General features: G+C 42.7%; 1 protein-coding gene and 1 long non-coding RNA gene across 2 annotated transcripts; one reads left to right on the top strand and one right to left on the bottom strand.

Annotated features, from left to right (window-relative positions):
- The first annotated feature begins 97083 nt into the window (after positions 1-97083).
- On the top strand, positions 97084-100182 carry LOC118955701. Its single transcript, XR_005045739.1, has 2 exons — positions 97084-97478; positions 97637-100182. It is a non-coding gene; the product is annotated as an uncharacterized LOC118955701 (long non-coding RNA).
- Positions 100183-103001: 2819 nt separating this feature from the next.
- Positions 103002-280528, bottom strand: tmtc2b (transmembrane O-mannosyltransferase targeting cadherins 2b). Its single transcript, XM_021601864.2, has 12 exons — positions 280113-280528; positions 205132-205711; positions 156406-157252; positions 151116-151230; positions 150471-150556; positions 149016-149200; positions 148720-148798; positions 138354-138475; positions 130185-130266; positions 128038-128152; positions 118380-118443; positions 103002-104405 (listed from the first exon to the last, which is right to left on the bottom strand). The coding sequence occupies exons 1-12, from the start codon at positions 280193-280195 to the stop codon at positions 104226-104228; spliced, it is 2538 nt and encodes an 845-aa protein (XP_021457539.1). The 5' UTR covers positions 280196-280528; the 3' UTR covers positions 103002-104225.
- Positions 280529-288358: the final 7830 nt, after the last annotated feature.

Genomic DNA, 288358 nt, shown 5'->3' with positions numbered 1-288358 from the left:
GTCTGCGCTGTGTACGTCATCAATACGCTTGACTGGAACAGACAAGTCAGGGCCAGCAACAGCAAGCATCCTGATAATGAGGAGAAAATGAGACAGGAGGAAGTCGTGAATGGAAATATCCTTTCCCAATGCCCCCTACCATATTCCCACCTCAACACCAGGCTGAGGCTCTCCACGGAGAAGCGGGAAGCTGGAGAGAGAGAAGCAAAGAACCACGTCTCCACACCAAGGCAGGCAGTAAGAGCTGTCTGCCCATGAGAGGGGCGGCAGTGGACACATTCCCAGTCCCAGAGACCATAGACTGACAGCCCATGTTCAAGACACCCAGGGGAAATTATAGGGTCTGAAGAACCTGAGGGCACAACTCGAAAACAAGCATACAGGGGACAAGCATGAAAATACACATTGTGCTCCACAGGGAAGTCATTAGGCAAATCGTCCTCTGGCAGACAGAGTCTGGGAAATATTTAGAGGGGTGACATGTCCTTTCTGGAGTAGATAGGCCACAACTCACAGGACTTTAAAGGAACTATTGTTTTGTCATTAATCAATACATCTTTAGCTTACCCCCTTGAATATCTTGTCATCAGTGATTTAGAATTCCTACTGCCGTTGTGGCATATAGTTCTTCTTGATTACATCCTTGGGTGCAGCCTAATTCTCAGACCCAAGCTTTTGCTTCTTTCTCAAATACATGTTTGGCTATCTAAAATACATGCTTGGGTAGTGAGACTTTCTCAAATACATGTTTTTATGAACTTGCAACTTGAAATACCTATGTGGGGTAGACTGGTTGTCTGAGGCTTTTCTTCTTACAGTTCAATCAACAACAATGTGTTGCATTATATACAGTAATAATGAATGAGTCTGTAGAGAAACTTCAAAACTACTTGGCCAATAAAGTAAATAAAAGATTGCAGAAATGTTACATGTTGCAAAAACAGCTTATTTCTCTCAAATGTTGTGCACACATTTGTTTACATCTTTGTTAGTGAGCAATTTATCCTTCCACCTGACAGGTGTGGCATACCAAGAAGCTGATTAAACAGCATGATCATTACACAGATGCACCTTGTGCTGGGGGACAATAAAAGGCCACTCTAAAATGTGCAGTTTTGTCACATAACACAAAGCCATCGATGTCTCAAATTCGGAGGATTTTTTTCTGTCTGTAATAAAGCCCTGTAATGAACTGTAACTCAGCAAAATCTTTGAAATTGTTGCATGTTGCGTTTATATTTCTGTTCAGTATATATTTACCTTCCCCCTGGCTAATTTGGGCATTATTCCTCTCTTTGCTACCACTGTATGCAAGAACATGGCAGAGGAGGTTTCCAAATTCTTGTTAGCGTACCATTTTCGTCAGTTGCAAACCGCAGATATTTCCATTTTGCAAGGAGGTCGCCTCTTTTAGCTTGAATTTACAGTAATCCATATACCAGTTTGATCTTAAAATTAGATACTTGTGTGTTAGCTCTCTGGTATTTTGTTACAGATTTGTATTGGAGAACCTAGGATTTGTCACGTTTTATTTCCTAATTTAAATTGTTAGCTATTGTGTGTGCATTAACATGAAAGTGTAGTGATTTACAGTGAAGAAGTGTCATTATAGGCTCCAAGACAGGCAGCCAAATGAAGGAGACTATGGTTGAGTGGGTTTTATGTAATTGAAGACATACATTTCAGTTGCGTTCTTGTGGTTGAGACAGGGCTTGTTTTCAAGAGTTTTCTCTCCCTTTTTGTCCAGCTGCATGACAGAACTGAATTAGTATCCAAAATAAGATTAACCCTCTTCTATTCTCACCCATGAGCCCCCTTAAGATATTCTTTACCATATCAGCCCTGTGGAATGTCTAAAACATTAACAAGATGCTGAGAAATTGTTTTGAAGGGCCTTGGAGAGTCCTTTTTTGTGTTTTCACTGAAACATGTTTTTGATTTGAGTTACAACCATCAAAGGTTGTTTCAAAAGTGAACATTAACAAACATACGTAAGTGGACTCAAGTGTCCACATTACACAGTTATTATGCATAGGCCTATTTCTGTCGGGAGTTTTCGTTCAGTGTGTGTCCACATTTGCCTTTCCTTGTCACTAGTCCATCAGTAATCTTGTTTTTGATGATAGATTATTTTAATGTTGTTAGAGAAATGATTGCTGCTCACCCAAGGGGCCCTGTTAACCGGAGGGTAACAATCCCTTTTGACTGGACACTATTTATGAGACACCAAAGATTAAGGCTGGGAGTTCATGGGCCTGACTTGTGTTATTAAAGAGATATGAAAGACATTTGTCTTAATCTACTGAATTTATGTTTGAATCGAGTCAAAGAACAATATGTGTAGGCTACGATGTGAAAGGTAGAGTGCAATGACAGACGCGCATGAGGGGGTATACAGAGCACAAAGTCAGTGAAATATCTTTCAGAAAACAAACGTGTATTCCAAAATGCCACCCACAACCCAGACAGTCAACACAGTACCAAAATAAAGCTTTATTAATACACTGTACTTCACAATTTGTTATAATGTTTGTGTAAAAAGAATATATAGCACGTACAGTAACAAGCCTAAGCCATATTATCTAGGACCGTGATTACTAAGTTTAGATAGCTGGCTGTTAAACTAGTTTACCAATCTAAAAAAATGTTAGTTGATATGGACTAATTGAGTTACTATCTGTGACAGACTTTAACAAGAGAAAAAACTGCTGATGCACAAACAGATTTCAAAAATGCACCTTGTGTATTCTACTATTCTAAAATATTTATTTTGTTTTTGTTTTGTGAAATGAATCCTAGGGCCTTTAAAAGTTGCCCCTTCCTGCCTTAAATTGTGAGACCCCTCTACTCTGATATGGCTACAACTACACTAGGCCTCTGATGGTATGTGCAATGAACTCATGGTACTTTTTCAGAATCAGTGGCAGCCCAGACTCATTGTGTCCATGGCAAGGTTACCGACACTGAGGGTTACGTATAATATGTCTGTTCAGTAAAACCTGGGATTAGGCCTTTGGATATGGCCTTATCCAACGCAGTGACTGGCTGCTCTTAATGTGATACAATCCCTGTTTTAGGGCATGACGTTGCATGACAAGGTAAGGCCACGTGGAGAATGTAGAACCCACAGGATCATATTAACGATCCATTATAACATTGCCTGGAGCATATTACAAAAATTCCTAGAAAGAATTTCAAGAATGAGTTTGGTAAACAACTCATAAATCCACCTATGAGTGTTACCAAATACAAACCGTGTGTAAAATAGTACAATACAATATTGGTCTTTATGGTGATTGAATGGAAAACATGACTTCATTGATGCAATGGGCCGAACAGCACTTCAGCTACATGTAAGAAGCGGCTTCCAAATTGACTGTAGGTTTTAGTCACAGATAAAATTACTATTTGCCCATGAACTGTAAACACAGCGTGACCCCCATGGCAAGTACTTAAGATATTATCTTTGTGCTCTTTAGTTTCACTGCAAGAGACATATACTGCGTTTGCACTCTGGCTACTGTACATGTTTTATTGCTAGTGACCTAGCATATAAATATACAGGCAGAAATCTTTCGGTGTAATAGCAGTGTTTTAGTAGGCAGCCGTAAAGTGTGGAGTGAGCTACCATTATCACAGAGGCCCCAAATTAACCGTCTGGATAAAATAGGACTTTTCTTTTCTTCATTTTATTTTACTTTTTATAGAGTCAAAAAATCTTAAGTTATGAGTGCAAACATATTCGGCAACATGTAAATTGACCGGAATAATTATGTCATGAAATGTCATGACCTTAGAACTGGGGTGTAACCATTACACAGATCGTTGCAAAACGTTTAGTCTGTAGCAAAACGTTTAGCAACTATATGAGTTTACGTCAAACAGAAAACGCAAACGAGAATTTCTATTGGACAAATTTAGGTAGACCCTCCCTGTTTTGTTCTGTTTGCTTCAGTTTGGTTCTTAAATGGTAAACGGTTTTTGTAATGAATACACTCAATGAATACACTTGGCTGTAGGTCGGACATACTGTACTGTATATATAGATATACTATAGGTATACTATATATACTATATAGATATATATATATATAGTATAGGTATATAGGTACACTAAATATACTATAGGTATATAGGTACACTATATATATATATATATATATATATATATATATATATATATATATATATATATATATATATATATATATATATATATATATACAGTGCCTTGCGAAAGTATTCGGCCCCCTTGAACTTTGCGACCTTTTGCCACATTTCAGGCTTCAAACATAAAGATATAAAACTGTATTTTTTTGAGAAGAATCAACAAGTGGGACACAATCATGAAGTGGAACGACATTTATTGGATATTTCAAACTTTTTTAACAAATCAAAAACTGAAAAATTGGGCGTGCAAAATTATTCAGCCCCCTTAAGTTAATACTTTGTAGCGCCACCTTTTGCTGCGATTACAGCTGTAAGTCGCTTGGGGTATGTCTCTATCAGTTTTGCACATCGAGAGACTGAAATTTTTGCCCATTCCTCCTTGCAAAACAGCTCGAGCTCAGTTAGGTTGGCTGGAGAGCATTTGTGAACAGCAGTTTTCAGTTCTTTCCACAGATTCTCGATTGGATTCAGGTCTGGACTTTGACTTGGCCATTCTAACACCTGGATATGTTTATTTTTTAACCATTCCATTGTAGATTTTGCTTTATGTTTTGGATCATTGTCTTGTTGGAAGACAAATCTCCGTCCCAGTCTCAGGTCTTTTGCAGACTCCATCAGGTTTTCTTCCAGAATGGTCCTGTATTTGGCTCCATCCATCTTCCCATCAATTTTAACCATCTTCCCTGTCCCTGCTGAAGAAAAGCAGGCCCAAACCATGATGCTGCCACCACCATGTTTGACAGTGGGGATGGTGTGTTCAGCTGTGTTGCTTTTACTCCAAACATAATGTTTTGCATTGTTGCCAAAAGTTCAATTTTGGTTTCATCTGACCAGAGCACCTTCTTCCACATGTTTGGTGTGTCTCCCAGGTGGCTTGTGGCAAACTTTAAACGACACTTTTTATGGATATCTTTAAGAAATGGCTTTCTTCTTGCCACTCTTCCATAAAGGCCAGATTTGTGCAATATACGACTGATTGTTGTCCTATGGACAGAGTCTCCCACCTCAGCTGTAGATCTCTGCAGTTCATCCAGAGTGATCATGGGCCTCTTGGCTGCATCTCTGATCAGTCTTCTCCTTGTATGAGCTGAAAGTTTAGAGGGACGGCCAGGTCTTGGTAGATTTGCAGTGGTCTGATACTCCTTCCATTTCAATATTATCGCTTGCACAGTGCTCCTTGGGATGTTTAAAGCTTGGGAAATCTTTTTGTATCCAAATCCGTCTTTAAACTTCTTCACAACAGTATCTCGGACCTGCCTGGTGTGTTCCTTGTTCTTCATGATGCTCTCTGCGCTTTTAACGGACCTCTGAGACTATCACAGTGCAGGTGCATTTATACGGAGACTTGATTACACACAAGTGGATTGTATTTATCATCATTAGTCATTTAGGTCAACATTGGATCATTCAGAGATCCTCACTGAACTTCTGGAGAGAGTTTGCTGCACTGAAAGTAAAGGGGCTGAATAATCTTGCACGCCCAATTTTTCTGTTTTTGATTTGTTAAAAGTTTGAAATATCCAATAAATGTCGTTCCACTTCATGATTGTGTCCCACTTGTTGTTGATTCTTCACAAACAAATACAGTTTTATATCTTTATGTTTGAAGCCTGAAATGTAGCAAAAGGTCGCAAAGTTCAAGGGGGCCGAATACTTTCGCAAGGCACTGTATATACATATATATACATATATATATATATATATAGTATACCTATATACCTATAGTATACCTATATATACAGTACAGTACAGTACAGCCAACAGAGAGCCAACAGAGAGAGAGACAACGCAGAAAATGTGTGTATTCATTACAGAAACCGTTTACCGTTGTCTCTTTTGGCTGTAGGTCGGACGTACTGTACTGTATTGTATATATAGGTATACTATACTAGGAGCATAGGAAGTTTAAAGGGTGTGTTGGTGTGTGTCTCAGTCACCAGATTCCAACCCAATTGAACAATTATGGGAGATTCTGAAGCAGTGCCTGAGACTTCTTTTTCCACCACCATCAACAAAACACCAAATGATTACATTTATTTTGGAAGAATAGTGTCACATCCCTCCAACAGAGTTGCAGACGCTTGTAAAATGTATGCCAAGATGCATTGAAGCGGTTCTGGTGGCTTGTGGTGGAACAACGCCCTATTAAGACATTTTATGTTGGTGTTTCCTTTATTTTGTCAGTATTTTGTCAGTTACCTGAATCATTTTCATAAACTGAGTGGTTTGAACCCAGAATGCTGATTGGCTGACAGCCGTGGTATGTCAGACCGTACTGTATACCAGTGGTATGACAAAACATTTATTTTCACTCTTCTCATTATCTTCGAAACAAGTTTATAATAGCAATAAGGCCCCTCAGGGGTTTGTGGTATATGGCCAATATACCATGGCTAAGGGCTGTATCCAGGCACTCCGAGCCCTTAGCTGTGGTATATTGGCCATATACCACACCCCCTCGGGCCTTATTGTTTAATTTTACCACAGCATTGTTTGAATACTCTGTTGGTCACAGATACCTTATAAAAAGGTAGGGCGTGGATCACAAAACCAGTCGGTACCATTTACCTCATGCAGTGCAACACATCTACTTCGCATAGAGTTGATCAGGCTGTTGATTGTGGCCTGTGGAATGTTGTCCCACTCCTCTTCAATGGCTGTGGGAAGTTGCTGGATATTGACGGGAACTGGAACACACTGTCGTACATGTCAAACCAGAGCATTCCAAACATGGTTGGCATGTCTGGTGAGTATGCAGGCCATGGAAGAACTGGGACATTTTCCACTTCAAGGAATTGTATGCAAATACTTGCGACATTGGGCCGTGCATTATCATGCTGAAACATGAGGTGATGGCGGCGGATGAATGGCACGACAATGGTCCTCAGCATCTTGTCACAGAATCTCTGTGCATTCAAATTGCTTATGCCTGCCCATACCATAACCCCACCACCACCATGGGGTACTCTGTTCACAATGTTGACATCTACTAACCGCTAGCCCACACGACGCCATATACGCTGTCTGCCCGGTACAGTTGAAACCGGGATAAATCTGTGAAGAGCACTCATCTCCAGCGTGCCAGTGGCCATCGAAGGTGAGAATTTTCCCACTTAAGTTGGACGACGAGCACACAGTTGAGCTTGCCTGAGATGATTTCTGAGTTTGTGCAGAAATTCTTTGGTTGTGCAAACTCACAGTTTCATCAGATGTCATCAAATGTTCATCAGGTGGCTGGTCTTAGACGATGCCGCAGGTGAAGAAGCCAGGTGTGGAGGTCCTAGGCTGGCGTGGTTACACGTGGTCTGCGGTCGTGAGGCTTGTTGGACGTACAGCCAAATTCTCTAAAATGACATTGGAGGCGGCTTATGGTAGAGAAATGAACATTCAATTATCTGGCAACAGCTCTGGTGGACATTTCTGCAGTCAGCTTGCCAATTCCCCGCTCCCTCAAAACTTGAAACATCTGTGGTATTGTGTTGTATGACAAAACTGCACATTTAAGAGTGTCCTTTTATTGTCCCCCAGCATAAGGTGCACCTGTGTAACAATCTTGCTGTTTTATCAGTTTCTTGATATGCCACACCTGTCAGGATTATCTTGGCAAAAGAGAAATGCTCACTAACAGGGATGTAAACAAATTTGGGACAAAAATTTGAGAGAAAAAGCTTTTTGTGCATATGGAATATTTCTGGGATCTTTTTTATTTCAATCAAATTTTAATCACATTTATTTAGAGAGAAATAAAGAGAGAAAGAGAGAGAATTAGAGAGAGCATACTTAAATTCACACAGGACAAGGGATAAGGCAGGATAAATACCCCAGATATAACAGACTGACCCTAGCCCCCAGACACATAAACTACTGCAGCATAAATACTGGAGGCTTAGACACTGTGGCCTAGTCCGACGATACCCCCGGACAGGGCCAAACAGGCAGGGTACAACCCCACCCACTTTACCAAAGCACAACCCCCACACCACTAGAGGGATATCTTCAACCACCAACTTACCATCCTGAGACAATGCCGAGTATAGCCCACAAAGATCTCTGCCACAGCACAACCCAAGGGGGGTTGCCCTTCTCTATAAACTGCTGAAAGTCTGTTGTGGATTTGTTTACAGAGAAATAGCATTGTATTTGGTCAAACACCAACAGTTTGGTAAGAGCTGGCAGTAAGCTTTTAGGTTTGCTGTTAGAACCAGCAAAAGTCACTTTATTACTCTTGGGTAGCAGAGTTACTTTGGCTTCCCTCCAGGCCTGAGGACAAAGACTTTCCTCTAGGCTCAGATAAAAAAAATATGACAGATAAGAGTGGCTATACCGTCAGCTACCATCCTCAGTAGCTTTCCATCTACAGTTGTCAATGCCAGGAGGTTTGTCATTATTGATCGATAAAATCCACCTCTCCCACACTAACCTTAGAAATTATTTGTATCTTTTTATGCATGATTAAAATTGCTCACTGTTCATTGTTGGCATTTCCTGCCTAAGTTTTCCCACTTTGCCAATGAAGTAATCATTAAAATAATTGGCAACATCAAATGGTTGGTGATGAATAAGTCATCTGATTCGATGAAAGATGGAGTTGAATTTATCTTTCTGCCCATAATTTCATTTAAAGTACTCCAAAGTTTTTTCCATCAATCATCACTTTATATCATTGATCTTGACTTCATAATAAAGTTTCTTCTTCTTTTTGTTGAGTTAGTCACATCATTTCTCAATTTGTTGTAAGTCAGCCAGTCAGATGTGCAGCCACTTATTAGCCACTCCATTTTCCCCATCTCCTTCAACCATACAGTTTTTCAATTCCTCATCAATGCATGGAGCCTTAACAGTCAGTTTCTTAACAGGTGCATGATTATCAATAACTTGAAGAAGCAATTTCATAAATACATCCAGTGCAGTGTCTGGATGCTCCTCATTAATCACATCAGACCAACAAATATTTTAAACATCATCCACATAAGAGTCACAGCAAAATCTTTTGTATGATCTCTTATATACTATTTTAGGCCCAGCTGTTGAAACTTTGCCTTTCCACTATAACTGTAAGGAATTCTAATGATTTATACTTTAACTTTTGATAGTTAAGAATATTTAAAATCAAATACTTTTAGACTTTTACTCAAGTAGTATTTTACTGGGTGACTTTCACTTTTACTTGAGTCATTTTCAATTAAAGTATCTTTACATTCATTCAAGTATGACAATTGGGTATTTTTCCACCACTGGCTATCGGTACACTATAATTACAAGTAAGTACCCCTCAAGATACACTTCATTTTAACTAGCCAAATCGTGTGTAACACCTAGTAATTACATTGTACTCATGCATATATTACATGCACTCTGGTGTACTAGTGCATGTATTCTCTCACTTGGATCGCACTTACAGAAGCTTGAAAATGAGGGAATGTACTGTAATGTACTGTACTGTATCAAAATCAAATCAAATTGTATTTGTCACATGCGCCAAATACAACAGGTGTAGGTAGACCTTACCGTGAAATGTTTGGGGGAGTCAATGTAAATAGTCCGGGAGCCATTTGAACCTCTTTGGGCTGCAATCCCATTAACGGGATGATGTGACAACAGCCAGTGAAAGTGCAGGGCGCCAAATTCAAAACAACAGAAATCTCATAATTACAATTCCTCAAACATACATGTATCTTATACCGTTTTAAAGGTACTCTTGTTGTTAATCCCACCACAGTGTCCGATTTCAAATATGCTTTTCAGGGAAAGCACCACAAACTATTATGTTAGGTCACCATCAAACGACAAGAAAAACAGCCATTTTTCCAGCCAAAGAGAGGAGTCACAAAAAGCACAAATAGAGATTAAATGAATCACTAACCTTTGATGATCTTCATCAGATGACACTCATAGGACTTCATGTTACACAATACATGTATGTTTTGTTTGATAAAGTTCATATTTATATAAAAAAATCTGAGTTTACATTGGCGCGTTATGTTCACTAGTTCCAAAAACATCCAGTGATTTTGCATAGCCACATCGATTCAACAGAAATACTCATCATAAATGTAGATAACAATACAAGTTATACACATGGAATTATAGATATACCTCTCCTTAATGCAACCGCTGTGTCAGATTTTTAAAAAACTTTACTGAAAAAGCAAACCATGCAATAATCTTAGACGGCGCCCAGAAATATAATACATTTAGCTGCCATTTTGGAGTAAACATAAACCAGAAATGACATACTAAATATTCCCTTACCTTTGATTATCTTCATCAGAATGCACTCCCAGGAATCCCAGGTCCACAATAAATGCTTGATTTGTTCGATAATGTCCGTTATTTATGTCCAATTAGCTACTTTTGTTAGCGCGTTTGGTACACCTATCCAAACGCTGGTGCTGGTCAACCATTTTTTCGGACAAAAAGTTATATAAAAGGTTGAAGAAACATTTCAAACTAAGCACAGAATCAATCAATCATTAGGATGTTTTTATCATAAATCTTCAATAAAGTTCCAACTGGAAAATTCCTTTGTGTCTTGAGGAGGAACGGAATGCAGGAAGATATCATGACCGGGAACTGTCTCTCTGCCAGTAGTCTGATTCATTCCCCTCTTATTCAGTCCCACAACACAGTAGATGCCTCATTCAAATTTCTATAGACGGTTGACATCTAGTGGAAGCCCTAGGAAGTGAATCGTCATTCATATCGCAATGGGATTTCAATAGGGAATGGTTTGAAAATGTATCAACCTCAGATTTCTCACTTCCTGTTTGGATTTCTTCTCAGGTTCTTGCCTGCCATATGAGTTCTGTTATACCCACAGACATCATTCAAACAGTTTCAGAAACTTCAGAGTGTTTTCTATCCAATACTATTAATAATATGCAAATATTAGCAACTGAGACTGAGGAGCAGGCCGATTACTCTGGGCACCTCTGGGTACCTTTCATCCAAGCTACTCAAAAGTGCCCCTGCAGCCATAAGAAGTTAATTGTTTAGCAGTCTTATAGCTTGGGGGTAGAAGCTGTTAAGGAGCCTTTTGGACCTAGACTTGATGTTCCAGTACCCCTTGCCGTGCGGTAGCAGAGAGAACAGTCAATGACTTGGGTGACTGGAGTCGTTGACAATTGTTTGGGCCTTCCTCTGACACGACCTGGTATATATGTCCTGGATGACAGTGTATTGGGCCATACGAACTACCCTCTGTGGGCCTAGGTCCAGGATGTCCCTGGCGGGAACCCTGCACCTCTCCCAGGGCCATAACCCTCCCAGTAAACCAGGTACTGGAACCCCCTGGCCCAAGGCCGAACCTTCAGGAGACGCATCACTGTGTATTCCGGTTGGCCATCGATGAGACGAGGGAGAGGTGGGGACTGGAAACAGGAGACAAAGGGCTGAGAAAGGAGCTTAACTCTGGACACATGAAAGGTAGGATGTATATGAAGGGTACAGGGAAACAGAAGACGAACAGCAGAGAGGCTAATGATTTTGTAGATTGGATTCCACTCAGAGTGATTCCACTCAGATGGGCAGATCCCGGGTGGACAGCCATACCTCCTGCCTGAGACGATACCGGGGACCGAGGGTCCGATTGCGATCCGCTTGTCGTCGATACCTGGAGGTGGTCTTGAGGAGGGCCGACCGGGCTCTCCTCCAGGTACGTTGACAGCGGCATGCTGACCTCTTCCTCTTGCTCAGGGAAGAGCAGGGGCGGATAGGAACACTCAAAAGGAGATAACCGCCATATCACAGGCGAGAGCCCTCCCGGACATCAGCATGAGGAGGTGCGCCATCTTAGAGCGGTCCGAGTGATGAGGGCACACTGAGCGAGAAACGCCTGACAGGTGCCCAGCTCTCCATCGAAGAGTTCGGGGGAAGGTAAGCAGGGTTCCGGAGTCGCCTCTTCACTGTTGACATTGAGACTGGTGTTTTGCGGGTACTATTTAATGAAGCTGGCAGTTGAGGACTTGGGAGGTGTCTGTTTCTCAATCTAGACACTCTAAAGTACTTGTCCTCTTGCTCAGTTGTGCACCGGGGCCTCCCACTCCTCTTTCTATTCTGGTTAGAGCCAGTTTGCACTGTTCTGTGAAGGGAGTAGTACACAGCATTGTAAGAGATCTTCAGTTTCTGGCCATTTTGAGCCTGTAATCGAACCCACAAATGCTGATGCTCCAGATACACAACTAGTCTAAAGAAGGCCAGTTTTATTGCTTCTTTAATCAGAACAACAGTTTTCAGCTGTACTAACATAATTGCAAAAGGGTTTTCTAAGGATCAATTAGCCTTTTAAAATGCTAAACTTGGATTAGCTAACACAACGTGCCATTGGAACACAGGAGTGATGATTGCTTATAATGGTCCTCTGTAGATATTCCATTAAAAATCAGCCTTTTCCAGCTACAATAGTCATTTACAACATTAACAATGTCTACACTGTATTTCTTATCAATTTGATGTTATTTTAATGGACAAAAAAATAGCTTTTCTTTCAAAAACAAGGACATTTCTAAGTGACCCCAAACGTTTGAACAGTAGTGTAAGTATTCAGACCCTTTACTCAGTACTTTGTTAAAGCACCTTTGGCAGAGGTTACAGCCTTGAGTCTTCTTGGGTATGATGCTGCAAACCTGGCACACCTGTATTTGGGGAGTTCCCCCCATTCTTCTCTGCAGATCCTCTCAAGCTCTGTCAGGTTGGATGGGGAGCATTGCTGCACAACTATTCCATCTGGCCTGATTGGTGAAGTGTTATACCTTCCTGTAAGGAGACCATACATGAAGGTATTACATTTGCACATTGTTATATTAGTGCTTCTGCAGCATTATGTGAAGTATGGTGTATTCTACATGGAATTGTTACACTTGAAAGTTGTCAAAACACTTTGTTGACAATATATACATAAGTTCAGCTAATGCACTATTATTACTCTGTAGGCTACTGACCAATGCAAAGCTTCCTCCTTCCTAACTCACGTGGCCAAGAGGAAGGAAACCACTCAGGAATTTCACCATGAGGTCAAGGGTGACTTCAAAAGCAATTACAGAGTTTAATGGCAACGACAGGAGAAAAATTGAGGATGGATCAACAACATTGTAGTTACTCCACAATACTAGCTTAATTGACAGTGTGAAAAAAGGAAGCCTGTACAGATTAACAATATTCCAACACATGCATCCTGTTTGCAACAGGGCACTAAAGTAATATTGTAAAAAATGTGGTAATGCAAATACCTTTTTGTCCTGAATACAAAGTGTTATGTTTGGAACAAATCCAATACAACACATTACTGAATACCACTCTTCATATTTTCAAGGATAGTGGTGGCTGCATCATGTTATGGATATGCTTGTAATCATTTAGGACCAGGGAATTTTTCAGGAGAAAAAAAAAATACGGAATGGAGCTAACCACAAGCAAAAACCTGGTTCAGTTTGCTTTCCACCAGACACTGAGAGATTAATTTACCTGTCAGCAGGACAATAACTTAAAATACAAGGCAAAATGTACACTGGAGATGCTGGAGTTGCTTACCATGAAGACAGTGAATGTTACCCAAGTGGCCAAGTTTTTACATAAATCTACTTGAAAAAATCTATGGCATGACCTGAAAATGATCAACAACTAATTTGACAGAGCTAGAAGAATTTTGAAAAGAATAATGGGCAAATTAAGTACAATCCAGGTGTGGAAAGCTCTTAGAGACTTATCCAGAAAGACTCACAGATGTCATATCATGGCTGCCAAAAGTGCTTCTACAAAGTATTGTCTCAGGTGTGAAGACTGATGTACACTAAATTAGACATTTATTTTTCAACAAATTTGCAAAAAATGTTGACAGGTTTTAATTTTTACATTATAGGCTATTGTGTGTAGATGGGTGATAATTTATTTTTATCCATTAATTTCAGGCTGTAACAACAAAATGTGGAAAAAGTCAAGGGGTATGAATACTTTCTGTAAAAAAAAGTATATATTCTTCGCTCAAGCTGGGTGAAGTTTTTGCAATGACCACATGCAGCTTACACATGTTGGAATATTAGGAGTTCTGGGATTTGTCCCCTGGGATAGATCTAACACCAGACATTTTTTATTTTACTAGGCAAGTCAGTTAAGAACAAATTCTTATTTTCAATGATGGCCTAGGAAGTGGGTTGGGAACTGCCTTGTTCAGGGGGTAGAAAGAAAGAGATATACATTGTCAGGTCGAGGATTTGATCTTGCAACCATTTTGGTTACTAGTCCAACACGCTAACCACTAGGCTACCTGCTGCCCCATAAGGAAAGACAAGAGACGAGACAAAACTAGCCAGTTATAGAATATTGTGTTGTAGGACAGCTGAACTGACCCAAAGCTAGGCATTAAAATTGCAGTTGATACCATCACCACAATAAAATGTTTTTACATTAAATTAAACTTTGAAACAAACAGCATGCAAAGTGTAGAAGCACGGTGGCTAGGAAAAACTCCCTAGAAAGGCCAAAACCTAGGAAGGAACCTAGAGAGGAACCAGGCTATGAGGGGTGGCCAGTCCTCTTCTGGCTGTGCCGGGTGGAGATTATAACAGAACATGGCCAAGATGTTAAAATGTTCATAAATGACCAGCAGGGTCAAATAATAATAATAATCACAGTAGTTGTCGAGGGTGCAGCAAGTCAGCACCTCAGGAGTAAATGTCAGTTGGCTTTTCATAGCCGATCATTAAGAGTATCTCTACCACTCCTGCTGTCTCTAGAGAGTTGAAAACAGCAGGTCTGGGACAAGTAGCATGTCCGGTGAACACTTCAGGGTTCCATAGCCGCAGGCAGAACAGTTGAAACTGGAGCTGCAGCACGACCAGGTGGACTGGGGACAGCAAGGAGTCATCAGGCCAGGTAGTCCTGAGGCATGGTCCTAGGGCTCAGGTCCTCCGAAAGAGAGAAAGAAAGAGAGAAAGAGAATTAGAGAGAGCATACTTAAATTCACACATGGGATAAGACAGGAGAAGTACTCCAGATATAACAAACTAACCCTAGCCCCCCGACACATAAACTACTGAAGGCTGAGACAGGAAGGGTCAGGAGACACTGTCCCTGATGATGAAGCGTGATTCATTACTCCAGAGAACACATTTCCACTGCTCCAGAGTCCATTGGCGACGAGCTTTACACCACTCCAGCCGATGCTTGGTATTGCATAGGGTGATCTTAGGCTTGTGTGCGGCTGCTCAGCCATGGAAACCCATTTCATGAAGCTCCAGACGAACAGTTATTGTGCTGACGTTGCTTCCAGAGGCAGTTAGGAACTCGGTAGTGAGCGTTGCAACCGAGGACAGACAATTTTTAAAAGCTATGTGCTTCAGCACTCGGCGGTCCCGTTTTGTGAACTTGTGTGGCCTACCACTACGCGGCTGAGCCATTGTTGCTCCTAGTCATTTCCACTACACAATAACAGCAATTACAGTTGACCGGGGCAGCTCTAGCTCTGCAAGAAATTTGACGAACTGACTTGTTGGAAAGGAGGCATCCTATGATGGTGCCACGTTGAAAGTCACTGAGCTCTTCAGTATGGGCCATTCTACTGCCAATGTTTGTCTATGGAGATTGCATTGATGTGTGCTCGATTTGATGCTGAAATAGCCGAATTCACTGATACTTTAGGCCATGTAGCTGACCACCTTGAGATGGCGAATAAGTCAGGAGGGAAAAAGTCCTTAACTTCAAAACATTGTTCTCTCCATAACAAAGCTACCTTAGCTTACCTCGCTGTACTCACTAATGCCCTTAGTCGTTGTGACTGAATGGCAAAGACACACCCAAGAAACACCCACAACAAACCACACCCCCGAGACAACTCTTGTTTGGCTTCATTCATGGCCGCTAACATTACTTAATGTCCAAGCTTCAAAACAAGGCTTAATCAGGAAGTTCAGTCGCTCTTTCAAGAGAGACTGCCCCTAAAAATATATATTCTCCTTTTGAAAATGGCCTACATGGCATCTTTAGAAACATTTATTTTCGTGTCAAAATTGACTGCAAAGTGTAAATAGGATAATTTGGGTCATAAAGTCCAAAAAGGATTTGCAAGATGACAGGAAAAAAAATGATGTCACGGATTGAAGGATACCATAACAGTTTCCTATGGGTTGGGTTTATTGTTTTTCTGCCCACATGCCCACAGCACCCAAGTAATCAGCAATTCGGAGTGCAGCTGCACATGACTCAATCGTAACGCCCATTGGCAACTTGGTTTGACATTAGACATCCCTATGGGGATAGTTAGGGACCATCAGTAAATTACACAATTTACATGGGACAATATTTTTAAAAGTCCATAGCTCCAAATTTCAATGACTTACAAACCTCAAACCAACTATAAATTGTAGAAATTCATATACAAATATTGAAAACTAAAATATGTGCAACATGAAAATATTGTCCTATTTACAATGTGTAATTTACTATTTGTCTAACTCTACCCACCTGCAAACACACACGAGAGACACCCACATCGAGGAAGATTGGTGTCGAGGAAGATTGGTGTCAAGTTCAAAAAGAGCGAGCCGGATGACAGTTCAAGTTCTGAAGGTGAAATGGAAAGGGTAGAAGGTGATGGACATGGTTATGATAGAGATAAGTTGGGTCCAGTAGGAGTGACATTTTTGGAGAAAGTGGATCCTTGACCTTTTGGAGGATCCGTTTGTGGTTTCAGAGTGGGTGGGAAAGGAGTTGGGTGCAGTTGAATCAGTGAAGGTAACCTGTAGTGGACTTGTGATATTTGTTTGTGTTTCTTCTGACTAGAGGGAGTGGGCGCTCTGTGTCACACAACTTGGGTCAAGATCTGTTTTGCTTTGCTCTTAGGAACAAAAATGGTCACCCCAGGGTGAATTTTTTTAATGTGCGTGATGTCAGAATGCACTCACTGTTTCAAAATGTGATTGTTACACAACAGGACAGTGAACCCATGTTGCCCTCAAACCAAGGCACGCTGCCTCGTAATTATCTTTAGGCTATGTTTCAACTTGTCAATTTAAAATTATTTTCTAAATAGTTTTATTTTCTAACAACAGTTTGAATTGAGGTGTGTTCCACCAATTTATGTTTGAGGCTTTACTGAGCCGAACAAACTTCTCTCTTCAACGAGAGCCCAAACACTTCCCCAGTGTGTCCCCAGATCACATATGAAGACATTGCGCATCTCTAGTCAGAACAGGCCTTGCTCAAACTTTTTCCCCCTGCCACATTTTCTGCATTACCTTCATTATTGGTTTCCTTATAAATAATAACTTTGGACATGAGTGCGTTCTTCTCAAAGTAAGTGCCTTATTTTCTGTACATCGTGTTGTTGTTTCTACTGTAGCATACTGTATGTGTGAAAGGAGCTTAGGAGTATTTACTGTTTTATTCAGGTTTTCAAGTACTGGTGACAAATCACACCTTCCGATTCTTACATAGATTTCAATGGACACATATGATGTGTGCAAAATACTTTGTTGAAGGTTGTACTGATTATAATGAGCTAATGCTAAACTATTTTCCAGCTACGTGTGGAGCCATGTTTGTTGACATCATAAAATGCATTCTGGTTGTCATGTAAGCGTCTGTCAGACCTAAGATGTTATAACAAGGTATAGTTCACTCGACTGACTTATGGTGCTTTCAAATAACTGGGAACTTGAGGTCAAATGACGTCAGTGATCTTCAGGTCGGAAGGTCGGAGCTCTAGAAAGAGGCCCGAGTTTCAGAGTTGGAATTCTGAGTTGGATGACTGTTTAAAACGATTTTCCCCAGTAGGAGCTCGTTTGTTCCCGAGTTCCCAGTCTTTTTTTTAACGTGCCATCAGATTGCAACTATGAGTTGCCAGCTCAGAGTCCCTTCTCCAGGGTTTTTATTTTTATTTTGCGTATAAACTCCTGTGTTTGCCCTCAATTTATTGATAAATCCCCCATTTATTGATAAATCCCTATTCCTACCCCCCATGGACTTAAAAAAACACAAATGAAATGAACAAACCCCCCTTAAATGGTTTCATCCCTATTTAGCTTTCATGCTACAGTTAGGCTAGGCAGTAGGCTTGTAGTTGGGGTGATTATCTGTGAGGTGATAACATTGTATTTGCTTTGTGATTTGTCAAAAACGGTAAATGACTTGTCCGGTTCTTGACAGTACACTGTAACAAGTACATCAAAGATTTGTAATATGCTGAAAAGTGGCCAAACTAACTATTTTTCAGGCAATGGGCGCCGCCATCTTTGACTTTGTATCTTATAGTGAATGGCATTCTGGGATTAGTGAGTTTTTGCTTGAGTTTTGAGTCAGTCTTCACCCAACAAGGTCATGTTAGGCTATATCATTTATCCATCTAGAGCTTTTGTGGCAAATCCACTGTTCCGTTTCAGGTGCAACTTTTATGGTCAGGGGGAGATTCCAAGATGTGGGAAGTGTATGGGATTGTGCAGTTTCAGTGAATAAAGTTGTGTGTATCAACTGTAGGGGTGCTGATGTTGCTGGGAATCGGAAGTGTCCGGAGCGAGTGAGGCAGGTTGAGGTGGCTAGAGTCAGAGGTGTCCTAAGAAAGTCGAGGAGGGTGGGATTTCTTTTAACATTTATTTAACTAGTCATAGATTTAGCCAGTGGTAACTTGTAGAATAGACACCGGCTGGAATGCGGTTTTAACCAATCCGTTAACAAATGCCATTATGGTATGGAAGCAGGATAAAGGGTCTTACATATCTGCTGTGTTAGATGTGTAATGAATGTGTAATGTCAAGACTAAATTAGTGTGACTTGATGAAGTCTGGAAGGTCCAGCAGCTTTATGATTAGTGTGACCATATGAGATGAATGGTATTTTAGAGCATGTTCTGGGGTTGGACTGGGACCATACATATTGGGGGGACCTGACATTTTTTAATTGAGACAACTGGTTTAGATCCTTCATGAGAAAGGCGGACTTCTCCAGTTATGCCTGTATTAGAATAGAGACCTCAGCACCAGCAACAAATACAGCTCCATTTCCAATATGAGAGAGAGGGGCTGTGCTGTACTGTGCTGTACGTACTGGTCTACTTGAACTACATGGCAGCTCTCTCTATTAGCTACAAACGTATTCATGGGTGATTTAGGGAACATCCAGTTCAGATGTTTGTGGCATGGTCTATGTTAGCTCTGGGAGAGGGTCATTCACTACATTTTATAGAATTAATAAGCAAAGTAGCTTTAAAGTCCAGGACCTACCCATGTAAGGTAGTGTCTACTCAGTCAGTACTAGAAATGCTTGGGTCCTGTCGTTCCCGTCCCCCCAGGTTTGGTCTGTTTGTATCCCTGCCATGTATGGCAGTAAGGGGCCAGATTCATGGAGTTCATGTGGCCCACAGCTGCAGAGAGGAGTGGCCACCGAGGAATAATTATGGGGCCGAGAACATCAGAAGCAGCTTCCCATCAGGCCATGCAGTGTAGACATCAAACAGTTCAATTAGGGTGCTTGTGAAAGTGAAGATTCATGTGATGTTTAACTCTGTGAGTAATATGTCTGCTTTTTCCTTGTCATGTTTCTTTTTCTCCTCTATTTCCCAGGGCAAAACTTCAGAGAATATCCCTGGGACCTGTGCTCCCAGTACAGTAATGTAAGTTCGAATGACTAATGAGCCAGACATGACAACACAGGTGGTTTACTTCACCTATTTCCACCCAGCCATTATTCCATCCAGCCATTCATTAATTTAATTTGATCCACCCACTGCTCTCCATCCACAATCCCCAGCATCTTTCTGACCAACTTCCTTCTCTCTCCGAAGCAGAGCTGAGCGTGCCAGTCATGCAAGAATGCCCTGTGCTTTGGTTATTGTCCTAGCTGCTACTGATTTCCTCTGGCCGGAATCTGCCAGCCTCACATCCCAGTAACCCAATGGCATCCTCCTGGCTCATGGATCAGTGTCATATGGTGTGCAGTTGGCACGGAGCTGTACAGTCTAATCCACTTCAGCCACACATATTCACAGATATTTATACATGTCCAAATATTTATTTATTTATTTTTATTTATTTTACCTTTATTTAACCAGGTAGGCAAGTTGAGAACAAGTTCTCATTTACAATTGCGACCTGGCCAAGATAAAGCAAAGCAGTTCGACAGATACAACAACACAGAGTTACACATGGAGTAAAACAAACATACAGTCAATAATAAAGTATAAACAAGTCTATATACAATGTGAGCAAATGAGGTGAGAAGGGAGGTATAAAGGCAAAAAAAAGGCCTTGGTGGCAAGGTAAATACAATATAGCAAGTAAAACACTGGAATGGTAGTTTTGCAATGGAAGAATGTGCAAAGTAGAAATAAAAATAATGGGGTGCAAAGGAGCAAAATAAATAAATAAATTAAATACAGTTGGGAAAGAGGTAGTTGATAGGGCTAAATTATATGTGGGCTATGTACAGGTGCAGTAATCTGTGAGCTGCTCTGACAGTTGGTGCTTAAAGCTAGTGAGGGAGATAAGTGTTTCCAGTTTCAGAGATTTTTGTAGTTCGTTCCAGTCATTGGCAGCAGAGAACTGGAAAGAGAGGCGGCCAAAGAAAGAATTGGTTTTGGGGGTGACTAGAGAGATATACCTGCTGGAGCGTGTGCTACAGGTGGGAGATGCTATGGTGACCAGCGAGCTGAGATAAGGGGGGACTTTACCTAGCAGGGTCTTGTAGATGACATGGAGCCAGTGGGTTTGGCGACGAGTATGAAGCGAGGGCCAGCCAACGAGAGCGTACAGGTCGCAATGGTGGGTAGTGTATGGGGCTTTGGTGACAAAACGGATTGCACTGTGATAGACTGCATCCAGTTTGTTGAGTAGGGTATTGGAGGCTATTTTGTAAATTACATCGCCAAAGTCGAGGATTGGTAGGATGGTCAGTTTTACAAGGGTATGTTTGGCAGCATGAGTGAAGGATGCTTTGTTGCGAAATAGGAAGCCAATTCTAGATTTAACTTTGGATTGGAGATGTTTGATATGGGTCTGGAAGGAGAGTTTACAGTCTAACCAGACACCTAAGTATTTGTAGTTGTCCACGTATTCTAAGTCAGAGCCGTCCAGAGTAGTGATGTTGGACAGGCGGGTAGGTGCAGGTAGTGATCGGTTGAAGAGCATGCATTTAGTTTTACTTGTATTTAAGAGCAGTTGGAGGCCACGGAAGGAGAGTTGTATGGCATTGAAGCTTGCCTGGAGGGTTGTTAACACAGTGTCCAAAGAAGGGCCGGAAGTATACAGAATGGTGTCGTCTGCGTAGAGGTGGATCAGAGACTCACCAGCAGCAAGAGCGACCTCATTGATGTATACAGAGAAGAGTGTCGGTCCAAGAATTGAACCCTGTGGCACCCCCATAGAGACTGCCAGAGGTCCGGACAACAGACCCTCCGATTTGACACACTGAACTCTATCAGAGAAGTAGTTGGTGAACCAGGCGAGGCAATCATTTGAGAAACCAAGGCTGTTGAGTCTGCCGATGAGGATGTGGTGATTGACAGAGTCGAAAGCCTTGGCCAGATCAATGAATACGGCTGCACAGTAATGTTTCTTATCGATGGCGGTTAAGATATCGTTTAGGACCTTGAGCGTGGCTGAGGTGCACCCATGACCAGCTCTGAAACCAGATTGCATAGCAGAGAAGGTATGGTGAGATTCAAAATGGTCGGTAATCTGTTTGTTGACTTGGCTTTCGAAGACCTTAGAAAGGCATGGTAGGATAGATATAGGTCTGTAGCAGTTTGGGTCAAGAGTGTCCCCCCCTTTGAAGAGGGGGATGACCGCAGCTGCTTTCCAATCTTTGGGAATCTCAGACGACACGAAAGAGAGGTTGAACAGGCTAGTAATAGGGGTGGCAACAATTTCGGCAGATAATTTTAGAAAGAAAGGGTCCAGATTGTCTAGCCCGGCTGATTTGTAGGGGTCCAGATTTTGCAGCTCTTTCAGAACATCAGCTGAATGGATTTGGGAGAAGGAGAAATGGGGAAGGCTTGGGCGAGTTGCTGTTGGGGGTGCAGTGCTGTTGACAGGGGTAGGAGTAGCCAGGTGGAAAGCATGGCCAGCAGTAGAAAAATGCTTATTGAAATGTTCAATTATGGTGGATTTATCAGTGGTGACAGTGTTTCCTATCTTCAGTGCAGTGGGCAGCTGGGAGGAGGTGTTCTTATTCTCCATGGACTTTACAGTGTCCCAGAACTTTTTTGAGTTAGTGTTGCAAGAAGCAAATTTCTGCTTGAAAAAGCTAGCCTTGGCTTTTCTAACTGCCTGTGTATAATGGTTTCTAGCTTCCCTGAACAGCTGCATATCACGGGGGCTGTTCGATGCTAATGCAGAACGCCATAGGACGTTTTTGTGTTGATTAAGGGCAGTCAGGTCTGGGGAGAACCAAGGGCTATATCTGTTCCTGGTTCTAAATTTCTTGAATGGGGCATGTTTATTTAAGATGGTTAGGAAGGCATTTTTAAAAAATATCCAGGCATCCTCTACTGACGGGATGAGGTCAATATCCTTCCAGGATACCCCGGCCAGGTCGATTAGAAAGGCCTGCTCGCTGAAGTGTTTCAGGGAGCGTTTTACAGTGATGAGAGGAGGTCGTTTGACCGCTGACCCATTACGGATGCAGGCAATGAGGCAGTGATCGCTGAGATCTTGGTTGAAGACAGCAGAGGTGTATTTAGAGGGGAAGTTGGTTAGGATGATATCTATGAGGGTGCCCGTGTTTAAGGCTTTGGGGAGGTACCTGGTAGGTTCATTGATAATTTGTGTGAGATTGAGGGCATCAAGTTTAGATTGTAGGATGGCTGGGGTGTTAAGCATGTTACAGTTTAGGTCGCCTAGCAGCACGAGCTCTGAAGATAGATGGGGGGCAATCAGTTCACATATGGTGTCCAGAGCACAGCTGGGGGCAGAGGGTGGTCTATAGCAGGCGGCAACGGTGAGAGACTTGTTTTTAGAAAGGTGGATTTTTAAAAGTAGAAGTTCAAATTGTTTGGGTACAGACCTGGATAGTAGGACAGAACTCTGCAGGCTATCTTTGCAGTAAATTGCAACACCGCCCCCTTTGGCAGTTCTATCTTGTCTGAAAATGTTGTAGTTTGGAATTAAAATGTCTGAATTTTTGGTGGTCTTCCTAAGCCAGGATTCAGACACAGCTAGAACATCCGGGTTGGCAGAGTGTGCTAAAGCAGTGAATAGAACAAACTTAGGGAGGAGGCTTCTAATGTTAACATGCATGAAACCAAGGCTATTACGGTTACAGAAGTCGTCAAAAGAGAGCGCCTGGGGAATAGGAGTGGAGCTAGGCACTGCAGGGCCTGGATTCACCTCTACATCGCCAGAGGAACATAGGAGGAGTAGAATAAGGGTGCGACTAAAAGCAATAAGAATTGGTCGTCTAGAACGTCTGGAACAGAGAGTAAAAGGAGGTTTCTGGGGGCGATAAAATAGCATCAAGGTATAATGTACAGACAAAGGTAAGGTAGGATGTGAATACAGTGGAGGTAAACCTAGGTATTGAGTGATGAAGAGAGAGATATTGTCTCTAGAAACATCATTGAAACCAGGAGATGTCATTGCATGTGTGGGTGGTGGAACTAATAGGTTGGATAAGGTATAGTGAGCAGGACTAGAGGCTCTACAGTGAAATAAGCCAATAAACACTAACCAGAACAGCAATGGACAAGACATATTGACATTAAGGAGAGGCATGCTTAGTCGAGTGATCAAAAGGGTCCAGTGAGTGGAGAGGTTGGTTTAGGGTCACGGCGATTTAGACAGCTAGCCAAGCCAACCGGTAGCAAGCTAGCATAGGATGGAGTCTGTTGTTAGCCACCTCTTGCGTTCGGTCAGTAGATTAGTGGGGTTCCGTGTGGTAGAGGGGATTAATCCAAATCACACAACAACAAAAATAAGAACAATAGATATAGTTATAGAGGCCTGAGAAGAAAACATAATAATTCAAATAAATAAATTGTCCGATTGTCTATTCAGATAGCAGCCGGAAAGACAGCTAACGGTTAGCGGGCCGCAGATGGGCGTTCCGGTAACGTCGCGACAGAGGAGCCAGCCGGATCTCCTTCAGGTAGATAACGTCGGCAGTCCGGTTGTGAAGGCCCGGTGGGGCTCCGCGTAGGCAGTGAAACGGGTCCGGATAGGTGACTGCAGCCCAGGAGTGAATGATGGAACTCAGGCGTGATTGACGGAGCTGGCTAGCACCGGAACAATCGATGTTTGCTCCGGAATCGACGAAAGCCGACTGTCACACGGATAGCAGCTAGCTAGCTGTGAGATCCGGGTATGAATGTCCAGAGAGCAGTTGAAATCCAGGGACATGGAGAGAAAAATTGGTCCGGTATGTTCCGTTCCGAGCCGCGCTACGCCGTACAAAACTGGCGATAGATTTTCGATAGATTTTCGAACTAAAGGACAGCCGATGACCACAAACCGTGGTTAGCTTCTGATTAGCTTCTGGGCTAGCTCCTGGCTAGCTTCTGGCTAGTTTCTGGCCAGCCTCCTGGAGTTTCTGGCTAGCTTCCTGAAGGATTGCAGATCTGAGGTAAATAATACTTTTTTATAAATATAAATTGGTGAGGCTGGTTGCAGGAGAGTTTTTTGAAGATGAGTTGATGGAAAATAAAAATAAAATGTATGTGAAAAAAGTTGTAAATATATATATATACAGGACACGACAAGACGAGGACAAAAGACGTCTGAACTGCTATGCGATCTTGGAATATATATAAAAAATACTCCTGCGAAACCCTCAGTATTTGACTGTCTCATGTCACTCCTCTCGGGGCAGGTTGTATATGATACACTAAACACTGAAGCTGGGGTGTTGTGCGTGTTGAAAAGCTCATTAATCATGTAACTAGAGGAGGCCTTGTAAAGTCGTACGAAGGAGTGTGCGGTGAGGATGGCCCGTGGGTGACGAGGAGCAACCAGAGGAGGCAACTGGAGAAGAGATTGACACACTTACTGAAATACATGACACCTAGGAGAAGAGGGAAGAAAGTCAGAGACAGGTTGAACCCTTTCTGCCCCTTGTGGATGTTTGACAGCCGTTGGCACAGTGTGACTCTGCAGAAACCAGGGCATAGCAGTATGGAGGAGTCTGCGGCGGACGGCCATATTGAGACAGATGGTGATGATTCTGTTAACATATGTCAGGCTACCCCTGCTGTAAAATAGAGTCCCCTCCCAGCTCTGAAGGATGGCATTTTGTTCAGGATCATTATGATGCAACATAGTCACGGTGTCTGGAAATGCCATTAGAACCGCCTCAGGACATAAAGAGTGGAAAGCTGTACGGCACAGGTGTGTGTGGGCCTTCATCACTTGTCAGCTACCGCAGGTTTTTGAACCTCATAACAGTACTTTATTTTACAGGGAGCAACCACAAGGTGCAAATGCTAAAAATGGTGCCCTTCCTCTTCCTTATGGATGCAGTCCAAAAGAGCTGAGAACATTTTCCTCTTTAAAGAAACCTCCACTGAAGTCTTAATACAAAACCACATACAGGGTATATAGTAGCTTGACTGGCCGTGGTATGATTCAAATTGTTATGTTACACTAATGGGGATTGAAAGAGCTGAGTACCCATATTCCACAGAGGTTTGCCTTTCATTTGTAAAAAATAATGCTGAGTTTAGCAGGACCCACACGGACAGAGCCCAACCCCTTCCTCCACCTCTTGCTGCCCGGGCAACTAAGGCTCTTTTGTACGTGTGCAGGAAAAGCCTGCTACCTGTCACCCTCAGCTCAGACTGTAAAAGTGTTTCTTATACAACCTCAAACCTTCTCATACAGCCGACGGAGAGGTGAGATGGTGTTTGCACCCTGTCCCGACGGGGCGGTGGAAAGGGCCTTTTTGCGAGCTGTCCTCTGACACGCCGCACGCCACCCACACAGTCCTAAGCAGGGTGTTATGGGTAACCATAAATCACACAGACCCCAGTAAATCCCACCTCAGACACTTTACTGCCTTTTCTCATCCGCAACGTTCCCTTCGTCTTTATTCAATGGAAGATTTGAATGTCCCGTAATAAGACGACACCCAGGTAGACATTTGTTGTGGGAGACACCATGGCGGAACTGTAATGGTTATAATTTATGAAGAGGGGCATGGGCTGCTGGTATTGCAGTGGATACAATATTATAACTCATGGGATATAAGAGGATCTGAGGAAAGACACAGACCTGATTCTTGATTATTAACAGTCTTAGGTATGGCACTGCATGATGGCCGACTCCCATACCCTGATTAAGCATCAATGCAGAACAAAGAGACCTTCACAGAATAGTTAATACATGTTCCTTGATCAAGTGTGATACAATAGCCTCTTTGAATAACTGCTGCTCAGTACAATAGAGGAGCTAAACCCACAGTCCAACCTAAAACACTATCTTCTCCATCAATGCAGTTCATCCAATAGTCTTTATTAGATGAATAAATAAATATACTTTATTTCTGTTCTTTGTTATTTTCTAATTGTTAACATGATGTTCAAAAAAAGTCTCAAATTAATTGATCTATTTCAGGACAAAGAATGTGTCTACTGTTTGTAAAATATTAGAACTGCCACATGAAAACTAATGTCCTTGCATTTGTATGTTTTCCCCCTGACCCCTTAGTTTATGGTTACACCTCTGGTTAGTTCCTGAGCCTGATGACATGATGGCCGAAAGCTCTGTTCCCAGAGAGCCTGTGGAAACACTCATCACAGGATTATAATACAGTAATTATCCTTTCAACCTGGTTCAGTGTGGTTAAATGTGAAGCCAAAACAGACCTGGAGAAAAGGCTCTCTCTCAACAAAACAGTGACCAAAACACACCAGATTTCCCTGAGGAATTAATTGGAGTTGACCTTTGCCTCATCTGTCAATCAATGAACCACAACTGAAAAAAATAAACCCTGTGTCAGAATGTATTACTCAAACAGGACTCTAATCTAAAGGTCAGTCAGTGTTGGTCTTTCCACTAAAGCTGCCCCTGAAATACAAACGAAGTGGTCAAATTTAAGTTGAAGTTGTACCGGGATTTTTTTTTAAATTACATTGACTACAGTTAAAAGACAAATACATTGGCCAGAGTGTTTCTGAATGGAAGGAACATTACATCATTTCAGTAGCAGGGAAACGTTACTGATTGTACTCCAGCTGGTAAATAAGGAATCGCAGCCAGTGTTTCCAACAAGCCCCAGGAAGGTAGTATCTGTATACACGAGATGATGACTTGAACTCGCAAAAAAAATGTAGGACTCAATAGTTTTTGCTTTAGAATACACTGTATATGTGGAGGAAGGCAAGGGCTTGTAGTGTTATGAAACAACTGATTAACCCTGTCACATTAAAAGGGCAATAATCAACTGAGAAGATACTGACAAGATTCTGTGAGTTTTTTTGTGTGTTTGGTATGATGCACTTCATGCTGTTGGGTCGACAAATGATCTGCCGTGAAAACGATCTTCATTGAGTTTAGTAGGAGGTGACCCGTGCTGTGCCCTGTGTAGAGGAGGTACCACTGGACAATGCTTAGAGGAAATGACTGCAGGAGGGGAATTAGCTCATGTTATGTTCAGGTCAGGTTTTCCAACTATAATGAATATAACAGGCAGGCTGTTCCTGAGTGTTAGCTTCTTGTTTTAGTCACTATATACCTTGTATTGGGCACATAGAATAATATGTAAAGAAAATGAACGAATATATGAATATGAAGAAAAACTATGTCTAGGAGGAGAAATGTAAAAAATGTAGAGGATCGAGGGAAATTATCAGAATTTTTTAGCAACCCCCATCTACATTTCTAATGGCATATTATCAAGTCATCAAACAAAACTACTTGATTACATAATCGTTGTATTATAATGGATATAAATGTAATCGGTCTAGTCATACCTGTTTCCACTGGGCACAAACTGGTTGAATCAACGTTGTGTCAACGTATTGTGACGTTGAATCGTGGAAAATACAATAGATTTGAAAAAAGTAATCATAGACAAACCTTGTATAAAATATGTTTAATTTGTACCTTTAAAACAAAGTCGTTATAACCAGTATCAGGAATGATATTTGTCACTGACTATTACCAACGTGCCATTGAAATAACTTGACCAGACTTGAAATGACTCAACCAGTGTGTGCCCAGTGGGGTGTTCCTCTTCTCAATTAACCTTTTCATGAGTTCCAAATATCTCAAACCGTTGCCACTGCGTGAGTTTTTTCAAACACGTGACGTCAGAATGCTCTTACTGTTCCAAAATGTGATTGTTACGCAACACGACAGTTACCCGCGCTGCCCTCAAACCAAGGCACGCTGCCTGCTAATTATCTATAGGTGTCACGCCTGCTCCCACTCTTTCCCCCTAAAGCTCGAGGGCGCCAGGCTCCCCAGCATTGCACACTCCTGTCACCATCATTACGCACACCTGCCTTTCACCCCGTCACGTGCATCCGCAATTATTGGACTCACCTGGACTCTATCACCTCTGTTATTACCTTCCCTATATATGTCTGGTTCCCCGCTCTGTTCCCTGCTTCAGCATTGATTGTCGAATGTCCTTAACATTCCCGTAACATAACCCGTGTGCCAAAGCTGTGCTTGTCTTGTAACCTGTTTGTTCCTGATTAAATGTTGACTCCACGTACCTGCTTCTCATATCCGGCGTCAGTCCTTACGGAGTGCTGAAGCCACCATACAAAGCATCTGGGAGTGCTGGCATTCGGGTTGGTGTTGAAGTCGGCTCCGGGAGCTGACACCGATGGATCTGGGGGTGCCTAAGCCAGCTCGTCGGGCTGTCACGCCCTAGCTGTCTCCAGAGGTTCTTGCCCCCATTGGCTCGGAAGGCGCCCATCCCACGTTGGGCCTCAGTCGGATCATCAGGTTTTTATGCCCAGCCAGCTCGTCAGGCTGCTACTTCATTGCCGGATCATCGGGCTCCCACGCAGGCGTTGGTCCTTACAATAGGCTATGTTTCAACTTGTCAATTTCAAATTATTTTCTAACAAGTTGTATTTTTTAACAACAGTTTGAATTGAGGTGTTTTCCACCTCCACGTTAATTCACAAATAGTAGCCTATTTCAATGCTGCTGACAATTTATGTTTGAGGCTTTACTGAGCCGGACAAACTTCTCTCTTCAAGGAGTGCCCAAGCACTTCCCTGGTGTTTCCTCAGATCAAGTATGATGACATTGCACATTGCACTGTTCTAGTTAGAACAACACACACGTTTTCCCCCAGCACATTTTCTGGCAGGCGCCACAATGCCTTCATGGTTGTTTTCCTTACAAATTGGACTTTGGACGTGTGAGTTCCTATCAAAGTAAGTGGCTTATTTTTTGTACATCGTGTGGTATATACTGGTGACAAAACGTGCATTCCAATTCTTGCATAGATTGTAAAATACTTTTTGGAATGTTGTACTGAGCTTATTTGATATCATTTTTATAATTAATTGGGTGACACATTAACTTTAGCTATACAGAATATCTCACCACCATATGTTTCCATCTCCTCCACTCTCTCCTTTATTCCTTTCTCGAGCGGGCAAATAGGTTGTCAACAGTTTAGTGAAATATCGATGTTACTATCGATGTTCCCGAACACATTTCACTTGGTTTCCCAAATTAAGCTCTGGGTAGCTGCAAGAACAAAGATGCAGAGCCCATGGCATCAAGTTTGGGCAGGATATCACCTATCCGGCAGCAAGAGCATGCTCTTCAAACAGTGGTTGATGCCTGGATCGAAATAAGTGTTCTTATACATATTTCTCATCTGCTCAAATTATTATTAAGAACCTGCTCCGTCATAATATCGACGTAGCCTTCAACTGACCCGCGTGAAAAAGTGAGGATCCATTCCCTATTCGAGTGCACACAGATTACACAGATTTTTCCCCCCTGCTCCTGTTCATGCCCATTTGATAATGGGCCGTTCTAAATCGAAACTAATTTGACATATTAGTAAAGAAAATATTAAATTGAGAATAGTCTGATGGGTGAAAATATGATCACTTGATGAGAGAAAAGCTGTACAGCCTGAGGCAAGGAACAGAGCGCACACTTTTTTTGCTACTTCCTGAAATCCTCAATATCATATAGTCGCACCATGCAGCCCATGTTTTGATTTCTAAGACATTCTAAGGTTTGTATCATTCACAACTAATGTTGCCAAATAACTCAAAATATAGCATATAGGACCTGTTTCAAATGATCACTTTTACGTTCAACAAATCCCCTTTATATGCGTACCTGCTCTGTAATGGGAAAAATATACTTTCTATTTTATTCAGTTAAGTTAAATTATATTATTTTTTACTAAAATGAAATAATGACAAGGGACTTAAAAGCATACTGTATATTGTCAGCTACAGTACATGAACAAGCCTACAGCCTATGGCATGGAGCATTGCCAGATAACAGGTCTACAGTAGGCTAACACATGTTCTGTTCTTCTGAAATTTCATAAAGTTTCTTTAGACCTGACAAAAATAAATAATGGAATTATTGTGATGGTGTACATAAAAGTGATTTATTAGACTTTTTAAAATGTAGATGTTCCAAAGGTGTGCCTTGTCCAGCTGAAGTCGGAAGCTGCACTTAGGTTGGAGTCATTAAGACTCTTTTTCCAACCACTCCACAAAAGTCTTGTTAACAAACTATAGTTTTGGCAAGTCGGTTAGGACATATACTTTGTGCATGACACAAGTCATTTTTCTAACAATTGTTTATGGACAGATTATTTCACTTATAATTCACTGTATCACAATTCCAGTGGGTCAGAAGTTTACATACAAAGTTTACTGTGCCTTTAAACAGCTTGGAAAATTCTAGAAATGTATGTCATGGCTTTAGAAGCTTCTGATAGGCTTATTTACATAATTTGAGTCAATTGGAGGTGTATTTCAAGGCCTACCTTCAAACTCGGTGCCTCTGCTTGACATCATGGGAAAATCTAATAGAAATCAGCCAAGACCTCAGAAAAACAATTGTAGACCTCCACAAGTCTGGTTCATCATTGGGAGCAATTTCCGAACACCTGAAGGTACCACGTTCATCTATACAAACAATAGTACGCAAGTATGAACACCATGGAACCACGCAGCCGTCATATCGCTTAGGAAGGAGACACGTTCTGTCTCCTAGAGATTAATGTACTTTGGTGCGAAAAGTGCAAATCAATTCCAGAGAAACAGCAAAGGATCTTGTGAAGATGCTGGAGGAAACAGGTACAAAGTATCTATATCCACAGTAAAATGAGTCCTATATCAACATAACCTGAAAGGCTGCTTAGCAAGGAAGAAGCCACTGTTCCAAAACCGGCATAAAAAAGCAAGACTACGGTTTGCAACTGCACATGGGGACAAAGATCGTACTTTTTGGAGAAATGTCCTCTGGTCTGATAAGAAAAAAAATAGAACTGTTTGGCCATAATGACCATCGTTATGTTTGGCGGAAAATGGGGGAGACTTGCAAGCCGAAGAACACCATCCCAACCTTGAAGCACGGGGATGGCAGCATCATGTTGTGGGGGTGCTTTGCTGCAGGAGGGACTGGTGCACTTCACAAAATAGATGGCATCACGAGGAAGTAAAATTATGTGGATATATTGAAGCAACATCTCAAGACCTCAGTCTTGACCTCAGTCTTCCAAATGGACAATGACCCCAAGCATACTTCCACAGTTGTGGCAAAATGGCTTAAGGACAACAAAGTCAAGGTATTGGAGTGGCCATCACAAAGCCCTGACCTCAATTCTATAGAAAATGTGGGCAGAACTGAAAAAACTTGTGTGAGCAAGGAGGCCTACAAACCTGACTCTGTTACACCATCTCTGTCAGGATGAATGGGCCAAAATTCACCCAGCTTATTGTGGGAAACCTTTTGAAGAATTAAACAATTTAAAGTCAATGCTACCAAATACTAATTGAGTGTATGAAAGAAAGAAAATAAAAAGAAAAGAAAAAGAAATAAATTAAAGATGAAATAAATAATTCTCTCTACTATTATTCTGACATTTCACATTCTTAAAATAAAGTGGTGATCCTAACTGACCTAAGACAGGGAATCTTTGCTAAGATTAAATGTCAGGAATTGTGAAAAACTGAGTTTAAATGTATTTGGCTAAGGTGTATGTAAAACGTCCGACTTCAACTGTATATAAAATAGTATAAAAATACACATTTGAAGCAATTTTCTTTTTTTGAGACTTGTTAGTGTCTTTTGAATTCGACTGCTTGTTCATTGATTAATTAGTGACAGAAAAAGTTGGCTTGACAAATGCCCATCCCTATTTCACTGCAAATAGACTATTATGCAGGTTGGGTGTCATTTGGCTAACGTGCACATTTTACATGATATTTTAATTAGCCTAGTTAGCCAAGTTAGTCACTGACTAGGATTATTGTTATTCATGTTTTTGTTGTTATTGCATTTCAGGTGGAGAAGGAGTAACATCACCAGAAAGCAGCAAGCTGCCAGACCACCAAAGTACCCTAGAGGTATTACAGTCAATACTTATGAACTGGATATTGTATTTGAATCAATCAATCAAATGTATTTATAAAGCCCTTTTTTACATCAGTTGATGTCACAAAGTGCTATTCAGAAATCCAGCCTAAAACCCCAAACAGCAAGCAATGCAGATGTAGAAGAATTGCCCATTTATATCAATGACACTATCAAAATGGTTGGATTGTTCAGCAACCTGCAGTAAATGCTAACACGGCTTTGGTGATGAAAGGTACATCATGTATTTATTGTAATCTCATTATCAAGCCACTGCATGCTGTGACAAGGGCCTGGATGGTGATACATCTGTTTCAAGCTGCCTGAATACTGAGGCCTTCAGCGATACCTTCCCTTTGATTACAGAAAGAATATCTTAACCTCTGTCTCATAGCCATTTAATATGTAATGTATGTAACCACTCAAATTCAGAGAAACATCTACAAACACAAGAACGGACTTATATTCACTTGTCCCTGGCTGCGTTTGGACAGGCAACCCAATGTGGATATTGTGACCAATCACAGCAGATCTTTTCACATCAGCTATTTTTCAGAGCTGATGTGATTGGTCAAAAGACCAATTTGTGGGAAAAACTCAGACTTGGGCTGCCTATTTTAACACAGCCTATTTGTCCTATTCTTCAGTCTTGTCTGGGATAAATATTTTACACAGGCACACATGTGTGATGTCCTTCATACATTAATAAACATTTATTCACCCTGGATATGAGACTTGCATTGATTTACCTTTTTGAATCACAAGCTCTAAGTGTTGTCTTGATGGATAAAGTCTGCATGTTGTCAGATGTTTAAGTTACCATAGTAATGAGCAAAAAAATGAGAACAGGCTAAGAAACACTTATTGTTTTGTAATCAATTCAAAAATGACACATAGGTTTTACAAAACTTTATTGCATTTGGTGGTCACCCCCCAAATCTGACCATTTTAAAGCCTTGGTAGTTGCGTCCTTCCTCAGGGAAATGTTGATAGCCGACAACAGGGTGGCAGGTTTTTTGATGTGCTGCTCTAGAGTTCCATAGCCCAGCAGACTCACCTGGGAATAGAGGGGTGGACACGTTTGTTTTTATAGAAGTCTGGGAGACTTTTAGTGGGGGGAGAGCGCATGAGTTTTTTGAAGTGAGTACAGTAAATCCAATCCAACCAGTGGCCCTGGATAATATGCTATATGTCATCAAACAGACAGCCACAGTGAAGGAGGCTTACATAGCGCATAAAGTATATTACCACCAGCGGAGCTTACTTCTCTGTGCTCTGGCGAGATCGCAGGTACATTAGTTGGTCAGAGGGCTCTGGAGGTCCTTGGACCAGTCTATCGAGAGATGGATAGAGGTACTGAATGCTCTTGAGAGAGCAAGCTATTCAAGCTTGCTATTCAAACCAACATGAAGGTAGCCTTATTCTGTGGTTCAAGTTGTATTTTCATGTCTAAATTCACTCTCACTCCCTCTGACCCCTAAGCCCTCACCCCTGACCTCCAATTGGCCCAGGGCCTCCGGTAAAAGCCTCTAATCAGTCACTCTGACAGGGAGTTACTCCAGGAGTGGACAGGTTTATGATGCATAGGGCTTCAACAGTCTGCATGTGAGTTGGGTATTAGCTAAATACAGTACATTTCTACATTTTGTTACGTTACAGACTCATTCTAAAATTGATTAAACCCCTCATCAACCAAATCAAATCAAATCAAATTTTATTTGTCACATACACATGGTTAGCATATGTTAATGCGAGTGTAGCGAAATGCTTGTGCTTCTAGTTCCGACAATGCAGTAAAACCAACAAGTAATCTAACTAACAATTCCAAAACTACTGTCTTATACACAGTGTAAGGGGATAAAGAATATGTACATAAAGATATATGGATGAGTGATGGTACAGAGCAGCATAGGCAAGATACAGTAGATGGTATCGAGTACAGTATATACATATGAGATGAGTATGTAAACAAAGTGGCATAGTTAAAGTGGCTAGTGATACATGTATTACATAAGGACGCAGTAGATTATATAGAGTACAGTATATACGTATACATATGAGATGAATAATGTAGGGTATGTAAACATTATATTAGGTAGCATTGTTTAAGGTGGCTAGTGATATATTTTGCATCATTTCCCATCAATTCCCATTATTAAAGTGGCTGGAGTTGAGTCAGTGTGTTGGCAGCAGCCACTCAATGTTAGTGGTGGCTGTTTAACAGTCTGATGGCCTTGAGATAGAAGCTGTTTTTCAGTCTCTCGGTCCCAGCTTTGATGCACCTGTACTGACCTCGCCTTCTGGATGATAGCGGGGTGAACAGGCAGTGGCTCGGGTGGTTGTTGTCTTTGATGATCTTTATGGCCTTCCTGTAACATCGGGTGGTGTAGGTGTCCTGGAGGGCAGGTAGTTTGCCCCCGGTGATGCGTTGTGCAGACCTCACTACCCTCTGGAGAGCCTTACGGTTGTGGGCGGAGCAGTTGCCGTACCAGGCGGTGATACAGCCCGCCAGGATGCTCTCGATTGTGCATCTGTAGAAGTTTGTGAGTGCTTTTGGTAACAAGCCGAATTTCTTCAGCCTCCTGAGGTTGAAGAGGCGCTGCTGCGCCTTCTTCACGATGCTGTATGTGTGAGTGGACCAATTCAGTTTGTCTGTGATGTGTATGCCGAGGAACTTAAAACTTACTGCCCTCTCCACTACTGTTCCATCGATGTGGATAGGGGGGTGTTCCCTCTGCTGTTTCCTGAAGTCCAGAATCATCTCCTTAGTTTTGTTGACGTTGAGTGTGAGGTTATTTTCCTGACACCACACTCCGAGGGCCCTCACCTCCTCCCTGTAGGCCGTCTCGTCGTTGTTGGTAACCTACACACTACCCAATGATGACAAAGCAAAAACAGGTTTTTAGAAATATTTGCAATTTCATTTAATTTTTTTTATGAAATACTCAGTACTGTGTTGAACCACCTTTGGCAGCGATTACAGACTCAAGTCTTCTTGGGTATGACGCTACAAGCTTGGCACAAGCTTCTTCTCTGCAGATACTCAAGCTCTGTCAGGTTGGATGGGGAGCGTTGCTGCATAGCTATTTTCAGGTCTCTCCAGAGATGTTCAATCTTTTTCAAGTCTGGGCTCTGGCTGGGCCACTCAAGGACATTCAGAGACTTGTCCCAAAGCCACTCCTGCGTTGTCTTGGCTGTGTGCTTAGGGTCATTGTCCTGTTGGAAGGTGAACGTTCACCCCAGTCTGAGGTCCTGAGCGCTCTGGAGCATGTTTTCATCAAGGATCTCTCTGTACTTTGCTCCATTCATCTTTGCCTCGATCCTGACTAGACTTCCAGTCCCTACTGCTGAAAAACATACCCACAGCATGACACTGCCACCACCATGGTGCAGGATGGTGCCAGGTTTCCTTTAGACATGACGTTTGGTATTCAGGCCAAAGATTGGTTTCATCAGACAATAAAATCGTGTTTCTCATGGTCTGAGAGTCTTTGGCTACCTTTTGGCAAAGTGGGCTGTCATGTGCCTTTTACTGAGGAGGGTCTTACATCTGGCCACTCTACCATGAAGGCCTGATTGGTGGAGTGCTGCAGAGATGGTTGTCCTTCTGGACAATCACCACAGAGGAACTCTAGAGCTCTGTAAGAGTGACCATCGGGTTCTTGATCACCTCATTGACCAAGACCCTTCTCCCTGATTGCTCAGTTTGGCCGGGCAGCCAGCTCTAGGAAGAGTCTTGGTGGTTCCAAACTTCTTCCATTTAAAAATGATGGAGGCTACTGTGTTCTTGGAGACCTTCAATGATGCAGAAATGTTTTGGTACCCTTCCCCAGAGCTGTGCCTGGACATAATCCTGTCTCTGAGCTCTACAGACAATTCCTTCGACCTCATGGCTTGGTTTTTGCTCTGACAGGCACTGTCAACTGTAGGACCTTATATAGACAGGTGTGTGCCTTTCCAAATAATGTCCAATCAATTGAATTTACCACATGTGGACTCCAATCAAGTTGTAGAAACATCTCAAGGATGATTAATGGAAACAGGATGCACCTGAGCTCATAGCAAAGGGTAGCAAAGGGTCTGAATACTTATGTAAATAAGATATTTCTGTTTCTTATTTTTAATACATTTGGAAACATTTCTAAAAACCTGTTTTTGCATTTTCATTCTGGGGAATTGTGTGTAGAATGCTGAGGAAAATGTTTTATTTACTCCATTTTAGAATAAGGTTGTAATTTAACAAAATGTGGAAAAAGTCAAGAGGTCTGATTATTTTCCGAAGGCACTGTATACTGAACAAAAATATAAATTCAGCATGGTCCCATGTTTCATGAAATAAAATAAACGATCCCGGAAATGTTCAATACTCACAAAAAGTTGATTTCTCCCCCCAAAAATTGCACAAATTTGTTTACATCCCTGTTAGTGAGTATTTCTCCTTTGTCAAGATAATCCATACACTTGACAGGTGTGGCATATCAGGAAGCTGATTATACAGCATGATCATTACACAAGTGCACCTTGTGTCAGGGACAGTAAAACGCCACTCTAAAATGTGCCGTTTTGTCACATAACACAATGCCACAGAGCATGCAATTGGCATACTGACTGCAGGAATGTCCACCAGAGCTGTTGCCAGAGCATTGAATGTTAATTTGTCTACCATAAGCCGCCTCCAACATACGTCCAACCGGCCTCACAACCACAGACCACGTGTAACAATGCCAGCCATGGACCTCCACCATCCAGCTTCACCTGCGGGATCATCTGTAAACCAGTCACCCGGAAAAGACTAGTCACCCGGACAGCTGATGAAACCGAGGAGTATTTATGTCGTAATAAAGTTCTTTTGTGGGGAAAAACTAATTCTGATTGGCTGGGTCAGGCTCAAATTTCAATTGACTGATTTCGTTATGTGTGTGACTCAGTAAAATCTTTGAAAGTGTTGCATGTTGCGTTAATATTTTTGTTCAGTATAAGAAATAAAATATTATCTGATGGAATTGGCATAAAACAATAATTACATTATAAAAATAATTACATTCCACTCTGATGATTATGCTCTAGAGATGCTCCAGACTGTACTTGTATTCATTCAGAATAAGGGAAGACTAACTAGAGCAAAATATTGCAATAGCTGAAGGCCAAATACTCAATTGTTTTTGCAATATGATTAATTTAAAAGCAGTTTCGACTTTGAGCAATACAGTTTAATTTCATCAATATGTTATCTATCTACATAGCATGAAATCTTCTGAAAACCAGTGCTACTTCATGCAGAATATATGTATAAACTTAGAAGAGCAGTATTTCAACTTCCTACATTAGTATAGCATACAATACAACTGTGACCAAAGCATATAATGCTAACACAGGCATTGTGAGTGTTTCAATGGGCCCCGAGCTTGGTTCTTTTGTAAATTCAGAAGAAAATCCCTCTCCACCTCCAGCTTGCATCCCTGTCACCATGGCAGAGACAAGCGATGGGAAGAGGATGCTCTGTGCTCAGTGACTTGGCTGGTTGGGAGTGCTGCTTTCTCTCTGCAGTCATCTGGAAGGTGACTGACAAGATCAAACTTTGAGCCAGCCCTTGTTTCAGAGAGAAATCTCCCGGGAACCGTCAGACGAATTTCCCCTCAGTTCACAACCCTCACACATACAGGCGGAATTATCTAGTAGTAGTTATTCATTTCCCCCGATGGCAGACTTTCTGGCTCTGGGTAGCCGTTGTTGGGCCTCTATAGGATATAGTTCCTAGTACATGCCTTTAGATGCACAGCTCACTGATATTGATTGTCAGAGGTGGACTGGGCTATAGCAATGTAGCAGCCAGAGAAGTGTAATGAATGAAATATGTCTCGACAGTATCCAATGGTATCCCTCCACAGCGTTGACATTTCCAGCTATATATTATGTATGCTCTCAAACCAATAATACATTCAATGATAGAAATGTAGCTCAGCTAGCACATAACGTTCTGAGAACCATGTAGAGATTCGTGAGAGCTATGGTTATTTTGCATGTAACTTTACCATAAAGTTCTGGGAATGGTGCAGGATACCCAGCTAGCACATAGCGTTCTGAGAACCATATGTTTCTTATGTGGGAATTTCTGTACTTCAGCATAACGTTTCGTACAGGTTTCTTCATGGTTCTAGTTAAAGTAATGTTCTCAAATTGTTCTGAGAATGTAAAGAAACAACGTTCTCTGTGGGAATGTTAGTACTTCAAATAACATTTTCTAAAGGTTTCCTCATAGATCTATTTAAAGTCAGGTTCTCACAAGAAAATGTTTCATAAAAACTACAAGGAAACATTAGTAACGTTCAAAGAACGTTCTAAGAATGTTATTTAAAAACATATACATTTTGTTCTCAGTGACAACAAAACCTATATCCTCTATCTTGTTAAGTGTGTTCAGGTGTGTTGGCCGTGCCCCCTAATTGGCCACACCTGATCTTAATGAGTGCTTGTTTCCTTTGAAAGGGGGTTTGTTTGAAGAGACTAAAAACAGCTTTGTATGAAGAAAAAAAAATGGCATGTCATCCTGGTGGCGTAGTGGACTAATACTATGAATAAATGACAGAAGATCATAAGTTCAAATCTCACTGACACTGTGCCTCAATAAAAAATACATGAGTTTGCATGATTAATACTTATGCCTTAAAGAGACGTGGTGTGATCATAACAACATACAGGAACTCAAGTCCTTCTGTTCTCCTGACTTAGAATTACTCACAATCAAATGTCGACCGCATTATCTACCAAGAGAATTCTATTCGATTATAATCACAGGCGTATGTATATATTCCCCCCCAAGCAGACACATCGATGGCCCTGAACAAACTTTATTTGACTCTATGTAAACTGCAAACCACATATCCTGAGGCTGCATTCATTGTAGCTGGGGATTTTAACAAGGCTAATCTGAAAACAAGATTCCCTAAATTCTATCAGCATGTCGATTGTGCTACCAGGGCTGGTAAACCCCTGGATCAATGTTATTCTAACTTCCGAAGCTGACCACGACTCCATTTTGTTGCTTCCAGCCTACAGACTGAAACTAAAACAAGAAGCTCCCACGCTCAGGTCTGTTCAACGCTGGTCCGACCAATCTGATTCCACGCTTCAAGACTGCTTCGATCACGTGGATTGGGATATGTTCCGCATTGCGTCCAACAACATTGACGAATACGCTGCTTCGGTGAGCGAGTTCATTAGAAAGTGCATCGGCGATGTTACCCCCACAGCAACAATTAAAACATTCCCAAACCAGAAACTGTGGATTGATGGCAGCATTCGCGCAAAACTGAAAGCGCGAACCACTGCTTTTAACCAGGGTAAGGTGACCGGAAACATGACCAAATACAAACAGTGTAGCTATTCCCTCTGCAAGGCAATCAAACAAGCCTAGTGTCAGTATAGAGACAAAGTAGAGTCGCAATTCAACGGCTCAGACACAAGAGGTATGTGGCATGGTCTACAGTCAATCACCGATTGATTGCAAAAAGAAAACCAGCCCCGTTGCGGACCAGGATGTCTTGCTCCCAGACAGACTAAATAACGTTTTTGCTCGCTTTGAGGACAATACAGTGCCACTGACACGGCCCGCTACCAAAACCTGCGGGCTGTCCTTCACTGCAGCCGACGTGAGTAAAACATTTAAACGTGCTAACCCTCGCAAGGCTGCAGGCCCAGACGGCATCCCCAGCCGCCTCCTCAGAGCATGCGCAGACCAGCTGGCTGGTGTGTTTACAGACATAATCAATCAATCCTTATCCCAGTCTGCTGTTCCCACATGCTTCAAGAGGGCCACCATTGTTCCTGGCCTACCCTGGGTCTCGACCCCGCCCTGTGACACTGGGTACTGGACTTCCTGACGGGCCGCCCCCGGGTGGTGAGGGTAGGTAACAACATCTCCACCCCGCTGATCCTCAACACTGGGGCCCCATAAGGGTGCGTTCTGAGCCCTCTCCTGTACTCCCTGTTCACCCACGACTGCGTGGCCATGCACGCCTCCAACTCAATCATCAAGTTTGTGGATGACACTACAGTGGTAGGCTTGATTACCAACAACGACGAGACGGCCTACAGGGAGGAGGTGAGGGCCTTCGGTGTGTGGTGTCAGGAAAATAACCTCACACTCAACATCAACAAAGCAAAGGAGATGATTGTAGACTTCAGGAAACAGCAGAGAGAGCACCCCCCTATCCACATCGACGGGACAGTAGTGGAGAGGGTAGTAAGTTTTAGGTTCCTTGGCGTTCACATCACGGACTAACTAAATTGGTCCACCCACACAGACAGCGTTGTGAAGAAGGCGCAGCAGCGCCTCTTCAACCTCAGGAGGCTGAAGAAATTCGGCTTGTCACCAAAAGCACTCACAAACTTCAACAGATGCACAATTGAGAGCATCCTGTCGGGCTGTATCACCGCCTGGTACGGCAACTGCTCCGCCCACAACCGTAAGGCTCTCCAGAGGGTAGTGAGGTCTGCACAACGCATCACCGGGGGCAAAATACCTGCCCTCCAGGACACCTACACCACCCGATGTCACAGGAAGGCCATAAAGATCATCAAGGACAACAACTACCCGAGCCACTGCCTGTTCACCCCGCTATCATCCAGAAGGTGAGGTCATTACAGGTGCATCAAAGCAGGGCCTGAGAGACTGAAAAACAGCTTCTATCTCAAGGCCATCAGACTGTTAAACAGCCACCACTAACATTGAGTGGCTGCTGCCAACATACTGACTCAACTCCAGCCACTTTAATAATGGAAATTTATGAAAAAATGTATCACTAGCCACTTTAAACAATGCCACTTAATATAATGTTTACATACCCTACATTACTCATATCATATCGGGGCAGCAGGGTAGCCTAGTGGTTAGAGCGTTGGACTAGTAACCGGGAGGTTTCAAGTTCAAACCCCTCGTTCTGCCCCTGAACAGGCAGTTAACCCACTGTTCCTAGGCCGTCATTGAAAATAAGAATGTGGTCTTAACTGACTTGCCTAGTTAAATAAAAATATGTACTCTATACCATCTACTGCATCTTGCCTATGCTGTTCTGTACCATCACATATGTCTTTATGTACATATTCTTTATCCCTTTACACTTGTAAATATTATTTGTTGTAGAATTGTTAGGTTAGATTACTCGTTGGTTATTACTGCATTGTCGGAACTAGAAGCACAAGCATTTCGCTACACTTGCATTACCATCTCCTAACCATGTGTATGTGACAAATAACATTTGATTTGATTGATTTATTATTACCATTCAGACTTGAAATAGCAAAGCTGCAGAGAATGACGGGACTTCCGTCTGTATCATAGTTTAATCACAACGGTGTTAAAAAAATAAAAAGGAAATCCGTGTTGTGCCAGATCCGAGCAAAATTATTTGGAAAACAACATATTTCGAAGAACAGGCTTTGTGACGCCAGAAATGATTAATTATTCAGTATTGATGTATTTTAGACTGCATTTCATAACTGGGCGCAATTAAGACATTATACTGGATATGAACAGGGCACTGACTTTGGGATGCTTCTCATGACTAGGGGATATAAAAAATATATTTGCAATCTATTACCTCGTTTTTTTTTTTCTCTCAATATTGAAAATAGTTGGCATGCTACTACACCGGAGACACTGCTGCCTGTGTGTTCATTGGTCATAACAGAACAGGCTTTAATTTAACTTATTTCACAAGCACAACCATGGATTAATATGGACCTGCTGGTGGTTTCAGGTGGTATTTAAAAAAATAGCTTGTTAGAATTCGCATGGAGTATGGTGAGCTAATGTAGTTATTTCACAGTCTGAATGAAGAATTACAAACCCAGCATGGTTACGAATGGAAACCATGTATTGTGTTAGAGAAAAAGACAAGCCTCTATTAAAAGATAGTGGCAAGGCCAATGAAAATACATCCGTCTTCCTTGATTTTACAGTGTGGCCACTGTTGTGGCAAGTGGGGGAGTGAGTTTGCCAGCACAATTAGGTCCTCCAGTCATTAAATGGTAATTTGTCACCTTGGAATACAATTATGTGACACATTTCCCATTTTAGCTGTACTTTCTGGATTTACTGTAGCCTATTGCATAGTCAAGCAATGCCGGTTTACAACAAACAATGGGAAGAGATCAGAACACCGACATTGGGGAATATCATCTTGTACGAGATACATTTGTACTGTAGTGAAGGCGTCTCTATAGAAATGAAACATCTCTTTTATAGTCATGTGAAAGGTCAATTGCTATGGAAATGCTGGCATGTGTTTTTCTATGAATATGATGTTTACTGCAGCTATGATGTTGATACTATGGATTACAATTATCATCCTGAATATTAAGGCTACACTCACTTTGTTACGTACTGTACATAGACACTCAACCAGGAAAACTGTCCGGGTCATTGTCTATTCAGACATCACACACTATAGGCCTACTCTTATTCAGTGTCACACCCTGATCTTTTTCACCTGTCTTTGTGGTTGTCTCCACCCCCCTCCAGGTGTCGCCCATCTTCCTCATTATCCCCAGTGTATTTATACCTGTTTTCTCTGTTTGTCTGTTGCCAGTTTGTCTTGTCTTGTCAGGTCTTACCAGCATGTTTTCCCATCTCCCTGCTTTCTCAAGTTCAGTTCCCTAGTTTCCCCAGTTCTGACCATTCTGCTTGCCCTGACCCCGAGCCTGCCTGCCGTTCTGTACCTTGTTGACTCTGCCCTGGATTACGGACCTCTGCCTGCCTTTGACCTGTATTTTGCCTGCCCCCTGTTTGGGTCAATAAACATATGTGACTCAGCATCTGGGTCTTATCCTAAGTTCTGATAGTAAAAACTGGCCATGACTGACCCAGCAGACTCAGACCAGCTCCACAATTCTGTCTCCCTGCAAGGAGCCACCATTGGAAGACACGAGGAGTTACTGCAATGTCTTATGGAGGGACACCACACTCTGGCAGAATGCAGAGACCAGACGTTCAATACATTGCTAGGTATCCCTCAGTATCCCGAGAACCCCGCTTTCCTACTCTGGAGCGCTACGCTGGAGATTCTGGAACCTGCCAAGCTTTTCTCTCCCAGTGCTCCTTCATTCTCGAGCTGCAGCCTTTTTTGTTCTCCTCAGACCACTTGAGGATAGCGAACATCATAACGCTGATCTGGGAGCAACAGTCCTCCGTCTGCCTAAGTCTGGAGGAGTTTGAGGTGGAATTTCCAAAGGTGTTTGGTACTCCGTTGTCCGAGAAGGAGGCTGCTTGTAACCTGCTCCAGCTACATGTAGTGTTGCAGACTACGAGGATGATTTATGCACGTTGGCGGCTGAGAGTGCCTGGAACTCGGAAGCATTGTTCGACATGTTCCTTCACGGATTATCGGAGGTCATCAAAGATGAGCTCGCAGCCCGGGAGCTGCCCCTGGACCTTGACCATCCTGATTGATAGGCGGCTTCGAGGCCGTAGGAGGTATAGGGAATCTGTGCCCTATCGCCTTCGTTCGCCCTTGATTCCCACCTCGCCTCCGAAGAATTCCTGAGACCACCGAAGTCTACATGTCCGAGTGAACCCAACGTCACCCAAGTTCTCTCGGGAATCACAGAGGGTTGCCGACTCGCCTCCTTCAGAGTCCATGCACACCTGGACAGAGCTAGATTGACTCCGGCAGAGCGTTTACGCCGACTCCACACACAGAGCTGTCTATATTGTGGAGCTATGGGACATTTCTTAACTACCTGCCCATTAAAAACCCAGGCTCATCAAGAGGGGCAAGTACTCTGGTGGGCCATACCGTGAACTATTCCTCTCCCCTTACTCGCACCCTTTTCTTTGCCATCCTGCTGTGGGGGAACCATTCAAAATCCCTCCACGTACTCATCAACTCTTGGGCCGATGAGAGTTTTTTTGGATTCTACCTTCTGTCTGAGCTGGGCATCCTCACTCAGCCCCTCTCTATTCTCAAGGACGTTAGAGAGCTGGATGGGCCTGGTCACTCATAATACCACTCAACCTACGAGTGTCACGGAACCAAAGCGAGGTATTCCAATTTATGCTGATAAAGTCTCCTCCGGTTCCTGTGGTATTGGGATTATCTTGGCTCCAGTGAAACAATGCCCTCATAGACTGGACTGCTGGTGCCATTATGGGATGGAACCCGTTCTGTCACGCCCACTGCCTGAAGTCAGCGCAGTCTGCCCTGGGACGTCTTCCTGTGGGCTCGGAAATTGCCCCGGACCTCTCTGCCATTCCCGCGGTGTACCCGCAGAGTACCGTGACCCAGGCAACTTCACTTACTCCACACCGACCCCATGACTGTGGGATCGACCTTTTTCCAGGCACCACACTGCCCCGGGGACGACTGTATTCTCTGTAGGGTCCGGAGGCCAAGGCTATGGAGACCTACACTACCATTCAAACGTTTGGGGTCACTTAGAAATGTCCTTGTTTTTGAAAGGAAAGCACATTTCGGTCCATTAAGATAACATCAAATTGATCAGAAATACAGTGTAAACAAGTTAATGGTGTAAATGACTGTCGTAGCTGGAAACAGCAGATTTTTTAATGGAATATCTACATTTATCAGCAACCATCTTTCCTATGTTCCAGTGGCAAGTTTATAATTTCAAAAAGGCTAATTGATCATTAGAAAACCCTTCTGAAATTATGTTAGCTTAGCTGAAAACTGCTGTGCTGATTTAAAGAAGCAATAATACTGGCCTTCTTTAGACTAGTTGAGTCTCTGCAGCATTGTGGGTTCGATTGCAGGCTCAAAATGGACAGAAATAAAGAACTCTCTTCTGAAACTCGTCAGTCTCTTCTTGTTCTGAGAAATGAAGTCTATTCCATACAAGACATTGTCAAGAAACTGAAGATCTCGTACAATGCTGTGTATTACACCCTTCACAGAACAGTGCGAATTGGCTCTAACCAGAATAAAAAGAGGAGTGGGAGGCCCCTGTGCATAACTGAGCAAAAGGACAAGTCCATTAGTGTCTAGTTTGAGAAAGAGACACCTCACAAGTCCTCAACTGGCAGCTTCATTAAATAGTACCCGCAAAACACCAGTCTCAATGTCAACAGTGAAGAGACGACTCCGGAATGCTGGCCTTCTAGGCAGAGTTCCTCTGTACAGTGTCTGTGTTCTTTTGCACATCTTTTCTTTTTATTGGCCAGTCTGAGATATGGCTTTTTTGCAACTCTGCCTAGAAGGCCAGCATTCCAGAGTCGTCTCTTCAGCGTCTCGGCCAGCATTCTGGAGTCTTAACTTTTCTGGCCTAAATCCCAATTTTGATAAGTGTACCTACCATATTACGTATTGGATCTCTAAAATACACAACTGTTACATTACCCTGCAGTTTACCTATGAAATGGGCTAACGGTGAAGTAGATACTTGGTATTCATATCACAAAAGGAATAAATGACCTCTCCAGAATGAATTTCAATCAAACATTTGGAGAAATAAACAAGATCCTTCAACCATGGAGAGAAACAATAAATACTGGTCTATTTGTGATTTGTTTGCGACTACTTCACAGGAGCGCCATCTGAATGTAAACTTCAAATTCAAAATGCGTTGAAACTCGTTAAATATGGCCGGTGCCAGTAAATGCTGGAAAGAAAGCGTAATTAAATTGTTGCCAGCAGCACAGTTGCAGTCACCAATGCTCTGGATAACATAAAAACAGCCTAACCAGCTCTGCTACGGCAAGGAAAATGGTCAGAGTGAGCTGTTCTCTCATTTGTGTCTGAAAGTAGCTAGCAGGCTTGGATCAACCCTACTCCTCGGCCAGAGCGTCCAGTGTGCACTCTGAACGCTCCGAGTCCAAAACGCTCAGAATATCTGACAACGCTCTGAGTTTATGAATGCCCAGAGCACACTCAGGCACTCCGGGTTAAATGTACAAACACACCTGTAGTATAAACCAGCCTTTAGTCTTGAAATCTTTGGTTGTTTTGTACATAGCCTCACATTTGAATCCTTAGAGATGGGAGGGGCTAAAGGTTAAGATGGTGTGCCTGATGCTAAATAGGTGTAGACAAAGAAGAGCTCTCCAGTAGGTTTACCCAAACATTTAAGGTCATTCACCGGACTTTCTCAAAAGTGAGGGTACAAGTTTATCAACTTTCAAAGAAGAATTACTTTCCCATTGTCCCATGTTTGATATACCATTTTCTAGCTCTGAGTCTCTGCTTTTATCCAATGTAAAAAAATATATATATGTTTTTTTGCTGCATAAGACTTAATAGAGCCGGTAGGTCACATATGTGTTTGAAATTCACTGCTCGACTGAGGGACCGTACAGATATGTGTGGGGTACAGATATCAAGTAGGCATTCAACAATCATGTTAAACACTATTATTGCACACAGTGTGAGTCAATGCAACTTATTATGTGACTTGTTAAGCAAATGTTTTAACTCCTGAAATATTTAGTCTTGCCATAACAAAGGGGTTGAATAGTTATTGGCTCAAGACATTTCAGCTTTTCAATTTTAATTAATTAAATTCAACATAATTCCAATTTGACATTATGAGGTGTTGTGTGTAGGCCAGTAACAAAGAAATATGAATGTAATACATTTTCAATTCAGGCTGTAACACAAAAAAATTTGTTTATTTTTTTTACTTTTCGGTGGGGGGGCAGCCCATCCACCGCTCCCCTTCTTCAGATGACAAAAATAAACATTGTTTTTACAGGGGTGTGAATACTTTCTGAAGGCACTGAACACCAGTTTCATTTGAGGACCTAGATGTTGACAGCTGCACCATACAGATTGCAAAATAGCTGGGAAGATACTTTTTATGTACCGATTCCATGGCATTGGGTGTATGAGCTGATATACAAAATGATACAAGATTCAACACTTCGTGCTTTTCAGCTGAAGTTGTACAGAATTCTTGCCATACAACACTCCTTCCGTGTCCTCCAGCTGCTCTTAAACGCTAGTAAAACCAAATGCATGCTTTTCAACCATTCGCTGCCCGCACCCGCCCGCCTGACAAGCATCACTACCCTGGACGGTTCTGACATAGAATATGTGGACAACTACAAATACAGAGGTGTCTGGCTAGACTGTAAACTCTCCTTCCAGACTCATATTAAACATTTCCAATCCAAAATCAAATCTAGAATCAGCTTTCTATTTCGCAACAAAGCCTCCTTCACTCACGCCGCCAAACTTACCCTAGTAAAACGGACTATCCTACCGATCCTCGACTTCGGCCATGTCATCTACAAAATAGCTTCCAAAACTCTACTCATCAAACTGGATTCAGTCTATCACAGTGCCATCCGTTTTGTTACCAAAGCCCCTTATACCACCCACCACTGCGACCTGTATGCTCTAGTCGGCTGGCCCTCGCTACATATTTGTCGCCACTGGCTCCAGGTCATCTATAAGTCTATGCTAGGTAAAGCTCTGCCTTATCTTAGCTCACTGGTCACGATAACAACACCCACCCGTAGCACGCGCTCCAGCAGGTATATCTCACTGGTCATCCCCAAAGCCAACACCTCCTTTGGCCGCCTTTCCTTCCAGTTCTCTGCTGCCAGTGACTGGAACGAATTGCAAAAATCGCTGAAGCTGGAGACTTAAATTTCCCTCACTAACTTTTTAAATATCAGCTATCTGAGCAGCTAACCGTTCGCTGCAGGTGTACATAGGTCATCTGTAAATAGCCCACCCAATCTACCTACCTCATCCCCATATTGTTTTTATTAAATGTTCTGCTCTTTTGCACACCAGTATCTCTACTTGCACATCATCATCTGCCCATTTATCACTCCAGTGTTAATCTGCTAAATTGTAATTACTTCGCTACTAGGGCCTATTTATTGCCTACCTCCTCATGCCATTTGCACACACTGTATAGAGACTTTCTTTTTTTCTATTGTGTTATTGACTGTACGCTTGTTTATTCCATGTGTAACTCTGTGTTGTTGTTTGTGTCGCACTGCTTTGCTTTATCTTGGCCAGGTCGCAGTTGTAAATTAGAACTTGTTCTCAGCTAGCCTACCTGGTTAAATAAAGGTGAAATAAATTGTAAAAAAAAAAAAAAATGTTTTGAAAATTTGGAGCATACAACCATCACCGATACTGAATCAATCAAATGACAGTCAAAAATAAACCAAAATAAACCAAAAAATGTGGTATTTTTATTGTCCTTTATGTCTTTTGTTTAACATTTTTCTTTTGCTGTTGTTTTCCTTTTGTTCTTATCTCTTTTTCTTTTGTATTGGTCGTTGTTTGGTTGGCTTGGACACGGATGGTGGCGCAGTGGGTGGAGATGGGGGGGTTTGGGGAGGGGGGATGGGGGAAGTTTTCTAGGGGGTTGGGGTTCTTGGATAGTTGAGCAGCTTCACTGCAGGTGGATTGTGTTTATAAATTCAATAATATTTTTATTTATTTATAATACAGTGCCTTGCGAAAGTATTCGGCCCCCTTGAACTTTGCGACCTTTTGCCACATTTCAGGCTTCAAACATAAAGATATAAAACTGTATTTTTTTGTGAAGAATCAACAACAAGTGGGACACAATCATGAAGTGGAACGTCATTTATTGGATATTTCAAACTTTTTTAACAAATCAAAAACTGAAAAATTGGGCGTGCAAAATTATTCAGCCCCCTTAAGTTAATACTTTGTAGCGCCACCTTTTGCTGCGATTACAGCTGTAAGTCGCTTGGGGTATGTCTCTATCAGTTTTGCACATCGAGAGACTGAAATGTTTTCCCATTCCTCCTTGCAAAACAGCTCGAGCTCAGTGAGGTTGGATGGAGAGCATTTGTGAACAGCAGTTTTCAGTTCTTTCCACAGATTCTCGATTGGATTCAGGTCTGGACTTTGACTTGGCCATTCTAACACCTGGATATGTTTATTTTTGAACCATTCCATTGTAGATTTTGCTTTATGTTTTGGATAATTGTCTTGTTGGAAGACAAATCTCCGTCCCAGTCTCAGGTCTTTTGCAGACTCCATCAGGTTTTCTTCCAGAATGGTCCTGTATTTGGCTCCATCCATCTTCCCATCAATTTTAACCATCTTCCCTGTCCCTGCTGAAGAAAAGCAGGCCCAAACCATGATGCTGCCACCACCATGTTTGACAGTGGGGATGGTGTGTTCAGCTGTGTTGCTTTTACGCCAAACATAACGTTTTGCATTGTTGCCAAAAAGTTCCATTTTGGTTTCATCTGACCAGAGCACCTTCTTCCACATGTTTGGTGTGTCTCCCAGGTGGCTTGTGGCAAACTTTAAACAACACTTTTTATGGATATCTTTAAGAAATGGCTTTCTTCTTGCCACTCTTCCATAAAGGCCAGATTTGTGCAATATACGACTGATTGTTGTCCTATGGACAGAGTCTCCCACCTCAGCTGTAGATCTCTGCAGTTCATCCAGAGTGATCATGGGCCTCTTGGCTGCATCTCTGATCAGTCTTCTCCTTGTATGAGCTGAAAGTTTAGAGGGACGGCCAGGTCTTGGTAGATTTGCAGTGGTCTGATACTCCTTCCATTTCAATATTATCGCTTGCACAGTGCTCCTTGGGATGTTTAAAGCTTGGGAAATCTTTTTGTATCCAAATCCGGCTTTAAACTTCTTCACAACAGTATCTCGGACCTGCCTGGTGTGTTCCTTGTTCTTCATGATGCTCTCTGCGCTTTTAACGGACCTCTGAGACTATCACAGTGCAGGTGCATTTATACGGAGACTTGATAACACACAGGTGGATTTTATTTATCATCATTAGTCATTTAGGTCAACATTGGATCATTCAGAGATCCTCACTGAACTTCTGGAGAGAGTTTGCTGCACTGAAAGTAAAGGGGCTGAATAATTTTGCACGCCCAATTTTTCAGTTTTTGATTTGTTAAAAAAGTTTGAAATATCCAATAAATGTCGTTCCACTTCATGATTGTGTCCCACTTGTTGTTGATTCTTCACAAAAAAATACAGTTTTATATCTTTATGTTTGAAGCCTGAAATGTGGCAAAAGGTCGCAAAGTTCAAGGGGGCCGAATACTTTCGCAAGGCACTGTATATATTTTTTTTGAGTGTGTCCAAACTTGTCCAAACCACTGAAACATGAGTGACAAGGTAATGGAACTGCACAGATCGCTAGGTGCCCTGCAAAATAGTCAGTACAATGTACTGTGTGAACGTGGCCCAGTTGGTACGACTGTGGTGTTGACTAGGCAAAGGCAGTGGGTTAAATTCCTGTAAGGATTACATAATGTAAACATGCTAAAAATGAATGCATTCACTTTACTGAAAGTCACTTTGGATACCAGCATCTGTTGTTTGACAGACTAACATCTGACATACTGCACATGTAATGGAATTGATACATGAGCATGTTGGTAGGTTTGTTTCATCACCACCTCTGTGACACTCTTCAGCATACTGTATACTAGATGTATTGTGTACCGAGTAGTGAGTCTATTCATTGCTGAGGCATACACTGTCTTTCAGCATTAGATTTAAGTCATTAAACTCACAAGTTATGGTAACTTGAGTGATGAAAAGGGGAATTGTGTGGGTTCCCAGACAACTTGTCTTCCAAAACCTTTTCCTCCCCTTGAGATTCTTCTTAGCTCCTCCAGATTTGCACATTCCCTCTCAGGCCTAGATGAATGCTCGTTCCGAGGTCAAATTGGCCATCCTTTCACTTGTACACATTCCTCAATGGGACTAATACTTTGGAGGAGTGGATGAGAGCAACCAGCTCGGCAATACGATTAGCATAATTGCGTAATTAATTGTGGATTTCTTTCATTTTGAAAAATAGCAGCTGGTATGGGATGTGGCCTCCCGTCATGAGAATGGCAGCCACCCATAACACTTCAGAGCTGGCCAAAGACATGCACCCAGTCTCATTAAGGGGACTCCGACAAGCCTGCTGCTCTGAATGAGGAGACTGCTGATGCCTGTGAATGACTGGCTCTGCTGTCTTCCAGAGTGCATTCAGGTAATAATTATGATGCTTCTCTTCCCACACTCGGGAGCTGTATAAATCGGTCTAGTATTTTACCCACTTGAAGGCTTCGGTCTATTGTATCTTTGTGAGTAGCAACCAAACTTCAGTGTGTGGACAGTACAGCTGCCCACAACAACTGCAGCATTTTCCTGTATTTAGAGTGTTCTGATAAATTAACATGCGTATCTGATTTACGCTTGTACGTAAAGTACATAGAAATATCACAATGTTCGTAATATGGCAGAAAAATAGAAACACTGAAGGTGCTGTCCTGTTTTGTACACTGGGTACGTGCATATCACATTCCCAAAAGTTAAACCCTGACAAGCTCTTAGAGCATTCCAATGGAGAATTCTGAAAATAAAGTGTCAGCGAGTGTGTGAAGTGAGATGAATGAATGTGTAATCAGGGGAGTAGTACTGGTCCTGATTTAGCCCAGGAATGACAAGGGAGACCAGAGCCTCTCTGGGGATTCATATTTTGGGCCAAAGAGGGTGAATGAGTCATCATGGGCTGGGTCGATTGCATCCACAAAAGAACATAGGGTATCTTCATTTCATGGATGCCTGCTTAAGAAACTTCACTTTTTACTTTTAAAGTATAATGTCCCTGCTAAATTGTACTGTGCTCGTGATTCAGGGAAGGTCTGATTCTTGTGGTATTTTGATTGAACCTTTAAAGGTTTGCGTAAAGAGAATAATGCTCTTCTCTCTTGACATTTATTTGTGAAAGGCAAATCTTTTTTTGCCTAAATCAGTAGAGGCAAGACTATATAGTTTAGAGAGAACATCTGGGAACAGTATGATAAGGGTTATATGCATTAAGCTGAAGCAGCATTCATCACATTTATGAGTAATTCGCACCATGCGAGAAGTTCAAGTTTCCACTGTTGTTGCATTGGGCGGTAGAAAAACACTGAGACAAGGGGAAAGAAAATAGTGAGTGGCTATTTGTCATCATGGTCTGGCTAAAGCTAAAATGGATGATCACTCCCAGATGAAAACATGCCACCAGTATTAATTTGTCTACATGTTAAATAGTGGTCTTTCATGGAATTGTAACTAGTTATTTGGGTTTTTTTTCAGAGCAATTGCTGATTGAACTTCTTGATCATGGCTTAAATTCTGATTTTACGGAAATGTAATATCATAACATATGGTATAATGTTGTTGATTGAGCAACTTCTCCTCAAAGTGCATTCACCCAAATCAGAAGGATACAATGCAAGATATTCAGCTCAGGAGAAAAATGATGTAAGAGCTGGAGGTTAAAGAGGTAAAGGGATTTACCTACCAATTGACGGTATGTGTTGAAAACACTTTCAAGTTACCAATACTTTCAAGTTACCATTGGGTTGAACTACTGTAAGTGTTGCTTGTACGGTTCAGCTAGTGTTAGTTGAGATAAGGATGACAGCAAATACAGCCTGTAAAACAATAACTGCACATTTGCTCCAAGTTTGAGTGGTAAACATCGGAATCCTACCTCAAACCATTACTATTAGAAGCCAAAGAAAACTCATGTATTCCAACACTCATCTCTTCAAGGATTCCGATTCAGAATGATTAATTAAGGCTAATCTATGTATTTCTGACAATATTATTTTTGTGTGGATTATAGTTCCTGTCCAGATTCTCCTAGGCAAATTAGATTTGTTCAAAGACCCATTTATGGAAATCAAATCATTTTTGTTAAATCACATTTCATGATTTATGAGAAAGCCAAAATGTTTGTGTTCCTGTATTTTATGGGAAAGATGTCAGTTGCAGAAATATCAATCATATTTAATGGAACCACATGTTACTGTCCTAAAATGAACGTTTGACACAACATTTACAACGTACTGTAGTAGTAGTATTCAACAGGTGGAGAACAGTTTCATAACCAGACTCATGCCCTCAAACATGCATGTATTGAATAACATACTGTACGGTAACTTAAAGCTAGAATTCTTAGTTGTTACATCCATTTTTGGACTTACACATTGATTATATATACCCATTGATTCTTAAAGAATATAACTTGTAAATGCCTCATGAGCTTAGTTCAACTGTCTTACCCCATCAGAACCCAAAATATAAGCTTGTTCTTCACTAATGTTTGTAAACAAAGCAAACATAAACAAACACTGTATAGCCACAAAACATGGTTAAAACTACAATTGTCCTATCATGAGTGGTCAGTCCTTGCATTCATGGCTCTGTCTATGAATTTGAGAGTGGTTACAGCGCCATCCCTCAGCTTTTTTAAAATCAAAACAGAGGTGGGGTGCCTGCTTTGTTATTATTTCAATGAAGGACTCTAGCTTTAACTTGGTGGTACTCAATGGGTCAAATGTGAAAGCAGTTTAGCAGAGCCTTATTCTAACGATGATATGTCACCTTGATAAAGCTCTTATACTCAAACTGTTGAAGGCCGAATAGGAATTAGATTCTCTCGCTAAAACCTTTCACCCTGACTTCTGCACAGTCTCACACAATTGAACCATACGAGTTTCTGCTTTAAGTGCACAACAACATTTATAATGAAACAGAGTCGTCTCAAAGTTACAGAAAACCAAACACACTAAAAGCTCTTGGTTGTGCTTATGTTGGACTGTAGACTCTCTGATGTATGTGCCATGTGAATTATGATTTTTCCTGGTACGTAAACCACCCAGGTGTGGACTAGGAGACGTGTCTCTAAATTCTCCTCTGAAATCCTATGATGTTTTTTAAAATCTTTGCTGAACTTTTAGATCGTATTGAGCAATCATACATTTCTTGGCAATATTGTGAGTGACACTTTGTTTTGGTCCAAGTAGTCAAGTGCAATACAGTACTCTCAGAGAAAGACCAATGTTCTTTCAATGTTAGCTTACAAAACACCAGCTCCTTAGATGAAGTTACATTATTATAATTGGATGTTCTTCCTTGTCTTCCTGGCTTGTTATCACTAAATAAATTGTTGTTGTGACAGTGTGGCTTGTTGGTTTTCTTTTGTGTTAGAACTAGCTGCCAAGTCCCATTTTCTAATAACGAAAGTGTTAATGGGTCAGGGCCACTTGGGAAACATTGTACAGCGTCAATTACCTCACCACAGCAAACTGGGATAGCAGAGCCAATGGCCGCATCTATAAACTTTTATATTGCAGAGAATGTTGCCAAGATACTGTACTTTGACGGTCACTTTTTTTTTACAATAATTTACAGTAAATATTTAAATAAATTACAAATAAAAACTTCAATAATAAGTAGGGTCAAATCCTAGTGTGACCTGACTAGTAAAATATGTGTGAGCCTGGTTATTGCACATTAATAGCCTCCTTGGAGACACTCAAGTTTTTTAATCATGTATCTCTTGACACATTCACAAAATAGTCATGGCCTCTAAACCTTCCAGCTGCCTACTGGACCTATTCCAACTAAACTATTGAAAGAGCTACTTCCTGTGCTTGGCTCTAATATGTTGAACTTAATAAACGGCTCCCTATCCTCTGGAAGTGTACCAAACTTACTAAAAGTGGCAGTAATGAAGACTCTCTTGAAAAAGCCAAACCTTGACCTGGAAAATATACAAAATGATAGGCCTATATCGAATCTCCCATTCTTTAAAAAAAAAAAAAAAAGATTTTACTCAGCAACTCACTGCCTTCCTGAAGACAAATAATGTATACAAAACACTCCAGTCTGGTTTTAGACCCCGTCACGGTACTGAGACCAAAATCGTGAATGTGGTAAATTACTTTTAATGGCGTCAGTCCAAGGCTCTGCATCTGCCCTTGTGCTCGTAGACCTTAGTGCTGCTTACGACACAGTCAATCACCACATTCTTTTGGAGAGATTGGAAACCCAAATTTGTCTATGCAGACAAGATCTTGCCTGGTTTAGATCTTATCTGCCAGAAAGATATCAGATCCTCCCTGGTTATGGTTTGTCCTCTGACAAATATATGGTAAGTTTCGGTGTTTTCACTATATATGCTACCTCTTGGTGATATCATATGGAAACACAATGTCAACTTTCACTGCTATGCAGATGACACACAGCTATACATTTCGATGACACATGGTGAAGCCCCAAAATTGCCTAACCTGGAAGCCTGGGTTTCAGACATAAGTAAGTGGATGGCATAATTCTTTCAAAACAGAGATGCTAGTTCTAAGTCCCAAGAAACAAAGAGATCTCCTGTTTGATCTGACACTTCCACTTGATGGTTATCGTCATCTCAAATAAAACTAAAAGACCTCGGCGTTACTCTGGACCCAGATCTTTCTTTTGACAAACATATCAAAATATTACAAGAGCAGTTTTGTACCATTACAAAAATCTGATCATTTTTGTCTCAAAATAATGCAGAAAAGCTAATCCATGCTTTTGTCACTTCTAGATTAGACTACTGCAATGCTCCACTCTCCGGATACCTGGATAAAGCACTAAATCAGCTAATGCTAAATACGGCTGCTAGAATCTTGACTACAACCCCAAAATTATATAATATCACTCTAGTTCTAGCCTTTGGCTTCTTGTTAAGGCCTGGGCTGATTTCAAGGTTTTACTTGTAACCTACAAAGCATTACATGGACTTACTCCTACCTATCGCTCCGATTTGGTCCTGCCGTACAAACCTACATATATGCTACAGTTACGAGACTCAGGTCTCCTTATTGTTCATAGAATTTCTAAGCAAACAGCTGGAGGCAGGTCTTTCTCCTATAGAGCTCAACTTTTATGGAATGGTCTGCTCATCCATGTGAGAGACGCAGACTCTGTCTTAACCTTTAAGTCTTTACTGAAGACTCTTCTCTTCAGTAGGTCCTATGATTGAGTGTAGTCTGGCCCAGGGGTGCAAAGGGGAACGGCAAGGCACTGGTGTGCCGAAATACCTTTGCTGTCTCTGCCTGGCCGGCTGTCCACTGGGATTCTCTGCTTCTGACCTTATTACGAGGGTTGAGTCACTGGTTTGCTAGTGCTCTCTCATAGGAGGGGTTCATCAAGTCTTGCCAGGATTTTTCCGCTATACTCGACTTGAGTGCATTGAGTCACTTACGTTATCTTCTTGTCCGGTGTTACACACCCTCGGGCTCTTGTGGTTGCAGAAATCTTTGTGGGCTAAATTCAGCCTTGTCTCAGGATAGTAAGTTGGTGGTCTGTTGATATCACTCTGGTGGTGTACAGTAGGGCCTGTGTTCTGGTAAAGTAGGTGGGGTTATATCCTGCCTGGTTGGCCTTGTCCAGGGGTATCGTCGGACGAGGCCACAGTGTCCCCCGACCCTCGCTGTCTCAATCCCCAGTATCTATGCTGCAAAAGTCTATGTGCCGGGGGACTAGGGTCAGTCTGTCCTATCTGGTGTATTTCTCCTGTCTTATCTGATGTCCTGTGTGATCTTAAGTATGCTCTCTCTCTCTCCCCCCTCCCAGAGGACCTGAACCCTAGGACCATGCCTCAGGACTAGCTGGTCTGACGACTCCTGGCAGTCCTCGTCCCCATCCCCAGTCCACCTGGTCGTGCTGCTGATCCAGTTTCTGTTGTTCTGCCTGAGGCTATGGAACCCTGACCTGTTCACTGGACTTGCTAATATATCCCGGACCGTCTGTTTCTTCTCTCTCTCTCCTTACCTCTCTACCTCTGAATGCTCGGTTATGAAAAGCTAACTGACATTTACTCCTGAGGTGCTGACCTGTTGCACCCTCTATAACCACTGTGATTATTATTTGACACTGCTGGTCATCTTTGAACGCTTGAACATCTTGAAGAACGATCTGGCCTTAATGGCCATGTACTCTTATAATCTCCACCGGCACAGACAGAAGTGGACTGGCCACCCCTCAGAGCCTGGTTCCTCTCTCGGTTTCTTCCTAGGTTCCTGCCTTTTTAGGGAGATTTTAGGCTGGGTTTCTGTATAAGCACTTTGTGATATCAGCTGATGTAAAAAGGGCTTTATAAATACATGTGGTTGATACTTATAACTCTTATAGGCCAGCAGTGAATAAGTAAAAGTTAAACAATGTTCATCACACCAGACTACAACGTTCTAGTCTAGTTCAAATGTACATGTCACTTTTTGACTGTGGCTAAGGTCCAAGCTATTTACTTCAATGAATAAGTGTCGGACACATCAAAATGTTTGGATTGGCTGTGAGTTTGTGGGAGCCTGGGGACTGGGGTCTCCATGGTGGACTCTTCAGACTAGTCTGACTACAGTCACAGTCCTCTCTCCAGTCCATTCCATTCCAGCCAGCTCATATCCTCATCAGCTGCATCTCTGATGGAGGACAAGAGTTCTATATGGGATTATAAATCTTATGATTAGGGCAAGGAGCTTTTCCTGCATGAGCTTGTGAACTAGGACCCGGGGCCTCATTTATCAATATGGCATAGAAACTATTCTAAAATACTACTTATGGATGGAATTTAGAATGTTTGTACGCATAGAAAAGGTGTGATTTATCAAACAATCCTGTGAGCATGACATGCACACTGGTAGGAGAACCATTGTTAAAATACCAATTGCTCTCAGCCTCAGTGCTCTTGCACGAACTTGGCTATTTGCATTTTGAAACGCGCCTAATCAAGCATATATGGTCAAAAATCATCCCTTTCAAACCTTCAGGGGAACCGTCAACGTCATACCATGAAATAGAACGGTGCAAACAAAAAAAGCTAAAGAAGAAAAACTTTTCAGAGACTGAAATAGAGGTTCTAGTCAGTGGAGGCTGCTGAGGGGAGGATGGCTCATTATAATGTCTGTAATGGAGTCAATGGAATGGTGTCAACCATATGGAAACCATGTTTGATGTGTTCGATGCCATGAAATTGACTCCATTCCAGCCATCATTAAGAGCCGTCCTCCCCTCAGCAGCCTCCACTGGTGCTATTGATTGAGTACAACCAAAATCTTTTATTTGGATCGCTTTGTTGTGGTTTGACCAGTACAAACAAAAACATAGCTACAAAGACAGGAACATTAGGACAATTAGGACAAGTTGCTTTAGCAATGGCAAATATACTTAAAACTCACCAATAAGCCATCCATCCTCAAGAGCTCCCTCCTGTAGGCATATAGGCCAACATTGTTGTTCTGCAGAATGAACTAGTTGTGTGTTCCACCTGGCCACCTTGCACCCACATTCAGCAGCGTTTTCTAAGCATATATAACCTATCACCTGCACATTAAGAGTGGAAGCCTTTTCTGTTCACATAGTTCAACTTGTTTTGGGATGGTGCTTTTATGGCGATGTGGGTGCCGTCTATTGCTCCGTTCGTATTTCAGAACCCATTGATGGCAAAGAAACCCCTCTTGACTTCAACCTGTTGTGCGATGATGTATGGAAATTGAATGTTAAGAGTTTGTTTGGCTGATGATTGCATCCAAAACACTGGCTTGTCGAGGGATGTACGATGCCAATCGGCAAGCTCCCACTGAAAAGTGCCCTTGGCCAAAAACACAAGAGTGGATAGCGCATTAGTGTACACCACAATGGCATGTGTTTGCCTTTCAAAGTAGGTCTTAAATATGGGGTCAATTTCATGCCGTATGTATTGAATTCAAAGTCAAATAAATCGTGAAAAATAAAGTTGAGAAAGTAAACATTATATTTTCGAGGATGAGTGAAATAATGGATGTTGAAATCACAAACCCAACAATTGAAAGCAAAATGTATAGAATTGTAAACAAAAAGAAGACATCAAAAGCAAAAGCCAAATACATGTTAGCAAAATAATTTTAAAGAGAGAGCAAAACTCGAAGACAAATGATTTAAAAAGTATATTTCAAAACGAATGCAAAAATAGTTTCTGCTTAAACTTTCCCAGCAACCAATCCTATTGAATAGATTTTGCCTACGCTCTTGCCTACATGTACTACCTTTTGGTTACGGTTCTAGTAATTTTGCTTTCACTGCCAGTCTTTTCGATTGTGAGTTTTGGCATTATTTTCCGTGAAGGCTGGGTTAAGAGGGAGGCATAGACAATGAGTCTCCATTGGTCTGCTAGTTTTGGAGTGACGGTTCGTCTTAACCCAATCAATGAACATGATAGACAGGCTTTTTTTCTATTGCCTTACTTAAGTAGACGGTCTGACGTCACCTGGTTTTAGGGGTTTAGTTAACGTACTTCAAAATTCTCAGTCACGAGTCAATAATGTACGGACATTAGAAGCATTTCTATCTAATACATTTAATGACAAACCATCTAACTACTTAGGTAAACATATTAAATACCTGTTTCACAACGTTCGGCGCAGGTGCATGGCGAACTGGTTACCAACACCTGCACTGAACATAGTGCGTCAGGTGTAATAACATATTAACACATGTAATAACGCACTCACTGACTGTTGTCTGCCTGTGGCCTAACCATGCAATTATAGCTTGCACTCTGTGTCATAACCTCCCCCTCTCCCTGTTTTCCAGTAGATACTAACCGCACTGGAAACCCCCCGCAAAAAAAACCTGTCTATCATGTTCATCGATTGGGTTAAGACGAACCGTCACTCCAAAACTAGCGGACCTGTGGAGACTCATTGACTACGCCTCCCTGTAAACCCCACCCTTCACGAAAAAATAATGTCAAAACTCGCAATCAAAAAGACTGGCAGTGGAAGCAAAGAAATAGACAATTGAAAGCAAAAAAAAAGGTACGAGTTGCGTAACCAAAAGGTAGTACATGTAGGCAAGAGCGTATGTCATGTACTGTCATGTTGTCTTGTCTCTGTCCTTTCCCTTCACCCTGTCTCCCTCTGCTGGTCGTGTTAGGTTACCTTTTCTCCCCCGCTTTCCCCCAGCTGTCCCTTGTCTCCTCTAACTACCCATTCACTCCGTTCCCCACCTGTTCCCTTTTTTCCCTCTGATTAGGTCCCAATATCTCTCTCTGTTTCTGCTCCTGTCCTTGTCGGATTCTTGTTTGTTTGTGTCATTCATGCCTGAACCAGACTGTCGTCATGTTTGCTGTAACCTTGTCCTGTCCTGTCGGAATCTGCCGGTCCATCTGAGCCTACCTATGTTTGGTAATTAAAGAAGCTCTGTTTAAGTTGATTCGCTTTTGGGTCCTCATTCACGCACCGTAACAGAAGAATCCGACCAAGAATGGACCCAGCGACTTCGGATCCTCTCCACTCAGCCGTCGAGATCCAGGGAGCGATGCTAGGCAGACACAAGCAGGAATTGTCTGCTGCTCGACATGCCGTTGAGACCCTGGCCACCCAAGTCTCCAACCTCACAGAACAGGTTCACCATCTCCGCCTCGATCCACCGGCCACTTCCAGGGCTTTCGAATCTCCGGAGCCCAGAATCAATAACCCGCCGTGTTACTCTGGGGAGCCCACTGAATGCCGCTCGTTCCTCACCCAGTGTGATATTGTGTTTTCTCTCCAGCCCAACACTTACTCCAGGAGCACTGCTCGTGTCGCCTACGTCATATCTCTCCTTATTGGACGGGCTCGTGAGTGGGGCACGGCAATCTGGGAGGCAAGGGCTGAGTGTACTAACCAGTATCAAGACTTTAAGGAGGAGATGATACGGGTTTTTGATCGATCTGTTTTTGGGGAGGAGGCTTCCAGGGCCCTGTCTTCCCTATGTCAAGGCAATCGATCCATAACAGACTACTCTATTGAGTTTCGCACTCTTGCTGTCTCCAGTGGCTGGAACGAGCCGGCCTTGCTCGCTCGTCTTCTGGAGGGTTTCCGCGCAGAGGTAAAGGATGAGATTCTCTCCCGGGAGGTTCCTTCCAGCGTGGATTCCTTGATTGAACTCGCTATTCGCATTGAGCGACGGGTTGATCTTCGTCACCGAGCTCGTGGAAAGGAGCTCGCGCTCTCCGTCGCCTCCCTCTCCGCATCACTACCATCTTCCTCTGCCGGCTCGGGTGCTGAGCCCATGCAGCTGGGAGGTATCCGCATCTCGACTGAGGAGAGGGAACGGAGAATCACCAACCGCCTCTGTCTCTATTGCGGTTCCGCTGGTCATTTTGTCACTTCATGTCCAGTAAAAGGCCAGAGCTCGTCAGTAAGCGGAGGGCTACTGGTGAGCGCTACTACTCCTGTCTCTCCTTCAAGATCCTGCACTACCTTGTCGGTCCATCTACGCTGGACCGGTTCGTCAGCTTCCTGCAGTGCCTTAATAGACTCTGGGGCGGAGGGCTGTTTTATGGACGAGACCTGGGCTCGGGAACATGACATTCCTCTCAGACAGTTAAAGGAGCCCACGGCCTTGTTCGCCCTGGATGGTAGTCCTCTCCCCAGGATTCAGCGTGAGACGCTACCTTTAACCCTCACTGTTTCTGGTAATCATAGTGAAACCATTTCTTTTTTAATTTTTCGTTCACCTTTTACACCTGTTGTTTTGGGCCATCCCTGGCTAGTTTGTCATAATCCTTCCATTAATTGGTCTAGTAATTCTATCCTCTCCTGGAACGTCTCTTGTCATGTGAAATGTTTAATGTCTGCTATCCCTCCTGTTTCCTCTGTCTCTTCTTCACAGGAGGAGCCTGGTGATTTGACAGGGGTGCCGGAGGAATATCACGATCTGCGCACGGTGTTCAGTCGGTCCAGGGCCACCTCTCTTCCTCCACACCGGTCGTATGATTGTAGTATTGATCTCCTTCCGGGAACCACCCCCCCCCCGGGGTAGACTATACTCTCTGTCGGCTCCCGAACGTAAGGCTCTCGAAGATTATTTGTCTGTAGCTCTTGACGCCGGTACCATAGTCCCCTCCTCCTCTCCCGCCGGAGCGGGGTTTTTTTTTGTCAAGAAGAAGGACGGGTCTCTGCGCCCCTGCATAGATTATCGAGGGCTGAATGACATAACAGTGAAGAATCGTTATCCGCTTCCTCTTATGTCTTCAGCCTTCGAGATCCTGCAGGGAGCCAGGTTTTTCACTAAGTTGGACCTTCGTAACGCTTACCATCTCGTGCGCATCAGGGAGGGGGACGAGTGGAAGACGGCGTTTAACACTCCGTTAGGGCACTTTGAATACCGGGTTCTTCCTTTCGGCCTCGCTAACGCTCCAGCTGTCTTTCAGGCATTAGTCAATGATGTCCTGAGAGACATGCTGAACATCTTTGTTTTCGTTTACCTTGACGATATCCTGATTTTTTCACCGTCACTCCAGATTCATGTTCAGCACGTTCGACGTGTCCTCCAGCGCCTTTTAGAGAATTGTCTTTTTGTGAAGGCTGAGAAGTGCACTTTTCATGCCTCCTCCGTCACATTTCTCGGTTCTGTTATTTCCGCTGAAGGAATTAAGATGGATCCCGCTAAGGTCCAAGCTGTCATTGATTGGCCCGTCCCTAAGTCACGCGTCGAGCTGCAGCGCTTTCTCGGCTTCGCGAACTTCTATCGTCGTTTCATCCGTAATTTCGGTCAGGTGGCAGCTCCTCTCACAGCCCTTACTTCTGTCAAGACGTGCTTTAAGTGGTCCGTTTCCGCCCAGGGAGCTTTTGATCTCCTCAAGAATCGTTTTACATCCGCTCCTATCCTTGTTACACCTGACGTCTCTAGACAGTTCGTTGTCGAGGTTGACGCGTCAGAGGTGGGAGTGGGAGCCATCCTTTCTCAGCGCTCCCTCTCTGACGACAAGGTCCACCCATGCGCGTATTTTTCTCATCGCCTGTCGCCGTCGGAACGTAACTATGATGTGGGTAACCGCGAACTGCTCGCCATCCGGTTAGCCCTAGGCGAATGGCGACAGTGGTTGGAGGGGGCGACCGTTCCTTTTGTCGTTTGGACTGACCATAGGAACCTTGAGTACATCCGTTCTGCCAAACGACTTAATGCGCGTCAGGCGCGTTGGGCGCTGTTTTTCGCTCGTTTCGAGTTCGTGATTTCTTATCGTCCGGGCTCTAAGAACACCAAGCCTGATGCTTTGTCTCGTCTCTTCAGTTCTTCAGTAGCCTCCACTGACCCCGAGGGGATTCTCCCTGAGGGGCGTGTTGTCGGGTTGACTGTCTGGGGAATTGAGAGGCAGGTAAAGCAAGCACTCACTCAAACTCCGTCGCCGCGCGCTTGTCCTAGGAACCTTCTTTTCGTTCCCGTTCCTACTCGTCTGGCCGTTCTTCAGTGGGCTCACTCTGCCAAGTTAGCCGGCCACCCTGGCGTTCGGGGTACGCTTGCTTCCATTCGCCAGCGTTTCTGGTGGCCCACCCGGGAGCATGACACGCGTCGTTTCGTGGCTGCTTGTTCGGTCTGCGCGCAGACTAAGTCCGGTAACTCTCCTCCTGCCGGCCGTCTCAGGCCGCTTCCTATTCCCTCTCGACCGTGGTCTCACATCGCCTTAGATTTTGTCACCGGACTGCCTTCGTCAGCGGGGAAGACTGTTATTCTTACGGTTGTCGATAGGTTCTCTAAGGCGGCTCATTTCATTCCCCTTGCTAAGCTTCCTTCTGCTAAAGAGACGGCACAAATCATCATCGAGAATGTTTTCAGAATTCATGGCCTTCCGTCAGACGTCGTTTCGGACAGAGGTCCGCAATTCACGTCTCAATTTTGGAGGGAGTTTTGCCGTTTGATTGGGGCTTCCGTCAGTCTCTCTTCCGGCTTTCACCCCCAGTCTAACGGTCAAGCAGAACGGGCCAATCAGACTATTGGTCGCATCTTACGCAGTCTTTCTTTTCGCAACCCTGCGTCTTGGTCAGAACAGCTCCCCTGGGCAGAATACGCCCACAACTCGCTTCCTTCGTCTGCGACCGGGCTATCTCCTTTTCAGAGTAGCCTCGGGTACCAGCCTCCGTTGTTCTCATCTCAGTTCGCCGAGTCCAGCGTCCCCTCCGCTCAGGCTTTTGTCCAACGTTGCGAGCGCACCTGGAAGAGGGTCAGGTCTGCACTTTGCCGTTATAGGGCGCAGACTGTGAGAGCTGCTAATAAGCGTAGAACTAAGAGCCCTAGATATTGTCGCGGTCAGAGAGTTTGGCTCTCCACTCAGAACCTTCCCCTTAAGACGGCTTCTCGCAAGTTGACCCCGCGGTTCATTGGTCCATTCCGTATCTCTCAGGTCATTAATCCTGTCGCAGTGCGACTTCTCCTTCCGCGATATCTTCGGCGCGTCCACCCGGTCTTCCATGTCTCCTGTGTTAAGCCCGTTCTTCGCGCCCCCGCTCGTCTCCCCCCCCCCCCCCCCATCCTTGTCGAGGGCGCACCTATCTACAGGGTCCGTAAAATCTTGGACATGCGTCCTCGGGGCCGTGGTCATCAGTACCTAGTTGACTGGGAGGGGTACGGTCCTGAGGAGAGGAGTTGGGTTCCCTCTCGGGACGTGCTGGACCGTGCGCTGATCGATGATTTCCTCCGTTGCCGCCAGGTTTCCTCCTCGAGTGCGCCAGGAGGCGCTCGGTGAGTGGGGGGGTACTGTCATGTACTGTCATGTTGTCTTGTCTCTGTCCTTTCCCTTCACCCTGTCTCCCTCTGCTGGTCGTGTTAGGTTACCTTTTCTCCCCCGCTTTCCCCCAGCTGTCCCTTGTCTCCTCTAACTACCCATTCACTCCGTTCCCCACCTGTTCCCTTTTTTCCCTCTGATTAGGTCCCAATATCTCTCTCTGTTTCTGCTCCTGTCCTTGTCGGATTCTTGTTTGTTTGTGTCATTCATGCCTGAACCAGACTGTCGTCATGTTTGCTGTAACCTTGTCCTGTCCTGTCGGAATCTGCCGGTCCATCTGAGCCTACCTATGTTTGGTAATTAAAGAAGCTCTGTTTAAGTTGATTCGCTTTTGGGTCCTCATTCACGCACCGTAACAGCGTAGGCAAATTGTATTCAATCGGATTGGTTGCTGGGAAAGTTTAACCGAAAACAAATTTTGTTCTTTTTCATAGAGTTTTGCTCCCACTTAAAAATGATTTACTTACAAGTATTTGGGGTTAGCTTTTGATGTCTTATTTTTGTTTACAATTCTATACATTTTGCTTTAAATTGTTGGGTTTTTGATTTCCACATTCATTATTTCACCCATCCTCGGAAATATAATATTTACATTCTCAACTTTTTTTTCATGTTCACGATTTATTTTATTTTGAATTCAATACATGTGGCTCAGTATTTTAATCCTTGCAAAGATCCGATAAAAGTGTCTTTATAGTATTTCAACAATGGTTTCACTTTCACAAGTGCCTCTAATTTAACAAATGTACTTTATATGGATTATTATCTTAACAAATGCATTGTGGTTGAATTATACATAGCCTGTCAAGACATGTTGCATGAATTCACAATTGAAAACGTAATTATTAATTATTACTCTCACAATTTCACACATTTTCAACATATATTTTCCACATTCTATGCTTGACAAGCAGTTCCCTTATTCCACCACTTTGCACTGTTTGATAAATCTCACCCTTTGCATGGAAATGATCCCACGCATGGTTTATGCACATATTTGTGCCGACTCATGATTGATAAATGAGGCCCCTGGAGTTTATGCCTGTCAGATTGATCCTAGCCCTAATCATGAACACTTCTTGTTGACCAATGTGCTTTCAGTTCTGTAAACGTCTACCCTTGTGTGCATCATACCTTTAATCGTGATCTAGCTCAAATACAGGGAGATATTGGTGTTTGTGTGGTCTTGATATAACTTTAGCTAACTTGAATTCATGTTTCAGATTCAGCATAAATAACACACAAATAACACATGCCTCAGAATGTATTCTTTCTTCAGGCGTACACTTTCAACCCTACTTGGCAAGTGCTGAAGTCATGGAATAAAAAGATTCATCATGTCCACTCAGATGGCCAGTGCTGTCTCTCAGCAATACCATGGCCTGATGAATGTCTGTTCCTATGCCATGAGACTCCTTCCAGCTATTTCATGTTTATAAGAACTGGAGCTTCCATACCACTGGGGGCCTTTAAAGTGATAAGCTGCATTTATTTCCTAAACTCTGGGCGTGTTCTGTCTATGCCCTAGACCTCTGTTAAACTTGATGGTTAAACCAGAACCTGCCTCCAGATTTTTTATCGAAAAAATTATGACTCGTGAAAGAAACTATCCAGGGAAAAGATGGGAGATGATGATAAAAAACACAGATGCACCATGTTCTCCCTTTTTTTTGATGAGGTCAGGAACTAAAATACATCTCTTGGCATCTTGCTATGAGAAAACGCATAACGTTTGATTCATGTATTATATAGCAGGCAGTAGATCACACACTGAATAAGTGTCAGGTTTAAATCATGTGTGTCTATCTGGGAAGGTGGAAACCCACGTGATTAACTAATCAGGCAATAATATTCCACATATCTTCTTAGATAATGGTTCCGAAAATTCCCAGGTGATGTAACAGCTCATCTCTCAAACATCCCAAACTAATATACTAATATAATAACAAAAATATAAACGCAACATGTAAAGTGTTGGTCCCATGTTTCATGAGCTGAAATAAAGATCCCAGAAATCTTTATAAAAAGCTTATTTCTCTCAAATTTTGTGCACAAATTTGTTTACATCCCTTTTAGTGAGGGTTTCTCCTTTGCCAAGATAATCCATCCACCTGACAGGTGTGGGATATCAATAATATGATCAAAGAGCATGATCCTTACACAGGTGCACCTTGTACTGGAGATAATAAAAGACCACCCTAAAATGTGCAGTTTTGTCACCCAACACAATACCACAGATGTCTCAAATTTTGAGATGTGCAATTGGCATGCTGACTGCAGGAATCTCCACCAGAGATGTTACGAGATCATTTAATGTTAATTTCTATACCGTAAGCCACCTCCAATGTCATTTTAGAGAATTTAGCAATAAATTCAACCGGCCTCACAAGCGCAGACCACGTGTAACCACGTCGGCCCAGGACCTCCACATCTTCGTCACCTGCGGGATCGTCTGAGACCAGCCACCCGGACAGCTGATGAAACTGAGGAGTATTTCTGTCTGTAACGAAGACCTTTTGTGTAGAAAAAGTAATTCTGATTGGCTAGGCCTGGCTCCCCAGTGGGTGGGCCTATGCCCTCCCAGGCCCACCCATGGCTGCGCCCCTGCCCAGTCGTGAAAACCATAGATTCAGGCCTAATGAATCTATTCCAACTGACTGATTTCCTTATATGAAGTGTGACTCAGTAAAATAGTTGAAATTGCTGCATGTTGTGTTTATATTTTTGTTCAGTATATTATTTGTCCAATATTATTTATTCTGCCTATTTCACATACTGTATGCCAAGCAGGGAGGCAGCTATAGCTGCGATTGGTTATGTTTACCCTGGTGATTTACAGTATAATTTATTCAGTATAATGGGAGGCTTTGGAATTGGATAGGGATCAGAACACGTTTCAGATCTACGTATGTTTCAGTCACACAAGTGCCAATGTAGCGTATAGATTACTATTCATTCAAATGTTTTGTCTCCACATAATCCAATGATTATGAAAGTCCACACATACCTGAATAGATTTAACGATCCCAGCTCAGCTTTTTTATCTGCTATCCATATGGCTTCTTTCTTGTCATTCATGAATCACATAGGTACCTTTCCTTCCACATGTGTGCTCCAGCTCGTGAGCCTAATAGAGAAGTATATTCGCTAAGGTACACAGATGTTTATTCTAAGGGTCATTTTTGTTGACGTCGTATTAACTCATATGTTTTAGCTAACTGACCCAACAATGATTTACGATCTCTGGGGACTTCCAGGAAGTGTGGGGCGTACATAATTACGAGGAGCATTTTTCCCACTCTTTCATCACTGATACTCACTGGACATTGTTTCTTAGGTCAGAGGTCAAGCAACTGGTATAGCACTTAAATCCCCACGCATCACTGATCCTCTGCTACAAGTTTGATCTACAACACCGGCGGGGACAAACACAAAGTCAATTGAATAATGGGAATGTTAGAATGGCCAAAACTGCAGTGGATGTGCATGTTTAGAGTATGTGAGCATGTGGGGTATGGCTGTGAATGGTGAATGGGTCTTTCACATGCATTGTTTAGGTAGAACCTGAGTAATTGGCTGTGGTTACGCATATGTGTAGAGAAACAGAGGGAGAACAGAAGCCTTTGATCTAAACAGACCAGGCCAGCCATGCTTCTGCTGCACCTCCACACTTTTCTCTGTTTCTTTCGTCCAGGTGTGGGTGTAAAGGACAAAGGCATGGTCTGTGTAAATAGCACGTTCTACCTGGGGTCATTAAAAAACATCACTCATACAAAACACTCTTTGATGCGCTCAGTGCGATAACAAAGAACATGTTTTTCACCTCTATAAATTTGTAAATGTTTCACCTTGTAAAATTCTCTGCTTGTAACTTTTGGGGATTGATACAGTTTTTACAATGCCATTAGCTAAATTGCGTTTTGAGGTACCTATGGCTGCTGTTATTTGAAAGTTGGCAAGAATGGTCTAATGAGAGACTACTATGTATTCTAGACTTCCTAAATGTACTATCGAAATTGAATAATAGCCAGCAGCACTCTTTCTTCTGGACAAAAATGTAAAAAATTCTCAGAGCAGTGATTGGGACATTGCCCTGTGTAGGGTGCTGTCTTTCGGATGGGATGTTAAACGAGTGTCCTGACTCTCTGTGGTCACTAAAGATCCCATGGCACTTATTGTAAGAGTAGAGGTGTTAACCCTGGTGTCCTGGCTAAATTCCCAATTTGGCCACCTAATCTTCCCCAGTTTCCAATTGGCTTATTCATCCCCCTCCCATGTAACTATTCCACATGTTGTTGCTGTAAATGAGAATGTTGCTGTAAATGAGAATTCTCAGTCAACACGGTAAAATATATGGAATACAAGTATATACAAAGGCCATGCCATACAGAAAATGTGAAACAGAGCCACATGCTCAGGACACCAACCCTGTGGCTGATATCCAGAAATCCTGTGGTAGATGAAGTACTACCGTACGTTGACTGAAGACTTCAAAAGACCCACCTGAGGAACAGGCAGCCGTTATTAAAACAGTGTGTTTCCTTTGTGATGTCAAACGGATCCCGCTGAGATGGCAAAACTAGAGTTGTGTATATTGGTAACACTTTCTTTGGATAATCCGGATTATCCATTTGTAAATGCGCTACAGATGGCCATACTATCAACAAACTATCTGGTGATAAACTACGGTTAAGGTTAGGTTTAGAATAAGGGTTAGTAGATAGTTGGTTGAAATGTTACTGATAGTCTGTAGATAATCTAGAGATAGACTATCCAAATAAAGAGTTACCAACATGATTTACTCTTATCAAACATCCAATAGAAAGTCTGGAATCTAGAAGCAGCTGCATGAAGTGGATAGTATAGTTAGCCCATATGTAACGGCTGTTGGTGGAAGAAGGTGAGGACCAAGGTGCAGCGTGGTACGTGTTCGTCTTTTATTATTGGAACTGAACACTGATTAACCAAAATAACAAAGAGAATGAACAAAAAAAACAAAACAGTTCTGTCTGGTGCAGAAAGACACAAAACAGAAAACAACTACCCACAAAACCCATGTGGGGGAAAAAGCTACCTAAGTATGGTTCTCAATCAGAGACAACGATAGACAGCTGCCTCTGATTGAGAACCACACCGCCAAACAACAAAGAAATACAAAACATAGAAACTGAACATAGAATGCCCACCCTAGTCACACCCTGGCCTAACCAAAATAGAGAATAAAAGCCTCTCTATGGCCAGGACGTGACATCATATCTGAAGGCAAAACACAGCTGTTTCAAAATTAGATTAAATGTAATTGTAACATAGTGATTGCTGTTATACCTCCACAGCACATCCTAGAAGTCTCTTAAATTCTGTTTTTTGTTTTAGGTTTGAAAATGTACAGTTGACATAATAAATCAGCAGGAGGGGCTCTCCTAACATTACCATACTCTATTTCGGTAGATACAGTATCCACAATTTGATTTGATTCCTTATATTATCATTGATCAATTCAAACATAATTGTTATCTTCACCGCATCTTTAGTCTTTACCAGCAAAGTCATGATGTGTTTGGCCTCGTGTGCTCTTCTCCCCCTAAGGAACATGCAGGTTTTCTGGTTATTTTGCATATATACAGGAAATCCTCTTCCATGTATCTAACCGGTAATGATTTGGTGAACCACTCCCATGGGATCCCTGACACCAAACGCCTCAATCCTTTCATTATAGATTTAATTACCAGACCGTTAATTCAATTTCTCTGACCTTACCAATTATCTGTTGTTACACATGAAGTTAAGAATGTCCATGGAATGCTTTTTTAAAAGTTATTTTATGCTGAGAAATGATTTATATCAGCTCTAATACATTCAGCACCTTAAGTGTAAAAATGTGCATCAGATTGTGTGTCGGTTTGGCAAGCTGCGTGTGTGGCCTATTCCAGAGGATGGGGAGAAGTGGAGGGATCCATTTCAATTACAATCTCAATACTATTGGTAAAATGTCAAGCCTCGGGATGTTGGAGTAAGTGGTTAGACAGAACGCCTGGAGCATCAGCTCAGATACAAACTGCATCATGACTGCACTACACAAACGAAGCAATTCAAACCTCAACGAACTCCATGAGTCCAGTTAAAAAGTGAAAAAGTCTGGAACGAGTGCAGAGGAGGGGTCCTGTAATTAAGATGTAACGTCATGGTTAGTGTGCCCCACAATCCCACGAGTAACAGAGGAATGATTCACATCACGCAAGAAGAAGAAAAGAAATACACCAAAAGCTTGATATTTTCAAGGAAGCATTCACCAAGAGAAGCTGGTGGTGTATACAGGACACAGTCATTAAGGCCTGGTCTCTCATGGTGGTTAAAAGGTCTCTAAGCCCTGTAAAGCACTCTGGGTTTCTCAAGCTAATGAAGAAATATTGCCGGTTTTACACTGACAGCTTAATGGCTGGGTTAGTAAGGAGTTAACCGCCAGTCCTTATTCAGCGCCACAATGCCGTTTTAAACAGAGCGTAACGTGAAAATGATTTTGGCAAATATGATTGCTTCCAGATCTGCTCCTTGCTCTCTCTCTAGAAAATGGAATGATACAATTAACCAGTTTAATTATCTTCTATGATGAATGGAATATACTTAGGCTACAGTACCTCTGATCAATGGAGGCTCCTCAGAGGAGGAAGGGGAGGACAATAATAAAATAGGTTATCCTTTTTAGATAAAACTACACTAAATATATTCACGTCATCAAATAACAGATTAAAACACACTGTTTTGTAATGAATGTCTACAGCAGCATCAACAGCACTCTGTAGGGTAGTACCATGGTGTAGCCGAAGGAAAGGTATTTTACAACCTCCTTTAGGTAAATTGACTTCAACACAAAACCTAGGACGCTCATGGTTCTTACCCCCTTCCATAGACTTACACAGTAATTATGACGAGTTCTGGAGGACGTCCTGCAACCTATCAGAGCTCTTGCAGTATGAACCGACATGCTGCCCATCCAATAAAAGGATCAGAGAATGAATCTAGTACTGAATGCATAAGCTACAGCTAGATAGCACTGCAGTGCATAAAGTGTGGTGAGTAGTTGACTCAAAGAGAGAGACAAACAATAGTTGAAGAATTTTAAAGAAATTCATTTCTTAAAATATTATGGAGAAGCTGTAGAGAGAGCGAGAGAGTTGGCTATATTTTATTGTAAAATTTTTCTTCTTAATTTACCTTTCACTTAGCTAATGCAGCTAATTTAGATGACTCAATAACCTGACTCAAACAATATTAGCTAGCTGGCATTTGATTGTGGGTTTGTTCTAGTTTGTTGACTATAACGTTAATATGGTGACAACTATTGTATGTAGGCTCTGTAGAGCTTAGCCATTATGGCATGAAAGTTTGGCTTGAAGAAATGTATGCGCCTGGTCACAGAAAGCTAGCCACAAGTGAAGAGAAACGGTGAGCGGGGGAGAGCATGTATTTATACAATGAGCAAAGTGATGATGCTGTATGTGGCTGCTATGAAAGTGAACTGTGTGTGAGGGTGATCAGGGGTGTATTCAGTCCGCCAATTTTGTTGCAAAATGTTTGTCCAATAGAAACTCTAGTTTCAGTAGCAAAAGGGAACGTTTTAATGATTACACCCCAGATCAGCTATATGCAGGCAAGTGTGCAAAGCTGTATTGAATGTGTCACATTGTCTGCCACCCAATCCCCTCCTCCCTTATTCAGAATATGGGTGTGGCGACATGGCCATGTTCGTATTCGTATCCGTAATATCAGTTGATAGTCGTCTCCGGTGATACTCATGATAGGAAAAACCAAGTGTTTTAATATGCCTAAATAGATGTTGGCAAAATAACTCTGCACGTTCTCACTGCAAAAAAAGCTGTAGATTAGGAGCCGTGCGCAAAGGGGTGGGTGAGTGTGTGTCTGTGTCCTCAACTTGCAGAGGGCAGCCAAGTTTGCTGTCACTCAGTCAGAATGTGCATTTCGCAAACCCCTGTCCGGTCCACGCGTAGAGGAATGCTAGACGGTCCATAGAATATTTGTCTTGAATATGTTTTTTTGCATTTGGGTCCACACCATATTTGACTTGAATAAATACATGCCGTAGGCCTACTTGCTCAATGTGCTGAACTATGCATGCTGCAGTAAAGAAATTGTGTAGCCATGATGAAGTACAGCTACACCAAACACACATGCACAAGCACACACAAACTAGCCCTGCTGCGCAACCTGCATGCTGTCTCTCCCTGTTAACTAACCAAACAACCTATAGCCATGGCCTGCTCTAAACAAAAACGACTAGATAAAAAACGTTATGCGAAAGAAGTGGACCCAACAAACTAACCTGAAGCAAAAAAGTATCATCCATTCCCTCGTAAGTACGATCCATGCTACATCAAGTTTGGATTTGTTTCAAATGACAGCTGCCCGCAAAAATCGGTCTGTGTGATATGTCAGACATGCCTTCACAGAGATGCTATGACACCATCGAAATTTAGAAACAAAACATCCACATCTCAAGGATAAACCAGGTTTATTTTTTATGAAAAAAAGATTTGATGACCAACCAAACAAAATGTTTTAGACAGACCCCGCATCAAATTGGTTTGCAATCCAATAAAAGAATAAAGGAACATGGATTACAATGGGACCATTGTGTTGGGATTTGTACCGATGGGGCTGCTGCCATGATGTCTCCCTTCGCACAGGCATGGCACTGTGTCATTCACTGCGACGTGCTGGCATCAAAGCGCTTATCTCCTGAACTCAACGAGGTCCTTAATAATGTTGTTAAGATGGTCAACTTCATAAAGGCAAACGCTACCAACTCTCACATTTTTGCTGCGAGGAAATGGGGGCTGATCACTGTCACCTGCTTTTACGTGCTGGCTCTCCAGGGGGAGAGGGATCAGGAGGGTTAATGAACTGATTTCACACCCAAAATAAATCAGATCTAGCTCTGCACCTTCAAGACAATTAATGATTTACTAAACTTGCATACCTCTCTGATGTACAGTACTTGACCATTTCAACCAACTGAACTTATCCATACAGGGATGTCCAAGTGACATTTTCCAGGCAAACTATAAAATTGCCGCTTTCAAGAAATAGCAGTGTCTGCAGAGACCGAGTGTATAGAGGAATTTTCAATATGTTCCCCCTATCCTCAACTCTGGCTGACGAGGGTGATGTGGACATAGATCACATGCTTAAATTGATGGGGTCACATCTGAGCCAAATCTGCTCAAATTCGAGGATTACTTCCCCTCACAATCTGACCCACGCCCGGAAAGCAGTGGATGCATAATCCATTCACCAGCACTGAAGAGACTCACATATTCTCACCGGTTTTTCAGGATAAACTATTGGAGATGTCCTGTGACCAAGGTCTGCACAGTCGTTTTATTGAGATGCGCCTTTCCATGTTCTGGCTGTTCAGCAGCGGACAATACCCGCAACTCAGTGAGATGGCAGTGAAGTTGTTAATCCCCTTTCATTCTACCTACTTATATGAGACCAGCTACTCCTTTCTTGCTGCAAAAAAAATGTAAATATTGCAGCAGACTGGCTGTTGAAAACACTTTGAGACTGTCCCTCTACTCCTTCCCTCCAAGGTTTGACCTGTTGGTGTCTAAGATACAGGCACATCCATCTCATTGATTGAGTGAGTCATCTTGTACTATTGATTTAAAAAAAATAATAATGTACACTGAACAAAAATATCAACGCAACATGTAAAGTGATGGTCCCATGTTTCATGAGCTGAAATAAAAGATTTCAGAAATGTTCCATATACACAAAAATCTAATTTCTCTCACATGTTGTGCATGTTTGGTATGCTGACTGCAGGAATGTCCACTAGAGCTATTGCCAGATAATTTAATGTTAATTTCCTATCATAAGCCATCTCCAATGTAATTTTAGAGAATTTGGTAGTATGTCCAACTGGCCTCACAACTGCAGACCACGTGTAACCATGCTAGCCCAGGACCTCCACACCTCCACGCTTCTTCCCCAGTGGGATCGTCTGAGACCAGTCACATTTCAGTAGAGAATCGATTCATCTGGTTTAGTTGTCTCTGTGAGCCAAGCTCATCGTCCTCACCGGGGTCTTGACCTGAACACAGTTCGGCGTCGTAACCGACTTCAGTGGGCAAATGCTCAGCTTCGATGGCCACTGTGCTCTTCACGGATGAATCTCAGTTTAAACGCTATAAACGTGTATGGCGTCATGTGGGAGAACGGTTTGTTGATGTCAGCATTGTGAAGAGAGTGCCCCATGGTGGCGGTTGCGTTATGTTATGAGCAGACATAAGCTAAGGACAACGAACTCAATTACATTTTATCGATGGCAATTTGACTGCACATAAATACCATGACGAGATGCTGAGGCCCGTTATCCGCCGCCATCACTTCATGCTTCAGCATGATAATGCACGGCCCCATGTTGCAAGGATCTGGATCTGTACACAATTCCTGGAGACTGAAAATGTCCCAGTTCTTCCATGGGCTGCATACTCAGCAGACATGTCACCAATTTAGCATGTTTGGGATGCTCTGGATTGACGTGTACAACAGTATGTTCCAGTTCCCGCCAATATCCAGAAACGTCGCAGAGCCAATGAAGAGGAGTGGGACAACATTCTACAGGCCACAATCAACTCTATGAGAAGGAGATGTGTGGCTGGTTTTCTAAGCCACGCCATTACCTTTTTTTTTAAGGTATCTGTGACCAAAAGATGTATATCTGTATTCCCAGTCATGTGAAATCCATGGATTATCGCCTAATCAATGGCAATCACTGAATGCCATTAGGCATACTTTTTGGGGTTTTTAAAAACAGATGTCTATTTCCATTCATCAAATCACACAAGTGTACATGCATTGCGCTTGCTACTGTAGGTTTCCATCCAATTGGTGACAGATTTTCATGCAAATAAAAACAATAATTTCCCACCAAATTGACTAGTTGCAGATCAAAGGCTGTGCGTGACGAGGTAGTGCACATAAACAATTTTGCGGTTAAATGTACTGAATAAAAAATACAAGTTTCCATCACATGTTCAACTCTACTGATGGTTTTCTAAAAAAAAATGTTTTTATGGTGAGAGTGCCCACTCTGGTATTGGCATGTGCACTCTAGATAGTATCTGCTCGCTGTTGGCTATAGAGCACACATAGTCTACATGATGAGATCATTATGGACAAAAGAGGTAGATTTATTTTTATTTGTCAAACGGCAGCCAAGCGTTGATGATCATTTCACCAGAAGAAGCCCCTCGATATTTATTGGAAAGGAGCGCAAACTCATCACCTTGCACTTTCACCACCCTGTGAATCGTAATTGATGTCATCTGTAGCCTAACAGACTGGATGCATTCCCGACTAGTCGCAGTGGGAGGACCACACGTCATTGCACAGCTCCAAATTTACTTCGATATGATGGTTACTATATCAATATTTGAGCATAAAATAATTTCCACTGACATTTCTCGCATAATTCATTGTACCAACACAAAAATATCCCACATTGTCTAGCATATTTAGTTTTGAGGAAATGTTTTCTGTTTCCATCAGACCTGTCATGACATGTTTTATCCGACATGTACAGTATATACTTAAAGCATAAAAAGGTTACTTACCTGGTTACTTTGGATTATTTCCCATGGATTATGTTTTCAGTGAAAAGGTGGGAAGGTATTTAATGTGTCCACATTGATATACAATTTAGTCAATAAAATGTTCCCTTTTCAGTCTGCAGCTCTTTTGCCTCAAATCAACAGCTTTTCAATTGTCTCTTTTTGCAGTAGGAGAGTTTTAACCTTTGGTGTCAGTAGAGACAGGTCTTTTCCCCTTCGTGCTCCTTGATGAAGAGCATCAGAACTAGGTTACCATCATTCCAAGTGGCGCCCTATTCCCTATATAGTTTACTGCTTCTGATTAGGGCCATTTGAGGTGCTGCCTTGTGTTTTGTTTGGTACGTTTACTCATATGAGGAAGCATCTTAGCCCCCTACTGCATGGATATGCTGCTGATATCAACGCTTAATATAATCAAAAGCTACAAAGTGATTGATTATAATCAGGCGTGTGGGGTAACTATCAGGATTGTTTGAAATTGAAATTACTTGTAAATACCGCCTCTCAGTACTTTAGCTGGAGAAAATGATTTGAGGAAAGACACGTTTGGGTGATTCGTGCGAAGACTGCAAACGTTTGTTAATATTTCGGTAACTTTTATGTTTCTTAGACAATTGGAAAATATGGCAATACTTGTCAGGAAATAAAAACAACGCTCACATGTGACTCGCCGATTAATAGTTTTTAACAGTTCCGAATCTATTTCATCCAAATAACTGCTACATCACTGTCACATAGCAAATCTGAGGGAGCTCTGCACTTCCTCAGCCAGGCTCTTGTTTTGAAGGCAAAATGGTTTGCATATGCTCTGATCTCAATAGAAACGCAGCCCCAAGCCCTATCCAGGGTTTAATATATGAGCGGTTGCCAACTGAAGCAATGTTGAGATGGTTATAGTAGAACATGAAAGAGAATAGTTGATTTCAGTTGCAATAGGCAATTTCCCACAGACCGAGTCACAGTAAAGGTTGTGAAGCGTATCGTATCTTGGACAGGCACTTGGAGAGGCACTTTGAGTTAAGTCATGTCATCAAGATGGCTGTTCTTCGCACATACACTCTTCAATCCCAATTATTTGTATATATCAGCAGAAGTGGATTCTCAGACATGCTAAATATGAGAAAAACACACTGTTTATATCAGTCCAGAACTATCCCTGGAATTTCAAGTCAACTGGTCCATTTTCATATCACAACTCTAAAGGGTTTTCCATTGGAATTAATTTCAGAACTGTCAAGGGCCTCTGAAACCCTGGCGCTCGACATTCTGAAGCCTATTTGCAAATTACCTCCTTCACCAGAGATGAAGATAGAATAACATAGCCTGCTCTCTTTTCAAGAAGTACCTGGGTTAGCTACTGCACAGGGCAGAGGTGGGGAGCCAAGCCGGGAAATGTCAAAGCTGGGTAATAGAATCCTCACTGATTTGGGGCCTGTTGCACCTTCCCACACAGCCACCCACCAGCTGGTATTCCATTTCCTTATTTGTGTTTTTCTATCCTGGTGTCCAGAGTTATTAGCAACACTTTGTGCTCGCTCCTGATACACTGGTGTAATAAAGCAGACTCTGGTGTACTTGCGCACGGTGTCCATGTTCCAGATTTGCATGATGGATCAGAGTGGTGTCTGGCTGCGGCAGGTCGTCTGTTCTAATGGGTCTCTGAGGAGCACAATCAGCCATTTCCACTGCACTCCGGATAAATAACTAGTGGGAGGGTTCGGCTCTGGGGGTACGGCAGGGACTGGGAGGGAAAGCACCCTGCAAAAATGCTTAAAATACCAGCTCCCTCTCAACAAGATAATAAGCCTAATGGTGAGTGAATGCATAGAACCAGAGACATACACTACCTAAAATTAATCCATATTTCCAAAATCAAGGCCTATATGTCAATTTGTGTGCATTCACAACGTTTCTAAACCCATGATGAAGGGTAGCATAAGGTGTGCTGGCTCCCAGTCAAATCGCATATCAGAGCCCTTTGCCCTGCTCTGTGAGTTTAACCCCACTGTAATGTTTATGTTCACTGGAAGCTCAAGAGGTGTTAAGTATTACACTGACAAGCGCTCTTAATAAAAATCAATTTAGGGCACAAAATCTTTGTTCTATGACAAACACACATTGAGTGGTGCAGCGGTCTAAGGCTCTGCATCTCAGTGCAAGAGGCATCACTGTAGTCCCTGGTTTGAATCCAGGCTGCATCACATCTGGCTGTGAGTCCCATAGGGCGGCGCACAATTAGCCCAGCGTCGTCCAGGTTTGGCTGGGGTTAGGCCGTCATTGTAAATAAGAATTTGTTCTTAACTGACTTGCCTAGTTAAATAAAGGTAAAAAAACAACAACAAAAAACAATTTGAACATGTGAAAATTAAATCTACTATAGCAGTGCATACACGTGCAAAAAGTGCATACAAATTATAGATAAACAATAAATACCCCAAAAAGCTAAGATTCAGAGCTTTCTAACAGTAAGGCATTACTAGAAAACGATAATAAGATTCAGAGCTTTCTAACAGTATAAGGCATTACTAGATAACGATAATAAGATTCAGAGCTTTCTAACAGTATAAGGCATTACTAGAAAACGATAATAAGATTCAGAGCTTTCTAACAGTATAAGGCATTACTAGATAACGATAATAAGATTCAGAGCTTTCTAACAGTATAAGGCATTACTAGATAACCATAATAAGATTCAGAGCTTTCTAACAGTATAAGGCATTACTAGATAACGATAATAAGATTCAGAGCTTTCTAACAGTATAAGGCATTACTAGATAACCATAATAAGATTCAGAGCTTTCTAACAGTATAAGGCATTACTAGATAATGATAATAAGATTCAGAGCTTTCTAACAGTATAAGGCATTACTAGATAACCATAATAAGATTCAGAGCTTTCTAACAGTATAAGGCATTACTAGATAACGATAATAAGATTCAGAGCTTTCTAACAGTATAAGGCATTACTAGTTAACGTTTTTTGACTCAACTGGACGACCTTTCAATTTTCCGTATGAATCGAACGGCGGTTTGTGGTAACAGTAGGGGGAGGTGTATGCTTCCTCATCAACAACTCCTGGTGGACCAAAGTTGAAAACATCTAGAACTCCTGTTCATCCGACCTGGAGTTGTTGATGCTAAAATGTGTGTTATTATCACAGCTGTGGACATACCACCACAAGCAAACAAGCAAAACCTAGCGAACTGTAGAAGAACATTAGTCAGCAAGAATGCTCTTACCCAGATGCAGTCTTTATTGTCGCAGGGGATTTTAACCAAGTACGTTTTAAAACAAATTCTTCCAAAATATCCCCAACATGTATCCTGCCCAACGAGAGGAATCAACGTGTTGTTTTCATATTCGCTATGACAGTCATTAGTGTATAGTATGTACAGGAGAGGAGAGAGCACACAACCTTGTGGAGATCCAGAGGAAGAGCAGAGCTGCTTTGACATGACGCCATTTACTTGCACTTGGCACTTTGCCCAAGGAAGCGAAGGTAACCTGCCTAAATGACTACCGCCCTGTACAACTCATGTCGGTAGCCATGGAGTGCTTTGAAAGGCTGGTCATGCCTCACATCAACACCATCATCCCGGAAACACTAGACCAACTCCAATTCGCATACAGACCCAACAGATCAAACAGATGACGCAATCTCAATCGCACTCCAAACTGTCAGTGGTAGGCCTGGTAGGCCTGGTCACCGACAACAACGAGACAGTCAATGGGGAGGAGGACAGAGACCAGGACAATAACCTCTCCCTCAATGTGAGCAAGACAAAGGAGCTTATCGTGGACTACAGGAAAAGGAAGGCCGAACAGGCCCCCATTAACATTGACAGGGCTGTAGTGGAGCGGGTCGAGAGTTTCAAGTTCATTGGTGTCCACATCACCAACAAACTATCATGGTCCAAACACACCAAGACAGTTGTGAAGTGGGCACGACAACATCTTTCCCCCCTCAGGAGATTTGGCATGGGTCCCCAGATCCTCAAAAAGGTCTACAGCTGTACCATCGAGAGCATCCTGACCGGTTGTACCACTGCCTGGTATGGTAACTGCTCTGCATCTGACCGTAAAAAATGGTCAAAGACCTCAGTCACCCAAGTCGTAGACTGTTCTCTCTGCTTCCGCAGAAAGAAAGCAGAAAGATCCTGTCTTTCCTGGGGATGCGGTGAAGGGCGTCATCTAGTGACTTGTAGCCCCCTTTTCAGATGGTAACATTGGTGGGTATGCACTGAGAAGAGTAGCATAATGCGTCTTGGCTAGGGGGATATGGAGAGACATGAGTCTTTCACTTATGCTGACAGGTGTTTCGGTGAGGCTGGGTAAAAGGCTGTTCTGAATTGCCAGTCCCACACCGTGCTTCCAGAAAAAGGTGTAAACTTCTCCTTCCCCTTTCAGGGAACCTTCATCCAGAAACCTGGTCTCACTCAGGGCAGCAATGTCAATGTTGAGTACCTGGTACAAACATTATTGGGCACAGACAACACTAATCCTTAGTTCTGCAGAAATCAAAGCTGTTCTCCGATGGGGTCTATAGCTACTATCGTCAGTGTCCAACGAGTTCTGATGTTCCATGTCGCCAGTATCAGGGGAATTATTTTCTTTAGTATTTATTGAGCGCTGAGTGGAACTCCCAATAGGAGATGTAACCTATCCAAGTTGGAGAGAGTGGGCAATTTTTAGGCCACCTTTTATAGGCCTCTCACCAGCTGCGGTGAGCAGTGTGGCTCCTAAATAGGGCTGCTCAGTCACACAGGGGTCTGTCGAGAGCAGCTGTCACTCAAGTCCCAGCTGCTGGCAACCATAATAGCCCTGTACCGCTGGCGTGCAGGGGTCTGATTAAGGGCTACTGGTGCATTCACTACTGCCTCTGTCAATAGACACCCCAACGCCGCCAGACTTTAGTCCGGTTTCCGGTTGATGGCTTCACCGAGGTCAGAAGTAGATACCTGGCAAAGGACGTTATTTAAAGTGCCGCTGAGGTTGCACAATCCCCAACAGGCTTACTTCACTGTAGGAAGGTGAAATTCCAGTGGCAAGGGGGGGGAAACCAGGACGACTAGTATCTTTCACAGCTGCAGGAGGCTGCCGGAACACCAGTCTGTCGGTGTCCACCTACCACGCACCGCCAGCACGCTGCTTTTCTCTCAGGGTGTGCTCCCCTAGCCTTTGTCGTATCAGACTAACCCACAAGGCAGTGGGGCAGTGGTTGGTGGCTGTCAAGGCGTGTTCACACAGAGGTGGGCCTGTATAGACGCACCTCTGGGGCCCATTGCCTCTCCGAGATCCCTGCCGGTTTGCCTGGAGTTTCAAGACAACCAGTTAACGTGTGTCGCCGCGAGGAGGTCCGACAGGAGTCTTAGTCATGGAGAGGCTTTGTACCGGCAAGGGGAGACTTGTGCATGAAGCTGCTCCCCAATTCACTACAAGGGCTAGCCGGCGGCAGCGAACTGTAAGTGAGAGTAAGCAAGCATGTGGTAAGTGGGCATGCAAATAACCTCTACCTGTGCACTACTGCACTAGACGAGTCAAATGTACCCTGTGGTTGTCCACCGACACACACCTTAGCACACATGCACTCACACACACCCACTCAGACATACACTTATCCACACACGACGATATGTTTTATACGGCCATCCGCTTAACATTAACGTTCAACAGGTGGCTAACTCAGCTTGGAGAAATAGAGGGGGCAGCTAATCACCATGTTCAAAACTTTGGTCACACAATATTTATTTATTTATTTTTAACCTTTATATAGTATGTAGGCAAGTCAGGTAAGAACAAATTCTTATTTACAATGACAGCCTACCAAAAGGCAGAAGGCCTCCTGCGGGGACGGGGACTGGGATTAAAAAAAGATATATAGGACAAAACACACATCATGACAAGAGAGACACGACAACACTACATAAAGAGAGACCTAAGACAGTAACATAGCATGGCAGCAACACAACATGACAACAACATGGTAGGAACACAACATGGCAGCAGCACAACATGGTAGCAGCACAAAACATGGTACAAACATTATTGGGCACAGACAACAGCACAAAGGGCAAGAAGGTAGAGACAACAATACATCACGCGAAGCAGCCACAACTGTCAGTAAGAGTGTCCATGATTGAGTCTTTGAATGAAGAGATGGAGATAAAGCTGTCCAGTTTGAGTGTTATTTGCAGCTCGTTCCAGTCGCTAGCTGCAGCAAACTGGAAAGTGGAGCGACCTAGGGATCTTTGTGCTTTGGGGACCTTTAAGAGAATGTGACTGGCGGAATGTTGTATGTGGAGGATGAGGGCTGCAGTTGGTATCTCAGATAGGTGGGAGTGAGGCCTAAGATGGTTATATAAATTAGCATCAACCAGTGGGTCTTGATACGGTTATACAGAGATGACCAACAAGATGGCGCCGATAGAGATGGCAGCTTTGCTTCCAGTCCTTAGGAAACCATGCAGGATTTTCTTTTAATGTATTATTCTTACATTGTTAGCCCAGAAAACCTTAAGTGTTATTACATACAGCCGGGAAGAACTATTGGATATCAGAGAGATGTCAACTTACCAGCATAACCAGCACTACGACCAGGAATATGACTTTCCCAAAGAGGATCCTTTGTCTGCACCTCCCATCATAGCACTGAGACTGCACTCGTGAAAGTGGTAAATTACCTTTAAATGGCATCAGATCAAGGCTCTGCATCTGTCCTTGTGTCCTAGACCTTAGTGCTGCTTTTGATACCATTGATCACCACATTAGTTTGGAGAGATTGGAAACACACATTGGTCTACACGGACAAGTTCTGGCCTGGTTTAGATCTTATCTGGCGGAAAGATATCAGTTTGTATCTGTGGATGGTTCCGTTTTAGGACCATATTGTTTTCACTATATATTTTACCTCTTGGTGATGTCATTTGATATACAGCTGTACATTTCAATGAAACATGGTGAAGTCCAAAATTGCCCTCCCTGGAAGCCTGTGTTTCAGACATAAGTAAGTGGATGGTGGCAAATGTTTTACTTTTAAACTCGGACAAAACAGAGGTGCTAGTTCTAGGTCCCAAGAAACAAAGATATCTTCTGTTGGATCTGACAATTCATCTTGATGGTTGTACAGTCATCTCAAATAAAACTATGAAGGACCTCGGCTTTACTCTGGACCCCGATCTCTCTTTTGACGAACATATCAATAATATTTCAAGGACAGCTTTTTACCATCTTTGTAACATTGCAGAAATCAGAAACTTTCTGTCCAAAAATGATGCAGAAAAATGTATCCATGCTTTTGTCACTTCTAGATTAGACGACTGCAATGCTCTACTTTCCGGCTACCCGGATAAAGCACTAAATAAACTTCAGTTAGTGCTAAACACGGCTGCTACAATCTTGACTAGAACCCCAAAATGTGATCACATTACTCCAGTGCTAGCCTCTCTACACTGGCTTCCTGTTAAGGTAAGGGCTGATTTCAAGGTTTTACTGCGAACCTACAAAGCATTACATGGGCTTGCTCCTACCTATCTTTCTGATTTGGTCCTGCCGTACATACCTACACGTACGCTACGGTCACAAGACGCAGACCTCCTTAGTGTCCCTAGAATTTCTAAGCAAACAGCTGGAGGCTTTCTCCTATAGAGCTCCATTTTTATGGAATGGTCTGCCTATCCATGTGAGAGATGCAGACTCTGTCTCGACCTTTAAGTCTTTATTGAAGACTCATCTCTTCAATAGGTCCAATGATTGAGTGTAGTCTGGCCCAGGCGTGTGAAGGTGAACGGAAAGGCCCTATTACTGGGGCTGAGTCACTGGCTTACTGGTGCTCTTCCATGCTGTCCCAAGGAGGGGTGCATCACTTGAGTGGGTTGAGTCACTGACATGATCTTCCTGTCCGGGTTGGCGCCCCCCTCGGGTTTGTGCCGTGGGGGAGATCTTTGTGGGCTATACTCAGCCTTGTCTCAGGGTAGTAGGTTGGTGGTTGAAGATTGCTTGCTCTAGTGGTGTGGGGGCTGTGCTTTGGCAAAGTGGGTGGGGTTATATACTGCCTGTTTGGCCCTGTCCGGGGATATCGTCGGACAGGGCCACAGTGTCTCTCTGACCCCTCGTCTCAGCCTCCAGTATTTATGCTGCAATAGTTTGTGTCGACGGTCTAGGGTTAGTCTGTTATATCTGGAGTATTTCTCCTGTCTTATCCTGTAAGGGTTTTCCTTCGGTGAAGGAGAGTCGGACCAAAATGCAGCGTGGTTATATTGATTCATGTTTAATTAAAAACGATAAACACGAACACTACAAAACAACAAACGTGGAAAACCAAAAACAGTCCTATCTGGTGCAAACACAGAGACAGGAACAATCACCCACAAACACACAGTGAAACCCAGGCTACCTAAGTATGATTCTCAATCAGAGACAACTAATGACACCTGCCTCTGATTGAGAACCATACTAGGCCGAAACATAGAAATACCCCAAAACATAGAAAAACAAACATAGACTGCCCACCCAACTCACGCCCTGACCATACTAAATAAATACAAAACAAAGGAAATAAAGGTCAGAACGTGACATATTCGGTGTCCTGTGTGAATTTAAGTATGTTCCCACTCATTTTCTCTCTCTCTTTAGCTCTCGTTCTCTTTCTCCTTCTCTCTCTCTCTGATGACCCTTTGCTGTCCCCAGTCCACCTGGTCATGCTGCTGCTCCAGTTTCAACTGTTCTGTCTGCAGCTATGGAACCCTGACCTGTTCATTGGATGTGCTACCTTGTCCCAGGCCTGCTGTTTTGGACTCTCTCTCTCTCTACCGCACCTGCTATCTCTAACTCTGAATGATCGGCTATGAAAAGAAAACTCTGGCTTTACTCAAAGTCAGAGGCATGTCTTTAGTAAAAATTGAAAAAACAAGGGGCCTGAACAGCTACCCTGGGGAATTCCTGATTCTAACTGGATTATATTTGATAGGCTTCCATTAAAGAACACCCTCTGTGTTCTGTTAGACAAGTAACTCGTTATCCACATTTTCTTATTTTTTTTTATTTCACCTTTATTTAACCAGGTAGGCCAGTTGAGAACAAGTTCTCATTTACAACTGCGACCTGGCCAAAAGAAAGCAAAGCAGTGTGACAAAAACAACAGAGTTACACACAGGATAAACACTTGTACAGTCAATAACGCAATAGAAATATCTGTGTACAGTGTGTGCAAATGAAGTGAGCAGGTAAGGCAATAAATAGGCCAATAATGGTGAGTAATTACAATTTAGCAATTCACACTGGAGTGATATGTGTGCAGATGAGGATATGCAAGTAGAAATACTGGTGTGCAAAAGAGCACGGAAAAAACCAACAGCTTGGTGCATTCAACACCTCTCATAAATACCTCTCATAAATTATAGCAGGGGGTGTAAAGCCATCATACAACATATGTTTTTCCAGCAGCAGACTATGATCAATAATGTCAAAAGCTGCACTGAAGTCTAACAATCATTTAATCATAAATTTGTCTCAGCCAATCATCAGTCATTTGTGTAAGTGCTGTGCTTGTTGAGTGTCCTTCCCTATAAGCATTCTGAAATTCTGTTGTCAATTTGTTTACTGTAAAATAGCATTGTATCTGTTGAAACACATTTTTTCCAGAAGTTTACTATGGGTTGGTAGTAGGCTGATTGGTCGGCTATTTGAGCCAGTATAGGGGGCTTTACTATTCTTGGGTAGCGGAATGACTTTAGCTTCCCTCCAGGCCTATCTAGTAGGCTTAAATTGAAGATGTGGCAAATAGGAGTGGCAATATCTTATGCTATTATCCTCAGTAATTTTCCATCTAGATTGTCAGACCCTGGTGGCTTGTCATTGTTGATAGACAACAATACTTTTTCACCTCTTCCACGCTGACTTCATGGAATTCAAAAGTACAATCTTTGTCTTTCATAATTTGGTCCGATATACTTGGATGTGTAGTGTCAGCATTTGTTGCTGGCATGTCATCCCTAAGTTTGCTTATCTTGTCAATGAAAAAGTAATTAAAATAGTTTGCAATATCAGTGGGCTTTGTGATGAATGAGCCATCTGATTCAATAAATGAAGGAGCTGAGTTTGCTTTTTTCCCGAAAATGTCATTTATGGTGCCCAAAGCTTTTTTACTATCATTCTTTATATAATTTATCTTCGTTTCATAGTGTAGTTTCTTTGTATTTTGATTTAGTTTAGTCACATGATTTCTTAATTTGCAGTACATTTGCCAATCACTTGGGCGTATTATCTCGCAAGAGAATTCTCCTCGGTTATCGTCACAGCCGTGTAATAACACACTCGACCATTGCAACTTTAACTTCTGCGATGCATGCAAGGCCCTCCCCCACCCTCCTTTTGGCAAATCCGACCTTGACTCCATCTGGTTGGTCCTATAGGCAGAAACTAAAACAGGAAGCGCCCATGCTTAAGTCTAACCAACGCTGGTCTGACCAATCGGATTACACGCTTCAAAGTTGCTTCGAACATGTGGACTGGGATATGTTCTGGGTAGCCTCAGACAATAACATTGACTTATACGCTGACTTGGTGAGTGAGTTTATAAGGAAGTGTATAGGAGATATTGTACCTACTGTGACTATTAAAACCTTCCCTAATCAGAAACAGTGGATTGATGGTAGCATTCGGGCAAAACTGAAAGCACGTACCACTGCATTTAATCATGGCATGGCGACTAGAAACATGGCCGAATACAAACAGCGTAGTTATTCCCTCCATAAGGCAATCAAACAAGCAAAGCTCAAACATGAGACGTATGTGGCAGGGTCTACAGACCATCTCGGATTACAAAAAGAAAACCAGCCCCGTCGCGGACATCAACGTCTTGCTTCCAGATAAATTAAACAACTTCTTTGCACGCTTTGAGGACAATACAGTGCCACCGACGCGGCCCGCTACCAAAGACTGTGGGCTCTCCTTCTCAATGGCAGACGTGAGTAAAACATTTAAACATGTTAACCCTCGCAAGGCTGCTGTCCCCAAATGCTTCAAGATGGCCACCATTGTTCCTGTTCCCAAGAAAGCTAAGGTAATTGAACCTAATGACTATCGCCCTGTAGCACTCACTTCTGTCATCATGAAGTGCTTTGAGAGACTAGTCTAGGATCATATCACCTCCACACTACCTGTCACCCTAGACCCACTGCAATTTGTTTACCGCCCCAATGGGTCCACAGACGATGCAATGATCATCACACTGCACACTGCCCTATCCCATCTGGACAAGAGGAATACCTATGTAAGAATGCTGTTCATTGACTACAGCTCAGCATTCAACACCCTAGTACTCTCCAAACTCATCATTAAGCTTGAGACCCTGGGTCTCGACCCCGCCCTGTGCTACTGGGTCCTGGACTTCCTGACGGTACGTCCCCATGTGGTGAAGGTAGCAAACAACATCTCCACTCTGCTGATCCACAACACTGAGGCCCCACAAGGGTGCGTTCTCTCTGTTCACCCACGACTGTGTGGTCATGCACGCCTCCAACTCAATCATCAAGTTTGCGGACGACACTACAGTGGTAGGCTTGATCACCAACAACGACGAGAAAGCCTACAGGGAGGAGGTGAGGGCCCTCGGAGTGCGGTGTCAGGAAAATAACCTCTCACGCAAAAATGTGGCTTGTCATCGAAAACTCTAACTAACTTTTACAGCTGTACAATTGAGAGCATCCTGTCGGGCTGCATCACTGCCTGGTACGGCAACTGCACCGCCCAAAACCGCAGGACTCTCCAGAGGGTGGTGCGGTCTGCACAACACATCACCTGGGGCAAACTACCTGCCCTCCAGGACACCTACAACACCCAATGTCACAGGAAGGCAAAAAATATCATCAAGGGCAATAACCACCCGAGCCACTGCCTGTTCACCCTGCTTCCATCCAGAAGAGGAGGTCGGTACAGGTGCATCAAAGCTGGGACAGAGCGATTGAAGAACAGCTTCTATCTCAAGGCCATCAGATTGTTAAACAGCCACCACAAGCACAGAGAGGTGGCTGCCTACCTACAGACTTGATATCATTGGCCACTTTAATAAATGGAACACTAGTCACTTAATAATGCCACTTTAAGAATGTTTACACATCTCACATTATTCATCTCATATGTATATACTGAATACTGTATCTTTCACTATCTATTGCATCTCAGTCGCTCTGTCACTGCTCATCCATATATTTTATATGTATATATTCTTATCCCATTCCTTTACTAGATTAGGTTTTGTTGTGGAATTGTTAGATATTACCTGTTAGATACTGCTGCAATGTCGGATCTAGAAGCATAAGCATTTCGCTACTCTCGCAGCAACATCTGATTATCATATGTATGTGACCAATAACATTGTATTTAGTATAGATTGCAGTAATGTGTCCTACAATTCCACTAAGTAAACATGCAGAAAGGAAACAGAATGAAAATGTAAAAATATTTTGAATTAAACAGGTTCATTGGCTTAATCCAATCAAATGACTAATTAATACAGTAGGCACAGTATAATTCCCTGAGAGGTGTTCTGTTGTAGGCAAGCTGCTTTCTTGTTCTGAAGTTGAAGCTGGGATCAAGGTCTAAAAAACGAAGAGTTGTCAGGCAATATCCGGGGTTCCATTGGAATGTGAAACTGTAGCTCTATCCTGAACAGAGTTTGGTTTCTCTCTGAATAATCTTGAGGTAAAGAAAGGGCCTCTTGAGTTTCCCAACGAAAGTGGTGCTGTGAATAACAGTGCTTTGAGTTGTTTTGTGGTGCTTTGTGAATCTGATGTGCTGTGTCACACTCAAGCTGTATTTAGGATGTCAGATGAGCAACCAGGAGGCACTTAACACTGTGCAATTACATCACATAAACAGTAATTATTCTCTATTTAAACTTTGCATCGGGTATAATTATCATTCTCTTTGCACTTTTTTTTCATTCAGTTTAGGCTAGTTGCTATCTGTGATGGGTAGTCAAGTGTTTTATTTTTGGCAGTCATGCAACTGTGCAAAGTAACATTATCAATCTGGTTACCGGAAAGACAACAGATAGCTTGCAATACCTTTTCTGTAATACAGCTCTCCATAATATACAACATTTGATCATTTTGTATATTTTTGATATATTTATGCAGGGCTCATCTGTAAAAGAGACCCTAGTCTCAGTATGACTTCCCTGTCAAAATAAAGGTTGAATATGTCGTGTTCATGCTCTATTTCTGTCATCACAGACATGCTCCATAGCCACTGATGTTCTTCTCTAATCCACCTGAGTAGGAGTGGATAGAAGTCCACTCCAATCCCAATGACCACAGTCACCCCTGAGAGAAGGACAGACAAGTGGGAAACCTGCCCAGATGCAGCCCAGATGCTTAATAGCCCACTATTATTGTATGTGGAGCGTATGTCTCCTGTTGGGCAATAACAAGTGCTGTCCCTCGGATAGCTCCCCCCTCCCATATTCTCTGGTCCATCTTCCCTGATCTTGAATGGAACTCCAGCTGTCTAGGAATCTGGAGAAGTGCCTTGTTTTGATATACGCTGCTGGATCCTCCACATTTGTCTCTCTCCCTGGAACGAATCAATCCTGACGCCTCGCTGCGGCCGCACCTGCTGCTCTCACATTATACAGTAATGCACAGACTGCATAAACAGACTCAACGTAGGCTGGGAACAACTATGGGAATGGCTACCCAGTGTTGAGGAGTGAGGACAGACGGAAGACAAACTGTGTTCTGTCCTCACCGAGAGAGAGAGAGAAAGGGTGTCATTTCCTGAGCGAAGGACTCAGATGCTGCCAAATGATAGGGAGTTTATGAGGCTCCTGGGCCTCGGCTGTAACAGTGCTCTGTAAATCCTCCCAGGCTGCCATTTTGACATGACAGGGTTCTGGGTTCCATCACTGGCTCCTCTTTTCACACATGCTGTGTGTGATTACACCCTGTAAAGGCATGGCAGGCTGGGCCCAGGGCACTAGGAGGTGAAGCGTTAGAGGTGATCTGAGGCCAGGCTCAAGAGGGGTTACCCTGAGGTTGAATGTGGTGGTGTCTGTACAACGTGGCAGTATGGTTCAGAAGTTGAACATTCTTTTTTCCCCATTTTTTCTATTTTACTCTCTCTCAGTATGATCTCTCTTCTCTCTCAGGAGCTAGAGTTTTGTAAGTTAGGTAAATGGATACTGCTGATATTCAGCTTCCTATTGTTTTATTGTCATATAGCAAAATGTCTTAATAGTACATGTATGAACTATGAATGGCGGCAGCTTGTTCAATGCTGCCGTGAGTGTCGCAAGCTAAAATTGGAACACACCAGGGTTGATACAGTACAAGAAGATAAGGCCATGAGGGCATGCAGAGGAAACTTTACACCATGGATGATGGAGGACCACCCAATTTAATTACATTACCTGGGCAGTATCAGTGACACACACCCACACCTACAGTGCACACACATACAACATTACTATTCTCACACAGTCACATCAGTGGGGCATTTTTACACCGCCGCTTGTCTACATGGTGCAACATAAATTAACAAGGCAACAGTAAACATGTCATCCCCCACGAATGATGCAGCGCCCAAACTTATGTTGCGTCGATTAATGAAAGAGAAGGAGAGCGAGAATGAGAATGAGAGAGAGAGTGTATGAGAGAGAGAGAAAGAGAGAGAGAGAGAGAGAGAGAGAGAGAGAGAGAGAGAGAAAAAACATGGAAAATATAATGGGTCAGGCTTATAGGTCCTTGTGGTAAAAACTTGTTGCTCATGAGGAGATACATATATGTACGACATGTCATGACTGTAGTTAAAATGGGACAGGAGATATGTTTGTTCAATGTCTGGAATTTCAGTTGATTACTACAGCTCCCGCCCTGGGCCAATCAGTGTAATTTTGTAAATGCTGGATCACTATGGCAAGATGCATCATTCAACCAAGTTTCGTGAAAATCGGGCCAGTTGGTGCTTGAGATGTTGCCTGTGACTAACTAACGTGTGCACGTACGAATGTATGGAGACAGATCCATAGTCCCCCCCTCGATTTCATTGTGGGGGACAGTTACTGAAAGATTATCCATGTGCCACATTGATGAATGTATTGTCTTTTGAGTGGGCTCTACCTCTCCTACATACTGTATAGGAGTCATGACTGGGGAGGATGAGGAATATTTACTCTTTATGGCTCTCTAAAGCTGTCTCGTTAGAGTTATGAAGTGATAAAAGGATGCTGGCAGAGAGGAGATGAGTGGAATATTTCTCCATGATAACAGTGCCAGTTGTGTTTGCTTTTTGAAATAGAGATGTAACATTTGCAGTTAGTAGTTTCTGAAATTGCGGTCTTTTATTGTAACTATGAAGCACATTTCCTCTGCAACAATGATGAATCGCTAAGATTGCTTTGGTTTAATGGAATCAAAAATGCCCAATCTCTTCTTTCCGACAACTTAGTGTAGACATCTCTCTCATTATTAATGAGGTTTGAACACAGAATAAAAATGTTATGACAGTACAACACTTCCCATAAATATGAATGGAATTTGTTTAAAATGTTCTTTGCACAATGTTGTAGATTCATCTTTAGAAATGAGTATGCTGGTTGCTATTAGATTGCATCTGGTATTTTCAATATCCACTGTTATGAAAACATCAATCACCTTGAAATTGTGAATAGCAGAAAGTTAGGTTGGAATTTTGTTTACATGTTTTACTTGTGTCATGATAAAATAAAAGTTCAGAATGAATTTTAGTCATATAACATTGTCTGTTTATGCATGTCAGCAGGTGACACATCAGCAATTATTCTGTTTGATTCACTGTCACTCACACCCTCCTGTTGTGAACTAACAATGCCTCTTGTTAACACGGTGCCACAATGACAAGAGAGCTGTTTTCTATGCAGGATTCAGGTTCAGGCTAGGCCTACTCTGGCTTTTATATGCAAGCCAATTTGCCATCTAAAGCTCTGTGTCTCATTATCAAGCAGACAGGAGGCCTAGTGGTCTGGTCAAAAAGCTCCCCATAATATTTTTATTTCATAGATGTTATAAAGAGTTTGTATTAGCTGTTATTCCTGCTAATTGAAGAGGTGAATTGTTATTTTTGTTGTTGTTGCTGTCAAACAGAGCTCTTCTTCATTGGGGTTTATTGGCAAGCTTTCTTCACCTTCCTTGAGATGACAAACAGATCTCTCAAGAACATATTTTCATCTAAAAAACACATTCCAACCCGAAACAAGGCATTAACAGACCTAGACTTGTCTTTCACTAAAATGTTAGACATTTTTGTATAATTGTTTGGACTGCATTCTCTACAACTTCATTTGACACACCTTCACCTTCATAGCCTACTAAACTTCCGTTTGCCTCCATCTTCCACTGTCGTCAATCGAGCCGTTAAACAGAGGTGCATTCAGGAGCGCCAAACATCCTGTGGTTTTGGGTAATGCAATGTTGCCAATTCCCAAGGAGGCTATTTTATTGCTTTAGGCATGGGTCTGCACTTATTATTGAATTGTGTATTGATGGTAATTATATGTTTGTATTACCTGATTGTGTTTATGTGCATTTCATGCCTTTATTTCATGACATTGATATTTGATGGTTGTAAAATACAAAGTGAGGCCTTGATGAAAGTGTATTTAAATTCTTGTCATTCCTGTCAGGACCAGACATAGAACAGGTTTATGGGTGAATGGCAGGAACCGTGTTGGTTTCAAGTTTTAATGTCACATGCACAAGTACAGTGAAATTCATTTCTTGCAAACTCAAAACCAAACAATGCAATAATCAATAACAATGTATTACAAGAAAATATTAAAATAATAATAAATATAAAGAACACAATAAGTAAGAAAGCATACTATTTACAGGGTCAGATCCAATACGATATTTACAATGAGTAGGGATACTGGAGGTATGGAGGTAGATACACCACATGATCAAAAGTATGTGGACACCTACTCGTTGAACATATCATTCCAAAATCATGGGTATTAATAGGGAGTTGGTCCCCCCTTTGCTGCATTATAACAGGCTCCACTCTTCTGGGAAGGCTTTCCACTAGATGTTGGAACATTGAGGTGGGGACTTGCTTCCATTCAGCCACAAGATGTCAGGCACTGATTTATGGGCAACTAGGCCTGGCTTGCAGTCGGCATTTCCAATTCATCCCAAAGGAGTTTGATGGGGTTGAGGTCAGGGCTCTGTGCAGGCCAGTCAAGTTCTTCCACACCGATCTCGACAAACCATTTCTGTATGGACCTTGTTTTGTGCACGGGGGCAATGTCATGCTGAAACAGGAAAGGGCCTTCCCCAAACTGTTGCCACAAAGTTGGAAGAATTGTCTAGAATGTCATTGTATGCTGTAGCGTTAAGATTTCCCTCCACTGGAACTAAGGGGCCTAGCCCTCCACCAAACTCTACAGTTGGCAGTATGCATTTCGTTAGGTTACCCATTTCATGAAGCTCCCAACTAACAGATCTTGTGCTGATGTTGCTTCAAGAGGCAGTTTGTAACTCGATAGTGAGTGTTGCAACAGAGGACAGATGATTTTTACATGCTACGCGCTTCAACACTCGGCGGTCCCCTTCTGTGTGCATGTGTGGCCTACCACTTCGCAGCTGAGTCGTTGTTGCTCATAGACGTTTCCACTTCACAATAACAGCACTTACAGTTGACCGGGGCAGCTCTAGTAGGACAGAAATTTGACAGTGCCACGTTGAAAGTCCCAGAGCTCTTCAGTACGGGCCATTCTACTGCCAATGTTTGTCTATGGATTTTTGCATGGTGTTGATGATGGTGTTGGAGTCGTGGGTAGTCATTGTGTCATTAAGCCTAAGAGTTCTTGGGGACAGGAATGATGGTGTTCATCTTAAAACATGTGAGGATAACAGACTGGGACAAGGACCGTTTGAAAATGACTGTGAATATGCTCTGAGAACGTGCCATGCAGTACTGTCGGGCCCCGCAGCCTTGTGGGTGTTGACCTGATTAAAGATCTTTTTCACGTCAGAGAGCAAGATCACCCAATCCTCTGGGTCGGTGACGGCCCTCACACCTGGCACGATGTTGTTGTTATCAAAGCTTGCATAAAATGTATAATTCATTGAGTTTGTCCGGTCCAGAGGAATCATTGGGCAGATCACAGTTGGATCGTCCTTTGTAATCTGTAATGGACTGTAGCCCCTGCCACATGCGGAGGGCGTCGGAGCCTATATAGTAGGATTCGACCTTATTCCTTTATTGTCCTTTTGCTCGTTTGATTACTCTGAGGAGGTCATATAGAGACTTCTTGTACTTATTCCTGTCCTCGGATGTAGCCTCAGGTTTGTCTACGATAGCTCTGTGTTTGGTGGCCCTGTCCTTTAGTTTAGCTCCAACCTCTGTGTTATTTCAGGGCTTTTGATTGGGGAAGCAGCGAAGCCGGTGACGGAGGTGGTTAGCTCGTCAAATGTTATTTGCGTTCCAATCAGCGCTAGCAAAGCAGTCCTGTAGCACAATCTCTGATTCTTATATCTTAACGGAGCGAGTCATGGGTACATCCTGTTTGAGTTTCTGCTTGTAAATAGGAAGAAATTAGCCCAGATTTCCCCCCCAAACACACTCCCTTTTCCCGGGACATATAATGTCAAGAAATCAATTATAAGAAATTATTTCTATGAACAGCGTGACATGAAATGGAACTGTTAAATGATATGCAATGTCTAAATCTGTCTTCTTAGGCCTGCTCTGCTATCTGCATGCTGAATAACACTCAGGGTGCATTATCGTGGCTTACCGTATTTACTTACACAAAGTCGCCATAAATTCGAAGCGCACGCATTGTTTATGCTAAAACTGCAGATGCGTCACTGAAAGGTAGTTAACGCGGTAATTAAAATGGCTGCTACTGTTGGGCCAACCTGCTTCCAACCCACTGGGAACACCACGTCATTTCAATGTGGATAATTGGGTAATATTTGGTTGAGACGCTGATCAAAGAGATTACCACTTGTATTCACCCATTCAAAAAGACAGGCAAAAGTTAGTTGAATATGCTTTCAACCATTCTAAAAGCACAACCAAATTCCAATGGAAAAACAATGACAGAGTTTTGGGCTTAGCATTCACCTAAATGTCTTTCACCACCCTTTCAGCCATTTAATAGCACAGCAATGTTCAAATGGGAATACAGTGTCAGCTATTTTGTTAATTTATGTGTTATCACTGTCCTAATAGCAGAACCAAATGACCTGGGTTGCAGTTGAAATTCCATTAAAAGTACGTGGCGCAAGAGATCAAAGCCGTTCTCCGTTCGAGATTCTGCGCAGATTTTTATATCAATTGTGAAGATTTCTGGAGACCTGCGATGACCTATGCATGCTATCTTGAACAAGCAAGCTTTATATCATTACATAAGAAGACATTAATATTTACAGTAACCTCCAAATGTGGCCATGGATGTCTCACACATTTTAAGGTTGAATGTTACATTAGTTTGCAAGATAAACTTTACTTTAGGATATTTACTGTACTACAAAGGTAATATTGAATTGTGTTTAGTTGACAATGCAACCAAATATCAACATATCAACATTTAAAGGAGATGTATCTACTGCTTGGACAGTTCCGTCTGAGCCATTGACTTAAATTAAAAGTCTGGCTTTGATTCCAGTTGGTTTACAAATGAGTTAATAATTTATATGTTGTATACAACCAGAAATATAAATCAAATAATAGGACTAAATCAAATCAAACATTTAATCAACTTTAAATTAACTTTGATTTGATTGATCTTATTCTTTCACTTCGATTTTTGGTTGAGATGCGAATCAACTATTTAACTTGATTTAACATTTATTTAACTATTTAATTAATGTATAGATACACTGGATATCAGTAAATATCAGTATATATATAATTGGAGATCAAATCCAATGTATTTTCCACCTCGAGTCCATGTCACAATACGTTGAGACAACGTTGATTCAACCACTTTGTGCCCAGTGGGAAATAATAATCACTTGGACATATCACAACTGGTGGGAGGATGTGCCGAGAAAGAGAAGAGCAGATTAGCCGACAAGTTCCAGGCCATGGTGAGGAAAGACATCTGTTTCTCACTAACCATAAATGAGTACACCTCCAGCCAGAAGAAAACGATTGATGAATATAAATATACATACCTTCCAAGAGTACTGGTCCCCGGAGATGGTTAAACTCCCAGGTAGCCTGCCTGGTCAAAGGGTGAAGGAGATGTTGGTTGCGCAATTGGCCTCATACAACCTCACAATGCAAGACCACATTGTGTGCAACACTACAGATGGTGCATCAGTTAAGGTGAAGTATGGGAAACTTGTCGTTCCAGAGCTACAGCTGTGCTACTGTGACAGACTGTAATATACTGCCCTCAAGCTCAACCCCTGGCCCCAAGTAACAGTGATGATAAGAATGATGCTGATTATGAAGAGGAAGATGGGGAGTGTAAGGAACATACGAGCTCAGAGGGGAGCTGCCCAGCACAGTGGAGAAAGTTAGGAGGATTGCGCGTCACTTTCGCAAATAAGGGGGTTAGCGATGACAAGCTACAGGGGAACGTGAAGGAAGAAATCGAGAAAAGAGCCCAAAAAAATAAACTGGATTGCCGGAACAGTCCGGCAGATATGGCAGATATGGTGGAGATGTATGTGAGTTGGCACAGGGCTGTGAACAAGCCCTGACCGACGCACAACTGAAGCTGTTGATCGAACTCTGTACTTGCCTTAAACTGGTGAAGATGGGTGTGGAGTCACTGTGCCAGATGGACTGCACCATCATCAAAGGTGCCATCGAGGCCAGGTTCGTGGAGAGGAAGCAGAAGAACTTAATGTCCTTCTTTAGGTATGCTGACATACTATTTCTCTTTTATTATAAGGTATGCCTATTAGGCTAATGAAATAAATGAAATTGTCTTTTATGTTTTTTTGCAAAATGGGTTAAGCTACGTGGCTGTTTTTGAAACATTTTGTTAATTTATCTTTTCATTTTCATACCCATAGGTACTGTACCTCCTGAATCCCGGAGCGCTGAGGCGAGGGAGAGAACAAAAAACGAAACCAATTTGCTGAAGATCTTGTCTAAGGAATTCTCCCTGCTCGAAGCAAACCATCAACAGGTCAAAATACATCCAGCTCCTGTTTGAGAGAATCGCTACAACCCAAGTCACCTCTGTGGAGGCCGTGAGAATTAAGGCTCACGTTATTCTACATTTGTTTGTTTTTATTTGTGGTCTTGAGAATCAGTCAGCTACAGTTACATTTAATTTGATTACGTTGTGTAGCCAGAAGGCTTATGTTAAATGTATTTTATGCTATTGTGATGTGGTTCTCTTGGCAGTGGAGGTTTCAGTGAGGAGGCAGCAAGATGGTGACTGTGCAATGCCCAAGGTGAGATGTTTATTTACAGTGAAGTAGGGAAATAAGTCATAGCAAAACAATAAACAAGACAATGGACAGACCGGAACATAGACAAGATACCTCTCTCATCGTTGTATCTGTAAAGACCTGCAGTGTCACTTTTAGTTTCTGGTCCAAGCTACGAGATCGACCGCCCAAGTTCAAATACAGTATACCCTGCCAGATGATTCTGCAGGCCCTATTAAGGAAAGACTTAGTCCTCCTCTACTCTCAGCTAAGATGATTCATTTTACATAAGGGAAGTATTGTACAGAAGTTATTAAGCAGATGGTGGCCTGTGAAATGTCAAAAGTAGGCTGCATTTAGCTATAGGTACAGAAAGCTACTCTGAAAATATAGTTGACCAAGCTACCAATTACTTCACACAGGAAGAAGTTAACCTACACTACAGCTACCCTTAAGAAAGTTACTTTGAAAAGTAGTTCACTACATTCACACTACTTTTTGAAAAATGATCATATCTAAATCTGAAATGACATAGACTACAAATTGTAAGTCAGATGTTAATTTATCCTATTAAACCAAAACAATGTTTTAGGTGAGAATTACACAGGTCTGATACTGAAAAAGAAAGGAAAATATTGCTTACTTCACCAGTAATTTAATTTAGCAAAAAAATAGTGTGTAATTCCAATAGTTAGCTACACTGCTACATGGCAAAGAAGAAATTAACTACTGAAAACACTACCAAGATTTGAATTTGGTTAAACTACCACCAAGCTACTGCAAAACGTTGTTAAATTACTAGTAACATAACATGTAGTTCACTACTCCCCAATACTGTTACAGGTATAACTGCACAGATTCATGTGACTTCAGCAAAGACTATATTCACATGCATTTAAGACAATAACTACTATTTATGTTAATAGCCAATTGTTCAAAACGCGTCTTTCTTTCAGTTGGTTTCCTTGTACTTTGCTGGTTCTGACAAAGCAGAGGAAGAAAGGGCCACACTATCCTCCCATCATTCCAGCACCTTTCATCCACAGGGCCTGACTTTTTTGTTGTTGTTGATCTGTGGTACAGATAGCATTGAGAGAAGCATTCAATTGAAATGCAAAAGAAATGCAATTTCCTGAAGCTAAAAAAGTCCCTTCAATAATGTGAAGCAGTGTCTTGGAGATGCCTTATTGTTAAGGCAAGCATTTCGTGCCTAATCCTCGTTCTAATGCTTCTTCTGTCAAGCAATTACAATGGCTGTTGAGTACAAAGGGAAAGACTTCCCTGCGTCACGCACAGCGATCCGCTCTGAAGACAGCGAATGTTCAATCCGAGTGCCTGGCCCACACCACTCAGATCAAAGCCCCGATAGGTCGCTGGCACATTCTGCAAAATATTTGCTTGATAAAAGCTGGCAGATTTGCCATATAACAACATAATAAGAAAAATACCCACATAAGGAAGTGGTAAGACCCTCTCTTCCAGCTCGGACTCCTCTGGATGCAAAAGGCAATATCGTAACATGATGAAGTAGGTCATGAAAATGGAAGACAGATGTGATATATTTCCTTGAGTCCTGGACACAGGGAATCCACGACTTAATGTTTAATGCCATGATAAAAATGTGCATTTATTGATCTAGAAGCAGGAAATCAGATCGCATGAGATGTGCTCCTCGGTGATGGAAGTTCAGACCTTTTTTATTTGAAAGTTTAAAGTTTCGTTGTGGTCCTCTTGCATGGCTAGAATTGAAGGCTAACATATTGGTATGCATACAAAAGGTCCCGTTTGGCAGCAGCGAACAGTCAATTTATTCTTAAAAATGTCAAAAGAGAATCAGTACCTGTTGAGCACTCATAGTAAGTGGCTTATACTGTATTTACTCTTATTGGCTATTGACCATAACATCCTTATGTCATTACCGAATGCAATCTGTCATCCTCTGTCCTCAACTTGTAATGCTTTGCTAATAATCCCTGGATTAATAATGGAGTTATCAGTGGTACATAAACACCTGTTGTAACGATTCTCGTCGTAGGTGGAAGAAGGAGAGGACCAAAGCGCAGCGGGGTTAGTGTTCATCTTATTTAATAATAATCAAAACTGAACAACAAATACACAAACGAAACAGTTCTGTCTGGTGCAGACACACAAAGACTGAAAATAACCACCCACAAAACACAATAGAAAACAGGCTAACTAAATATGGTTCTCAATCAGGGACAATGATTGACAGCTGCCTCTGATTGAGAACCATATCAGGCCAAACACAGAAGTAGAAAATCATAGAAAAACTAACATAGACAACCCACCCAACTCACGCCCTGACCATACTAAAACAAAAGACATAACAAAGGAACTAAGGTCAGAACGTGACACCTGTAGTGTAGTTAGGTAGGTTATGATGACATATTATGATGTGGAGATATTGTGTGTGAATACCTTTTTCATGTGTGCCTGTTCCTCTCATCTCAGAACTATTACCTCGCTTTTTGGCAGCGAGGAAATGGATTAACATGGTTGAATTCATTTTGAGCATTAGCTACAATAGAACTGGCATAGCGCAGCGTAGGCTTCCACTCCAACTGCAGTCACCACACATGCACATAATGTATTTTAACTGCCTGTGCATTTATAGAATGGTGTCGAAGTCAACCAGATCATATGGTTAGCATCGCAAAGGGGCAGGAACAACCATGCTTGTTAAACCAAATGGTAAGAAATAAGAGCACTTCATTGAGTTGGTGCGTGCTTCCACGGCCCAGCTATCTGACATGTTTGATCATGATTTGCCACGATAAGAGAAGCACACCTGTGTTGGTAGAATATGATCCAAAATGGAATGGACAATGGCAATGGGCTTCGCACATCACATTCTGAATCAATAAGGAACCCTGGACACCATGGGGTGGTCACATCATGGGAGCGGACCAGATGCACATATGTGGGAAACATCACAAGGGTTACTGGGTAGGGCCTTCTGCTTGTCAGGTCCGAGGTATGGGGAGGGGGAGGAGCGGGCGAGACATGCAGGCCAGATGTAGACACCGTGTTACCCTTCCCTTCCATATGGGAATATTTACATCCCCTTTGTGTTGTACATAGATGAAAGCAGGAGGTCCATTTGAGTAGATTTTATGACACATTTTCAGCAAATTTGCAGCGGAACTTTAAATGCCTTGTAAAACCCGTTCCATAGTCTGCAAGACCACCCCATTAAGTCTGATACCCTTTGTGAATGAGGCAAATATGAGTATGGACTGTATATACTGTATCAGTAGTAGAAGTAGAAGGAAGTCATGGGAAATGTGTTTCTGAGACTAAGTATTACATGCTAAAGTAAATGTAAAATAAACTCTTCAAAACGACCCCCCCCAAAACACTCAGGCAGATGATGAAAGCAGAACACCATTATTTTATTGTGGAAAAAAAGAAACATTGGGAAAGTCTATTCTGGCACGTTTTTTTTTTATATTACAAAAAAGAAAAGGCTACAAATCTTGATAATTTATACAAATACAACTTTCCAAAAAATATAACTTTAGAAACTCTGAGTGCTCTGTGAGCATGAGTCTGCAATACAACCCACCACTTGAAATCCCTGAGCAGAGACACAGAATGAAACACTTATTTCCATCTTCAGACACACACTCTCGTTTGTTCATCAACACTTTATACACAAGACAAATTAGCACAACTTGTGATGGGGGATGGTGGTGTTGGGGAGAAGGTGTGAGGGTAGAATACTTCATGGTGATAACCGAGCTCAACACTTCATTATATCAGACAGATAGACATGGTGATCATAGCAAAATACACCACAGTGTTGATGCAGTCGAGACAAACACAACCGTTACGACAGTAAGAACCAGTAGAGCTATCGAGCTCCAGCCGGACAGACAGACTGCCGTGCTGTGCTTTCAAAAGACTGACAGACAGACATGAGAACAGAGTACAGAGTGGAACAGGGCTCATACATGCATAATGTTCAAAAAGAACAAGGCAACTATCATACTACTAACTCCATAAAGCACTGGATATGACCTCTGAGGATGGGGTCACTGTGTAGGGAAGTGGACAGCACAAGAAAATGCAATGTTTAAATACTTTTGGCGTTTTGCTAGTCATTTCAATTATCATGAACTTTGTTTTCTTTGTGTCAAGTGCAATATTTGAGCGAAATTAAGATACTTCTGTTCGAAATTTGGAGTCAAATGGTTGTATTTTTTCAGCCAGAATCGCAAGGAAAAGTCTTCTAGACAAACGTGTACAGGTATATCACATTTCATAAAGTGAAATGGATCAATACTTATCTTATCTTACTTATCTTATCTTCAACATACACTTGGAAATGTAACACAGTGCCAGCTGGTTTATATGCCAAGATTACACAAAGAAATAACTTACAAATATTCAACCGCCTGGTGGCTGTGGGCTTCTTTACAATAAACATAAATGTCATAGCGGGACAAAATAAAGTTTCTTCCAAGTTGGAGATACAGTTAATAAACGGTGGTAAAAATGTTTTTATGACAACAACCGAGTAGATGTAAATTACACAGAATATATACAATATTGACATTTAAGACTGAAAAGAGTGAGAGAACATGATGTTTTGATGCTAGGAACAATTATTCATATCTTACAGATACTGAACTTGCTGGGTGGGCACTGACCTTCCCTTGCAAGTCAGACTATTGTCTATTATACTGTATGTAGGTTTTTACTGTATATATTCAAATCCATATATACATACAAGTAAAAGAAAAGGAACATTTTCAAACAAAGCAATATTGCATTAAAAGATTCCCTCAGACAAACTATGGCTGTGCATTGTTATGTAATGGAGTGCATCGGTTTGACGGCTACTTGGTTATAAGATTTCAGACATCAACGATGACTTCCAACTGTCCTCTTATCATGTCTTGTATTGCCAAGGGAGGGGAAGCCTTCAGTTCTCTGCTGCTGTCCAAACCTCCAACTAGCATGTCAGCTGATGGGGGGGGGGGGGGGGGGGGGGGGGGCTAATGTTAGTACCATGGGAAGGTAATTTGCCATTTCCTTTCAAAACACATTAGCTACCTTCCTCAAAGTAAATTATCCAAGGAGACATGAGTAGCCTACACCAGAGCCATATATTCATCTTAATATATGGCTCTGACCTACACAGGAGCCATGTTATGTCACTCTATGAAACAACAAGCCTAGAGAAGCAATTTGAAATTCACTGCTACATTTACATGGAATAGTTTTGCTCCTTCAGATAGTAAGGCATAATAGAGTTAGCAAATAATGACAGAAACTCCAGCTCAAATTCATTTAATCTTTCCTTCAAACTATCTTACTGGTATTTTATTTCACAACTAACACTGTGTCTTTTGGCAAATTATATTCTATGGATTCATATGTTTCAGGGTGGGAAACCCTGAGGGCACATGTTCCATTTATACGGTATCTGTTTTCTCTTGTGGAGGTGTTATTTATAAGACGATATCGATCAGTGGGTTACTTTTTTGAATCACTCAACGATGCTCAACAATCTGCTATATCTCTTTGCAGGAGCTGTAGGTCTCAATGTCCAACAACATGTTAAATCAGTGAAATCTCATAAACAATCGCAATGAATGATTCGTCAGTCCTGGCCACCACTAGTTGTGTTCAATTTGAGAATGTATTGTTAAAGCTGTTATCTCCTATATCATGCCATGAGTTTCACTGATGTGCACAGAAGCCAATGAACACAACTTTCGTTAGACCAGAAACTTAATTCCACGGTGAGAAAAAAACGTAACTTCTACTGCAGTGTTCCTGCTTCGGAGGGCAGCGCCTTGGGACTCTGCCCTAGCACAAACATTGTCCTACATGATCCTATAAGCATCTATAACTAATTCAATTCCTAATTAATCACAAGACTTCAAGTATGAACCTATGGCCCACTTCAAATTAAGTGCTCTGGTAGAGATTCACAGACCCTGGGAGAGCACACATTTTGGACAAAGTTCCAGGAAGACATTATTCAAAGGTAGTGCTTCTCACAACGGACAGCCTCCCAGGGAAGCTACTCCTGGCCTGAGGAGTAGTGAAGAGTCACAAGGAGCGTTCTGCAGTCTTGTGCCTTTTTCTGCTGTCCTCCTCCATCCTCACTACCCCAGTTTCTCCTCCAAGGGAGCAGCGGGCCACTTCTTCCCCAGGCCTGCTGCACAGATGGCTGACTGGCTGGTGAGTTAACTCACGGCCCCATTGTCCTCAGGCCCTGTTTCTCCATTATGTTCCACAGTTTACGCAGATTAGACTGGGTGATGGTGTCGTCTGGCTTCAGCTGCAACGCTCGCAGGTAGTTGGTCTCCGCCTCCTGCAGCTTCCCGTTGAGATGGAGAATGGCCCCCAGGTTCATCAAGGCTGCTGGATACTGGAACACAAGAGCAGGACAGAACAGTTCAGTCATTCTCAGAAGCACGTCTCACAGAAGGCTACACTGCTAAAAAAGTACGGTGCCTTTTGGTTCTTTACAGCACCATTTCATCTAGCAGTATAGCAAAATCATTGGTTAGACATCACTCTGAATGGTCTCTTCAGTAATAGCAGACACTGTAACAGTCAGAGATGGATATGCAAGAGAATGAATGGAGAGTGGAGTAGAGTGTCGAGAGCAGAGTCAGGCCTAGTGAGACAGTAGCAGAAGAGGCAGGAGAGTAACTGTCTAATACAGTACCACTCAGTCAGAGTGCCAGAGCTGTTAGCACATTAAAACACTTATGTCCTCTGGTTAGACTGAGGAATAAATTGCAAAGCACAGCTAGAACATTACGTCATCCCGAGGCTGAGAACCATAAAAATAATAATACAAAAAGAAAATTAGACAAGTTATGTCATTATCTACACTGAACAAAAATATAAACGCAGCATGCAACAATTTCTAAGATTATACTGAGTTCATATAAGGAAATCAGTCCATTTAAATAAATAAATTAGGCCTCAGTCTACAGATTTCATGACTGGGATTAAAGATATGCATCTGTTGGTCACAGATACCTTAAAAAAAGGTAGGGGCATGGATCAGAGAACCAGTCAGTGTCTGGTGTGACAATCATTTGACTCATGCAGCGCGACAGATATCCTTCACATAGAGTTGATCAGGCTGTTGATTGTGGCCTGTGGAATGGCTGTGCAAATTTGCTGGATATTGGCGAGAGCTAGAACATACTGTTGTACACTTCAATCCACAGCATCTCAAACATGCTCAATGGGTGACATGTCTGGCGAGTATGCAGGCCATGGAAGAACTGGGCCATTTTTAAGCTTCCAGGAATTGTATACAGATCCATGCATGCATATTTGTATATATTTTATTTTTTTGACCTTTATTTAACTAGGCAAATCAGTTAAGAACACAATTAAATCATCCAACCTCAACCCAATTGAGATGGTTTGGGATGAGTGAAATAAAAACAGCCACCAAGTGCTCAGCATATGTGGGAACTCCTTCAAGACTGTTGGAAAAGCATTCCAGGTGAAGCTGGTTGAGAGAATTCCAAGGGTGGCTACTTTGAAGAATCTAGAATCTAAAATATATTTGGATTTGCTTGACACTTTTTTGGTTTCTACATGATTCCATATGTGTTATTGCATAGTTTTGATGTCTTCACTATTATTCTACAATGTAGAAAATAGTACAAATAAAGAAAAACCCTGGAATGAGTGTGTCTAAACTTTTGACTGATACTGTACTTCATGTATGAATCTAGATGGCCCCCAAATTTTTTTTTAAAGGAAAGTACTTCTCAAAAGAGATGGCATGACAGTCTAACACTAACAAGTTCAGAGAATATTGATTCAAGTTGAAAAAAGTAGCAGGACATTTTTAATCACATTGAAGCTTGTTTGACTAGAATGGAGTCATTCTATTGCCGGAAACCAAGCTCTACTTCTATTCACACACTGAGAAGAAATTAAGACTTTTATAAACTTTTGGGGAAATTTGTGAAAATGTCAAACCTTGACATAAACACATGGCGTTTCAGACCTATGGGTCATAATTACTTATTTTTTATTATTATTATTATTTTAAAAAATAAATATTTATAGAATATCGGAAACATACAATATACTTGCATTGAAGCCGCTCAACAACTACGCCATACCAGTCATCCAACAGACTCCCATTCAGAGCGATACACAAGCATCCAGGGTCAATCCCCTGCTCAAGGGCCAAAAAAACATGATCCCCCCACAGTTCCTCAATAGCTGTCCCTCAACCATTCGCGACCCCTCCCACAGTCCCCCCCAAGAAAAAAAAAATACAATTAATTCCATTCCCCACCCCCAAGAACCCCCTAATGCACCAACAACCAAGAGAATGAACTAAAGAGAAAAAAGGAAAAGACAGAAGTAAACAGCGAACAACAATTACTTTCTCTTTATCGCAAACCCAACACAACATACTTTCTGTTGACCAATTACAATAACGTCTGATTTAAAAAAAATATATATTTGACCTTTATTTAACTAGGCAAGTCAGTTAAGAACAAATTCTTATTTTCAATGACAGCCTAGGAACAGTGGGTTAACTGCCTGTTCAGGGGCAGAATGACAGATTTGTACCTTGTCAGCTTGTGGAAATGAACTTGCAACCTTTTGGTTACTAGTCCAACACTCTAACCACTAGGCTATCCTGCCACCCCCGACTACCAAAACTGAGGACAAATGTCATGATAGGTTAATTCAACCAAGGGCTTTAACCTCTTTAATGAGTCAGCCAATAAGAATAAGTAGTCATTTTTCAGACCTTCAACTAAAACAGTCCCACTTAACAGTGACATCGTTTCATCTTGGAAGCCATATTGTGACAGTAGTGATGCTGTTGGACCAGCAATCCGGACTGCCCAGTCCGTAGTGCCATTCTGAGGGGAGTTTTGTGTCAGGACTTCTCCATGTCTCTGTGGCCTGTTTGGGACGGTATATCCACAATTCAACCCAGCTCTTTGAAGTGGGCCACATGATTAACATATTATAATGTTTTTTCCTGCTGATGCCATGAGGCAAATACCAGAACCAGTCCAAGGGATGTGTCAACCGGGATAGTAGAATAGTAGTGCAAGTGTTCAGTGCACCATCTAAATAATCCCTGGGAGTTTAAATAGAGACCATGGGAGTGTATCACATCTCACATCTGATCTCCATTTTATCTGAAGGAGTAGAGCAGAAGTGTACTTAAGCGACTGTTACTGAGTAATAGCACATTTTGCTAATTCATTACTGTTTGGAATGTAAAGTTGACTCGACAGCATGTTGTGGAAGAAATAACACTAGTTGTATTCATGAGCATCATGACACGTATTACCGTACACGTGATTCCTAAAGTAGGCATTGATGATTTCTGTTTGTTTTTATTATTTACCATTTGTAAAAAGAAAAAAAAGAAGAAAAAAGAAAAAGAAAAGACAGGAGTATTAAAATGAAGTCATATAGAATAACTCATAAGTAATCATGACCCATAGGTCTTTGTCTCATGAAACGCCACGTGTTTGTCAAGGTTTGACATTTTCGCAAATTTCCCCCGAAAGTTTATAAAAGCCTTAGACCGTAAAACAATGTGGGGTGATGCTGCTGCCAACACTGTAGCACGGCAGGGAAAAAGTGACTATATACGGAATGGGAAATGCTGCAAGGTTTACAGATTTCTAAACATACCCCACTATGCACATTTGTATAAACAACAGGGGCTTTGTGAAATATTTGAAGGTGATACTAATCTCTGGAAATAAAACTAAATGCATGTCTTGACTGTAAAACTACAATAATTTTCAACTTGTATGTTGTAATCGATTAAATAACATACATTGTGTGGAACAAATAGAAGCTTGACTAGTAATTTCAACAGGCTCGAGGGCTGTCTGCTAGCAAATAATACATCTCTTATCCTAGTAGCCCCAGGACCTAGAAGCATTAGTCCGAAGGTACAGGACCAAAAATACTTCTTATGTCATGGAGACTAAAGACATTTTTGGTCATCCAGTCATGAATGAGTTCCTGGAGGCGTGGACATTAAAACCACAGACACTCTCCCATTGTCTGGCCATTTGTCTTGCTTTGTCCACACTAGTCTGAGCTGTGCTAGCTGCAGTAACAATAATTTTCAGCTCTGCTCTGGGCTGTTCTGCTCCAGTCCAGGAAACTTATCATCTCTGTTTTTCCAGTGTCAAGGTTGGATGAGTGATGATACGTTGCATGATAATTTATATGGGAACAATATGTCCAGTAGCGCCTCTCCTCTCATAAGAGGAGTTAAATTGATAAATACATCAAACTTGCCTTTGAATTAATCGCATTGTCCCTTAGACAGCCCCACGTGTCCCTTAACAGACGTACAGAGAAAGTATTCAGACCCCTTGACTTTTTCCACGTTTTGTTAGGTTACATCCTTATTCCAAAATGTATTACATTTTCCCCCACAATATCCCATAACTACATAGCAAAAACGGGTTTTAGAAATGTTTGCTACAAACTCTGTCAGGTTGGATGGGGAGCATTGCTGCACAGCTATTTTCAGGTCTCTCTAGATATGTTCAATCGGGTTCAAGTCCGAGCTCTGGTTGGACCACTCAAGTATATTCAGAGACTTGTCCCGAAGCCACTCCTGCGTTGTCTTGGCTGTGTGTTTTGGGTCATTGTCCTGTTGGAAGATGAACCTTCGCCCCAGTCTGAGGTCCTGAGCGCTCTGGAGCAGGTTTTCATCAAGGATCTCTCTGTACTTTGCTCCGTTCATCTTTGCCTTGATCCTGACTAGTCTCCCAGTCCTTAGAGCCCTGTCAGAGTGACCATTGGGTTCTTGATCACCTCCTTGACCAAGGCCCTTCTCCCTCGATTGCTCAGTTTAGTGGACGGCCAGCTCTAGGAAGAGTCCGTTGAAGAATGATGGAGGCCACTGTTATTGGGGACCTGCAATGCAGACATTTTTTGGTCCCCTTCCCCAGATCTGTGCCTCGACACACAATCCTGTCTCGGAGCTCTACAGACAATTCCTTCAACCTCATGGCTTGGTTTTTGCTCTGACATGCACTGTCAACTGTGGGACCTTATATAGACAGGTGTGTGCCTTTCCAAATCATGTCTAATCAATTGAATTTACCACAAGTGGACTCCAATCAAGTTGTAGAAACTTGTCAAGGATGATCAATGGAAACAGGATGCACCTGAGCTCAATCTTGAGTCTTATAGCAAAGGGTCTGAATACTTATGTAAATAAGGTATATCTTTTTTTTAAACTTTTAATTCATTTGCAAAAATGTCTAAAAACCTGTTTTCTCTTTGTCATTATTGGGTATTTATGTGTAGATTGCTGAGGATACATTTAAAAAATATATATTTTGGAATAAGGCTGCACATAACAAAATGTGGAAAAAGTCAAGGGGTCTGAATACTTTCCGTGAGCACTGTAAGAAAACATATTCACTACAGTGGCTGGGGCCAAAGTAAAGGCTGGCATGACCAGGACTTCCCACTCCTGCTGACTCCAGTGTGTTAAAGCAGTTAATTGTCAGGCAAAAATTAATTTGTGATTTCATCTTAGAAGTGCTTTGGTAACCACGGACTGCAGGACTGGTACTTTTGTAGCTATAGCAATATTCCCAGCAGGAGAAGTCAAATATTTTCTCTACGTTTAGATCACATGAGCAGCCAGATTTCATGGCTAAATGGTTATGGTAATGTTGACCCTGAAATTGATGGGTCAAACCCCAGAAAAATGGTAACCAAAAACTGACCACACCGGAAAAAAAAACCTCAACTTGTTAATCGAAAGGGAAACACATCGGTAGTGGTGAAACCATATGTGTTACTGTTCGTCTGTGGTGTTGGAGTGGTTCCACTGTGTGTGAGGTGGAATTCCCAGCATCATCAATGGAGATGCCGACTGTACTACTTACTGTTGGCCTGACTGATACACTCAGAGGAGAGGTGGAGGAGTCACCCAAACCACAGTAAGAGGACTCACAGTAGGTGGCTCTAGTTTCAGCCATATGCCATTCAATCAGGGGTGGAAGTAACAAATTACAGATACTCTCATTACTGTCATTGAGTAGCTTTTCTGAGTACTTGTACTTTTTTGAGTATTTAATGATGTTTGAATGAGGTATTGTACTTCGCTACCTTTTTAAAACCAACCATTACAGAGTACAATTTTGTAGGCTATCCAAGGAAAGTTTGCGAGAGCTCATCATTGCTTAGTCAGTGACCAATCAAATCAAATTTCTCAGTTAATTTAGTTCAAGACGTATCGTGAAAGAAGGGAAAGGTTTCTATGGAGACGGAGGAGACTGTGACTGTGACCAGTTCTCCTTCAAGCACAGGAAAGGCCATGCAATGCAAGTTTTGCATATCCAGGATGGCGGAGGTGGCAGCCTAAAACTCTGCTTCAAACTTCAGGAAACATTGTAGAGGTAAGATAACTAGCTAGTTTTTTATGAATGAGCCTTCCCTATGGATGGCTTTATCAGCTAGTATAGCTAGTTATCTAATAGTCTAACTTACGGACGTTAACTAGCTTAGTTGTCTAGCATGCTAATGTTAGCAAGCTATTCTTGCAGCTAAGTTAGCTACATGGCTAACCACCACCTGATGATGAAATACGGCTAGCATGTCAATGTCAATATTAGTGGTGGTGGCAAGCTAAGTTAGCTAACAACATTAGGCTAAGGTCAGCAAGTGAGCGAGCTAGCTACTGTAAATGAGCTAGCTAGCTAGCCAATATTAGCCTGCTTGGTCATGACATACAATATTTAGACCTAGGATTTTTAGCTATGTACTGTACTTTGTGTAAATTAGGATAACCTTCATATAAAAGCCAGAGACTCAGTAAGTCTAACTGTGCATATAACTGTGTGAGTCTACACAGTAAGTACAACTAGACATGGACTCATCTCAACATTAGACACGTTTTTAGGTCTGAGAACATCTGACAAACTCACTTCAGTCTGATTATCTGAGAATAATAAGTATGGAAAGTAGAGGTCGGCCGATTAATCGGAATGGCCGATTAATTGGGGCCGATTTCAAGTTTTCATAACAATCGGAAATCGGTATTTTTGGTTGCTGATTTTGCCGATTTGTATTATTTATTTTTTTACACCTTTATTTAACTAGGCAAGGCAGTTAAGAACACATTCTTATTTTCAATGACGGCCTAGGAACGGTGGGTTAACTTCCTTGTTCAGGGGCAGAACGACAGATTTTTACCTTGTCAGCTCAGGGATTCAATCTTGCAACCTTACGGTTAACTAGTCCAACCCTCTAACCACCTGACTCAGGAGGAGCCTGCCTGTTACGTGAATGCAGTAAGAAGCCAAGGTAAGTTGCTAGCTAGCATTAAACTAAAAAAAAAAAATCCAAAAAAATCCAAAAAATCTATCAATCAATCATAATCACTAGTTATAAATACACATGGTTGATGATATTACTAGTTTATCTAGCGTGTCCTGCGTTGCATATAATCGATGCGGTGCGCATTCGCGAAAAAGGACTGTCGTTGCTCCAACGTGTACCTAACCATAAACATCAGTGCCTTTCTTAAAATCAATAAACAGAAGTAAATATTTTGAAACCTGCATATTTAGCTGAAAAAAATCCAGGTTAGCAGGCAATATTAACCAGGTGAAATTGTGTCACTTCTCTTGCGTTCATTGCACGCAGAGTCAGGGTATATGCAACAGTTTGGGCCGCCTGGCTCATTGCGAACTAATTTGGCAGAATTTTACGTAATTATGACTTAACATTGAAGGTTGTGCAATGTAACAGCAATATTTAGACTTAGTGATGCCATCCGTTAGATAAAATACGTAGCGGTTCTGTATTTCACTGAAAGAATAAATGTTTTGTTTTCGAAATGATAGTTTCCGGATTCAACCATATTAATGACCAAAGGCTCGTATTTCTGTGTGTTATTATGTTATAATTAAGTCTATGATTTGATATTTGATAGAGCAGTCTGACTGAGCGATGGTAGGCACCAGCAGGCTCGTAAGCATTCATTCAAACAGCACTTTCGTGCTTTTTGCCAGCAGCTCTTCACTATGCTTCAAGCATTGCACTGCATCAACTCCCGAGATGAGGATGGTATAACCGATGTGAAATGGCTAGCTAGTTAGCGAGATGAGCGCTAATAGCGTTTCAAACGTCACTCGCTCTGAGACTTGGAGTAGTTGTTCCCCTTGCTCTACATGGGTAACGCTGCTTTGAGGGTGACTGTTGTCGATGTGTTCCTGGTTCGAGCCCAGGTAGAGGGATGGAACCTAGACTGTTACACTGGCAATACTAAAGTGCCTATAAGAACATCCAATAGTCAAAGGTATATGAAATACAAATCGTATAGAGAGAAATAGTCCTATAATTCCTATAATAACTACAACCTAAACTTCTTACCTGGGAATATTGAAGACTCATGTTAAAAGGAACCACCAGCTTTCATATGTTCTCATGTTCTGAGCAAGGAACTTAAAAGTTAGCTTTCTTACATGGCACATATTGCACTTTTACTTTCTTCTCCAACACTTTGTTTTTGCATTCTTTAAACCAAATTGAACATGTTTCATTATTTATTTGAGGCTAAATTTATTTAATTGATGTATTATATTAAGTTAAAATAAGTGTTCATTCAGTATTGTTGTAATTGTCATTATTACAAAAAAACATCAGCCGATTAATTGGTATCGGCTTTTTTTTGGGTCCTCCAATAATCGGTATCGGCGTTGAAAAATCACAGTGATATGATTAACTAAGTTACCACATAAAGCAGAATTTGTTGAAATATTCATTATGTGTATGTTGTGTATTTGCCCCTATAGAGGTTTGGTCTACCTGAAGCATCCTCTTGACACAATGACATAGGACGGGACAGAGCAACAGAGACAGCGTTCATCAGATGAAGATGAATTCCTGTCATCACTGATGCCCAAAAGGCCACAAGGGAGCTGGATGGGTACTTTGCCTGTGTGTTAGACAAGACGAACTGGCTTCATTCCTTTCCATACATAAATGAACATAGGCCTGAACACGGCAGCATAAAAATGATATTCTCTAGTTCATCGGACTCTGGAGAAGTAGATAAATGGCCTCGTTGTTAAAATCCCGAAGTATGCCTTTAAATGTACATGGAGGGCTAATATCAACAACATGCATATCAATATCTCCTGGCTCAAAGTAGAGGAGAGAACACTACAGGTCTTTGAGAGAGGTATTGACGTGTTAAAAGTCCTGAACTGTCTGTTCAATCGGATAACACACAGCTCAGACACTCATATATACCCCACAAGACATACCACCAGAGGACTCTTCACAGTCCCCAAGTCCAGAACAGAGGCTAGGAAATGCACAGTACTATACACTGAGTGTACAAAACATTAGAAGCAAGTGCTCTTTCCATGACATAGACTGACCAGGTAAATTCAGCTGAAAGCTAGGATCCCTTACTGTCATTTGTTCAATTCACTTCAATCAGTGTAGATGAAGGGGAGGAGACAGGTTAAAGAATGATTTTTAAGCCTTGAGACAATTGAGACATGGATTGTGTATGTGTGCCATTCAGAGGGTGAATGGGCAGGGCAAGGATTTTAGTGACTTTGAGCGGGGTATGGTAGTAGGTGCCTGGCGCACCGGTTTGAGTTTGTCAAGAACTGCAACACTGCTGAGTTTTTCACGCTCAACAGTTTCCTGTGTGTATCAAGGATGGTACACCATCCAAGGAATGGTACACCATCCAACTTGACACAACTGTGGGAAGCATTGGAGTCAGCATCCCTGTGGAAGCTCCGTTGAATTGAGGCTGTTCTGGGGGTAAAAGGGCGATGCAACTCAATATTAGGAAGGTGCTCCTAATGTTTTGTACACTCAGTGACTACATGGAATGATCTTTCACCTCAGGTAACTCAAGCTAGCAGTGAAATCAGATTTAAAAAACAGATTGAACAACACCTCATTCTTAGTAATGTAATATTGGAGCAATGTAAATTTGTATAATGCACAATGTTTTGTAGATCTGTTTGGACCCCAGGAAGAGTAGCTGCTGCCATGCCAACAGCTAATGGGGATCCTAATAAAATACTAAAATTCTAAATACTAACTTTCTTGAGGAAGACAAATTGAAACCAGCTGTCTGGGAGTGAATAATCAGGTGAAGTTAAAGCTGTGACCCCTGGAGGAGAAGATCTGGCTGAACACAATGAAATAGCATCACAGGCCTTCACACAAGACACTTCTACATTAGAGAGAATGGTGTGCAAGGACTCCTGGGTAGGGAATGGTGTGCAAGGACTCCTGGGTAGGGATTCTACTGCTCTTCCTGCTTTTCCTTTTAGTCCTGCTCCAGCCGAGCTTCAAAAGATCCCCCTTCCTGCCCCAATGACCCTCCGCCCACCCTACGCTACCCTTTCCTCTGGCATGTAGTCGTGACAGAAGCACCACCAGATGTGCAACATATTCGCCGGACCTCAGAAGAAACAGCTGCTTAAAGCCATGGGAGTATGATGAGGAGGGAGCAACGACCGACCATAAACCCCCTTAATTCCACTGTAAATAGAAGGCATAGGGACCATATCTAATTGGCCTGACAAATGTAAAGGCTGCAGATGCTGTCATTTTATGGTGCCCTACGTAGGCCTCTAATAGGCTGGTCTCTGGACAGGAGGAGACAGGGGAGGGTTGAGGCACCAAAGCCCTCAAGTTAAGCCAATCGTCCAGTCCTACTCAAAGTGAATGGACACACGGATATCATTTGAAAAGTCAAGCAGTCAAGCAATACAGAGGCTGAAGCATAGCACCGAATGACAAATGAAGATAGACAGGAACATGGTCCAAGTCAAGTCGCATCAGAGAGAACAGAGGGTAATACTGGGGAAGCTGGATGAACATCCTCAATAATTATCTAGCCTCCACTGTAAAGCAGGCCAAATGGCAAAGGAGGCGTCCCAACTATTTGACCCCATTGGGCTGAAACTGCCTCTGTTTTTGCATCAAATGCATGTTTACATACATTATTTGTGGATGCTAAGAGATGAAAATGTGAAAATGATGACGATCTGTTCCTGAAATAGACAACCACATAGGAAAGAAGATACAGATGATCGTGCTGCTCTGCGTCTCAGCCAATGTTCTGACATTTTACTTTACACTTCAAGCATCACACACAATAAACTTCTCACGGCTTTACACATCTCAGTGTGAAAGATTCTAATTTTAGATATGAATTCTACAGGAACACTTGGATGGATCGCACAGCTTCAGCTTCACGCTCTATATTCTTCTCATATTTACTGCTGAGCACCAGAAGAATGAAGCTCCTATACAATAATAAGATGTCTTCACAGCAGGGACTGCCTGTGTGTGCATGCAAGTCATTCATTTATTGGACTAAATGTTTGCCTTAACTCCATCTGTGATAGCCTAATCATGGAGACTCACCTGAGTGTACCAATGTTCACATTTGTACCTTCTACTGGTCTTCTAACAAAATGGGGGATTAAACAGCGGAATAAGCATTCTAATAACTGCACAGGGAATAGGGGAGACTGGGGTTCTGTGTTACATAGGTTGCTTTTCACAGTATAGTTTAGTCTGTTACTCCCAATCTAGAGGGTGCTGTGTAGTCTAGTCATTTTAAGGTTAAAATGTGTGACTACTTTGAGGTGAAGGGAATTTGTGCGTTTTTATGGGAGGTGAAAGTATAGTCTTGGTATTTTCATTGTTTGAACTATGGGAGTCAGATATTCATGAACAATTGTTTGTTGGAATGAGGAAAGGGATAGGGATATTTCAAAGTTGCTAGGTTCCTATTTCCTAGTTGCTAGGTCAAGACATGTGGAAATTAGCATAATCTTGCTTTTATGCTCAGTTGGAGAGGGTTATATAATAAGTTATCCTTACAAAGTATAAACTGCGTAATTTTGTAAACAATATTGTTCAATCAAAATAACCTGGCTATTTCAAGTAGACAGTGTTTTGATAGGTAAGATCTCCCATTTTGGAATAAGCTATAAGGACTAAAGGCCATTTCAACCCAAGACCTTGGTCTTTCTAATAATGTTGAAAAGAGTCTCATCCTATAGGCCTACAGGTGAAAAAAAAAGTCTAAATTGTGACACACAGCCCTGGACTCCCCTAATCTGATGCATTGCACTGTTACCGACAACATTTTATGGAGGAGAAATCAAATGATGATTTCATCTGCATTTCATCAAATTCAACACTGCATTCACTTTCTGTCCACGTGGGTACCAAAAAGTATGCTTTGGGAAAACCCTGCATTCTGTGGTGATTGGCTTATGATTTGCTTGTGGCAAAGGAGATCGAACCGATGAGACCTTTAAGATTCTCAAACAATGGCCTCTAACACACTCTTGACATGCTCCGAATTGTAATTCACATGTAAACCACGGTCAGGGGTTGAATTGTTAAAATGTCATGGTATATCAAAAATGCTCAAATGCTGACTGGAGCCTGCATTTGTTCCTTGAGATTAATAAAATACACCACCAAAAGTTTAATTTAGGGGCTTTAGGATTTTGTATGTTATTTTGAAGCTAATTTCCTGCAATTCTACATTGGGAGGGGTGTAGTTGTCCTTTAATTCACCATATGTTTGGTTAGTTGTCATGAACGTCGTCAGGGAAATGACCGGACTAAGGTGCAGCGTGGTGAGCGTACATATATTTTTATTTTGAATGTCGTCAACAAAAACAACAAACAACAACAAACAACAAAAACAACAAAAACAACAACAGTGACACTTACTAGGGCTACATGCCATTAACAAAGTCAACCACCTACAACTAAGGTGGAAAAACAGGCTGCCTAAGTATGATTCCCAATCAGAGACAACAATAGACAGCTGTCCCTGATTGAGAAACATAGAAAACCAGCCAAACCGGCCAAAACATAGAAACAGAAAACATAGAAACTAGAATTCCCACCCTCGTCACACCCTGGCCTAACCAAAAATAGAGAATAAAAGCCTCTCTATGGCCAGGGCATGACACTAGTGGTGTTTCTGTACTGCACAATGTACAGTAGGCCTAGTGTACATGTGATGGCTGAGTTTGCAAGAACAAATTACCACCCGATTGATAGGTTACAAATCATCATGATATCATTCTGCCAGGTAGGCCTACTTTGGAGTCAACATTTAATTAGAAAGGGTTTTGGGGAAAGCCTTAGAAATGACTGTTTCGGTATGCTGACTGGCAACACAACACACATGGGCGCTCACAAACAGGCGTTACTTCTTCAGAAAGTTGCAGGAAATACGAATCACTGAGGAATTCTTTTAATTAATTATGAGAAACTAGTTCAATTGAACTACCCTACCACTGTAAACTAGTCTAGGGACAACCAGTTGTTTGAGCTGCGTGCTCTTGCTGCCCGACAGATGATATTCTGCTCAAACTAGGCTACGAGTGTGGCGTGTGTGTGTATGTGCGCAGCACACATCGTGAGGTGTATGTTGATAGGCTACTGATGTTACGATTGTCCATTTTATCCCTCCCTCATCACCTCCTCTCCATTTGGCCAGACTGTCGTTTTTGTCTCCAGAGTACCTCTACTAAGGGTCGTACACTTTTTGACTTTTGTTTTTTCCTAACAAGGGTTTTCTAAATTCACCTGTAGTAGCACTGAATTATAGAAATTAGCTCCACACTTCACCTTCCACTCGTTGGTGTCCTATCTCTATTAATGCATTGCTTTGAACTACATCATGACAATAATGAGGATCTTTCTGCTCTAAAACGGTGGGAATTTGAGACTCACAAATACAAGATGTTCCATTGAAAGCACACCTAACTATTTGCACATTTTTTTACACTCTATATTACATAAACACGGTGGGCAAATGGTGTAAATTGTGTATGTTGTACGTTTACATCTACAGGAAACTTTTCTGTTGGCTGAATCAAACATCACGACGGGTGACACTGTCCAGACAAACTCGGATTGCTCCTTGACAAGTGATTTCTTCTAATCAGGACGGAACTAACATTAAGACCACAGAGGCCAAACATGATGTCCTCCACTGTAGTTCAAACAAAGTCAAATCTGTGTCGTCAAATGATACTCAACTACTTGAGTCTATTCATTATCCACACAGCAAAGCCCTGTGACTAAGTGTTATTATCATTATTCCTTTCAATCTGACCACCCTTAAATTGCCCTGGCCCCTCCTTTGAAGCCCCTGATTGATGCTACACAAACAAACCTTAGAGCTCCGATGACTTGACAATGCAGGCCTTTGTGAGGAAACAGTCAGAGCAGTGATTGGTCAGAGAGCCACACAGCCAGTGATTGCAGACAGAGTGTCCATCATGTTGAGTAATAATAGGTCAACAGAGGTTGATGTACTCACGTTAGGTCTTATGCTGGCTGCCTGTCCGTAATACTTCTCGGCTGCGTCGTTGAGACTGGCTTGTCTGCAAAGGAAAGCACAAAAAGCAATCATCCCTCATCTTTATTGCTTCGAACTTCAGAGGGTTCATAAGAGACCTTGAACTCTGTCTGTTTAATGCTGCTACGGGGTCAGTAAGGTTAGGCCACGGCGGAGAATGCCGTGTAGCAACGAGAGGAGTCAAAGAAACAGGCAATTTGTTGCAGGCCTTTCAGCAGACAGCCCTCCATGCTGAGTGGTGTACAGCATGCCCTGATTGTTTTCATTATATCCTGGGTCGCAACCTTTGTGTCATGATCTTTGACCTGCGTGTCATTACAATAGGCCTCTCATCAACCATTGCCTTAGTAAGAACAAACATCACTTCAAAGGCCTGTCCCCTGTCTTCTATGTAAACCCATCTATTGTTTTTGGTACTGTCGCTGGGGTTGAAAACTAGGAAGGAGGCCTAGGAAGGAGATTATCACAGAAACCCATGTGAAAATGTGTTGCAAGTTTATGTACTTTACACAAATTGGGAGCATCATATCATGATTTTTAATTGTACTGTACAAACACAACAACAAAACATGCAGTGCAAACAATATAGTAATGTAAGGTAAAGGCACCTCTAGACAGATGGGTAGCCTGCAAATCCCAGAAGACTAGAAGTACTTAGAGTCTGTAGATTCTCCAATAAAAGTTACAGTCAAAACAAGAACGTTCTCCATACGCTCATCATCTCTATCCACAATATGCTACGCTAGTAAACTTAGATTACTGTCCTACCTGACTGTGTGACTCTTTCCCTTTGGCCAAGAGTTTTTCCGTTTATTCATATTCCTATAAATCAGAAATCATTTTTACAACCCGCAGCTGCATTTCACTGATGGTAGCAATTGTCTCACTGCAAACAGTTTAACTTTGACAGAGTCAAGGACAGAGTCAACGACTGCTGGCTCCGGAGTCCCGAGTCGTAATGATGAAAGCAAGACCATCTGAACTGAACAGGGCTTTCATTAAGCCTGTCTGGCCATATTAAGGAATCCTCCTCCATATTGCAGCGCTATACAGCCACTTTCACATTCCACGACTAGCACGACAACACCCCGAAGATATCCATACCTGAGTTATCGCTGAACCAAGAAAAAAAACTCATAGTCTGTCAAAAGAGACTAATACCTGACCTACAGGTTATTCTGCAGAGCATAAGTGCTGTCATATTCTTGTTGAACTTTAATCAGAACACGTTATGATTTCAAGTTTCAAGTTTTATAAGACGTATGTACGGGATATGCATGGTATACATCGTCTAACAAAATCCTTACTTGCAGGTCCTTTATCGATAACGAAACAACAATGAGAAATAATAAAAGATAAGAATATGAACATAACGTTTGATAGGTCAAGAGGCAAGAGAAGCAGTTCTGATAAATTCGCAGTACTCATCTTCTCATGTCAGTCTGCGTTATTGAAAGCAGCATACATCGTGCAATTCTAATAATAGCAAAAACCCAAGTTCTCTCTAGAATCCAATATTTCAATCACCACAATATCCAGCGGTAGGGAGGAGTTTCCCTCATTCAATTTTCATTTTGCAAAATCAGAATGTCACATTTGAGATGCTAAAACAAAAAATGCACACAAAAAAACGAATGATACACAACACCATTAAGCTTCCTTTGAGACCAATGTTGTTAAGCAACAGTGGTAATGGCTGGTCAACAGACATGGGTGGATGCTTTCACCGTGAGGTGACACCAGTAGTAGTATGAGGGACTGGGATGGAGTCTGTGGTGTGAAATGATATGGTGAAGATGTTTTGTACAGACATGCGATCAAACTCAAGAAATGAACACAGCTTGCCTTCACCATCTGTCATACTATATCCAGCAATGAGGATTGAGAATCATTGAGAATCCTTACTCAGTGCAGAGAGCCCTGCCTCCCTCCAATAACTGTTGATACCGTTCAGTCCAAGGCCTTTGTGTAGGAGGTGTGGATACTGGCATGTGTCACTGTTATTCACAAGTTATCACTATGAAAACTCAAACACACTGTTTTCTATTTTCGACTTGTGACAAAATGCACCTTAGTTTGCAATTTCGTCATGTATAAACTGGGGCACTGGCATTTTCCAGCCCTAATGCCTGGTTCTGCAATTTACCTGTCTAACATCAGCTTGCTTGCGCTGTGGTTGGAGGAGTGGCAATATTTATAAACAAGGGCAAAAGTGACAATTTCACACAGCTTTAAGGGGTGGGTCGAAATGTATGGAATGGGTACCTGGAGGAAAATGGGAGAGGGTCATGCTTTTTCAATTTCACTCAAGGTGAGGTTTTTAAAATTAGTCCAGGGTAGGGACATTCAATTTGCAATTGACAAAGTCAAAATTTCTCTGTTTTAGAATGAGTTGCTTATTAGGCTATATGTCGATGTGTGCCTGACGCCACCCCTCATCTCTGATTCTCCGCTGGGTGCACAATATCAAGTGTGCTATAGGCTATTTAGTGTGGTCTCAATCAAATTAACAATAGCCTATACAGTAGGCTATAGGCTACTGATGTGCATGCTTGGAGAAGCACAGATCAAAGTTATATTTCTAAGATAGCTGATGGGATGGTGTAAATAAAACTAGGCTGCATTACACACCGCAATGGATATTCCAACCCTGAGCCCTGGCCTGCTCTGCTCTTGCTGATCAAAACCTTTTTCGTGTGTGCTGCCCAACCAATGGCTGTGCTGTGTAGGACTACAGTGGCAGTTCAGGAGGAGAGTCAAAGGCTTCTTCTAAAAAATGTTTTTTTGCAATATCTTGTGTTCTTACTAGCCTATAGCCTATGTTCTGTTCAGTTTGAGAAGGAGAGCAGGAGCACAAAGATGAGAAGGAGCACCGGAGGTCAACTTTGATAGCTTGTTACAACTATAATTTATTTAAATTATTAGAGTTATTGACCTCACAATAAGCCAGATTCTAGTAACTTTACATTGTGGTGCTGAAACAATCAACAGGAAATGGGCAGCTTATGGTGCTGAAAGTAGGCAATGTTGAATAGGCATAATTTATTTCAACCCTTAATTTTAATTACACTTTATTAACAACAAGAGGGCTTTGTGTTGGAGCCTATTTCTTCCTACTTATGAAATAAGAGGTAGGCCTACCTGTTTGACAGACAAAATGAGTCTAATAGCTGCTATATCCATAGATATACAGTGCCTTGCGAAAGTATTCAGCCCCCTTGAACTTTGCGACCTTTTGCCACATTTCAGGCTTCAAACATAAAGATATAAAACTGTATTTTTTTGTGAAGAATCAACAACAAGTGGGACACAATCATGAAGTGGAACGACATTTATTGGATATTTCAAACTTTTTTAACAAATCAAAAACTGATAAATTGGGCGTGCAAAATTATTCAGCCCCCTTGTAGCGCCACCTTTTGCTGCGATTACAGCTGTAAGTCGCTTGGGGTATGTCTCTATCAGTTTTGCACATCGAGAGACTGACATTTTTTCCCATTCTTCCTTGCAAAACAGCTCGAGCTCAGTGAGGTTGGATGGAGAGCATTTGTGAACAGCAGTTTTCAGTTCTTTCCACAGATTCTCGATTGGATTCAGGTCTGGACTTTGACTTGGCCATTCTAACACCTGGATATGTTTATTTTTGAACCATTCCATTGTAGATTTTGCTTTATGTTTTGGATCATTGTCTTGTTGGAAGACAAATCTCCGTCCCAGTCTCAGGTCTTTTGCAGACTCCATCAGGTTTTCTTCCAGAATGGTCCTGTATTTGGCTCCATCCATCTTCCCATCAATTTTAACCATCTTCCCTGTCCCTGCTGAAGAAAAGCAGGCCCAAACCATGATGCTGCCACCACCATGTTTGACAGTGGGGATGGTGTGTTCAGGGTGATGAGCTGTGTTGCTTTTACGCCAAACATAACGTTTTGCATTGTTGCCAAAAAGTTCAATTTTGGTTTCATCTGACCAGAGCACCTTCTTCCACATGTTTGGTGTGTCTCCCAGGTGGCTTGTGGCAAACTTTAAACAACACTTTTTATGGATATCTTTAAGAAATGGCTTTCTTCTTGCCACTCTTCCATAAAGGCCAGATTTGTGCAATATATGACTGATTGTTGTCCTATGGACAGAGTCTCCCACCTCAGCTGTAGATCTCTGCAGTTCATCCAGAGTGATCATGGGCCTCTTGGCTGCATCTCTGATCAGTCTTCTCCTTGTATGATCTGAAAGTTTAGAGGGACGGCCAGGTCTTGGTAGATTTGCAGTGGTCTGATACTCCTTCCATTTCAATATTATCGCTTGCACAGTGCTCATTGGGATGTTTAAAGCTTGGGAAATCTTTTTGTATCCAAATCCGGCTTTAAACTTCTTCACAACAGTATCTCGGACCTGCCTGGTGTGTTCCTTGTTCTTCATGATGCTCTCTGCGCTTTTAACGGACCTCTGAGTCTATCACAGTGCAGGTGCATTTATACGGAGACTTGATTACACACAGGTGGATTGGATTTATCATCATTAGTCATTTTGCACGCCGAATTTTTCAGTTTTTGATTTGTTAAAAAAGTTTGAAATATCCAATAAATGTCATTCCACTTCATGATTGTGTCCCACTTTTTGTTGATTCTTCACAAAAAAATACAGTTTTATATCTTTATGTTTGAAGCCTGAAATGTGGCAAAATGTCGCAAAGTTCAAGGGGGCCGAATACTTTCGCAAGGCACTGTATATATATATATTGTCAGCCAATTCTTCCACCCACTATGCACTCTTTGAAAAGCCTACCTTCGTGTCAGTGAAGGGCTGTTAAGTTTAAACCAGGACTGGAATTGAGGGGGTATGAGAGGGTATGCCATAGGCTTACCTTTATTAAAGAAAATTGGAAAAAAAGCACAGGCCCACCCCTTGTTAGCTTAAGATTGAGATTTTTTGTTGTTGTACGGATCGTTTATATAAAGTGATCTGCAACAGTGCTTTGGACCGCGGTGCTTTATGCTACGAAACAAGCTGTCAAATACCCAGGAAATACGTGATGCAGATGGGTATATCATTGTTTCGTTTCCTTGACATTCAGAGGCTGAGCTACAATCTTCTATAGCCGAAGACACAAAACATGTACTTGGGAAGTAATCTAATTCTGTCACTATAAACTAATTAAGCTATTCACTTTCTGTACAATAGAAGATGTTTAAACCCAAGACAGCTTTTAGGGAAACACTTGTGACCTTCTCTCGTTGGGTTAAGCCACGGAAGAAGAGCAGCCACCAATTAAAGCTGACATTTTTCTGCGTCGGTAGGCGTACTCTGTCTGGGGTGGAAAGGTCGGGCCTAACTTTTGAAAGTACCATGCTCAGATTCCTAATGACGTCTTAGATTGAATTATTTGCAAACAAGACATACTGATTTGACATTAGAGAAATATGATAAGATGAACACATAGGCATATCTCTGTCTATTCTTAGCCTGTAATTTCGGTATTTTGTGTGGTATTAAAACATATTCTGCTAATACTAAAATGACAGAATTGCATTAAATGTTTATAAAAAGGCACATTTTTCTCAGACCTGCAAACACGATAACAGATTAATGCAATGCTTTTACTATAAAGGAGACTGTATATCTGTATATTTAAGGCTCTGACCTGTCCAAGAAGTGAAGGTAGGCATGTTCTCTTCTATCCACTTGATGTTTTAATCATTATTTTGGGTATAGGGGAGAGCCATCCAGTTTCATTTCAGAGAGGTCTGATTTTCGGAGAGGTCCGATGTAACCCTTATTATAAATAACGTTCACTCGCTAATGGGATGTTTTAAGACCCACAAAAAGCAGGTCTTAACAGTTGATTTTGGCATGGAAGAGTTGTGCTTTTTGTGCCGGTGCATCTCATATTCAGAATCATAAAAAACATGATTGGTTTCCCCCCATTTCGTTTAAAAACAAAGCATAGCCTTAATCAAGGCTGGTTAACCAAAATGTGTCTTCCCTCTGAATCAGAGAGGTGTGGGGGGCTGCATTAATCAAAGTCTTCGGCGCCCAGGGAGCAGTTGTTGTTGGGGGTTAACTGCCCTGCTCAAGGGCAGAACAGCAGATTTTTCAACCTGCTGGCTCGGGAATTAGAAACAATTACCTTTCGGTTTCTGTCCCAATGCGCTTAACCGCTAGGCTACCTGCCGCCGTCAGGTTTACAGCATGGCATAGGCACATCTTTTTTTATCCTGGCCATTTGCCAAGTAGCCTATGAATAAAGGGGTTTTAAATGGTCTACTGAGAGTGCTGTGAAATATATTAGAGATTTTTACCCTGATGCTTTTTCATTATTCACAATTCACATACCCGCATACTTCATTATGCTTGTTCAAGTAGACTACCCATTTCCATTTTAAAGAGCACCCCTCGTCCGATTACCAAAGACACGCTACTCCAAACTATTCACTTCTCCTATAATGCCATATCAACAGCATTTTGTTTGAGAATCTGCCTCGCACAACAATACAAATAACAGGAGCCTATTATTTTTTATAGATGTGTGAATGCTACGCATAAAGACATTTAGGTCGACATGTGCACATTTTATACAAGTGCCATTGTACGAAAGAAGCGATTTATGATATCATGCTTCTGACCACACACTATTTAGAGATGTTGTTGTTTAAAAAAAACTGATTGCTTGTTTTCTGTTTCGTATCAAGCCCTCTGCTACCCTTACCCTAGACCTAGGCTAAGAAGGCTGGTTCCACAGCAATGTACTGTCTTTTTTATCCTGGCCTTGCAAAGTAGCTATCCATAAAATCTGTTTAAATGGTCTATTTCAATTTCAGTGCCTTGAATTGAAAATATACTGCACATTCTTAAACATACACACACACATATGTCTACCTGCATACTTAATTTAGCTTGTTCAAGTATCCATCCCCATCTCCAAAAAGCGCATCTCATCCGGTTACCAAAGCTGCGCTCCTCCAAACGTATTTAAATGATTCAGTTCTATAATACAGTACCAATGGTAGGCCTAGGCTATATTTTTCTTATTTTCTTATTGCCTCATACATACAATACAATTTACAGGAGCCTAGTATTTTTTATTTTAGGAGAAGAGTGATGCGTAAAGACATGTAGGCTAAGCTAGGCTCATTGAAGCCAATTACAACAATGTTATGTTGACTGCCAACTCTCCAAACATAGTAGGCTATTGAGCAAACACTGGATGTTGATTGGCCAGTGAGTGGCCAAGCCCTCGTCACACCTATAACTTGTTATTCCTCAAAACCCAGCCTTTCACGCTACTGTGAGCTATTGTGCTCATAATTCCGGCTGTGAAAATAGCCAAACATATTTCTGACACACTACAGGACCTATAGCGCTACTGCCAACCCTTATATTTAAGCGTTGGCAGTTAAAATAGAGCGCCCTGTGTTTGTGCAACTCGAGAAAGCAGAGCCCAAGCTAACACCGCAATTGAGCAGCATGGATCATCATTTATCAACTAAGAGTTGAATAAACAAATACTTCACACAAAATTACCATCATTCAAAGCAGTATTACTTATTTTCTCAACAATAACTTATTGCGTAACCTCATTCAACTGTTTAACAAATAGTCTTTCAAAAGTAACTTAAATAGTGTCCCATACCAGAAATTGTGCAGCGATGACAAATATGGGTTTGGTGTCTAACCGTGACCGTAACCATGTGTTGCGATAACCGCAATCGTATTCAGAATAGAATTTCTTCTCGAGAATTAATCTAATTCTATATAATTTTCAAGTCTATAAACATATCATTATCAGACTGGCGAACTGGAGAGCCGCCAAACCATTGTCACCAGACAAACAAGATCTTTCATACGAGGGGCAAAGGATTGCCAGGGGGTAGTGGCTTGTGAGAACACAGCGAGCACAATGAGAGAAGACGACAAACTTCTGCCGTCGGTTAGACCCAAGTCCTCTGAGATAAAGCTGCTGGGAAGAGAGGCAAGAGAGGAGAACTAGAAGAGGATGGAGTGGAAGAGAGGGAGGGAAAATAGGGATCATGAGTGAATGAAAATAAAGAACTCCCTGGATGAAACAATGTTGGAACATATTTCACATCAGCAACACGACCGCCGAGCTCTCTGTCGTCGAGCCCTGACAGTTGGTCATCTAACGATGCTTTATTAACCCCAGTGCAGACGCACAGACACACAAGTCAAACAGCCGGCAGCACAGTACATCCAACGCAGTTTCAAAAAACGAACTTAATGAACAAATTGCTTCAGCAACAACAGACAGTGTACGATATGTGTACTAACTACGGCGAGCCCATCTGTCTCGAGCAACAACACACACAAACGTTACACAAATGTTCCTTGTTCCTTCTGTCAAACAAGTCTGGCTTCCCGGAAGTGTGTTGTGACATCACACAGCTAGTGAACGGTGGGTCTGGCATGCAGAGGGATTTGAGCACTTAAAGGGCAGCATTAGCACATTCCCCTGGGAGACAGCACTCAGCCAGCCTTCCCTTCCCTTCGCCTGCCAGCTGATGCCGCTGCTCCGTAGCCCTACGAAGGTTTGGAATAACGTGCTGATTGTTTAAAGAAGGCCGGGGGAAATGGATAGTGAGGAAGTAAACTTGTCAAAGACCAAGGGCCCCAGAGAGCAATAAGAGAAGGTTTTCACATCTGAAAGCCCAGTCCCCCACCCTCCCTATTCAGATTCACTAGTATCCCCCACCAACCGAGGGCCTTTCACGTCTTGGTTCCAAGACAAACACATAAAGAACATGAGTTCCAGAGGAGCGAGACCCCATGCCAGCGCGGTGGTGGGGAGCCCCTTGCTGAGCCCAGCCTGAGACCCTCTTTATCAGCCAGGGGTCCGGACCCTGGAAGAGGCTCTGTAAAGCATGGCCAGCTGAGCTGGTGGTGCTGAACATCCCCCTGGATCAGAGTGCTGTGCAGTGGGCCACCATGTGAAAACCAGCTGGATAAAGACATTATATAGCACTGCATGACACAGCCTCTTTCTGTCTTTGGTAAAGAAAGTGAACTGCAAAAACTACCTCAGTGAAGCACAATGATTCAAGACATCGCATTAACGATTTTAGTAGTTGTAATTTCCCACAGCCAGCAGTAGTAATTCTCACACAGATAAACCCTGATTTACCCTAATAAGTCTAAACAAGGGACATCTCTAAACTAGTAAATATAATATTGTTGGCTCTAAGCTGAGCTCCCTCAGTCTGTGTGGCATACTGTAAATTGGCACGTTCCTCTATTTACACATTTACACTCGCGGCTTGCGCCTCAAACACAACAACTTGCGGCTTCCAGGAGAACTGTGAGTCAGACGCCGCGCTGCTGAACTTTGCTCTGATTTGAAACGGGCTTTTCATGAATGAGCCAGAAACAGCAGAGGGAGTGCAGAGGGAGGCACGTAGCTGCGTGGCGTTCTAAGACAAGATGGCAGCTCCCTGGCTACCACTGCAGCAACAGAGAAGGGGATTACAGCAGCCGGCAAAGTAAATCACACTGGCAGTAGAGCGCGGTAATCCCTGGGATGAAGTGTACAGACCGTAGACGCTCTCCCTCCCTCCCCCAGCTCTTGTCCCCTCCCCTCCCTCACAGTGTGTCCGTCCCATCCAACACTCACCTGAGCATGTGGGCTGCACTGAAGACAACATCAAACTCCCCGCTGTCCAGACGCGCCGCCTTCTCCGCCATCTCAGCCGCTTCCAGAAGACGAGACTCCTCCAACAAAAACTGACCTGGGAGCAGCCAGAGAGAACAGAAACACCAAGTTAAAATGCTGTATGTGGATGTATTCCTAGAGTGGGATGAATACTTGCTGGGAATATTGTGTTTGGCCCGTGGAGATAGGGCGGACAGCGGCCGGCTTACGAATGATTTGCTGAAACACAAGATACAAGCAGAGCGTACCATCGCTCTTTGGCCATCGCTCTTTGGGTATCGCTCAGGTCCATTTGTCCAATTAGGAGGATCTTGATAGATATGTTTCTCTGACATGTGCGTTGGGCCTGGCTGGAGTTCTGCATGTCTGAGGTGCAGCTGAAATTATAGAGCAGGGCCTTTGTAGCCCATCCTATTGAGGCTAGAGTGTGGATCCCTGATGGGGGCATGAACTGGGGTCGGACCTCTCGGAGAGGGTCAGGTTTGTGGAGGAATTAATAGCCTGTTGGTTTTGGTGAGCTCCACTACTGTACAATGCTCCCAGACCACTGGTGGAAACCAAGCATATTTTCCTAAATAGCTGCGGATGAAATGTAGACCTTGCTGCTACAGGTCTTAGGTAAAGGAGAGACCACTTCGGCACTGACTGATTTCCAATGTATTGCAGAGCACCTCCATGTTAGAAACACTGCTATGGCAGGGGATAGATTTCAATATGTCAACGCTTGTTTTATTGGAGTGGTTAAGAATACGTGAAAGCTGTTCCTTAAAATATCAAGACATTTTTTACGAAAGATTGATCACACGGTACATTACCACAAATTCTTCTGCTGGCACTAGCTCTCAAACCCACATTTCAAAGAGGACACTTGAAGTGACCTTAGTAGAGATCAAATTGGTTGTTTCTCGTAAGATCAAATGGTGTTCAGCAGAAAAGACATGTCAACTGTCACGTTCCTTCTTTCCACGTCTGTGCACATGTCATATTTGAGAACAATGTGAGGAAATTGGGGTTTATCTTCATTGGTCAATAGTGTGAATATTCCCTCACGCTATCCTCCCCAACCAGCCACGTACACAACCTTAATACAGGAAGAGAGGTCAGCCAGCATTGCTAACTACCTGGAAGGGATCCAGTCAAGATGTGTGTCTTTGTGTGTGTGTGTGTGTGTGTGTGTGTGTGTGTGTGTGCGTCTCTGTGGATAGGCTTTGGTTCAAAAACCCACAAGAGAGAGTGGTCCTGAGAAATGACTTGTTCTCGGAGTTGGGCTCAATTCAGATTTTTTTTTTAAATATATTTTTTATAAATCCAATTCAAGTAGTAAACAGGATACAGAATTGCAATTTTGAATTAGAATTAAAGGAAATACCTCTTCTATTCTACCTCAAATATCGCCTCTATTCTATATTAGGTCTAGTCTATAAAAATATGCATCTTGTACATAAAACATCAAACATGTCGTTATATACATACAGTATTGTTGAAAAAAATGATTTTCAGGACAAACTCTTAAACTGAATAATGAAGGAAAACAAAACCTGTAAGCAAATATTCTAAGTTATTATATTTCAATAATCACTTAGATTTTGTTCAATATGGAGGGAAAAATACTTAATTAACCCTCAAGTTGACCCCGATGCTTTCAAAAAGAAGCCAAACAAATGAAATGGTTGGTGGAAATATAATTGTCTATTCTAAGCACTAAGGTTAAAAGAGTATATGAACATTGTTTCCAGAGAAAAGTTATTTATTCTTTGGTATCTGGAAGTGTGACCTGTCAGATTTAATGAAACTCTCATGTTTTATGACTGAGTGGAATTTCTTTGAATTGCACTGAATTCAATTCTACTTCCTGCCACTCAAACTCAAATAAAAATTCTACATCCTGTGGGGTTTGGCCAATTCAATTTGAATTTCAACTCATGAGTTGAATGAGGTCAGAACAGTGTAACATACAGATATTATTTGTTGTAGTGCAAAAGTACACTATTTGGTTGATTCAACGGGGCCAATGGGATGTCAGAAGATTAACCTTAGTATACAGTATAAACTTTATATCATTTTGGTAAATCAAAAGAAACACCAAAACACCAAACTGTACCACTTACCATAGTGCATATAGCAATTTCCTTTAGTGGGGTCTAGTTGGATGGCCTTCAGAAAGTACCTCTCTGCTCCGGTCTTCTGACCCTAAGAAGGGAGATTAATTAGATACATTGTTACTATTTTTTGCCGTTGCTATGCCATCAATTTCAATGTAAAAACATAATTTTACGTGTAAAAGCTGATTTTGCCAAGCCACAAACTAACTGTAACATTAAATCTTAATACGAAGACATAAAACACATGTAACTACATTATTCTTTTAACACCTTCTGTCATCCTACGAAAGATTTAATCTCAAAGTACACAGTGTCATGCTTGGCACAGTTGACTGCCTGGTCTGAGCATTTAATCATAACACACTTCTATCTGTACAAATAACACTTGTATGACCGCAAAAGCGGTGTGTGTGGTCAAACTACTGCAGCTGAGAGAGCGAGACCAAACAGACACGCACACACACGCATACAAATGCACACACACACACACAGTACGACATAGAGACATAGATCTTGAGAGAGGGCGTGGAGAGGCATGCTGGGTTACTCGAGCTTGATGAGGGGCAGCAGCAGCAGTGACAGATTGGGGCCCAGAGGAGCCAGCCCCCCGGGGGCCTCAGAGAGCTGGACCAAATCACTGCTAACACACAGAGGCTCCAGCCAGCACAGCTGCCTCTCTGTCTCACGCACACAACACTGGTCTCATCTGTGTATCAGCTGCACTCTGATCAACAATACATCTATATTCTATAAACATAATGCCAGTTATCAATCATTGCCTATAGAAATCTAAATATAATAAATGCCACAGCATTTTAGATTATGTAAAAAAAAAAAGCAGCAAGGACTCCCTTAATTTTACAGTACATATGCCAGTAACTATAATAAATTATGTTTACGCATTCCATTATATAGAATGAAAGAAGACAACTCCTACATTTGAATTGCAAAGTCTTAAAAAAAAAACCATTTATCTAAACACTGCAATCCGATATGGATTTTATTTCACCTTTACTTTATCAGGGAATCATACTGAGACCAAGGTCTCTTTTACAGATGAGCCCTAAATTACAGAAATGACAGAAAATACACACATCAAAATACTGTATAAATACATGCCTCCATTTTTTCACTGTGCTGACCTTCAATAACTCAAGAAGTATCCACAAGTGAAATATTTGAGTGTAATATTCATTGATGTGATGGAACATTTTACGAGCAAGGCGTGAAAGTGACAGTAACAGAGCCAGTGCGAAAGGCATTATTTCTGTATGCTTTCACACTCAAATTCACAAATAGTACAAAGCACTCAGTTGAGGAGCAGCTGGAATAGTCATAACATCAGCATATTTCTGTTTACTCAAGTTCAGACAAAATGTCTGGCAGGAAACCACGTTATGACAATTTAATGCACTGGCTCTCATTGTGCGTGTGGTTTTGAATGGACTCGGATAGTCTAATGTTCATTTCACAATATTGATAGAGAATCTACAGTGTATGAGGTACATACATTGCAGGTTTGACTGAGAAGTGAGGAACTCTCTTTACTGATAAAAAGTTGTCAGGCAATGTGTGGAAAATGACTCCATTGATGTTCTCATGTTTTGAATCCATGCTTTGCCTTATCAGTCTTAGGAGTTCTCTGAGCAGATTGTTGAATGAAATCCAGCTGCATAATTTCAACACATAGAGCCCATCAGCTTTCCCTCTCACAACTGTCAGGTATCCAGATCAAAACTATATTTAGTGTGGTGGATTGCATGTAGTTGTCACGATCATTTAGATATGGATTTGGACCAAGGTGCAGCGTGGTAGGCGATCATCTTACTTTATTTAAAATGAACACCCACAATACAAAACAAACGTAAAGTTCTGCAGGCTACACAGCACCTATACAAAAGCAAGGTCCCACAAACAAAAGGTGGAAAAAAGGTTGCCTAAGTATGATCCCCAATCAGAGACAACGATAGACAGCTGCCTCTGATTGGGAACCATACCCGGCCAACAAAGAAATAGGAAAACTAGACTGCCCACCCTAATCACACCCCGACCTAACCAAATAGAGAAATAAAAAGGCTTTCTAAGGTGAGGGCGTGACAGTAATAGAGGTCATCATGGATCCACCTGTACCCAAATACCCGACACCCGATGCTTTCGATATACTTTGTATCCCTCATTTACTCAAGTGTTTCCTTTATTTTGGAAGTGACCTGTAATATGGACGAAGAGGTATTGAAACAAAATGGAATATAACGTTGCGAATGAAGTTCGGAATGACACAAGTTCATGTGTACAACATCTGAAGACCTGCATCACTATAGTGAGAGCTTATAGTGCAATTTCTAAAATTATGTATTTGAATGTTTTTGGAGCATTTTTTAATGTATTTTTTCTTTGGGGGCCCCATACTACACAATGAGGATGAGGAACTGATTTGCTGTTTGGGGTAAGTTTCTATAAAACATGTGAAATCACTAAAAAGGTTTCTGGACCCATCTATAATATGTAATTTACATAAAAAAAATAGAGATTTGGTTGTAAAAATAAAACTTCTTACTTTAACCGACTTTAACTGAAGGAAGGGCCAGTACAGATTTGAATGTGAAATCTGCAGTAGAGAGAAAGATGGAAATGTTATAATCTATGCTGCTGCTCTTGCTTTTTAAGAGAGCGGAGCATGGCACCTGTATCTTGTTGTTGTTGTTGGCCAATCATAAGTCATCAAAGCAGCAATAATCATAGAGCCTCTAGATATCTAATCAATGGAAGATGGAATTAAAAGTTAAAGGAGAAGGATAGGCTACAACGACCAAGAGCCAACAGGTAGGCTGCTACTTAATATTCTGAATGGAGTTGTTGTTATTTGTAACTGTAGGATGAGAAAGGTCATGCACTGCAGCCTCAATTAGCTTAACTAGCTTCTCCCGGTTTGATGCAGTCAAGACAGGTAATCATATTTGATGATAAATAAACTAGCTATGGCAGCTAAACTACTATAGCGCGAGTCAGCTTGGTTGGTTGCTGTCTCTCGTCTCTCCCTTCCTGTTCCCGTGTCACTCGCTCACAATACGGCCCCTCCCCCGTCTGCCAGAGCGGCACCTTTCTCTCCCTCCTCTCCCCCTTTATCAGCTCTGGTTAATTTAGTAGGTTAAAAAAGGACTTTTCTGCTGTTTCCCTCACGCGGATCGGGTCTGGATCCGACCAGGTCTTTACAGAATGGATCTAGTTGTCATCGGGTTCGTTCAGAAAGGGTCTCTATATAAAATCAATGAATTCATGCATATTGTTTCTGGGTGGGAAAGCCCCAGAACCATTTCAGAACGAGTTCAACTTTCTGGACCCGTGAAGTCCTCTAATATGTAGCCAATGCTCTAAACCTGTCTGTGCAGCAAACACAGTAACAGCAGTAGAGAGAAAGCATCATAATAACTATGTTTGATGGATTGCCTGACAGCCTGCAGTGTTTGGAAGAATCTCTCTCTCTCTCTCTCTCTCTGACTGTTTGGTGAAGGGGCTGTTTGGTAAGGTGAAGAAATAATATGAAAAAAATCCCTGCCACCCATATCCACTTCCTATTCAGTATCAACTCATTATAGAGGTGCAATATCCTGTTTTCACACATACTGTATTTATTGTTAGTGTTGACCCCCTAATCTCCCGGTGACATCAGACGCGGAACAGATGTGTATTGCCGCTCTGGCAGCCACCAAGGTAATTATGAATGGAGCCTGCATCACACTAGGCCCGGAAATGACTTGTGAATGACTGAGTTCAATAACACACACCACCACGGTGCATATCTCCGAATGACACCATCCTCCACCATAATCGAGCGAATCACATCCCCCAATGCACTACTAACCCTCTCCATACCCACAAACCCCTGCCAGGATCTGAACCTAGGACCTCTGACTGGACAGCACAGACTTGCACAGATTTGCAGATGTTATCACAGGTGCAGCAAAATGCTTATGTTTCTAGCTCCAACAGTGCAGTAATAATATCTAGCAATACAATAACCAAATAACCGAATAAATAAACATACATACCTGGGCCGTTTTAGATACAAATGTGTGCTGGGGCTGGTTCAGCCACTGCATTTTACACTATGCTCTGTTCTTTCAAAATCATCTCAAGGTTAGCTAGCCTGTAAGTCTGACAGCGCTCTCCTCTCCTCATCCCATAATTTACACCCAGAGGAGAAAGGAGGCCATTGTCTATCTTTGCCTGAGATCCAGGCACACGGCCCCGAGCTCTGAACTCCCCACTTTCCTCTAAATCAATAGCCCTTTCTTAACTAAAACATCTACTTCTCACTCCTTATCAAATCAAATCAAATGTAATTGGTCCATACACATATTTAGCAGATGTTATTGCGGGTGTAGCGCATTGGTTGTGTTCCTAGCTCCAACAGTGCAGTAGTATCTAGCAATTCACAACAATACATACACACACCTAAAATAATGGAATTAAGAAATATAAAAATATTAAATCGAGCAATGTCGGACTGGCATTAACTAAAATACAGTAGAATATAATACAATATATAAATATGAATGAGTAAGGCACGAAGTAAACATTGTTTAAACATTATTAAAGTGACTAGTGTTCCATTATTTAAGTGACTAGTGTTCCATTATTAAAGTGGCCAGTGATTCAGTGAGTTTTACCCTGCCTGACATTTTTCTGCTTCTTTTAGATAGTGTTTTTCACCCAGTGTATGCTGTGACAGATGTACATTTCAGAGATTGTGTCTAGTGGCTTCTGTTAATCCTTACCAATTAGTGTCAGCTAACGGTCACCCCAGCACAAGTTTTTTTTTTTATGCATGTGATGTCAGAATGCATTCACTGTTCCAAAATGTGATAGGCTTTACTGAGCCGGACAAACTTCTCTCTTCGATGAGAGCCCAAGCACATCCCCAGTGTTTCCCCAGATCAAGTTTGCTGACATTTGCGCAGTCTTGCACTACCTGGCACATTTTCTGGCCGGTGCTCGCATTGCCTTCATTGTTGTTCTCCTTACAAATAATAATTTTGGACATGTGTGCGTTCCTATCAAAGTAAGTGCCTTATTTTCTGTATATAGTGTTGTCGTTTCTACTGTAGCATACAGTATGAATGGAGCATAATGTATTTACAGTTTTATTCACATTTTCAAGTACTGGTGACAAATCATGCATTCTGATTATTGCATATATTGTAATGGACACCTATGATGTTGTCACGACTTCCTCCGAAGTCGGTTCCTCTCCTTGTTCGTGCTGCGTTCGGCGGTCGATGTCGCCGGTCTTCTAGCCATCGCCGATCCACCTTTCATTTTCCATTTTTTTTGTCTTGTCTTGTCTTCCTGCACACCTGGTTTACATCTCCTACTATTAACGTGTATTTAACCATCTGTTCCCTCCATGTCTGTGTGGGGTATTGTTTATTGTCCAGGTTTATTGTCAAGGTTGGCACGCTTCCGGCTGGTTTGCTCCGGGTTTTGTTTTACCAGTGCTTTGTGGCAGCCGGTACTTTGTTTTTGGGTTTTGTACTTTTGCTGCATCATTTGTTTCTGTGGGCATTTGTTTGTGACACGGTTGCGTTCTGTATTATGATTGCCTAAGTAAAGTGCTTTGTCCATTCATCTCTGATCTCCTGCGCCTGACTTCCATGCACCAGCTACACCAACCATTGACAGATGTGTGTAAAATAGTTTTTTGAAGTTTGTATGATGAGCTAAGCTATTTGCAATCTATGTTTTGCACCATGTTTGTTGACATTATACAATGCATTCTGGGTGTCACGTAAACGTCTGTCAGACCAAACATGTTATAACAAAATGAGGTAAATGAATGCTTCACTCATCTTTCAAGTAAACTTCCAGAAGTGAATGATGGTAGACGACACATCCCCTTTAATATAATTACATACTGCAAACTCATTTTGTCTCCTCTTCTTATCTTTGGTTTACGCGAAAAAACAAACATTGTGGCGTGCTCAAACTACCCATTGTCGGATTACTTTATTTTTAGAAATGTGTTTTACTCAATTATTATAAGAGTTAGCTAAACATGACTGCTTGTGTTACGTCATTTTTCCCACAGTTAGCGCTAGGACTAATGTAACCTACATTTTCCGGGTTTGGTGGATTGTGTTATGCTGTCGCTACTTCTATATATGTCTGAATAGTGCAATCAAAAACAAACTGGTCACATTCAGGACATAGCTTCTGTGAAAAAACAGTGTGGCCAGCTCAAACGATCATGGATACATTTAAGGTTAAATGCTGAATACTCTAGCTTCTCCTTAATACATTATTTTTCTAATAAAATGTAATCAGAACTGGCATACAATTGAAGTCGGAAGTTTACATATACTTAAGTTGGAGTCATTAAAACTCATTTTTCAACCACTACACAAATTTCTTGTTAACAAACTATAGTTTTTGCAAGTCGGTTAGGACATCTACTTTGTGTATGACACAAGTAATTTTTCCAACAATTGTTTACAGACAGATTATTTCACTTATAATTCACTGAATCACAATTCCAGTGGATCAGAAGTTCACAAACACTAAGTTTACTGTGCCTGTTAACAGCTTGGAAAATTCTAGAAAATTATGTCATGGCTTTAGAAGCTTCTGATGGGCTAATTGACATAATTTGAGTCAATTGGAGGTGTACCTGTGGATGTATTTCAAGGCCTACCTTAAAACTCAGTGCCTCCTTGCTTGACATCATGGGGAAATCAAGATGCTGGAGGAAACGGGTATTTATTTATCTTGATTGTCCTGGATAGTCCTGACCCAACAAATTAATGGGACTTGAAAAAATCTCCGGTAAAGCACTGGAAATGAGGGGAGACCGACAGGAAGGGCCTGGTCCTTCTTAAAACCTGTTGAGTGTAGGGGGAAGTATTTTGATGTTTGGATTAAAAACGTACCCAAATGAAACGGCCTATTTCTCGGGCCCAGAATCTAGAATATGCATATAATTGTCAGATTAGGATAGAAAACACTCTAAAGTTTCCAAAACTGTCCAAATATTGTCTGTGAGTTTAACAGAACTGATATTGCAGGCGAAAATCCAACCAGGAAGTGGCTTCTATTTTGAAAGCTCCATGTTCCATTGCATGCCTTTTCTCCATTTAAAAAAATAGCGAGAAAGATCACATCACGTCAGGGGATGGCTGGTTGCCAGCAGCGTTTTGCATGCACAACAGAGTGGAAGAGCCATTTTCTCTCTCTCTGCTATTGAAGAAGCTACTGTCCAGTTGAAATATTATCGATTATATATTTAAAACAACCTGAGGATTGATTATAAAAACATTTGACATGTTTCTACAAACTTTACGGATACTATTTGGAAGTTTCGTCTGCCCTGTCATGACCGCTCGAGCCTGTGGATTCCTGAACATAATGTGCCAACCAAATGGAAGTATTTTGGATATAAAAATAATCTTCATGGAACAAAAGGAACATTTATTGTGTAACTGGGAGTCTCGTGAGTGCAAACATCCGAAGATCATCAAAGGTAAGCGATTAATTTTATTGCGTTTCTGACTTTCGTGACTTTGCTGTTAGCTGTTTGTAATGTTTTGTCTGCTGAGAGAGATGTCCTTACATAAACACTTGGTATGCTTTCGCAAAAAACTTTTTTGAAATCTGACACGCCAGGTTGATTAAGCTGTGTTTTGCTATATTGCACTTGTGATTTCATGAAAATTTAATATTTTTAGTAATTTAATTTGAATTTGGCACTCTGCAATTCAGGGGATGTTGGGCACAAAAGGCAGCACGGTCTGGAGTTAGAGGATTCACATCAGATCAGTCAATCCACAGAGATTCCTCAGGGCTAATGGGTTTCAGACGCTGGTTAGTTAGCTCGAGCCATTTGCAACCTCTGTTGCTGAAATTGATTAGGGTTCAATATGGAGTGCCTGTTAAGAATTAGTCCGGGGATTTGGTAAAAGATCTTAAAAACACACAGGGCGGTCATGACATGGGTTTCAATCAGGAAGCTATCGCCACAGGATGATGGGGCACCTTGAGAAATGCAATGTTATCCTCACACAAGCCCGCACACATGCACAAGCCATTGATTAACTGCATACAGACTCTCGGGCTACTTGCGAAGCTGAAGTAGGATAAGAAAGAAGAGGAAGATAATAACGATGATGAAGAACAACTTACCGTGAGGGCGAGGAGTTTGCCGTAGGTCAGGTGTGCTGGGATGTGGTCTGGCTTGGCTCTCAGGGACTCTTTGTACCAGTGCTCGGCATCGGTCAGCTTGTTCAGTCTCATGTAGGCCTCTCCTGCGAGGGGAAGTGAGGGGTTGGGTCAAGGGTCAGAAGTTAAGGAGCAACACGTCTTCCCATTGTCTCACACATTCAATGACAGCTAGGGCAGTCATCCAGAAAGGCCCGCCATGACTACAGTGCTCTTTGAAACCCGATACCAAACTCGGGTTTTATTAGCTAATGGAGCTATTACTAGGACTAGGTTCAGGGACACACCCATTACAACATTGCTTAGTGACAATCCTGTAAAAATAATTATCAAACCTAAAGGTGGATTTTCAGATCCCCCATGTGTTTGTTAGCTGGAGTTCTGTGGGAGGCCTAATATACTTCAGGCCTAACGTACTTTGCTAAGACTGGCCTGAGCTGATCGGATGACATAACGCTGATGACATGAGTAGAAACACCCTCCCTGATCCTTCAGACATCATCTGATACCTCATCCAGCCCCTCACACGTGTTATAAGAACGCTGACGACACAGTTGGGTAAATGGGGAAAACACAAGCCAAAACAATGTTTTAAATGTAATTATCTCAGGAATAATACAGGGACAGGGGATGTGACAGTGATAGGTTTCACATGAACTTGTAACATGGTTCGTTTTTCAATCCACACCCATGTCTCGGCGAGGAGTGCCAATTACGGGATGTGTAATCTAAACTAGAGGACTGAAGCTAGATAATACACTGGGGATTATGGCTAATCATTTCCATTGATAAGAAACTGGAGAGAAAAAAACAGGTGGCCAGGGGTGGACTGGAACAAAAATCCATCCCTGGCATTTTAGCCACACCAGCCCACAACACTGCCACGTGTGTTATGTGTGTCAGGACACCTGAGTGACTAAACAAAATCAAATGGGGAACCCCTGGAGGTCGAGGCCCCTGGGCATGTGGGGCGGCAGGGTAGCCTAGTGGTTAGAGCGTTGGACTAGTAACTGGGTCCAGTTCTGGGTCCAGATCTGGAGCGTGGTCCACCAGTTGAGTATGGCTTCAGTACACTATAGTACAGCAATTCTCAACTGTTACTGTACCAGCGAATGGTGAAACAAAGTCCTCCTCCTTTTTTAACCAGCTCATGTTTAAAACCAGAACAACATGTAAAAGCACCACTGGAGATACAACTCACTCACTATAACTTTGCCGCTGTTGTCACTCTGTTGTGCAGTCTGTCTCTGCATCTTCTCTGCTGTCACTCTGTCTGTCCTGTCTGTCTGTCACTCTGTCTGTCCTGTCTGTCTGTCACTCTGTCCGTCTGTGCTTCTCCTTGTTCTCCTCTGTTGCCGCTCTGTTGTGCAGTCTGTCTCTGCATCTTCTCTGCTGTCACTCTGTCTGTCACTCTGTCCGTCCTGTCTGTCTGTCACTCTGTCCGTCTGTGCTTCTCCTTGTTCTCCTCTGTTGTCACTCTGTCTGTCTGTCACTTCTAAGTGTTAATTGCTATTACATAGAGAGCCAACATATTAAGGAACATCTGTGTCTCTCTTTTCTTCCTACTTCCAATGCACTCACCTCTGAGCTGTCTCTGCTAAGCCTAGCATCCTTTCCCATAGTACTGTGCTGGGCACAGCAACATCATAGTTGTGAATGAATAAACACATTTATTAGATAAAGAAGAACAATTACTGCCTAACAGATGACCATTGGCTCGTAATACCTTATGAAAGCCTAACTACACTGAACAAAAATATAAACGCAATATGCAACAATTTCAAAGATTTCACTGAGTTACAGTTCATATAAGGAAATCAGTCAATTGAAATAAATGCAATATGCCCTAATCTACGGATCTCACATGACTGGGAATACAGATATGCATCTGCTGGTCACAGATACCTTAAAAAAGAAGACAGGGGTGTGGATCAGAAAACCAGTCTGTATCTGGTGTGACCACCATTTGCCTCATGTAGCGCAACACATCTCATTCGCATAGAGCTGATCAGGCTGTTGATTGTGGCCTGTGGAATGTTGTCCCACTCCTCTTCAATGACTGTATGAAGTTGCTGGATATTGGTGGGAACTGGAACAGGCTGTTGTACACGTCGATCCAGAGCATCCCAAACATGCTCAGCTTCCAGGAATTGTGTACAGATCCTGGCGACATGGGGCCGTGCATTACCATGCTGAAACATGAGGTGATTGCAGTGGATGAATGGCACGACAATGGGCCTCAGCATCTCGTCATGGTATCTATGTGCGTTCAAATTGCCATTGATAAAATGCAATTGTGTTTGTTGTTCATAGCTTATGCCTGCCCATACCATAACTCCATGGGGCACTCTGTTCACAATGTTGACATCAGCAAACTGCTCGCCCACACAGCGCCATACATGCTGTCTGCCATCTGAAACCGGGATTCATCTGTGAAGAGCACACTTCTCCAGCGTGCCAGTGGCCATCGAAAGTGAGCCTTTGTCCACTGAAGTCGGATACAATGTCGAACTGCAGTGCAAGGCCAAAATTAATATTTAATGATTTGGCAACAGCTCTGGTGTCACGCCCTGACCATAGAGAGCTGTTTATTCTCTGTTGGTTGGGGAGTGATCGTGACTAGGGTGGGTCATCTAGGTGATTAATGGTTTATGTTGACGTGGTATGGTTCCCAATCAGAGACAGCTGTTTATCGTTGTCTCTGATTTGGGGATCATATTTAGGCAGCCATTTCCTCATTGTGCTTTGTGGGATCTTGTCTACAGTTAGTTGCTTGTGTGCACACCAGTAGCGTCACGTTTTGTTTGTGCTTGTTTGTTTTGTTGGGTGTTTTTCTATTAATTAAAATATGTGGAACTCTCCACACGCTGCGCCTTGGTCCAATCATTATAACGATCGTGACATCTGGTGAACTTTTCTGCAGTCATTGTGCCAATTGCATGCTCCCTCAAAACTTGAGACATCTGTGGCAATGTGTTGTGTGACGACAACTTAACATTTTAGAGTGGCATTTAACTGTATCCAGTACAAGGTGCACCTGCGTAATGATCATGCTGTTTAATCAGCTTCTTGATATGCCACACCTGTCAGGTGGATGAATTACATTGGCAAAGGAGAAATGCTCACTAACACTAACACAAATGTGTGCAAAATGTTTTAGAGAAATAAGCATTTTGTGGGTATCCTAACAGTTAATTACTATTACATACAGTACTTTCAGAAAGTATTCACACCCCTTGACTTTTTCCACATTTTGTTGTGTTACAAAGTGGGATTCAAATTGATTTAATTGTAATTTTTTGTCAATGATCTACTCAAAATACTCTGCCAACATCGATTTTTTTTATTTATTGTAAAGAAAATTGTGTATCATAAAACACATATGTCTTGATTAAATAAGTATTCAACCCCCTGAGTCAATCCATGTTAGAATCACCTTTCATAGCAATTATAGTGGTCAGTCTTTCTGGGTAAGTCTCTAAGAGCTTCCTACACCTGGAATGTGCAACATTTGCTCATTATTCTTTTCATAATTCTTTTATGTCTGTCACATTGGTTGTTGATCATTGCTAGACAACCATTTTCAGGTCTTACCATTGATTTTCAAGCAGATTTAACTCAAAACTGTAACTCGGCCACTGTCTTCATGGTAAGCAACTCCAGTGTATTGTCATGCTGAAAGGTGAATTCCTCTCCCGTTGTCGGATGAAAGCAGACTGAACCAGGTTTTCCTCTAGGAATTTGCCTGTGCTTAGCTGTATTCTGTTTCTTTTTATCCTGAAAAACTCCCCAATCCTTAACGATTACAACTATACCCATAACACGATGCAGACACCACTATGTTTGAAAATGTGGAGAGTGCAACTCAGTAATGTGTTGTACTGGATTTGCCCCAAACATAAAAATAAAATAAAATACAATTTTATTTGTCACATGCGCCGAATACAACAGGTGTAGTAGACCTTACCGTGAAATGCTTACATACAAGCCCTTAACTTTATTTCTTGAACTGCATTGTTGGTTAAGAAAATGTTTACTAAATAAATTAAAAAGTAACACAATAAAATAACAATAATGAGGCTATATACAGGGGCTACTGGTACCAAGTCAATGTGTGGGGGTACATGTTAGTCAAGGTATTTGTACATGTAAGTAGGAACACTTTGTATTCAGGACCAAAAGTGAATTGCTGGGACCTCACGAGTGGCGCAGCGGTCTAAGGCACAGCACTGATCTAGGCCGCGACCGGGAGACCCATGAGGCAGCGCACAATTAGCCCAGCTTCGTCTGGGTTAGGGGAAGGTTTGGCCAGCCGGGCTGTCCTTGTCCGATCGCGCTCTAGCGACTCCTGTGGCGGGCCGGGAACATGCATGCTGATACGGTCGCCAGTTGTACGGTGTTTCCTCCAACACATTGTGGCTGGCTTGTATGTTAGGTTAGTATTGTGTAGGGCGGTGCACAATTGGCCCAGCATCATGCGGGTTAGGGTTTGGCCGGGGTAGGCCGTCATTGTAATTAAGAATTTGTTATTTATTTAACTAGGCAAGCCAGTTAAGTTTAAATAAATAAATAAAATAAATAAATAAAACTACAATGCTGTTGATCCATCCTCCTATCACCGCCATTAAACTCTATTTTACAGTCAGCATTGGCCTCATGGTGAAATCCCTGAGGTTTTGTTCCTCTCAGGCAAGTGATTTAGGAAGGATGCCTGTATATTTGTAGTGACTGGGTTTATTGACACAGCATCCAGTGTAATGAATAACTTCACCCTGCTCAAAAGGATAGTCATTGTCTGTTGATTTTTTTTACCCATCTACCAATACAGTGGGGCAAAAAAGTATTTAGTCAGCCACCAATTGTGCAAGTTCTCCCACTTAAAAAGATCAGAGAGGCCTGTAATTTTAATCATAGGTACAATTCAACTATGACAGACAAAATGAGAAAAAAAATCCAGAAAATCACATTGTAGGATTTTTTATGAATTTATTTGCAAATTATGGTGGAGAATAAGTATTTGGTCACCTACAAACAAGCAAGATTTCTGGCTCTCACAGACCTGTACCTTCTTCTTGAAGAGGCTCCTCTGTCCCCCACTCGTTACCTGTATTAATGGCACCTGTTTGAACTTGTTATCAGTATAAAAGACACCTGTCCACAACCTCAAACAGTCACACTCCAAACTCCACTATGGCCAAGCCCAAAGAGCTGTCAAAGGACACCAGAAACAACATTTTAGACCTGCACCAGGCTGGGAAGACCGAATCTGCAATAGGTAAGCAGCTTGGTTTGAAGAAATCAACTGTGGGAGCAATTATTAGGAAATGGAAGATATACAAGACCACTGATAATCTCCCTCGATCTGGGGCTCCACGCAAGATCTCACCCCGTGGGGTCAAAATGATCTCAAGAACGGTGAGCAAAAATCCCAGAACCACACGGGGGGACCTAGTGAATGACCTGCAGAGAGCTGGGACCAAAGTAACAAAGCCTACCATCAGTAACATACTTCGCCGCCAGGGACTCAAATCCTGCAGTGCCAGACGTGTCCCCCTGCTTAAGCCAGTACATGTCCAGGCCCGTCTGAAGTTTGCTAGAGAGCATTTGGATGATCCAGAAGAAGATTGGGAGAATGTCATATGGTCAGATGAAACCAAAATATAACTTTTTGGTAAAAACTAAACTCGTTGTGTTTGGAGGACAAAGAATGCTGAGTTGCATCCAAAGAACACCATACCTACTGTGAAGAATGGGGGTGGAAACATCATGCTTTGGGGCTGTTTTTCTGCAAAGGGACCAGGACGACTGATCCGTGTAAAGGAAATAATGAATGGGGCCATGTATCATGAGGATTTTGAATGAAAACCTCCTTCCATCAGCAAGGGCATTGAAGATGAAACGTGGCTGGGTCTTTCAGCATGACAATGATCCCAAACACACCGCCCGGGCAACGAAGGAGTGGCTTCGTAAGAAGCATTTCAAGGTCCTGGAGTGGCCTAGCCAGTCTCCAGATCTCAACCCCATAGAAAATCTTTGGAGGGAGTTGAAAGTCCATGTTGCCCAGCAACAGCCCCAAAACATCACTGCTCTAGAGGAGATCTAAATGGAGGAATGGGCCAAAATACCAGCAACAGTGTGTGAAAACCTTGTGAAGACTTACAGAAAATGTTTGACCTCTGTCATTGCCAATAAAGGGTATATAACAAAGTATTGAGATAAACTTTTGTTATTGACCAAATACTAATTTTCCACCAGAATTTGCAAATAAATTCATTAAATGTCCTACAATGTGATTTTCAGGATTTTTTTCTCTCTCATTTTGTCTGTCATAGTTACACTTCAACTATGATGAAAATTACAGGCCTCTCATCTTTTTAAGTGGGAGAACTTGCACAATTGGTGGCTGACTAAATACTTTTTTGCCCCACTGTATGTGCCCTTCTATGCGAGGCATTGGAAAACCTCTCTGGTCTTTGTGGTTGAATCTGTGTTGAAATTCACTGCTCGAATGATGGACCTTACAATTATCTGTAAGTGTGGGGTAAAGAGATGAGGTAGTCATTCAAAAATAATGTTAAACACTATTACTGCACAAAGAGTGAGTCCGTACAACTTATTATGTGACAGACTTGTTAAGATCATTTTTACTCCTGAACTTATTTAGGCTTGCAATTAATCTGTAAACATTTTGAAAAACATCATTATGTGGCTTAAATCTCAATTGAATACATGTTAAATGCAGGCTGTAACACAACAAAATGAGGAAAAAGTCAGCGGGTTTGAATACTTTCTGAAGGCACTGTATATAATATAGAGCCAAAATATAAATAAACTGGCAGTACATGTGTCTAGCATCACTAGGACCAGAAGACCAGGGACCACACTGCCTGTGCTGGGCCCAGCAACATCCTAGGGTAACATTTTATTTCAAGGGTCCATAATTAACACTTTATAAGGCATTTACAAACTCTTTGCACACCATGTATTAACTATTACTCCCACATTTGTCAATGTAAGTTAGCTAGTTATTCACACATGCACACAGTACATATATTTCCTTGAACATCCTGTTTTGTGTGCTTGTTCTTTTACCAGGTACTGCAGGAATGTCTACCAATGGCATGGCCATCTTTTTGTGATATTAAACTGGTTACTCAAAACACTTATAAAGTATTTAGAAAGTATAAATAGCACTCACTCATGATTAATGTGGGAGAAATTATAAATAAATGCTAAACAATTTATAAATGCCTTATAAATGTTTTATTATGGATCCTTAAAATAAATGCCTTATAGATGACCATTGTCTTATTTACTACCTTATAACAGCATAACTACATATTTAAGCAATAAGGCACGAGGGGGTGTGGTATTTGGCCAATATACCACGGCTAAGAGCTGTTCTTCACACGATGCAACGCGGAGTACCTGGATACAGCCCTTAGCCATAGTATACAAACCCCTGAGGTGCCTTATTGCTATTAGAAACTGGTTACCAACATAATTAGAACAGTAAAAATACATGTTTTGTCATACCCGTGGTATACGGTCGGATATACCTCGGCTGTCAGTCAATCAGCATTCAGGGCTCGAACCACCCAGTTTATAATTAAAATTTGAGAATGTAATGTAGGGTAACCCCCTGCCCACTTAGCTAAGTGTTTAAATATTAGGCTACATATAATTCAATAGAAGAAAATAGGGAGCGAGAAGGAGAGAGAGAGACTGCCAGTTCCTTAATATTTTGGCTGTATAATACTGCTAACAAGTGACCGGCCTTTCAGCGAACGAAATAGGCGGGACTTTCTAGCTATGTAATGCAATCCGAAAGCGGAGTCACTCGTTACTACGAGATCAACAACCCACTCGCTGGGCTGAAGAGACTGAGATTCAGAAGCAAATAAACATTTACCCTCTGTAGATAAACCAAGTACCCCAGGGGGTCTTTAGTACCCCTGGTTGGGAACCACTGCACTACATGACCAAAAGTATGTGGACACCTGCTCGAACAGCTTCTGGAGTGTTTCCACTGCTTCAGAGTCCAATGACAGCGAGCTTTACACCACTCCAGCCGACACTTGGCATTGCGCATGGGGATGTTAGGCTTGTGTGCAACTGCTCGGTCATGGAAACCCATTTCATGAAGCTCCCGACGAACAGTTCTTGTGCTGACGTTGCTTCCAGAGACAGTTTGGAACTCGATAGTGAGTGTTGCAACCGAGGATAGACAATTTTTACACGCTACGTGCTTCAGGACTCGTCAGTTTTGTGAGCTTGTGCGGCTGATCCGTTGTTGCTCCTAGATGTTTCCACTTCACAATAACATCACTTACAGTTGACCGGGGCAGCTAAAGCAGGGCAGAAATTTGACGAACTGACTTGTTGGAAAGTTGGCATCCTATGACGGTGCCACGTTGAAAGTCACTGAGCTCTTCAGTACGGGCCACTCTACTTCCAATGTTTGTCTATGGAGATTACATGGCTGTGTGCTCGATTTTATACACCTTTCAGCAACGGATGTGGCTGAAATAGCCAAATCTACTAATTTGAAGGTGTGTCCACATACTTTTGTATATATATATCGCATTTTGTGGTCAATTTCGACCAGCCCACCCCAATTAAAGATGATCCGGCCCTTCTGGCATTTGCCAGAATTGCCATTCGGCCAATCCGCCTATGCAGGTGGCTGGTGAGGAATGCTAACCTGCTGACCTCTGAGACGATCAACAGACATCTCCATGTTCTTCATTAGCAATGGCCTGTAATGTACCCTTAATTTACCCTTAAATACAGGATACTCAAGCATGTAAATGGTATCAAATATAAGACCCCATTTTAAGTTTTGCTCATGATAAGGATCAGAGTTTGGGAAGTCTTTTGTAAGCCAGTATATAAAGTATCCAAAGAAAGTCTGTTAGAAGAGATATCTTTAAAACTGTTCTCCATCAGCACAAACCTTTTTTCCTTTCAGATCAGATGTGAGATATTGTATGAAATAGTTGGGTTACAGAATCCCCAGACTTAATAAATGTCCTTATCAGCAGCTAATATAATACTGTATCTTGACTGTTATGATTATGATACGGGCAATATGAATAGCTTAATCTATATACATATTTGTCAGACATGGTGTAATGTAGAGCTGGTAACAGCAACCGACTTTGTGCCTTTCTAGCCAAATATTAGCTTCAGATGGAGCTCTGTGAGGGAGCACAGACATGGACATAACATTTGAAGTGAAACAAATCTCAAGGACTTGAAAACCACATATAGTGGAACATTCCATTGCACCTTTGAGAGGAGGGGGGGTGGCAGATTAAGACCCAACTTTGACCCAGACAGCCATGTAAACTGCCAAAATTTGCCAGAAATATGGGAAAACGCTGTACCACCCAACCTCCCACAGCTCTTACAGCTTTCAAACTGTTAGAGATGATTTGGTCAACAATTGGACATAATCTCAGCACCTCTGTCAAGCTGAATTGGACTCCACTGGTAAATGTACTGTATTAGGGGGGCTTGTTGGAATTCAGCAAGAGAGTGAGAGGGCGAGGGAGTGAAAGAGAGAGACCTAGAAGAAGAAAAAGAGAGAGGGAGAGAAATAGAGAGTGAGAGAGAGAACGATAGAAAGGAACAACATGGGGGAGCCACAGAGGGAGCAAAGGCAGATTGAGACTTCTCAGCAGGGCTGAGAATGGCCATTGAGTGACAAGGGTGTGAGTGGAATTGGGGGTCACTTGAAATTAAATATTATTGTTTTTTGCAATCAAAAGTCACAACTCAGTCTGCAGCTGCTTTCACATGACTGTAACTTGAGGAGCGCGGTTATTATTGCAGTGGAAAGCAAATTAACTGCGTTAACGCACAGTGGAAACCTCAACATTGGGGCCTCAATGGGTGCGTTGAGCTGCTGCCACACACCCCGACTTTGATGCCGGTTTACGTATCTTAGAAAAAAAAACAGATGAAGATTTATAAGACGTTGTTGAAAACAGAGCACCTTTAAAAAGAACAACCCTAGGCAGAGTCTACCCTCCGAAACCATGCTAATTTGTCATGCTTACTGTAAGTCTAGCTCAGCTGACGAGCTCAAGACCCTGGCCACAAGCAATACAATTCAATCCTGAGACCCTTCAGGTGGAATAAAGTTCAACAAACAGCCAACAGCTGACACAATGGTTGCAAATGTACCCCCACACTTCCAAATGAAACACACATTAACTTGCAATCCAATCTACCAATCTTCTATTCAATTTGAATATAATTTTTTCTCACACAAAAAAACAACAGCTTCTGTGTTTGGTTCGAGAGAAAGAGAATTGCCGCTTACCCATCATGTTATAGAGGCTCTGAGGTGCAAATTGTCTTGGCATTTTCCGCATTGCTTCTTTATACACCGTGAGGGCCTCCTATGAATTAATAAAACAAAAGAACCATCCATTAGGCACGAGGGAAACTACGTGTTTGATACCACTCCATTGACTCCATTCCAGCCATTATTGTGAGCCTTCCTCCTCTCAGCAGCCTCCACTGGTGTGTGTTTCTGTGTGTATGTTTGGTGTGTGTGTGTGTGTCCCTGTGAGTGTGTATGTGTGTGTGCACCCTCCATCTGCCCCTCTATCCTACCTCCTGATGCCCCTGCTCATGGAGCAGCTTGCCCAGGTTGTATAGGCAGCTGGTAACGGAGCTCTTGTGGGCGTGGGGGTCTTTCAGGTTCTCGTCGGGGATATCGGCGCAGGTCAGGAAGGTCCTCTTGGCTTCATCCAGTCTCCCCTGGTTCATCAGGACGATCCCTGTGTTCAAGTAGGCTGCTGCAGGGGGGAACGAGAAATCAAATACACGATCAACATGCAGGCAGAGAGTAATTAGGCTCTATGGGGCTGAAACTAGTCATTATCAAGCGTCTTTCGGAAATAAATTGGCCACCCACTGTGGATCAATTGGCTGCCACATTCATGGGGTGCCAATACATGTTCAAGACTCAGAGGCGATGGAATGTGAATGGGAGTCTGCGGGGTGGAACTGGCACTACTAATAATGTATAATAATGTATGAAACGTAGACTACACTAGTGTCCTACCTAGCCCCTCTCCTCAGTTCAACAAAGTGAACTGGCCAAGTTCCAAATTCTACTCAACAATCCCATTCTAGGAATAAATTGCATATATTCCCTTGGCTAGAGTGTTGGTGAAGACTGTTTCCATTAAGGATGTGTGCCTGAAAGGGATATGAGAAGAGTGTGAATAGAACTGTCACTAGAGCTTTTCAATCGTCATGGAGATGGCACTTTGGAATCGTTACTTGACCAGATTCCAAGTTGAACCAGCTGTCAGTTAAACGCAGTGAAGAATGGTAAGACCTTGACAAATGACATCTATTATCTGACTTGCTCTCATTTCTTCACTTCCATCACCACGACCACCGTTTTAGGTAACTCCTTACTCCTATCGCCAGTAAAAGATGGGGTAATTGCATAATGAATGAGGACTATGATCATCATCTTGATTATATTCATCATTATTAATTACACTTTGGGAGACAATGGAAGGGAAATCAAGGACTCCACTGTTTATCTGTCATCGGTTGATAGGAAAAACAATGGGGAATAATGGAGCACGCGAGAGTGACTTCTGCTAACCAGGCAGTGTGACAGTTGAACGATGCTGATAACGAGCTAGCAGGAAGCGTGCATGAAAGAGTTAAGGTAAGACTCAAGGAAAACTAGCACCATTAAGGGAGAAGGAGAGAGAAAGAGGGGCATAATCAACTAACAGAAAACATGCATGCAACTTTCCTCAAGGTAAGAGAGGAAAATAATCATCATTGAGCGAGAGAGGAGAGAGGAGAGAGAGAGAGACTTTGACCTCGATTCATATTAAATTAAATTATGCAATAGTTTAATCTGTCGGCTTGTGGTCCTTGAAAGCTAATCTACAGGTTGTATTCAATCATTCATTTAGCAATGTAGCAGGCCTGCCTGTGCCCTCCCTCACCCTCAGTCCCATTGGCAGTTGCCTGGACATTGGCACTGTGCAATACCAAGAGCTGGAAATTGTTAACAAAAAGAGGAGCTGTACTTACAAGCCAGAGTTGGCCTGCTCCCAATGGCCAGTTTATAGTAGTGGAGCGCCTCAGAGAATTTGTTGTTTTCTTGTAGCAGCAAACCGCTATAACAGAGAGAATTAACAGAGAAAGTTAGGGACTCTCACGTCTACAAATCTCAACGGAAGTGACTAATTAACGTCCAATGTGTCTGATAAGACTGAATAACATAAGGCAACAAGGTAATACAGCTTCCCAGTAATTACTAGATAAATATAATTGGAAACAGTGCCGTAAAATAAAATGCTACTGTACCTAATCTCTACATCTGATCTAAACAATCTAAACGTGGACAATAATCTAAGGTTCTGTTGAGTAACACCTAAAGCCCTTGGGGCTAATGTTGAGTATTGGCTGTCTGCTGGCTGTTGTCCTACCCTCATGCTGACATAGCATGATTAACAACCTACTGTCACAGAGACAGCAGGAACACAAAACACAATTTCCTCTCTGTGAAGACCACTGATCAATAGACAGACGTGTGTGTGTGTGTGTGTGTGTGTGTGTGTGTGTGTGTGTGTGTGTGTGTGTAAGGGGATATGGTGATGCTCATGTATGCAAACAGAGTGTATGCTGAAGTAAAAAGGGCTTTATAAATACATTTGATTTGATAAAGACACTCACAGGTTATACAGCATGTCTGCCATGTTCCGGCGGTAGTAGAGGGCGTTCCTGTACGCCTGCTCCGCCTCCGCCATCTTGCCCTGGTTCTTTAGGACGTTTCCAAGATTGCCCCATGCTGATAGAGGGAGAAAATAAGGTTAACAGGGTCAATCAACATGGCCGCCAGCCTCTTTCGAACACCCTCTCTCCCTGCCTTAGGTTTTTATTTGCATATCTGAAAAAGTACGAGCTATTGTTAATCACTCCCTGTTCACAGGCACTTTCCTCGCTGCACTAAAAACTGCTATGGTGAAACCTCTTCTGAATAAAAGTAATCTAGATTATTCAGCTCTTAACAATTTTTGGCCAATCTCCAACCTTACGGAAAATTCTGGAGAAATAGTTTCAAACAGCTAAATTATTTTTTAAGTGCCAACTGCATATTTGTTTATTCCAATCTGGCTTTTGGGCCCAGCACAGTAAAGCACGTCTCTGTGCCTTAGTTAAAGTGGTAAATTATTTTAGAGCCAACACAGATGCCAAACAGGTCTCTGTCCTTGTACTCTTGGATTTAAGTGCTGCATTTGACACTGTTGACCATGATGTCCTTCTGGACAGACTGGAGAGATCCAAAATGGCGTAGCAGTCAGACGTGTGTTTTTCTTGTTGCGTGTTAATTAGTCTGTAAATAGTCTGTTTTTTGTATTTTTTTTGGTATATATTTTAATCTCAATTTCCATCTACGAATGAAACATACTTTTCTGCAACCAGCCTCATCCAATGTGGTACGGATCTGCTATTTTTTTTATACCTTATAACTGGAACCTCCATCAGAAGCTAGCCAGCAAACTAGCTACTAGCTACTAATCATTGTTTGCCACTGCTAGCGGTCTTCACCTTTAGCTCGGACACTAGCCAGCTTTAGCTCGGACAATTACCTGCCAGTCGGCACAGCGCGATATCAACCCAGAGCATATCAGACTGCTTTTCTCCACCATATCACCACATTCCTGACGCAAGCTCTGGACCATTACACCGGATCATCGCAGCTACCTAGCTGCAACCGAGTGGCTCCTGTTAGCTAAGGCCTCTGTCCCGAAGCAAGCACCAGTTAGCCTTGAGGTAGCCTCGAGCCAGGCCCATCTCCCGGCCAGCCGAAAGAGTATACTAGCTAGCTGTTTATTCCATGTGTAACTCTGTGTTGTTGTTTTTGTCGCACTGCTTTGCTTTATCTTGGCCAGAATATGTGGACAACTACAAATACCTAGGTGTCTGGTTAGACTGTAAACTCTCCTTCCAGAGTCACATTAAGCATCTCCAATCCAGAATGAAATCTAGAATCGGCTTCCTATTTCGCAACAAAACCTCCTTCACTCATGCTGCCAAACATACCCTCGTAAAACTGTGTTGGTGTTTTTGTCGCACTGCTTTGCTTTATCTTGGCCAGGTTGCAGTTGTCAATGAGAACTTGTTTTCAACTGGCCTACCTGCTTAAATAAAGGTTAAAAAAAAAGGAGGTGGATTGGCCTCTGGTCCGGTTCTAAAAATAGATATCACATGTGGTGTTTTGGGTCCGGTACTGTTCAGTTTATGTGTTACCCCTTGGCAGCGTAAATAGAAAGCCCAGCATTGGTTTCCACTGCTATGCAGACGATACACAACTTTACATTTCTGTGTCACCAGAGGATTTTAGCTCCACAGATAAATTATTAGACCGTATTAGTGATTTAAATACTTGGATGGCTCACATCTTCCTCCATCTAAATCAAGACAAGACCGAGGTCCTTATTATTGGAGCCAAAGCACATAGAAAGAATCTGGCCGCACATTTGAATAAAGATAAAACACCAGGTAAAAATCCTAGGTGTTGTTTTAGATTCTGAACTCAATATCGAACCACACATTAGGAATGGGACCAAAATAGCTTTTTTACCACCTGAGGAACATTGCCAAGTTGAGGCCGTTTCTATCTTAGGCTGTACAGAGAAACTCATCCATGCTAATATTACAAGCAGGCTTGACCACTGTAATGCTCTCATGTCTTGTCTACCCAAGGAAGCCATTGGTCAACTGCAAAACATACAGAATGCTGCAGCACGGTTACTGACCAAGACCAGACAGGGAGCACACATTACACCGATTTTCAAGTCTGCACTAGCTGCCTGTGAGGTTCTAAAGATGATTCTATTGGTTTCAAATCAATCCATGATTGTGCACCCCAATGCATGTCAGACATGCTTTTGAGTTATGTACCTCAGGTCCTATGGCACTAGCCTTTTAGTCATTTTTAACTCTAGGACCAAGAGGCATGGATAGGCAGCCTTTAGTTACTATGCCCCCAGCCTCTGGAATAGCCTGCCAGAGAACCTGAGGGGTTTCGAAACTATGGACATATTTAAAACAGATCTTATAGCACACCTTCGCTATTCCTTGGTGCTTTTTTTAGACTTTCAGTTTTTGTTGTTACTCTTTTATTTTTTATCCTCTTGTGTTTGTTGTGTAGTAAATATTTCATTGTTTTTTATTCTTTTTTCCCTGTGAAGCGCATTGCGTTGCATTCATGTCTAAAATGTGCTATATAAATAAAGCCTGATCCCAGATCTGTATTGTCTTGCCACATCACGTCAAATGTCACGTCAAACAATGACCATAGGGGTTGGCAAGACAAGGCAAACTGATATGGGAACAGGCTGGTTTTAACCCTCCTTAGAGGGCATTGTGCAGGCTGGGACAGAGGGCATATCCACAGCTGGTACTGAGCTACTGGGACCAGAGGCTATGGAAAGATAGACTCCCCAGGGAGTCAGTGTGTCAAAGAGCCCAATTATTTCCAAACAGAAAATGAATAAAATAATGGTTCCATACGACTGCTCTATAGTATATTAATATAGAGGGAAAATTTAGTCTGGTAGACTGGACAATGGTGCAATCTCAGGGGTGTGAATGGAGTAGGTATATTAGCTACATTTCTGTTGTCAAGTGGTATTTGTATTTTCCTATGAAAAATATGTCTATATTGATTACTGCTTTACAAGAAAATGCACATACACTACATGATTAAAAGTATGTGGACACCTGCTCGTCGAACATATCATTCCAAAATCATGGACATGAATACGGAGTTGGTCCCCCCTTTTGCTGCTATAACAGCCTCCACTCTTCTGGGAAGGCTTTCCACTAGATGTTGGAACATTGGTGAGGGGACTTGCATCAATTCAGCCAAGAGCATTAGTGAGGTCGGGCGCTGATGTTGGGTGATTAGCCTGGCTCGCAGTCGGCGTTCCAATTCACGTTTGATGTTTGATGGGGTTGAGGGGCCTAGCCCTAACCATGAAAAACAGCCCCAGACCATTATTCCTCCTCCACCAAACTTTACAGTGAATTGAGGCAGGTAGCGTTCTCCTGGCATCTGCCAAACCCAGATTCGTCCGTCGGACTGCCAGATGGTGAAGAGTGATTCATCACTCCAGGGAACGCATTTCCACTGCTCCAGAGTCCAATGGCGGCAAGCTTTACACCACTCCAGCAGACGCTTGTCATTGCACATGGTGATCTTACGCTTGTGTGCGGCTGCTCGGCCATTGAAACCTATTTCATGAAGCTCCTGCCAAACATTTCTTGTGCTGATGTTGCTTCCAGAGGCAGTTTGAAACTCGGTAGTGAGTGTTGCAACCAAGGAAAGATGGTTTTATGCGCTACGTGCTTTAGAACTAGGCGGTCCCCTTCTGTGAGCCTGTGTGGCCTACCACTTCGCGGCTGAGCCGTTGTTGCTCCTAGACATTTACACTTTACAATAACAGCACTTACAGTTGACCGGGGCAGCTCCAGCAGTGCAGAAATTTGACCAACTGACTTGTTGGAAAGGCGGCATCCTATGACTGTGCCACGATAAACGTCACTGAGCTCTTCAGTAAGGCCATTGTAGTGCCAATGTTTGTCTATGGAGACTGCATGGCTATGTGCTCAATTTTATACACCTGTCAGCAACGGGTGTGGCTGAAATAGCCAAATCCACTCATTTGAAGGGGTGTCCACATACTTTTGTATATATAGTGTAGCTTGACAAACAAATCGACTGAATAGTGTTACTCTTCAATATTTTAGCTTGACAACTAAATCAATACTGCAGCTAAGTATGGACAGTTGGGATCCATCATGTATACATATGGGCTTATGTATGCACTTATGCACTATTTAACTGGGTCTATATACTGCCGAAGGCAGTAAGAGTAAGAGAACTGTGAACATGAATGACAGTGAACAATCTGTCCCTTAGATGCTCTCCCGATGGCTGTATAGGACAGGAAAGACAAAGTGAGTAATTCAGGTTGCATTTCATAAAAATGTATCAAGTGCTCAGTTATGCCAAAGGCTCCTTTTGAGCTATGCATTTATATATTAGTTAAGGTGTCCGAGAGAGATATCGCCGAAGTCTAAATAACAACAATAGGAAAGCCGAGCAGAGCAACAAAAAAAACAAGTCAATAACTTCACCCTCTAAAATGCGACTGTAAATACAATAAGACCTTTTAAAGGGAATATACTACAACATAAACCTTGCCATGTGAATTTGTTCCGCCTCTTTAACTGTGCTTTCTCACAGAACTTATTCTCAATGCTTAACGGAGTGTGTCACTATTTCAGACGCGGCCCATTGCGTCTCATCACACATCGTATGAGGACAGTGAGCCAGGGAAGGAACGTAGCTGCTGCTCTGAGTTGCGTTGCCAGGATAAACACCTGTCATGTATCGGCCCTGACACAGAATCTGAAAGGGAAATGAGCTAACACAACATGTCCTGCCGTTACCTTTGTCCTTAGCCCGGGCTCACTATCTCAGGAGTAACACTATTAGCTATGCAGTACTCTTTGGATGACCGTGAGCCTAAATTTAAATGTTTGAATATTCTAGTAATGTAGTTTCCCCTCATTGCCAATCAAGCAGCGATGTCAGTGAAGAAGTCCTCCAAAAGTAAGAAGGAGAGAGACTCTAATCTGCCATAGTGGGATATTTAGTAGGTTTACAATGAAGGCTTTGTGTTGAAAGGTCCTTCAGCCATGATATACTGCCTGGAGAGGATAAACTGTCTGGAAGCAGATATACTGTAAACAATTTAACAAGGAGCTCTGAACACTCATGCTCACATCTCAGAGTACATTTTAAAAATCACCCTTTCTATCACTCCCACATTAACAGGGAGTAGCTATCGCGCTATCACTTCACGTGATGTTACTTTAGGCCATACAGAGTCAACCTATATTATGTGAGAATGTTAAAGTGTGTGTGTGTATGCTTGTCTGTGTGTGTTACCTTTAGCAGGATTCACGTATATTCCTGACTTGTAGAGCATCTCCTCGTTCTGCCAGTCCTGGTTCCTCAGCACCGTTTTAACCCCAAACAGCAGGACCATGGCAGCGCTACAGTACACCACCACAGTCCTGGACGACCTCCGCCTCAGCCGCACGTACAGGGACCTCAGCCCCACCGCCAGCAGCAGACAGAAGCCCATACTTGGGATGTACAGTACTCTCTCTGCTATCACAAAGCCCACGTAGAAGAACAGGTTGGTGGCAGGGAGGAAAGGGATGGCCAGCAGGCCCAAGGAGAACGCCACTACATTCTCAGTGGTGGGCAGTCGAGTCCTCGTGACGTAATGCTTTTTGGTACCGTTTTGTGCACTGGCAGGGTGAGGCTCTGTTTCAGAGTTTGTGTGGTCGGGAAGGTCAGGGTGGTAATAGCTGTGTCCATTGGTGTTGGACTTCCCGTTGCCGTTGGTTACATGATGGGCTTTTCCGTTGGTCTCCTTGCCCTTGACCCGGCGGGTGCAAAGCCCAAACCAAGTCAGGAGGAGCAGTCCCACATAGAAGGCCACGGTATGAAGGTTCCTCCATTCGACAATGCCTCTGATCAGAGGCAAGGCGTCCATGGACCAATCGAAGCTCAGCGTGTCCGGGCAGAGGAGGAGCCACATGTTGACAGCGGGCAGGTAGAGGAAGGTGAGTGCTCGGGTGAGAAGGGACGGGGAGTCCCCCGCTGGGTTGTCTGAGTTGGAGAAGTTGGGTGGTTTGTTACCCATCCAGTAAAGGCGGCAGACCAGCAGAACAGCCCCCCAGGCAGCCAACAGCAACACACTCAACAGCAGGTGGACGTTCCTCCTCTGGAAGAGAGAGAAAACAACAACAGAGCTGAAACTAGGAGGAACGGCAATCGACTGGAAAGCTAGCAGCAACAGCAAGAAAATATCATGAGAAGCTAGAGCCAAAGTTGTTTTCTGGTTGATTGGTGATTTTTCTAACTCTTGGAGTCTTTGCATTTGATTTTGGTCCAGGCCATGTCGGTCAATTGAGCATAAGATTGAATGTAATAACTGGAAAAACAACACAAAGTATAATGGTTTGTTAACGGAAAAGGAAAAACACAAGTGTGCTAAGTAACGTTATCTGAAACAAAAGCTGTTTTCATGCACAATTTTCTCAGCCAAGTGTTAGACTGCATCTTTAGAATGTGTTGCAAAAGTCAACTACAATGGATTTTATTGTTATGTTTTGGCTGTGATGTGGGTTTTTAAACACCCATGAACAGGAAGATATTGGTTAACAGTTGCTTGGGCTTATAAACCAACAGAAAAAAAGGAAGGGAAAAACTGCCCTGTGACTTTATCTTTGACTTCAGCCAAAATAATCACGGCTACACTGAATTCATTGCCTGTTGCTGAGCAAATGTGGTCTAACATCATAGCATTCACTTATTCCGTGTTGTCTTTCTCTTCACAGACCTGGCCTTGGTCGGACATGTCAAAATAAACGCCAGAATACGGGCCCATAGACGGTCTTAACCGTCATATTGCAAGCTTGATATGAAATACTTTGTGAAACTTTTACACGGAAATGATTGTGAAGTATTTATAAAGCGTTTGAATCTTTTACACTTTGGTGGGAGCGCAGATAAAAAAGCTGGCCTATATTGATCCCAATAGAGCAGTTCCCGCAGTAGGATCAACTGGCCATTCTTACTGTGTTTATTTTGGAAAGAACACTCCCGCTTAAAAAAATCTTTAAGGCTTCCCTTTCACAATAACGCCAACTAGTATATGCAGGGAAACATTCATGGGGCGGCAGGGTAGCCTAGTGGTTAGAGCGTTGGACTAGTAACCGGAAGGTTGTGAGTTCAAACCCCCGAGCTGACAAGGTACAAATCTGTCGTTCTGCCCCTGAACAGGCAGTTAACCCACTGTTCCCAGGCCGTCATTGAAAATAAGAATTTGTTCTTAACTGACTTGCCTGGTTAAATAAAGGTAAAATAAAAAAAATAAATAAAATGTCCCCTGCAACAGTGCTCTGTGGTCATGAGAGGTTGATCTCATACTGGCACAGCATCCAATCACGAGGCTATAATACATAACATTTAATATCTTACCAATTTAGATGTATTGTAATTGACTCATTTCCCCATAGAGATTGAATGAAAAGGATCAGATCAGACTGCCTATCACAAAGAGACATTACACAGACAAAGCCCTGGAGTTATGCAATGGACTTTAATTCGTATCAGTCCTTAGAGATCTCAAGATAATAGACCTCCCTCACAGACATACACACAATAGAGTATTAGCTTTTATTCCCCATGTGTTGTACAGTATTCCTTTGGTACGTACACCCCTCTTTACCATTTAAATAGAAAGCCATTGCTGGTGTCGAGCTGAAATCCCTTTAAGTCCATTTGATGTGCCCTCTTCCATCTCAGCATGTCAAATGGATTACATGTAGCATCTACTGTATGATCAAATACTGGGTCATTCCGTGAAATGAGTTCCTTTTGCGTCCCTTTGATATTCCATGTAGAAATGTTGCACCAATATTGCATTTTAAAAGCCTGTTGCATAAATTGACTTGCCCTTTAATAGACACCACATGGAGAATTCAACAAATCTCAACTTTTTTTTAAACATTTTCCTTCTAGGAAGATTTTAACCCATTTAATCCCCCAAAATGTTACCATCATTGTAAATCTCTACTTATTTTGTTTCTTTGACAAAGTCATTTCTGAAGATTATTATTTATTTAATGTGATTATTTATTTCATTTATGTCTGTCGCTCATTTTAAGGTCAACCCTGTTACGTGAAATGAACTTTAATTTTCATGAGGTGAAACAATACCTTTTAAAATATTTTTTTCTAAAGAAGCATTGAACATCTAATAGTCAACCCATAGCGTAAAAGCAGGTGAGCAGGATATACACTTTTTGGGAATTTCCAGGTGTTTTGTGCTGGAAAAGTGGGCGAGTCGAACAAAACGTATACATACACACCTACTCACTCAAGGGTTTTTCTTAAGTTTTACTATTTTCTACATTGTAGAATAATAGTGAAGGCATCACAACTATGACGTAACACATATGGAATCATGTAGTAACCAAAAAAGTATTAAACAAATCAAAATATCTTTTATATTTGAGATTCTTCTAAGTAGCAACCCTTTTCCTTGATGACAGCTTTGCACACTTTTGGCATTCTCTCAACCAGCTTCATGAGGTAGGGGTGGTATTCAGAAGACTGCCCTATTTGGTAAAAGACCAAGTCCATGGCAAGAACATATGGCAAGAACAGCTCAAATGAGCAAAGAGAATTGACAGTCCATCATTACTTTAAGACATGAAAATTAGTCAATGCGGAAAACTTCAAGAATTTTGGAAGTTACTTCAAGTGTAGTTGCAAAAACCTTCAAGCGCTATGATGAAACTGGCTCTCATGAGGACTGTTACAGGAAAGGAAGACCCAGAGTTACCTCTGCTGCAGAGGATAAGTCCATTAGAGTTACCAGCTTCAGAAACCGGCAATTAACTGCACCTCAGATTGCACCTCACAGAGTTCAAGTAACAGACACATCTCAACATGAACTGTTCAGAGGAGACTGCGTGAAAAAGGCCTTTGTGGTCGAATTGCTGCAAAGAAACCACTACTAAATGACACCAATAATAAGAAGAGTTGCTTGGGGCAAGAAACGCAAGCAATGGACATTAGACCAGTGGAAATCTGTCCTTTGGTCCAAATGTAAGATTTTTGGTTCCAACCGTTGTGTCTTTGTGAGATGCAGAGTAGGTGAACGGATGATCTCCACATAGGTGGTTCCCACCGTGAAGCATGGATGACGCAATCTGATGGTGTGAGGGTGCTTGCTGGTGACACTGCCTGTGATTTATTTAGAATTCAAGGCACACTTAACCAGCATGGCTACCACAGCATTCTGCAGCTATATGCCATCTCATCTGGTTTGCACTTAGTGGGACAACAATTTGTTTTTCAACAGGACAAGACCCAAAACACACCTCCAGGGTGTGTAAGGGCTATTTTACAAAGAAGGAGAGTGATGTAGTGCTGCATCAGATGACCTGGCCTCCACAATCACCTGACCTCAACCCAATTGAGATGGTTTGGGATGAGTTGGTCCGCAGAGTGAAGGAAAAGCACCAACAAGTGCTCTGCTTATGTGGGAACTCCTTTAAGACTGTTGGAAAAGCATTCCAGGTGACTACCTCATGAAGCTGGTTGAGAGAATGCAAAGCTGTCATCAAGGCAAAGGGTGGCTACAATGAAGAATCTCAAATATAAAATATATTTTGATTTGTTTAACACAAATGTTGGTTTAATGATTGTAGCTGGGCCACTCAAAGACATTCAAAGACTTGTCCCGAAGCCACTCCTGTGTTGTCTTGTGTGCTTAGGGTCAATGTCCTGTTGGAAGGTGAACCTTTGCCCCAGTCTGAGGTCCTGAGCACTCTGGAGCAGGTTATCATCAAGGATCTCTCTATATATTGCTCTGTTCATCATTGACTCGATCCTGCCTAGTCTCCCAGTCCCTGCCACAGAAAAACATCCCCACAGCATGATGCTGCCACCACTATGCTTCACCATAGGGATGGTGCCAGGTTTCCTCCAGACGCGACGCTTGGCATTCAGGCCAAAAAGTTCAATCTTAGTTTCATCAGAACAGAGATTCTGGTTTCGCATGGTCTGAGAGTCTTTAGGTACCTTTTGGCAAACTCCAAGTGGGCTTTCATGTGCATTTTACTGAGGACTGGCTTCCGTCTGGCCACTCTAATATAAATCAAATCAAATGTATTTGTCACATACACATGGTTAGCAGATGTTAATGCGAGCGTAGCGAAATGCTTGTGCTTCTAGTTCCGACAATGCAGTAACAACCAACGAGTAATCTAACGAAACAATTCCAAACCTACTACCTTATACACACAAGTGTATAGGGATAAAGAATATTTACATAAAGATATATGAATGAGTGATGGTACAGAACGGCATAGGCAAGATGCAGTAGATGGTATCGAAGGGCCTTCTTGTTGGAGTGTTGCAGAGATGGTTGTCCTTCTGGAAGGTTCTCCCATCTCCACAGAGGAACTCTGGAGCTCAGGTCAAAGTGACCATCAGGTTCTTGGTCACCTCCCTGGCCAAGGCCCTTTTCCCCAGATTGCTCAGTTCTGCCGGGTGGCCAGCTCTAGAAAGAGGCTTGGTGGTTCCACACTTCTTGATGGAGGCCATTGTGTTCTTGGGGACCTTCAATGTAGACATTTTTTGCTACCCTTCCCCAAATCTGTGCCTCGACACAATCCTGTCTTGTAGATCTACAGACAATTCCTTCGACCTCATGGTTTGGTTTTTGCTCTGATGTGCACTGTCAACTGTGGGACCTTATATATACAGGTGTGTGTGCTTTCCCAAATCATGTCCAATCAATAGAATTTACCACAGGTGGACTCCAATGAAGTTGTAGAAACATCTCAGGATGCACCTGAGCTCAATTTCAAGTCTCATAGCAAAGTGTTTAAATAATTATGGAAATAAGGTATTATTATTATTTTATACATTTGCAAAACTGTCCAAAAATGTATTTTCACTTTGTTATTATGGGGTATTGTGTGTAGATTGCTGAGGATAAAAAAATGTAATCCATTTTAGAATAAGGCTGTAACGTAAACAAAATGTGGAAAAAGTCTAGGGGTATGAATATTTTTTCTGAAGGAACTGTATATGCTACTTCTCGACCAACAGCCTATTGACCAAACAATCGACCAGTCGACTAATTGGGGTCAGCCCTAGATGGCAGAGAGCGTGTAAAGTTTGCTGATGTCAATGTTGTGAACAGAGTGCCCCATGGTAGAGGTGGGGTTATGGTATGGGCAGACATAAGCTACAGACAACGAACACAATTGCATTTTTATCGAAGGCAATTTGAATGCAGAGTTACTGTGATGAGATCGTGAGGCCCATTGTCGTGCCATTCATCCGCCGCCATCAACTCATGTTTTCAGCATAATAATGCACGGCCCCATGTCACAAGGATCTGTACACAATTCCTGGAAACTGAAAATGTCCCAGTTTTTCCATAGCCTGCATACTCACCCGACATGTCACCCATTCAGGATGTTTAGGATGCTCTGAATCGTCATGTACAACAGCGTGTTCCATTTCCCGCCAAGGTCCAGCAACTTCACACAGCCATTGAAGAGTAGTGGGACAATGTTCTACAGGCCATAGTCAACAGCCTGATCAACTCTATGTGAGAGGGACGTGTCACGCAGCATGGGGCAAATGGTGGTCACACCAGATATTGACTGGTTTTCTGATCCATGCCCCTACTTAATTTTTTTTAAGGTATCTCTGACCAACAGTTGCATATCTGTATTCCCAGTCATGTGAAATCCCTCGATTTCAATTGACTGATTTACTTATATGAACCCTAACTCAGTACAAATCTTTGTTGCTTTTATATTTTTGTTCTGTGTAATAGTCATTTTTTGATGTGGGAAAATGTGTTTTTCATGAAAATGAACACGTGCTCTTTATTACAGAATGTTAAAATTAGGTGGTTTTTTTTATGACGAAGTTAAACTACTCAAAAGGCACCGAAATGGTGGAACGACCCTACTGCATATCGCAGCTGTGACAGTGGCTGCGACCGTGGCTGTGTTATTGATCTTCCCCTCTGTCTTTTGACATTGCAGATTGATTCAGTGAGGAGATGTGCGTATCCTCAGGGGAAATGGGACTAAAGGGGCAGACTCTCCTCTCATCTGCCGCTGATGACTAGCAGTGATGTACAGAGTCATTCTCCCCACAGATAGTGACAGTGGTGAACACAGACAGGCCTTCAGCTAGGCTACTACCACAGCACAATAGAAAGACTTGTACTGTTAATGAATTGCTCACAAACCCACACGTCATGCTACTCACTGAAAGAGATATAAAGAGAATGATTCAGTCATTCCATATTAAAAATCATAGGGATGCTCTTTAAGGAAACCATAACCCGATTGGTTCATGGATGGGGTATAGCTTAATACAATAATAGTATAGCCACTTGATTTAATTACTCTATCTAGTAATTTACAGACATAACATTGTCAATGGAACATCCAGTCTGTTAATCAGTTCAATATGTCAAATATGTTGTAAATCTACATGTTGAAGACATCAAAATTCTTCATAACTGTTCGTTCGTTTGACATCTGTTTTAGTTCATTGATCAAAGTTTTGCTTCGAACAAACATTGAAATTCGAGATTCTGCTACGCCGTACAATCCATCACAATCGCTCCTTACAAACTATGAACTGGTGTGTTGTCAGAGTAACTACGGAATTATCATCAGATCATTAGATGCAGGACTAATTGACAGAGATCAAATCTGAATTGATTCCAGCATTGAGTCTCTTCCGTTTACCCCTGGTATGGTTTTGTGGGCCGTCTAGGCCCCCATGAAGTTAGTCAAAATGGCCCAGTTGTATAACTGTGTACCCATCCAGTTTAATCTTTAAGCGGCAGGCTACAGAGGCGGAGCGGAACAGCATGACGGAAGAGAAAGACCGAGGCAGCCGGAGACTCAATCTTCCTATCTCCGGCTATTGAGATTAAGTAGGACATTCATTAAATATGTATTCAGCCATGCTGTACTAATTTGTAAGTGAGCCTGTTGGTGTAGGCTATGGTACCATACAGCTCCAGAGCAAGATTCCTTAACATTACCAAGCTAGCACAATTGGAAGTTATGGGAAGTTGTGTTAATAGTTTCACATTGGTTGTGGGAACTAAGCCACACGTTTCCTGACCGGTAAAACTGAAAGTGTTCGATTTTAACTTCTGAGAACATAAGTGGAAATTTCTCCTGCTCTGTTAATGTTTACATTAAGGTTACAGGAGGCTCTGATAACGTTTTACACTGGTTCCTTAAAAGTCAACCTGGGAGGTTTTATAATGGAAATTATAGGTTATTTTGATTTTAAAAAATATATATATTCTTGAAAACTTTCACTGAATGTTTCAATAAGACTTTTAATAACACTGTTAGCTTATTTTGGATTTCACTTTTTTGAACTCCAAGAACAGATAGGACACATGGAAATTAATTTCCTTAGCCTTTAACCAGGAAAAAGTATTTCTGTACTGAAATTCCCACAGAAGAATGTTGTTTCTTAAGGTTCTCTGAACTATTTGAGAACATTCCCCAATGTCAAACCAGTTGGAGAACGTTCCTAGAACATTCCCAAAATTGAAATGAAATGTAACGGTGTTTGAACTTTTAGTAAATGCTCTGTTAAAGTGACAAAACACCAAGAACATAAATGTTTTTTGTCAAGTTCCTTAAATGTGCTGAGAATGTTCCAAAGCCAAGCAACTACCGTGCACCATTCCCAGAAAGTTATGGGAAGCTTGTATGCAAAATAACCATAGAACAACCACACTCTCACAAAGCTCTGAGATACATATGGTTCTCAGAGCGTTATGTGCAAGTTGAGTAGACTCTCGTTGGATACCATCCCAATTACAAAACAATGTGCAAGGGCAACACTGTCAAAATGTATGACAAATCAGGACATTGTTTTCAAAGGATGAGGATCCACTGTTCAAATCAAATCTAATTGTATTGGTCACATACACATATTTAGCAGATGTTATTGCGGGTGTAGCGAAAGGCTTGTGTTCCTAGCTCCAACAGTGCAGTAGTATCTATCAATTCACAACAATACAAACAAATCTAAAAGTAAAGTAATGGAATTAACAAATACATAAATATTAGGACGAGCAATGTCGGAGTGGCATTGACTAAAATACAGTAGAATAGAACACAGTATATACGTACATATGAAATGAGTAAAGCAGTATGTAAACATTAGTGACCAGTGCTCCATTATTAAAGTGACCAGTGATTCCATATCTATGTACATAGTGAAACAGCCTCTAATGTGCAGGGTTGAGTAACCAGATGGTAGCCGGCTAGTGATGGCTGTTTAACAGTCTGATGGCTTTGAGATAGAAGCTGTTTTTCAGTCTCTCGGTCCCAGCTTTGATGCACCTGTACTGACCTCGCCTTCTGGATGGTAGCGGGGTGAACAGGCAGTGCCTCCGGTGGTTGATGTCCTTTTTGGCCTCCCTGTGACATCGGTGCTGTAGGTGTCCTATAGGGTAGGCAGTGTACCCCCGGTGGTGCGTTGGGCCGACCGCACCACCCTCTGGAGAGACCTGCGGTTGCAGGGTGGTGCAGTTGCCATACCAGGTAGTGATACAGTCCGTTCCAGAGGTTAATATGTTGCTTGGCAACAGAAAGGTCACCAGTTCAAATCTTCATATCCCATGTTTCTTGCTAATTCAAGAACAACTATCAAAAGTCTCAGGTCGGGTCCCAATGGAAGATGAAGAGGAGAGACAGTTTCACCTACTCAGCATTACTTCAGGTAAACAGCATACAATGGCTATGCTTCCCGACATAAAGCATTAAAGCTGTAACTTTTTGGGTGACCCGACCAAATTCACATATAAATGTGTGTTATAGATCTGCCAGTCTTATTGAAAGCAAGTCAAAGAAGCGGTAGATCTGTTCCATGTACACTATTTCTATGCTTCCAGCTCTTAAGTTTTGTCTTTGCGTCTTTTACACTTTTAGTTTTTTACACCAGAGTCAAACAACTGAAAATATCATATCGTTGGCTATGGGAAATATATTTCACAGCGGTTTAGATGGTACTCTGATTCTCTACAATATACTTGCTTGTTTTGTCACATAAACTGAAAATAGGCTAACGATTTGAATTTTAGAAACCAGGAAATGTACGGAGCAATTTCTGCATAGTGCATCTTTTAAGAAATCCTTGGCTTTCATGTTATGAAATAAAGAACTAAAGAACTTGCTCTAACGGATGTTTAAACCTATTACAACCACAGGACCATGACTTTTAGAAAGTTAGCCTAACTCACCATGAACTTAGTGGCTCTGCTCAAGGGAAGCGAATGGACGACTACAGCACTGCTGACTCCAGTATTACACATCTTGATGAACACCACACCAATTTCACAATGTAATTTGCTGTGGTGTATGGTATCTGTGTCAGGAGTACGTGAAAGGGCATGCTGCAAGACAGGGGAGCTGATGTGTAAGTACGGCCATAGAGACTAAGGGAAAGTAGGTTAGCAGCCCTATAAGGCAGGAAGACATAAGGGCTCACTTCCCCTGGAACAGAGGTTAATATCATATCTATGTATCATAGGACTCCACTAGGAGGCGTGATGGACACAGAGGAACGTGGCATTTAAAGCTGACCGCAGTAGGATTAGCCATTGTGTCAGTTCAAAGGACATGTCATGGCTATTACTAAAATAAACACATGAACAAAGGGGATTATGGTCAATGTCATCACCCCTTCACCTCGGGCTTGTCCTCCGCAAATAATAGATTTTACTGTACAGATTTTAGTTGAAAGATGATCTGACCCTGGGATAGCCTTGTCCCAGATCTGTTTGTGCTGCCTTGCCAACTGACCATAGGAGTTGGCAAAAAAGCACAAACGGATCTGGGACCAGGATAACTGTGGGACGCTCTTATGACATTATTAATTTGTGCGAGGAGCTGAAATGAGGCAATGGATAGAACATGTAGAGATATTGTGACCATTCCACGTCACATCTGATGATGACAGAGCCGTACCCCATTTCAATTCTTCACTCTGAATCTTTCAACAACAAAAAAAGCAAGATACGAGACGTCAACAGCTGTATGGGTCGCTGCTATGTTCGAGTGACGTTAAAAGCAGAGCCAAAAATATGTTGATGTGGTTTAGGTTGTGAATTAAGTAACAGCGAGGAAGCACAGCTTTGGGTTGAAATATATATGACAAACATAAAAAAGAGGATAGCGGCAACGGGACATTTCATGCTTTTCTACAGATATAAATCAGCATTGTTCTTGGTGGCCGTGAAATCCACCCCACATCCCAGATCCCCCTGCCATTAGGTCCCACAGTTCTGTCCTCTGAACTTCACGTGAACCTGTCGGTTGTCCGTTTAAAAAAAACTACACAAATCTGGCTTTACACACACTAAATCCAACTCAAAAAAAAGATTATAGTGCAAAGTAGCTCCGCCACTTCTCAATCTAAACAAGCGGGAGAAACTGTAAATAAGAAGATGTGGATTTGGAAGGGGACCAGGATCTGCAGCTGTTGTAGGATGCTGCCAGGGAGGTCAGAGTGCTGTGGTGTTAATAACACCTGCTGCTGGGGTTCTGGACAGGATTTACTGAGCGCCGCGTCACAGTGCTTTCACACCATTCCCCGGGCCTGGGCAGGGGCTTAAGACACCACCTCTGTGTTTAGCCAAGGCGCACCAGGGGGGAGGGATTTGAAGAGGGGCTCCGCGTGTTGGATGTGGAGCTGGGACTGGAACTGCAGTCTGAGTGGGCTGGGAGCCAGAGGCAGCTCACGGAGTGCCACGTAACAAATGTGACGCCACCACCCCACTCTGCAGGGCTGAGCTCGCTGCGGATGGCTGCCTCTGACTCTGGCTTGGGCTCTGCCAGGCAGATTTATCCCTGTTGTGATGGGACCACCTTCCAGCAGGGCAGAAGGGCATTTGAGTCTCCTGCTGACTGTGTGCTGCTGATGGCTCTCTCGCCCAGGGCGTACGCATACCCAGTACCTGGCTCTGGGACAAACAAGTATGTCATGCTAACTCTCTAACTCACTTCCCAGCCTCATGGGCACAGTCCAACACCACCATGCAAACCACATGTCTGTTGGAGTTTTCTGTGTATGCCATGCTATTTCCTGTGTCTCTGTTAGGTACAGGCTAATACCTTAGGCAGAATGGCAAACATGAAAAGAGCCTTTAATGACATTTCAACACACACCATTTGTGAATTCTACACTCTTTCATATATGGACTCCCTTTACTGCCTGGTTTAGACTAGCTGGGGAAAATTGACTGCAAAACAGAACAGGATATCAGTTGAACAAACAGGAAATGCATTGTGTCTGCTAAAGAAAACCTTTTGAGGGTTCACTGGCCGGTGTTGGAGAACTTGATGCGCATCACTATTATCTCATAATTAAACAAACATGTGCCTCTCCCTAATATGCCTCCAGTTAAAATGTCCTCCTTTCAAAAGCACAAGTTCAATTACGGGCCCAGCAAGGGGTCCCCGAGTGCCACAAATCCATTATGCTGTGAGCCAAGGAATTCCAACTTTGTCTATTTTGTCTATAATCCCGTTTAGCTTGAAATAAGTGGTTTAGCACTTCCCGGTAGGAGGCATAAGGGATATTTCTCCCCCTTTTTTCTTTTTGTATTTCAACTTTATGAGGAAGGCAGGTGAAGAAAATATCCTTGGAGATGATGAACAATTACAGAAAGTATTGGTGCTTTGAATGCCTTTTTTTCTCAACACTTGGGGTGGAAACGAGCGGAAAGAAAGTTTGATCCAAAAATGGTTACTGAGAGCTGCCACTGATTTGTAAGAGAGGTGCTCTGCCATTGATTAGGCTTGAGAACTGGAATTGGCAGCGTTCCAAAAAACAAAACATGTTTGTGGCAAACCGGTTTTCAATACCAAAGCCTATATGTTCACTGGCTTAGACCTTGCTGTTCACTTTGTGCTCGTTTCCTGAAAACTGATATATTCACACCCTCCACTGGCTAACATGATAACCAGCTTCATGCTGGCCTGTCTTGTACCATAGCATATTCTGTGTTCTCTCTCCTTATCTGCAGAGTTTGTTCAGTAAGTAAGCAGTGAATCCTGGTGAGTAAAACATGCTGATTGTTTGCAGGAATGACAAGATAAGAGTCTCTGTGTATTACTTCCCAAAAATGTGTGATGGATAACTAACGTCTGGCCAAGGTTTCCTAGATGGTTTAGAAAACTCATCTCTCTGGGAAACCAAATAGTGCCTTAGATAAGCTTCTCTGGTTAGTGGGGAAATTGGGAAGGAGCATGAGGCTGTACAATGTAGAATGGACATTTTCCATTTTATGATTTTGTCCTCAATATTAGTCAAATAAACCCGTTGATCCGTTTGTCAGAAGAGCGACCAAGTAAAAACACACATTAAATTCAACTGAACCGTTGACCAATTAAACAAACAGCCAAAGATCTACCTGTCACACACACACTATAACAAGTTAAAATAAGGCATAGGTGGTGTCATAACCTTGACAGTGTTCACCTCTAACGACCACAGAGCGTGACCAGGACTCATGTGACCCCTGTGGGCCACATGGTTCGAGGGGTCACGGGGTCAAACCTTCAGTGGGTCAGCCACAGCAGTGGCCTGTATCAAAGCATTTAACCTGGGTAAACATCCTCACAGCCTGGACACAACCCACAGAGTCAGCTGGTCCTGGTATGGAAGTTATGGAACCCCCTGAGTCAAGAGACAGTCATGGAGAAACCCACAGGAGACTTTGGGAACGGGCCAGAGATGAGGCAGGAATCTGGTTGAGATAAAAAACGGACATTAATTGACTGTGAGAAATTTAAGATAAGGGAAATAAAAACACGGGGGCTTCCGGCAGAGTGGCAAAGGCCAAGAAGAGGGGAAGATGAGAGATGATGGCACACCATCACTTCGCATGAGAGGAAATTACTTTCAAAGAGCATAGCTCATGGGACTGACAACATTAATCCAAAACGGCTATCTGGGTGCTCACTGCTGTGCTTTCAAAGCACTTTCTTTGCTTTCCAAACTGACATGGATTAGATGTTCAATGACAGCCTATATACAAAACCCAGGACTATAGCCTTGAAACTGTTGAAACTAAAATGCCTTGAGTTACGCCAGCCTTTATGAACCATAATCACAATCAGCAGATGACCCCTTTCAGAACGATACATTCAACACCTCTCTCTCTCTCTGTCTCTCACCATTTAGCACACTCATTTGACGTTCCAATCATCCCCTCTGCTCATTCCGAGGAAAGCACAATCATACACACTCCTGTTGAAGCGGTTCCTTTCTCACCAAAGATTGGTGACCCTGTTGTGAGGGTCAGAGAGGTTCCCCTTCCCCCTGTGTCTTAATCAGAGCCCATTAATGTCCCTCATAAGTAGCAATCAGTCATGGCGAACCTGAAGAGCCTCATTCAAAGTGTAAAAACGACACGTTTCCCTCTCCTCAACCTGAGGGAGCCTCCTAACTGGAGGAAATATAAAAAAAGAGCACCCCTTGGTAGGGAATGTGCTGCATTAGCAGGAACGTTACAGTCTCTCCCTGAAGTATGATTGGGGTGGTCTAACACCAACCTAAAGCCTTAGGAAACATAAACAGTCAATCAATGTGAGATCCTACAATTGTTAAGTTTGAGTGATTATCGTAACTTGAGTGTGTCTGAAATGAAAACCAAACTTCACAACATATTCCAAAGTCCTGCTTGGCTGTGTGATAACTACATGACAATTTGGCTGAGAGAAGATGCTGATTCAAGTTTGCTTGCAGGAGGGACGGAGGAAAGACGGAGGAAAGAGGTCCTGGAGTTTGATGTTAATTCAGCACGATCCATGAAAACTGCATGGATTTGGGATTTCTAAAGAGCTTCATGCTGTGCGTTCCCAGTCGCCTGTTGGTTGGCAACACTGTTTGAAAATGTAAAGAGCTCAGCTCTCTGCTTTGGTTTCTCACTCATTACCACGCCATTTGGCAGATCAGACCTCCTGCATGCAGGCTTTAGACTGGGTTTAGAGGCAATGTAAGCCTCTTCACAGAACATGCATGAAATGAAGGAGGCAGACAGGAGATCCAAGCCAAGAAGATCTGCTGTCAGAGCGCTGTTAGAAGCCAATCACTTTCACTTCTCTCAGAGAGGGGTCATTTCGCAGGGTGCCTTTCTCTGGATGTTGTTGTGATGTTTTGTCTTGATAAGGTCCACTGCATTTCAGTGACAAGGTAACATTAGCGCTCTTTGTATTGGCCACACTTGACCGGAGAACACTTCAATAAAGACAAAGTGAGGACTTGCGGTTTGACAATGAATCGCTGACGCAGGTTTATATGGAGCATTTAGAGAGTAATATTGTTTTTAAGGTCAAATACCACCCGATAATAAGCTATTTGACATTCACCCTGGATCTATTCATAATGGCTATTTCGGTCATAAATATGAGCGTGAATTATAGTGTCTACAAAAAAGTCAAATATTACATTTAGTGTGTGTGCTTGTGTGTGTGTCGTGAGGAGGAGAGAGGCGGGGCAAAGCGAATGCCTCTTTTACTCAAACAGAATAATCAAAATCTCATCACCCCCCCTCCTAACCTCCCGTCCCCAACCCAACCCAACCCACCCCAGCCCAGCCCAGTCTCTCCTCCCAACCACAATCAACTCTCCTTCCCTTCCACCCAACTCTCCACACGCCCACCTTGCATAACGTTATCAATGTTGGATGGAAATATAACATGAGGATAGCACGAGAGCCTTGAAAGAAATGTAACTTTTTCCTTCTTCCCTCTATTCGTCAGCATATGATGCACATGTAGTTGACACCAGGCCCTCGCCTCTGTAGTCTGATTTTAAAAGCCAGACGTGGAGAGGATAGGGTGAGCTGACTGTGTGTGTGTGTGTGTGTGTGTATATATGTGTCTGTGTGGTGGAATATTGGAGCCATCCTCTCCATTGAGTACAAAATGAGTACTGTCAACTCCTACACTTTAATTACAGAGCCCTCAGTGGAAATCCTGAAAAAAATATAATATCCTACGCTAGAGTGCCATAAGGTCGCGTTAAAGATATTGACTAAAAACAGATTTTAAAAAATATTATACTGGTGACGATTACTGATCAATCACAATATTTTACTCAAATTATCGGACACTTAATCTGAATATTTCCAGGAGACATTTAGAACTGACTAGATCTTGCCCTTTCGTTTTTATTTTCTTTCTTTTTACAGCTATCTAAAAAGCATTGAACAAAAAGCATTTGCTGACTACAAAATGTTCATTGTTGTGGACTAGTGTCTGTGCTGAAGAAGTATTGAGTCACCGTCCTAGCCTACATGACATGGCATACAGTATATATTAATGGAAAGGATGGTGACACTGAAGGACACAAGGAGACAAAGATGTTTTATGCCCTTGCAGGAAGCATTCTGTCCCAAAAAAAATGAAGCGAGAAAAAAAATCAGGCGAGAGAGAAAAAAACTTCTGCTAGAAGTGTGGGAATATTCTAGGAGGCATGACTGACTCCTTCCTTTTGGTCTCCCGACCTTCCCTTGTCTCTCCCTGTAGCCTTGGATTCCAACCAGAGCATGATAGCTCAATTCTGGCTCCACACAGCAGCATTTTGAGGGGGAGACAGGAGACATTCCCAGCTGTGCTAGCACAGGAGGTTGGCACCTCAGGTGATTGGTTCCGTTTTGTTCTTCTGCCATATTATGGCATCACAGTTTCAGTGTTTGGGAAACAGTGTTTTTGATGCACTGGAGTTGATGATGAATCTGGGAAAGAGTAGTTTATCTGCAATATTCTTATATAATATATGATTTATTGTGAATGGTGAATCTCAATGGTGATTGCTTGGGTTAGAACATACAAAGGACGACTCACTTGCTCTATGCAAATATTTTTCTGTGGAGTAAAATGTCAAATAAGTCAGAAAATATGAAACATCAGCCCACAATTCATTATATGGTTGTCGTGGACTTCCGATCTGGTTTTTGTTGATCCCTTTGTGGTGTGTAGACATCTTGTTGCATACAAAACAAACCTTTGATCACTCAGAACGAGAGGGAGTTTCATCAAAGTGGGTCTTAATTCTGCTCAAGTGGCATTGTTTTGAGAATGATTTTCCACAATTTGTATTCATGTTTACAGGCAGATTGTCCAATGTGGCTTCGCTACGCCGCTGTGATAATCGTTCCAGTGTGTCACAATGGTGAAATTCAAATTTAGTCTGAGCCAAGACAGTTAATCACAAATTACAAACTTAATGTTTCAGGATAAGAACTCTGTGGCTCAGCAATAAAACTAGAGCTGTGGGGAAAATACTGCTGTGGAACATCATTCAATCACTCAATCTTTCATGTTTGCACAAGCTAATTCAGCAAAATACATGTGTCTAATCACAAGGACCTGGTTTGGAGTGAGATAAATGACCTAAGAGCTAACTCACTGGTCATAATAATTGGTCTTACAGTGCATTCGGAAAGTATTGACTTTTTCCACATTTTGTTACATTACTGCCATCAATTTACACACAATACCACATAATGACAAATCAAAAACAGGTTTTTAGAAATGTTTGCAAATGTATTAAAAATAGAAAACAGAAACATGACATTTACATAAGTATTCAGACACTATACTCAGTATTTTGTTGAAGCACCTTTGGCAGCGATTACAGCCTCGAGTCTTCTTGGGCATGACGCTACAAGCTTGGCACCCCTGTATTTGGGGAGTTTCTACAATTGTTCTCTGCAGATCCTCTCCATGCTCTCTTCCTCTCTGTCAGATTGGACAGGGAGCATTGCAGCAAAGCTATTTTCAGGTCTCTCCAGATATGTTAGATCGGCTTCAAGTCCGAACTCTGGCTGGGCCACTCAAGGACATTCATAGACTTGTCCCGAAGACACTCCTGCGTTGTCTTGGCTGTGTGCTTAGGGTTGTTATCCTGTTGGAAGGTGAACCTTCGCACAGCCTGAGGTCCTGAGTGCTCTGGAGAAGGTTTTCATAAAATATCTCTCTGTACTTTGCTGCATTCATCTTTCCCTTGATTCTGACCAGTCTCCCAGTCCCTGCCACTTAAAATATCCCCACAGCATGATGCCGCCACTGAAAACATCCCCGCAGCATGATGCTGCCACCACCATGCTTCACTGTAGGGATGGTGCCAGGTTTCCTCCAGACGTGACGCTTGGCATTCAGGCCAAAGAGTTCAATCTTGGTTTCATCAGACCAGAGAATCTTGTTTCTCACGGTCTGAGAGTCTTTAGGTGCCTTTTGGCAAACTCCAAGTGGGCTTTCATGTGCCTTTTACTGAGGAGTGGCTTCCGTCTGGCCACTCTAACATAAGGGCCTTCTTGTTGGAGTGCGGCAGAGATGGTTGTCCTTCTGGAATGTTCACCCATCTCCACAGAAGAACTCTGGAGCTCTGTCAGAGTGACCATCAGGTTATTGGTCACCTCCCTGACAAAGGCCCTTCTCCCCCGATTGCTCAGTTTGGCTAGGCAGCCAGCTCTAGGAAGAGTCTTGGCGGTTCCAAACTTCTTCCACTTAAAAATGATGGAGGCCATTCTGTTCTTGGGGACTTTCAATGCTGCAGACATTTTATTTGTTTAATGTTGCAGACATCTGTACCTCGACACGATCCTGTCTAAGAGCTCTACGTACATTTTCTTCGACCTCATGGCTTGGTTTTTTCTCTGACATGCACTTCCAACTGTGGGACCTTATATAGACAGGTGTGTGCCTTTCCAAATCATATCCAATCATTTGAATTTACCATAGATGGACTCCAATCAAGTTGTAGAAACATCTCAATGATCAATGGAAACAGAACACACCTGAGTTCAATTTCGAGTCTTATATCAAAGGGTCTGAATAGTTATGTAAATACGATATTTAAGTTTTTTAATATGTAAATGTGGATACATTTCAGCATACCTGTTTCCGCTTTGTCATTATGGGGTATTGTGTGTAGATTCATGAGGGGAAATAATAATTTAATCCATTCTAGAATAAGGCTGTAACGTAACAAAATGTGGAAAAGGTCAAGGGGTCTGAATAGTTCCGAATACACTGTATATGGTCACTGTGATTTATTGTCACTGTAACTAACTGTGACTGTAATGAAATGGTATGTATGACCGTGAGCAAGAGCAGTGTGACAATGACAGATGGGAATTGCCTGAGACAGGGTCTAGGACAGGGCTGGAACCAGAGGCTGGGTGGGGACTCTGCGAGGCCTCCAAGGCATGCACCTACCTGGTTGGCGACTAAAATGTTGCGTTGTTGTCCTTTTTTAAAAACTCGCTATATTATATTACTGTAAGAGCGAGAGGAAGTTAGTGGTTGATGCAATGCAGAATTTTAAAGGTCAGTGGAGTACCTGGATGTCCTGCATGAAATCAACAGAGAGAGAGAGGTTATGTGAACATTGCAGTGCATCTGCAACTCTGCATGTCCTAAAATACCCAAATAGACCAACGGATGTCAGATGGAACATTGCCCTTTGAGAATGTTTCGTCCAGAGCCTGCCTCTTTCTCTTTCTCTCCATCCTTCTCTCTATAGTATGTATTTATTTTTGTCCCTCTCTCTCTCTCTCTATCTCTCTCTCTCTACCTCGCTACTCCTCTCTCTACCTCACACCCCTCTCTCTCTGCCATTTCCACCCTATCTCCTTCCTCCCTCTCTCCTCTTTCTCCTTCTCATCTCCAGAAGCTTCGGCAGCGGGGTGATGTGGGTGGATAGTGGTCTGCTAGCTTTGACTGCTGCACTCAGAGAGGGAACACAGCCCAGACACATAACCATAGCAGACAGCTAGCCAATCACTTCAGGTAAAAATGGGACCACTGCTCCGCTCTGGGTGAGCTCAGTATAGACTCTATTGATGTTATAGGACAACATACTGGAGAGCTCTCACAAATACACCTTCCTATTTGCTGTGCCTTTCTTGGGTTCAGATGTAAAATAGCAGAAAAACAAGCAATATTAGAGTATATTACTGACCACTCCATAATACAAAATGTAGTGAAGCGATTTAAAAGTAAAACATTTGATCGGAGAGGATAACAGGAGGACCATCCAGGTCCTCCTCTTCCTCCAAGCCAGTCGTGAAGAGGCCACGACAACACCATTTCCCCCTCAAGAGACTGAAAAGATTGTCAGAGGAAAGCCCATAAAATTGCCAGACTCCAGTCTCCCAAGTCATAGACTGTTCTCTCTGCTACCGCACGGCAAGCGGTACCGGAGCGCCAAGACTAGGACCAAAAGGCTCCTTAACAGCTTCTACCCCCCAGCCATAAGACTCCTGAACAATTAATCAAATGGTCACCCGAACTATTACATTGACCCCCCCCCCCCATTTGTTTTGTACACTGCTGCTACTCTCTGTTTACTATCTATGCATTGTCACTTCACCCCTACCTACATGTACAAGTTATCTTGACTAACCTGTATCCCCGCACACTGACTCGGTACCGGTACCCCTGTATATAGCCTCGTTATTGTGTTACTTTTTGATCTTTTTTTTTCATTTTTTTTCTTAACTCTTTTTGAAATGCACTGTTGGTTAAGGGCTTGTAAGTAAGCATTTCACAGTGAGGTCTACACCTGTTCGGCCCATGTGACAAATGAAGTGTGATTTGATGTGATTTGAGATAACACATTGTGGTTAATAATGCAGTATTATCTGGCTGCATTGGGCACATCACAGTGACTACAGTGCCCTCCTCCTTTCTACTCCAAAATGAGCTGGTTCTAGTTGAGGACTTCACATGTCTCTTTATTGTCTCTTCACTAGAAAAAATATGAATAGCTTTGAGTTCCAAAACAGTAGTTTGTGACAGCGCAATCACAGTTAGATTAATATCAATTAACCTGAGGGTGTTTGCAAAGCATACAAATCATGTTATTCATCAGCGGTCAAAACAAACCACTGAGTGTTCTCATAAAATACTAATTAAAATGGGGAACAGGAGTAATAAGTAAAAAATAATATAATATAAATTCTTTGTTCTGAATCTCTGGTGCATGGAACTAATCTCACTGAAAATCTGAATTCCAAGACACTGCACAGACGAAGGCATGAGCTCCAGATTCTTTCGACTACTGTAAATGTGACCAGGGTTATTTCCAGCCCAGCGTATAAATCAAACATGCTCAGTGAAAGCCTTAAAGATCATGAAACAGACAGCCTCAACAACCATAGAATCTATATTGAACCTAAAGCATGACAGTTCCCTGGATCGGGTGTGTACGACACTTCCCACTCTTTCTGTAGCATGCAGGTCTGGGGGAAAGCGAACAGAGAATCAATGGAAGAAGTTTGGAATAGAAGATGGCGCCGACGGACATGGCAGCTCTGCTTCTAGCTCCTAAGCTACTTTTCAGTATACTTATTTATTGTGTGTTATTTCTTACATTATCAGGCAATAACTATTTTGGTGCTATTACATACAGCAGGAAATAACTTTTGGATATGAAATACGACTTTCCCGAATTGGATCCTTTGTTTGTACCCCCCAAGGCAATTGAACATATCCCAGAAGCTGCTCCAAGTCCCCGCCGGCTGAGAAGAGGTATTCGGAGTGGACTTCTAGTCCGATTCGGGTGGAGTGCACACCATTTACCGCTTCCTAGTATATTACTCGCTAATGTTCAGTCCCTTGACAATTAAGTAGACGAGCTCAGGGCGAGGATCTCCTTCCAGAGAGACATCAGTGACTGGCTCTCTCTGGATATACGGTCCCTGTCCATACAGTCAGCTGGGCTCAGTGCATCGTACAGACAGAAATAAAGAACTCTACAGGAAGAAGAAAGGCGGTTGTGTGTTTCACAATTAACTACTCATGGTGTGATTGTGATAACGTAAAGGAACTTGGGGTCCTTTTGTTCACCCAACCTAGAATACCTCACAATTAAATGCCGACCATATTACCTCCCAAGAGAGTTCTCTTCGGTTGTAGTCACAGCCGTGTATATTCCCCGTCAAGCCGATAACACGACGGCCCTCAAGGAACTACACTGGACTTTGTGTCACATCTGTCCTGCAACGCCCTCTACTGCTCATCCTGTGTCTCCTTGACCTGCTGCCATTCCCCCAGTACTCTCTCCCTATCTGTCTCTGTGTGGGTGATTGTGTGGGCGGAGACAAGTGTGCTGGAGCTAGAGCAGATCCCCACCAGCTGCAACCTGTTCCATAATCAAGACCTCTACAAATACTCAGCCCTGCCACTTCCACGCTGCCAGATTGCAATCTCTGTTCAGTCATTCTATGTTTCTAGCCGTTTGTTACTATTCAGATCCTGTTATTCTGTTGTGCCTGTTTTCCTTGCCTGATGCTGTTTTCCTCTCCGCTACAGTTCTGCCCGTCCTGACTATGGTCCCTGTCTCCAGTCCCATGTCTTGCCATCCTGCTACTCTGTCCTGGATTCCCCACTCTACTACTCCCTTGGATTCTCCTCTGGACCTGCTTACCCTGTCTCAACCCCTCTCGCTCCAGCCTCAGACTCCGTACCTGGTTTCCAGCAACCCACCCGAGCTTCCCCTGACCTGCACTCCATCTCCCCCTGTGTCTCAATAAATACCTTGGTTACTTCATCCCAGTCTCCTAGTCTGAGTCTTCTCTTGGGTTCCCCTGTTCCAGTTCCACTTTGTGCAAACTGGAAACCACATATCCCGAGGCCGCATTTATTGTAGCTGGGGATTTTAACAAAGGAAATTTTAACAAACCAAAAACCGTGGATAGATGGCAGCATTCGAGCAAAACTGAAAGTGTGAACCACCGCACTTGACCACTGAAAAGTGACTGGGAATATGGTTGAATAGAAACAGTGTAGTTATTCTCTCCGTGAGGCAATACAACAGGCAAAATGTCAGTACAGAGACAAAGTGAAGTTGAAATTCAACGGCTCAGACACGAGACGTATATGGCAGGGTCTACAGACAATCACAGATTACAAAGGGAAAACCAGCCACGTCATGGACACCTACGTCTTGCTCCCGGACAAGCTAAACACATTCTTTGCCCGCTTTTAAGATAACACAGTGCCACCGCTGTGGCCTGCTCCCAAGGACTGTGGACTTTCGTTCTCCGTGGCCAATGTGAGTAAGACATTTAAGCGTGTTAACCCTCGCAGGGCTGCCGGTCCAGACAGCATCCCTAGCCGCATCCTCAGAGCATGCGCAGACCAGCTGACTGGAATGTTTACGAACATATTCAATCTATCCCTAACCCAGTCTGCTGTCCCCACTTGCTTCAAAATGTCCATCATTGTTCCCATACCCAAGAAAGCAAAGGTAACTTAACTAAATGACTATAAATTATATGATCCCTAGTGCTAGTTAAGGATAATATCACCTCCACCTTACTGGATACCCTAGACCTTCTTCAATAGGAATACCCAATAGAAATGCATACCCCAATAGATCCACAGACGATGCAATCGCCATCGCACTGCACACTCCCCTATCCCATCTGGACAAGAGGAATACCTATGTAAGAATGCTGTTCATTGACTATAGCTCAGCCTTCAAAACCATAGTACCCTCCAAGCTCATCATTAAGCTTGTGGCCCTGGGTCTGCAACTGGGTCCTGGATTTCCTGATGGGCCGCCCCCAGGTGGTGAAGGTAGGAAACAACACATGTTGGCTGATCCTCAACACCGGCGCCCCACAATGGTGCGTGCCAAGCCCCCTCTGTTCACCCATGACTGCGCGGCCACGCACGCCTCCAACTCAATCATCAAGTTTGCAGACGACACAACAGAAGTAGGCCTAATTACCAACAATGGCGAGACAGGTAGGAGGTGAGGGCCCTGGCGGAGTGGTGCCAGGAAAATAACCTCTCCCTCAACGTCAACAAAATGAAGGCGCTGATCGTGGACTTCGGAAGACAGCAGAGGGAGTATGCCCCCATCCACATCAATGTGACCCCAGTGGAGAAGGTGAAAAGCTTCAAGTTCCTCGGCGCACTGACAATCTGAAATGGTCCACCCAAAGAGACAGTGTGGTGAAGAAGCCACACCAGAGCCTCTTCAACCTCAGGAGGCTGAATAAATTTGGCTTGCCCCCTAAGACTCTCAGAAACCTTTACAGATGCACAATCGAGAGCCTCCTGTCGGGCAGTATCACCGCCTGGTATGGCAACTGCACCGCCCGCAACCGCAGGTCTCACCAGAGGCTGGTGCGGTCTGCCCAACACATCCCCGGGAGCATACTGCCTGCCCTCCAGGACACCTACAGCACCCGATGTCGCAGGAAGGCCAACTAGATAATCAAGGATATCAACCACCCGAGCCACGGCCTGTTCACCCTGCTATCATCCTGAAGGCGAGGTCAGTACAGGTGCATCAAAGCTGGGATTGAAAGACTGAAAAACAGCTTCTAACTCAAGGCCATCAAACTGTTAAATAGCCATCATTAGCCGGCTACCATCTGGTTACTCAACCCTGCACCTTACACTATTGCCTCAACCCTGCACCATCTGGTTACTCAACCCTGCACCTTACACCATTGCCTCAACCCTGCACCATCTGGTTACTCAACCCTGCACCTTACACCATTGCCTCAACCCTGCACCATCTGGTTACTCAACCTTGCATCATCTGGTTACTCAACCCTGCACCTTACACCATTGCCTCAACCCTGAACCATCTGGTTACTCAACCCTGCACCTTACACCATTGCCTCAACCCTGCACCATCTGGTTACTCAACCCTGCACCATATGGTTACTCAACCCTGCACCTTACACCATTGCCTCAACCCTGAACCATCTGGTTACTCAACCCTGCACCTTACACCATTGCCTCAACCCTGCACCATCTGGTTACTCAACCCTGCACCTTACACCATTGCCTCAACCCTGAACCATCTGGTTACTCAACCCTGCACCTTACACCATTTCCTTCAACCCTGCACCATCTGGTTACTCAACCCTGCACCTTACACCATTGCCTCAACCCTGAACCATCTGGTTACTCAACCCTGCTGCTGCCCTATGTACATAGACATGGAATCGCTGGTCACTTTAATAATGGAACACTAGTCACTTTAATAATGTTCACATACTGTTTTACTCATTTCATATGTACATATTGTATTCTACTATATTTTAGTCTATGCCACTCTGACATTGCTCGTCCTAATATTTATATATTCCTTAATTCTATTATTTTACTTTTAGATGTGTGTATTGTTGTGAATTGTTATATATTACTGCACTGTTGGGGCTAGGAACACAAGCCTTTCGCTACACCCGCAACAACATATGCTAAACATGTGTATGTGACCAATAACATTTGATTTGAAACTGCTTGTGAGCAGACGGGTTCTAAATAAAGGAAAGAGAGGATAAGAAACGGAGAGAGAGGGAAATTGAGAAAGGGTCTGTAAGATATTTGGAGCGGCCAGCGAGCGGATCTTTGTTTTCAAGGAGATGTCATGTTCCTTTCTGCTACTTAGTGAGTGTGCTCTGTTTCTCTCTCTCTCTCTCTCTTCTCTTTTGCTCACTCTCGCAAAGGGGAGAGCCAGGGTCAGAGCCTTGGCTGTCTCCGACACGATGCGTGTCAGCTCCTCTTATCCCTGATGAGGGGTGGGCCAGAGAAAGAAAGATCTCGAGCTCCCAACTCCCGTCACTTTCCATCAACGCAGGTCCACCACTATAGCCAGTAGCTGTAGAGCTGGAGGACGGAACAGTAGAGACCTGTTCATTCAGCATCAGTGGAATTTCTACACATTATAGCGTTACTTGATATTAGCTTCTGCAGAATGAGGAAAAACACTGAAAACAAAGCCTTACTGTTAACCGTGTTCCCCATTTCAATAGACTGCACTGCGTCTACTCTTCGGAGGAAACTACTGTATCTGCTTCATTTCTAAATAGACAGAGCATTAGAAGGACGCATTTTACCTGAACAGTCTGCGTCTGGGTCTCCTCTCCCAGGTGAGGCCCAGTGGAGTGTATCAATTCACAGGTGGGTGAGGGCAGGGGACACTGGCTACCTCCACTATGCCCACTCCATCACACAGTGACAGCAGCCATTTAGAACATCAGACATCTGTGGACCCCTAAGTATAAGACTCTGGAGGGTCTCACATGGCAAGAACATGTCACGTCTACATACAGGGAGCACAACTCACATGCACCTCGCACACCCTTACATATACTCACACACACCTGGCCTCTCCCATGAAGGGAGACACACTACCAACATTTTAGACATAGCAACGCCAGAGGTCTGCCTGCCTCTTCTCAGACAGAGAGTCTGCAGCACCTGAGCCAGGCTGGTTACACTGGGCATGCTCAGTCCACTGCCAGAAACATAACTGATAACAGCAGTTTGAGGAGAGTACATCTACAGACAATATATGAGGTGGTTCTATATCTAAATAAAATAAAATCTAAATAAAATAAAATACAATTTTATTGGTCACATACATATATTTAGAAGATGTTAATGCGGGTGTAGCGAAAGGCTTGTGTTCCTAGCTCCAATTGTGTAGTAATATCTAACAAATCACAACAATACACACAAATCTAAAAGTAAAAGAATGGAATGAAGAAATCATTTCAGCCTCATGAGGGAGAAGAGGCACTACCGAGCCTTCTTCACGTCTGTACTGGTGTGAGCGGACCATGTTAAGTCCTCAGTGATGTAGACACAGAAGAACCTGAAGCTCTTGACACTCTCCACTGCGGCCCCGTCGATGTGGATGGGGGTGTGCAACCGCCTCTGTTTCCTGTAGGCCACGATCAGTGCCTTGGTCTTGCTGACGTTGAGGGAGAGATTGTTGTCCTGGCAACACACTGCCAGGTATCTGACCTCCTCCACTCATCGCAGTTGGTGCTCAGGCTTACCATCAGCAAACTTGATAATGGAGTTGTGTGAGGCCACATAGTCGTGGGAGCACAGGGAGTACAGGAGGCATGCAAATTGAAGCAAACATGATGCAAGTGCTGCTCTGTTTTCTCCCCTGTTTGAGATGTTATGGCAGAATGTACTATTATGTGGGCACAACTGTCCACAGTCACAAACAGAGGAACTATGGGCCTTCACTCCCTTTATACAAAATCTAGACTGCACATCAAAAGGGAACTATTTTAATTTCAGTCATCATAAAATGTTTACCCAAAATCGCGGGGGAAAAACATTTAGTTCTCTTCTCTCTTTTCTAATTTTTAAAGCTCCCGAGTAGACAAAACTCTTTGTCACACAGTTGTCGAAACGTTTACTTTAATAGCCAACAAACAAAGCAATTTGCTTGATGGAAAAACATTGCATACGCCAAGTCCTCAGGAAATACTTTTTTACTGCACATTGCTAATGAAGAAACATTCTGAGCTCATATTGAAAAGCAATGATAACGTTGGCCAAGCTAGGTGTACTAATTGTATCTTACTTCAGTATCTGTTATCGGAAATGAGCCTATGAACCAGTTCCACGTACAACAATAGCTAATAAAACAGTTTTTTTTCCACATAAAGATAAATCAGTTACACCACAAATGTGAGCGCTGCCAGCCATGTTATATTTAGTAGGCTCAATATAGGCTAGCATGCTATTCTTCCATAAATGCTACAACACTACATGATGAATATCCACGTTTTAAAGAGGGGCTTGAATAAACACACTCTGACAGTGTAGAAAATGATTCCCATCCCTATTGACTACATGTCTTGGCTGTAGTCTAGGATTGGAATAGAGTCTAATCCTGACCTGTTGAAAATAGTGCAGAATGTGATATCCCTAGTGTAAACATTAGGCCAGACTCCAATACACATGTACCAGTGTAACTGTAGCTAGCTAGAGCAAACGGGACAGTCCTAATATTTGTGGCAGGATATATCATAGTTTGTTTGTTTGTCAAAAAGACGTTGACTCTTAGAAAAAAAAAAGTGGTACCTAGAACCTTTTAGGAATCTTCGGCTGTCCTCATAGGAGAACCCTTTCAATAATCCTTTTTTTGGTTCCAGGTATAACCTTTTTGGGTTATATGTAGAACCCTTTCTACAGAGGGTTCTATATGGAACCCAAAAGGGTTATACCTGGAACCAAAAATGGTTCTACATGGAACCAAAAAGGGTTATCCTATGGGGACAGCCAAAGAACCCTTATAGAACCCTTTTTTCCAAGAGTGTACTAGATGTACAAAATGTCTAAGTCTGTATGGTAATTAAAAACAGCTGTTTAATTGTAGTGACGGGTGACTGGCTGGAGGAACACTGTGTTTTTTAATTTTTTTTATAAAGGGGGTAAGCAGCAACCAAGAGCATCCAAGAGCTCTACCAGGTTTCTCAATAAAACTCTCCCCAGAGAACTAGGAAGAAGAGGCTGCCAAGAGCTCAGAGACCCAGCCTCCAGCCTCTCTCTCTCTCTGTTAACCCAACATGTGCTCATTCACTTATTCCCATCCTCTCTTTCTTTTTTCAATGCACACACACACACATACAATTGCCTCTCACACACGCACACCTCTTTGTTGCTTGACTATGTCAGGAAAGGGAAATACTGAACACCAGCATATTTGATGCTGATGATATTTCATGCTGACGAGATGAAATCTATCATTCCAACAAGCACATTATATATGAAGAAAATGGAACACAATACTAAGCATATGATGATGATTTACGTTTATCATCAGTCTTGCGCACAAACTGCTGCTTCAGCATATCTACAGTATCTAAAATCCACATGCCTGCAATGTGTCTAACGATCATTGAAACCAATGACATTTTAAATATTAAGGAACTTTCTTTTAGCATGCCTAAACACAAATCCCAATGGTGGCCGTTTCAGGTTGACAGCAGCGACACATTTGATGTGACCTCACTGAAAAGAGGGTAAAATAATATTCTGTCCTTTCGAAGAAAGGCATAGAAAAAAACTAATTATATTCATGTATTCTCAGTGCTAACAGTAGCTTGCATACAAAAATGGTCTGGGGAAAAAATCATGTCATTTCCCAGGAAATAGCACATGCTAAATTAGGAGTGATGGACCTCTTGGTCTTCAGTTCAATAACATGCGTTTTTCTCCCCTGCATCTGTGTGACAGGGCTTCATAACTGACCAATCAGCGGCAAGCCGTTCGAGGTGTAAATAGACATGGACAGCAGCCACTTAATGCTGGCAGAGACAAACGCACATTAGCATGTGAATAGCAGCTCCAACAAATTAGGCTCGAATAAAGCAGTGTTTTCGGAGGTGCCAAGACTCATACATGTGGAATGGAAGGGGTGCAACAACAACAACACTCCAATAAAACGTGGTGAAATATGTAGGGATTTTCACATGGCTGATTACTGTGTACAGTGTACACCAGTGGTTTGTGTTCTTGGAGGGTGGGCCAGCTAAAACTGGGCTACACAGAAAGAGCGAGCCATTCACATTAGTCATGCACATTCTCTCTTTAAAAGTCACTTCTCGTATTTCTTACAAAATATTTATTTATTTCTCTCTGTCTCTCTCTCCTCATCACCCACTAGTAATAGCAATGTGTTGGCAGTTTCGTTGGCTGGTTTTATAGACAGAAAACCCTGCACTATGAATCTGTCAAGAAGAAACCACAACTAGAAAAGTTGACCAGTGGCCAGCCACTGGCATAGACTAGAGTGGACAATGATTTAGCAAGACAGAAATGGCAACAAATGAAACCTGCTGACTGGTCAGTCCGGCTTTTCAGTGTATACAGAGCTGATGGAGAGCGGGGACTGAATGTCAACGCTGAATGTGTAGAATCTGCACTATACAGTACATAGTGTGCCAATAGCACCTCTGCTGCAGGCATTTGAGTTTGGCTGGCAGGCAATGGCTGGAAAAGGTCCAGGTTCTAGTTTTGTCCAGGTTCCATTGACTCAGAGGAAATGACTGGAGACACACACACATGCACTCGCACACGCACACAATGCTGGCCTCGAGCAGCTGAGATTATTCCCATGTGGCATTCCATGTTGTAACAAATGGACGCCGGTTATAGCCTGGTCATCCTCTATTAGTGGCACAATAAATACATACTGAAATCAAGGGATATTTTTTTAGCAGTTAGTATAAATCTTATTTAAACCTTTGGCTTAGCTACTCAGCAAAAAAGTTATGCACAGAGATCACATTCCAAAATATCCATGCCATAGATACCACAGTAGACATGAAAGTATGGCTGGGCAATATGGCCTAAAAATAATATCTAGATTTGAAAAAAAATGTATGGTCGATTTACAATATAGTGTATATCTAGATGAAATAAGCTTTGTTGTACATTTAAATGTTCTTTTTATTTTTTACATTTAACTAGACAAGTCAGTTAAGAACAGATTCTTATTTACAACGATGGCCTACACCAGCCAAACCCAGACGACGATGGGCCAATTGTGCACCGCCCGATGGGACTCCCAATCACAGCTGATTGTGATACAGCCTGGATTTGAACTAGGGTGTCTGTAGTGACACCTCTAGCACTGAGATGCAGTGCCTTAGACTGCTGTGCCACTCGGTTATATACACTGCATTTCAAACAGTCAGCAATAATCTAATGAATTCAGGGCTTGTGAAGTTACACCTAGGCTAAATATAAGCCTTCCACAACCATAATTGTATTATTTTAACAAAATAGTTTAACCTGCTTTGTTGCAAAAATCACTGTTCTGACTTTCAAGTCTATCTATGAAAATTCCCTTTTTGTTACAAGTTTAACCAGAACCATGCATAATGCACATTCACTTATAATAACTAACTTCTTGTAGCAGGCATTATAGAAAATGAACACACGTCTCCTGAACAATCTCTCAAACGCAAGCCCATGTGCTAGTGAGTAGCCAACTAATCTTGATATTTTATTTGAAAGTTGCTAGCTTACAAGGTAGAACAGTTGAACGGTTATGAACACACCCTTATGTCCGTCTCCAACTGTTTGAGCAGCATGTCAGCTTGTCCACTTTGTTCAGATGTTGAAATTGAGTGGCCTACCTTATTTCTCAGAATGAGAAAACGAGTTGCCAATTCCTTACACAATTGTGTTTTATGCTTATTGCACATTTATAGAACTCAGACTAGACAACTAGTAGAACAGTCTTTGGCTAAAATGCTGCTAGAGGTACCGCAATGTCGTGCGTGACAAACTGAGCATTCATTTTCCAGAATCAATGTTCATTGATCCTCCCGTTTTAGTGGTGTCTGCTCTGTGTGCAATTTTGAGGAGTTGAGACATAAAAAGGGTATCATTAAAAATATGAACTTCTCCTTTATTACAGTAAAATAATGCCTCAATGTATTTCAGTGTCAACACGACCGGTTCTGATGGACCAAACCTCAAATGCAAATAGCGAGTTGAAACCGCTTGTCAGAGAGGAAGAAGTGATCTCTCATCTTTGTTGTTGTGAGTGATGGGGGGAGGGGCTTGGTGTGTGTGTGAAAATGGGAAGGTGCACACGGCACAGAAGGAGCGAAAGAGATGAGACCAAAAAGACAACATGAGAACAAGTGGACATAAATACTCAGAAAAACATTTCTGTATTTTTTGACTGATTCTTGCAATACAAGCATTTGGAATATCGCGCAAAAACATATATCCTAATTCATCTAAATAATTTGATATATATCATCCTACATGGAAGGTGAATCCGGGTGAAAGCTATGATCTAGCCTGGCGGATACGAGTCACAAACGGTCGCGGCATAAGCCCAAAACTTTTAAAGAAAGAACCATTGTACATCGCACAGTTCGGGCTTGATCTGATTTATCTCTAGAGAAACTGGGCATTGCGCTCACAGAAAAAAAAACGAACGAAATGGAATTAAAATAATTGAACAGATGTCGGTCAATTGGTTGTTTAAAACTGAAACCGCACACAGAACACATAATGAAACAATGGGAGATTTACAGTGGATATAAAACGTTAATGTAATTGACTGAAAGCCACAATCAGATAAGGAACCCATTTCATGATCCTATAACGTTCTCGAAATGTCAACCTACTTCAGCTAAGAGTATAAAGGAAGATGTAAAATACCATGTTAACATGTTATCTAGAGATGAGGTGAGAGAGAATGAGTGATTTACAGTGTCCATATTATGACAGCCTCAGCCTCAAAAGGAGTTGGTGTCAGTCTCATCTGTTTGAGGCAGAGGCTGTCCTAATATGGACACCGTAATAGTTAGATGTTAAACAGTGAAACACAGTGGCAGACTGAGCTTTAACACCTTAGTTAATGCCTTATTTCTCTCCAATCTCCAAGCCTCACTTCCTAAACGTTGTATCCCTCCACAACGGCCTGTTCTCACACTTCCTAAACGTTGTATCCCTCCACAACGGCCTGTTCTCACACTTCCTAAAAGTTGTATCCCTCCACAACGGCCTGTTCTCACACTTCCTAAAAGTTGTATCCCTCCACAACGGCCTGTTCTCACACTTCCTAAAAGTTGTATCTAGGGTTGCACGTTTTGGGGAATATTCAGAGGTGGAGACTTTCTGTGAGAATCCAGGGGGATATGGGAATTAACGGGAATATATGGGAATTAACAGAAATATATGCAAATTAATATTAATACCATTTAAATGTAGATGTTTTTTGAATTGGATATATTTACCATTTCATATGGAGACAGAAACATAAACCTTTTACCTTATCATAAGTACACATAATTGCAAATGATTAAATCCTTCCAATAGAAATAAAAAAAAACGATTTAGTTATGAATTGAACTTTAATTAAATGAGTTGACTCTTCACATGGGATGATTTCACTGAACAACAAAAGAAAGGGAATATTGAATGATCCCCAATGATCCACCTAATCTCCCAAAAACGTTTTCAACATACATCTGTAAAATTATAGTCTAGAAACTAAAGCTTTGGTTGTCTTCCTCTCAGGCTTCCATGTCTTCTCCCTGGACCTCCTCAATGTCCACCTCTTGAACATCAGACTCTGAGGCCTCATCTTCACTGTCACTTTCATTGTCAGGCTCAAAAAGCCTCACATTTGCCCAGATGGCCACCAATTTTTCAACCCTTGTATTGGTTAGCCTGTTGCGTGTTTTGGTGTGTGTGTTCCCAAACAAGGACCAGTTGCGCTCTGAGACGGCTGATGTTGGAGGGATTTGGAGGATGAAGGCAACAGGGGTAAGAGCCTCAGATCCACAAAGCCCCTTCCACCAGGTGGCTTATGAGGTATGTTGGCATGACTGGCGTATTGCATCTCCATTCCAAAGCCCTTGCTTGGAAGTGTACTTTGCCAGACTGCCAAGAACCTTGCCCTCATCCAGGCCAAGGTTGCGAGTCACAGTAGTGATGACACCATAGGCCTTGTTGATCTCTGCACCAGACAGGATGCTCTTGCCAGCATACGTGGGGTCCAACATGTACGCTGCGGTGTGTATGGGCTTCAGTCAGAAGTATTCACGCTTTTTGATGTATTTCAGAACTGCTTGGAGCAACAGTGAAGTGGGCAGGGCAGTACGGATTTCTTCTCTTACATCTGCAAGCAGAGTCTGAACATCAGACAGGATGGCATTGTCTCCCTCAATCCGTGCAATGGTTACTGCTATAGGTTTCAGGCTGCTTACCACTCTCTTCCAAAATCTTGGAGAGACTCCTTCCCCTCCAGGAGACTGTCAAACATGATGACAACACCAGCCCAATGGGCGTTGCTGGGCAGCATCAATGTGGTGCTCTTATTCTTCTCACTTTGCTTGGTGAGGTAGATTGCTGCTATAACGTGATGACCCTTCACATAGCTAACCATTTCCTTGGCTCTCTTGTAGAGTGTATCCATTGTTTTCAGTGCCATGATGTCCTTGAGGAGCAGATTCAATGCATGAGCAGCACAGCCAATGGGTGTGATGTGAGGGTAGGCCTCCTCCACTTTAGACCAAGCAGCCTTCATGTTCGCAGCATTGTCTGTCACCAGTGCAAATACCTTCTCTGGTCCAAGGTCATTGACGACTGCCTTCAGCTCATCTGCAATGAAGAGACCGGTGTGTCTGTCCCTTGTGTCTGTGCTCTTGTAGAATACTGGGTGGAGATGATGTAGTTAATTATTCCTTGCCCACGAACATTCAACCACCCATCAGAGATGATTGCAATACAGTCTGCTTTCTCTGTGATTTGCTTGACCTTCACTTGAACTCTGTTGAACTCTGCATCCAGCAAATGAGCAGATAAAGAATTTCTGGTTGGAGGGGTGTATGCTGGGCGAAGAACATTCAGAAATCTCTTCCAATACACATTGCCTGTGGGCATCAGAGGTGAACCAATTGCATACACAGCTCGAGCAAGACATTCATCAGCATTTCTCTGACTACGTTCCTCCATTGAGTCAAAAACACTTCTGATTCCAGGAGGACCATGAGCTGTTGCTATCTTGGAGGACCATGAGCTGTTGCTATATAAAGATTATACTTTTTTTTAAATAAAAAAATCTATACAATTCGATGTACAGATAAATAGTTTGGCAGTTAGATTAAACCATTCCTTTGTAAGATTTTTTTAAAATTAAACATGTATGGAAACAGGTGAATTAACACTCCTTAGTTAGCAGTCTCAAGCAAGCTAAACCCCACATGGTAGCAAAAACTAGCTCGCAGAAATTGTTAACAAGTTAGAAATTATTTAAACACACTTCGCTGTAGACTTCTATTTACTAGTTAACAAAAAAATAATGTGTGTCATATACAATATATTCACCCCACCCAGTATTGTAATCAAAACTGACCAGAAAGCATGTGGTCCTTGGCTCAGACAATGTAGTAGTGTGGGCTCAATAGCATCTCATTAGTGTGCAAGATCTTGAGAATCAGCTATATGCCACAAGACCTAGAATTGCCTTATGTGTATAGCTAACTATTTTAATGAATTTAAACAAAGTTCCCAAAATTCCCGGGCTTAACTTCCCATGGAAAATTTCTGAAAAAAATCTTGAAATTTACCGGAAAGTTTCCAGCCCTTTGCAACCCTAGTTGTATCCCTCCACAACGGCCTGCTCTCACACTTAACGATGGGAAGTTCTTCATCACAAAGCTCAACGGCTCAACTGTCATCACCTGATATATCTCTGGGCCAGACTGTGAAGAAGTATATTTATTTCTGTTGTGTCCATTCCAGATCTTTACATATACATAGGCTGATAGGTTCGTAAGGCGGACATTGGCCTAATGACAGCGGCCTGTCCCATTCATACCAACAAAGTAGACATCTGAAATCAGGTGTCAACATTCATACAGATGACTTGGAGTCGTTATCACAGAAAAAGACATAATGTAACCGTCCATACTGTAAACGCATGAGACCTGCCAGCCTTAACGACACTCAAGTGATGGAAGTGATCTGTCAACTTTCCCTGCTTGTTTCCTCTGTGCTGGGGTTCAAAGATATGCAGTGAGTCTGTGATACTGCACTAGAAATGAACACCAAATAAGCCCAACTTATTTCTAAAGCATACTATCCTTTATTCCTTATTTCACCTGAAACAGCACAGGGAGAGAACACAGCCTCACAATGTTTGCTGTCCTATGTTGATCTAAATACAGACTTTCCCTTCCTTTTCCCCCATCAGAGTAAATTATGTTAAGTGTTGAGTAGGTGCAGGTAGACCCCATAACTCCATCATGGCCAATTCAAAGATGGCACTGCAGACAAAACATCCGTTACAAGCCTCTGATGTATTCAACTGATTTGACAGTAAAATGGGATCTACTTGTCATATGCATAGAATATGGCGCACAGGTGTTTTCCCAGACCATTCATCAACACCATGGCATAGGATAAGATAATCCATAGGCTCTGGCCCATCCATGACAGCATTGTGCAAGTAGATCGGCCTGTATTGGCAGGGGAGGTGTGTTTGTGTGTTGGGTTTCTCATCAAATATTTAGAAGCTGTCAGATATGAAGTATCCTCTCCTGTAGCCCTCCTAGCACTGCGTTCTCCCGGCAATGCCACGCCTGACACACTATTAGCAGGCCTGTCTGCCTCAGTCAATGTATGGGCCATACTCCAGAGGACACCAAGGCTCAGTTAAGGCTTAAATCATGAGTGAGGCCCGTGTAGAGACGAAGACAGCAAGGGGCCTCGCTCACTTTTTCACACTATGATGAGCACTAAAACAGAAAGGATAGATTTTCTTACTTTCTCTCTCTTTCTCTATTTTTTTTGTCTCTGTCATTCCCTCTCCCCCATTCCCACCAACTCTTCCCCCTCCCAGAAATGTGCTTCGTACATCGTCTGTATGAGTCAGCATCCTGTGGTGCCATCGGCCCTTCTTGGATCCCTTTTGTCACATTTGTGCACATGTTGTCATGTTGTGTCTTGTCTCTGTCCTTTCCCTTCACCCTGTCTCCCTCTGCTGGTCGTTGTTATGTTACCTTTTCTCCCCCGCTTTCCCCCAGCTGTCCCTTGTCTCCTCTAACTACCCGTTCCCCACCTGTTCCCTGTTTCCCTCTGATTAGGTCCCTATATCTCTCTCTGTTTCTGCTCCTGTCCTTGTCGGATTCTTGTTTGTTTGTGTTTCATGCCTGAGCCAGACTATCGTCATGTTTGCTGTAACCTTGTCCTGTCCTGTCGGAATCTGCCGGTCTATCTGAGCCTACCTATGTTTGGTTATTAAAGAAGCTCTGTTTAAGTTAGTTCGCTTTTGGGTCCTCATTCACTCACCATAACAGAAGAATCCGACCAAGAATGGACCCAGCGACTTCGGATCCTCTCCACTCAGCCGTCGGAATCCAGGGAGCGATGCTAGGCAGACACGAGCAGGAAGTGTCTGCTGCTCGACATGCCGTTGAGACCCTGGCCACCCAAGTCTCCAACCTCACAGAACAGGTTCACCATCTCCGCCTCGATCCACCGGCCACTTCCAGGGCTTTCGAATCTCCGGAGCCCAGAATCAATAACCCGCCGTGTTACTCTGGGGAGCCCACTGAATGCCGCTCGTTCCTCACCCAGTGTGATATTGTGTTTTCTCTCCAGCCCAACACTTACTCCAGGAGCACTGCTCGTGTCGCCTACGTCATATCTCTCCTTATTGGACGGGCTCGTGAGTGGGGCACGGCAATCTGGGAGGCAAGGGCTGAGTGTACTAACCAGTATCAGGACTTTAAGGAGGAGATGATACGGGTTTTTGATCGATCTGTTTTTGGGGAGGAGGCTTCCAGGGCCCTGTCTTCCCTATGTCAAGGTAATCGATCCATAACAGACTACTCTATTGAGTTTCGCACTCTTGCTGCCTCCAGTGGCTGGAACGAGCCGGCTTTGCTCGCTCGTTTTCTGGAGGGTCTCCGCGCAGAGGTAAAGGATGAGATTCTCTCCCGGGAGGTCCCTTCCAGCGTGGATTCCCTGATTGAACTCGCTATTCGCATTGAGCGACGGGTTGATCTGCGTCACCGAGCTCGTGGAAAGGAGCTCGCGTTCTCCGTTGCCCCCCTCTCCGCATCACTACCATCTTCCTCTGCCGGCTCGGGAGCTGAGCCTATGCAGCTGGGAGGTATCCGCATCTCGACTAAGGAGAGGGAACGGAGAATCACCAACCGCCTCTGTCTCTATTGCGGTTCTGCTGGTCATTTTGTCACTTCATGTCCAGTAAAAGCCAGAGCTCATCAGTAAGCGGAGGGCTACTGGTGAGCGCTACTACTCCTGTCTCTCCTTCAAGATCCTGCACTACCTTGTCGGTCCATCTACGCTGGACCGGTTCGTCAGCTTCCTGCAGTGCCTTAATAGACTCTGGGGCGGAGGGCTGTTTTATGGACGAGACCTGGGCTCGGGAACATGACATTCCTCTCAGACAGTTAAGGGAGTCCACGGCCTTGTTCGCCCTGGATGGTAGTCCTCTCCCCAGGATTCAGCGTGAGACGCTACCTTTAACCCTCACTGTTTCTGGTAATCATAGCGAAACCATTTCTTTTTTGATTTTTCGTTCACCTTTTACACCTGTTGTTTTGGGCCATCCCTGGCTAGTTTGTCATAATCCTTCCATTAATTGGTCTAGTAATTCTATCCTCTCCTGGAACGTCTCTTGTCATGTGAAATGTTTAATGTCTGCTATCCCTCCTGTTTCCTCTGTCTCTTCTTCACAGGAGGAGCCTGGTGATTTGACAGGGGTGCCGGAGGAATATCACGATCTGCGCACGGTGTTCAGTCGGTCCAGGGCCACCTCTCTTCCTCCACACCGGTCGTATGATTGTAGTATTGATCTCCTTCCGGGAACCACTCCCCCCCGGGGTAGACTATACTCTCTGTCGGCTCCCGAACGTAAGGCTCTCGAGGATTATTTGTCTGTAGCTCTTGACGCCGGTACCATAGTCCCCTCCTCCTCTCCCGCCGGAGCGGGGTTTTTTTTTGTCAAGAAGAAGGACGGGTCTCTGCGCCCCTGCATAGATTATCGAGGGCTGAATGACATAACAGTTAAGAATCGTTATCCGCTTCCTCTTATGTCTTCAGCCTTCGAGATCCTGCAGGGAGCCAGGTTTTTCACTAAGTTGGACCTTCGTAACGCTTACCATCTCGTGCGCATCAGGGAGGGGGACGAGTGGAAGACGGCGTTTAACACTCCGTTAGGGCACTTTGAATACCGGGTTCTTCCTTTCGGCCTCGCTAACGCTCCAGCTGTCTTTCAGGCATTAGTCAATGATGTCCTGAGAGACATGCTGAACATCTTTGTTTTCGTTTACCTTGACGATATCCTGATTTTTTCACCGTCACTCCAGATTCATGTTCAGCACGTTCGACGTGTCCTCCAGCGCCTTTTAGAGAATTGTCTTTTTGTGAAGGCTGAGAAGTGCACTTTTCATGCCTCCTCCGTCACATTTCTCGGTTCTGTTATTTCCGCTGAAGGCATTAAGATGGATCCCGCTAAAGTCCAAGCTGTCATTGATTGGCCCGTCCCTAAGTCACGCGTCGAGCTGCAGCGCTTTCTCGGCTTCGCGAACTTCTATCGTCGTTTCATCCGTAATTTCGGTCAGGTGGCCGCTCCTCTCACAGCCCTTACTTCTGTCAAGACGTGCTTTAAGTGGTCCGTTTCCGCCCAGGGAGCTTTTGATCTCCTCAAGAATCGTTTTACATCCGCTCCTATCCTTGTTACACCTGACGTCTCTAGACAGTTCGTTGTCGAGGTTGACGCGTCAGAGGTGGGCGTGGGAGCCATTCTTTCTCAGCGCTCCCTCTCTGACGACAAGGTCCACCCATGCGCGTATTTTTCTCATCGCCTGTCGCCGTCGGAACGTAACTATGATGTGGGTAACCGCGAACTGCTCGCCATCCGGTTAGCCCTAGGCGAATGGCGACAGTGGTTGGAGGGGGCGACCGTTCCTTTTGTCGTTTGGACTGACCATAGGAACCTTGAGTACATCCGTTCTGCCAAACGACTTAATGCGCGTCAGGCGCGTTGGGCGCTGTTTTTCGCTCGTTTCGAGTTCGTGATTTCTTATCGTCCGGGCTCTAAGAACACCAAGCCTGATGCTTTGTCTCGTCTCTTCAGTTCTTCAGTAGCCTCCACTGACCCCGAGGGGATTCTCCCTGAGGGGCGTGTTGTCGGGTTGACTGTCTGGGGAATTGAGAGGCAGGTAAAACAAGCGCTCACTCACACTCCGTCGCCGCGCGCTTGTCCTAGGAACCTTCTTTTCGTTCCCGTTCCTACTCGTCTGGCCGTTCTTCAGTGGGCTCACTCTGCCAAGTTAGCCGGCCACCCTGGCGTTCGGGGTACGCTTGCTTCCATTCGCCAGCGTTTTTGGTGGCCCACCCGGGAGCATGACACGCGTCGTTTCGTGGCTGCTTGTTCGGTCTGCGCGCAGACTAAGTCCGGTAACTCTCCTCCTGCCGGCCGTCTCAGGCCGCTTCCTATTCCCTCTCGACCGTGGTCTCACATCGCCTTAGATTTTGTCACCGGACTGCCTTCGTCAGCGGGGAAGACTGTTATTCTTACGGTTGTCGATAGGTTCTCTAAGGCGGCCCATTTCATTCCCCTTGCTAAGCTTCCTTCTGCTAAAGAGACGGCACAAATCATCATCGAGAATGTTTTCAGAATTCATGGCCTTCCGTCAGACGTCGTTTCGGACAGAGGTCCGCAATTCACGTCTCAATTTTGGAGGGAGTTTTGCCGTTTGATTGGGGCTTCCGTCAGTCTCTCTTCCGGCTTTCACCCCCAGTCTAACGGTCAAGCAGAACGGGCCAATCAGACTATTGGTCGCATCTTACGCAGTCTTTCTTTTCGCAACCCTGCGTCTTGGTCAGAACAGCTCCCCTGGGCAGAATACGCCCACAACTCGCTTCCTTCGTCTGCGACCGGGCTATCTCCTTTTCAGAGTAGCCTCGGGTACCAGCCTCCGCTGTTCTCATCTCAGTTCGCCGAGTCCAGCGTCCCCTCCGCTCAGGCTTTTGTCCAACGTTGCGAGCGCACCTGGAAGAGGGTCAGGTCTGCACTTTGCCGTTATAGGACGCAGACTGTGAGGGCTGCTAATAAGCGTAGAACTAAGAGTCCTAGATATTGTCGCGGTCAGAGAGTTTGGCTCTCCACTCAGAACCTTCCCCTTAAGACGGCTTCTCGCAAGTTGACCCCGCGGTTCATTGGTCCGTTCCGTATTTCTCGGGTCATTAATCCTGTCGCAGTTCGACTTCTTCTTCCGCGATACCTTCGTCGCGTCCACCCGGTCTTCCATGTCTCCTGTATTAAGCCCGTTCTTCGCGCCCCCGCTCGTCTTCCCCCCCCCCCCCCCCATCCTTGTCGAGGGCGCACCCATCTACAGGGTCCGCAGGATTTTGGACATGCGTCCACGGGGCCGTGGTCACCAGTACCTTGTCGATTGGGAGGGGTACGGTCCTGAGGAGAGGAGTTGGGTTCCCTCTCGGGACGTGCTGGACCGTGCGCTGATCGAGGATTTCCTCCGTTGCCGCCAGGTTTCCTCCTCGAGTGCGCCAGGAGGCGCTCGGTGAGTGGGGGGGTACTGTCATGTTGTGTCTTGTCTCTGTCCTTTCCCTTCACCCTGTCTCCCTCTGCTGGTCGTTGTTATGTTACCTTTTCTCCCCCGCTTTCCCCCAGCTGTCCCTTGTCTCCTCTAACTACCCGTTCCCCACCTGTTCCCTGTTTCCCTCTGATTAGGTCCCTATATCTCTCTCTGTTTCTGCTCCTGTCCTTGTCGGATTCTTGTTTGTTTGTGTTTCATGCCTGAGCCAGACTATCGTCATGTTTGCTGTAACCTTGTCCTGTCCTGTCGGAATCTGCCGGTCTATCTGAGCCTACCTATGTTTGGTTATTAAAGAAGCTCTGTTTAAGTTAGTTCGCTTTTGGGTCCTCATTCACTCACCATAACACATGTCTTGTTCAATTTGGCCTGATGTGCAGAGACTTGTGGAAGTCACATTGATTCGACAGCAGACGGTAAGCATTGGTGACAGGGCGCAGTAGAGGAAAAGGCTACTTGATGATGGCTTTGTGCTAAGAAAGAAACAAGGAAATTGTAAGACTAGGCTAGATTCTCATTCCTGTTTATCTTTGATTTGTGTAGGTATTGTAACGGTCTTCTAGGTGTGAAGGAGAGTCGGACCAAAATGCGGCGTGTAGATTGCGATCCATGTTTATTGTGACTATAGCAACATGAATCCAAATACAAACAGTGCAAAATAATAAACGTAATGAAAACCGAAACAGCCTAAACTGGTGCAAACTAACACTAAGGACAATCACCCACAAACACACAGTGAAACCCAGGCTACCTAAATATGGTTCCCAATCAGAGACAATGACTAACACCTGCCTCTGATTGAGAACCATATCAGGCCGGACATAGAAATAGACAAACAAGACATCCAACATAGAATGCCCACCCAGTTCACGTCCTGACCAACACTAAAACAAGGAAAACACACACGAACGATGGTCAGAACGTGACAGTACCCCCCCTCCAAGGTGCGGACTCCGGACGCACAACTTAAACCTATGGGGGAGGGTGTGGGTGGGCATCTGTCCGCGGTGGCGGCTCTGGCGCTGGACGTGGACCCCACTCCATAACAGTTTTAGTCCACCTCCTTAGCGTCCCTAGATAGGTGACCCTTCTTAATGACAGCTCGGGACAGAGGGTCAGCTCGAGACAGAGGGGCAGCTCGGGACAGAAGTAGCTCGGGACTGATGGGTAGCACAGCACTGAGAGGAAGCTCAGGCAGGTAGTTAGATCCGGCAGATCCTGGCTGGCTGGCGGTTCTGGCAGATCCTGGCCGACTGGCAGATCTGGAAGAGTCTGGCCGACTGGCAGATCTGGAAGAGTCTGGTCGACTGGCAGATCTGGAAGAGTCTGGTCGACTGGCAGATCTGGAAGAGTCTGGTCGACTGGCAGATCTGGAAGAGTCTGGTCGACTGGCAGATCTGGAAGAGTCTGGTCGACTGGCAGATCTGGAAGAGTCTGGTCGACTGGCAGATCTGGAAGAGTCTGGTCGACTGGCAGATCTGGAAGAGTCTGGTCGACTGGCAGATCTGGAAGAGTCTGGTCGACTGGCAGATCTGGAAGAGTCTGGTCGACTGGCAGATCTGGCTGCTCCATGCTGACTGGCAGCACTGGCTGCTCCATGCTGACTGGCGGCCCTGGCTGCTCCATGCTGACTGGCGGCCCTGGCTGCTCCATGCTGACTGGCGGCCCTGGCTGCTCCATGCTGACTGGCGGCCCTGGCTGCTCCATGCTAACTGGCAGCTCTGGCGGCTCCTTGCAGACTAGCAGCTCTGGCGGCTCCTTGCAGACTAGCAGCTTTGGCGGCATCCTGCAGACAGGCAGCTCTGGCGGCTCCTTGCAGACTGGTAGCTCCTTGCAGACTGGCAGCTCTGGCGGCCCCTGGTTGACTGGCGGCGCTGGCGCTGGGCTGACTGACGGCACTGGCGGCCCCTGGCTGACTGGCGGCACTGGCGGCCCCTGGCTGACTGGCGGCACTGGCGGCCCCTGGCTGACTGGCGGCACTGGCGGCCCCTGGCAGACGGGCGGCGCTGGCGGCTCCTGGCAGACGGGCGGCGCTGGCGGCGCTGGGCAGACGGGCGGCACTGGCGGCGCTGGGCAGACGGGCGGCACTGGCGGCGCTGGGCAGACGGGCGGCACTGGCGGCGCTGGGCAGACGGGCGGCACTGGCGGCGCTGGGCAGACGGGCGGCACTGGCGGCGCTGGGCAGACGGGAAGCTCCGGCAGAGGCGCCGGGCAGACGGGAAGCTCCGGCAGAGGCGCCGGGCAGACGGGAAGCTCCGGCAGAGGCGCCGGACAGGCAGGAGGCTCCGGCAGAGGCGCCGGACAGGCGGGAGGCTCCGGCAGCGCTGGAGAGGAGGAAGGCTCTGGACGGATGGGCCGGAGAGACAGCCTGGTACGGGGAGCTGCCACCGGAGGGCTGGGGTGTGGAGGTGGTGACGGATAGACCGGGCCGTGCAGGCGCACTGGAGCTCTTGAGCACCGAGCCTGTCCAACCTTACCCGGTTGAATGGTCCCGGTCGCCCTGCCAGTGCGGCGAGGTGGAATAGCCCGCACTGGGCTATGCAGGCGAACCGGGGACACCGTGCGCAAGGCTGGTGCCATGTAAGCCGGCCCAAGGAGACGCACTGGAGACCAGATGCGTAGAGCCGGCTTCATGGCACTTGGCTCGATGCCCACTCTAGCCCGGCCGATACGCGGAGCTGGAATGTACCGCACCGGGCTGTGCACCCGCACTGGGGACACCGTGCGCTCCACAGCATAACACGGTGCCTGCCCGGTCTCTCTAGCCCCCCGGTAACCACAGGAAGTTGGCTCAGGTCTCCTACCTGGCGTAGCCATACTCCCTGTTAGCCCCCCCCCAAGAAATTTTTGGGGCTGACTCCCGGGCTTCCATCCACGACGCCGCGCTGCCTCCTCGTACCAACGCCTCTCCGCTTTCGCCGCCTCCCGTTCTTCCTTGGGGCGGCGATACTCTCCTGGCTGAGCCCAAGGTCCTTTACCGTCTAATTCGTCCTCCCATGTCCATACCTCCTCGCGCTGCTCCTGCTGCTGCTTTTTCCTTTGCCCATTACCACACCGCTTGGTCCTGTTGTGGTGGGTGATTCTGTAACGGTCTTCTAGGTGTGAAGGAGAGTCGGACCAAAATGCGGCGTGTAGATTGCGATCCATGTTTATTGTGACTATAGCAACATGAATCCAAATACAAACAGTGCAAAATAATAAACGTAATGAAAACCGAAACAGCCTAAACTGGTGCAAACTAACACTAAGGACAATCACCCACAAACACACAGTGAAACCCAGGCTACCTAAATATGGTTCCCAATCAGAGACAATGACTAACACCTGCCTCTGATTGAGAACCATATCAGGCCGGACATAGAAATAGACAAACAAGACATCCAACATAGAATGCCCACCCAGTTCACGTCCTGACCAACACTAAAACAAGGAAAACACACACGAACGATGGTCAGAACGTGACAGGTATAAAGGCTTTACTTGGTGTATTTTTCTCTCCCTGTAATATTATTAGGGCTGTCAAATTTGTTATTTACAGTTAACGTTTGAGATTTGTAATGCCCTAAAAAAAAGTTCACACATTTCATCTCCATTTCTTCAACCAAAAGTTAACGTTTCCGCACTGACCCTTTTAAGCAAAGCACAAAACTGTGCTGTGTGCTCTCAGTCTCAGCAGCTATAGATAAAGGCTCCTAGTTAAAAAGGCTTCTGAAGTTTAATTATATACGCAACAATTATAATCTATATAATCACATGTCCTGTTGCTGCAGGATTACTTTCCTGCTGTAGCAAACTGGCTTAAATTAATAGCTCAGACACACCGGTATGATTGTCAAATGTTTATTCTGAACAGTGTCAGCAGCCAATCTCTTTTGTGTTTACAACACTTGTTGTATTCGGCGCATGTGACAAATAAAGTTTGATTTGACCTTGAAGTCGTCAGCCACTTGGCCTAGTTAAAATACTCCACACCAGAAGGTGGCAGTAACGTTGTTTTGCAATGCATTTCCATGTGTGTTGCTTATGGTCTATATTCCAATGTTGTATTTTGTAGAATGCCCTTGTTGACACTAGCCAGATGACCACAGGTAGATAACTACTACTAGTAAGATGACGAAGAAACAATTTAATTCACTCTCCATGATCCCATATTGCCAGTGCCAGCCCATAGCAAAATGTTTAGCTAGCTAGTTAACGTTCGCGTATTCGCTAGATATCACAACATAGCTAGCTACACTGCACTAACTCGGCAGCTAACGCAGGCAGCCGTTTCATGGAAACGAATTCATTGTGATTTAATTATAATGTCAATACTAGCGACAGTGGTTAGCTAGCTTGGAGGAAGTATTTAATGTGGTGTGCAATGCGTCTGTGCACTTAGCTAGCTACCATCCCAAAGCCTACATTGCATATGAAGTGTGACTGGCTCATGACATTTAATGTACAGAGAAAATGCCCTCTTTTTTTCCTTTTTGTTGTCACCCCTATTGGCTCCCCCAAGTGTTGGTTCGTGCTCTCTGATTGGCTCAAAGTCAAGTTGTTGGCCACTGATAAGCATTACGAATTTACAAGTTGAAACGGCATGTCCATCACTACCAGGTCGGCATGCAGTAAGCAGGTAGAACGACCTGCCACTGTGATAAGTATCTGTCGGCAGTGAGATTCTCTGTGCGTTTCATGCTTCAGATCTGACATCTGTAGCAGCTCCTGTAGAGCGGTCTGTGGTGCTTAAACATCCACCATGCATGCAGCTTTGAGCAACAATAAAGCTAGCCGTCTAGTTATGCACAGTTTTGCACAGAAGTCGCTAGCAAATGCTAACGTTAGCTAGCTAGCTAACCAAACGAGAATGTTTACAATGCCATGGATGAATGCCTCTTGTTTAAAATAATTTCCCACAATGGAACAGGACATCCATTCAATTTAGTTACTGTTTTTGTTGTAGTTCACAGGTTAAAAGATTTAAGCAAATGATCCCAATTCTAGTAGTAGCAGCTTGGGATCTAGTTGAAGAACATGGATAAGTAGCCTAGGCTAAATCTAATAGCTGTATGATATTTTACATGATCTCCGACCTGTCTGATCTGTTATTTATGTAGTGTTTACTCCTATTCCCAAAATATATTATACCTACAACCCAATGTGATGTTCTTTTAAATGGAAACATCTTTAACTATGATAAAATTTAAACAATATATATTTGTTTCAATTAATCAAATTAATCTCACAGAAAACCATGTGATTAACTCAATAAAATGATTTAATCGTTTGACAAGCCCTAAGTGTTACACAAACACACGCTAAAAACACGTGATGAAGATTCATTCCAGTGATAACTGTAAATCAACTGTAAATTTCGGTGTTCCTCAAGGTTCCGTTTTAGGACCACTATTGTTTTCACTATATATTTTACCTCTTGGGGATGTTATTCGAAAACATAATGTTAACTTTCACTGCTATGCGGATGACACACAGCTGTACATTTCAATTAAACATGGTGAAGCCCCAAAATTGCCCTTGCTAGAAGAATGTGTTTCAGACATAAGGAAGTGGATGGCTGCAAACTTTCTACTTTTAAACTCGGACAAAACAGAGATGCTTGTTCTAGGTCCCAAGAAACAAAGAGATCTTCTGTTGAATCTGACAATTAATCTTAATGGTTGTACAGTCGTCTCAAATAAAACTGTGAAGGACCTCGGCGTTACTCTGGACCCTGATCTCTCTTTTGAAGAACATATCAAGACCATTTCAAGGACAGCTTTTTTCCATCTACGTAACATTGCAAAAATCAGGAACTTTCTGTCCAAAAATGATGCAGAAAAATTAATCCATGCTTTTGTCACTTCCAGGTTAGACTACTGCAATGCTCTACTTTCCGGCTACCCGGATAAAGCACTAAATAAACTTCAGTTAGTGCTAAATACGGCTGCTAGAATCCTGACTAGAACCAAAAAATTTGATCATATTACTCCAGTGCTAGCCTCTCTACACTGGCTTCCTGTCAAAGCAAGGGCTGATTTCAAGGTTTTACTGCTAACCTACAAAGCATTACATGGGCTTGCTCCTATCTATCTCTCTGATTTGGTCCTGCCGTACATACCTACACGTACGCTACGGTCACAAGACGCAGGCCTCCTAATTGTCCCTAGAATTTTTAAGCAAACAGCTGGAGGCAGGGCTTTCTCCTATAGAGCTCCATTTTTATGGAACGGTCTGCCTACCCATGTCAGAGACGCAAACTCGGTCTCAACCTTTAAGTCTCTACTGAAGACTCATCTCTTCAGTGGGTCATATGATTGAGTGTAGTCTGGCCCAGGAGTGGGAGGGTGAACGGAAAGGCTCTGGAGCAACGAACCACCCTTGCTGTCTCTGCCTGGCCGGTTCCCCTCTTTCCACTGGGATTCTCTGCCTCTAACCCTATTACAGGGGCTGAGTCACTGGCTTTACTGGGGCTCTCTCATGCCGTCCCTGGAGGGGGTGCGTCACCTGAGTGGGTTGAGTCACTGATGTGGTCATCCTGTCTGGGTTGGCCCCCCCCCCCCCCTTAAGTTGTGCCGTGGCGGAGGTCTTTGTGGGCTATACTCAGCCTTGTCTCAGGATGGTAAGTTGGTGGTTGAAGATATCCCTCTAGTGGTGTGGGGGCTGTGCTTTGGCAAAGTGGGTGGGGTTATATCCTTCCTGTTTGTCCCTGTCCGGGGGTGTCCTCGGAGTGGGCCACAGTGTCTCCTGACCCCTCCTGTCTCAGCCTCCAGTATTTACGCTGCAGTAGTTTATGTGTCGGGGGGCTAGGGTCAGTTTGTTATATCTGGAGTACTTCTCCTGTCCTATTCGGTGTCCTGTGTGAATCTAAGTGTGCGTTCTCTAATTCTCTCCTCTCTTTCTCTCTCTCGGAGGACCTGAGCCCTAGGACCATGGCCCAGGATTACCTGACATGATGACTCCTTGCTGTCCCCAGTCCACCTGGCTGTGCTGCTGCTCCAGTTTCAACTGACCTGAGCCCTAGGACCATGCCCCAGGAATACCTGACATGATGACTCCTTGCTGTCCCCAGTCCACCTGACTGTGCTGCTGCTCCAGTTTCAACTATTCTGCCTTATTATTATTCGACCATGCTGGTCATTTATGAACATTTGAACATCTTGACCATGTTTTGTTATAATCTCCACCCGGCACAGCCAGAAGAGGACTGGCCACCCCACATAGCCTGGTTCCTCTCTAGGTTTCTTCCTAGGTTTTGGCCTTTCTAGGGAGTTTTTCCTAGCCACCGTGCTTCTTCACCTGCATTGCTTGCTGTTTGGGGTTTTAGGCTGGGTTTCTGTACAGCACTTTGAGATATCAGCTGATGTACGAAGGGCTATATAAAATAAATTTGATTGAAATTTGATTGATAACGCCTTGCATGTAAACGTACCACCTAATCATCATTATGTCACATTAAAGTATCATTCATCTCAATAACATGCACTACATTATAGTGACAGACGATGAATGAACAAATCCTGAAACTGTGATCGTTTTGATTGTTTACTTATTACTAAAGCGAGATCTAATTGGTGTTTGGTAACAAATGGTGTCACAGGGGGAATTAACGATGGATAATGATAATGACACTGTTCAAGGATAATGTAGGATTTGTACACAAGACGACACACAGCAAGGCACCATGGGAATTCAAATTCAACTGACAAAAGTCCTTATCAGCTTCCCATGACCCCATTTCCATAATAATACGATTCCCTAACTCACGTCACTGCTCTGACAGTCACTTACGGATGTGTATCTTTGTGATTTCTATCCAAATACACAAACAGTATATAAACAGAAGAAATAGCCTACTTTCCCTTTGCTTTTCTTCCCCACGTGTATATTTTCTTGCATTCAAAGGACAAAACAACAGCTCTTTCCGGATCACACAGCTGCACCTACATGGCAAAATGTTTCGCAAATTACATCCTAATGAAAAGCAAACATAACACAGGCATACTTCCACACAACAACACCCATGTGAATAGATGGGCTTTCCACTTTGCAGTTTACCGGGGTTTTGCCAAAGGGAGAGAGCGAGAGGAGGAAATCAGATACATGGGAAAAAACAAACTGTTTACCTTGTAGAAGAGCATGATGACCTGACGCAACTTGAGCCGGTGGAACACACAGACGTCATAGAGTGCCGACACGGCCAATACAGTCACCCCCTGCTCTTTCCACAGCATGCTGCAGGCAGCACAACCCAGGCTGCCCAGGAGCCAGGCCCCCAGCCTGCAGGGCCCCGCAGGGCCCCCTCGCAGGGCGCAGTGACGCACGTAGCACAGCAGCGACAGCAGGAAGAAGAGGGCGGCACCCACGTCGGCACGGCCTACCACGCCCGCCACTGCCTCTGTGTGGATGGGATGCGAGGCGAACAATAACCCAGCCAGGAGGCTCCACATGCCCTCTCCTAGCAGCAAGCGGGCCAGCCAGGTGAAGAGGGCCGTGACGGCCCCATGGAGGCCCACGTTGACCAGGTGGTAGCCCCAGGGCTCCAGGCCACCCAGGGCATGGTTGAGGCGGAAGGAGAGGGTACACAGGGGCCGGTAGGACTTGTGGCTGCCGCTGTGGGTGAGCAGGGTGCCCCAGAAGTCATCGTAGAAGATGTTGATCCACGGAGTCTCTGGTAGCAGATCCTGGTTGGTTTTGATCGCACGGCTGTGGGCAGAGGGAAAACAGAGGGGTTAGAAGATGAATGTGCAATGATCCTCATGCTTATGGATTACCTGATCAAGGGCAATGCCACCACAGCCCTTGGGACTGGCGTGTCAGTCAATTCAATCAATATGACACAGTATGTCTTCACTGTACCATCACATTCAGTAGAATTGCAAAGACTGAAAGAAATGCCTGGATTTCAGCAGTGGTCATTTATCATGCCCCAAAGATAGGAGCCTTAGACAGAAATCAAATCACCTTGAAACCTGCTCATGCTTGACAGGGACACAACTCATCACAGAGAAGGCTGATGTACATGTAAAGATGTGTGATCCCCCCTCGGAGTGTGATACATTGCTGTATATAAGTACTGTAGCTTGAAACTTGCGTAAACCTTCTTTGAGAGTGGTATTGTGGCCTTCACCGACGTCAAGTCTCAGAATAAGCAAAGAGAGAGGAGTGCTCACCAAGGCTCTTACTGTGTGGACTCAGGGACTGCAGAGGCGCATGTACCACACCCTTGACCGAAAAAGAATAAAGCAACAAAGAGAGAGAGAGAGGGGGGATGCCACGTTGGCATAAAGGAGCATGGGGAGCCAGGGACCAAAGACGTGTCAATCACAGCTAGCCCTGTGTTTACCAACCGTTGAGTGCTGGGTATCTCACACACAGACACGCCACACTGTGTCAAGAGAGAGAGGCAAGGGAGGAAGGATGAACAAATATGTTTGTGGAAGGGATTACAAAGCAGGAGGGACTAGAGAGAGCAAACTAGAGAGCAGTGTTAAGGCCATGCATAATAAGTGTTGAGGGGCCATGGACACTCATGGAGAGACCATGCTGTGCATGTACAGTAGCTACCCCACCACGGGGCAACCCTGGCCTGTGTACTGTACTGTCCCCCCTCCCCATGGCTGGTGTCCGGGGTTGCGCCTGAGTGTTTGACCCTGACGGCCATACATCAGGCCTAAGCTGTGTGAGGTGTGAGGGTTGGATAGATGTGCAATTAGCCCCCTACCGGAGCACACAATGTCCGCGTCTTTGTTACCTAGCTGTGAGGTGGCTCTGGCACTGACACAAGACCTTGAACCCAGTGTGTCTGGGAAGTAGGCGGGAGACAGGGGGAGGCAGGTGGAGCAGGCGGGGAGATGATGGCTATGTAATGAGTCTCCTTGGAGAGGAGGAGGTGCATGATAACACAGAATGCCACCGCATAATTAAAAAGCCTGATGGATGGGACGTGTGATAACATACTGAGAACGACAGGTTGTAATGAGTCCCCACGGCAGGCACAATTAGCACACGCAATTAGACGTGGAGCGAGGAGAGGGAGAAAACAGGCACACACTGCACAACACACAATAACAGACTGAGATAAACAAGGAATTCAAAGAAATGCGCCAAGGCGGCAGAGGAATCAAGGTGAATAATTTATCTATGGATAATTTTTTTGGGGGAAACCTCTGCATTTGTGTAGCTCTTAAACCTAGAACCTTTACCCGGCATTGTCCTACATAGCCGCAAATAGCAACCATCTTGCCCTGCTTCTCAATATGGCTATGCCAGAAAGCAGATGAGGTTGTTGAAAAGGGGAAAGGTATGGAGATTGCAACCCACAACAAATAGCTAAATAAACTACCTCTGACAGGGCGAGGACAAATAGCCCTCCTTATGATAGATCTGGGGGGAAATTAATACAACCAACCTGGCCTATATGGAAGCTGAGAGGCAAAGATGATCAGCCGGAGATATTTCTATGAAATGAAAATGCCTGACATGTCAGTGAGCAGATCATTGGGTTTCAGACCTGGTTTCAAAAAATCATTTCATATACAGTACATGACATGGGATTGATAGAGCTTGCCTGGTGCAATCGAACCAATAGAATAGTCACAAAAGTGCCAACCCCACCCATTTGGCTCTACAGACAGGCTAAAGCAAATGCTGAAAGTATGTGATAGATTTCTAATAGTATTTGAACCCAGGCCGGATGGGTTTCTCTGGACCTCCAGGTAGCTCACCGCTGACAGAGTAAGATCTCTCTTTGGTTCACGGCTCTGATATACACGTTTATTTTCTCTAGCCCATTTGTCAAGTGAGATCTTCACTCCAGCACAAGGCTCCAGCACATCAGAGGCATTATGGTTCAACTACATATTTAATCCATTTGGAAGACAAGTGTGCCTTTTTTCCATTGTACATTGAAGTGGTGGCAGAAAGGACAGATACATTATATATTGTTTGAAACCTCACCAGCTCTGGCACCAAAATAAAATACCAAAACCCAATGCCAATCCTTCAAACCCACAGTCTCTACGAAGCAGCCATGGATGCCTGAATCACAATGCATACATTGCATTCAGAAAGTATTCAGGCCCCTTCACTTTTTCCACATTTTGTCACGTGACAGCCTTATTCTAAAATTGATTAAATTCAATGTTTTTCCTCATCAATCTAAACACAATACCCCATAATGACTAAGCAAAACCAGGTCTTAAGAAATGTGTGTAAATGTATTAAAAATGTAAAATAAACAGAAATACATTATTTACATAAGTATTCAGACCCTTTGCTATGAGACTCGAAATTGAGCTCAGGAGCATCCTGTTTCCATTGATTATCCTTGATGTTTCTACAACTTGATTGGAGTCCACCTGTGGTAAATTCAATTGATTGGACATGATTTGGAAAGACACACACCTGTCTATATAAGGTCCCACAGTTGACAGTGCATGTCAGAGCAAAAACCAAGCCATGAGGTCAAAAGGAATTGTCCATAGAGCTCAGAGACAGGATTGTGTCGAGACACAGATCTGGGGAAGGGTCCCAAGAACACAGTGGCCTCCATTCTTAAATGGAAGAAGTTTGGAATGACCAAGACTCTTCCTAGGGCTGGCCACTGGCCACAATCGGGGGAGAAGGGTCTTGGTTAGGGAGATGAACAAGATCCCAATGGCTTCTCTGACAGAGCTCCAGATTTTCTCTGTGGAGATAGGAGAACCTTCCAGAAGGACAACCATCTCTGCGGTACTCCACCAATCAGGCCTCTATGGTAGAGAGGCCAGATGGAAGCCACTCCTCAGTAAAAGGCACAAGACAACCGCTTGGAGTTTGGCACCTAAAGGAGTCTCAGACCATGAGAAACAAGATTCTCTGGTCTGATGAAACCAAGATTAAACTCTTTGGCCTGAATGGCAAGCATCACATCTGGAGGAAACCAGGCACCGCTCATCACCTGGCAAATTACTATCCCTACGGTGAAGCATGGTGGTGGCAGCTGTGGGGATGTTTTTTAGCGACAGGGACTGGGAGACTAGTCAGGATCGAGGGCAAGGTGAACGGAGCAAAGTGCAGGGAGATCCTTGATGAAAACCTGCTCCAGAGTGCTCAGGACCTCAGACTGGGGTGAAGGTTCCCCTTCCAACAGGACAACAGCACAAAGCTGGAGTGACTTCGGGACAAGTCCTTGAATGTCCTTGAGTGGGACAGCCAGAGCCCGGACTTCAACCCGAACTAACATTTCTGGAGAGGCCTGAAAATAGCTGTGCAGCGACGTGTGCGGATTGATGAGGGATTTTTTTCTTCTCCATTTTAGAATATGGCTGTAAAGTAACAAAATATGGAAAAAGTTAAGGGGTCTGAATACTTTCGAATGCACTGTATGTTCAGTTCTCCGATTGTCTGCTTCTTGAATGTCACGTCAGAGAGGCAGGCGAGCACCTACACCACTGCAGTTGACAGGCACTCTCAGGGGGAGAGGATGAAAGACTGTGGAAAGAGAGCGAGGGGAATAAGAGAAGGGGTCGTATAACCCACATCATCTTAGCCACCGCTGTTCCAAGTGGAGGAATTACGACATTTGTATGATGACGAGTCTAATCATAGCCATTTTCTCAATGCAATCCAAGGCCATTCATTAATTAGTCCTGTTTAGCATGGTTGCGTGGGTCCTGATCACCGCAGCACATCCAGCCCCATTCAGCTCTGGCTGAAGGGCCTGCCGGTCCTGCCTGGCAGAGTGGAAGATTGGGTTTATGTGGCTGGGCCCGTCTTTCTGGGAAGCTGGCAGCAGCAGGACCTCTCTGTGCACTGCAAATCTTTTCCAGCCGTGAGTGCATTCCTTTGCCACCCGCACGCTTTCTGCGCCTGCCTGGCGACTCCCAGAGGACCGGCGGGATCATGTGACCGCTAACAAGCGAAACCCGAAAAAGCACCACCTCCCACTTCCTCACACCCCACCCAGGCTTCCACCCTTTCCCACCCAAGTTATGTCTGCTCCCCAATTTCTAGGATGAGTATTGTGTGACTCAATCGGTCAGGTATTTTTTTCCTCATCACTCTGGCTTGCCAAAGTTTTTGCACCGATTCTGGTGCACTTTTTATGTACTAAGTATTTCAATGTTCACTTTTAACAGGAGGGTTCATCCAAAGCTCAAGAAAAGATAGGCCTACAGAGCAGGCTAGTCAGAAAAACATATAAACGATGCAAGGTCCTAGAGGAAACATTATCAACTTTATGTAGGCCTAGTATGTAGATAACTTAATACACCAGGCAAGATGGTACTCATAGTGATTGTTGTGGTGGATCTAGACAAAACTCAAATGCAGCAGTGTTGACAGCAGCTCATGACTTCAAATGTTGAGGCCAGAGTAGTGCATGACTTCATCAAAACAAAGGCGTGTGATTCACCCAGAAAGGAAAACAAACTCAGTAAAGTGTCTGGTGCTTATATCAAAGCCGTGATTAAGAGCCAATCCATGCTTGAGCCGAAAATAAGGTCGGAGGCGCCGTATTGATGGTGTGACGCAATTGCGGAGCCTCCGGAGGCAAGCAGAGGTCAAATTGAATTTCATAGGGCTTTGCCGTGCGCCTCTCAAATTTTTTAAAAATGCGGAGGGCTCCGTATAGCTCTGCATTGATTGGTTGACGGTACCGTAGGTGAGGGCAGGAAGTCCTGTAAAAACACTAACTCACTTCCTTGACAACTTCCTTCACAAAAGCTCTGCGCTGCTCGGCAAAGTGCAAGAAGAATGAATGCCCTGACTTCTGCAGAGGCCGTATCACCGTAAATGTTGCAAGGTTAATGCAGACTTCGGATTGACCATGCAGCGCCTTTTACTGCCCTCACAAGGTCCAAATCTTCTCAATGAAGAGGATCACTTTCCCTTTAAAAAGGCTCAACATTAAAAAGAGATAGCAACGGAAAACATGGATAACCTTTTTGCAAAGAAGTCTCAAAGTTATGGAGTTTGATCAGTGCTAGTTTGAAAACGCAATGGTTAAAAGCTCAATTGAAATGATACATGTACTTTCATTTTAATAGCAGTGCGTATGATTCATGCCACAATGAAATTGCAATGTATGGACCCCAAAAAATATTTTCAACGTACCGATTCCATGGCACATGGTTTATGAACTAATACACAAACATTTAATTTCAATTTAAATGATTATACAAAATTCTTGCATCCAATAGAATGTTAAATATATGGGGGATACAAACTTCCCAGCTTTTGCTGTGTCATTAGATAATTTGTCATTAGATCATTTATTTTGGTGCTGTCCATATGTAGCTTGTTTTTAGTCACAGGTCCAGGAATGGCTGAAGAATTGCAACATTTACATGTAGCTAACTCTGCAGATAGCACTACTAGGTGATTTAAAAAGTCATCGTCAATCAATCTATAATATAATAACACTTTCAGCAAAAATGTTTTTCTTTAATTTACAATCTGTAAAAACTATCAGAATAGAAAGGTTCAGAACCTATTGTGAAACATCACAGTTGAAAAATATAGAATTCCAATATGGATGGTGGGTGTTAAGCGATAGATGGGAGGGGTTGAATCGTGGGAATAAAAACAACAAGATAACTATTGTAAAATTCACTCTGTAATATGTATACAGTATGAATAAGCTGAAAGTAGAAGCCTAAGTGTTGTTGTTCATTAGTTTACTCCAATTAGGGGAGGGGTGGCAGGGTTAGTGGAAAATAATAAAGGAAAAGATATTTAAAAAATATATGTATATATATATATATATATATATATATACACACAGTGCATTCAGAAAGTATTCAGACCCCTTGACTTTTTCCTAATTTTGTTGCATTACAGCCTTATTCTACAATTGATTTAATTGTTTTTTTTCCTCATCAATCTTCACACAATAGGTCCTCTATAGGTCCTCTCAAGCTCTGTCAGGTCGAATGGAGAGCATTGCTGCACAGCTATTTTCAAGTCTTTCCAGAGATGTTCGATCAGATTCAAGTCCAGGCTCTGGCTGGATCACTCAAGGACATTCAGAGACTTGACCCGAAGCCACTCCTGCATTGTCTTGGCTGAGTACTTAGGGTTGTTGTCCTGTTGGAAGGAGAACCTTCGCCCCAGTCTGAAGTTCTGAGCGCTCTGGAGCATGCTTTCATCGTGGCTCTCTCTCTGTACTTTGCTCTGTTAATATTTCCCTTGATCCTGATAAGTCTCCCAGTCCCTGTCGCTAAAAAACATCCCCAAAGCATGATGCTGCCACCACCATGCTTCACTGTAGGGATGGTGCCAGGTTTCCTCCAGACGTGACGCTTGGCATTCAGGCCAAAGAACTACAATCTTGGTTTCATCAGACCAGAGAAGCTTGTTTCTCATGGTCTGAGAGTCCTTTAGGTGCCTTTTGGCAAATTTCAAGCAGCTGTGTGCCTTTTACTGAGGAGTGGCTTCCCTCTGGCGACTCTACCATTAAGGCCTGATTGGTGGAGTGCTGCAGAGATGGTTGTCCTTCTGCAAGGTTTTCCCATTTCCACATAGGAACTCTGGAGCTCTGTCAGAGTGACCATCGGGTTCCTGGTCACCTCCCTGACCAAGGTCCTTCTCCCCTGAATGCTCATATAATTCCTTTGACCTCATTGCTTGGTTTTAGCTCTGCCAACTGTTGGACCACACATAGACAAGTCTGTGCCTTTCCAAATCATGTCCAATCAATTGAATTTACAACAGGTGGACAACAATCAAGTTGTAGAAGCATCTCAATAATTATCAATGGAAACAGGATGCACCTGAGCTCAATTACGATTCTCATAGCAAAGGGTCTGTATACTTATGTAAATAAGGTATTTCTGTTTTATCAAAATGTATATATAGTAACAGTCAAACGTTTGGACACACCTACTCATTACAGGGTTTTTATTTATTTTTACTATTTTCTACATTGTAGAATAATAGTGAAGACATCAAAACTATGACATAACACATATGGAATCACGTAGTAACCAAAAAAGTGTTAAACCAATCAAAATATATATGATTCTTCAAAGTAGCCACAATTTGCCTTGATGACAGCTTTGCACACTCATGGCATTCTCTGAACATGTTTCTTGGAAGCCATTTCAGTTAATTTGTGGAATTTCTTTCCTTCTTGATGCATTTGAGCCAATCAGTTGTGTTGTGACAAGGTAGACGTGGTATACAGAAGATAGTCCTATTTGGTAAAAGGCCAAGTGCATTTACGGCAAGAACAGCTCAAATAAGGAAGGCAGTTCGCCACTGATTCATTCCAAACCACTCATTGTTGAATTTGTGATTTCCAACTTCTTATGTAATGTTTATGTCCAATGGCCAATAAGCACCGTTATGTTTTCTCTGTCATTTATCTTCATATGACAAGGATTTTACCTTTTTTTTTTACCTTCTATCTTGGCCAGGTAGGCCAGTTGAGAACAAGTTCTCATTTACAACTGCGACCTGGCCAAGATAGAGCAAAGCAGTGTGACACAAATAACACAGAGTTACACATGGGATAAACAAAAGTACAGTCAATAACACAATAGAAAAGTCTATATACAGTGTGTACAAATGTAGTAAGATTAGGGAGGTAAGGCAGTAAATAGGCTATAGTGGCAAAATAATTTAAATTTAACAATTAAACACTGGTGTGATAGATGTGCAGAAGATGAATGTGCAAGTAGAGATACTGGGATGCAAAGGAGAGAGAACTGGAAGGAAAGGCAGCCAAAGTAGGTGTTGGCTTTGGGGATGACCAGTGAAATATACCTGCTCGAGCGCGTGCTTCGGGTGGGTGCTGCTATGGTGACCAGTGAGCTGAGATAAGGCGGGCTTTACCTAGCAAAGATGACCTGGAGCCAGTGTGTGTGTCGACGAATACGAAGCGAGGGCCAGTCAACGAGAGCATAGAGGTCGCAGTGTAGCGTCAGTTTTACGAGGGTATGTTTGTCAGCATGAGAGAAGGATGCTTTGTTTCGAAATAGGAAGCTGATTCTAGATTTCATTTTAGATTGGGGATGCTTAATGTGAGTCTGGAAGGAGAGATTATAGTCTAACCAGACACCTAGGTATTTGTAGTTATCATTATCTAAATCAGAACCGTCTAGAGTAGTGATGCTAGATGGGCAGGCGGGTATGGGCAGCGATCAGTTGAAAGCATGCATTTAGTTTTACTTGCATTTAAGAGCAGTTGGAAGCCACGGAAGGAGTGTTGTATGGCATTGAAGCTCGTCTGGAGGTTAGTTAACACAGTGTCCAAAGAAGGGCCAGAAGTATACAGAATGATGTCGTCTGCGTAGAGGTGGATCAGAGAATCACCAGCAGCACGAGCGACATCATTGATGTATACAGAGAAAAGAGTCGGCCCGAGAATTGAACCCCGTGACACCCCCATAGAGACTGCCAGAGGTCCGGATAACAGGCCCTCCGATTTGACACACTGACCTCTATCTGAGAAGTAGTTGTTGAACCAGGCAAGGCAGTCATTTGAGAAACCAAGACTGTTGAGTCTGCCGATAAGAATGTGGTGATTGAGAGTCGAAAGCCTTGGCCAGGTCGACGAATACGTCTGCACAGTATAGTCTTTTATCGATGGCGGTTATGATATCGTTTAGGACCTTGAGCATGGCTGAGGTGCACCCATGACCAGCTCGGAAGGTACGGTGGGATTCAAAATGGTCGGTGATCTGTTTGTTAACTTGGCTTTAGAAGATGTTAGAAAGGCAGGGTAGAACAGATATAGGTCTGTAACCGTTTGGGTCTAGAGTGTCTCCCCCTTTGAAGAGGGGGATGACCGTTGCAGCTTTCCAATCTTTAAGGATCTCAGATGATATGAAAGAGAGGTTGAACAGGCCAGTAATAGGGGTTGCAACAATTGCGGTGGATCATTTTAGAAAGAGAGGGTCCAGATTGTCTAGCCCAGCTGATTAAAAGGGATCCAGATTTTTCAGCTCTTTCAGAACATCAGCTATCTAGATTTGGGTGAAGGAGAATTGGGAGAGAAATGGAGAAGTTACTGTGGGGGGTGCAGAGCTGTTGACCAGGTTAGGGATAGCCAAGTGGAATGCATGGCCAGCCGTAGAAAAATTATTATTGAAATTCTCGATTATCGTAGATTTATCGGTGGTGACAGTGTTTCCTAGCCTCAGTGCAGTGGGAGGCTGGGAGGAGGTGCTCTTATTCTCCATGGACTTTCATGATGATGACCACTTGTCTAGCTTGCTAGCTAGGATTTTGAAAGGACAATGTTGACATCATACTTTCAAAACATCAGTCCAATCAAAGCTACTGTAGATATAATGTGATTTCACGTAATTTTAACTATGGCCAATGACCTTGAGCCTTCTTGGATGGGCACTTCTAATGTAAATCTATGGCAGCACCTTTCTAGCTCTCCCTGTAGATTTTGCGGTGACGTAGTGTCCCCATGAGTGACAGAACACTGCGCCAATCACGGCACAACTAGAGAACATTACCAACCCCTACGCTCTGTATTTTCCGCTGGCTGCCCCACCACCACAGAAATCACTGAGCTAGTCTGAAACACCTGCATTTTGGAGATTAACGGTACCATTAACTATTTGGAATGGGATGATGAATCAGATGAATCAGAGAGCAGAAGCCAGATACGAGTACAGATACCTTCCAAAGACAGCAGAAGAAACTGGCAGAATAATGACTATGCTAATTCTGTCAGTGTGGTTCCTTCCTTCCGCCAATAAAATACAGCTGAGATGGAGAGTTTCACATAAAAACAGCTGTACTCACACATCCTCTTTGACAGGAATATGTACGATTTAAAGAACGTAAAGTTGACAAGCAAACATTTTGAAAAACGTTTAAACAGCCTACTTACTTTTATCATACAGCATGCTATCAGAGAGCATTTTAGAGAGGGAGAGCAATGACTGTAAAAAGTGGTCTTCTCAGAACAATACACAATAGTTTCCACTTTATGCCAGCATGTAAAACAAGGGGAAACTGCACTGGCAGTTGGGAAAAGTGATGTCGTCTCTGCCAAGTATGTGTCATCACCCTGCTTTAATATCTGAAAGGAGCACAGCCGTATTTTGCGAATGCCCTCTGAGGCCTTTGTGTTCTCCTCTCAGGCTTTCCACCATCTCCTTTGTGTAATGTTTCTTTCCATGGGCATGCTAACAGGTCAACAATAGAACAGTATAAAACCTTAATGCCTCTCATGGTGCCATTTTGAATGATTTCTCAAGGTTGGCAATCTGACTCTTTCATTTTGTGCTCAAGTGCTTATGAGGACTGCTTCTGTTTGTAAAATCCTGACAATACATGCTGTATCTGTGAAGGAAGTGTAACATAAACACTTGTATCTTTCTTATACAAGAACACCACAGATCATGAGTACTACTGTAAAAGTCATCTTTATGATTGACTTTTACTCTCACTCATGGAAGAAAGGGTGTCTTATCAATTGTAGTACTATATTCTTTTGAATTTCAACATACTCAAAACCCCCCAAAATATAATTTGAATACATTAATTAGTAATATAAGTAAGAGATTGTAATAAAAAGCTCAGTCAGTCACAGAAATAATTTGCCTAAAGAGAGAAAAAAACATAGTCCTTTGTGTCATCGTTACAAATCAGGTATTAGAGAAACACACTATTAATGGGACATGTCTGGATAAGAATGTGCCAAACGTACCAAAACATGATCAAGCCTCAGTGCTATTGCATACTCATACAGAAGTATGCCTGTTCTGAGTAAATGCTGATTCGCTTCAATTCATATTCAGACAACAATCATATTAGATATCTTTGTCAACAGACACCTTGATCACAAACAATGGTTCCTGAGTTATCACTACAATTCATTTCTGCACCGCCTAGCTAAACATAAATTATTATATATATTTTTAAAAATCTATATGACCTGCTGGTGGCCGATTACAATACGTCAGCAATTTTGCTAATTGAGTTTAGTAGGCCTATAAGTAGCCTGGTCTCAGATCTGTGCTGTCAGTTTGTGTAGTTTTGACAATGGCGTGACAATTCATAGGAGTTGGCAAGACTGGGACCACAAGAGAACTGGGACCACAAGCTATACAGTCAGTGGAGGAGAGAGTTTAGTGACCCGCCAGTCAGCCAGGACAAACAGGGAAAGTAATTGTGATTTGTTTCAGGAAACTAGGCGTATGTCGCACGTCACTACTTCACAGGAGAGGCATTTGAAAGTAAACTTTGGCAGAAATGCCTTCTGGAACATGTGAACTTTCATGTGCCATAACAACAAACATGTACGCCATCTGTAAATACGAATAAAATTGTTAAATGACGAGCCTAGATGGTTTAGCCACGGAAAAAGTTGGGAACCTTCCCATGATTGGCTAAGATAATGGATGGGCTGGACATGCCGAGAGATGAGTTCGGATTGGTCTGCCATGTAGCAGGCTTCTGTCTATAACATGAGCTGGTCAGTATGGCTCGCTTCGAGACAAGCAACACTGAAGCTTGCATGAGAGCACCAGCAGTTGCGGACGACTGTGTGATCATGCTCCCCATATCTGATGTGAGCAAGACCTTTAACCTTTTCACATGTGCGTTCCAAATATCTCTAACAGTCGCCCCACCGTGAGTTGTTTCATGCACGTGATGTCAGAAAGAACTCACTGTTCCAAAATGTGATTATTACACAACAGGACAGTTAACACGCACTGCCTGCTAATTATCTATAGGCTATGTTCAATTTGTCATTTTAAAACTATTTTCGAAATAAATTGAGGTGTTTTCCGCCTCCTCATTAATTCACATAGAAGTAGCCCATTTCAGAGACAATTTATGTTAGAGGCTTTACTGAGCTGGATAAACTTCTCTATTTGAGGAGAGCCCACCGTACTTCACTCATGTTTGCGCAGATCAGGTATTCATATATTTGCGCAGTCTTGCAAGAATTGGAACATTTTCTTGCTGGCGCTCGCTTTGCCTTCCTTCTTGTTTTCCTTACAAATAATAACGTTGGACAGTAAGTTCCTTATTTTCTGTATATCGTGATGTTGTTTCTACTATGGGCGCATACAGTATGTATGTACAGTGGGGCAAAAAACTATTTAGTCAGCCACCAATTGTGCAATTTCTCCCACTTAAAAAGATAAGAGAGGCCTGTAATTTGCATCATAGGTACACTTCAACTATGACAGACAAAATGAGAAAAAAAATCCAGAAAATCACATTGTAGGATTTTTAATGAATTTATTTGCAAGTTATGGTGGAAAATAAGTATTTGGTCACTTACAAACAAGCAAGATTTCTGGCTCTCACAGACCTGTAACTTCTTCTTTAAGAGGCTCCTCTGTCCTCCACTCGTTAGCTGTATTAATGGCACCTGTTTGGACTTGTTATCAGTATAAAAGACACCTGTCCACAACCTCAAACAGTCACACTCCAAACTCCACTACAAACATAAGCAATTTTCTGTAATTGGCTCGCCATTAACTTGTAAATAATTATCTTGTTGTCAGTTTATTTTCCTGTAATAATGAAGATAAATGAGCTAAAGGGAAGATGTTGTCAGCTATATGATATGGTCATTATTTGAACTGGCTAGCAAGTTAACTTAACATTAGCTAGCTAGCTAACAAGGTAGAAACAAACCAAAACATTGTTTAGAAAGTTGTTTTTAGTTGCCTGGTTTGCTAGATTGACATTTACTAAATGTATTTTTAAAGGGTGGGTTTATTGGTGGTAAAATAATCTAATTATGCTATTTTGGGCAGCCTGTCATTTTTGTGTTTATACTTTTTCATAACGACAATGACAAGTTTGATGTCAGACTGTCACGCCCTGACCATAGAGAGCCTTTTTATTCTCTATGTTGGTTAGGTCGGGGTGTGACTAGGGTGGGTAATCTAGGTTGTTTTATTTCTATGTTGGCCTGGTATGGTTCCCAATCAGAGGCAGCTGTTTAGCGTTGTCTCCGATTAAGGATCATATTTAGGCAGCCATTTCCCCACTGGGTTTGTGGGATCTTGTTTATGTGTAGTTGCCTATGAGCACTCCATAGCTTCATGTGTCATTTGCTCTTTATTGTTTTTTGTGCGGTTCACTTCAAATAGAATATTTTGAACCGATATCACACTGCACGTTGGTCCGAATGTTATTCCGACGATCGTGACACAGACGACAATAGAATGTTCATGATGTCACTGCGACAACTGTCGATAGACGTAGTATAAACCAGTCTTTAATCTTGAAATATTTGGCTGTTTTGTACATGGCCTCACATATGAATCCTTAAAGAGATGGGTGGTGCTAAAGCTTAAGAGGTTGTGAACGATGCTGAATGGGTGTAGACAAAGAAGAACTCTCCAGTAGGTGTACCAAAACATTCAAGAGACATTTTCTCAAAAGTGAGATTACAAGTTTCTCAACTTTCAAAGCATAATTACTTTCCCATTGTTCCTCAACTGTAGTGTATGACATACCGTTTTCTAGAGTCTCTACTTTTATCCAATGTAAAAATTGGTCGGTCACAATTGTGGTGTAGATCATTCTAGCCAGTACACGAACACCGTAGTCACTGAAAATCCCCATTTGTCAGGGATGAATAGTTCCCCCACTCTGTTTGACATGTATGATAAGTGAGATTATAATAGAAGCCTCAGACAATATCAGCCTTGAGGAATGTGAGTGTTATACAAGATTGGATCACTTGTTTAAAAGCATCTGTTGTTTGTTAAGTCATAGGTGGAAATAGTATAACTAGCTAACCTATTTGATTGCTATGCACATGAAAACCTACTTGCATTTGACATAAATTACTAAAATGCAGGTAAAAGAAGAAAGACAGATTTTGTATACAATATCTTCCCACAAAAAACTCTTCAGATCTGACTGGCATTTCCTTGTTGGTTCGAGATCAGAATGATTGACACAAGCCCAGCCCAGGCACTTTCTCATTAAAATATTGAATTGTCCTACGAACTACACAAAATAAGTGTTGGGTGTTACGCATCTCTCCTTCGACAAGGATAAATTACTCCTGTGCAATCACATTAAAAGTTGTTAATGGAGGAGTAGATACTGGGGGTTTAAGATGCAGGTGACACTGGGTCAAAGTCAATAAGAGTAGTGCTCAACCTCCTCTAGGGGTTTGCTTTTATATACAAATGTATATGCTCATATTCTTTTTTATATTACCTTTATTTAACTAGGCAAGTCAGTTAAGAACAAATTCTTATTTCAATGACGGCCTAGGAACAGTGGGTTAACTGCCTGTTCAGGGGCAGAACGACAGATTTGTACCTTTTCAACTCGGGGGTTTGAACTTGCAACCTTGGGGTTACTAGTCCAACGCTCTAACCACTAGGCTACCCTTACCCTCATTATACAGTAATTTGTCTTTTATTTGGATAAATGACTCATTAGATTTCCCCTATGAGGGACAATAAAGTTGTATCGGATTGAATATAATAGAATTCCATAGTCTGAGGTCAAGAAAACTGAAGGATGAACAATTATAATTAGAAACCTCCAAAACTATTTTAGCATATTAGCATTTTCTAACACAGCAGAATGAGTCCATCCCTGCGAGGGGTTATTTGCAATGCTCTGTCAGTACAAACGCAAAGGCTCACTCCATTTCACGCCACAGTAGATAAGCAAACAGTGGGACACTGTGACAGATCATGGAGCGGAGCTGGGCAGTGATGAAGTACTGTTTTAGCTCAATGGACGACACCGCCTGCTCCCTAGCATCCTGATCAGTCCTTTGTACTAGACTGGGATGGTCCTATTGGGGTGTGCTCTGCATACTGATCACCATGGAGAAATGAGCACCGGGCAGCCCTGGTTAGGCAGCTATGCATGGTGGAAGGTTGCTTTGGGCGAGGTGTTTGTTGCATCATTAGCTGTACTGTAACAGAGCAGAGCCACAGCAGGGCTGTGATTAATAGGGCTGTCGGGGTGCCCCTCCCACTCAGACGGAACCATGTCTGGCTGCACTGCCCAGGATTAGACAGAGTAATAAAGGCAATTTTCCGCACTCAGCACTGTTTAGTCAAACAGGAGCCACGGATGGAGGTAAATGCTCTGCAAGAAATTAAACTTCTTACAGATGGAAATATTGCCTTTCATAACTGCATAGCATAGTTTGGCATCCTCTAAAGGCCATGAAGACCCTCGTAGTGCATAGTAGCAGTTCCTCTGCAAAATGAGTTATAGCTAAAACACGTTTTCTTCCATTGAGCCAAGTTAGGGCGTTCTTCAGTACAACAATCCCTTTTCTGCAGTGCCTCTTTCCAAGGCTAACTTTCAAGTTGTATGTAGGTTATAGCATTGCCTAGCCAATCTCAGCCAGGTGTGAGAGCCAATTACAAATCTGCCTGTGCAGAGCAGGCTGTGTGATATACACTCTGATTATTACATCCCATAAACCTGTCAACAAGCTCCTGACTCCTGGGTAGACAGCAGAGGGCTGCCGTGACAACACCACGCCATGCACTTTCTATCCATCTCTCTCTCTTTCTCTCTACCTCCATCTTTCTCTGCCCCTTTTCCTCTACCACCCTCTCCCGCTAGCACCCAATCTTCCCTCCCCTTCTCCTCTGTCTTTGGTTAACCCCTACTGTGTAAGGGGTTAACAGATTCATACATGGAAAACAGATAAATCAAAAGGAAGCTTGTTTTTAATATTTTTTTTCTCCACAAAAGGTTTTATTACAGACAGAAATAAACCTCAGTTTCATCATCTATCCGGGTGGCTGGTCTCAGACAATCCCACAGGTGAAGAAGCGGGATACAGAGGTTCTGGGCTGGCATTGTAACACGTGGTCTGTGGTTGTGAGGCCGGTTGGACGTACTGCCAAATTCTCTAAAACAACATTGAAGGTGGCTTATGGTAGAGAAATTAACATTAAATTCTCTGGCAACAGCTCTGGCGGACATTCCAGCAGTCAGCATGCCAATTGCACACTCCTTCAAAACTTGAGACATCTGTGGCATTGTGTTGTGTGACAAACCTGCACATTTTAGAGTGGCCTTGTACTGAGGACAATAAAAGGTGCACCTGTGTAATGATCATGCTGTTTAATCAGCTTCTTGATACTCCACACCTGTCAGGTGGATGGATTATCTTGGCAAAGGAGAAATGCTCACTAACAGGATGTAAACACATTTTTGCACATAATTTCATATAAGCTTTTTGTGCATATGGAACATTTCTAAAATCTTTTATAGATACTCATGAAACACGGGACACACACTTCACATGTTGCGTTTATATTTTTGATCAGTTTATATATAAACAAAAGTGTAACCCCTTTGTTTTGGCACTAAAACTAAACTTCCATATTTAATGTGCCTTCAGAAAGTATTCCCCTTTACATTTTGTGTTACAGCCTGAATAAAACATGTATTCAATTTAGATTTTGTGTCAATGATGTACACACAATACCCCATAATGTCAAAGTGGAATTTTTTGTTTGTGGAAATGTTGTTTATCAATAATAATAAAAATAAGCCAAAATGTCTTGAGTCAATAAGCATTCAACCCCTTTGTTATGTCAAGCCTAAATAAGTTCAGGAGTTAAAATGTGCTTAACAAATCCTATAAGTTGCATGGACTCATTCCGTGTTCAATAATAGGGGTTAACATGATTTTTGAATGACTAACCCATCTCTGTACCCCAAACATACAATTATCTGTAAGGTCCCTCAGTCGAGCAGGGAGGTTTTTCAATGCCTCGCAAAAAAGGGCACCTATTGGTAGATGGGTAAAAAGAAAAAGCAGACGCTGAATATCCCTTTAAGCATGGTGACGTTATTAATTACACTTTGGATGGTGTATCAATACACCAAGTCATTATGAAGACACAGGCATCCTCCCTTAACTCTGTTGCCGGAGAGGCAGGAAATTGCTCAGGGAATTCACCATGAGGCCGATGGTGATTTTAAAACAAGAGTTTAATTGTTGTGATATGAGAAAACTAAGGCTGGATCAACAAAATTGTAGTTACTCCACAATACTAACCTTAAATGACAGAGTGAAAAGAAGGAAGCCAGCACAGAAAACAAATATTCCAAAACATGCATCCTCTTTGCAACAAGGCACTAAAGTAATACTGCAACAAATGTGGCAAAGAAATTCACTTTTTGCCCTGAATACAAATAATTATGTCACTTGAGTACCCCTTTTCATATTTTCAAGCATGGTTGTGGCATCATGTCATGGTATGCTTGTCATGGCAAGGACTAGGGAGTTTTTAAGGATGAAAAGAAATGGAATACAGCTATAAGCACAGGCAAAATCCTAGAGGAAAACCTGGTTCAGTCTGCTGTCCAACAAACACAGGGAGACAAATTCACCTTTCAGCAGGAAAATAACCTAAAACACAAGGCCAAATCTACACTGGAGTTGCTTACCAAGATACTTTGACTGTTCCTGAGTGGTGCTTCTGTAAAGTATTGACTTTGTAGAAGGGGGTGTGAATATTTATGTAAATCAGATATTTCTGTATTTAATTTTCAAATATGTCAAAAAACATGTTTTTACTTTGTCATAATGAGATATTGTGTGAAGACGGATGCTCATTTTTTTTTATTCATCCATTTTGAATTCAGGCTGCAACATAACAAAATGTAGCATAAATCAAGGGGAATATATACTTGTTTTAAAGGCACTTCGATACATTTTTAATCTAATACTGGGCTATCTTCAGACAAGTCTTGTGTGGCTTGAGGGCATCCTAAAGCAGAACAACCGACGTGTTCGTGAGAGTCTCATTTTCATATTAGTTTGTAGGTCAAACTGGTCAGACGCTACAGACAGAAGTTGGCAGATCGGCGGTACCGACTTCAGACGAGGATTGTGGAGGTCCTAGAGAAAAACAACCGACATGTACGTGTTTGTGAGAGTCTCAAATGTCCATATTAGTTCGTAGGTCAAACTTTTCGGACACGACAGACTTTTTGTGAGAACACAGATATCCGGGATGTCTGCTGGTCTGACAAACACAGATGTAGCTCTGCCACCTTCCACCACAGATGTGTAAGGCTGACATCACCGGATGCGGTGTACTGAGACGCAGCCCATGCAAAAAAATCCCCAGATATCTCTAGCTTAAACAGACGGATTTTAATGAGGGATTTTTGATTACTCTAATTACATTTCTACAGGGGCACGGACATCGACTCTTGGTTAAGGTTTGTGGGTAGACATAGGTCAGTGGTTTCCACTGTTGTATCTCAGGTGTTTTCCTTCCTGAGGGTTTAATTCAACATGCCATCCAGTCATCCAGTCAGATGATGTTCTGAAAGAGCTGCAAAATCTGGACCCCTACAAATCAGCCGGGCTAGACAATCTGGACCCTTACTTTCTAAAATTATCTGCCGAAATTGTTGCAACCCCTATTACTAACCTGTTCAACCTCTCTTTCGTGTCGTCTGATATTCCCAAAGATTGGAACTCTTCTCTGCAATCTGGTTTCCGAGCTGGTCATGGGTGCACCTCAGCCACACTCAAGGTCCTAAACAATATCTTAACCTTGCCTCGCCTGGTTCACCAACTACTTCTCCGATAGAGTTCAGTGTGTCAAATCGGAGGGCATGTTGTCCGGTCCCCTGGCAGTCTCTATGGGGGTGCCACAGGGTTCAATTCTTAAACCAACTCTCTTCTCTGTATACATCAATGATGTCGCTCTTGCTGCTGGTGATCCACCTCTACGCAGACGACACCATTCTGTATACTTCTGGCCCTTCTTTGGACACTGTGTTAACAACCCTCCAGACGAGCTTCAATGCCATACAACTTAAAATACAAGTAAAACTAAATGCATGCACTTCAACCGATCGCTGCCTGCACCTGCCCGCCCATCCAACATCACTACTCTGGACGGTTCTGACTTAGAATATGTGGACAACTACAAATACCTAGGTGTCTGGTTAGACTGTAAACTCTCATTCCAGACTCACATCAAACCTCTCCAATCCAAAGTTAAATCTAGAATTGGCTTCCTATTTCGCAACAAAGCATCCTGCACTCATGCTGCCAAACATACCCTTGTAAAACTGACCATCCTACCAATCCTCGACTTCAGCAATGTAATTTACAAAATAGCCTCAAATACCCTACTCAATAAATTGGATGCAGTCTATCACAGTGCCATCCGTTTTGTCACCAAAGCCCCATATACTAACCACCACTGCGACCTGTACGCTCTCGTTGGCTGGCCCTCGCTTCATACTCGTCGCCAAACACACTGGCTCCAGGTCATCTACAAGTCCCAGCTCTCTGGTCACCATGGCAGCACCCACCTGTAGCACACGCTGAAGCAGGTACATCTCTCTGGTCACCCCCAAAATCAATTCTTCCTTTGGCCGCCTCTCCTTCCAGTTCTCTGCTGCCAATGACTGGAATGAACTACAAAAATCTCTGAAACTGGAAACACTTATCTCCCTCACTAGCTTTAAGCACCAGCTGTCAGAGCAGCTCACAGATTACTGCACCTGTACATAGCCCATCTATAATTTAGCCCAAACAACTACCTCTTTCCCTACTGTATGTATTTATTTATTTTGCTCCCTTGCACCCCATTATTTATGTCTCTACTTTGCACATTTTTCCACTGCAAATCTACCATTCCAGTGTTTTACTTGCTATATTGTATTTACTTCGCCACCATGGCCTTTTTTTGCCTTTACCTCCCTTATCTCACCTCATTTGCTCACATTGTATATAGACTTGTTTATACTGTATTATTGACTGTATGTTTGTTTTACTCCATGTGTAACTCTGTGTTGTTGTATGTGTCGAACTGCTTTGCTTTATCTTGGCCAGGTCACAATTGTAAATGAGAACTTGTTCTCAACTTGCCTACCTAGTTAAATAAAGGTGAAATTAAAAAATAAATAAAAATACAGGCCCTCCTGAGAGAAAGTCTACTCAGAGACCCAAACACCTGTCTACTCCCTGTTGACATACTGTATGATGAGACAGGCTTCAAGACGGTTGTGTAGGGAGACATGAACACGGGTCTATTGTATGGCCATGCCAGACAGGGAAAATAAATTAACTCAGTCATACATGTGCTCATTGTGCTGCTGGGTTGAACATCTGTGGCAGGATTAGGAAATCGGAGGAATAGACATTTAAAAACAGTTTTAAGCCAATTAAATGCATTTAACTGCTTAGCTCTTAAGAATCTTACTGTCAGGCAGCTCCGGCAGACAAATACGCTTTATCCAATGCCTCTTATACTATGCTCTGGAGGAAGGATGTTATCCATCTTATCATTTAGTCATGGCCAGTCTGTCTGTCTCTCGCTCTCTCTGACCCATGTCCAAACAGTCTACTAGACAGTCCAGACAGTTTTAGTGGGACTCATCCTGCTCCTCCACAGCCTTATTCACAACAGGATAGGTTTTGTCACGCCATTACCTTTTTGGCCAGGGTATAATAAATTAATTCAACTTTGTTCCCCTTGTGTTTTGGAGAGCTCTCCTGTCTCTCGTGGACAGGGACATCAATACGGGGGCCAATTTTCTCATCTGCTCGTGCTCTGTTTGCATGCTGGGTCCCATCCTGCCCACCTTGGGGCATTTTTATCATTTGGGCTGGGGGGTTGTTGACCCAGATGAGCGGGAGCGGGCCTGTAGAATGTCGGGCCCTAGACTCCCATGCAGGCAGGACATGTGGCAGGGAAGAGGGGTGGGTGGTGGGCCTGTGCCCTGCCATCTCTCTTTCCCTGCCCCCCCAGCGCTGAGGGACTTTAAGAGGCACCCCTACATTCAGGATGGGCCAGGTCGTGGCACGGCACTGCTGAGCCTTCCTCTTTCCTCTGTCCACTGAAGTTTATAGCCGGAGCATAAGTGCAGGAAGAGCAACTGAGAAAGAATGCCAGCGGACCAAGAAGGAGCGGATGCTTTTAGTGCTCTGATCTCCGCTAGCACGAGTCTTATTTCAGTCGGTGGCATTCAAAAGAGCTGTAGGAGTAACATTACAGTCTATTCATTGTGCTGCTATGGCCAATCGTCCTGCATCTGCTGGTGCCTAAGGACACAATGAGGCCATGGCTTACCACTCTACTGATCACTCCGGGAGGGAATGTGATTACCTCGTGTTTTCTGAGAGCTCAGTGCAACCTATCACTGCATCTCAGAGCAAGAGGCGTCACTACAGTCCCATCACTCATTCATATATCCTTATGTACATATTCTTTATCCCCTTACACTGTGTACAAGACAGTAGTTTTGGAATTGTTAGTTAGATTACTTGTTATTACTGCATTGTCGGAACTAGAAGCACAAGCATTTCGCTACACTCGCATTAACATCTGCTAACCATGTGTATGTGACAAATAAAATTTGATTTGATTTGGTTCGAATCCAGGCTGTATCACATCCGGCCGTGATTGGGAGTCCCATAGGGCGGAGCACAACTGGCCCAGCGTCGTCCGGGTTTGCCGGGTTAGGCTGTCATTGTAAATAAGAATGTGTTCTTAACTGACTTGCCTAGTTAGATAAAAAGGTTAAATGAAGGTTAAATAAAAAATAAATAAAATGTGAATAGGCCAAGGAGCAATGCGAGAGGGAGAGCTAACTAGGGGTTTAAACTAATCATACCTAGCCGTCACCATGTCTTGAGACACGTCAGTGAAGACGTCTTGAGACGTCTTAAAATATACTACTTTTTAAGAAGCTGTAAGTGATATCACTAAGGTTTCATTTTTTACTTATTGATTCAAAATGGCAATGTCTCAAAATGTCTTGAGACACAGGTGATGGCTGGGTATGTCGTATTCCCAATCTCCTGTTTATGTAGATGAGCAAGAGGTGAAAAACACTGCCATCCTTTTAAACTTCAGGGCGGGCACATTGTGATGATTAGTGTAATGTGGATGCCATTTACCAAATTAAAATAAACCCTGTTTACATGATGTAAACAAAAACTGCTACGACACACTAACACATTTGCTCATTTAATACAACTGTACCCTCTGAAATCGGATACTGTTGTTTTTCCCGAGACAACAACACCACAGACCGGTGGCATACGTGGCGTATCCACATGTGCACAGATTTTATTATGCAAATCAGGGAGGTTTCAAACGGGATGCGGCTCTGTGTGATCTCATTAGATAGTCACTACAGGCCTGTGTTGACATATGCCTCCCACCATACACCTTATTACTTCCCCATTAGGGTTCCGGGCTTAATTGAAGGCACATGGAGCCCCCATTGGAGAAGACCATATTGAGCGAAGGCTCCCAGTGCAACAGTGGAGGGCCTGGCTGCTTAACATTGAGTGGTTCCCCACTGTGTAGTTGGTAGCTCTCGAATGGTATCCATTGCGGCCTACCTCTGATAATGCTGCCTTTAACTCAGTGTTTGTTCTCAGATAGCCAAGGCCATGATCCAGCTAGGCCAGATAGCCAAGGACTGTGATCTGGAAAAACAAACACGCTAGGCTAGGACAAGTATAATCTGGTCAAGGTCTAGTAATCGGGTATCAAACAGATAATGGGGTATTTACTGGTGAGCCAGAGTAGACTCCAAACCGGACAACAGCTTCCTTATTCCATATCATGTTTAACATGGAATATACAGTATATTTGTTCAGGTTTGTAAACACAAATATTTGTATATAGAGTTGAATGTATTGGAAAGAGATTTTGAAAAATGTATATAAATCTAAGTATAAAACAAATGAGGAAAGGAAGACATCTGGTCCATCTCCTCGCCCTTCAGGCCTTCATTAATGCAAAGCAACCCGAGGAGCACCGCTCTCGCGTGAGACTGCAGAGTCTAGTAATCCTATAAACATGTCTAAAAGGGATCCAAATAGCCACTTAAGTGTTTTTAAATGCTTTGTCTTCCACATGGTGTCAATTTGCATTTTTGTGAAGGAGCTCATTTATTTAAAATTTTACAGCCACCAAATCACAAAAACCACACATCCTTCCTGGTAAAGCAGTTGTACTTTTACTGCCTTTTGACTTCACCATTTACTTTTCCATTTACATAATGCTGAATTCCTCAATGTAGAAATTAAAACAAATGAACAACATGTTGGTCAGACAGTTGACGGCGTGACGGGTTATTTAAGCCCTGCCGTGAGCTTAGTTTAAAAAAAAAAAAACTGTGTTGGCCAATAAAAACAAGCTGTTTAAATACAATTAATGGAAAAAACCTATCGGTGAGAAGCTATAACAAAGCAGGCTTAATCGTCACACAGTCTGACAGTCACATACCATGAAAAACCACTAAATCAGAAAGATATCTGGGGGGGGGGGGGGGGGGGGGGGGCGCTTTTAGCAGGCTTGCAGCTAGCAAACAGGTTAAAGAAGTCATGTGGTTTCATTTGACATTTGAGTCATTTAGCAGATGCTCTTATCCAGAGTGATTTTCAGTAGTGAGGGCATACATTTTTGTACTTTTTCATAATGGTCCCACAAGGGAATTAAACCCGCAACCCTGCCATTGCAAGTGCCATACTCTACCAACTGAGCCACACGGAAACCTACGGCTTCAATGCAACAACACAGCCAGTGCGGTTAACTGTACGTATAGTTCACCAGACCAGGGGGCAAACCATGCCAACCCCTCCGACTTCCGTTTCCTGATCCCATTCACATGGTCTTCACTGCATTATTATCTCAATGTGTTATGAAATAGTTACTTTCCTTGAGTCAATACATTACTTGGATCATTTTCCTCACTCCAATCAGCCGGCTTAATTGAATTACAGACCTAGATGTACTGCAACAGTCAGCATAATCCATTCAGTAAAACAACATTTGAGGGGTTTTAAAATGGGGAGAGCTGAAAACTGATTTTGCAATATCAATAGCATTGAACCATCCTAGGCAAAACTAAGCAGAATCAATTGTCTATGATTGATGTGCTTTGCCTGACCACATTATACCTGCGATTATGAAGAAAGAAGGATTGCATTACCGGAAACCGACCCTGTTTCGATGGCAGGCCTGTCGGCAGAACAGCTAGCTGATTGTCTTGATTAGCTAGACAGAACAGTGTGGTGGGATTTAGCTAGGAGCTTTTCTTCAGCTCAATCTTTACCAGGTTGTACAAGTTTGATTAAGCTTGATCTAAATAAGATTCAGTGTGTATTTCTCCTCAATAGTCCAAACTGTGAATTCGCTCAAATCAGGAGGCAAAAGCCACTGGTCTGATCTGAGAGGAAACCAACAGAAATACAGATGCCTTCTATTTTATTACTAACCCTAAGCCTGCGGAAGTAAGGGTAGCACATAACTACGCACGATCGGTCTGGGCTGGTTTCCTGGTCTTCGTACTCTTATTTTCTTGATGATGGGTTATAAAAGTTTACCAGAAGTCAGATCTAATGCAGCAGAAAATAAAAACGTTTAAAAAAGGCCAAATAAAGTAGCAGCAATTTCACATGGGTCAGGTAATCAAATCCATTCCTTTCCTAATATGACTTTTCTGCCCACTGATACCTCAAAGTATCCACTCTGAATGTATAAAACTATGCCATATGCCATTGCCAGCAAACGTCCCTGAGCTAGCCTAGCAAAAATGAAAACATTTGAGTGCTTTTTTAAGGAAACTTGCCCTGCACAGCCAGCCCCAGGAAGTGGCCATTTCCCATTGTCAAATATGCTCCTTTGATGTTCTCACAAAGTGTAATTCCTGATGAGCACCAGAACAACAGGGGACCATATGGCTAAGTTGTACCGTTAGCATGGGCAAACCCAAGCCACAGAGAGAACACTTCAGTTTATTTCTATGGCTCGGGTTCAGCCGGCAAGGCAGTTTTGATAAATCATGGGATTAGCGGAGAAATCTTCCACCACATCCGACTGACTCTTCTCGGTCTTGCTGGTCATGACGGTTATATTGACGAGAGTGAACAAGTTATAAAACATTTCACAAGCGATGTTTACAGTATTTTAACTATGAACTGTAGTTAATCAAGCCTGGGGTTGTCATTAAGGTTACATCATATTTCTACTAAACATGCCTCATGTGAATTTAACAGAGTGGGTAAGGCTCAACCGGAGGGGTCAACAGAAGTTTTAGAAATTAACATGCTCTCCGGCATCATGAAAGAGGGGGGAAAAAAAGACTCCAACATGTGGGTGACACATCAAACGGCTTCCCTTCCTTAAAGAAAGGCCCCATAATAAGCCTTTCTCATGTAGAGGGATTTATGGGTGCAATGTCAGCCATGTTAGAACTAAAAGACAGAGGGCATATACCGTATTACGTTGCAGACGTGTTTATTATGATATCCAGACTTCTGAGGAACATTTTTGGCTCTCTCTTTCAACAGAGCCACGGTATAAAATGTCTCCAGATCTGAGCTCGATCAAAACCCAAAGCACCCATTTCTAGCCACACTCCCTAACATTTTCGTGGTCAGTGATGCAGGGGATTCAACAATATATAGCAGTGATGTGGTTGTGATGTCTGTTCAGTATTGTTAACCCTATCAGTCCCGAGACCCCAGCAAAAAATAGCCTTTTCATTTATCTGACCTTCATTTATCTGCATGTCCAGCCCTTATATTTAGCCTCACGATAAAGTGTTTTACCATGTTCCTTTCAGGACAACCAGGGCTACAAGTAGAACACAAAACTATTTGACATGAACAGTTGCATTCATGAGTTTCATTGAAAGCTTGTGAGTGTCATAGAGCAAAACATGCTATAGGTGTGTGTTAGTGAGAGTCTCTGTTTTTTTAGATAGCTTTTAGTAGTTTGTAGCTCAAACCATTCGGACTCTACAGACGTTTATGTATAAACGACCCGGCCCCTTCGGGAGCTGCCCTTGTCTCACAAGCACCGCTCTAGCTCAGCCCCCGTTAATCACACAGACAAATGGTTGGTATCTACAGATCCTAAAGAAATAGACTAATCCAATTGGTACCACCCGGAAGTCTGTAGCTCAAATGCACACTGTTTAAAAGGGGTTAGAAGTCCAAAACAGGCTGGCGATACGGTTGGACTCATTGGGTTAAGGCGTCTGCAACACACAGGGTTTCAAATTTTTTTTTGCAACATGCTGCCTTTAATTCAAATCAACTTAACAAAATGAAACAATTACTTGTGAAGCATACAGCAAAATACCCTCCGTAAATAAACATTGACAAGAGCAAGACCAATTTACCCCTGTAAAGGACCCTTTTATAAGAAAGAAAAGGAATTCTGGAATTTCGTTTATCCTTACACCCGAATGAATTCACGGACCTACCTACTCAACACTGCCCATAATTGTCAGCACAATATCACAATACCCCCAAACAGCAACATTAAATAAAGCACCTCCCTTTCCCCTTCTACCTCTTCACACATTCACAACCACAAAGGGACTGGCATTCATTGCATTTCTGGAATACTTGCTGGTGGCATATTGTAGGTGGACTGAACACAAAGCAGAGGGAGGGAACACAGTGGGACAAGCCCCCAGCAAGTGGGACAAAGAGACAAGCGGAGCGCTGCCCAGAAGCTGGCTCTGTGAACAAAGAGCTGAGTGGAGCTCTCCATCGGCCAGGGAGGGATAAGGAAAGCCGGTCCTGTTGCGCACGCACTGAGGCCTTAGAAAGCTACTGGAGCAGGACCATGTGTGGTCCATTATCAATGGGAAGACGGATGGTCCCTTGTTGTTCTCCCCAAACCTGGTAAGAAAGGGCCAGGAAACAAAGGACCAGTGGCAACTGAGTGTGAGAGAGAAGCAGAGCCATAGAATAGGGGCCATAAGAGCATGCCTGCGTGGGCTTCATCTCCTTCAGGGGAAGACAATGGGACTGACAGGTGCTTGAGAAGGACAGAGAGGAAACAGAAAGGGGTCAGAGACTGGAGGTAGCTGGGCAGCAAACGGAACAGACAAACTCCTGCGAAACAAGTGTCTCCGCAGGAATTGATGTCTTGCATTTTGTGTACCTTGTTTAGAAAAGACACACACAATGGAACCCTACCAGGTAAACACAACAGCATTAAACTCTCTTCAAACACTTTTCTATTGTCTACACATACATCTGGGAATGAAGGGTGTTTATTCAGTCACGTACCATGAATCATAAAAACACTTCCTTTAACTCCACTCAGCATAATCTGAACCAATGTTCCACGCTCACACTCAAGCACTCACTCGTGTGTCACCGTGAATATAAGACCTCATCTCTTCCACATTCATCTGTCTCACTTTTTGGTCTGAAGGCTGCAAGAAGAACAGCAGGAAACAGATGGAACCATGTCCTTCTCACATCAAAAGATGGAAGTGGCCAAACAGACCCGTCCGTGCCTCTTAAAACGCACGGACCTATCTGCGTCAGCTCTCTCACTGTTTCCAGGTCAGCCTGCCAAGACGTATAACAGCCTAACAGTTCATAGGATCAGAGATCATGGGAACACAGGAAAGAACAGGAGGACACTGACGTCATTCCACTGCCCTGCCGTGACCAGTCAGCCAGGTCTTACGCAACAGGCTTTGTGCTATTTTATCTGCTGCTTACACACAACCCCAGCCTGCGGTACGTGCTTCATGACGTACCTCAAACTGTCAGAGAGGATCCTGCTACACTGGGCACATAAGCACAAATTCTTTGAACATCAGTCAACAGCTCGTTGCGGCCGATGACGGAGGGACGACATGTTATTTGAATGCACATGGAGTAAGTGTGGGGTGCTTAGTGTGGACATCTCCAAGTATTGCCAGGTCCATGGAACATGGGGTTGTCCAGGAAAGGTTCAGAGAAGGGTAGAGAAGCAACTCAACACTACCAGAAGAGAAGAATTTTCAACTGTAGCCGTGTGCATCTCCCAAAGGCGTGGCGGCGAGTGGATCTCCCAAGATGAGGAAGTAAATGCAAGGTGACTGGGAACAAAATACACTGTAAATGAATCCAAATCAAGACAACAGCAATGCTCTCACTGGACCCTTTAACCCCATGTAAAATCAACAGGTCTAAGAATAGGGGTGGTGAGTTGACCATTAGAACATCTGGAAATATCCCCGTCACGGTCTGTCTCCCACGGCTGTAAAGTGCGCTGCGTGTGTACTGAGAGGTAAACCAGCAAAGGAGCCTGTAGTAAAATGGTCCGACTGTGTACACACTTTGATTCCTTGTAATTGTAAAGAGGAAAAAGTGTAAAGCCGGTTTGCGACGCAAGGACAGTAAACCGTGTAGTGTAATGTTATGGGGAGGATGACTACCCAGGTATACAGCATCTAGGGGCGTTGTGGGGGGAAAAAAGTACAACAAACAATATCTCACAGAGTAACAGCCCACATGTTCTCCCTCCGTGCTACGTCAAACACATCCCATGTGAGACAGAGACGCATCAGTCACCAATGCAACACAATCTGACCAATTAGGACTGTGATAAACACAATAAAGGATTGTGTGATGGATTTATCAGTCATAATGTTTTGTTAATCCCAATTGACCATATTAATGAAGACCATTAAACGATCACAGTACATTAAAACAGTCATGTAATTATCATTATCATGATAATCATTTCACTTAATGTCTTCTCCGCTGTAAAACTAACCTCTGTGATACATAGCCACATCGATCGCCTGACTCATTCTTCCGCTCATACAAAAACGGATAAACCCGGGACATGCCTTATCACACCATTAAGGCAAGAGTCTTTAAAATAAGACAACTAGAGCCAGCCATGAAACACAGCCCTAGTCCATCTGTGTGACTTGTGATGATTACTACAGCCTTATTCAATCTCTCCAACTCATGATCATTTGTCCGGGAATCACATCTCTATCTCTACAGAGATAAAGATGGGACACCAAGAATGCAAACAAAGTGGAGATCAAAGTTATTTTAGTTTAGCTGGCTCCAATATATTACAGGCAGCCGAGAACATCTGTCCAGGAATTTATCCAATTAGGGAGTAACAATATATTAGGTACGGTATATGAAAAGATATATTTGGCTGTGCACCCTATTCACAAAGAAGCAGTGCATTTAAAGAGAGCAATACTGCATGCAACACCATGAGTAATATTTCATGAGAAAAATGGTAAACTACTGAACAATCTATATTGTGCACAAAATAAACTGCATGCAAGGCGCAATTCTTGTTTTCCTCTCTAATCACTTACAGGAAAATAATTTGTTATTGAAGGTGGACACATTGGACCTCATCATTACTCCTTTAAAATACCTTCTAAAGAATACACAACTTCAAATATATAAATAATATAAGGATTTTATTCTTTGTCTAATGTTACCACAGAGGCGGCTTCTCATGATGAAAACGTTGTATTTGTAAACCTGCATGCATTGTCATATCAGGAATAAATCAGTTGCACGTGTTACAAATGCTGTGAATAAATACATTCATGGAAGTACAGTGCCTTCAGAAAGTATTCACACCCCTTGACTTTTTCAAAATGTTGTAGTGTTACAGCCCGATTGCATTTCGATATTTTAGCACTGGCCCCTAATGTCAAAGTGGAATTGTGTTTTTCAAAATAAAACAAACCATTTTAAAGGAAAAGCTCAACTGTCTCAAGTCAGTAAGTATTCAACCCCTTTGTTATGGAAAGCCTAAATGAGTTCAGGAGTAAAACTTTGCTTAACAAGTCACATAATACATTGCATGGACTCACTCTGTGTGCAATAATAGTGTTAAACATGATTTTTGAATGACTACCTCAACTCTGTACCCCGCACATACAATTATCTGTAAGGTCCCTCAGTTGAGCAGTGAATTTCAAACACAGATTCCACCATAAAGACCTGGGAGGTTTTCCAATGACCCACCAACCTATTGGTAGATTGTTTTTTTAACCTAACACTATAATCCCGGACAGTTAAATTCACTGATTCATTTGATTGAGGGCCACACAAGAAGTAGTCGTGCTAAATTGACACATTTGTGTGACAATGTTTATTTAATTTATGAGTGCACAAAACTTGAACAGCATATTATGTTTGAAGTTAAGGAGGCTTGTGATAATCATTTTTGCAAGTAATGAACCCAATGAGTTTGCAGCCGTTTGGCGATAAACGTTAACAGACGTCATCAACGTGGGTAACGTGCTGTACGTCACTAGTAAAACATTTCATTCAACATGGCGGTCTTCAGTTGTCAAAGTTGATAGCTAACTTTTATCAAGAACAGTCGACTGACGTGTTGGAGAATCTTAAAACGTAGAAAGAAGAAACACATTGTGGAATGTATTTATTGTTAAGTATAATTGTAGATTTCCCAATTAGTTGGTTTTCAAGTCAACAGCTGTGAATCATTCAAATATCTTGGCGCTTGGCAAGTGAGCCAATCAGATGCCAGCTGAGCGCAAGAGTATAGAGAAATGTTCCACTGTAAATAATAGTGTATGCGTATTTAAAAATAGGAATTATTTCACATTTAGCTATTATTTTATGATTTCTAGTAACTCATCCCTTGTGTTATTATTACAGTGCCAGTGAAGAAGGGTTGGAACTGTAAGCCGTGTGCTGCCTCATCTCACTCAGGACAGGATTGCTGAAACACATTAGTTTGCAGCACAGTAATTCTTCTAGGGTCAGTCCACGTCTGTGTCTCTAAAATGATTGTATCTGCACATTCCAGTCAACCAATGCCCTCAAAATGAATCTGTCACGGTTTCACACTAAGCAGACCAGGGTTGGTGCAGGTGTGAAGCAGGTGTCTTTTACAGTGCCTTGCGAAAGTATTCGGCCCCCGCGACCTTTTGCCACATTTCAGGCTTCATTTAGCCTCACATTTATTTAGCCTCACGATAAAGTGTTTTACCATGTTCCTTTCAGGACAACCAGGGCTACAAGTAGAACACAAAACTATTTGACATGAACAGTTGCATTCATGAGTTTCATTGAAAGCTTGTGAGTGTCATAGAGCAAAACATGCTATAGGTGTGTGTTAGTGAGAGTCTGTTTTTTTAGATACAGTGCCTTGCGAAAGTATTCGGCCCCCTTGAACTTTGCGACCTTTTGCCACATTTCAGGCTTCAAACATAAAGATATAAAACTGTATTTTTTTGTGAAGAATCAACAACAAGTGGGACACAATCATGAAGTGGAACGACATTTATTGGATATTTCAAACTTTTTTAACAAATCAAAAACTGAAAAATTGGGCGTGCAAAATTATTCAGCCCCTTTACTTTCAGTGCAGCAAACTCTCTCCAGAAGTTCAGTGAGGATCTCTGAATGATCCAATGTTGACCTAAATGACTAATGATGATAAATACAATCCACCTGTGTGTAATCAAGTCTCCGTATAAATGCACCTGCACTGTGATAGTCTCAGAGGTCCGTTAAAAGCGCAGAGAGCATCATGAAGAACAAGGAACACACCAGGCAGGTCCGAGATACTGTTGTGAAGAAGTTTAAAGCCGGATTTGGATACAAAAAGATTTCCCAAGCTTTAAACATCCCAAGGAGCACTGTGCAAGCGATAATATTGAAATGGAAGGAGTATCAGACCACTGAAAATCTACAATTGCTTATCTGTACATGTCTGTCTTTCCCATGAAGCATCTTGTCTTACATCCTAGACACATAAGGAGACCTGTGATTGTAGGATGAAAACATTTGGTGAACTTTCAGAATCATCCTCACTGTCACCAGTGACAACATACCAAGTACCGGTTCGTTTCAACCCTGTCATGACGGCCGTTGTCGTGAAGGTTGAAGTTGTGGTGACCAAAATCTCCACTTTTGCTGAGGGATTCATTGATTCGTTAGGTATGATCTACGCCCTACATTTGAGCTACCCTAAAAGGAACTCACCAACACATTCTAATTCATCCAGAAAGTGATGGGGGTGTAGATGGTAGGAAGCTAGAGGCACAGCTCCAGTTATTGAAGAATGATCTATTGATGCATGTGTAGTGATGCAGTGAGCAGCCTGTGGGGTGTTGTGCTCTCTCTCACGCACTCCCTCTCATTTTGAGGCACACTATCTACTGAATATGTGAGGTCACTATTAATGGCACAGTCCATGCTATCCAATTATAGTGATGTAAACAGTCAGTGGGGTGATTGACACGTGCACACACTCTCCCTCTCTTTTACACTCACACAGGTATGTTGAGCTCTCAATTTTGGTTTGGACCTACTATGAACCTCTAAACGAAAGTGTAGAAACTTGCCGTGACCCCATATGAGGAGACGATAACAATTGCAATCGCGCACATCAACATCAAGATGAGGAATGTGTTGTACTGCGTTCATGTGTAGTGACAAATGTCAATTTATCCATGTTATTAGTTGTAGTTGGATTTTACAGGGGTCAAAGTTACTTTGTATTTCATCTTTCTTAAGCTCGCACATTTGTTTCCAGTTGAACTCGGCACAAACGACTTGTGTGCACATTTATGGATAGATTGCTTCCCTTTATTTCACATCTTCAGCCCTGAGTCAATTTTGAAAATATTCCCCATAAATCTGTTTGGAATAAGCTATAAAATACTATTCCTTCTGATCTCTTGTGTTCTCCTGTGCTGCTGCACAGGCCTAAGGCCCAAGCAGAGATTTGGATCAAATGACGAGATGGTTATGTCTCCACCCTAACAATGGAACTCGTTGTCCACAGAGCAGAACGGCAGGCAGCCAAGCTCTCGCCTATTCCTCTCTCTGGATTGGTGGCCACAGCTTGTGATTTTAATCGATGAGTGGTGTTGACATCAACCACCTGTATTTAATGGAGAGAGATGCTATGCTATTAGCCTCATTTCATTAATATGCATAGCCGTGTTTTTTTCTCAAAGTTGCAGGGTGTCACTACTTATCAGTACACTCAAAAACAACCTAAGCATTATGAAACTTTTATTAGATCAAATGAACCTCATGTAGCAAATAAGCCATTACAATTTTTGTTGACCAAATCCATCGCTCTCTCATTGACCTCGTTTGGCCCATATCCCTCTCGCTTTGCCTCTTCTTCTCTGGCCCTAGGTAACCAGTTCACCCTTTATGTAACAGGGGCAGCTCCGGAGGGTTGAATATGTTGTTTCACACCTGCAATTTGAAGTTGACCATGTGTAATTGCCTAAGGTGCAATACTGTTTTTTTTGCTAAACTCTTCTGCACCTGAACTTTTGCTTTTTGAGTGTAGTTAACTCACTTTTTTTATTCACTGTTTATATATGAGTGAAGGCTAATTGAAACATTTTAGGTAATCAGTTAGGTAATCAATCCTAAAATGTTTTAAGTAAACTTAGATAGAAATTGTAATTTACCATTACTCAAATGTAAGTAAGGTGGACTCTCCTAAACTCAAGCATTTAAAGTATTGCAACTATATACTTAAGTGACCTTGACTTAAAAAGATTGTATGTTCACTTCACCATATTTAATCAATTTAACTAGTGCTTTTTATGTAGCGAGAAATCAAAAATAACTGTTGATTTACATATACATTTTAAGTCTACCTTAGTCAAAAAACAACATTTGCATTGCTCATATGAAGATAATATCTGAAGCAAGCAGTACTAAAGTTTCTTAAATTATTTTTTGTTGATGTAAAAAAAAAAGAAGCAGACATTGAATATCCCTTTGAGCATGGTGAAGTTATTAATCACACTTTGGATGGTGTATCAACACTGCATCTCAGTGCTAGAGCCGTCACTACAGACCCTGTATCACAACCGGCCGTGATTGGGAGGCCTATCGTCGTCCGGGTTAAGGTTTGGCCGGGGTAGGCCGTCATTGTAAAGAAGAACTTGTTCTTAACTGACTTGCCTAGTTACATAAAGGTTAAATAAACATTTAAATATAAAGATGGCGCTGACAGATAGGACAGCTCTGCTTCTAGCTCCCAAGTAACTTTGCAGTATTTCGTTTTTGTGGTATTTCTTACATTATTAGTCCAGGGAATTGTTTGTGTTATTACATACAGACGGAAATACATTTTAGATATCAGAGCGGCGGTACCTCACCAGCATTACGATCGGCAATATGAACTGATTCCAGAGGCTGATCCAAAACACCGCCGGAGTAGAAAAGGTATTCGGAATGGACTTCCGGTCCGACTCAGGAGGCGCGCACACCATCCACCGCTTCCGAGTATATTACTCGCTAATGTTCAGTCTCTGGATAAAAATGTAGACAAGCTCAGGGCGAGAATCTCCTTCCAGGGATTGTAGAATATTCTATTTCATGAAAAGTGACTACAAAGTTACAGGCGTCCTTCCTCCGTTTCTCAGGGATTTCACCATGGAGGCCAATGGAAGCCTGAACAGAATACAAATATTCCAAAACATGCACCCTGTTTGCAACAAGGCACTTGCAAAGCAATTCACTTTTTGTGCTGAATACAAAGTGTTATATTTGGGGCAAGTCCAATATAACACATTACTGAGTACCACTCTCCATATTTTCAAGCATAGTGGTGGCTGCATCATATTATGTGTATGCTTGTAATTATTAAGGACTGGGGAGTTTTTCAGGATAAATAGCAAGCACAAGCAAAATCTTAGAGGAAAACCTGGTTCAGTCGGCTTTCCAACAGACACTGGGATATTAATTCACCTTTAGCAGGACGATAACCTAACACATAAGGCCAAATGTTATCCTAGAGTTGCTTACCAAGAAGACAGTAAATGTTCCTGAGTGGCCGAGTTAGTTTTTCTTTGTCATTATGGTATATTGTGTGTAGATGGTTGTAAATATATGTATTTAATACATTTTGAATTGATGCTGTAACACAACACAATGTGGAATAAATCAAGGTGTACGAATACATTCTGAAGGCACTAAATTATATTATAAATTATATTTGGACTCGAATCCCGTTGTTGCTGTGAAGAGGGGAATTCGGGGTCGAGCAGGCTTGGGAATACTTTCCTGTACCCCTACAGCAGCACAGTGCAAGAGGGGCTGAGATTTTTCAACTAGACAAGCGAGCTCCTTCTCCCCCACAGCCATTGCCCCTCCCCAATCCACTTCACTCCTCCTCAGACAGACCAGGAACAAATGATGGCACAGTGACCTATAAACCCCCCCCCCCCCAAAGGAATTATTCACCATCCTTCAAATCAGATTTCTATTGAGAGTCATCTGCAGCCAGGAGCAATCCTGTGGAGTAACATTGTACTACAGAGGAATGTTCTGAGCAGCCAGCTTCAACTAATGAGCTATATTTCTGAGACAAAGACATGGGCACGCCAGACAGGCCTGCTTTGTTCCATCACTCTGGTCAGCCGGCACTGACCAAGAATTGCAAACCCAGACGTGTAAGAACAAATGGTCCCCATGGGGCCCAGATGGAAAAAGAAACACAGCTTGATCTAATTCACCATAATCTTTTCTTGATCTAATACACCACAATGTCCATGGCAGCTTAATTTTCACCTTTCTTCCCGGATATTGTTAAAGAGAGGTGCATTTATGTGGAATCACATGCACATGGCAGTCAGTGTAGGCCTAAGCAACCAGCTGTCCAACATTCTAGGTTGCCAAGGAAACAACTACCCAGGCACACTGCTTTTCTGCTTATTCATCATCTGAAAGGACCAAATGGATTAGTGCAACATTTATCAGCCATTTGTTCCAAAATACTATAATACCATTATTTTCTTCTGACATTGGGACTGCTTTAAGAATAGAGGGAGATGACTGATCAATAAAGAACATAGTTACTGTATGTTTCTGATGTCGCAGGTATCGTTCCACATTTGTTTTTTACATTTGTTCCTTTGAAACTGACATGAAAGCGTATCTCAAATAAGACTTTAGTAATGTTTTGTCCTGTGTGACTCATTTGTTTTCTGAAGAGAACAGCCGGGGAGCCACGGTGCATGTTCTTACGGTCTTGTGAGAAATGACCTTAGTTTGTTCCTTGCAAGTGTCAAACTTTTATTCTGTAATCAAATGAAAGACGAGTTACTGCCAGCAACTAAAGATGAACGTTGGTTTATTTTATTCCCTGGTAGGGACTGCACTTCCACATTTTGTACATGGAAGTAATAGATGTTGAACGGTGCTGCAGACTAGGTTTCCTCAGCGTGACTCATTATACCACTTACCAATGTAGCAGTGACGACTACAGGTTTCACGTGGATAGCTTTAACAAGTTCTAAATCACACTGGCAAGTGAAGTTTGAGTTGAAAGTGAAAAGAACATAGGAACAGTTCTCTCCTCACCTGAAGAAATGGCAAAGAATCACAGAACGAATCGGATCCGGATGATGAATTGAAACAAAGAAACAAATTTGACTCAGCCCTAAGCATATGTAAAACACAAAGACAGTATAATGGGAGCAACATTTGCCGATTCTAGGAAAAAAGTAGGAAAGTGTGAAAATAACAGAAGGCAACATGGCAAGTAGTATATGATGCATGAAACTGTTTGGATATAGGCCTTTATACATACAGATACATTTTCACAAAAGATGTAATGACTACATGCTGTGCACCAGCAGAATGCTGGACAGGCAACGACTGGAAACAATTAATAGCCTGTTTTATGTCGTTTTTTCATTCCAGCTGTGCTGTAACATGGAGCCGCCATTATATTTGGATTGCAAAACAGCCCACTCGTTGTGCAATGCAGCATGTGTAGGAAATGCCAGCAGCCTCATATTGGAGTTTTTACAGCTTTATTAAATGTCATGGTAAACAATAATGTATTTCAATTAGGGATGATTAGTTACTCACTTTAAGATCTTGCATTCTCTGGTTTAGGCATGGGGTATACAGTATATTGGGATTTCAACATTATGGATCACTATGGTATTTGCAGCATAGAGAAGACAACGCTGGAATCACAAGAGTACAGCCTATAATCTATAGTAAGGCAAATAAACATTACACACGCAAGCATCCTTCCTCACATGCCTACCCGGATCACCTGTTAGGAGTGACGCTCCACCAGAGACTGGGAGGTCTGGTGGTCGACTGGGCCAGTGAAACAGTCAAACTCATGCTAGAGGAATCTAGCAGTAAAACTCTCTCCGGGATATTACTGATACGAGCTCATAAAAACAGGGCATTCTGAGTGACTGAGCAATCATCATCAATTCACAGGGATTTATCACTCTTTGTCCCTGGAGTGGGATTTGATTTTTGTTTGGGTGGATTGCTGGTGGCTTTGGCATGTCAGTTGAGGCTTCCGGGCTTCGATAGAAAAATCTTTCTGTCATGCGGACACGGCCGTTTTGAAAACATTCCTCAAAGCCAAGACCTTTTGAAACAGTCAGACATCGGGGTTTATTGGTTAACGGTGCTGAAATTACAGCTGCTTAGACTTGTACTCACTCCTGGTTTCATCTGTAACTCCCGCCGGCCCGTCCTCTGAAGGGGTAGAGGACCATCGGTCCGTAGTGTCCAGGGCCGCATTCACAAAAAATAGTTCTGACCCAAGATCATTTTTCTCTTTGAATAAGGTTATATGGACAGGGAGGACCCGATCCTAGATCAGGACTCCTACTCCGAGATGCTTTTTGAATACAGCCACAGAGTATCCGTAAAATCAAGAGATCGGTCAGTCGCCTCTCTTCACTGTAATTACACAGATTACTGGGAAGAAAGCCTCGAGCTGGTCACATCACCATCCAAATCCCCTTGTCTCCCTGGATTACCCACAACGCCTCTTGTTAGCCCGAGGAGAGGTAATGTTTTCAAACACTGAGCTCACGCTGTTTCGCTACGCTTTCCTGAACTCCTTTGCAGCCAAAAACGACACGTATTCCAGCTTTTCCACCTATTCCAGGGTATGACACCTACTGCTGGGTCCTTGGCAGAATTAACTCTACTGCTTTTTTCAGAAGGGAACAATGAAACCGAGGGTTATATCTGTCTGTACTGATGCAGCCAAGACCTCCCATCTGTTTACGCTGTACAGACATAAGCACTCTGGGAGGAATGTTACAGCTTTCTCAAAATGCAATTTTCTCTCTCTCAAGCAAACCAAAGAACGGGGACCACTGCAAGTCATCGAGGGTCAGGGTGGTGACACGCTTCCCACAAACGTCCGGATAATTCTGCCTACCCCCACACGTCCCGCCAGACACACGCCCCTGTCCCCTTCAGCGTACTAACAAGCTCAGGAGCACTCCTACTCATGTACATAATCAAATTATGCCAGAGTAGAGTTCCTCCATGGTTGAATCAACGTCTCGTGTCTCTAGACAATCACTAAAACCTCTGTCATTCCTAACGTCTGTCTCCACATCCCACACTGGCGGCCAACTGACTGACAGCGTATATCATCAACGCAGACTTTGTGGCTTTTGCTCATGTACTCCTGAAACTTCAGCTGATACTCAGTTCCATTAGGTTTTGTGTGTGTGTGTGTGTGTGTGTGTGTGTGTGGTCAATTTCAGTGTGCCACCTGAGCGAGCCAGTCTGAGAGTCTTTAATTCACTGATGTACTAAATTACATTTACATTTGAGTAATTTAGCAGACGCTCTTATCCAGAGCGACTTACAGGAGCAAAAGTAGGGCAGTGTACAGATCTATTGGGAGCAACAAAAAAAACTGCATCTGCGGTCACAGACTCCTTGAGCAATTACTACAAGATGAGGGGAAAGCAGCACAACCTGATGAGTATAGTATTTTGAAGTGGAATAAATGCTGCACTTATTAACAATGACAAACACAATTTCAGTCAAAATAGAATATTGTCAGAAATACTGTAGGCTACCATGACTATATCCAACCCAACTCCATTTGTTGCCACTATCATGTATCCCTGTGGTTTTCAAACTTTTTGACCCTTGACCCCAAAAAGGAGTAGTAGCGTTAGCCCACAAAGCTTGCGACCCCAGCGCACGCACATGCACAAATGTTTAAAAAAATAAAAATAATACAGTTTAAAAAAATAAAGAACTGAAATGACATTTACATAAGTATTCCCACCCTTTGTTGAAGCACCTTTAGCAGCGAATACAGCCTTGAGTCTTCTTAGGTATGACACTACAAACTTGACACACCTGTATTTGGGGAGTTTCTCCCATTCTTCTCTGCAGATCCTATCAAGCTCTGTCAGGTTGGATGGGGAGCGTCACTTCACAGCTATCTTCAGGCCTCTCCAGAGATGTTCGAACAGGTTCAAGTCCGAGCCCTGGCTGGGCCACTCAAGGACATTCAGAGCCTTGTCCCGAAGCTACTCCGTGGCAGTGTACTTAGGGTCATTGTCCTGTTGGAAGGTGAACATTCGCACAGTCTGAGGTCCTGAACGCTCCGGAGTAGATTTTCATCAAGGATCTCTCTGCACTTTGCTCCGTTCATCTTTCCTTCGATCTTGATTTGTCTCCCAGTCCGTGACGCTGAAAAACATCACCACAGCATGATGCTGCCCCCACCATGCTTGACCGTATGGATGGTACCTGGTTCTCTCTAGACGTGATGCTTGGCATTCAGGCCAAAGAGTTCCATCTTGGTTTCATCAAACCAGAGAATCTTGTTTCTCATGGTCTGAGAGTCTTTAGGTGCCTTTTGGCAAACTCCAAGCAAGCTGTCATGTGCCTTTTACTGAGGGGCTTCTGTCTGGCCACTCTACCATAATGGCGTGATTGGTGGAGTGCTACAGAGATGGTTGCCCTTCTGGAAGGTTCTCCCATCTCCACAGAGGAACTGGAGCTCTGTCAGAGTGACCATTGGGTTCTAGGAAGAGTCTTGGTGGTTCCAAACGTCTTTAATTTAAGAATGAAAATGAGTCCACTGTGTTCTTGGGGACCTTCAATGCTGCAGAAATGTTTGGGGCTTCTTCCCCAGATCTGTGCCTTGACACAACCCTGTCTCGGAGCTCAATGGAAACAGGATGCACCTGAGCTCAATTTCTGTTTTTTAATTTTGAATAAATTAGCAAACATTTCAAAAAACCTGTTTTCGCTTTGTCATTATAAGGTATTGTATGTAGATTGATGAAGATGTTTATTTGTAACCAATTTTAGAACAAGGCTATAACGTAACAAAATGTGGAAGAAGTCAAGGGGTCTGAATACTTTCCGAATGCACTATATACAAAAGTATGTAGACACTCTTCCAATTAGTGGAATCGGCCATTTCTGCCACACCCTTTGCTGACAGGTGTATACAATCGAGCACACAGCCATGCGATCTCTATAGACAAACACTGGCAGTTCAACGTGGCACCGTCATAGGATTCAATTTGACTCTGATTGTCCTGATCTCTCTGGTCTGATCAATTATAGCAGCTACAAAATAACTCCTGTTCTGGCATTGTCTGATATAAGCTACACATCACAATCACAAGCAGAGCACAAAGTGGTTTGATAAGCTCTGGTGACATCTCTGTGACGATAATATCCCTCACAACAAGGTCAATCATTCCTCAGTCACTTACCCATCTCCCGATGGAAGGTCTATAACCACATTACATGGATAATGACCCAGTCTGTCATTATAAACCACTATGAGTATGAGCATGCCTCATGTCCCCCCCTCTTAGTTTTACATTGACTACATTGGAATCTGAATGTTATATTGCATTTTCCAAATACGGAGACTATACGGCATTCAAACCAACAACACTTTCAAGAGGGCTTGTTCTTATACGAGGATACTGGCTTTTTCGTCTATCTGTGGCAATACTCCATTTTTAGCTTAAAATGTATTTAAAAAAACACTTCCTCAATTGTTCCACCTCACTGAATTGGCATAGCACTTTAACAGTGGTGGGTGTTCGTGAACTGTTGCAGAATAATTGAATCACTTAGGGGGAGAGTAGTTGTTCCCCCCCCCCATCCTGCTACTTCAGTGCCACTGAGCATTCCTAGAGCTTAACAGATATAAAAAATTGAAGTCACACAAACTGGGCTAAAAGACCACAGCGAACACATTCTATTCAGCTCAGTAGGCACAGGCTCAGCCCTGACTCCTGGATTTGCGGCAAAAAGGGGGATAATCTCAGTACACAGTTTACCGCTCGGCAGTGTCGACTGGCCACTGCGTGGGTAGAGGAGTCAGCAGGGTCAAAGTGGAAGCCAGTCACAGGCCCCTCCTTTATCCTATCAACTTCCACTCCCAACTCTCAGACATAGGCAGAGGGTCCCAACTCTCAGACATAGGCAGAGGGTCCCAACTCTCAGACATAGGCAGAGGGTCCCAACTCTCAGACATAGGCAGAGGGTCCCAACTCTCAGACATAGGCAGAGGGAAAGGAGCAGAGACAAAGAAAGAAATTGTGCTAACCTTTTTTCAGACTTGCCCTCTTTAGGAGACTCTTGTGTTTTTATCAGTCCAAATAACTGCCTATTCTCACAGGGGAAGAGGGAGAAATAGCAGAGGCATTCCTGAATACTTGCCATACCTCTTCATTCCCAGGTGAAGGAGATCAGATCCACATGACAGTGTGAGGACAGTTAGTTCCGTCACACGCCCTCCCTCACCACTTCAAATTACTCTCCTCTGGGACGCCCCCTTGGAGGGGTGCAACTGAGGCCCCTTCAGAGAGGGAGAGAGAGAGAGAGCACTCTGCTGAAAAACGCTCGTGTTTTATGAGGTGCAAAGTGGGGTATTATTCTCTTCCCCTCTCCTCCCCACAGTATGGAATTCTGAACTTAAAGAAAAATATGTACAGTATATGGAATGTTACGATTTGAGAAGTGTCAGTGCAATTGACCAAGCTAGTCTGTTGGCTGCAAAAGGCTGTGCTGGAAGGCAAAGCTGTCAGGTACTGTATTGTGTGGTAGGATTCAGTTGCATGAAAACAGATGAATGAAACTCTGTGTACAGCTGGTTTTTATACGTACTGCAAGGCATTCAAAATATGACGTTTTTCATTCATGTTCCCCTGTGAAATGCATATTGTACTCACAAACATCCAAATCCCAACAAGAGCTTTTGTTAAGTCATTAAATGCAGAACTATTCCATTCAATGCCTCACTGCAATCTCAATGTTGTGCATCAACTCTTGCATATCACCACATTTCCAATCGAAAGATAATTGTGGTTATTGCCCTTCATTAAGACTTCTAGGGGATATTAAACCACACTTGAGTTCAATAAAAGGGGGAATAACGTATACATCCCCTCATAGCAGGACCATGTCATGACATATTAACAGATTTTGGTTGGGAGTCATATTGAATTTATGACCTTGATATCTCTTAAAATGCGTGGAAGTTAAAAATATTTCTGGCCTGTGGTACGATGGAAAACCACATGGTCTAATACAAGGCCGTAAAAACCAATGGGCTGTGCAGAAACATGGTCCTTTTGTAATCTCACCACTGAGAGTGGCAGTTGGTAAGAGAGGCCATGCTCGGCACACAAATGCCCATCTGAGAGGCCATTTCCTCTGTATCCACAGCATTGATCGCCCTCATGCGCTCTCATCTCCCATCGTCCCCCTCTGGGCTTGTCATCTCATTCACCACCTCAGTGGGGGGAGCTCCATCAAATCAATTACCAGCCACACGCTGTGGGAAGCTGCCCTGGCTCTAGTCTGTCGAGTTAGATCAGATGCTGCCCCCAGATGCTGCCTGCCTTTGGAGACATGCGACCAAAGGCCTGTTTTCCCTCAAATCACAAAGAAGAACTGGAATTATTTTGTATGAAATGTGAAAGTATTGAGAGGAGAGAGCAGTTTGGGTCTGATCTAGTATGGGTGGAATTTCAACTTAAAAGACATCATTGATGTTCACAACAAAGCAGAGCACAGCATTCCATACAGAAATCAACATGATTGCATTGCCTTTGATAAAGAGCCAGCAGCACAGAGTCAGGGAGAGGTTGAGGACCATAGGAGGATTTATTTTTATTTTTAAAGAACACGATTAGTACATGATTAACAACAACAAAAAAATAGCTTAATGGGATCTTCCACGTAGTGATGGAGGGGTGGGTCATGTCTCCAAGTATTTTTTGCTACTTCACGGTAGCATTAGCTAGCGCTTCTCAGCTCTACCTGTGCCAAAACTCTGGTATTTTTCATCCTATAGTTGTTCTCAATCTATTTTTAAATAGAGCCAACATGTTTTCAGCACTTTGATTTGTAACTGATAAAAATAAACGTGCTTTCTAATGTTCTCTCGACTCTCTGCAGCAGACGTATAGTGAGCAATATGTTTGGAACATGAAATCGCAATAGAAATCGCAATACATATAGAAGCGTGAGTGAATACGTATTGGCACCTAAGTAATATAATGTTGTATCGTGAGGTCCCTTCCACAGCAGTAAGCAGTGAATTATCACCATTGTGTTGCCATGGTACACAATGAAGGTTATTGTATACAAATCTACAGCAGTATCCCTCGTCTGAAGGCGGCGCTGTCTTTTTTTGGATCATTTGTGGCTACATTTTTTAGGCAGCCCACTCAATCCTTAAAGTGGGGTAGAACACAGACAATGTTTTAATTATTTAGCCCTAGTGGACTGCCTGTGGTACACCCTATGCCTCTCACAATCAGAGGGCTCATTCTGCCCATTCCACACCAGGTGCTATTGATTAAATGCTGCCAATTAGGAAACGGTGGGTGATGGACAAAAACCTGAGGTGAGCGAGTGTGTTGAGGTCAGGGGCAGAGGCAACGTTTTTGTTTAAATCAATGTAAAGGCCACAGCAGACCTTCCAACACTGGTAACCAAAACCGTTGGCCTTTTATGGAATTAATTATCCGCATTATCTAATTACTCTGCATTATCTAACTACCACTACTACACAATGAGCCTAGGCTCTGATCCTAATCAAATCTCCCTTAAATCTCTAAAAAATAAAACACAGGCATATCCACACATCCATCTAATAACTCAGCTGCTGTTGAAATGGAAATAAACACTGTCAAACTTCCTTAACATGTTTTGGGAAAACAGCAATTAATGATTTTTAAATAAAGTTCTCAGCACATAGCCAACAACACTGTTGCGTGCTGCCGGCCAGGGCATTCAGCCTCGACGCAAACAACGTGTAAGTAGAGTGGCCAAGTAAAGCATGTTTTATCGGTCCTAGTGTCTTGTTCTTTAAGCGTCTCACAGTGCAGGAACACTTCCTGGCTGCTGCTATAGCTCAGTCATAAAAGAAAGGAACAATTCGACATTCAAAGTAAATACTGGCTTTTACCGTCCAGTCAATAGCCTTGTGCTGGTTGCTGAAATGTAGTACTCAACGTGAATCAGTAAAACAGTCAAATATGCATTGGAATAAAATGGCAAAGGTCACACAGCTTAGTTTTTCTTTGGAATTCTGTTAAAAGAAATAGGTGAGTACATGCTTATGCTAATAAAGACTGGTTAGACCTTAAAAATACTCTTAATGAGGCCATCTTAATGAGGCTGGCTAGGCATGAGACGAGGGCTACCCCTCATCCCACTACACTTGCATCATCATCACTGGTTCATTCGATTTGACAGCGCAGGAACTCTAGGAGGTGCCTATATTTGACTATTTTTGCCGTTAGCTTGAATACCCTGGCCTTTAGGCGTACCCTTTATACAGCTGTTCACTTTTCCGCAGCATGACAGCATCTGCAATCCCCTGAACATTTTAATTGATTGGAGGCCTGCCCTGATAAATGGTTCTTGCAAGTCCCCAGCAATCATGTGTACAGCCAAACTTGCTTTTGTGTGATTTCAATAAATCTCACTACCATTTTTCCAACAACGATGGATGAACCTGTCAGAGCTGCCCTTTCCTGCTGGCGTCAAAGAACCTTGTACACCTCCCTGTGCAAGGTCAACCTTCCAAGGGCTTACTAAATGCAAGAGTTGAGAGCGGTGTCTCCAGGTGTCAGGAAGTGTAGCTGGATTTTTACTCTGCTTTTTACTCTGATCTGAGGCTTGATTCTTTGACCCTTGAGATTCATCCTCAGTTTTGAGCCATGGCAGCAGAACAGACTTGTTGTCATGAATTTGGACATGTTCCTGCAGATTGAAATGGATTCTAAACCTGAGTTGAATGATAATGAGGATCTGTGATGCAATTACTGTAGCGTTGTTCTCCCATGTACTGTATAAGCCTTTGTAAAGAATAGATGCACACCACAGGAGAGTTTTAAAGAGCTTCCCAACCCCTGCCTCTAAAAGGTTTTAACCCCTAATCTGGTTTAGTGGGGTCTAGTATTGTAACAGCTGCCTCATCCCCTGTGAAGTCAGACAAATCTGCAAATAATTAAAGCGTCGGTGGGTTGTCCGCTGTTTTATTTGTAATACCTTCAGAGCTTGCAAACAAAACAAATGCCTTAATGAGAAAACAATTCAGGGCGCCAAATTGTCTGTGTGCCGGGATCTTTACTTTGACAGAAGAAAAGATCAGCGCAAAGGGAAGAGGCAAACGTCTCATATGTGAGGCGACGTCCACCACAGCACTTCAGCGTTACCAGCAGGGTTCTGGAGGGGACTTGCATAACCACACATAAAATGTGCTTTTGATTAGGGGCGGCTGCATCATCGCTGAGACGCACACTGTGGTGAGCGCACGCCGCAGTGCAGTTGACCTACGGCTCATCTCAAACCCAGCTCCGATTACCCAGTGCAGATGCAGCCTACCTAGCCCTCACTGGCTTTGTCCCACGCAAGAGATGATCCTGCCCAAGATGATGACTAACAGGAATTTAATGGGGCTGAACTCGTTGATATTAAACAATGACAACCATTCCACAAGGGGGAAAAATGTTACACCGTGAACCACCATGAGCTCTGAGGGCTTCCGAGCATATATATATATTTCAAGAGAAATTGTTCTTTCTAACAGCTCTTTCCACTATAAATCAAAGTGGGACATGGGAATAAAGCAGCACACTACTCCTGAAGCAAGGCAGAAGCAAGGCAGAAGCAAGGCAGAAGCCCTTTTCACTGACACCAGATCCTTCACCATGATTATAGCAGAGCTGAATATGCTCTCCAAAGATGCTTGAGCATTAAACACTACTGCTGTATTGTCCACAAGGTCACCAACTACAATCTGCATTGTGGTGTTTGCGCAGAGGTTTTTTGTTTTTTAATAAAGTGAGTTTTAGGCTAATGCAATAGCTGGGCTTGACTAGGATATGATGAACGTTAATGTCCCAAGGGGGAAATTGTCTTCGACAAACAGTGCTGCTGTGTACAAAACAGACACGGTACATTACACACTCAACATAATACACACCCTGCACATTACCCTTATCATCTAGCTACACACTTAGTCATTCAGCAGACACTCTCATCCAGAGCGACATACAGTAATGGTTGCATGTTTTGTTTGTACTGGTCCCGCATGGGAATCAAACCCACAACCCTGGTGTTGTAAGTGTCATACTCTACCAACTGAGCCACGGTGCTGTCCTAACACAGCTCAGCTTTACTTATTGCTGTTTTGGTACAGTATTTGATGAATGAGCGCTTATTTATATCTTACTGACTTTATTGTCCCCATAGAGACATTTTGTTGCAGTGTCATGTACACGTTTAAAGTGGCATTTAAATACAAAACAAATTTGACAATATAACTTTCATAACAGTTACATACCAATAAAAAGAGACTAGCCTGCTAGCCTTACTAAGTTGATAGGAACCTGCCACAATTGATTGTCTAATTCTGTTTTTCCTGCTGAGGGGTGCCCTATACCTGCACCCAGAGGGGAGTAGTTCAAAGTCTGTGTACAGGGCGTGGCTTGGGTCTAAAATGATTTTGTGAGCCTTGCGGAGAACCCCGACCATAAAGATCTCATCCAGGCCTGTCTGTTTGACTCCAAGTACCTTGTTTGCTGTGGTGATAATCCTTCTCAGCATATTTCTCTGGCTGACAGTGGCATTGCCAAACCAACAAACAATATAAAAAGTTAAAATACTCTCAATGAAAGATTTGTAAAACTGAGTCAATATAGTCCAGTCTACATGAAAAGATCCCAGCTTTTTGAGAAAGTACAGTCTCTGATGACTCTTTTTGTAGATCAGGTCTGTACATTTACTCCACTGAAGCTTATTGTCCAAGAGGACAACCAGATATTTATATTCCTCTATAACCTCTATGTTCTGACCTCTGATAGATGTTGCAGAGGTTGGTGTTGTACGCTTCCTGAAGTCTATCTCTTTGGTCTTATTGGTATTGAGGCCCAAGTGTGATTCCTCACACCACTCTACAAAGTAATCTAGGACCGGGCCACGGTGTTCCTCGTCATCATGCAACAGGCTGATCAAGGCAGTGTCATCAGCGAACTTAACGAGGTGTCTGTCAGGTTGGGAACTAGTACAACTATTTAGTGTACAAGGTGTACAGGATTGGGGACAAAACACATCCCTGAGGAGAGCCTGTGATGGTTTTGCGTATGTCCGACGAGTGGGGACCTATTTTGACTCGCTGTGAGCGTTGGTTCAGGAAGTCCAACAGCCACAAAACCAGCCCCCAATCTAAGGAGAAGTCCCGAATGAGTCTCTGATGGGAGGAGGGAACCTATAGTCTCTGTCTGAGGAGAGGAGAGGAGCTGATACTCAGAGTAAAGTACATGGGAGGGATCTGATCTGATCTGGTCTGATCTGAAATGACTTTCTGTGCTTGTCTGATAAAGGTCTGTTCAGAAATACTATGCAGGGAAGGATGTTGCCTCACACCCATGACCTTCATGGCAGTTTGTATCAGGCAGCAAACTTGGGATTTTAATTGGACTGATAAATTGTCAAACTAGACTGAGGTCGTATCTTAGGATACTCTCTATGACCGCATGGTAGAACAGGAGCATTTTTTTGGTCAACTCCAAAAACCCTACGTAGGAAGTAGAGGCGTTGTTGGACTGCAGCTGACACTCTATTTGGACCTTCCAGCTCAGCGCATTTTGTCAATGTGGACACCCAGGAACTCATATGGTTAAATAAATAAATAACCTGTCTATGTTGGTATTGTGGACAACCACAGGCAGGTGGTCGCCGACAGATTTGGGGTCAAACACCATCTCCCCCGTTTTGTTTACATTAAGGATGAGATGGTGCTCATCACACCACTTGAAAAAATCTTTGAATCGCTGACCTGTACATATCATCATCTTTATACATCAGACCAAGAATGGCAGTATAATCAGATAATGTGACAATATAGTTATCAGGATGTTTATTTTACTAGGCAAGTCAGTTAAGAGCAAATTCTTATTTACAATGACAGCTTACCCTTGGCCAAACCCTAACGATACTGGGCCAATTGTGCCCCACCCTAAGGGACATCCAATCACGGCCGGTTGTGATACAGCCTGGGATAGAACCAGGGTCTGTAGTGACACCTCTAGCACTGAGATGCAGTGCCTTAAACCGCAGCTCCACTCGGGAGTCCAATTACTGCTTGTGCATTCATTTGTGTACAGTGTCAATAAGATGGGTAAACTCAAACAAACCTACTGGCACAACACCATTGGCCAGAATGAAAGGGGAGGATAATTTCACCGACTAATGTTTCATGTCTAACTGCTCTTTCCCAGATTCTGCTAAATCAAGTTACTTTCAGGTCGTTCTTGCAAAACAGAATGTGTTCTCAATGGTTAAATAAGTAAATAAATAAGCTTCCAAACGTAATGCTCGTCTTACGTGTATTTGTATTTTTTTGTAACCTTTATTTAAACTAGGCGAGCAAATGGGACATCAAATTCTTATTGACAATGACGTCCTACCGGGGAACAGCCTTGTTCAGGAGCAGAACGACACATTTTTACGGTGTCAGCTCGGGGATTCGATCCAGCAACCAGATTTTTTTTCTTGCTATAGAAAACTGGATCAAATTAAGCATTATTGAGCCTCATTGTATTTCACATCAGGCCAGATTCTGCATACAGATGTAATATCTTAATTGCAGCAACAGGAAATTTGAATTATTATGTGGATTGTAATTAATGGACATTTTTGTAGTGATTGTTACGTTTTTTGTTAGGGAAAAACAAGTCAGATTTTTTTTTAAACTCAAATACACTACAAGCTTGTATTTCACTCAAACATAGGCTCCCAAAGACAGACCTGGCTGCCCATCAGTTGCTGCAAGATTCCTGGTCAAATAACAGGAAATATTTTTAGCCTGACAATGGGTGACATAAGTGTACCGCAATTAATCTGAAGATTTGTATGGAAAGCATGACACAAAGTGGTGGGCTAAAATATAGGCCAGCTTTTGTAGAGGACTGAGGACTTAAGATGCTCTTCTCACACCAAAACAGCCATGAAGAAGGCACGGCAACGCCTATTCTCCCTCAGGAGGGTGAAACGATTTGGCATGGCCTCTCAGATCCCCAGGAACTAGTACAGCTGCACCATTGAGAGCATCCTGATTGGTTGTGTCGCCGTCTGGTATGGCAACGTTTCCAAACGCGACAGGACTGGCCCAGTGCATCATTGGGGGCGAGCTCCCAGTCATCCAGGACATACATGAAGGCTATCACTCCTGTTTAGGTGTACAGTATACAGTATTACCATTAGTATATCACCATAAGTATTTATATATTCCTGCTAGTACTGTATGTCACTTTCCACTTTTAATGTATAAACCCACCTCAACCACTCCAGTACCCCTGCACTTTGAATAAGGTACCAAGATCTTAAACTGACATGTATATACAGTGCATTTAGAATGTATTCAGACCCCTTGACTTTTTCCACATTTTGTTAAGTTACAACCTTATTCTAAAATGGATTACATTTTTTTTAAATACTTAGCAATCAACACACCATAATGACAAAGCAAAAACAGGTTTAGACTTTTTTGCAAATTTATAAAAAATAAAACACAGAAATACCTTATTTACATAACTACTTAGACCCTTTGCTATGAGACTCAAAATTGAGTCTCCTATTTCCATTGATCATCCTTGAGATGTTTCACCTGAGAGTTCACCTGTGGTAAATTCAATTGATTGGATATGATTTGGAAAGGCACACACCTGTCTATGTAAGGTCCCACAGTTGACCGTGCATGTCCGATCAAAAACCAAGCCATGAGGTCGAAGGAATTGTCCGAAGAGCTACGAGACAGGATTGTGTCGAGGCAGAGATCTGGGGAAGGGGACCAAAACATTTCTGCAGCATTGCAGTTCCACAAGAACACAGTGGCCTCCATCAATCTTAAATGGAAGAAGTTTGGAACCACAAAGACTCTTCCTAGAGCTGGCCACCCAGCCAAACTGAGCAATCAGGGGAGAAGGGCCTTTGTCAGGGAGGTGACCAAGACTCTGATGGTCACTCAGACAGAGCTCTAAAATTCCTCTGTGGAAATAACAGAACCTTCTAGAAGGACAACCATCTCTGCAAGCCACTCCTCAGTAAAAGGCACATGACAGCATGCATGGAGTTTGCCAAAAGGCACCTAAAGACTCTCAGACCATGAGGAACAAGATTCTCTAGTCTGATGAGACCAAGATTGAACTGTTCGGCCTGAATGCCAAGCGTCATGTCTGGAGGAAACCTAGCACCATCCCTACGGTGAAGCATGGTGGTGGCAGCATCATGCTGCGGGGATGTTATTCAGTGGCAGGGACTGGGAGACTAGGTTCGAGGCAAAGATGAAAACCTGCTCCATGGCGCTCAGGACCTCAGACTGGGGTGAAGATTCACCTTCCAATAGGACAGTGACAATAAGCACACAACCAAGATAATGCATGAGTGACTTTGGGACAAGTCTCTGAATGTCCTTTAGTGGCCCAGCCAGAGCCCGGACTTGAACCTGATCTAACATCTCTGGAGAGATCTGAAAATAGCAGTGCAGCGACGCTTCCCATCCAACCTGACAGAGCTTGAGAGGATCTGCAGAGAAGAATGTGAGAAACTCCTCCTCTGTAATCTCTGCCAAAGGTGCTTCAACAAAGTACTGAGTAAAGGGACTGAATACTTATGTAAATGTGATATTTCAGTTAAAAAAAATTATAAATGTGCAAAAAAATCTAAAAACCCATTTTTTCTTTGTCTTTATGGGGTATTGTGTGTCGTTTGATGAGGGGGGAAAAACTATTTAATCCATTGTAGAATAAGGCCGTAAAATAACAAAATATGGAAAAAGTCAAGTGGTCTGAATCCTTTCCGAATGCACTGTCCTTGCATTCTTGTGTTTCTTTAACTCACATCGTATTTCTGTTTTATTCTATTCTATTTTGTAAGGTATTGTTTTACACCTGTTCTATCCTGTGCACATGGCAAATAAACGTTGACATTTGAAAGATTTTGATCAATCCAAATGTTGTGCAGAGTAACAACAATTCACAGCAACCATGGATCCTTCTGTTTGATTTCGGAGGGAACATGTCTTACGTGTAGTTTAGACACTTTCAGACGAGATGTCTCCTAGTGTTCAGTTTCTGCTCGCTTTTGACCAGAACAAGCGTTCTGGGAGCACAGCTTGCGATCACTTTGGTGCAGCAGGACATCAAAATTAAACAACTGAAGCTTGAAACCTCTAAGGTCACCGGATTGTCTTTTTGAAATGACTTCTTTGGGTCAACCTTGTCCAACAGACATCTTTACAACTCTTCTCACCGCAAGATCCGTCGATCAGACACAGCTGCCATGTGTTACCACAATGCATCCTGAGAAATGGAAATATAACCTGGTAGTATTCTTTCCCAAGGCTTCTGATTACCAGAGACCCCCATCTTTGTTCATGTCGAGTAATTACCACACAATTAAAGGCTCATGAAACACACAAACACATCTGTTTCTCATGACACCCAGTATCAATCACTCCCAAGGTTTACTCCCAGACGCCCTTCCCAATACAGCACCCAGCGGGTGAGATACACCACGTCTCCAGACACAACTCCAGTCTCTGAGTGTCAGCAGGCCCCACATGCTATGGATCACACGTTAAGAAGATATGAAAGAGTCATTTTAGTGCATTTTCATTTCCTTGTGCTAGCCAAAAAAAATGGGCTTTGCGGGCACCATTCATCAATATGTAGGCTAAGTGCACAAGCCATTTTGAGACGGAATCCAGGCCCAGGGTGTATATATAATGCATAAAAGCATATACCCCTGTGACATTTGCAGGCAAGAGACACTAAAACCCTTTATTGTCAAACTGGGGTTGAATAGAAATTGAAAAAAGTATTCCGATGAGGACCAGACATCTGTGACTCAGTGCCGACCTACGACCCACACTTTAATTCATCGACAGAAATCAACCCCCATAATGTCAGTCTTTAATGCCTCTATGGCGAATGACAATAGCTGTGGAGCGTTCCTGAAGAAGATCACAGATAACGTTGTCAATCTATTCTGTTCTAATAAACAGCCTGGGTCCAGTGAGCACACAATACACCAACCTGAGGATTACCGGGCTGTGCTAGCTAGCTGCCATTCAGTACTCAGACACATCAATCAGAGAGAGTGACAAGCGCACCACATTACCAATCCTGTAATGTGGGTCCAAATAAGCCGTGATGAGTGACAATTTGTTGCAAAGAGTTCCCGCTCAGACGTGAATGGCTTTAAGAAGACGCCAGGCTATATCAGCAGTCGCTCACCCTGAAGCAAATCAGAGCTTAAAACACCAATCAATACTGGGATGGATTGACTTAAACAGCTCCTTATTAGACAGACTGATAATTGTACAGTGTGTCTGAATTGACTAAGCTAAATATGGAGGTGGTGCCGATGCCTAAAGAATAACCATGCAAAGCCTCTGATGTGGCGATGGCGTCGCTAACAGCTCCTCAGGTAAAAGTCCTTTAAGTCTAGTCCTTAGGCTGCAGGAGTTCATGGTCAGTACTAATGCTGTTCTGTACAGACTGAGAACAGAGAGCCCAAGGTCTTCTCAGCAGCATGAGCCAACAGACAGCAGATCAGAGATCAGTTCATGTTCTCTTTCTCTCCTCCTCCAGATTGAATACTTCATTATTTTTCTTGCGAGCACGTTTAGGAAGTCTCATTAGTCTGGCAGATGAGCTGACAGCACACCACTACAGCTTCTCCAACCTCAAGGGCCAAGAAGTAAAAATTAAATCATTTGCACACACTCTCTCAGAACCCCAAACTTCCTCACCGACCAAAAATAAACCTCTGTCACTCGCCATGTGTATCCTCCTCACGTCGGAGAGGAAGACCTCACTTGGCTGGATCACTAGAGGTAGAAAAAACATTTACATTATGCCAACAAATACAGTATGCCAACAAATACAGTATGCCAACATATACAGTATGCCAATAATATGGTTTGCGATCCTGAGGGTAAATGCATAGCCAAAATATTCACGTTTGAGAGAGAGAGAGAGAGAGAGAGAGAGAGAGAGAGAGAGAGAGAGAGAGAGAGAGAGAGAGAGAGAGAGAGAGAGAGAGAGAGAGAGAGAGAGAGAGAGAGAGAGAGAGAGAGAGAGAGAGAGAGAGAGAGAGAGAGAGATGGCTAAAAATGAGAAATGCAATATAACATGAGTCTTTCTCCATCTGGAGAAATGTCAGACTTGTCTTCCTCTGGAATTAGAATAAAATCTATTACACACTAAACTTCATTACCATAGTTGTTACTTGTTGTGCAAATAATGTCATTTGTATGCAACTGTCCAACACACACAAGCAGACATTAAAATAACAGCCAGCCTGGGTTAGACTGAGATCAGGGGAAAAAAGGTGGGATGAAGTTAGCCTCAGCTCCACTAGCGATGACTTAACATTGCAACAGCTCTGGTTTCATTCTTTCATATCCCACACAAGCACTTGGTGAAAAGCTCAGAGAGCTTAGATTACAGTGCTGGAGTGGATTCAACTCTTGCCCTCTCTCAATGTAGCAATTTGATGAAATGCTGGGGGTCCCACTTCCAAGCTGTTTTTTCACCCACTTAAGAGAAACGATATACAGTAAAGACAGTACAGTCTGGATGTTAATATGTGCCAATGTCCCAAAGGTTGTCTGACAGTGCAGAGTGACGTGAATTCAAAGGTACGCTGGGAGGACTCGTGCTTTTACATTAGCAATTAGAGACAGACCGTGACAACCTGAGATGAGTTCTCCATCACACAGACCTGGAAAACATAAAGCACTGTACTGGGCAGGGCCATCACTGGGACTAGTATTCTGGTCCTCAGTGCAGGCACCTCCCACACAGCCTACCCACAAATCCCCATCAAAACACTTTTTGACAACACACTATGGCCTAATCCTTATCCTATCTTTCTGCTGTAACAAACCCATCTGTGGCATCAAAATGACCTCAGCAGTGAAGGACAGTAGCAGTAGGCCTACCACGTCCCTCTGGGGGCCGACCTGAGAGGATTGCCCGTTCGCCAACAGTACTGTAGCTAAATCGAACGAACCGCATGTCCTCGTGTCCTACATCTGACCCACTCTCCAAAAACAGGATGCTGCAATCATATTTGAAACCCCTTTTGACCACAATAATAATAGAACCTCAAAAGAAATCCAACACTTGTATTTTGCAGCACTGGATACAATATTACACTTTTATCACAGGTCCGTTTAGTTTGTTCTTTCCCAGCTCTTCCGACATCTTTCCATCCCATAGCCATGCCACCTACTGCGGAGTGGACACAACCAAACAGCTTGGGTTGGCCATCGCAGAACGGAGCTCCCCTCCCTTTGAGTAGGCTACATTAACCCAGGCACGTACACCCACAAAGAGCGGACCCGGTTGGTTCTGACAAATTGGCCCACAAAGGTGCCACAACAGTGAGGTCTTATTTCATTATCTGCCCAAAACAACAGCCGACATAACCAGGGTCTTAATTCGCCCATCTGTGACAAATGAGGACCTTCATTGGGTCCAGGGAGAATAGTGAGAGTCCCTTCACAATGCACACAGTCCATGCACAATGCACAAAGGCCCAGGCCCGGGCCAGGCTGTCAATAGTCAGGAAAACATGGCCACCGATGAACTATAGCATCCTTGTTTGATATTGGCAACAAGGGAGTTCTTGTTTCTAATGGATTGGGTTCTCTGCTTACAGTCGCCCTCTCATCCAAAACCCTTGTTAATCCCATTAATATGAAGAGAGCTCGGCAACCCGGGCCTGGACACGGCACTAGATCCATCAGCCAACATTGGCCCTCTGAATCCAAGGCCTTGTCTAGACCCATTACCGACTCACCCACATGAAATCAAATGATTTAAAACCCATGTCTAATGATGGGAGGAAACACTATACCAAACCTTTACAGAGGGGGGCCTCCCTTTAGCCATTGTGGAGAGTGCAGTATCGTGTTGCTGCAAGGGTTTTATTCTTTGACCAAGCAGCTTTTTCCAAAAAGATGATTTTTGCCCAGACAAGCTTCAAGTCTTCTTCTGGCAGCTTAAGTACTTACAGTACGCCTCATTACTTTGTTGCGCTGTAAAATGTTTCACAATGCACTGCTGCCCATGTGAAGGATTTTAATGCTGGATAAATCAATCTGCCTTTATATGTACGTCTAAGGTGATTATGATTAGTTTCTGTGTGGGTGTGTATAAACGTGTGTGTGTGTGTGTGTGTGTGTGTGTGTCAAGAGGGCTGGTAGGCGCACCACATGATACATTTGGAAAGATAATCTGTTGGCTTTAACTAAATAGTCAACAAAGAGATTGTGAAAAGGCAAAGAGGGCGCTGATTAAACGCTTGTGTAGCGTGGTTCAAGTTCATCTTTAATGCTGTCCACCACAAAGCAGTAAAGCCGACAACTGCTCATGGCCCGTTCCTCATCTCTGTGGGTTCCAGTGGGATGATTACAAAGCATCCAGGGCTGCTGAATTTGGGAGGACTGACTGTGAGGCTGTCTGTCTGTGCACAGGGTCTTTTATGAACCGGTGGGCAGGGCCTGATCAGGGCAACCCACAATCACCCTGTTCCAACTGCACCTCACACATGACAATCATCTGCCCAGGCAATCACAGAGGCAATTTACTCCCCTACTACAGCAGCAGAATGGGCCAGGCCTATCCAATTTCTCCCATGGAGAGAGGGTAAAACCCGATGGATGGATGTCACCTATCTTAAGTCCCCTGTCTTAAGTCTAGACACCATCTGGACAACGGCGGTTATGGCTATCTGGTGGCATCGCCAGAACACGTTCATCATGTTAAATGCTATCGATAAGGAATGTAAAACAAAAGTTGATTGACTTGCACTTGACATTTTACACTACTGTTTTGAATCAACCTATAGTGTTGATACCTGTTACAGAGGATTTATCACTTTGAAATTACGTTAAAATATATATATAGTATGTTACTACACAGTAGATACCTATCCAAAAGGTTATTACTCTCCACAAATCCCCATGATTTAAAAAAAAATCCCAAATCCAGATTTGATCACCTGAAGCAGTGCTCAGACAGTGAGAGCTCAGCGGGATAATGACTGAGAAAGTTCACCTCAGCACGGCAGGGTCACACCAGCTGACACACAGATCACCCAGTGGGAGCTGCCATCACACACCGCGCCGCAGATGGGGTTAAATAGCAATAGTGTTGACAGTCACTGGGTGAGGCAGTGACCCAGAAGGAAAGGGGAGTCAAATATACCCCAGATTTGTTGCTGCTGCGTAACATGTAGCCCCAATCCATCCCTCACTTCCTACTCACTTCCTGATTATGTGCTGTACCTTGCATCGACAACACCATTTATTGTTCAAACTTGGAAGATTGAGCACATTTTGTCCAAATTTGATACGACACGATTGTTCATTTCAATGGAAATTGCGATGGAAAAATGTGCATCGTATCTGGTCAATGGTTTCCCACGGCCTAAAGGTGAACTGATCGAATCCAAGGCTAAAATGCTTCAAGTAATTCTGTGGGTTTATGCAAAACTGAAGCAATGCACAACATACTGACAACTCTCATTAATAGTATTTCTAGCAACAAATACTGAAAGCTTCTTACTCTATGTCACAATAACATTTGCAATTTGACCTCTTTATCGGCTGGAAAATACAGTTATGAAAGGAAGTCAACACATACATCTGTGACTGGACATGTGCTGTTCTTGTTGGCCTGCAACCCATACGTCTGTGATTGGACATGTGCTGATCTTGTTGGCCTACAACCCATACGTCTGTGACTGGACATGTGCTGATCTTGTTGGCCTTCAACCCATACGTCTGTGACTGGACTTGTGCTGATCTTGTTGGCCTACAACCCATACATCTGTGACTGGACATGTGCTGATCTTGTTGGCCTACAACCCATACGTCTGTGACTGGACATGTGCTGATCTTGTTGGCCTTACAACCCATACATCTGTGATTGGACATGTGCTGATCTTGTTGGCCTACAACCCATACATCTGTGACTGGACATGTGCTGATCTTGTTGGCCTACAACCCATACATCTGTGATTGGACATGTGCTGATCTTGTTGGCCTACAACCCATACGTCTGTGACTGGACATGTGCTGATCTTGTTGGCCTACAACCCATACGTCTGTGACTGAACATGTGCTGATCTTGTTGGCCTACAACCCATACGTCTGTGATTGGACATGTGCTGATCTTGTTGGCCTTACAACCCATACATCTGTGATTGGACATGTGCTGATCTTGTTGGCCTATAGGTAGATGAGAAATTGTCTGTCTGGTCACAATAGAAGCCAACTTCCAAGCATTCACACAGAGAGAACAATAACTGCATGACTCAATAAGTGGAAATGATTGCTTGACTTGAAAATGCATCCCTGATTTACGCTGTTTCAGTGACAGGCCAGAAAAGCGTGGGATGACCTTGTATTGTATGGTAAACCACTGAAATAAGAGAACACATCAGTCTCAATGACATTCAAATCAATCACAAGGCACATCAACAACTACAAAAAAGAACAAACGTCAATGTGTGAACAATACCAAAGGACCCCTCTCACACAGACCTCCTAGATTGCTTCATCATTCAGTCTGAAAAACACTGACGTCTCCATCCGGGCTGCACTGAACATGTTGCTCTTGACTCCACCTCAGACTCGAGAGCACAGGCGAGAAAAACCCTCACTGCTTCGCAAAAACACGACCATCTGGCTGCAGCCGTCATACGATTAGAGCGAGAGGCTTTGCACGCCTGTTGAGAGTCTGCCGTCCGTGCCTCCACACCACTCTGGAGGCTTCCACTAATTACAGGGCACTGGGAGAGACTGTGGGAGAGATACTCAGACTGTTGGGTTGACGCCCTTGGGCTCGCTACATTACCACAGTGCTGGGCCCGGACTGGAGTGGGCTGGCCCATACTATTCCACTGGGTGGACACTACAGCCAGAGCCGGAGCAAAGCAGAGCAGAGCCAGCTCAGACAGCAGTACCGTCGAAACCCAATCAGGGGCAGGCCAGCCAGGGCTATTTACAGGGCAGTCAGCCTCACACAGACAGACAACCCAGATACGTTCAGGCCCTCAGCACAGGCAGGAAAGAATAAAGAAGCAATGCCTAAGACGTGTGAAGGACTACATATTTATTGTCTGTATTTCCTTCATCCTGGTAGGTACGTGGGATGATTTGTCATTGATGACGATTTCGCACGCACACACACACACACAGAACTCTGGGCATATTATACGAGGCTGAGGGTGTTAGTGAACAGAAAGCTACTTAGAGGCGTGTGTCATCAAACCAAGTGATTCATTATAGTTTGAGCCACTCAGCCACTCCTTAATGTGATCTGTGGGAAAATACATAATGTCAAGGCTATTTCTGAACAACAGATTACTGGTAGACAGGCAGGAGAGAACTAAGGACCATAATCTGTTCCGAACACTAAGTAATAACTCATGTTGGAAATAAAATATTCATCCTACCTCTAAGCAGTGCTTTATATCGGTGAAAATATTATTCCCACTATTTTCCACATATCCCCATTTCATCATACAGAAAATATGTACAATCCGAGTCAGACACAAACAGGTCCATTCCCAAATGCTGAGTCTAGGAGATGATAGTGGACTACAGAAAAAGGAGGACAGAGCACGCCCTGAGAGCTTTAAGTTCCTTGGTGGCCACATTACCAACAATCTATCATGGTTCAAACACACCAAGACAGTCATAAAGAGGACACGACAAAGCCTATTCCCCCTAAGGAAACTAAAAATATTTGGCATGGGTCCTCAGATCCTCAAAAGGCTCTACAGCTTGTTGCATCACTGCCTGGTACGGCAACTGCTCAGCCTCCGACCGCAAGGCACTACAGAGGGTAGTGCGTATGGCCCAGTACATCACCGGGGCCAAGCTTCCTGCCCTCCAGGACCTCTACACCAGGCGGTGTCAGAGGAAGATCCTAAAAATTGTCAAAGACACCAGCCATAGACTGTTCTGTCTACTACCGCATGGCAAGCGGTACCGGAGTGCCAAATCTAGGACAAAAAGGCTTCTCAACAGTTTTTACCCCCAAGCCATAAGACTCCTGAACAGGTAATCAAATGGCTACCTGGACTATTTGCACCCCCCCCCCCCCCCCCCCCCCTTACCCCTCTTTACACTGCTGCTACTCTCTGTTAATAATATACGCATAGTCACTTTAACCATACCTACATCTACATACTACCTCAATTACCCCTACTAACCAGTGCCTGTATATAGCCTCACTACTGTATATAGCCTCGCTACTGTATATAGCCTCGCTACTGTATATAGCCTCGCTACTGTATATTTTATTTATTTTTATTTTTATTTCACCTTTATTTAACCAGGTAGGCAAGTTGAGAACAAGTTCTCATTTGCAACTGTGACCTGGCCAAGATAAAGCAAAGCAGTGTGACACAGACAACAACACAGAGTTACACATGGAGTAAACCATAAACAAGCCAATAACACAATAAACAAATCAATGACACAGTAGAAAAAAGAAAGTCTATATACAGTGTGTGCAAAAGGCATGAGGAGGTAGGCAATAATAGGCCACAGGAGTGAATAGTTACAATTTAGCAGATTAACACTGGAGTGATAAATGAGCAGATAATGATGTGCAAGTAGAGATACTTGTGCGCAAATAGCCTCACTACTATATATAGCCTCACTACTGTATATAGCCTCACTACTGTATATAGCCACACTACTGAATATAGCCACACTACTGAATATAGCCTCACTACTGTATATTGCCTCACTACTGTATATAGCCTCACTACTGTATATAGCCTCACTACTGTATATAGCCTCACTACTGTATATAGACTCGCTACTGTATATATCCTCGCTACTGTATATAGCCTCACTACTGTATATAGCCTCGCTACTGTATATATCCTCGCTACTGTATATATCCTCGCTACTGTATATAGCCTCACTACTGTTATAGCCTCACAACTGTATATAGCCTCACAATTGTATATAGCCTCACTACTGTATATATCCTCACTACTGTATACAGCCTCACTACTGTATATATCCTCACTACTGTATACAGCCTCAGTACTGTATATAGCCTCACTGCTGTTTATAGCCTCACTACTGTATATAGCCTCACTGCTGTTTATAGCCTCACTACTGTATATAGCCTCACTACTGTATATAGCCTCACTACTGTATATAGCCTCACTGCTGTATATAGCCTCACTGCTGTATATAGCCTCACTGCTGTTATAGCCTCACTACTGTATATATCCTCACTACTGTATATAGCCTCACTGCTGTTAAAGCCTCACTACTGTATATATCCTCACTACTGTATATAGCCTCACTACTGTTATAGCCTCACTGCTGTTAAAGCCTCGCTACAGTTATAGCCTCGCTACTGTATATATCCTCACTACTGTATATAACCTCACTGCTGTTAAAGCCTCGCTACAGTTAAAGCCTCGCTACTTAGTATATAGCCTCACTACTGTATATACCCTCACTGCTGTAATAGCCTCATTGCTGTTATAGCCTCACTACTGTATATAGCCTCACTACTGTATATAGCCTCACTACTGTATATAGCCTCGCTACAGTTATAGCCTCGCTACTGTATATAGTCTCACTGCTGTTATAGCCTCACTACTGTATGTAGCCTCGCTACAGTTATAGCCTCGCTACAGTTATAGCCTCGCTACTTAGTATATAGACTCACTACTGTATATTGCCCCACTACTGTATATAGCCTCGCTACTGTATTTAGCCTCACAACTGTATATAGGCTCACAACTGTATATAGCCTCACTAGTGTACAGTATATAGCCTTGCTACTGTATATATGTATATATCCTCGTTACTGTATATAGCCTCGCTACTGTATATAGCCTCATTACTGTTATATCCTCACTACTGTATATAGCCTCACTACTGTATATTGACTGACTACTGTATAAAGCCTGACTACTGTATATAGCCTCACTGCTGTTAAAGCCTCGCTACAGTTAAAGCCTCGCTACTTAGTATATAGCCTCACTACTGTATATACCCTCACTGCTGTAATAGCCTCATTGCTGTTATAGCCTCACTACTGTATATAGCCTAACTACTGTATATAGCCTCACTACTGTATATAGCCTCGCTACAGTTATAGCCTCGCTACAGTTATAGCCTCGCTACTTAGTATATAGACTCACTACTGTATATAGCCTTGCTGCTGTTATAGCCTCACTACTGTTATAGCCTCACTACTGTATATAGCCTCGCTACTGTATTTAGCCTCACAACTGTATATAGGCTCACAACTGTATATAGCCTCACTAGTGTACAGTATATAGCCTCGCTACTGTATATATGTATATATCCTCGCTACTGTATATAGCCTCGCTACTGTATATAGCCTCATTACTGTTATAGCCTCACTACTGTTATAGCCTCACTACTGTATATAGCCTCACTACTGTATATATCCTCACTACTGTATATAGCCTCACTACTGTATATACCCTCACTGCTGTAATAGCCTCACTGCTGTTATAGCCTCATTGCTGTTAAAGCCTCGCTACAGTTATAGCCTCACTACAGTTATAGCCTCACTACTGTATATAGCCTCACTACTGTATATAGCCTCACTAATGTATATAGCCTCACTACTGTATATAGCCTCACTGCTGTTATAGCCTCACTACTGTATATAGCCTCACTGCTGTTATAGCCTCACTGCTGTATATAGCCTCGCTACTGTATATAGCCTCGCTACAGTTATAGCCTCATTACTTAGTATATAGACTCACTACTGTTATAGCCTCACTACTGTATATAGCCTCACTGCTGTTAAAGCCTCGCTACAGTTATAGCCTCGCTACTTAGTATATAGCCTCACTACTGTATATAGCCTCACTGCTGTAATAGCCTCACTGCAGTTATAGCCTCACTGCTGTATATAGCCTCACTGCTGTTATAGCCTCACTACTGTATATAGCCTCACTGCTGTTATAGCCTCGCTACTGTATATAGCCTCGCTACAGTTATAGCCTCGCTACTTAGTATATAGCCTCACTACTGTATATAGCCTCGCTACTGTATATAGCCTCGCTACTGTATATAGCCTCACTACTGTATATAGCCTCACTAGTGTACAGTATATAGCCTCGCTACTGTATATATCTTCACTAGTGTACAGTATATAGCCTCGCTACTGTATATAGCCTCGCTACTGTATATAACCTCACTACTGTATAGCCTCTCTACTGTATATATCCTCGCTACTGTATATATCCTCACTAGTGTATATAGCCTCACTAGTGTACAGTATATAGCCTCACTACTGTATATATCCTCACTACTGTATATATCCTCACTACTGTTACTGTATATAGCCTCACTACTGTATATAGCCTCGCTACAGTTATAGCCTCGCTACTTAGTATATAGCCTCGCTACTGTATATAGCCTCGCTACTGTATATAGCCTCGCTACTGTATATAGCCTCACTACTGTATATAGCCTCACTAGTGTACAGTATATAGCCTCGCTACTGTATATATCTTCACTAGTGTACAGTATATAGCCGAGCTACTGTATATAGCCTCGCTACTGTATATAACCTCACTACTGTATAGCCTCTCTACTGTATATATCCTCGCTACTGTATATATCCTCACTAGTGTATATAGCCTCACTAGTGTACAGTATATAGCCTCACTACTGTATATATCCTCACTACTGTATATATCCTCACTACTGTATACCCTCGCTACTGTATATAGCCTCACTACTGTATATAGCCTCACTACTGTATATAACCTCACTAGTGTACAGTATATAGCCGAGCTACTGTTATTATTCACTGTCTTTTACTGTTGTTTTTTAAAAATATTCTTACTTATCTATTGTTCAACTACCTATTTCTTACTTAAAAATTACACTATTGGTTAGAGCCTGTAAGTAAACATTTCACTGTAAGGTCTACCTACACCTTTGTATTCAGAGCACGTGGCAAATACACTTTGATATGATTTAGTAATTTTGGCATTCCACTGTCTCTCCCCAACTGATGAACTTTAGAATGACTAATCTAGTGTGTCATTGACCTGAAACGTTTAGCGCTCTGGCCACCAAGTGCCACCCCACATCATCAGACTGCAGTGCTACATGCTTTGACTGCCTCCCCGAGCCGCTGTCAGGCCACAGCTATGTTCAGGGAGGCTCTGTCCTCAATAACGATGTCTTTCACACTTTCATACCCCCATTCTAACAACATCACAATCAGAGTCGAGTGCAGAGCAGCATTGATGAAGTAGAGCAGGGAACTTAATAGTCTAACCATGACAAGAGATAATCAAAACAAACCATCCAATATAGTGCTACTGTAACTCTTATGTACCATGAAGGGTACTTTGAGATCAAAGCTCTCATTTCATCACGAAATTGTCAACATTATTTTAGAAAACAGAGTGTAGTCCTAGGCTTTCTGAAAAGATTCAGCTCTGTTGCCGTCTTTCTACAAAGACATTCAGCTTGATCAATTCTCAAGGGTGACCCAGGAGAGCAGCTTTATTTTTCCTTCTCCTATCCTCCCCATCAACCTTTGATTCAGTTCAGTACCATTCGAAACAAAGTCACGGATGTTTTTGCAACTTAAATCCAATCACCAACAATACCGCTGACGATGCAGCTAATGCCTAAACCAGGTTGACACAACCTGCAGAGTGCCAGTAGAGGTGCCTAGGTAAAACCACTGGAGAAGCCAGGAAAATAATTGCCATATTACAACCTAAGTGTTGTCATAATTCTGTTGTTAGTTCATATGCCTTGCGGACGTGATATATAGGCCTAAGGCTGAGACAATTAGAAGACTCAGTGGCAGAATCAATTTAACCACACCTTTGTTCCATCACAAAACCGGACAAGTCCACAAAGCATATTGCATGTAACAAACAGTTACAGTACATGACCTACAGCGTGGTCAAGCAAGTTAATTAATGTTCCAACATTTTCACACCACTAAACAACTTTTGATTTAGAACCACGAAGAGATACCACAAGTCGGAATGAAAACAGGAGCTGCCTCCACTATTCCAGCACCATTCAACTTCAACATTTCAACATCATCAAATCACCTCTGCTTAGTCTAATACAGTGACAACTAAAATATACCAAAACAAATTAGTTCAATTAACGTAAGATAAATATGATGTGGCTGTCCATGGTTCTGATTTCTGTGTGCGTTCCTGCAAGTAGAAAAACATGTTGACTCACCCTACTTGTAGAGAAACGCCAATGCCATCCTCCTCTCTTCATGTTGACGAAACGGTCTATCACTCTGACATACAGTACACACTTTTAGTTTTTGTTGTCCTAGGATGCCTGGCTTAAATGCTTGCTCGCTAGCTTAACTTCCTTTCATGGGTAATGATGAGCCAGCTAGTTAACATTAGCCTACTACATCTAGCTACATATATGGCCAAGATGGCGTCGCTGTGAGAGGGAGTGTTCTCTCGCTTGTCCAAGCAACTTTGAGGGTTAGGTGGTTAACAGTCTAATATGGGCTATCAATGTAGCAAGAAACTAACTAGAAGTTGATTTAGCTACATTTGGCAAGTTTAGAGTTCATTTTTGTCAATTTGAATGGGAAGTACATGACGGAATATCCAAGCTGCACAGAAGATGGCAGGCATGCCACCTAGTTACGACGAGAGCCAGAGCAGCATGGATACACAAGATGCCATGAGGTCAAGCAAGAGAAAGAACAAGACGGACCAGGATGAGATCCTTGCAACCTCTTTACCTCAGACCCCAATTAAAAATCCACCTGGGAAAAAAAAGTGAAAGAGGACATTTCCATGTCTGAACTTCCCTCTGTAATCCAGACCCTGACTACTAAACAAGACGCCACGGTCTCCAAAGTCTCCACCATAGAGTGGGCTACCAAAGAAACATCAAAGAAGATTGATAAATTGTCAGAAACTGTCCGTCAGCTTCTCACAGTTGTGAGTGAGAACAAGGAAAATATAATGTTCCTGGAGAACGAGCTGAAGAAACTGCAATCCCAAAATAATGAGCTGTATGAGAATGTAGCTGAACTTCAATGGTATTCTCGCAGGTGGAATCTGAAAATCCAAAGTATAAGAGAGGTAGAGGGAGAGGACATTAGGGAAGCAGTTATCAATATCCTGGGAAAGGTGGATCTGTGCATCAAAGACAAGCTAAGAGACGTGATTGACGTGGTACATCGACTAGGGAAACGAAGATCTGATGGACCCTACGCGCCACCACAGGGACATCATCTGGAAAATGGCCAAGGGGAACAAGTTTCTGGACGAGAAGAAGCTCTGCATCAAAGAGGCTCTGATACCGCAGGATCAGACTGCCAGGGAGAAACTGTGGCCGCTTATACAGAAGGCTCGACAATAAGGAAAGAAGACTGGGTCAAGGGCCAACGCGCGTTCATCGAAAGAAGAAAGATTACTGCGTAACTCTGGTGACATGACATGAACCACACTTGAACTGTGAGCACTGCCAAGAGTACATTTACTGTACTGCCACAAGTAAATGTACCATTCAAACTACAATTCATGAACACTTGCCAACCCCAAAAAAATGTAAAAAGGATTTGTTATACTGTTAACCACCTCTACCTCAGATGAGCGTAGTTTTCCGTCGGAGTAACCCTCTCAAGGTTTACTGTTTGTTTTATTGTTCACATTACTAGTTTTGCTGTCTAGTTTGTGTCTTTCTGTTTTATGCAGGAGTTTGTTTTCAACTCACTCAATATCGTTAGCCTGAATGCTAGGAGAGATCTTGCAAAAAGGAAAGGCGTAGTTTTATATTGTAAACGCAGATTTTGTCCTTCTTCAGGAAACTCATTTGTGTGAAAGTGACTTGATATTTTGAAAGTCACAGTGGGGAAACATGGTCTATCTCAGTCATGGATCAAACCATTATGCTGGTGTTTTGACACTTATTCACAAGTTTAAAAGGTGACATTCTAGAATCCACATCTTCACAGTAAAGGAGATGGGTCATAGTAACTGTTAACTTGACAATGCTATCTTCATCATCTGTAATATGTATGGACATTACTCACATGCTCCAAATAAGACCCTTTTTGTAAAATTTACCAGAAAATTACAGGATTTAGGCAACAAATATGCTTTTCTAATTCTCTCAAGCGATTTTAACGAAACACCTGATGACTCTGCTGATCGTTTTCGGTTCAATTTTTATCAAAGTAATTTGCGTGTTTTACAAAGATATGAATAGTTCTGTGGTACTGAATCTTTTGGATGTATTATTGTTTAGTATCAACAGAAGTGTACGACAGGGAAGTTGGGAGATCTTCATTTCACCAACACACTTTAATGTCATGGAAAAAATGTTTCCTGCACAACTTTTCCCATAATAAAGCTCTTTTGTTGAAAAATTCAGACATAACTGTAAGGAATAAGTCATTGTTCTACCCTACAGTACCTGGCATGAGAGGAATATTGACTTTGTTCTTGATGTTTTCGACAACATGGGTAATATTTTTTCATATGAACAATTTATTACATTGAATGAATTTATAACATTCCAATACCTTTCAGACAGTTTATTTCTGTGATCTAAACCATTTACAGTGGTCTGACTACACAAATGAAAAATCATCTTAGCTTTGGTGATAATCACAGAGTTTATCCAGAACTCAGCTTGGAAGGCGTGGCCTTCCTTTACAAATCTTGCTGTAACAAATACATAAGACAAATTTTCCATTGTTGATCTATGCCTAATGATCCTTTGGAATGCAAGAATAACGCAATATGTTGTATTAAATGTACTAACCCCCCCCCCCCTTCCCCATTATTTGCAGATATTAGCATACCGGACAGAACCTACTATTTCTAGGAATGAAGATGCACTTGGATATTGGAGAAGTAACAAGTCCCGTTTCCCTTCCTTAGCTAAAGCTGCGTGCAAGTACAGTGCCTTGCGAAAGTATTCGGCCCCCTTGAACTTTGCGACCTTTTGCCACATTTCAGGATTCAAACATAAAGATATAAAACTGTATTTTTTTGTGAAGAATCAACAACAAGTGGGACACAATCATGAAGTGGAACGACATTTATTGGATATTTCAAACTTTTTTAACAAATCAAAAACTGAAAAATTGGGCGTGCAAAATTATTCAGCCCCTTTACTTTCAGTGCAGCAAACTCTCTCCAGAAGTTCAGTGAGGATCTCTGAATGATCCAATGTTGACCTAAATGACTAATGATGATAAATACAATCCACTTGTGTGTAATCAAGTCTCCGTATAAATGCACCTGCACTGTGATAGTCTCAGAGGTCCGTTAAAAGCGCAGAGAGCATCATGAAGAACAGGGAACACACCAGGCAGGTCCGAGATACTGTTGAGAAGAAGTTTAAAGCCGGATTTGGATACAAAAAGATTTCCCAAGCTTTAAACATCCCAAGGAGCACTGTGCAAGCGATAAAATTGAAATGGAAGGAGTATCAGACCACTGCAAATCTACCAAGGCCTGGCCGTCCCTCTAAACTTTCAGCTCATACAAGGAGAAGACTGATCAGAGATGCAGCCAAGAGGCCCATGATCACTCTGGATGAACTGCAGAGATCTACAGCTGAGGTGGGAGACTCTGTCCATAGGACAACAATCAGTCGTATATTACACAAATCTGGCCTTTATGGAAGAGTGGCAAGAAGAAAGCCATTTCTTAAAGATATCCATAAAAAGTGTCGTTTAAAGTTTGCCACAAGCCACCTGGGAGACACACCAAACATGTGGAAGAAGGTGCTCTGGTCAGATGAAACCAAAAATTGAACTTTTTGGCAACAATGCAAAACGTTATGTTTGGCGTAAAAGCAACACAGCTCATCACCCTGAACACACCATCCCCACTGTCAAACATGGTGGTGGCAGCATCATGGTTTGGGCCTGCTTTTCTTCAGCAGGGACAGGGAAGATGGTTCAAATTGATGGGAAGATGGATGGAGCCAAATACAGGACCATTCTGGAAGAAAACCTGATGGAGTCTGCAAAAGACCTGAGACTGGGACGGAGATTTGTCTTCCAACAAGACAATGATCCAAAACATAAAGCAAAATCTACAATGGAATGGTTCAAAAATAAACATATCCAGGTGTTAGAATGGCCAAGTCAAAGTCCAGACCTGAATCCAATCGAGAATCTGTGGAAAGAACTGAAAACTGCTGTTCACAAATGCTCTCCATCCAACCTCACTGAGCTCGAGGAATGGGAAAAAATGTCAGTCTCTCGATGTGTAAAACTGATAGAGACATACCCCAAGCGACTTACAGCTGTAATCGCAGCAAAAGGTGGCGCTACAAAGTATTAACTTAAGGGGGCTGAATAATTTTGCACGCCCAATTTTTCAGTTTTTGATTTGTTAAAAAAGTTTGAAATATCCAATAAATGTCGTTCCACTTCATGATTGTGTCCCACTTGTTGTTGATTCTTCACAAAAAAAATACAGTTTTATATATTTATGTTTGAAGCCTGAAATGTGGCAAAAGGTCGCAAAGTTCAAGGGGGCCGAATACTTTCGCAAGGCACTGTACATCCATGTAATTGTTGTCGAAATTTGTTGATATTGATGATATCTGCATTTTCTGCGGGGGAAAAAAAGGTGAAAATATGAATCACTTGTTCTGTGAATGTGGTATTTTTTTGGAAAAACCTTGCAGAATACTCATTTACCTTTTTGAACACTACCCATGTTTTTGACATGAAGAATATAATGTGATACTATTGCAATGATAACAAGACCATTGAAATGATTGTGATTTTTTTTGTTATGTTGCCAAAATTCCAGAATTCTACACAAAAACTACAAATATTTTTGATTGAATTTAATCATCTTGTTAAGACATTAAGCATGTTGAATAAAAAATAAAAATTCCTGAATCATTATAATAAGAAGGAATACAATTGTACTAGAATTTTGTCATATTTGTTTAAAAAATGCACAGTATATATTTTTATTTTATTTACATATATATGTTTTTTGTATGTATTTTGTATTTTATTTTTTAAAGATGTGTTTTGTTAAACATGTTTGATGTAGGGATGTGATTTTTTAAAATTATTGTTCTAAACTGGCTTGCCTAGTTAAATAAAGGTGTATTCATGGCATCCATGGATACACAACATTGCAGAGTACATACCATTTATTTTCATACAGGATTATAGCAATAGGCTGAGATATGAACTATACATACGACTCACTATGATCTAGTGCAGGTGTCAAGGTGTGATAATGATGACCATGGCCAGATGGAGAACCAACTTCCAGGGGTGATTCTGGCACCACATTGTGGACGACTCTTCAAGGCTGGGTTGTTTGTGCAGGGAGGTGGTGGTGCTGAGAGCATTGACAGTGGAAAGCCTTGTGAGGCCCCTAGATTCCTCCATATAAAAGAGTTGTTTTGTGCTAGGCTAGCAAACACATCACACAAAACGTGTAGTTAAGGTGTTGTTAACTTTAACCATGATCAACTGGTAAGTGGAAGGTGACTTAAATCAACCCGTAAAACCAGTGATCTTTGAACAGGGTTGTCTTATAGAGATCAGACTCAGCAAACCCTACATTAATTAAAGCAAGCAGAGCACTCAATTTCTTGTAGGATATATTTTCTCGAGACCACAACTGAATGTAACGAGAGCAGTGTAATTACTTATTCCTGAGCAGCAAGACTCCACAACCAGATCGATGAGAAATCCTCAGGTAGTGTTCTCAGCCACCCTTGGTGCTTCTGGCTATGCTCGACACAGTGCCACACTGGATTTAAACTCATTAGCTGGGTTAAGTCAAGGCACTTGACTTGAGGTTTCTCTACTAGTGTACAGATTTGCTTTCTGAATTTTGAGAGGAGGATTTACTAAACATTGTGATTAAATATCCATATTTGATTCCTTGCTATTTTCCTTGCTATTTAACAACATGGGTTGTTAAGTGCACAACTTGGCCTACATGTAGCTAAAAGGTGTAGACAACAGAGACTGACATATGACACTATACACTGAATATACAAAACATTAGGAACACCTTCCTAATATTGAGTTTCACCCCTCCCTTTTGCCCTCAGAACAGCCTCAGTTAGTTGGGGAATGGACTCTACAAGGTGTCGAAAGCGTTCCGCAGGGATGCCGGCCCGTTTTGACGCCAACGCTTCCCACCGTAGTGTCATGTTGGCTGGATGTCCTTTGGGTGGTGGACCATTCTTGAAACACAAAGGAAACTGTTGAGCGTGAAAAACCCAGTAGCGTTGCAATTCTTGACTCAAACCGGTGCGCCTGGAACTTCCAACAACTAAGCAAGTTCAAGTCAAGCAGTCATTTGAAAAAGTAAGAACATTTCAGCGAGACAACTCAAAGGCGAAATCCATTAACGCCAAGATAATGGAATTCATTGCCCTTGACAATCAACCGTTCTCTGTTGTGGATGATGTTGGCTCTCCTCGAGCCCCGGTACACACTACCAAGTAGGTGTACCTATTTTTCAGATGTTGCCCTATCGGAGATACACAGTATTGTTGAATCGCACATCCACAAGCTACTTGCTATGGGCGTCACTGCTATTAGCTTCATGACTGACATTTGGACCAGCGATGTCAGCCCCATGAGCATGCTGAGTCTGACAGCACAGTAAGTCGACAAGGATTTCGTACTGAGGAAAGCCATATTGCATGCTCAAGAATGTGCTGGTTCTCATACCGCTGCTGCCACTTAAATGGCATTTGAGAACATGTTTAAAACTCGGAAAATCTCCAAGAACAATGTACACGCTGTGCTACGTGACAATGCACGTAACATGACAAAGGCTTTGGAAGAATGCAGAGTTGCCAGTTTGCCATGCATGGCACACATGCTGCAACTGGCTGTGAACTAAGGTGTTTTGGCCCAATGCAGCATATTTGACACAGTGGCAACGGGGAAGGAAGTGAGTGGGTCATTTTAAACACTCACAGCTCGCATACAGCCGCCGCCTGCAAGCAATACAGGAGCAGCTTGGAGTGAAAATGAAAAGGCTTTTGCAAGGCCAGATGGAACAGTACTTTCTACATGATGGAAAGCCTGCTGGAACAAAAATGCGTGCTTGGCGTGTACGCAGCCGACTATGCATTACCTGCAACAATCAGTACAAACCAGTGGACGCTCATTGAAAACATGAACACACTCCTAGCTCCATTCGACCAAATGACTCGAGAAATAAGCTCTTCAACTGCGTCTGCAGCAGATGTGATAGCCTCTGTCATGGCATTGAAGCATCTGCTCAACAAAACTGCCGACACAGACCGTGGGGTTAAAACTTACAAAAGTACTCTACTAGAGGCTGTGAACAAGCGATTCGGTGGCATTCTCTCTGAGCCTCTTTACTGTGTCGCCACCATGCTTGACGCTAGGTACAATGACCACTACTTCGATGCAGACAAAATCAGGGTTTATGTGAAATGTTTCAAACGCAGCTGGACAATATGGAAATGGAAACAGTGACAGTTCGCACTGAAGAAGGGGACCCATCACAGAAGAGGCCACAAACAGACAGGGATAAAATTTCACTGCTTGACATGTATGATGAAATCCTGGTTGAGAATGAAATGACTGAACAAATGAACAACGAAAAAGCACAGCGAGTAAGTGAAAGAACTAGGTTGTGATTATGATTTACTGGTAATGGGGACATACGTAAATGCCAACAAAATAACCTTTTGGTCAGTATGTACCTCTGTGAGAGAGAGACACGTTTTATTTTCATTTTCTGTTACTACATCGGACAACATTTGCCATTGTTGATCTATGCCTAATGATCCTTTGGAATGCAAGAATAATATGTTGTATTAAATGTACTACCCCCCCTCCCCCCCTTCCCCATTATTTGCAGATATTAGCATACCTGACAGAACCTACTATTTCTAGGAATGAAGATGCACTTGGATATTGGAGAAGTAACAAGTCCCGTTTCCCTTCCTTAGCTAAAGCTGCGTGCAAGTATCTTGGTGCTCCCTGTAGTAGTGTGGACAGTGGGAGGCTTTTCAGAGCAGCTTCACACATTGTAGACAAAAAAAAGAAACAGACTCGTGACAAAGCCGAGCAGATCCTCTTTGTGAAGAAAAACCTCCCCCAAATGTTAAAATTGAAAATGGGCAGTCATATTTTAACAAAGCAATGTAGAGTCACAGGCTTTTCTGTTGTTCATTCATGGCTGGTATAGGTCAAGACTTTAGTTTAATTTAAAACAAAGCAGTTGTGTTTTTTTGTTGTTTTTTTTCATTTCATAAATGAAAGATGAGATGACGTGTTGGAAATTTTCTCTCATTTCACTAGTCAAGTCAGTTGAGCACATTTGAAAAGTTGAAGCCATTTATAGCAGTTTATGACAGCCTAGAGACAGTACTAATTTTCAAGCAGTTATAGCTCAAATTATTAACTGAATTATAGTTTCAACCTATATTTCCTTCAAATCATTTTTAAGTTTCTTCAAACAGTCAAGATTGGATAGTAAGAAAAGCCACCAAGAACTTAACCATCTTTGTAATGCGGGGCAGATAAAATATTTGTGTCATGAATATCTGTTGTGGAATAAAATACATTAATGGATGTGTCATTTACAAGTTATTGAACAATCTGTTCTTAACTGAACAAATGAACATATGACACTTTGTTTCAACTAGTTAACTGTACTAGAATGCTTAAAAGGCGGCTAAAGTGTTAAATATCGGTTATCAGTATCAGGTTTTTTGGCAAGGAAAATATTGGATATCAGTATCGGCCCAAAAAGTCATATCGGTGCATCCCTATTAAATATCCTTCTTTAGCTTGTCTCCTCCCCTTCATCTACACTGACTGAAGTCATTGAACAAGTGACATCAATAAGGGACCATAGCTTTCACCTGGATTCACCTGGTCAGTCTACAGTATCTCAAGGAAAGAGCAGGTGTTCTTAATGTTTTGTACACTCAGTGTATGCCCTCTAAATTGTAGGATATTTTACAACCTCTATTCCAATCATAATGTAACCGAATGTAACATATCATTCTAAATGGAGTGTCACAGAATAATACAAATTGCCCTGAGACCACCCTCCAATTCTGCATGTATCAAACCAGTAATAAAATATTGAAATGTAATATAGTGTGATTTGCACTACACTATCACTCGTTAAATCAATCAACCAAGCTATTATACTGAAGCCATTATGTTTAACTGTCCAAAAGTATAGCAGCCGTTGGTAAAATAAAACTGGGAAGGTGTTGTGTTAAGATCATCAGCCCTTACAGGTACTTAAATCTGTTTGGCACAATAAATTATCAGCCGGCGGCAGACTGCACTGAACGCATTTCCACTTTTTAGGCAGTTCCTTTTTTAATGGAGAATTAAGCCACATTAAAATGTATCAATATGTTTTAGCCTGCCTAATGAAGCGCACTGGTCTTATTTGATGTCGGTCCTATCGCCTATTTAAAACAGGGTTGTTTTATTTCCTTCGTCTGGGATCATCATTCACCATTGTCTGTTAGAATAATAATATTCAGAAAATATTATTCGCCCGTTTCTGTTTCCTAACAAATATGACCGTGTCATACATAGTATCGCTGTTTAAGACGAGACGTGGCCGTGATAATGGTTTTAATGCAGTGCTATGTACATGGTGCTGCCTCATGCAACTATTAGCATGGCATTATGGAGTTACAATGTATCAAATTACTCCCCTAATCATGTTGTAGCGTTCGGTTCATCTCGCCTGCAACTATGTATCATTGGATCCTCTCAGGAGTCAAAACTTTGTGCAGTGACACTGTACTGGCAAGCAAGTGCCTGCTGTTTACCGAGACCTTGCAGCCAACAGAGAGAACTGACAGAAGTCACCCTCCCTCTGCCCGCCATTCCGTACGCTACCGCAAAATGTGGTCTAGAGATGTTAAGACATATTTTACAATGTCAAGCAATTCTCTACCGCTATTAAAAACCACTGTATTCGTTGACAGTAGGCCTACGGGCAGCACAGCAATGTCATTCATTCATGTACCTGTCATCGTAGCAGAAATCGGCGCCCAGAGTGTTGACATAGAGGACCAAAGCCACGGCGCTGCACACGAATTCTGCAATCATTTCTCAAAAAAATAAACAAGGAAAGAAAACGAAGAACAGTGGAGATATATTTCAAATGCTATCTATATTATCTCTCTCCGTCTTTGTCAAGATGCCTCTGCAAAAACAGATATTCCAATTCCACATCCTCGCAAAGTGTTGAAAGTGGATAATCCAGGCAGGCATCCTCCCTCTAACCCATTTTGAGCTAGAGGAGGACAGCTATGATCCGACACGAAATAGAGCAAACCGCCAGCATTTACAGTGTCTCTGACTGCATTTGCACGCCTTTCCTACAAGACTGCTCGTGTGATTCATAGTGGTCCGGTGGATAAACGTCGTGATTGAGCCGCGTGTGGCTTAAAGGATCTTCTGCGCATGTGCGATGTCCCTCCTCCTCGCAGTAAAGAGAATAAATGATGCTGATGATTTGAGGATTAGGCTAGCGCTGCATGATGGGACACCTCTTTATTGCCAACTGCTGCCAATTTCTGTATCCACATTGCCTTTCTATAGGTAATCTAGCCATAATTACAGTATATAGCCCCTTATGAGTGTGAATATGTCAATCTCGGTGGAGCAGTGACACCAGTCCCACCAGTGTTTTCCAATCTTCCCCCTCGGGAGAGCTCTTTGTATAGGCCTATACAGCATAGTGCCATAATCTGGATTTAATACAAGCAGTAGGCTATAGCAGGGTTTCCCAAACGCAGTCCTGGGGTGCACATTTTTTTTTTTGTCCTAGCACCACACAGCTGATTCAAATAATCTATGATGAGTTGGTTATTTGAATCAGCTGTGTAGTGCTAGGGCAAAAAAAAAAAAAACGTGCACCCAGGGGGGGCCCCAGGACTGAGTTTGGGAGCACCCAGGGGGTGCCCCAGGACCGCCACTGTTACAAAACCGCCATAAAAAAAGCAAGACTACGGTTTGCAACTGCACATGGGGACAAAGATCGTACTTTTTGGAGAAATGTCCTCTGGTCTGATGAAACAAAAATAGAACTGTTTGGCCATAATGACCAATGTTTTTTTAGGAGGAAAATGGGGGAGGCTTGCAAGCCGAAGAATACCATCCCAACCGTGAAGCACGGGGATGGCAGCATCATGTTGTGGGGGTGCTTTGCTGCAGGAGAGACTGGTGCACTTCACAAAATAGATGGCATCACGAGGAAAGAAAATTATGTGGATATATTGAAGCAACATCTCAAGACATCAGCCAGGAAGTTAAAGCTTGGTCGCAAATGGGTCTTCCAAATGGACAATGACCCCAAGCATACTTCCAAAGTTGTGGCAAAATAGCTTAAGGACAACAAAGTCAAGGTATTGGAATGGCTATCACAAAGCCCTGACCTCAATCTTATAGAACATTTGTGGGCAGAACTGAAAAAGCGTGTGCGAGCAAGGAGGCCTACAAACCCGATTCAGTTGCACCAGCTCTGTCAGGAGGAATAGGCCAAAATTCACCTAATTTATTGTGAGAAGCATGTGGAAGGCTACCTGAAATGTTTGACCAAAGTTAAACAATTTAAAGGCAATGCTACCAAATACTAATTGAGTGTTTGTAAACTTCTGACCCACTGGGAATGTGATGAAAGCAATAAAAGCTGAAATAAATCACTCTCTCTGCTATTATGCTGACATTTCACATTCTTAGAATAAAGGAGTGATCCTAAATGACCTGAGACGGGGTATTTTTACTTGGATTAAATGTCAGGAATTGTGAAAAACTGAGTTTAAATGTATTTGGCTAAGGTGTACGTAAACGTCCGACTTCAACTGTATATTGAACTAGTTAGTATTTATAAAGAGACTAAGGATTATATGTCAGAAATGATCATGTGAAAATACAGTAGTCTGCTCTAGAGCATTTCCACATGTTAACCCTGTAGATAATATTCCATGGGTGCCTGCCTTCCGAGTCAAAACACTCCACGGTGCAATAAACCTGAGGCAGGAAAGACAATCCAATGAAAAAAAGTAATTAACAATATTTTATGAAGCCTCAGTAGAGAACTTTACCTCTTTAATCATTGTTAGTTGTTAACAAGGGAGAGTTTATTATTTGTTTAAAATAACATTTACTAAGACTTATTGTGTGAAACAAATGTATGGCAGAATGGAATATGAACAGTTGGGGGAAAACCGTGATTTCTAGGGGACGTAGGCCTGATATGTATATGTCCTATTACTATCCATAATGTATAACATGGTTATTACACATTCATAGCAGGTCCATTGCTTTAGTATGAATCAAACCAGGAGGGTTGTTTTTACTTCTTCTTGACTTGTGGCCATTCAAAACGTCCAGTAGAGGGCTCACCCAGCAAGAAGAGCAACACTGAGTGTACTCAGCTACACAGTCTGAACACTGAAGCAAAGCTGCACAGTCATGCTTCCAACTGTAGCAAATGTTTTACACTAAAGTAAGTGTTTTAAACATCCACTATTGGAATATAACCATTTGAGTATTTTGAGATTGCACACTATAAAAGGAGAACGTTTGGAAGCAAGGGAAAAGATGAGACGAAAAACTAAATCAATCTTTGTGCTCCATAGTGTTCTCCAAAGTGTGCTCCATGGACAAAGAGGCCAGTATGGTCCACTGCATATTGATGCAATGGTATTTCAATAGAGGGACCCCAGTCTATCGAGGAAGGCATCAATGTGGCCATTCACTGAACAGCAGGACATGATGATGTAATAGATTTCAAGAATTAATTAAACTGATCGGAGCGACTGACCCAGTGTTTTTATGTGCATTTAACCCATCTGCTAGTAAATGTCTGCGATCAGGCAATGTTTTTCTGAATTATAATAGTGGAGGCAATATAGTTAAAGGTCCAAAGCAGCCATTTGATCTAAATATCAAATCATTTCTGGGTAACAATTAAGTACTTTACTGTGATTGTTTTCAACTTAAATTGTCTTCCTAGCGAAGAGAAATTTCTCAAGCAAGAATTTAGCTATGACTGTCTGGGAGTGGTCTGAGTGGGGAGAGGAAAACGTCAAATGAACTGTTATTGGCAGTTTGGAACTCTTTCTTATTGGTCTATTAACTCATTTGGCCTGGTGAAATCACCAGACAGGCCAAAACTCATTTTCATTATTTTCCAGTATTATTCCAACCATCATAGTGTGTCAATACACTAAGTATACAAACATTAAGAACACCTACTCTTTCCATGAAAAAGAGTGAATACAGGTAAAAGCTACAATCCCTTATTGATGTCACTTGTTAAATCTACTTCAAGCAGTGTAGATGAAGGGGAGGAGACAGGTTAAAGAAGGTTTTGAGACAATTGAGACATGGATTGTGTATGTGTGCCATTCAGAGGGGGAATGGGCAAGACACAATATTTAAGTGCCTTTGAACATGGTATGGTGGCAGGTGGCTGGCGCTGTGGAAGCATTGGAATCAGTATTGACAAAATGTCAGGTGGTGGGGGGGTGCAACTCAATACTAGGAAGGTGTTCTTAATGTTTTGTACACTCAGATAAAAATGGCTGCAATGGACTTTTAACAATGGTTTATTGACAACTGCTATTGAATGATGTAAATTGTGCGAAATATTAAGAACATTTGTGTGTGTGGGCATGTGCCATTCTCCCACATCTAGTTCGGAGTACCAATCCACCAAATAACAGTCTTCAGACATAAGATTAGACAGGTAATATTGATAGGACAGAGAGGTCCTTTGGAAATTGGGCCAAATTGAAATGTAAAACTATAAAAAGCATATGCATCACCGTGGTAGCCATTGAAAGAGAACACTTCAGAGATTAAGGGGAAATTATCCGACTAAAAGGTGAGGACACAACAGTTCACTCGACACAAGACTGAATCCAAACATTACACTGTTGATTTTATGTGCATTGTTCATTTATTGTACTTTTCAAAGCATTTGATCAATAACACAATCTGAAAATGCTCTGGATACGTTCACACAGCGTAACAAGAATATTCATTGACATTTTAGAGTAGGTTCAAGATAAGAAAAATGATTACAAGGGTGTCTAACTGGTGTCTTCAAGTGGCCACACACCTCTCCAAACTATGTCATTTCAATGCACTATTAGGAAACAGCCTTTAACAATAAAGGGCTTTTTTTCATCTCTCCTAGCTTTGCCACTGAGGAACTGAAGCAAGCACACTTGTAGTTTTTTGTTTGTAACACAGACCTGCGTCCCACAATTGCTGTTGTTCTTTACGTAATCCAAAAACGTTCCATTATACATTGTAATATGGGTCATGTAGGCATCATTTGAAATCTTATTCTATTGTCAACATGTAGCTAAGTTATAAAATATGATCTTACAGTGTTAGGCTCTTCAGACAAACAGATTTTCTTCTAAAATGGTATTCAAACGCCACACAGCCTTGCTCTGTTCCTTTCCAGCTATTAGGCTAGTGATTTTCAAAGGCGGGGTCGCGACCCATAGTGGGGGATTTGCAGTGGGGAAGCCAAAATATGTATATATGACTATAAATTAAGAGTACATATTATATGACTATAAATTAAGAGTACATATTATTATTATATGGAACAATATACACATGCTTTTGGGAAAGATAACTTGATAAGAGATATGAAAATAAAATTAATTGAAATTTACAGATTTTAAAGTTGCATCATGAGATTTGTGGTCAACGGAAATTTGGAGCAAAAAACAAAATGGGGTTCCCAGAAATTCTGGCAAAAACATTTTATTAGGCTGTCCATCCTGCCAATATCTGCAGTAGAAACAACACATACTGTAGATTCAAAACGGTCCACTCTCTGAGATCCTACTATTCCAGTCAGGGATTTCTTAGTGACACAGAACTCTTCATGTCTTATGTTGTGGTCAGTGATGTGGCATCCACCCATTTCCAGGGAATTGAGTCAGTCAGACCAATCTAGATTGTTTTCACTCCGTATAAGCAATTAATAAATGTCTGTTATTTTGGCACAGAAAAAAACATTGTTTGTACATAGCCTCTCTGCCCCCCCCCCCCCCATTCACTCTCTCTCTCTCTCACCGGTTCCTTTCTGTTGTTTATGATCACAAGGTGTGCTTCGCTCCCTAGACAATCCTGTCTGCTTTCCTCCAAGGTTTAAGCAGACAGGAGAGGAAGTAAACATTGAATTCAACACTCCATCCTTCTTGACAAGGTCTCCCTAGAAGTTGTTCATGTCTATATTTTAGTTACATTGATTGATTGATACCACTCACATTGAATGAAGTAACCAGAAGAAAACTTGGCATAGAGAAAGCACTTCTGATAAACTCATTAGTTGACTCACCTTTGAGCTTCTTGTTCAGCCTTTCTGTCTCCCTCTGTAGCTGGTCTCTCTCTTCAGTCAGGTGTCTATAACGAATCTGTAGCTGGTCTCTCTCATGCTATAAGTGGTCTGCAGCTGGTGTCTCTCTTTAGTCATGTTGTTGTAGCTGGTCTGTATCTGGTCTCTCTTTGCACAAGAATTCCAACTGGGCACAGATGCAAATTCAACGTCTATTGCACATTGGTTCAACAAAATGTAATTGAAATGATGCGGAAACAACGTTGATTCAATCAGTGTGTACCCAGTGGGTTTTGACCAGTGTGACTAAGGGAGCAGTGGAAAAGTTCATCAATGATTACATCACTGATGATTAAGAATATTTCAGGGAAAACATACTAAACTTACAGTGGACACACAGGCCTATGATCCCAGCCAGTAGGAGAACATACACAGCCCAAGACACAACGAAGCAACTCCGGAGGGTGTGTGTTGATACCTGAATATTTAACGCCATCTCTTGTTCTGGGCATGGCATATGTGTCGTCATCAATATCTAAGATCGTCATTGTGCTGGATTCATCATCTTATATCTGTGTTTGTGTAGATTTCCTCAGGTATCCTTACACGCATATGGTCAAATACTGTGTTTGCACCTTGCACTGTCTGTTTAAGGTCTAAATTCAGAAAATCATTATCAGACTCAAATATTTGTTTAAACACCCCATTCAAAGATGGTCGAAAACAAGGAAGTGAACATGAGCAAAACCGAACATCAATTACCCCACTTTTTCTTGAACTAATTGTGTATAAAATGGGAAATTACAAAGTTGTAAAATGTTGTTGACCTCTAAAACATAATTCAATAATGATTAAATTACTAATATGTTGTTCTTTTACTATTATAAGAACTCTTGAAAAAAAATGCTCTACCAGGCGGTTGAGTTGCCTATTAAAGGAATGCTATTAAGTCAAAGTTAGTGATAATGGACAATAGAGAAATATTGTTACGTTGTTTTTTTTGCCTGTGCAAATACAAAACTTGTTTCAAATCCATATCATTATTTACGGTCTGGCTGTTATCTTCTATATGTTTCACAATATCATTCAGTACATGTACTTTTACTGGTATTCTAAGCACATAAACTATAGAACGCATTCACATTGGTGGCCGCACATGACTCCAACACCACCATGAAGTTTGACAACGACACGACAGTGCTAGGCCTGATCAGCGACAATGATGAGACAGCCTACAGGGAGGAGGTCAGAGACCTAAGCAGTGCCAGGACAACAACATCTCCCTCAGGGGCTGATCGTGGACTACAGGAAATGGAAGGCCAAGAACGCCCTCATTCACATCGACGGGGCTGTAGTGGAGATGGTCGAGAGCTGCAAATTCCTCGGTGTCCACATCACTAAGGAGCCATCATGGTCCAAACCCACCAACACAGTCATGAAGAGGGCACAACAACGCCTCTTCTCATTCAGGAGGCTGAAAAGATCTGGCATGGGCTCTCAGATTCTCAAAAAGTTCTACAGCTGCACCATTGAGAGCATCTTGACTGGCTGCATCACCGCTTGTTATGGCAACTGCTCGGCATCTGACCGCAAGGCGCTACAGATGGCTCTAAAGGCGCTAAAGACTCCAGCCACCCAATACACAATCTGTTCTCTTTGCTACTGCACAGCAAGCGGTATCGGAGCGCCAAGTCTGGGACCGAAAGGCTCCTGAACAGCTTCTACCCCAAAGCCATAAGATTGCTGAACAGTTAAATCAAATGGCTACCCAGACTTTCGGCTTTTCACCCTTAGCTACATGTACATAGTACTTCAATCAATCACCTAACCAAACCTGCATGTACATATTACCTCAATCAATCACCCCAACTACCTTGTATCCCAGTACACTGTTACATACAGCCTGAATTCAAAATGGATTAGATATACATGTTTTATTTAAACATAGTACTTTTTTCCCCACACAATACCCCACAATGACAAAGTGAAAAAAATTGTATACATTTTTGTGAATGCATTGAAAATGAAATACAGAAATATCCAATTTAAATAAGAATTCATACCCCTGGGTCAATACTTGTAGAAGCACATTTGACAGCTATTACAGCTGTGAGTATTTCTGGGTAAGCCTCTAAGAGCTTTCCACGCCTAGAATATGAAACATTTGCCGATTATTGTGTGTAGGCCAGTGACAAAAATATATATTTTTAAACCATTTTAAATTCAGGATGTAACACAACAAAATGTGGAAAAACTCAAGGGGTGTGAATACATTAATTCTAATGCCATTATTGCTTTTGTGTCAATTTTCACAATTTATCAAGGCCACTTGGCATTTATTATGAGGTTTAGGCTACTGATGTTTTCATCATTTGACCTCGCATCTTATGACTGTGCTTCTTGGTGGTTGGGGTATTTTTAGATTTATTTTGTTGTTATAAAAATAAGCTGCTGCCGTATTCCAACTTTCTGTTTCATAGTTGTAACAAAGGCATTCCACAAATAAAATTGATTGAATCATTTTTTTAACATATAGCCTACAGTAACAAACTAATGAAAATGTTATTGTTTAACTTAAAATAAAATTAAAATCGTATTCTAATGTTACACTAGCACTAAACACAACTAAATTATTATTTTTGTGATAGCATACAGTGCATTTGGAAAGTATTCAGACCCCTTGACTTTTTCCACATTTTGTAACATTACAGCCTTATTCTGAAATTGTTAAATCGTTATTCCCCTCATCAATCTACAAACAACACCCCAACACCCCAAGTGAAAACAGGTTTTTAGAAATGTTTGCAAACAGAAAAACCTTATTTACAAGCATTCAGACCGTTTACTCAGTACTTTGTTGATGCACCTTTAGCAGTGATTGGAGCCTTGAGTCTTCTTGG

This window comes from Oncorhynchus mykiss, chromosome 1, assembly GCF_013265735.2.
Source record: "Oncorhynchus mykiss isolate Arlee chromosome 1, USDA_OmykA_1.1, whole genome shotgun sequence".
Classification (NCBI taxonomy): domain Eukaryota; kingdom Metazoa; phylum Chordata; class Actinopteri; order Salmoniformes; family Salmonidae; genus Oncorhynchus; species Oncorhynchus mykiss.
This window is presented reverse-complemented; position numbering and strand designations above follow the sequence as displayed.

Coding starts and splice junctions, on each gene's coding strand:
- tmtc2b (XM_021601864.2), bottom strand. CDS start 280,195: ATGATTGCAGAATTCGTGTGCAGCGCCGTGGCTTTGGTCCTCTATGTC. Junction 148,799..149,015: donor ATGAGCAGGGGCATCAGGAG/GTAGGATAGAGG, acceptor ATTAATTCATAG/GAGGCCCTCACGGTGTATAA. Junction 130,267..138,353: donor GCAAACTCCTCGCCCTCACG/GTAAGTTGTTCT, acceptor CTCCCTTCTTAG/GGTCAGAAGACCGGAGCAGA.